At 40.1% G+C, this 236,590-nt stretch overlaps 1 protein-coding gene and 1 pseudogene across 1 annotated transcript; one reads left to right on the top strand and one right to left on the bottom strand.

Annotated features, from left to right (window-relative positions):
- Positions 1-3,002: 3,002 nt before the first annotated feature.
- On the bottom strand, positions 3,003-140,781 carry LOC127229038 (guanine nucleotide-binding protein G(q) subunit alpha). The gene is made up of 6 exons (XM_051194056.1): positions 140,597-140,781; positions 62,234-62,388; positions 45,334-45,462; positions 42,339-42,468; positions 9,857-10,010; positions 3,003-4,315 (listed from the first exon to the last, which is right to left on the bottom strand). Exons 1-6 carry the CDS (start codon positions 140,741-140,743, stop codon positions 4,125-4,127), a joined length of 906 nt encoding a protein of 301 aa, XP_051050013.1. The 5' UTR covers positions 140,744-140,781; the 3' UTR covers positions 3,003-4,124.
- LOC127229059 (uncharacterized) lies at positions 23,774-23,890 on the top strand (annotated as a pseudogene).
- Positions 140,782-236,590: the final 95,809 nt, after the last annotated feature.

Here is a 236,590-nt window from a genome sequence, read left to right as displayed (position 1 = left end):
CAAAAGTATTAATGTACACCCAAGCACATCTTATTTGTGTTATCAACTGAGATGCTGTTAATTACCACTTGAGTGGCTTGAAACCCTTATGTAATTTTAAGAAGAGCAGCAATATACATTACGATATTTGGGTACACTTTATTTTTATATGGGTTAACATTCTGCTATAGTTCACTTCATTCGTTCTCTTGAGAAACTGAAAACAAAGGGGCATCGGGGTTCATCTGAAGGGATCTGAGGAATTTCCAACCAAGATCTGAGTCTTGCAGTATCTTATTATGCAGCCCTTTCTTCCCATTATATTATTTTTATTTTTTGCAAATAATCAAGTCATTTTGACCCAAATCCAGCATAAACAGCTTTTCACCAATTCCTACTTAAGACAACTAAAATTTACAATCATGTGGCAGTATAAATTTTTAAGTTACAATTCGTACAACTTGACAATCAATAGAAGTCTGAAGTACAAAAAAGTAAATTGCCCTTTGGCTGAATTACCTTTTAAAACTATTAGGCCTGCTAATGTAATCTAAATTAAACAAAACAAAAACAAAACCCCCAAGCCCCCATGTTCCAGGTGTTCTTTACATGTCGCCTGTGGATGCCACCTGCCAGTAAACGACATGTGCAGGCTCCTAAGAAGAATTTGCCAGCTACTCAGGACATTCAACAGAGCTCTTCCTAAGGAAACCCAACAGGTTCTATGGGACTTAATGACTTTTGCGTGGGCCTGTTTTTTTCCCTTTATTTCAGATATGAGGCACAGACTTCTGAATTAAGCTCTGTAAGGCATAATATAACCCTCCAATTTACAAATAGGAATTCTCTGTGGGTGACATCATCTGTAAACGGCACACTGTGATGTGCTGAGTGACTCATGAGATGGCTGCTTGCCTTGGTCTGGTGAGGAAAGGTTTCTGTGTTCTGTGTTTTGCTTCTGAATAAGACGTGCCCAAGTCACCATAAAACTCAGCACAAGCCTCCACTGTCCAGAGCATCACCAAGAGTCAGTGGCACAGCTTAGAGCGCTTGCAATCACAACAGAAGAGAGAGCATGAGTAAACTTTGCTTTTGTACAAAACTGAGAAGCCCTTCCCACCCCTCACCCCTTCAATAAAACCCCAAACAAGAAACAACAACAGAAATTATTTTTAGCTTCATTGACTAGTGTGGATACAATTGGGTGTCTAGGCATCACTGCGGCTAGGGTGATCAATGTTTTCCTTTCTCGAGAGAAGGGATCCTGTCATGCACCCCAGGATGAGCAGTGAAGCCACAAACTTCAAATCTGCATAGCAAGTTCCATCCCCAATTCACAAAGACAACGCAGCGGCAGCGACCTTTCCCTGCTTTGCTCAGCAGCTCTGAGCTCAACTACATCTACCACGGCTCTGTTAAATAGAATAGCATGGTCCCCTAGGACTGTTAACACTTACGATCCTGTGATGAGGTTTTCTCTATACACTGTAGGCCATCAAATGTTACTTTTTCTATCTTTTTCTTTCTTTTTTTTTTTTTTTTTTTTTTTGTTTTTTTTTTTTTTTTTTTTGTTTTTGTTTTTTTGTTTTTTGCTGCACCAAATTTAAGGTTGCCCTTTCAGGCAAGCAGTGGTCGCTAGCTGATAAAACATCTCCTTAGTGGATCACAATAGCTTCTAAAACTGCCTTTCTAATAAAGGCCACCAGAGAGGTAATGCTAAACTGTGCATTTGCCAAATAAGAATATGAATCGTATAAAAGCTCATATTCCAACCCCAGGTCAAATGGCAAAAGGTCTACAAAGTTGGTCTCCGTGTTTGTATAAAAGCTCCGACGGATGTTGTGTATTTGCTATGAAATTACCTTTGGGTCTTAGGTCAGCACACCTCTACTCAGGAATGTGCAAATGATTTTAGACAGCACGATGCTAGTACCGCTCTGTACGATAGATAGGATTTTTTTTTCTTCTTTTCTAAATGGAAAAAAATATCCCTAGTCAGAAATAAACTGACAAATTTACATTCTCCTCTCTTAAAAAAAGTAAATAAAATAACATTATTCAAAATGTGAATTAGCTACAAGACATACAATACAATTACATAGATACATATCAATACAGCACATTCAATCTGCCAAAAAATTAATGATTACAAAGCCAGAATGGATGCTGCAATATCAAGAGAGATGTATGTACAATGATCAGAACATTCATAATTGCACTATACCTACAGGCAATTCTGTTAATTAAATTACAGGTGCTTTCTAGAGCAAGGGATAAAAAAGTAAGCTATGTTGTTTGGGGCCGGGAGAGTAAAGCATGAGAACACTTCATTACCAGTCAGCAATTTCAGTGTTCATACAGCAAGCTGTTCACTCTCTCCCCGCTTTGTTATTCAAGAAAAGTGATTGATATGGAAGTTTAGACTAGTGCCACGCACTATGAGACCAGTATTGTGGCTTAACTTCCCTGCAGCCTCAGAGCAATCACATAGCAACATGGGCTGCTTAACAGGCTTACTCACACATGTTCAGCACTGTTTGCATCTGCTGACAAATTGCACATGGAGAACTCCAGACATCTCTCCTAGTATGATTGTTACATAAATACATGCTTGACAGAACACTGAGTGGTGACTTTTGGATAAATCTACAAATCTTCCTTAAGTTCAAGCAACCAGTTCAAGAAGAACACGAATGTGGTAAAACAAGCTCACTCCCTACCCCCCCCCCCTTTCAAATCAAAGGTTACAGGATAATACTATCAACCAGTGTTCTTGGCAGACTCACTCAAACTGAAAGAACATGAAGAGCTAATAACACTGGTGCCAGTAAAGAGCTATGAACAGATCTCATGACAAACCACAAAGAGTAGTTTTCTATACTGCTCATCTGGACACTGGCGCTGACCTTAAGGGCAAAGAAAAGAACGGACCATGAGAAGCAGTTCGGTTAGCAACTGTTTGGCAATGTGTGTTTCTGTCATTTCACTGTACTGTCTTAATGCTTACATTTTCAGACACTGGCTTTTACTGTTTAAATTAATTTATTTTATCTTATAAAAATCCGGCTTTGGCAACACATACCCATAGCAAAAATTATTTTAAAATTATGGCCCAAACACAAACAGGGGAAGGAGGGAAGGGAAGCTGGAAACAAACAGAAAATGAAGAAGCTACAACAGGGCTCTGGCAGCAGCTGCTGGGGAATGTAGTGTCTGTTGGCATATCATTTGGCATCCGTGGTTTACAGAGAGGGCAAAGAACCTAAAGAGAAAGGAAAGGGAGCAAGGAAGAGAGGAAGGACATGGCACACGGACTGTAGAAGCAAGGACTCCTTTACAGCCTGTACCCATGCACTCTGACTTCCAGACATTCTCTGAACAATACAGCTATGGCTAAAGGTCTGCACCCAAAATATATGACTCTTATTCATTAATGGGTACCCACTGTCCTAGTCCAAGTGAGACAATATATATTGAGGAAGAAATACTAGATGTGATGTGCATCCAGAGATACATTTAAAACCATAGTAGTAATACATACACGCCTTCAGCAGAACCACTGTTAAATGAAGCTGATATAAGACGACTTCAATCGAATGACACTATCCTGACTGCATCACTCGAGAAAGAAACTTGACCAAGAACGGAACCAGGGTAAAGGCTATTGTAATATGGGAGAAAACAAAATCAGCAGGGAGGTATGGAGCAGGAAGAAGAAAAACCAGCTGTATTTTGGTCAATAGTAAAGGGGATGGGGGAGAAGGAAAGGAATGAGGGGGATGGCGAGAAAGAGAGAAAGAGAGAAAGAGGGAGAGAGGAAGAGAGAGAGAGAGAGAGAGAACATAAACGATGTGAGTGTTTTTATATTGTGAGTGGATGACTGAAAATTTAAAATACACTGAGTTGCAAGGTTTGCCTAAAAAACAAGAGAGAGGAAATGTGCTGGGACTGTACTTCAGCATTCTGTTTCCTCTGAATAGTTTAAATAAAATCATAATATTTACTACAGCTCTGTGGACAAGCTCACGGAGTCCAGGACGGCAATAAATTAGTATTATGCAAATTGTTTTCCACAGAAATACAGTCCTTCTTGGTTATCTTCAACGGCCCACAGGGAAGGGAAGAGCGGTTTCTGGGAGGCACAGTTAGACCAGATTGTACTCCTTCAGGTTCAGCTGCAGGATGGTGTCCTTGACAGCAGCAAAGACAAAGCGGATGTTCTCGGTGTCTGTGGCGCATGTGAAGTGGGAGTAGATAATTTTGTCACTGTCAGGGTTCAGGTCCACGAACATCTTCAGGATGAATTCTCGAGCTGCCTGGGCATCTCTCTGGGGTCCTGTTTGCCAAGAGAGGAGAAGCAAAGTTTTTCTATGCGATCCATTACACATTTGTTCATTTGTTCAATCGGCACATACTGTGTCACACTCTATGAAGACTAATCTGTATTCTGGATCCATGTTAAGTTCACTCTGCACTGAATTGCATCCTTACCCTTATACAGTGTTTCTTATGCCTCATCCATTGCCCCTGATAGTTCTATTTAGGTGAATTAGAAGCTTGTGATGGGTAGTGTTGAATGTCAAGTTGCCACATCTTGTATCTCCTGAAAGGGGTCTGAGTTGAGGGACTGTCTAGATCACATCAGCACAGGGTCCTGAACAAGAGAAAACTAGATGGGACAAGCAAGGGCGCATCTACTCTCTTTGTTCTTGCCTATAGCTGTAGTATGACTACCTTCTTGAGCTCCTGCTTTGATGTTCTCCAAAGATGGACTGTAACCAGGGACTTGTAAGCCACACACTCTTTTCTCCCCCAAGTTGCTTTTTGTTAAGGTATTTTATTAAAGCAACAGAAATGAAACACTTCAGTCCTTGTATGCTTTCTATTGTGGTGATAAACACCAAGACCAATCTGGGGAGGAAAGGATATATTTCAGCTCCTGAATAAAGGTCTGGGCAGGAATACAAGGCAGGAATGGAGGCAGAAACTGATGCAGAAGTCATGGAGGAATGCTATTTACTAGCCCATTCCTCATGGCTCGCTCAGTCTGCTTTTTCTTTTTCTTTCTTTTCTTTGAGACAGGGTTCTCTGTGGCTTTGGAGCCTGTCCTGGAACTTGTTCTGTAGACCAGGATGGCCTTGAACTCAGAAATCTGCCTGCCTCCGCCTCCCAAGTGCTGGCATTAAAGGCATGGGCCACACTACCTACACAACTTTCCTACACATGGCTTTCCTACACAACTCAGGGCCACCTGCCTGGGATGGTATCATCCCCAGTGCTCTGGTCTCTATATCAATCATTAATCAAAACATGTCCTTTGAACTTGCTTACAGGCCAATCTCATGGAGGCATTTTCATAATTAAGACTCTGTTTTTCAAGATGCCCCTAGCATATGTTAAACTGACCCCCCCCCAAAAAAAGAGCACTGAAGCAGTAAAAGAAAAAAATAAACTACACCCTAGCTACATCTCATATATATCAACAAGAAAGTCAACAACCTGATTAAAACTGGTCAAAAGTCTTGAACTGATAGTTTTGCAAAAGAAGTAACAACCAATGAGCATACAGGATGCTTAACTCTTGATACTCACTTAGGGAATACCAAATGAAATCATGAGGTAGTCTTCCCATCTACTAGCCTGGATATTATTTTAAAATGGATAAAATAACCTTTGGCAACAGGTTAAGTCTGCACCTCTGCCTAACATTGGTATGCAGACAAAATGGGACAGCCACTACAGAAAACAGTTTAGTGATTGCCATATAACCCAGCAACTCATGTAGTAGGTGGATACACTCCAAATGAATGGAAATGAGGGCATTTCATAATTGAATATACAGTACCACTAGCAAACAGCAAACAGAAGTGACTGAAGTCAGTTGAGTAAGCCAAAGGTGGTTAATGGTAAGTTCCAAAAGATGGTATAACATGTATAAACTTTTAAAATACATTCTGAAATCAAAATGCTGGACATAGACAAATACTGTGTGACTTTACTTATCTACAGGCTATAGAGACAGAAAAGTAGAGTAAAGGGATAGCATTCCAGGCTTGGGGCGGGGGGCGGCGCAGGCAATAGGGTGTTAGCTGGAGTGGTAGATACATTGGCAATGGCTGCAGAGTTTCATAATGTAAACTATGTCATTATTATATGTTTAAGTTAAAATTTAAATGTTCTGTACATTTTATTGCATTTAAAAACTAACAGTGTCATATGCCCTGGACCATTTCTAATTGTGTACAGGATCAATCACATCATTTATCAATCAAGCAGTTTAACACTTAAACAGATTCTGGCAAGTGTGAGTTTAAAGCTTCTAAACTGATATCAGACACCATCACCTTTCAGGTGCTGTGCAGGTACCCTGAGCACTGTGCCACTGCGTGTCTGCTTCTCTTTACTGCTGCAAGTTAATTCTACACCAGTAAAAGGAAGTGTCATTTTTCTCCTAGGCAAGACCTCCCTGGATTGACAATGTGGGTTTGTTCCACGTAAGTGAACCCTGCTGAGGCCTAAGGACTTTAGTCTGAGTCTTAGGCAGATAACTTGAAAACCTTAATTAACTCCACTATAGATATGGACTCATACCTACATCCCACACTGCCAGGAATTGCAAGAAAGAGCTATGAAGTAGAGTCCTCTCATTTGTACAAGTACTAACGAGGGACTTTGAGGTTTTGGTGACTAAGGCTGCCAACATGGAAAATAAAATGTGTCATTATTTAGATGGTACATATGTGAAACAGGGTTCTGTCCTTAGCAATGTACTGTGAACTTACTGGTTCCACAGCAGCACCAAACACTTAAAAGAGAGACTAAGAGACAGGCAGGGTGTGAGAAGGCTGCCATTTCCCCAGCTATTATTCTTACTCTGTTTGGGAAGGAAAAGACCCCATTTTTTTTTTGTTCTGCTTATTATCTATAGAATATCAGAAATAGATTTGAGATCACTGAAATGCACTGGCAGTGTGCTATGTTTTAAGCATAAATTATGTTATTGCAGCACACAGGATTACAAAGAATAGGTATAGCCATCACAGCAGGCACAAAACGCCGGTCTCTAGGAACAATTCTGCAGTCCATGTGGAAACAGTGATTTCTCTTCCTGAAGAGACATAGAGAAATAGAGACAGCACTCATCTGATTAAGATCTCGAAGGAAGACATTTGTAGCTGTGAAACTGATAATATCTAAAGTGTATTACCAAAACAACATCACTATTGTATGCTCAACAGTTTTTTTCAGTCTTAGTTCATCTTCCTAGGGCTTTGGATTTCATGAAACAACTTTGTTTTCTTGAAAGCAACAAAGCCATTGCCTTTTTAACTTAGCTGTGGCCTTATTTCCTTTGGACATTATATATCCATTACAGAAGGTCAACAGTTAAAATCATCTTCAAATTCTAAAACATTTATAGTAATCTCCTCTTGGAAGGAAATTGCTTGTAGTGATGAGGACTCAGGACAATACTGCAGAAAGTGGCAGAACCTGCTTGAGAAAACCTGGATGTGCAGTGTGGCCAGCCATCACACGGCTGCCGGTGAGCAGCTGGGCTCGGGAGCTTCAACTTGGAGGCTGTACATTGCTATCTGTCTGTATTCAAGCAGAAAAACAGGGGGTCCATTGAGCCACTGATGTATAAGGTATAGTCATTTTTTCCCCACTGTCCACTGGCTCTCACCAACTCTGTAAAGGAATTGAGCCTTCCTTCTGGTTTATGAGCAAGCATTCATGTTTATATGTGAGTCAAGTGTTTCTTGCTCCTGTTCTCAGACCATGTGCTTACAGGAGTGGCCTGCTATTGAGGGGGATCAGGTACACCATATATAGTCATTTCCTCCCTCAGGAACACTGAGGCAATTTCAGGCATTTACCATTTGCTTCTGGGTTAGTGAGAACATAGAAAGAGCAAAGAGAAAATCCTGTTTGGGTTAAGACAGGTTTTGTTCTTTTGAAATAGCCAGGCAAACAGGAAAATGTACTCTGAGAAAAAAAATCCCTGTCTCCAAACAACTGGCTGTATACCCAATCATATATATGCATTTGAGATGCAAACTTCAGCTGATGAACATGCCACATTTCACTTCCTTGAGCCAGCACTGCACCTAATACATACAGAGCAAAAGGGCACCCAAAACTTCATAGAAAGCTATGAAGGCAAAGGGATCTTTAATCTCCAAGGAGTCACATCTCTTAGGGAGCTTTTGGAGGGACAAAACCACTATGGTGCAGAAGCCACAGATCTCCTTTGTTGATGATGTCATTTTGTAGTAGTTATTACATTCATCCTGTAAGTACTTTGGGATGTGGTCCTACTCAGTGTTAGGTTATTATGCTAAGTCATTTACCCAAGACTTCACCAGTCCTTATCAATGGAGGAAGACACTAAAAGTTAAATTTATTTAAGGTAACAGTCAGTGATGGGCAGCACTTGGAGATACTCAGTTTTTACCATCTGAACTATGGCTTGGTTGGCTCTGTAAAGGGCCAGAGACTAAGACTTTTAGGCTTTGGAGATCTTTTAATGCCTGTCCACACCACTTGCTTCTGATGTGGTGAGGAGAACACAGTCCTAGGAAAATGTATGAGCTGCAATGATTTTTGTGTAATAACAGATGGCAGCCTTTGGTTTGGTCTGTCTACTGCAGGTTTAAGTTTTACAGAACACTGCCACCTTGCTTGGGAGGGCTGGAAGGCTGGATGTGGACCCAATTTAGTCAACACATTTTCCTCAGGATGGTGGTGTTCTATATAGTATACCTGGGAGCTCTACTTTTTAATGTTGGAAACAGTGCAAGGCCAAGTTCAAATGAGGACTGCAGACCCTAAATGCTCCAGGAAGCGTGCTTAAACAACAGTCACCATCACTAAGAATGGTAGGATGTCCATCTCCAATAGCTCACTTGGCCATCAATCCTAGGACTTTTGCTAGTAAAGTTTTCCCAGATTAAATACTGCCAGGGTATTCAAGTACAATATTAATGCCACCCATCTGTTTTCTATTAGCCTATAAAGCAGCTCTCATAGCTGTGGCCTGAAGGATCAGAAAAATCAAGGTTCTCTAAACATAATCCTAGAAACAGGGAGGGCCTAGACTAGGATTTGAACTTCGGTGTATGTAATGGTTTGAATGAGAATGTCTTTCATAGACTGGGACATTTCGACACTTGGTCCCCAGTTGGTAGTGCTGTATTGGCAAGTTTAAGCGATGTGTCTTGCTGTAGGAAGTAAGACACTGGGGGAGGGCTTTGAACGTTAAGTGTCGCTTTACATCTGATTGTTTCTGCTTTGGTATGTGTTTAAAGATGAGCTCTCATTTCCCCTCCTCTGGCCATCATGCTGCCATGCCTCCCCATCAAGGCGGACGACTATACCTTCTCTAAGTTCCTTGCTCATGGTTAACAACAGAAAGTAATACAATATACTGACTTCAGAGGTGAGCTCCTTACAAGAAAGAGGCAGGAGTGGGTAACAAAATAATATGGAGGGAAACTGGAAATTACAGTGGCTAACAGAAAAAGCTACCAAATTGTTTAGTCTCTGAACAGGTTATTTTGTTGCTTTCCCCATAACTTTTAACATTAAGGATAAATTGTTTTATATCATTGCAAGTCAGGGAACAGTAACTTGTATTCTAGCATGCCTCCCATCATGCCTATGGCTCCAGGCACTGAAGCCAAGCTGCCTGTAGCTCCTATAGACTCACGGCTCCAGGTACCGCACCATGCTGCCTCTAGTCCCTACAGGCCTCAGGGCTCCAAGTACTGTGCCATGTTGCCTCTAACCCCCATAGGCTCATGGCTCTGGGCACTGCACTAGCATTAACAGCACAAGTCCTTCTCAGCTGTGAGGCTGGCAGAAGGTGCCCACTTACCATCATATTCTGGGAAGTAGTCGACTAGGTGGGAATACATAATTTTCTCCTCTAGAAGATCTTTCTTGTTTAAGAACAGAATAACAGAGGAGTTCTGGAACCAGGGATATGTGATAATTGTTCTAAAGAGTGCTTTGCTCTCTTCCATTCGGTTCTGGGGAAAAAGAAAATCAGAAAAATAAAGAGTGAATTACTGATGATACAACTGGTCCACTGGCTGGCTCCGTAAGTCCAACCCATCTTCTGTGTGCTTCAGATTCTTAAAGCTTGAGTTGGACTTGTCAGGATTTATAAGCAAATCGTTCACAGCACAGATTGACTGTTTTCATTAAGCCAACTCTCAGATCGACAAGCAGAAAAGATTAGTAATAAAAATACCTGCGGAAATAACTTCTTAGGTTTGAAAAGAAACTAATCAGAGCCTAGATGACAAAGCTGTATGTGACACACTGCAATAAATTTCCACCAAAAATGTCCATTCATAATCAAATACAAATTAAGCACAAAAATGCCAGGCTTCACTTTGCATTTTCTAAACTATATTTACTTGGAGCTTCACTATGTTTTAAGCACCCAAATCAAAGTTACTTACTTAGTTGTCCCTAGGCATATCTAGATTACCACCACAACAATGTACATGGACTTAAATCAAAGTTACTGAATTGTCTCTAGGCAATTATCTAGACTACCCCAATGATGTACATGTACATATATACACCTGGGGTCACCACTGTTCTTTGGTGCACTCTTTCTCCAAGTTTCACTATGTGCACATCTACACAACTATGTATAAAACAAAGTAACACCCCAGAGACAAAAACCTACCCTTGTTTAAAGAAATGTTCTCACCTGTAGTCCTGGCTGACCTGGAACTATGTAGACTGTACTGCCTTCAACTCACAAAGATCTACCTGTTTGTGTTTCACCAGTGTTGGATTCAAAGGCGTGTGCCACCCTACCTGGCAAAAAAATATAGTCTTCCTCAGCACTTGTAAGTGTGCTTACCCAGGGCAATACTTTGAAACTTACTTTGGTGACAGAAACTCCAATGGTTTCTCAAGAAATTAAGCCAGAATATTTGCACAAGCCCATTTGTTAGAAAGACTCACTTCTGTCCTCCCAAGTTCTCCAGAAGGGGCTGCTGGGCCCCTAAGGAAGAGTCTGTCCTGGGTCTTTCCTGCTCTGCATCCCTTGAAGGCAGGCAGCTAGACCCTGGGCTGACAAAGGAAGCACAGGGGTCTCCCTCAAGTGTGAGCTGAGTCCCCAGGTTCCAGTGGGATCTGTGGAGAGAGAGTCCCATAGCAAGCTTCCGGGAAGGCTGCTAGGACAAGCTCTTCTGAGCCCAGCACTGGGCCCCTGAGATGACCTGTCTAGAGCTGTAACTACTCAGGTCTATTGCTCTTAGGCCACACTGACACACAGCCTGCTCAGGAACCCATCTTGCTGAAGCACACAAAGGGTACCACTTGTGACTGATTTGGCCTTGGATACTGGGAGGCTGCCTGTTGGCAGCAGGGGAAGGAGTGCTGGCCCGGCTCCCCTTTACAAAAGACTGGAACACACTATCAATGCGGGTGTCCCACAGTAACATTCTAACAGTGCTAGCTCTCTCCCTCCCCTCTTTCCCAAGGGGTAAGGGATTTATTAGGATTTCCCTCCTCAAGGGAAATCCCTATACTCCCCCATTCCCAGGAGAAAAGTTCTCTGTTCTGAAGCACAGCTAAATCCTAAGTGCACTGCCTTAGATTTTCACAAGCCTCACTCACAGGGCAGAACAAACACAGCGCATGAGGAATAATTGATTCTGCTCAGGAACCCAACCTTGGAGGGAACAGCAAGTCCCAGGAGGCATGTAGCTCTTGCTTTGTGTAGTCTGTAAGGGCAGGAAGGTTCAAGGAGAAAAACAAAAAGCAATGTATGAGGCATGTATGACCAATGATGAAAATATTGAGTTTTTGTTCACTCTGAAGACAAAGCAGCCTGTGGTGTGGCATACCCTCACAGCCCTCTTAGGTTTTTTAATAGAAAACGTCCAAGAAGATCCAAGAGGATCCAGTACAGGTTTCGTTATGCCAGGCACAGTATTCTGCGTTAACTGGATGAACTGGCCTCCACCTAGCCTCAAGGAGCTTTTCTACTGTGAATCCCCTAACTACTAACTACTTCTGAACCTACCCATGTAACATTGAAAGCTGGAATGGGGAGCCTGCTACGGTCTGCCTGGCTTTTCTTCCTTTTGCTGTCACATGCTCGACTGCAGGGTTATAGATTTTATGAAGCCACCACAGAGACATGGAAAAGGAAGGTTTTCCTAGCCCACACTGTAGTACTCAGCTGGAGGCCTCTACTCATGGCCTTGGCCCTGATGGAGGCCAAGCCTCCCACTACCGTTTGTAACTGCAGCAGGATAATTTGGCCAGACATCTCCTTCCTATGGCTGTCAAAGTCACAAGGAGAGTTCTCACCCCTTGTCATCTCTCTAATTGCACCGCTTTGTAATGCAATCTAACACCTAACACACAATGCTACTCACAGGATAACACACCCACCAGTCCCTGGCCTGGTGTCCACAGCTTGACAGCCTGATACACATACATCTGTGAGCCCCTTCACAAATGCTCTCCTCCATACAGAGATCATATGTCACTGCCAGCACACAGGTGTGACTGCACTTTCTTGACCCAACTCCTAATCCTTCAAGCCCAGGTCAAGTGGTCTTGCTCACACCCCACATCCTCCTCTGGGCCTCTAGGTCTTACTCCCTCTCCCACAAGGCACTTGTGCTTGAGACAGAGCCCCTGCCTGGAACTGAAGAAGCTAGCTATACCAAGTGCAGGATTCCTGTCCACATAGGAGGTGGGGTCACACAGGAAGGAAGAGTGTGATAGGATTGAGGCAGAGAAGATCCAGAGTGAAGTTGGTTTTGCGCTGATGCTTGACAGAAAGAGAGCCTGCAAAGAGCAAAAATGAGGGAAACGCAAATTCCAAAATCATTCCCAGGGGCTCCGGAACTTGTGCACTAAGTAAGAAAATCCTTTGTTTTGGGTACCAGACACATTTCCTCCTTATTTGCATTGTGTACTGAGGGCAAGGATGGTACAAACATGGTAGGTTCTATGAAGAACACGCAATTCTTTAAGGATCCAAAAGTAACCACTGTGATTGCAGCCTGCCTGTCCCCAACACTGGAGTGCCGTGGGACCACTCTGGTGCAGCACACCAAAAAGACTTCTTTTTGGCTTGGGTGCAAACATCCTTCTCATCCAGAAAAAGGCCAGGGCGTGTCCACAGGGGCCTAGACTCCACTTAGAAGCTGGGTTTCTGCAGGCTGGAGTCTGGTCCCAGGATAGTTACTGGAAGGCCTAACACAATGGTATCTAATGTCAGTTCACTTTATGGCTCTGCTGCCCATAGGCAAAGGCTGTATTTTCCTTTTCCCCTTCAAAAAGTTGGTGCTTTTCTCTGTCGAGGCAACACTAAACTAAAGGTTTGCACAACTCATTCACTAGCCTTTTTATCTCATTGTTCTCTCACTAATACACATAGAATTATTTTTATATTTTTGGTTGTGAGCTTGGCCTTTAATGACTGAATCATCTCTCTAGCCCTGGAGTTGTTTTTAAACAAAACAAAACATACAAAACAAGTTGACAAAAAGATCCTTAACTCTTTATTTATCTGATACATATCTGTAGGAAAAGAGTAGATTCCTGAGTGAATACATGTGTTGACATGGGCATTGCCATGTCAGGTTCCTCAGTGCCTCATCCCTCTGGCAGTGGCAAAGCCTTCACCAAGTGACACTCAGAGGGACAGCAAAGCCTTCATTGGGTCTATGGGAGAATGTTGACAGTGTATGAAGAAAATGTCCATCATAGCTTTCTCCTGGATATTTGGGGCCCCAAGACTGTTCCTAGGAAGATAAGCTGAACCATCCTCCTTGTTCAACTGCTCGCAATAACCCCACCAGCCTGTTATCTGTGTATCTTAAACAGAGCTTCTAGGCATTGCAGCTTCTCCACCTGAGAGCTCAGATCACTGATTCCGGGATCCCAGCTTTTCTGTATCTGGTTTTTGTCTTTCCTTCATTCTCTAGCTATGCCAGTCAGGTCAAGGTTGTGGCATAAGCCACCTGACTGCCTCCCTCATATTCTGTCCATTTGACTAGCTCAATAAATCATATTGACTACATAGTTCACATAGGCACTAGAATCGTGCCTGTAAATACAAAACTGGATGCTGAAGAAACAAACACATAGAAAACTAGATCCCCTCATTCCCAAGGGCTGACAGTCAACTGTGAGGTGTTTGCTGCTGAGGTCTACTGCTAGAGGATGGATAGAGCTTTCTAGGATACAGTGATGGCCTGCACTACCTGAAAATCATGAGGGTAAGTGGTCCAGTGTCACCTCCGGATGCCAGAAGCAGACAGATGAATGTGATTCTGTTGCCCACACTTTCTATTAGAAAAGAACATCACAGCCTTCTAAATGAACAAGGTCAGACAGACAAGCAGAGTGTGCCTGCATTGGGGATCATGTGTAGATGACTATGTGCAAGTCTAGAAGGTGGAAAGATTTCGTTGGCTCCTTTTCAGTCAGATATTTAAAGTAAGCAAGTGGCCTCAGCAAGAGATCCTGACATATGGTAGTACACTCAACTGCTAGGAACTGCAATGTTACCACCCAGGTCTCTTACTACTTTTTCTTACCACAGGCAGACAAAGAATGCTTCTGAAATTCTCCAATTGTTAAAATGGATATCTCCAAAAATGTCAGAAAATGCCCAAATTCCAACCCAGACAAAACCAAGAAGATGACACATTACATCAGTGAAGAAGTTAGGACAAGAAATAATTAGGTTCCTTAGCCACCCCTCCCTTCTGCTACCCAAATCAGACAAGACGGGTGGAAAGGACAGGGCACCAAATCCAGCTGGACACATATTGTTTCCTCAACAATTTTCCTAGTCTTTGCAAATCTCTGCAAGCAACTATTTGAGATTAAATTAGGTGTGTGCTCTAGGCTTGAAAATGACTCCAAAAAGTTTTCATATTATGATAGCTTTGTATACATGTCAGCACATTCTGCTGCCCAGGATGTGTACAGAGGCAAAGAGGCAGAAGACATTTGCCTATTACCTCAAGGTCTAAGTTAGGCAGAGATGGGGCCCCTGTGACATGTGGTACATCAGTGTATTGAAGGAGAAAAGCAGGGGGATAGGAAGGGGGGAGAGGAAGGGCTTGGGAGGGACAGACAGGTCAGGGAGAGACAGGAAGAAACTGGAAAACTCTACAGCTTTCTGGTGTATATGTGCAGTCCTGGTACTCAGACCACCTCCTTTACAATTTTCTCGCATTCTAGTTCAGTCACAGCCTCCTTTCAAAGTCTAATTTACAACACATTGGTCTTTCAATTTAGCAATCACATATCCTGCCTTTTAAAGCTGACATGTCAGTGAGCCAAAAGCCTATCTTGTTTTTTTTTTTTTTTTGTTTTTTTTTTTGGGGGGGGAGGGCAGCATTTCTAGACAGGGCTTCTCTGTGTAACAGTCCAAGAATTTGCTTTGTAGACCACAACTCACAGAGAAGCACCTGTCTCTGCCTCCCAACCAAGTGCTGGGATTAAAAGTGTGTGCCACCACAGCCCAATGTTAACGTCTCCATGAAGCTCCTCTTTTCTCCTAACACTCTTTACTGGAGTGGCTTCAGATCTTTAACATCCCATGCACACACGGCATTGACTTTTCTGTTCACTGACCTTCTCTCCTACCCTCCTATTTCCCATCAACAGCTGCTCTGTGCCACCACCTTAGGACAGTTTTGCTTGAAAAACACCTTCCTTCCTCTCAGGTCTAACTGTTTCATAACCCAAACAACAGTCCACTACCTTTACTACACTCTTTGGTCATGCTTCAAAATTGCATCCCGTGTGGTATCTCACCAGTAAGTCCTTGCCTCCACTACATACCCAGCAGTCTCTATTCCCCAATCAGGACCCGGCACTGCTTGTAGTCTATGTCTAATGAAGACCAGACTGTTTCACGTTTTAAGTCTCTGAGTTGATAGTTACAGATTTTGTTTCCAGGGCGCTAATGTGAAAAGTCATACATTTCACACTACAAAGATAAAGACAGCATACCACGAAGATAAGACAGACCTCCAGAGTTTAGTTAGAACAACTCCTTATTCATCATTCCAACCTATCAGACATTCTTTGGGTTTCCATTCATACAAAAGATACTTCAGCAACCACTAAGTGTTTAAGGATGCTGCTCTGAACCAGTCATCAAAGAACCAAGGGAACAACTGTGGACCTATGTATACAGTGTGATTATTTGAAGAGGTGGACTCTAATCTTGGAGCATAGCAGACCCATTAGTATTGGCTGTGCCAAGAAATCAGATTGATTTGGCTGGGAAGATTCTGCTGCCATTCAATCCTAGGTGATCTGCCTGAAAAATATCTCACTTGTGTAAGTTCAAACCTCTTTGCTAGATGTAGTTAGAACCAGCCTGAAATGAACTCAAAACAAACGAGGAAGAAAACACAGGTGCCTGGAAAGCTCAGTGATTCTTTTCCTTGAACAAGAAAGAGGGAGACAGAAAATGTGTTCTCTATGCTTCTGCCACCATTCTCTGCAGACAGCCTACCCCACTGGAACTGTGCTAAACAACAAGCAGAGGAAATCACCTGAAATCAACAACTACTGACTACAACAGCAAATCATCAACCTCTTGGTGAGCACTGCCCAATGGCTTTCTGCAAGAAGTAAAACAAGCGTATATGCCCTGGGCATGGGAGAATGTGTGTACCTAACTGCACCCTCCAGAAGGACTTCCATCCATCCCCTCCACGTCCTTTCCTGTCAAAGCAGTGAGTGTGCAATGCCACAGCACATGGCATGACACACACAGTGGAAAAACAACAGCTCACTGCCATTTCTGATTTTCTCTGAGCAACAGCCAGGTTTATGGCTCTATCAGACTGGCAGGGCTCTCTCTCTCAGTTCTGTGATGTCTGCTCTTTTCCTGTTCTGTTTGCATTCTCGTATGCTGGAGTCACCTTACGTTTTCTTACTAGTTTGTCACTTTGCACATTAAGTGTTAAATTACTTAAAGGAAGTCTTAAAGTAAGATTGAAGTACTTAACCTTAGCACTGCTAGGCCTCGATAACTAGGAAGCAGTCCCACTTTATTGAAAAACTTTGTTTCCCAATTGGCCACCCTGAAAGCCAGCTAGGTTTCCTTTGGTAAACTAGCTTGGGCATGTAGCCACAGCAGACCATGAAAGACTTCCTGCTGTTAACCCTGCTGACAGGAAGCAAAGTTGGCCTAAGTACCAACTTCCTTCCTTTGTTTTTCTTCATGACTATGGGTGATGAGAAGTAACTTGGCCAAGTTGTTTGAGACTTTGGATAGGGAATTCAGAAACAGGCTTCAAGAATATGTAGACAAATGATTACAGAGAACAGGCTTGAGTCAGAAACTCTGGGTACCTTGAAAGGGACATAAATCACAGAAATATCAGAACTTCAGGTTGTGCTGAACACAATTTTTACATTCATGGTTTACTGCCCTGGGAAAGTCTAAGCTTGAGAAAACGAAGGTGAAAAAGCTGTAAGTAATTTAGTGCAGTATTTGTTTTAATGTCACAAAATGCTTTTATAAATATGTCATCACAGTTCAGAAACATGGTTGGCTTGTTCTTTGGCTAACAGGGTGGGTGATATCAGTAGGGTAGAAATTTGACTTGCCTTGTGTCCAGATATAAATCTTAAGAATTTAGATGGGTGGCATCTTTGTACATTCCTGTGTGTGAATGTGGGTGTGCATGTGGGAGTCAGAGGACAACTCTGGGGGTAGTCAGTCCTTGCCTAGAGGATTCTTTCATCTTTATCTCCCATCTCCCCGGGAGTACTAGGATTGCAGACAGGTGCTGCACATCTGGTTGATAGGAGCTGCACATCTGGTTTTACTTAGGTTCTGGCATTTGACCTCCTTCACATGCTTTGCAACGTCCTCTGAGCTGCTCATTTGGGTAGCACTGGGCCTGGTTCATCCATCATTGTTTGCCCACTGAAGTTCTTTTTTCTCACTCTGGCTCTCTTAACCTTTCTTCTACTCTCTGCAGACTGCAGGCACATGATTATAATTTCCACAGAGGAATAGACAGGAAGTAAAGAGTGATAAATAAAATAGGGAATGAGAGTAATTTTGGTAGTGAAAGACAAGGGGTGCAGATAAATAGATCAAACAAGAACACCAAGAAGGAAGGAGGTTGGCTTCAAGTGTTTCAAAAGAATACATAAAATATGCTGAATAAAAGTTCTTTTAACTGAGTTTGGCATGTCATATTCCTAAGGCTGTATTTCTGATAGAGTAGGATCCATGCAGTTAGAGATGGGGCTAGATTTGTCGGAGGGGGGCGGGCGGGCACAGACCACTAACCTTTGTTATATGCACAACAGCATGAAATTTGTTTTAAAGTTTTATTTATTTTCATTTTTTGTATACGGCTGTTTTGCTCAAATCTATGTCTGTGCACCATGTTCATGTGGTGCCTGGGGAAGCCAGGGTTAGATCCTTTAGAACTGGACTTACAGACAGCTGTAAACTACCATGCAGGTGCTGGGAACTGAACTGTGTCCTCCACTAGAGCAACAGTGCTCTGGACTGTGAAGTCATCTCTCACACCATTTTCCAAGTGAAGACTGATAAAAGAACAAGTTAATAAATACATCTAAAGTCAAAGAAATGGCTCAGTGGGCAATGAGCATGCTACTAAGCCTGATACCCTGAGTTTGACCCTATGACCCACCTGATGAAATGAGAAAAATGACTCCTGAAAGTTGTCCTCCAACCTCTATACACTTGCTGGGGTACACACTCACACACACACACACACACACACACACACACACACACACACACACACACACAGGACAAATAAACAAATGTGAAAGGAGAGAAACACATTCAGCAAGAATAGACTCTGAATCACTGGAAACATTAATTTGGGATTATTTACTAAAAATTCATGCTTAGGAGATTTATAATGTACAACAAAGCACATGCATATAGGAAAAAAAGCTAAAATAAAACCCTTCTTATACATGTCATAAAATCTTTGAGGTTTAACTTTATTTTCTTCCACTTCATAATTTCCCAGAGTTTCTAATTTTGTTGTGGTTGTTTGTTTTGTTTTGAGACAGGGTTTCTCTGTGTAGCTTTGGAGCCTGTCCTAGAAATCACCCTGGAGACCAGGCTGGCCTGGAACTCAGAGACCCTCTTGCCTCTGCCTCCTGAGTGCTGGGATTAAATGTGTGCATCACCACCACCTGACCCAAATTTTCTTTTTCTTTGAAGGAAAGCATCTACTTTCTCTAAAAGAGTTATAAATCCTTTTTCATTTTTAACCTCAGAGCACTGTATTTATTTAGGGTTGTACACATGTTAAAAAACCTTTCCAGATGCCATAACCCACGCACGTGGCATTAGAATTAGTAACATTATTGTGAAATAGTCCTTGTGTAAAGATGAAGACATACTTTTCATGCTGCCTGAAATTGCTTTTAAGAAGTTTACATGGGTTGGGAGATGACACAGTGGGGAAAGTGCTTGCCATTTGCATGTGAAGACCGGAGTTCAGATTCCCAGGACTATGTAAAGCTGGGCATGGTTGTTACGAATATGTAATTCCAGTGTTCCTACCATTCCTGTGCACACACCATATATTTTACACATGCACGCATGCAGTGGATCTGCTCAGTTTCAGGGACTTCCTGAAGCTACTTTGTGTTGTTTACCTTCCAGTTTAAAGAACTTCCAGGTGAAGTGGAATGTTTCAATGTCTTAGGAAACAGTTACACAGCACAGCACACACACACACACACACACACACACACACACACACACACACACACACACAGGTGTGCACATAAGGCTACTCTACAACCCTCAGTTAATGAGACTATTAATAATCTATGATGATTCAGCCTGCTCCCATTCAACTTTCCTATTTTCCCATTCAACTTCCCTATTTTCTCTACTGTTGGCCAAAAGAATTAAGGGGCCAAGGGAAACAACAATAAAACTCAAGCCACTCAGCCTTGGTACCCACTCAACAGTACGTGACTGGAGGCCTGCATCCCCACTAATCTGCAGTGCTTTCCTCTGTCCTTACTCTGTCAGTGCTCTTATTTTGAAAGTGCAAAGTCCTGGTAGCATCATTAACCACCATACTTATGTCAGTTTAAAAAGTCAGTGTCTTTAACTTCATTTACATGCAGTCTTGGTTTAAAATAGCATTATCTGAAACCTCACCAGTGTTCCATTATGTTCTGCATTAACAAACTTTGAGAAGCAGTGCACATTATTTTTCTTTAAACTCCAGGATAATATATAATGTTCACATGACAGTAATTAATATGAAAGGTAGGGAAGGTATCACAAGCTTTATGAGAAACTAAGTGCCCTTAGACTTTCAAGACAGGGCTTCTATGTGTAACAGTCCTAGCTGTCCCAAAATTTGCTGGCCTTGAACTCACTGAGACCCACTTGCCTCTGCTTCCTGAGTGCTAGGATTAAAGGCATGTGCCACCACTGTCAGCCAAAGGATTGAGTTTTAAAATTTAAATATTTTTTCTGCAGAGTTGCTCTTTTACTTTTTATCATGAGAAAAATTTACTGAATGGTTTTTCAAGGTTTTAGATAAAATATTTTCTAAAACATCTGAAAAAGGACCTTATTATTAAATTGGGTAGTCAGGAAAAAAAATCAAAACAAAATAACATCAAGAAAACCCAAACAAATGTAGAATATTAATGCTTTACTTGGCACAAACACCTGTGATCTGGATGATCCAAAGGAGATCTGAGATAGTGCAAAGCAAATAAGGACCTATAGAATGAGCCAACAGAAACAGAAAAATTCACAAAACAAGTTTCTCTAGTCCTTGAAAGGAGGGCATAAGGAAAGAATAGAATGGAGAATCAATCAACATCAAAAAAGGTTTGAAAGAAAACATGAGGGTACAAATAAACACCAGTGATTCACCAGGCAGGGAAATACCTGAGTAAAAGATCAGAGAGGGGGCTGAGGTGGGGACAGCTAGCTCAGTGGTAGCCTGTACAAGGCCTTGGCTACAATCAATATCACAGCACCCCCCCCACACACACCTACTCACACCCCCTTGACACCAAGAAAACCAAAATAAAAGAGAAAAATCAATGCACAATCTCTGATTAAATTAAGTACCATTATAGGGAGCCAGTAAGTATATGGTTTATATCACTAAAAAGCCTTTGAGATTTAAAATCTCTGGGGTTAGGGCTGGGGAAATGGTTCAGCATTTAAGAGCACTTGCTGCTTCTGCAGAGGTCTGGGAGTTTGTTTCCCATAATTCATGGCTGGCAACTTACAACTGCCTGTAACTCCAGCTCCAGGGGAATTCAACACCCTCTTCTGGCATCTTTGGGTGCCAGTATTCCCAACTGTCATGGGATGAAGTAACTGTTAAGCTATCAAGACAATATAAATGGGTGGAGGAATATCTAACAAGTACAGATGTGAAACTATAGTATTTCTATAATAGAGCAAAATAATAAAGAAAAATACAGAGAAAGGTCCAAAGAAATATTTAATGAAAATGCCTTATAATTAAATCTTTATGCTGAAGTTGCCCTGAAACCTAGAGAGAGGGAGGGAGGGAGGAAGGCAGGGAGGGAGGGATGGACGGAAGCAGATTGTATTCATGTGCACTGTGATACTGACTGCAGCCAGGGCCTTGCACAAGCTATCACTGACCTAGCTCCCCTGCAGTCCCTCTCTGATTTTTTTTTCTCTCTCAAGTATTTAGCAGATAAGTGTGCATTTGGGGGAGTGGCAGTGGTGGGAGAAGGTCTGCCACAAAAGACCATCCTTTAAGTGTCAGAATTATCAGGTTAAACAACATAAAACCTTCAACAGAAAACAAGCAGCATAATGAGCAGAACTGTGGATCGTGAAAGGGAATGCTGACCAACAGAAGAATAATACTTTCATAATGTTTCATATCTGAAAATGCCATACCTAACCAAAAATCAATTATGCTTGAGGGCAGAATATGTACACATTTACATAGATGGGATTTCAATGCTTGTAATGGTCCTTTAGACCTTTACTCAGGAAATTTCAGAAGGATATGACAAACCAAAATAAAAGCATTAAATCAAAAAGGAAGACAATATAGGATCTAAGAGTTAGGAACTCGAGACAGGAATGGGGCTGAATGAAGTTTAAGTATTACAATGAAGTGAGGGCTCAGGATGATAGCTTGTAGAGTGGAACCTTAGGTTTGAAATTACTTGGTTTCAAAGTGGAGATGCCTCAAGCTCAGATGGAGCAGGACCATGGAGTGTGATGAGAGATGCTTAGGAAAGCCTGGCTGTTAGCCAGCCAAGTCTTTTCTATCTCTTCCAGTTTCCTGGTTAAGAGTCCCATTCCACTTCCCCATAAGATGAAAGAAAATCTGGTGACAGACATACTAATAAATAAGAGTCAACAGCTTCAGCTATTTTTTTTTTAACAGAATACATCAGTATTTACCTGTTCACTTAAGCCTGTGCTTCATTGCAATTGAAGTAGCATCTTTTTCTAAAGCTGTCATTGTAAGAGACTGATGATCTAAATCCCAGGCAATAAAACAGTCAATGGCATAGGCTTTCCTAAAATGACCTTGGATATGTCAATAGATTCACCACTGTTCTGGGTAATGGAGACAGCAATTGTAATGTTCACTTCTCCAGTTAGCTTTTAAGGGAGAGACCTTTGGAGAACCTTATTCCTAAAGTATGCATTGCAGTAAATGTGAGGTATTAACTGCTTCCCAGCAAGCAGCCATAGAGGGTGACAGGAGTGGGCCAGTGAGGATGGGACATTTTACTCTGGGGATTCCTGGCTACAAACCCCCTTTCTGAGTAACGGAGCACTTTTGAAGTAAGCAGGCTTTAAACATGCAGGAGATCCTTATCATTCTCTCTTTCCATTGTTTAGGGTCTTCCAGGAATGTATAAAGATCTGTGGATGCTTTAAACTATAGAAAATGTTATAGTAGTTTTCATCTAACTTGTATATCATGTATTTTAAATAACCTCCACGGCAGCTGTATCAGTTAATACAATATAAATGCTATGTGAATAGTCACTGAGGAATAGTAGCAAGAACTGGCCTGCATGTGAAGACCCCTTTTTATTATTAAATATTTCCCAACTGTGCTGGGTGAATGTGGATAAGGAATCTTGCTTATGGAAGGCTGAATGTATTTACATAAGTTGTGAAAAATGCTAATATTTTTCTCTTGTCACTAGCACAAGGCTTCTAGTCAATAGCTGTCTAACCATACTGCATACAAAGTAAACATATGTACATTGACATTTCTTTAAAACAGTGTTTTCTAAACTACTGATTATAGTACAAAAAAAAAGTTTTTATAGCAGTCCAGACCGACAGAAACATACCTGCACACAGATGAAAGTAGTTTCATAAGAACAATACTTATCTGTGCAATGTTACACACTCTATTCTACTCAATTTCACTTTGTTCCCCACAGATACTAAACACAGCCTCCTACACTGAAGGACTTCCTTAGCAAGCCCCACTGAAATGATTCTACATTAGACATTGTGGGGTGTGAGTTTAATCCCTGCACTTAGAAGGCTGAGACAGCACAAAACCAAATAGTTATTACAGGGCTCTCGGTTCAATTCCAAGCAGAACAAGAAAAATAAAAATAATCTGGCAATAATCCATTTTAAAATCCATTGGAAAAAAAAAACAACCTTAATTATACTGACTCTTGTACTTGTTTTAAGATTATCTGAAATATGAACTGGGTCCCTAACCCTTTAACGTGTAAAAATATAAAAACCAACAAACCAGTCTACAGCCATACCACCCTGAACATGCCTGATCTTGTCTGATCTTGGAAGCTAAGCAGGGTTGGGCCTGGTTAATACTTGGATGGGAGACTGCCTGGGAACCGGGTGCTGTAGGCTTAGAAAAAGAAAAAACAACAACAAACCAAATTAACCTGCCAATGCAGTTTTACTTAACTGGTAAATGGAAGAGTTCTAACAAGAAAAAAATTAAGTGTGCAAGGGTTTTGTGATTATAATACAACTCCCGTTGTCAGTAGTCATTTCCATGCTACCATCTTTAGATAAAGACACTGTAGTCAGTCAAGGTCATTTCCAAGCCGGCATACAAAAACTAACCCTATCACCCTTATTCAACCTGTAATTTCTTTATTGTCCTTATCTCTACATTTCTGGATGCCTTCCCACTCATCAAACTGGAAAAACAACCCATCCCTCCTCCGAAATCATGACTGTGATTGCCCATGAACCTCTGCACAGTTTCTCAGAGTGTTAAGTTAGTTCTCTCACTTAAGTCTCCCAACACCCAAACATCAGCCTTGTGGGGGAGCAAAATGCTTGGTTGCTATTGTTGAGTGAGTGCACTCCCCAGAGTGAAAAGGACATATCTCTAAATAACTAACATGGAGATGGAGCGGCTCTCACATGCACAGAGACTGAGCACTGGCCTGAGTGGAGCCCTCTTAGAGCTTTGGCTTTGCACATTCTCATTTAGCGCATTCTTTAATGGTTTTAAGAGCAACTCACAAGTACAGGTGATGGAGTCCTGCTTAGTGATCAAAGGTGACTGAAGGAGCCAGCCAGCAGCATCTCAAGTATTAGTCAGCACAGGCTCAGTGATAGTCTACTCCTCCAAACTTCTGCTAACACTTAATTCTGGAAGACTTCCCTGGCTCTTTGTGGTTCAGCCCATGATATATGCTAGTGTCATATTTTCTCTGCCAATAATGTCAAAAGACCCTGTTTCAGGGTCTCTAGCCCCTAAGGAGATCATTCCTACATATGCAGGTAGGAAGGACACTCAGTGAATATTTGCTAAATAAATACAACTGACAGACTGAAAGGGTTTCCTATCCATCTGAACAGGGATTCTTGCTCCCACTCCAGCACCTAGGAGTAGAGCTGGCTGAAGGCTCAAGTGTGCCTATCTGATCTAAGTTGTTTACAGCAAACCCATGTGTAGCCAACAGAGGCAAAGCAGATCTGCTCACAAACTCAAAAGCATTTTTATGTGTGTGTGTGTGTGTGTGTGTGTGAAGTCAAGACTCAATTTCTCACCCTTCCTCCAAGGCTTTTTTGTTTCCTTGTTGTGTGTTAGAACTATTGTCTTTTGTTAGACCTTGTAGTTCTGAAGTACTTGTGCAAACTCAACTGAATTTTGAATTTTGTCTTTAAATTAAAAGTAATTTTAATCTTAGTGAATTTTTCTATTTGCATTCGTCTAAGGGAAGATTTAGTTGCTTTTTACTGAGGATTTTTATAAATAAAAGAGTGGTTGCAACTACCAGATCTTGAAGTCACATTGCTCAGGCACATGGTTGTTTTTCTGTGTAGCCAGGTTGCTGCCCTCTCCACACACACACACACACACACACACACACACACACACACACACACACACACACACACGTAAGTTGTATAGTGTCATGATAGAAGGCACTACAGACATTCCTGAAATATCAGTGTACCTGAGTGATTAGAAAGTTCAGTCGAATACTTAACAATTGTAAACTGCTTTGTAGACCTACCGGATGGAGCTACAATTTCCTAATTTGAAGCAAAACAACAACAATAACAAAAACCCAGAAAACAAAACAAAAACAACCAAAAAACAAAACAACAACTAAAAACTCCTGTCATGATCTTAGCTATTGAGATTTTTATGTCAGAGTGAAGGGTAACTTTTCTCTTGAAAGCAAAATCTCGAGCTTATCCTGAATCTTCAATGGATGGAGAACAGTGGAGTGGCCAAGTAGACATTTGGGAGAGCATGCCAGCAGCTTGCTGTTGGCAATCCCCATTCATTGTTGGGGGTCAGCCTGTGTGCTGGCTGTTTCCAAACATTGACATTACTGTTATGGTAATGCTTGCTCTCTGAGTGCCTCTTTGAGGGAACCAGGAGATTCTCAGGGATGGGGATGGTGTCATATCCACTGAAGCTCCACAACTGATAGACAAAACTGGAGTCAACTGTTCCTAGGATGTTTGTGCCATAGCTCTTGACAAAACAGAAAGGTGCTTCACACAAATCAGCTCATCTAACATTCAAAATACTCAACTTTTAGCCAGGGTTTTTCTTTGAATGATCCCCATAAAAAGAGGAGAAAGGCACTGCTGCTCCTGAGCTCCTTCATAATTGTGCTGCCAGCCATGTATGTATTAACAGGGTTTTGATGGCAGATACAATGTGACCAATTGAATGATGGGCAACAGAGCTCTTTACAAGAAAGATGTGGAAAACACATGGTATGGCTGTAGATTTATGAGAAGCTAAAACTGCAGACAGCAACCTGAGCACAATTCCCATTACCCTTTATGGAAGGCTATTCACTGTCTAAGTATATTAATCCCTCAGTATATAACACAGCAGTCATTTTTGACCTGCGTGTTTTAAGAAGTTCCTTGTCTGTCTGAATCCTCACACAGCACAAATCCTATAGATACCTCTCCCTCCAGAAACTGTGTGATCCTAATTTGAATATGTAAAATCCGAAATGATCCAAAAGATTCAAAATCTTAAACACTAAGAATTGATGTAATTGGAAAATTTCACATACGACCTCATGTGAAACACTGCAATTAAAACTCACCAGAAAGTCTACATAAAATTGCCTTTATGTTAAGTATATACACAATAAACAAAATTCATGATTAGATTTGGGTCTTATTGGGAGGCATCTTATGTATACGTAAAAACTCTAAAATCCTTAAAAGCAAGTAATAGCAAATCCCAAGGGCCAGGAAGTAGCCCAGAGGCAGAGCATTTGCCTGGCAAGCACAAGGTCTGGATTGGATTCCTGCACTGCAACAACAAGACAAAAAATTATAACTACTACCAGCAGCATACAAAACAGAAACTGAAGAGTTTACCCAGCAGTTAAAAGCACTGTTGCTCTTGCAGAAGAGCTCCAGGTTTAATTCCCAGCACCCACATGGTGGCTTACAATCAGTCCAGTTCCAGGGGATCCAACACCCTTTTCTGAACTTTGAGGGCACTGCACACACAGTGTACAAACACATATGCAGGCAAAACTACACACACACACACACACACACACACACAAAGAAAAAAATCTAAGAAAAATTAAAAATTAATCCCAAACATCAAACTCTAAACATCATGCAATGTAAGACCCCAATAGCCCCAGCACTTTGGATAAGGAATACTCAACTGCACATATGTAACAATAATAATGTGTAATTTATAAACCGGACATAGTAAGACATTAAAAAGAACAATAGTATAATGGAATAATCATGGCAACCATCTAACTAAAACATCAGTTGCTTACTTATGAAAAATTTTATTATTTTTGCACCACAGACAATAGCAAATAACTCAAACCAGAGATAGAAAACCACAGCTAAAAGGGGCCACTATCATGGATCTAGGCAGACTTCATTTGGAAAATGAAGATGCTTCTGATCAGATAGTGGTTTTCTACCAATGGAGGGCAATCCATGTGCAGCCATGGCCTAGGCAATGAGGAGCAGGGCTCAGGGAAGTGATGCTGAGCCCCAATGCTTCCTTCAAAGAGAAGAAGCTAGTTCCCAGCTCTTGAAGGAACTCTGTTTTGGGATTCATGGCTATTGCAGCTGAACTTTCTTCCACAAGTAATACATTTTCTAAGGAAAATGTTGCTCAGCAAGGGAGGGGATGATGGTCTCATTTCCCTTCCACAGTTATGAACTCCTCTCTGATTCTATGATTCATTTTATTCTCCTTCCCAAGGGACCTATCCAACCCTAACTTCATAAACCTCCACTTACACCAGCAGGCTTTCACTGTGCCTTCTTACAGCTACCCCACAGCTTGCTAACTAACTGCTCTGGCTTCATCATTGACCAGGTTAAAGCCTGAGATGTAAAGGCTGAGCTCAAACCTGCAAACTCAGGAGTCAGCTTGAGTTGATTAGATTTTGGGAAAACAAAAGACTGGTCCTGAGAGATGGAACCTAAGAGTTATGACTCCTAACAACTATAACAATCACACTGGAAGCATGTTATCCCCTCTTTTTAATAGGTGTGGGTCTATCTTCCTAAGCACAAAAAAAAAAAAAAAAAAAAAAAAACAACAACAAGCTTTAGCTTTTATTTATTTGTTTTCTCCTTTACACAGCTTTAGAATTTCTATTTCTATGCCAAACATTTAGAATCTCAAGCCCAGCTCTGTCCCCTGGCCATTATTAACATGTGGCTGGCATGGCCATTACTCTTACCACAGACCACCATGTGGCGGAGCGAGTAGTCCACAAGAGCTGACTGGACCTGTGTATGTCCCTCCTTTGTCATTACATGTCACAGGAAAACATGCCCTTAGTCCCAGAATAATGTGTGCAAAGGTCAAACTAGAACACAGGCACTTCCTTGCTATCAGAAGAAAGGAAGGAAGGGAAGTGTGTGAGTGTCAGAGGCTGAACATGACCAGCAGAACTGACTGCAATGTGTGTGGAGAGTTTGGGAGCTCAGAAACGGGAGGAGGGCTCTGGCCTGCCTTTGTCTTTTTAACTGTCATGTACTGTGATAACTGCATATTTGTGAATCTATTGTTGCTTACTCCCCAGCTCTGTAAGACAGTGGCCTTACCACTTGTGGCTGTGCCAACTGACACACTTTCTAGGAAGGTAGCTCTAAATTTGGCAAGAGATTATTCTACTAGGGCAGACCAAATGTGAAGAGATGCCATTTACATGCATTGCAAAGCAAACAGAAGGGGAACAGGACTGAGTTAAAGGAAGGACTCTGGAAAGTCAGCAGCAGCTGACTTAAGGGAACGAGGTGAGAACTGTGTAAAAGTCAGTCCATGATGCCTACACAATTATTCCATAGATGTGCTATTTCTGTACTCTCTGCAATATGTCGCCATAAAACTGCATTTTTGTTAGCCAGTTTTTATTTTTGTTGTTGAAGGCTTACGGACTATTGGAAATGTTTAATGTTGATGTACCAGTGAAAGTTGGAAAATTTCTAAAAACGTGAGTTGGTATGTCAACTTCATCTCATGCCATGAGCAACAATGTGAATTTCCATCTATTTTATGATCAAAAAAGGGGAAAGGAGGATACTCTGAAACAAGAAAGGCTGAGTAAGTAAGTTTAGCTTTCAAGTAAGAGTTTATATTTAATGTGTCTCTCTTCATTCAAAACTAAATGTAATAAGCCATAGAAATTTAGTGATTTAACAAAGATTAATGTGAAAATTATTAGACATTTGTTTACTAGTCTATATCCGAGGATCTCTCAAAACAGCCGTACTGTAAGCACCCTGCTTATATGTGCAGCTTCCTTTCTCAATAGACAAAGCTATATCAACAGAGCCTCCAATGCACTCCAGACTCCCTCAGAGGCTCGTTACAGTCAGCAGTGGCAATGGGGGAATGAGAACAGGTACCAGAATGGGAATATAAGCCCCAAACCAGACTGCTATCAGCAGATCACAATGCACACTTAATATGTCAAGTATTCCACAAATGTGACAACTTTGTCCAAAATAAAAATAATGGCTTATCTATTTAAATCATTTTTTAAATTAAGAAATGGAACTTGGGAATTTATCTTCAGCTTTATGAAAACTTCTGATGTAGTTAGAGCACCACCTAGTGGATATTTGGGTAACCTAAATAATGGCCACATAGTAAAAAGTTTCCTTTATAGAAGTGACCATTTATTACAAAGAAGCAAAATCCAAAGGTCAAAGGACCTGCTCATTCTCTCTCACTTCACATGAACATATTTTTAGTGTGACTGAGGGCTGTTAAGTCTATTAACTGCTGACCTATAAAAAATAATGACTTAAAAATTGATATTATCTTTGAAATATGAGAAATATTTGTAAATTAAATATCTATTAAGGATTAATATGTAGAACTTAAGGAAAATTTCTACAGCACAACAACAACAACAACAAAACTATCTACCTAATTAAAAATGGACAAAGAACTTGCACAAGCAAAGCACATAAAAATGCTCAGTATAATTAATCAGGTAAATTCAAGAGAAAAATCACAATGTGATACAACTTCTCACTCATTAATGATGGCTATTAAAAAAATAAAAGAAAGTAGTACATGTTGGCATGGATGTAGAGGAAGATGAAGACTCATACTAACAACATAAAAATGATACAGTTGCTGTGGAGACATAGTAGTTTCTTAAGAAATAAAAACAAGATTTACTGTATGATCCAGCAGTTTTATTTCTGGATCTGAAAAGAATTGAAAGTAGGAACTTAAAAGTCAACTGAGCTCAAAGTAGGAGGCTAAAGAAGGAAACCACTAAAGCTCCCACTGACGAATGAATAAAACTGATGCATTCATACAATGGAATAAGATTCAATTTCAAACAGGAGTGAGATGGACATGGACACATGAATGTATACCATGAGTCATGAACAAACTGCATAAAGTAAAATAAACTAGTCAGAAATACAATACTGCATGATTCAATTTATCAGAGAAACCTAGGATGGTTATCTTCACAGATAAAGAGGAAATGTGAATTTACCAGCTATGCTTGTGGGGATTCAGTTTGGGAAAAAAGAAGTTCTAGACAGTGGTGGTAACAGCTGCACAGCAATGTGAATGTTCACAGTACTTCTGAACTACACGCTACATCTGAAAGTGGACAAGAGTAAGTTTCATTTGTGACAACTATAAGGATACTTATCAGTGTGAAGCATGATTTTTCTAAGGTATGCATTTGATAAATTTGTGTGTGTGTGCACGTGCTTGTGGTGAGGGATGTACACATACGTATAGAGGCCAGAGGCTGATGTTGGGTGTCATCTTCTAGCCAAAGCTGCTGCTGGAGAAAATATGTCTTTGTTCCCTCCCAGCTCTTTTATGTAACCTGTACCGCTTTACTCAATGTTTTCTAGCTCACATATATCATTATTTTATAAGAGACACAACTTAAAGAATAGATTTGTCTTGGTAACTACTGAGGTGCCCTCAAAAGGGAAAGTCTACTTATAAGAAGCCAGTAACACCTTTGCCCCTTGTGGTTTTTTTAACTAATATTGGACACAGTGTGTGTATGTGTGTGTCTGGAGGTCTGCTTTCCTTGGAGTCTGACCTAGATGAGAGAAATGTACTTTTTTCTTATGCAAATGCCCAGTGTGGTGTACTGTGGGTATGGAGGCTCCTAAGGAGCAGCAGCACAAATACATCTACACAAGGAACACCTGGAGATGTCATACACAGGGGACATGATACTCTTGAAAAGAATGACTGCTTCCAGCAAGTGCACTTTGCTCCAATTTGCAGTAAGTTACTCAAGGAGTGAGTCTGAGAGTCTACAAAAAGCTCAGTTCTTCAACCAGGAGTAGCACAGACATTTTGTTACAGTAAGTCCTACCCAATGCCTTTCTTTTCCGAATGTTCTCTGTTCTCCTGCATCTTATATAAAATTAAATGCTTAAAATTCATTTTTCAGATTTCTCCATGAGGCTCGTAGTGCAGTCTGGTAAAATGGGATAAGAATATTGACAACTCAAGAGAAGTATTTCTTTTTGTTTTAGGAACAATTTCTATGTCACAGTGGTCTGTTTTCATTTCTATTTTAGCCTAGCCTAGCACTTAATCAAGGTAGTTAAATCTTGAAGTTTTCCAGCCCACCTACTATCATCTGTCCCTCCTGCATGGGACCTGGAAAGAATTCCTGCATGTGGGGAATTCATTGAGTTTTAATACTTTGAAGATGGAGCTTGTATGCTTGGGCCCTGGATAAACAGCAAACTTTCAAAAGAGACTGCTTTTATCTTCCTGGCCCAGGAATTATCATCATCACACTGTAATAATCACTCATGTAACATCAATGATGTGCCACTGACTGTTTGTCCTGAGTATTTCATGTGTTTAGTTACAGAGTGAACCCTTACTATAATCCAAATACAGCTGAGTAAACAGGCTCAAACAGTAGATGGCAACTCATCTGGGGTCTTCCATTCATAAAGTAACTACTGCTTGCTGTTATGGTGTTAGCTTCACCCCAGCCACTGGCATCCATATATACCCAAAGCATCTAGGATATTATGGTGGAAGTTCCAGCCAAGCCCCCTCCCCTATCTCTCTCCAAACCCTCTGAAAAATCTGCCAAATGATGATACTCAAAGCCACTCCCACAGAGTATTTAAACTGTCCCCCAGAAAACAGACTCACAGTTTCCCAGTTTCTCTTTCCTGTCTCCTTTCTGGAGGACTGGAAGGCCATCCAACAGTGTTGTATCCATTAAACCTAGGCCTTTTCTAATTTGGATTCATTTGGTCTGATTTCTAATTTGGTTTCATTTGGTCTGATTTGGATTGCTGCTGCATTGGCAGAGAGGCTTATCAGGGTGCAGAAAACTTTCACTTACAACTGCCCCTTTAGAATTTGAGGCTTTTTTTTTTTTTTGAATTGTAAATGCCAAAAAAAAAAAAAAAAAAAAAGAACACTGAATAATTAAGGAAAATCCCGAAGACCCTACAAAGCTCAAATCTCATGGCAGGACCATGGCAAATGCTCAATAGATAGGAAGTTGGAGCCTTTTTATGCCATGTGCAATTCAATGCCAGCAAAGTGTTCCCTTTAGTCTGCTAATCAGCAATAGGCTGCAGAACCCGCACGGGGCCTGAGACCTGTAGCCACAGTACCAGAGGCTCTCCTCTCCTGTCACTAGCTGCTTTGTACCTGTAGTTTCTCTGTAGCACAGTCACGAGTTAGAGCTGATGGCCCTTAAACCAGCCGAATGTTAGGCAGAATACAGGTTGTCCCTTGACTTTGACTACTGTTTTCTGAAGACGCCCATCCACAGACTCATAGGCTAGAACTTGTTCTACGGGTTCCACTTCAGTGCCTTTTTAAACCCTTTGGCAGCCATAAGCCAAATGATCTTCTTGAGGCCTGCATCTTTAGTGAACAGCTCGTCTCAGACTAGCTCCGGTAAAAAACTTATGGTACAGGCATCATAAAAACTATTTGCAAAACACCCTTAATTAGTCTAATGAAGCTCCGAGTGGAGTTTCTGACTCGATGGTCACCCTACAGTGACTTTCCTGCTCATGGCAACTGCAATGAAAATACCAGCCATAGGTGCCTCCTCTCTGCCGGTGATGTGTGTCCAGGAGCCAAGCTCCAGGGAGGAACCAACCTTCTGCTCCCTGAGTTCTGCCAGACCAGCACTCAGACCGAATAGTTCAGCAACATACCTGACAAACGTGCTAGGAAGGGTGGGAGTGGAGAGAGGGAACTTGGACAGCTAACTCCATCAGCACTCGTGGAGTATGCTCCAGGTGGGAAGCCCAGAAAAGGAGTCTGACCCCTACTCAAATGACAGAGTCACTGAAAAAGAATATAGGGTATAATAACTCCAAGAACTATCCTCCAAGATAAGCAGACAGTGTCCTGTCTAGTGGGGACAGTGTGCCTGGGTAATAACATGCCAACAAGTGCCAGCTTTTGCTCATAAACATGCACACTATGGAAGGAAACTGAGCAGTCTCAGCAAATGTTAAGACATTCCATGGTAGCTTTAGAAACTGGCATATGGTCTGAATATTAAGAACTTAAAATTAACCAGAGGGCTTAAAGTTTCTATGTGTGTGTGAATTTATAAACAAGGATTAGCTTTAGAATTTAGCTCTAGCTCTTTAAGAAGGCATTCATTGGTTGAATGAAGAGACAGCATCTAATGACTGGGACTCTATTTATTGGCTGACAGTGGAAAGAATGATTTTTATCCAGTTACATGGTAGCTCATTCATTATGTGCCCCACACCTTGAGGGTTTGTGGAAGGACAGGCAAAGATGTCACTTCCCCAGTGCAAGATGCCCCAAATAATACAATCTCAAGCAAAGCTGAGACAGGGACCAGTCAAGTTCTGCAAAACCGGCATTTTGTCTTGGGTTCACAACAAGCCTTGGGCAGAAAAGCTCCTCCTTCCACACTGTTTCAATTGCTTCTCTCCCTCTGGAAGCAGTTCTACTTCAATATAAACTGGCTTCTGAAATTCACAACCATGCATCTTTTAGCCAGAGGCTTCAACAGTTAAGTTTTTCTCTTGGTCTGACAAGTCTAAAGCAAGGTCTTGAGCAACACCCCCCCCCCCCCCGGGGAAACAAACTAGCAGCATGGGGGCTTCTGGACACTTTCCTGAACACTAAATAAAAACTGAACAAAGGAAAGGGGTTACTCATGTTTGTGTCTCTGCAAAGTGACTCTCACTGGGTACTGGCAATTTAATCACAAAACAGACAAAATAGGCCATCTCAAATCCAGCTCTTTCTTCATACCTTCTAAACTGTGTTTGGGGTGGGCATGTGAAACCCTCATCCCAGCTCAATGGGCAGCGCTACAGTGAGAGATAAAGGAGACACAGATGGGCATTATGTTGAAAGCGCTTAGATTCTATGTTGCCTTTTTCCAGCAAGTTATTTAAGGGATGTGGAGGCAGTGAGGAGATGGCGGAAATGGGGTGTAAATTAAGCCACCAGTCAGAACTTCCATGGCTCAATGACAATTTCTAAATGTTCACATTGGGCATACCAGCCCAGTACCATCAGAGAAGAGAGTTGCAACTACAGCATGTATTAACATAGTTTATATTAATCAGGAGGAACATAGTTAAAGAAATTTTAGAGAAAGCAAAATAAAGGAGCATCACATAAAACCAAGCAGAATGAATGATGCACCTGCAACTGCACAAGGTTGCAAATTCCCTTTCTCCCATTACTTGAAATGAAACAGAGGACAGAGAACAGTCTGAGAAACAAGCAAACTACCTTCCCTCTGACACTGGTGCATTCCCCCCCCCCCCACACCCACACCCACTGTACAATGGAACTTGCATGGTGGTGTATGCCTATATTCTCAGCCCTGGGGAGCTAGGGGAGAGAATGGGAATTCAATCAAGGACATAACTTGCATGGTGGTGTATGCCTATATTCTCAGCCCTGGGGAGCTAGGGGAGAGAATGGGAATTCAATCAAGGACATCCTGGTGAATCCTACATGTGAATTTGAAGTTAGCCCAAGCTACGTGAGACTCTGTCTTGACCAACCGACCAATCATCCACTCACCTATCCCAAAGTAGAAACAGAAGTTTGATAAAACAGTAATTCTTCAGTGTAATACTCGTTGGTACTTAGGACTTGGTTGCATTTAAATCTTAGAGAAACTGTTCGTGATTCAACACATAAAATTCACAACCCCAAAAGGGGTTCCAATCTCTTAATGTGTTAAGGCCTACATTTTGAAAAGCACTTGCAGGCTGTGGTGGTTTGAATAAGAATGACTCCATAGGCTCGTATATTTGAATATTTAGTCACCAAGGGGTGGAAATGTTTGGAAGGATTATGATACACAGCCTTATTGGAGAAAGTGTGTCACTGGGGGTGGGCTTGGAGGTTTACATCATTTCATCTGTTTATTCACTTATTTATATGTTGTGGCTATTTTGCCTGCATCTGTTTATGCCCACATATATGTGGTGTCCTTGGAAAGGCGGCTAGATTCCCTGAGAGCAGGGGTACAGAGAACCATAGTTATGAGCCACCATGGGTGATGGTGCGCTTAACTGCTGAGCCATCTCTTCAACCTCCATTTTTATTTTTTGCTTTTTTTTCCCCCAAGACAGGATTTGTTTGTGTAACAGTCTTGGCTGTCCTGGAACTCACTCTGTAGACCAGGCTGGCCTTGAACTCACAGAGATCCACTGACTCTGCCTCCTGAGTGCTGGGATTAAAGACATGTGCCAGTTAATAAATTCAATTAAATGTTTAGTTGCTTATGTATATCTATAATACAGATCATGTATATCAATTCAATATAATAAGCATCTGCAAACAGGGTTGAGAATCTTTCTGCTTAGGAGATGACAGAAAAATTATGAAATACCTTAGGTGTCCTTGAGAAATAAATCACCATTTAAAACCACTTAAAACCTTAAAACCACTGGGGCTTTATCAGAGTCTAATCAGTCTGAGGCAAAGGGTAAAAAAGCAGCTTCAACCAGTTCTAGTTTTCCATGTGGACAAAGAGTGATATAGTTATGTTATTTAGTGGAGAGAATGTGCTTTGAGAATTGTGTGAACATAACTGTGTACCTATATGAACAGTCTACCACATACCTATGCTGTTACAGCACAGCTCTGAGACTATAAACCCAGCATGTAACAATAGACCATGGACAGCTGTAACACTATGGTAACTATTTGTATATCTAAACACAGAAAAATACTAGGTGGCAAGAATTTTTCAGCACCATTAGCAATAGTATTGAAATGTTGTAGATGAGTTTTCAGTGACAAAATACCATTATGTGATATGATAATAGTTTATATAAGTAACCATACCACCTTGTGTAGGAAACAACAAAAGTTATACATTTAAGAAGAATACCAGAGAGACAAGAACAAAGGAATAGAAGAAATATTTGAAATTTTAACGAGTGAGAAATTTCCTCAAATTAATGTCAGATACACAATGTCAGCACAAAATGCAAGTAGGATAGATGATCATGCTTGGTCTTAGTAACTTTACCTAAAACATTGTATTTAAATTTAGATAATCAAAGAGAGAGAAAAAAAAACCTTACCTGATTGGAACCAAAGATAAAAATTACACTTCACATCTCCTCAGAAAACATTCAAACAAAAAAGAACACAGCAAAAAGAGGTATTTACAGAGGAAAAAAACCTCAAATTAAAATTCTGTGACTTAGGAAATTATCCTGGCAATATGAAAGTGAAAGAACTTTCTTGAATAAAAAAAATTACAAAAAATATTCTGTGTATCTTTCAACATTTTTTTTTCCCTCTTGGTGGTAGAGCTTGAAGCCACAGCCATACCTGTATCAGGAAAATGTTCAACTACTGGGTACATCCCCAGCCCCAAGAGAAACATTAAGATGTTCCTTTCCACTTATTTATAAAAAGGATATTCTTAGGTTAGGTATGGTGGTCCCCACCTGGAACCCAAGCATTCAGGAGGCAGGAGGATCACCATAAGCTAGAAGACACCTGGTTTACACAGTGATCTTTGTAGTCTGTATATGTGTGTATATTCTACAATTAAATAAGCAAAAATAGATGAGTGGAGAAATGACAGGCTTATGTTTAATAGTTTCATTAGCACAAGTCTAGGCCTCTGGCGCAAGGTCATATACATGGTGGTCAGAAAAGTCTTTCTAATGGGAGAAGGTGCTGTTTAGTGGTAGGGTGCTAGCCCAGGGTTCTGTCTGAAAACAAGAGAGAAGCAAGGAGAATTGAGATGGAGAAGGAGATCAATAATGAGGTCTTCCCTCTAAATGGGGATGTTTTTGTTTTTGATAGTCAGTATTTAATCAATATTTTCCACAAAGCTAAGCATCATCTAAAGAAAATTCCCAAACACCTACTCGGAATTTTCAGAGCAGAAAAACAAAACAAAACACATTTAGACTTGGATTTCAAACTTTGAGAGCTACACACACACACACACACACACACACACACACACACACACACACGGGGGGGGGCAGAGGAAGTGAGGGAGGGAGGAGGACAGGGAGGGAGAAGGACAGGGAGAGGGAGGGAGGGGGAGAGAGAGAAAGAGAGAGAGAGAGAGCGCACACATATAGAAGTATATAGCCAACCAATTACATATCCTAGACTGTTTAAGAATCTAAGATCCAATGGACAGTGGCATTCTGAACTGTTGGAGAGTCTTGTGTTTGCCCACTATTGTCTCTTAATGTAATAAGGATTCAGAGGTCCAGGAGAGACATTTCAACACCCTGAAAGGAGAATTTTCACTTTACTTCCGTGCTCTTAGCAATGAGTTTGCTTCTTCTGTTCCTTCCTCTGTATTGTGAACTCAGAGGAGGTGTACTGGCCAAATAATCCTTACCATAATGCACAGTAACAGCTTAGCAAGCTTTAAAGAGGTATGAATACAACTGTATTAAAAATGTCTACTGTCTTCTCAATTCCAGACTCAGCCTGAAGGACACATGTCTATGAGAACCGATGGTGGAAAATCCATTTTGATTAAAGGAAGGCCTGGATTTTTTTTACCTTGACACTAAAAAGAAAAACAAAAACAAAAACCCAACACAAAAACATAAAATACCTCATCATGACCAACCAGTTAGGTGTACATATTAAGAAGAAATGTGGAGGAGAAGGCACCTTGGTGTGTATGCTCAGCCATAGACCAAAAAGCTAGAAATAAAGACTGAAAGTGGAGGTAGAACACACAGTGAGACACACTGGCTATCCTCCTTTTCTGGGCTTTTAGGGGCTCTGAAATAATGTGTTCATGAAAGGATTAAAGCAGGATAGCTGGCTGCCTGCTGGGAAAATACGAGAGAAAAGCAAAGTCAGAAATCAGTACGACACTACAACCTTGGTTTGTCTAGTTAATGCTTATTTCCTTATTTGGAGACAAAGGCGAAAGACATTCATCCCCCAAACAATAGGAAAACTGAGACTCTGCACAGACAAAAGCAGATCTGTGTAAAATTGCGGAGACTAATACACAATGTTTGCAAATAACTAAAACACAATCAAGAGGGAATAAATGTGTAAATTTTCTCTGTGTGTCCCTGTATCTCTGTGTGGATTTGGAGGCTAAGCGTCATTCCTGAGGTGCCATCTACCTTTTCGGGGGCCCAGAACTTGCCAAACAGTCTCAGCTGGCTGGCTAGTTCCAGGGTGTGTCTGTATCCACCTTTCCAGAATTGGGATTACAAGCATGTGCTACCATGCCCATCTTTTTATGTGGGTTCTGGGGGCTTGAACTGAGGTCTTCATGAACTTTACTGAACAAATCATCTTCCGAGCCTCTACAATATGTCTTAGCTAAACTGCTTGTAGTCTATAGTGGCAGGACAGAAAGAAAGGCCATTAGCATTCACTCCCAGACTCCTCTCACACATATATACCAAGGGAGGGACAGTCAAGTCTGCTCTGAATTAAAGTTATGAATATCACACTTTAAAACCAAGAACAAAGTGTTGGGAGTTTATTCTTGTTTTGTCTCACCGAAACCAAGAAGTTTCAGAAACTAGAATTCTATAGCTCTGAACTAACTTAATGATTTAAGAATCTGGAAACAATGACTTTTGCATATTTTACTACAACTGAAAATAACAGATCACTCTAATCTGAACATGTTTCTGGGGCTGTGTGTTAATTAGGGGCACTGGTTACAGGTAGCATTTTCTTGTTATTGCTTAAAGATCAGCTCCAATGCCCCATCATGCTTGATGAAGGCCTGAGGAAAAGCTCCGGGGGGGGGGGGGTGTGTGTGGTGTGTGTGACCTCACAGAACTGAGGTCTAACGGGGAAACAACAACTTGTGCAGGTTACGTTTTGTCAATGTGACACAAGCTCTGGTCATCTGGGAGAGAGGCATTTCAACTGAGGAAATGCCTTCATCAGATTCGTCTGTAGACATTTTCATTAGTGATGGCTGTGGGAGGACACAGCTGATTGTGGGTGATGCTGCCCCTAGGCTGGTGATTTTCAGTGGTACAAGACGCAAGCCGAGCAAGCCACAGAGAACAAGTCAGTAAGCTCATCTCTAGGGTCTCTGTTTCAGCTCCTGCCTCCATGGTCCTGCCCCAAACTTCCACACTATAACATGAAATAAACTCTCTCCTCCCCAAGATGCTGTTGGTCATGGTGTTTGTCACAGCAATAGAAAGCAAACTAGGACACAGTTTATAATTTTAATCTGTGGCATAATATATCACCTTATGAACCAAAGGAACTGGGCCATGCTTTTACAATGAATATCTACATACTGTATCATGAAAACTAAAAAACACAGAGACTGATATTGGGGTTCAAGCTTCAAGCTGAATATCCGAAAAGCTGATAGCCATATGTTAGTTGTAGCCTTCTTCTTTGTGTATTAGACAAAAAAGGGGATTTGTGGTAAGATATTGTTTATGATTTATTAAAGCCTGCCTGAGGATTCAGAAAGCAAAGTCAGCTACAAGCCATAGTGGCCAGGCACACACCTTTAATCCCAGCAGCCAGAAGCTAGGAAGTGGTTCATTCTAAGTCCAAGGCCACCCAGATCTACACGAGAGTGAATCAGTCTAAAAGAGAATTATAGCTCACTTTTCTTTAATCCCAACATTAGGGGAGTATATAAGACAGAAGCAAGGTCTCAGAGAGGCATTCATTCTCCAGCCACACTGAGGAGAGGTTACAATCTGAGGCTTGGTAAAGAGTTCCTGCATGGATCAGCCTTTTCAGCTTGAGAAAGAGGTAAGATGCTAGTGACCAGCTGCTTTATTCTCTGATCTTCAGCTTGAAACTTGAACCCCAGTATCAGTCTCTGGGTCTTTTATTAATTCATATTACAAATTACTGATAGAAATTTAAAGATGCCTGATAAAAAATGTTACTAGATTGATATAGTTTTACAGCAACCAAACAACCAACAGATCAAACTTTAATTGTAAAATCAGGTGAAATCTGTTCTGACCAGATAAACAAAGAACCTGGCTGTTGCGCTACTTAGCTGACAAAATTATTTAGAAAATCTATTTCCTTGTTATTTTTCTAATTTAAAAGTGCTAAACTGATTGCCATTAAATCACAATGTGTAGTTCTTTGTAGATACAACATTTTTAATGGGCATAACATGTGTCCTTGCTAGTATGCAAACAGAGGAATGAAATTGTAAGTATTTCTTCCACTTTCTGTGTGGTGACATATGTGAAATTTATTTTAGTGGGTAGCAAACTGAATATAAGAAATGAGGATATACACAGCAAAAGTCTTACTGTCTTTGGTTTATGTGCCTTATTCTGATGATTAAAAAAAAAAAGTAGCAGTATTTTTTTTAAACTTCTCTGGGGAAAAGCTATTTTCACCCCCAATTTTGTAACTGATATATTGGTACCCACAACATAGCAGTGAACCTGTAAGCATGTTACAATATGTCTAAAGTAAGCAATCTATTAAAACTATATTCTCCAAGAATTATGGGAAAACAAATGGGCACAGATTAAGAAAGAGAACTGGAGAGATAGAATAGTAAACATTCCAAAGGCAATTGCCCAGCTTGCATTTAGGTAACTGAATATTATGTATTTTACTGTGCTTGTAGACACTCTTCATTTCAGCTCAGGGGCCAGTGGCTGACTGACAGGCCCTGCTTGTTGGCTGATGCAAACCCCTGCATACTAGGTATGAACTGTAATGAGAATATCAAGACTTGTTAAAAAAAAAAAATAAGCTATCTTCAAAAGGTCAAGAAGCCAGAAATTCTTACACACCTAAAAAGGAAGTGTGTGTTGAAAGTAAATTTTGACATACCAGATCTCAGTTTACCCAACTGCTGGGGGTTTTTCTCACTTCCTTCTTTGTTTTCTATCTTTACTTAATGTTGCTGGTCTCTCCACCTGCAAGCTCTGACAGGAGTATTAATGGCATCTCCATTCAGACACACATACTGTGAACTTTAGCTCACAGGCTGTTTCCTACACCCTTAATTATCCTCCACAGTCAACTCTGACTCACCAGACCTCTACTACTCTCAAAATCCACATCTTTACCTGTTGACTTTCCCTGCAGCAGAGAGGAGAGCCCAATACAGAACCAGTTCTCCAGACAGGGTGTGATGAAAAGCTCCTCAACAACTCCCTGCTTAGTAGAGACTACATTACATTAACAGCCCAAATAACACACTAGCAGCAGAGGGACCGTGTTACCAGGACACTACATGGCTTCACAATGAACTGATTTTGAACCCAAGTACAGAGTTATTCACATCTTTTGATTTTGCATACCCACCCAACAAGTCAATGACGTTTTAAACAAAATGAAAGCAAAACAAAACAGGATGACTCACTCAGCACTCTCAATTCCATCCTTTAAGGAAGGTTATGGAATGATCTTTTGATTAGCCTAGGGCTCTCCATGATATTTTCATTTTCAGAATCTCTGCAGTGTTAAAAACATCAACCAGGCACACAGACCTGGCTTGCATTCTGGACAGAAAAGCTTGCCATTCCAAGTGTACTGTAGGTTGGTTTCACAGGGATTTTTATGAGCATTTGAAACACCCATATAGGTAAGATAGCTCAGTGGGTAGAGATGCTTGGAGCCAAGCCTGAGAACCTGAGTTCCATCCCCAGAACCCACCCCCACAGGCTTTCCCCTGATGTCCACATGTGCACTGTTTTATGTATGTATCCACAAAATAAATACACTAATGTAATAAGAACTAAAAATGTAAATTGGAAAAGAAACGTGCTGAAATAGTGGTAATAGTAATGACTTCAATCATTCCATTCCCCTACCCCACTTCTTGCCATTTATTTCTATCAGGTATTAGAATGATAAATCACTATCTGGCCAAAGAGCACTTACCTCATTGTCTGACTCCACAAGAACTTGATCGTATTCACTAAGTGCTACTAGAAACATGATCGAGGTGACGTTTTCAAAGCAGTGTATCCATTTTCTTCTCTCTGACCTTTGGCCCCCTACATCGACCATTCTGCAAAGTTAACAATATTCATATTAATAACAAAGAAAAATTTAAGAGTATCAATATAATACTACTTACAAACTAGGGAAAATTCAAAATTTGAAAGACAATGGCATTCAGGTCAATTAATGCTTATTGACTATTGACTGTCTGTTACCTGACAGAAAAAAGGTACGGTATGTAATAAATTACTGTGGTTTCTAGATATGTATGAAAATTGTAACTATTCGTGCCAAGCAAAATAGTATTTTATTAAATTATGTACTGCAAAAGCAAACACAGGATATTTTTATGTTAAACCCAAATAAACAAATAATAAATTTCACTTTCATTTCCCAGATGTCAGAGTGAAGACTCTCATATGTTACTTGAGGATGCCAGGAATGAGCATGGATACATTTAAAGGATACAAGATGCCATACATTTCCATACAAGGAGGGTACTAAATGTAAACATGATCCTGCCTATACTTCCTTTTGTAGGATAAGAATTTGGGACTTTTTTTTTTCTTTCAATATTGGCAATAATTTAGGACAGGTCCATCCATATCAGGCAGGATGGAACCTCACAGGGCATCATTTAAACCATTTCCTGGGTCTGCTTTTAATGCATTCACTCTGCACTTAGTTACTCTCAGACACCAGCATGGGCACCAAAAATGGAGTGGAAGTATGGAAGTGTGTGTGTGTGTGCATGTCTAGCAGTGGCCAACACCAAATCAGCAGGAGTTGTGTCTTGATTGATGCACACAACATGCAGAGAAAAGCTCTCAGAAAATGAGAAAATTTGGAATGAAAAGAACAGTGCTCTGTAATAATCTACAGAACACAGTGTCTGCTCTTGGTGCTGTCCTGATTCTCACAATAAATCCAAAGGAAGAATTCAAAGAACTTCTGTTTCTTTGAGTGTGCATATAGGGTGTGTGTGTGTGTGTGCTCATGTCTGCATGTCTGTGTGGAAGACAGAGGATGTCGATCAGGAGGCTTCGTCTGCTCCTCTCCACCTTGTTTTTTGAGATAGGTCTCTCACTGAACCTGAAGCTCATCAACTGGCTACACTAGATGGCCAAAATGCCCCAGGGACCTTTCTGTCTTTGCACCTTCTACTCTCTGGACCGTGGGTCACAGGAATACGTCACCATACTCAGATTTTTATGTGGATTGTAGAGACCCACAAGCAATGTAACTTATCAAATGAGCCAGCCCAGAAATTCACACTACCATTTCTCAAAGACTGCAAAGGCACAGGGGTGAGGTAAGAGGCAAAAATCATGGGCCCATGAGACATGTGGGTTTTGGACATAAAAAGTGAAACTTTTAGGTGTTAAAGATATTAAAGTGCTGGCTCTGCCCCAGTGCCACTGTGTGAAAATATGCAACTCATCTACACGTTTCTCCTATTCAAGGAAGTCCTACTGCAGAGAACTAATGCTATGCATCTGAAGATGGCAGGAAATCAGACCCTGAAGTCATTCATTACTTTCATCATTGTAGTGAGACGTATACTTCAACACTAGGGAACAAAATGTGTCAAGGATGAGATGGAATCCTAATCAGGGTTTGATGTGAAAATCCCAAGAAGTACTGCATGCTTTTTGAAAATTTTCTGTAATATGGCTATAAAAGTAATAAATTTTGGTATCCAGATGTTATAAACTCAAAATATGTAATGCAGAATGATGGTGTCAGGAACCTTGGTGGTCATCTTAATGTACCAATTACAGATTTAAAAAAAGAGGTTCACATGTATTTTCAAGGTGCTACCTATTTCATAGTCATGCACTTTTGAGCAGTATATTGTGGCAAGATTACACCACAGGTGTAAAGAATGAATACAGTAAAATAATAATCATCATCATAATCATAATAATAAGTAAAACAAAAACAAAAAAAAAATTGGTGCTTTGGCAAAAACAGCCTAGCACATGTCAAGCCGAGTCCCACAGCAGAGACATGCTGCAGGGGGAGCTACATGGCAGCCTGAAGCACAGGCCCATTCTAAGAGAGTAGGCTCTCTTGAGAGCCAGCTCAATACATACATGGCTCTTTTTCTCAAAGCTCTAAGTGGTTTGAACTCCAACTAAAAGTACAGCCAAGCAAACATGAAACAGTAAAGTGAAAAGAAACTAGTATTGTTTTTCTTGTCATAAAAAAAGTTCCGGCTGAAGCATTAAGACAAACAGCAGCAGTGAACAGGGAAATAATAAACTCCCATTCTTTGTCATATCCATTTATATTAAGTCAATTACCCTACTTTTAAATTTTGAAACGCTCAAGCATTTTATTGTATAAAATAAAACAGCATAACTTTTTAATGCTACAGAGAAATTCTGTTTTGGTACCAATCAACATGGAGAAAATATCAATGTGATCAATATGGAAGTTTACAATGGCAGGTACAACTGGGAGGCTGAGACAGGGGGATTGTTGTGACTTCAAGGCTAGTCCTGGCTATCCTCAAAAAAACAAAAGTTTCTGAAAAAAAAAATACAGTTGCTATTACTGATGGAATTATATGACCATTTATATCTTACAAAATTCTAAAAATATATTCGGTGTCTGCAGATAAAATATTATGTATGTGTCTCTCTCTCCCTCCCTCCCCCTCTCTCTCTCTCTGTGTGTATATATGTATATATATATACATATATACACACACACATATGGACATATAGTGAAGACCAATGTTTGAGTAACTGCCTTGAGCAACTAAGGTTTCATTAACTGCCTGGTTATTCAGCCTGAAATGAGTGTCTTTCTTTTGCTTCCTCTTTCATCAATACATTATTTCAGTTGTGTATCCCAGTGATGCTAATCCACACAAAGCTGCAGGTTTTAAACTCTGAATGTAGGTGTTAATGAACTCAGTTACTACCTGAAAATGACACTTTGTAAGTCAAAGGGGTATTCGATGATCCCTGTTGTGGGGACTCGAACTCTAAGCACATCTTGTTGTGTAGGCAGATAAGAAGGGTCGGCTACACGATCCAAGTCATTCAGATAGCTAGAAGAAGGAAGAGATGAGAATGTAAGTCACCATCACTCCAAACCCATGGAAGGGAAAGGGCAAAACAAGTCACAGAGGAAAAAAAAATATCAGAAAGCAATAGTCTAGGAAACAGACACGGTCAACCTTCCATTGCTCAGAGGAAGGCTCTCTACCCACTGTAACCTACTTACCATAACCCCATTTCCTTATCAGCGGGAACACACACAAAAGGAAGGGGGAGCTGATAAGAAATTCAAGTTAGTCTTCTACCCTCTATTTGTCTAGCAGGCTTGGCTGGTAAATCAAGAGTTACATTAAGTTTTTAATTATTTATACATAGTGAATTTGCATAAACAACCATCTAATAAAGCTGAGTGTACAGACAGGATTTATCTTCTCCTTTGATTGCAGAACATCATCTTTTTTCCCTTGGAAGAAGTTTTTTCATTCCCCCAAGAGAAGACAGACACTGGCACACCATGTCTATGTCCAAAGACCAAGTCATTTGTTATTTATGCAAAGTCATGAGATTTTAAGATAATGATGATGTCTGAGGTCAGGTCTTCTTTTGAGCAACCTATACCCACTTTAAACATATCTGGCCGTTATACCTATACATTTCCCGGAGAGGGGGGAAATCAAACATTAAAAAAATAATTTTGAATTCAAAAGAAATTTATCAAATTATCACAGAAAATATCTTTAATTGGTTCTTCCTTAATGACAACACCTTATTTATCTGATGCTACCAAAAATTAAAAAACTCATGGCATTATTTATAAAACTACAGGCCTTAGTTATGGATATTTGCACATATCCATGCATATGAGTTTGTGTGTCTGCCACATATAGATATCTGTGTAAATCACTACCACAATCAGGGTGCACAACTTTCCACTTGGCATAAAGAAATTAACTGATGTACTATCATTGCCGATCCTAACCCCCTGGCAAGTACATATTCACCATCAGCATGGTTCTGCCATTTCCAAAACCTATTCCATTCACTTTCCACTCTCTTGAAGCGTAGGACTTAAGTTGTAATGTCACAAATGACATAATTTGACAAAACTGATGACAGCCAGGTGGAAATGACTGTTCGGAGAAGCATCTTTATGTTTTCAAAGAGGAACTACACATACTCTCCTCTGCCCTGGAAATGATAAAGCACAAAAATGGTTTTAGATGCACGGCTACGAAGTGTCTACACAAAAGGGCTAACTTGTGGGTAAGAGGTACAATAATGGTGGCACAGTTAACAGAACTGGAAGACATCAGCTCCACAATGTGCACAGATAGGACACGGTGAGTTTAAATATTTGGTATTCATGGGGTTACAACTCAGTCATCACAACACACACTTGGCGGACAGAATCTACCTGAGAGAAGGCTGCTCTATCTCCACACATCTTTATTTCTACTTCAGTACCAAGAAAATACTATTTAGTCACTCTTTGTGCCTTTATTGGATGGATGGGTTTCTGATACAGAGATTTCGTTTGCACCTTAAAGCTTTTAGCATTTAATCCTTACTACTGGAGTCTTTTTATGAGTGGCACTGAATGTCAGAAGGAAATGGTGTTCTCAGCCTATAAGATCTATAGACTCATAACAGAAGAGTCTGACTTTAAAATACAAAACTACTGCCTTGTTGGAAGTGAACCAGTCCTCTAAGGTAACAGCAGGCTAGAATTCCTACAGCAAAGCAGCTATTCATACTCAGGCCTTATTCCAGACACATCAACACATTTGTAGCCAGCAATGAGCTCTCTGCTGACTAGCGAGAACTCCTTCATACCTTCAATTACTATAAACCTGGCTAGAGGACAAAAGGGGACTGCTGGGAGAATATGAGTGTAAAGCTGTATTTTAGTGAATCTTGGCATAGCCCTGGTCATAAGATGGGTTGACAAAGACCATCTCCTGTGGATTGACTGTATCTCCTCTACAGAGAAAGTGACTCACACTAGACACAAAACAGGCTACTCTGTACAAATGCAACTTTGTAACTTACCAGAGCCTTGATATAAAAATTAAGCATGTATTCTGAAATCTATGTGATCATTATTTATATACAAGAACTCAGAAATTTTACAGAAATAAAAGAACTCTGCATTTACAGTGGCAAGATAAAAATGAAACTAAGAAATACGCTGCCACTACAGTTATATCACTCACAAGTCAGGACAGAGGGCTGTTAATTTCCATGTTCACAGTGCTGAGGTAGTCTAGAAGTAAAGGGAAATTGTGATTTTGCTTCCTAAAGACGAACTTTGTAAGAGTACCCAATGTTGCTCGCACTGTTTCCAAGCACAAGGCTATGCTTGCCAGGGATAACTTCAGGAATCAGTGCATGAAGTAGAGATTTTTCTGTCAGACCCCAACATAGGAACACTGACAGCATCTTTCCAATCATGAGGGGGGCACTGAGCTCCTTACAACTGTGTATGACATGGATCCAGGGTACATCCTGCAACTGGAAAGCCACTTGTATAGGCTCAGCAGCCACCCTACAGATCTATCAGTGGCACTTTTTTTTTTTTTTTTTTTTGTGATATAGGGTACTACTGAGCTGTCCCCAGACATTCACACTGTGAAGATTCTCTTCCCTCTATCCTTCTTATAGCTCTTGTAGAGTAACTACTACTTATACTGAGTATTTGCTGCTTGCCAGTTTCTGTTCTGTCTTAGTACTGTCAACACCATGTCAAGTCTTTTAAAACGTTCCATTCAAAGCTGGGCATGGTGCATACCTTTGATCCCAGCACTCAGGAGGCAGAGGCAGGCGGATCTCTGTGAGTTCATCAAGGCCAGCCTTGGCTACAGAGTGAGTTCCAGGACAAGCTCCAAAGCTAGAGAGAAACCCTATCTTGAAAAATCAAAACAACAACAACAACAAAAACCATTCCATTCAGACTCGAGACATGACTCAGTGGTTAAGAGAACTGGTTGTTCTTCCAGAGGACTGGGTTCAATTATCAGCACCCATATAGTAGCTCACAATCAATTCTATTTCAGTCCTAGGGAACCAATTTCCTCTTCTGATCTCTGTCAGCACTAGGTGGGCATGCATGTGGTGCACAGACGTACAGACAAAATACTCATATACACAAAATAAGTAGATTAAAAAAAATCTCATATATTTCTGATTAAGTTAAAAGTGATAGTTTTGCCTCAGATGAACAGTGCAGGGAAGGGCACACCTTACTTGGGGCAGAAAGCTAATGTAGGTTAGCAAAAGGAAAAGGCTCCAACAGTATCCATCTCTGCTAGTTGCAGTATATACCACCTACACCCAAAGGAAACCATACTAGACACATCCCCAAGCAAAAGCAATGAAAAACAAAACAAAGTAACCAAATCAAAGATGCACAATCTGTCTATATAATTAATTTTATACTAAGTGGCTCAGAAGGTACAATACTGAAGATATGATTTGTGAAGCAGAAAACAACAGAGTGAAAACTACAACTCTCAATGCCCAGAAGGGGCCAATAGGAACAGCTTGTGCCTGCAGAGCCAACTCATCTGCCCACTATGGCTTGACAAGCAGGACTCAGAGAAAGAACTCACCCACTTTTTACACTTCATATTGACTTCATATTACTTTGTACCCCTAAAAATGGTACTCTAGTGTAGTATGTCCTCTTCATTTACGCCTGTCACATTTGGAGAGGATGTAATAAAGTAATCTCTAATTTCTATATTTTCCATTGAAACACTTCATATTCTCAGCAAAAACTAATGGAAAATAGGGGTGGGTGGGTTCATGTTGTTTTATTCTACTCACTTAACCTTTAAAAAGAAACATCAGGGCCTGAACAAATTTATATTGCAGAGTAAATTCGGAGAGTTAATTATAGCTATAATTTGTTTTGTAAGACTGATTCTGAGTAGCTGCTGAGGTCATTATAGAAGTGTTGCTATAGTGATGGCACAGGTACATTGCCAAGGCAATGTAAGTATAAAAGGTAGAAGCTCCTTCCTGATATGAGGCACAGGAAGAAGTCATGGTATAATGGAACTTAATTATCTAGGAGATAAGCCACTTCTAAGAATGTTTAAGAAAAAGCAAGTTTGACATTTAAGTGCTCCTTACTCCCATCCTTTATAGGCTTTCAATATCTTTCTACTACAATGAGACATTAGAGAATCTGATACCATACATTGAAAATATTTAGTCTCCTTTCACATACTTTCAAATTCAGTGGTCAGGGTCCATAATTATGTTTGTCTGTGGCTGTATTACCAACATTTGGCTGAGAGCCTGGACCACACAAAACAGATGTTCAGTGTGCCACCCAAATTAAAACTATTTTATCGGAGATGCTGTAGTGGCTAGGCAAGTTACACTCCTGAGGAACAAGCACAGGAGCCAGGGGGTGGTTAGCTACCCATCTTTATGTAATTATATTTCTGGGATATAGCTGGCCTGCATTATGTAAAAACTAAATTCTGAATTAAAATGCCTCTGACAAATTTAAATACAACAGAGGAAGGAAAGGCACCACTGGTTTAACTTCATTTAGGAGACAAGCTTCCTGCTCTTAAGTCCTGGCCACAGAATGACATAATTGGCATGAGCACACTCGTCAGCGTGCAGCTTCTGGGCTTTGGAATTCTATCTAATCCAGTGGGAATTGACAAGGTTGAATCTATCAACAGACATTTCTGATATAAGCTCTTTAATGGAACAAAATTATGTTGGTTTTCAGTAAAAAGTGAGGCAACAAAGAAAGAGACAAGTTTAGTAAACCCACAGTTCCTTTACCACAGCAAAACACAAAGTCACCTGGAGTGTGGCATCACACTGGACTTGTAGCATTATGGTAGAAGCTAAGGATATGAAGATGCTTGGATAAGATTCATGGGCTATGCAAGGAGTTTGCCAATACCTGGGAAGAACCCCAGGATTTACCTGGATTCAGTCATCATCTGGGAATATAGCACAAGATTTCAAGTGATAATCCACAAACACCTTCCTGTTGTACGTTTTGAGTACATGAAAGAATGAAGGCAATAACACCCATGAGTTTGGTTGGTGACTACTGTATTCTTTTCATAATTAACTACAGGATCATTCCCAGCTACAAAATAAAAATGACGTTCAGAAAAAAAGGAGATATATCATTGTTTTGAATTATTAAAAGTAAAGAGCCAAGCTGAAACTTCACTGAAATAATATGACAAAATCAAATTAAATTTTATTTTTTTAAAATTGAGATATGATTCTAACTGATCACTAATATTGTCAATAACAGATTTGAGATACAGATCTTTTCAAAATTAGAGAATTTCATTTCTGTGACCAGAAGGGTAACTTCAAACAAGAAATACTCCAAGAGCTTCCCACCTTTAAATGAAAGCAACTAAGAATAAGATTTGGCAATTATGAATAAAATATCAGGATAGTTGATATTAATTTCTAAAATAAAAGTTAGGATTCATATAAATTCTAGCAATTATAACATAAAGAAAAAATGGCCTGTGGGTGGTAAACATGAAAAGATGTTTCTGGTGTGTGGTGCAAATCCAGCTAAACACAAGATAAAATAGCTTCTCAGGGCATTAACAGCATGCTCTTGGGTACATGTTTAGAACTGGGGGATTTTTAACTCCTATTAAATGTCTTCATGGCAGGGCAGCTATGTAACAGATTTGCAGTTCAAGATATATATGAAGTTGGAACTGTGGCACAGAAAAATGATTCTGGGTACGTTTCATATTTTTAATTATTAAAAAGAAGGTTACAAAAACTAGGTCGCCTTCATTAAAAAAATTAACAAGACCTCATTGTGAGAGGATCAGTGTCTTGGGAGTCAAAAGCTAGATCATGCCAAGAGATCCTACCTGACACTGTCAAAGCAGCAAAGGCAAGGAAAAACCATAGCTCTTGGCAGAATTGTATGAACACAAAATTCTAGAAGGAAATATTTTAAAACAAAAACCAAGCAACCAACCAAAAAAACCAACAACAAAAACCCTACCAAAACTCTGCTAGAGTGACCTTTACAAAATGAATCAGTGATGGTCCTGTAAAACTACTACACTGAGGCAAGCAAGGTTCAGAGAGAGGTTTGGGGGACAAGCCTCTCCCTCTTCTGGTCTGAGTTGTCCAGGAATCTGGCTCAGCTTGTTAGCTGCATGGGATTATTCATTACACAAGTGTGTCCATCTCAGAAGAGCACTGGGCAGAAGAAAAATTAACATTCCTCATGATTAGTGTTCAGTGACGGGTAGCATTCATTACAGGTAGTTTTGTTCACGAAGTTGTTTGTTTTTCATAGGAAATCTCAAAAAAAAAAAAAAAAAAAAAAAAAACCAAAGACTCGGAATGGTGGCTTCAGGGTTGTGACCTAGGTTCTTGAGAGCTTATCAAGAGAGAGTAATCTCTGCAATAAAGAGAAACGGAAGGGATAAGGCGTTCTTTCTCTGACCAAAGAACTAAGAAAATTCACAAAGTAATTCACATAGGAAAGAGATTTGGCATCTTAATTTTATAATCAGTTGGCTGTTCAAAATGGTTATCAAAAGAGACTCCCAACGAACAGTCAACAGACCAAGCAACTCTGTGTATGCCAGGCAGACTCCAGTATCACTGCCAAGGCTAGGCCACCAGCAACAGATTCACAGCTACATTGCACAAACAAACAGATCAAGCTTGTAATTAGACATAAACACAAGCAGGTGCAATACTGCATGTGAATGCCTATGGCCCTCACTACTCAGGAGGCTGAGCAGGGTGGTTTGTGCCAGGGAACTGGAGGCACCTGTGCAACACAAAGAGACTATTAAATATGAAACAAAAATCTAAAGAAATAGGGATAGAGAAAGGCAAAAAAAGAGGCCCTTCTCAACTTGCCTATTGGGGGTTTTCTAATTTATTTTCTTATAAGTCAGCTTTCAAAAGTGTCGATTAATTCTGACACAATTCTGAACAATCAAGAAATATCAGAAGGCTGTTTCTAAGTCTGTCTTGCTGTGCAAAGACAGTGCTTAATTCAGCTAACATATACCTGGTTAACAAGAATCTATTATGCTAAACTCTAAGACACTATGTGTTTGATAGAAGGAGGCTGGCACAAGGAAATGGTATGAAAATACGTTAAAATATATTTCTTTCCCTTAGGGATGTCAGACTATCTCGGAAGGAAAGATAGTACAGATGAATCAATTAAGAAACAATTAAGTACCAAATTGTAAGCTGCTAACTAAGAACGCAATAAGGAAGGATAGATGATTATGAACTTCAGTCACTAGAGAATAATATGCATGGAAAAAAAAAGGTGGAGGATGCTGTAGGCAGAAAAAAGACGAAAAAGAGGGAAAGAAACAGAAACAGCACAGAATTTCCCCACTTTCAACTAGTATCTTTAATGAAAGTGCACAGTAAACTAGACTAACTCCAATAGTGAGAGTGAACCAAAAGACAGAAGAGCTAAGTCCCCTCTGAAGGAGGCAGTACTCTAGGAATGGACACAGTTGTGTTATAAATAACCACTGACAATGTGGACATATGAACCCATGAGAAATTTCACTGATCATAGTTATCTGTAAACAGAAGCAAGTTTCCTAAGGCCATATTATTTTAACTTAGGAGTTTGTCCTATAGCACCAAATGCTGACATTCCAATACTATGATCATGTCTGGAGATTGATGGGTCATACTAATTTATCTTAATATACCATATGATAATATTCAACCTATTATTCATTTTATGTATAGAACTGCTTTACCTGTACATACACATGAGTACCATATATCTATAGAAGCCAGAAGAGGGTAATGGGTCCCCGGGAACTGGAGTTACATACAGTTGTGAGTCACTGTATGGGCAACTGAACCTGGGTTCTCTGAAGAGAGCTGTTAGGCACTGACCAAGTTCACCAGCCTTTCAACTTAATGTTTTAAATGGAAAGGATACAGTGATGACGACTAAGAGTGTCAGGGTCAGCTAGTCAGGTCCAAAGGCTGCCTGACAGGCAGGGAGCCAAATAGGAAGGAGGCTCAAAGACTCAGAGGGTCCCTTAAAGACAGCAGGGCTCCTGACTCATAGCTGTCACAAGTCAGGGGCATGCTTTATCTGATCCCTTACCAAACCCCATCTTTTCTACTGAATATTAACCCAATTTCAGTCTTTTAAGCCACCTTCAGTCAAGCACCAGACAAAAAAGATCGTGCAGAAAACAGTTCTCCTTCTCAGAGGCCAAAGAAACTACTGAACATTTCCGGCCATTTACACCATCTTTAGTACTAGATGCTCTGTGTGGCTGATACAGGCACTGTGAGGGGTGGGGGCGGGGTGTTCTCTCCTCATCAGGCCCCAGGGTGCCATGCAATGTTTCTGGATGAAACTGGAGAACAAAAGCCATTATTTTCCCCAACTCTCTAGAATTTATTTTGGAGTTAATTCAGAACACCAGCCTTCAGCAGTTTTCCATCCAAATGGTAGAAGCATGGTGCTAGCTGTCTATCAACATTCATTGTTCGAAAGGAGGAATTTGAAACTATGTATGGATGTATGAACATTTCAGGCTCTATGATCCATATGGTCACTGAATGATCTGACCCTGACACTGGGTGCCAAAGAAGCTACAGACATTCATACATGAATATGTACAGCTGAGCTCCAATCAAACATCATGAAAACAAAATGTAGGCTGAATTTTCCTGCAATCTGCTCATCTCCATTGTACAGTGACAACACTCAGATTTTAGGTAAGAACACCATCTTTTTGAGTAAAGTCTGTGGAGGAGACAGCGAGGAGATCTAACTATTACATCTAAAGTAAGCAGGTAGCTAGTCTGCATAGTTCAACCTATCTCCTCACCTACTGTCCTTCAGGAGAGCAATTTACCACAAGGAGGAACCAAGTCTAGTTCCCCCCCCCCTCCATTTCTCTCCCAAAGGCCAGAGACTGGTTAAGTATATCTGAGTTTTATTTCACCCCTATGAACTTCATGTGTTCTGAAAATGAAAAGACTCTGAAAATCATCAGAGAACAGAGGTCTTATTTGTTGTCTTATTTATTTCACTCCTGGAAAAGGTAAATATGTACAAGTATGTCACTCAAGTGGAAAAAATGATACCTATGTTAGCAGTGGAGACACATATGCATTCATTCGGAGGCCAGACGTCAACTAGGTATTATGATGGTTTAATCACCTTGACAAACACTAGAATCATTTGAGGTGAGAATCTGGATTTAAGAATTGTCTAGACCAGAATGGCCTATGGGAATGTCTGTGGAGGAGTCTAGATTGACTTAACTGATGTGGGAAAGACCCAGACTAAAAGGGAGAGATACCATTTCCTGGGTCTGGACCTTGAACTACATCAAAGTGAGAAATCTAGCTGAGCAGCAGGCCTGCATTCATTTATTCTCTCTCTGCTCTTCACTGTGGACATGATGTGACCAGCAGCTTCAAGCTCCTGCCACTGTGACTCCCCTGCTATGATGGACTTTAACCTACAATTGGGAATTGACTCATTTCCACTCCCAGTTGCTTTTCCCAAGGGTATTTTATCATAGCAACAGAAGAAACTAAGATAGGCATAGTCACAAGATACCATTCACCTTGTTAATTTATTTTCAATTGACATTTTCACATTTTACTTATTCATCCACTCATTCATGCATATGCGTGTTTGTGCACATGGAGTTGCAAGATTCAGTTGTTTCCTTCTACCATGTTGAACCTCTAGATGGAACTAAGATCTTGGTGCCAAGTACCTTCATCAGTTGAGCCATCTTGTCAACCCCATCTTGTTTTTGTTTGTTTTGTTTTTTGACACGGGGTCTTCTCCTTGGGCTGGAGCTCCTCATTAGGCTAGGCTAGCCATGGAGACCCAACTGTCTCCAGCCAAGCAACATGGATATTATAAGGTTAACATACTATTCCTGAGTGTTGTTTTTTACATGTTTCTGGGGTTAAAATGCAGGTTCTCTCACACTTGGGATGTAAGAACTTTACTGGTGAAGCTGTCTCCCAGGCCTCGTTATGATTACTCTTTAAGAACAAATGTATTTATCATCAATGTTTCCTTCTGAGCTAAGATAGCCCTTTCAGAATTTATTTTCAGACAAATTTATCCACTGTCTACAGCTGCATCTGCACCTAGCAATGAGACAATGACTATATGGTTCATAAAGCCTGAAAAACACGCGCGTGCGTGCACATACATACATACACACACACACACACACACACGAGAGTAAATCACATATGTTAATTTGAGGGTACTAAATTTTGTTTGACTATATAGGTTGTTTCTCAGTAAAGTCTAGTGTAATGGAATCAAAAATACTCAAAAATTAGAAATTGAAGCATTAAATACCATCCACTATACCTGGGGATACTGAGGGTTAACTCATTACTTCAAGTTTCAGAAGTGATGAACAACAGAAGGAACTATAACTACAGTTGGACGATTGCCCAAGAGTCTTATCATACCTTGTTGTTTCTTTCCTTGAAGGGACACGGGGAGGAAGAGGATCAGGATGGCCAGAAGAGCCACACCACTCACCAGGGGTATGCGTGTTCAAACTATCACTCACTAACTTCTTAGCAAAGCATCCCTTCTTAAGAAGTTGGCTCTAAGTCAGATGGACAGGATGTCCTAACTCTGAAATTCCTTTTGCATTTTAAAATCAATGTAATAATATAAGATATATCAATTCAGGGTCATAATCAAAGTAAATTCTAGTGCTAATGTGTGAAAAGGGCCCACTTCTTCATGTACTTATTCCTCTAGGCTAAATGGAAACTTTAAAAGTTGACTGACTTTCCTGGAAGGGACTCTAGTAAAGTAAGATTAAGGCAAACCCAGATATGGCAGTCTTCAACCTAAGGCTACAGCATGAGGACTTTTTCACTATACTTCAGTGTAACTGAGATTTGTGTTCTATGGCTAGTGTCAGGAAACTTCTGGTACTGTAAGCAGTGAACTCATTTAACCTGATGTCTCAGTCTATTCAAGCAGGTGGTGAACCCCAGAAAAAAAAAAAAAAAAATCCTACAGCCATCTGCTTATTGTGTTCTTTTCTAAAGATACTCAGAGCCTTCATGGTTTTTAATCACTAATGAAAAAATTAGTAAAATAATCTACAAAATTCTTCAGAATCTTAGAGTGCTTTTAACTGACTCATTTTATAGAATTGAAGAATGTACCAAATTAAGACCACTTGCAAATTGCTCCATACTGTTTATTCATTTCCTGAGATTTCTCATCTCTTCATTTGTCCCATGCCTATTTCCCCATTGAGGCAGAGTATTAACATAACAATTAGATATAAATCAGTTTTATAGTGTCTTTAATCAGCTCCTGCAAAAAACTGACTGGTTGGGATAGAAGATGAAGTGTGGGAGAGGGTTACAAGTGCAGACCTTTAATCCCAGCACTCAGGAGGCAGAGAAAAGCAGATCTCTGAGCTTGAGGCTGGCCTGGTCTACAGAATGAGTTCTGAGACAACCAGGGCTAACTAGAGAAACCCTGATAGACTTGCAAATTAACAAACAAACAAATTAACAAACAGAAAAAACAAACTGTACACTAACATTTAGACAAATATTTATGAATTATCTGTGACTTAGACTTAGTCTGTGTTAGCAGGAACAACAGATGCTCAATTGGTGAAACACAACCATTTTTTAATGATAATGACCAAAATCCTCTGGGATTGTTTTCTAGTAAGGTTGGCCCATTTATTTCCTCTTAACCTTATCATCTGAAAACAACTTAGAGACATCACCAATAAACATCTATAATATGTTTTACATCAAGTGATTTATAAAACACCAAATCAGTTATTTATCTAGTAGGGTATGAAGTATATAGGTGTCTATCTAACAACTGTCAAATACCTATCTGTCTTCTATACATCTTCCCATATACTCCCTGTGAAGCTACATTTCACAGTGGCTAAATGCTTAGGCTCTGGAACAAACAAATCTGATTTCAACTCCAGTCCCTCCCATTTATTTCAGTGTGACTCTGAACGGGTGGGTTTCTCAGTCTTCCTGAGACCTCAGTTTTTCCTTTATAAAGAGATGATAAGAAATACCTCTCATTCCACTGTTTGAAGCTTTGGGTATTAGATGAAACAATACATGAAATGACTAAGCACAGAGTGTGAAGGATTAAATGTCTAGTAAACAGTAGCTATTGTTTTGAACAGAACCTTTCAGAGCTCAGATCGTTAAAAACAATAAGGAAAAAAAGGCTTATATACCTTCAGCCCTTAAATTTGCAAGTCTATCAGTAACTGCCAAAGACAAAAAGAGTGTTGCATGAAAGTCGTTGAAAATAAGAATTACCTATCCGTACTTTCATGGAGCAATCAGTTGTGATGGTCAAACAAAGGCAATCACTGTAAGCTATTGAAAATATAGGTGAGTATTCTGAGAAGCACACAGAAATCTGTACAGAGTGCTAAGACAGGTGACTGGGTCAGGCATTCAGAAAGGGTAACTCCTAATGAAGTCTTCAGGGTAAACATGAGTTCATCAGATAGGAAAAAAGAAGAGTCATGCTTGGCCTTGGCTTCCAGTATTCTTGGCAGGAGGCTTGCATGGAGTGTCACCATCAGCAGCATTATGGTGGGGAAGTGGTTAAGGCCCAGAAGCTAAGCAAATGTTTCTGACAGATTTGATTCTCACATAGTTAGAAATCTGAGACTGACAAACTTTTAACAGAAGAACTGCTAATAAAGGACAAAAGCAAAGACCCATTTGAAGGAGAAGGAGGCGAGATTCAGCAGAAGCATACATCAAAGAAGAGAATACAGGGAAATGTGGTTATCTGTTGGAAGGACTTAAAAAAAAAAAAAAAAAAAAAGGTGAAAGTGTTCAGAACACACAAGTCACACAGATGCTCAGACACTGTCTAGCAATAATCCTACAAACACCCAGAAGGGAGTCACTTGGTTGTGCTCTCCTTAAAAAGGGACTTCCACAGAAGAAGAAGGTAGGAAATCAATTAACCTCCTTGGTTTCATTTAGCTGCTGGTAGCCACATACATGCCTGCCTACCCTTAAGACAGCAGTCTAAATTTACTTTTTTTCAGTACAGCAGCTACTCATTCCTTCTCAAGGTATCCTGCTATTGATGATAAATGACACAGTTACCATCTTATTGAGTACATTCAACAAATTACTGATTTTACATAAAAGGTTAGGACACACAGCTTTACAGTAGAAAATACATTTCATGGTACCAAAAGCACCAGTTGAGTAGAAAATCTACCTCAGAGAAGATTTTGGCCAACCCAAAGCAAGTAACGCATGCAGTAAGTAGGCCGGGCATGGTGGCAGATAACTTTAATCTCAAGGGGCAGAGGCAGGAAGATCTCTCTATGAGCTAGAAGCCAGCCTGTTCTACATAGGAACTTCCAGGCCAGCCAGAGCCTGCCTCCGCAATAACAATAACAACTACTACCACCACTATGTTACAGATCCTACCAGGATTATTTATCAGCCAGGGCATGAATTAAAAGGATTCAGCGAGAAGCTGCCAGAGTGAGAGTACAACATCACTTTAAAAACACTGTAGTCCACCGCTTACCTTGAATCTGAGCCTTAACTTCAGGCATATAATAAATCCTTATGAGAAAGAAGCAAGCAAAATTGTAGAAAGAATCAATCAGGAAATCCAGGACATTCTTTCAGAATGCCAGTGAAATGTTAAACAGGTAGGGTAGCAGAGCCTTAGGAGACACAGCTACCAGACAGATGCAATGTGTAGTCCTAAAATTAACCACACCTAAATGACATTTTAGAAGAACCAGAGGAATCTGAACATAAACTTAATAGTGGCTTTACGTATAACTTATGTGCTGTTATTAACTATATAGCAAAATGTCTTTTTCTTACAAAGATATACATAATGAAATGTCTAAGGGTATACAAGATGTTATAATTTCTGTATTATTTCAGGAAAAAATCATCTAATATAAGTAGGTATATGCACTCACATAAATGCAACTTAGAAAATCAACTTATTTGCAACCCCAGTATAGAAAAGTAAGAACACATAAAGATTTAAATCAGCTTGTGCCAGGGACCCCACATCAACATTAGCTCTGTCCAACCAGCAGGTCCATTTTTGTGCTGTACTCAGTTTAGGCTAGCAGAATTCTAAGGCGGTGGCTTTCTGAGGTGGAGAAAATGCCCAGGACACCAGTCAGCCTACAACAAACATTACAGTAATATGCAAAATTCACCATTAAATAATCGGTACATGTCTCAAAATCTCCAAATCCCACTGGGAGAATGTCATGAGAGACGATAGAGGCTGTCTCAAGAGAATATCTACTGAAGTCAACAATTCCATGCAAAAGAAACATTTCAATGGTCTACCCTGGAGCAGAGGACAAACTAGGTTCTTTATGGACAGCCATGGCCCTGGTGGATATATAAGTATCTGATATTGAAGTTTTGACTCCCTGATAGCAAGGCCTCTCTATAGGCAGAATCATAATTACAGATAGTGAGTAAAGAATAAAGAGATAGAAAAGGGAAGAGATAATATTTAAAATAAGCACACAGAGGTTTGGTTGAACTTAGTGGTAGAATGCTTGCTGCATATGCAGAAGGTTCTAGGCTCAATTTCCAGCACTAGAAAAGAGAGGGAAAGAGGGAGGGAGGGAAGAGAGAAGGGAGGGGCCATGGAGCATTACTTAGAAACAAAATCTTGTTAGTAAAATAAAGGGCAGAAGGGAGTTAAGGGAGAAGCCGAGGATCACAATGAGGGTGGAGGGTAAACGACAGGAGTATGAGACATAATGAACAGGAACAGGGGAGGGCAGATAAACACAGCAGCAACACAGGGAGACGGGTGAAATCTGAAATGGTAAAGGAAACAGAAGGACAGAGGAGGCAGGAAGGAAAAGACAGACAGCTGGTCAAAGGTAGAGGAGGCAGAATTGGAAGAGACAAGAGACAAATGCAGGTTTTCTATCTATGTACTCGGCTCACAGAAACTTACACAAAGAAAATGAAGAGGGAGGGAAAAGAGGTGGGTAGGGGAGGTGGGAGGGTCTAGAACCTGAATGGTGTTGTGGAAAAACGGTCAGGAGGGAAGGTCAGACAGTAATAGCACAAACCAGCTGACTGCACACACTAGAGTGCATGTTAAACAGGATAGGTGGAATGCTGCTGTCAGTCTAGAATGACACAATTCAAACTATCAGATGATATGAAAGTACTTCATTCAGGAAACACGTCTATGATCTGAACCATAATTTGTCTTATGCAAATGCCTGGCAAGGCAGAAATGTAACTTCATTGTAAAAAGAATGCACAACCTCTGGGCCTTCCAAACAGTCCACTCAGGGCCCCTCACTTTACTCTTAGCCACTGGGTCACTCTATAATGGGGACTGACTCAAGGCTATGGAAAATTTCCCATTTGTGTCTAACCAGAACCAAAATAAAGGGGAATGGCAGATTTGCCTAACCAATGTAGACAGATATCTGACTAGAGAACTAAAAAATCAAAAATAACAACAACCAATTTTATTTTCCAGATCTTAGCTATCTAGTTAGATAGCTACAATGATTTTATATTAATCCCATGCTGAACTTCATTCCTGTTATGCACATCTGAAGACAAAATTAACAGATCTGTTTGGATACAAATCTTTCCCAGGACACATGAGACTGACTGACAGCTCACATAATTCAGGAATGCATGCAAAATTAAAACTCACAGTTTTCTTGCAAAAAAAAAAAAAAATTGTCTATCAATAATGGTTCTTCAAAAGTAGATAAAGGTCTGAAAATTAGAAATTATGGAGTCTTATGTTTTGGGAAACCATGATCAAAAACATTTTTATTGCAATTTCTAATCCATGTCCAAGGCTAAGATCAGAATTTTTACTAAAAAAAAAAAAAAAAAAAAAAAAATGTTGCAAGGTTTCAAGTTGCAATGTGCCTTTGTTTGTTTTCTATTGCTGTAATAAAGACCATGGCCAAATGCAACTTGGGAGGAGAAGGATTTAATTCATCTTATACATCCAGGTAACAATCCCTCACTGAACAGTGGAAATTCAAGCAGGGCAGGAACTTGGAAGCAGGAAGTGCAGCAAGGCCATGGAGGAACACTGCTTAATGACTTGCTCTCCAAGGCTTGCTTACCCTGCTTTCTTATAGCACCAGGACCACCATCCAGAGGTGGCACTCCTACAGTGGGATGCCTCACAGCCTTACCTACAAGCCAAATTGATGGAGGCATTTTCTCAGTTGAAGTTCTCTCCCTTGTGTCAAGTTGACACAAAAAGAAAAAGGAAAAAACAAACAAACAAACAAACAAACAAACAAAAAAACACAATGGTGCACAGATTTGTGGATTAGTGGCTTGCAATTTGGGGAAGAAAACAGGGTAATGACAATCAGATCACTAGGGCCTTCCTTTGCTTTAAGTAAGACACAGTGAAAGAAATACTGTTGGAACTGCAGGTGTAGCTCAGATGGTAGAATAGTTGCCCACCATGAATGAAGTCCTAAGTCCGAGCCTTAAGATACACAATTGGTATAGTGATACATTCCTGTAATCACAGTACTCCAGAGTTGAAGATAGGAGTACTGTGAGTTCAAAGTCAACCCCCCGGGGCTACATGAGACTTGTCTCCAAAAACAGAAATAGTCTCTATCATATGACCTTAGTACCTTATGAATGCACCTACACTTAATAGGTTTGATTACCATAGGCACAGCACAAACTCTATTGTTACAAATATCACAGAGCAGCAAGCAGTTTCTCAGGGCCTGCAGTGCAGATACTCACTATTTGGTGGAGTCAGATAACTGATACTCTCGTCGTCTATCATAGCACTCCTGGATTCCAGGATCATTCCACAAGCTCTTTATTGCATCTACATATGGATTCTCAAAGGCAGACACCTTCTCCACATCAACTTCTCGGACTAATTGTGCGTGAGCCTGTTAAGAGGGGAAAAAAAGGCAACTGAATACTTGGAACATTGCTTTACCAAGTCTTTGATTCACACTTTATATTGTATACAATCCAAGTGATATCTTAATAAACCGGTTTTCAAAGTGGCTCTTAATAACGTGTCTTCACCTAGCCCCAAACCATCCTCTCTAGAGGAAATCGGAGGCTAAGGCTATTAGAAGGAATAGGTGCAAAGTTCTTTCATCATGACAGCTGGGATACCCTGCTGTGGAGGCCAGTGAGCTAAGTGGTTATCACAATCCCCCAAACAGTTGCTCCTAACTATCCCCACTACTCTGACAACTTGTTACAACCACCCACTTTGTCCTTAACCCCTGAGGATCTCCATCAACAGACACTCATAGTCCTCAACTAAAAGTAGTCCCTGTAGTTCATTTTCAGATGGACCATACCACCAGCAAGAGAAGAGTTTAATGATTTAACTCTGGTAATTCTTCTTGCAGTCTGGCATGCCTTATGTTCCAAATACTTGTATCTGCCATCTCTATATTATCAAGTTGAGGAACCTATTGCATTTTTTAGCAATCAAATAGAGCTTTGCTATTTTCATTATAGTATATTTAGCAAGAAAAACACAAAGACATTTAAATTTTCAACAATAATAAGCTAACAATGTTTTATATTTTATTAATAAAATGTCATTTATCTTCAAAGTAGCCAGAAAACACTATTATTTAATAACACTAATCAAATTAGGCTTCACCTAGTTCATTGAAAATTAGACATACATAACAAATATACAAACACACTAATATAATAATTTGGTAGTTGGGAGCAGATGGCTGATCATTATTGAAACAATTCTGATTTTGCATTTAAAAAAAACTAAATAAAATTAGTGAATGGCTATCATATTTATATGGCCAATTATTCCTTTCATCTAATATTAAGAATAAACATTGTGAGTAAATGCAATTCATGTTGTGGCCCATCTAGATCTCAGTCTTCATATAGGAAGGCCCTCTTTCCGATAATAATAACTAATTTTGACTTAAGGTTTTAGGAAGTTCAATATATTTGAGATCAGGATCCCCTTTGTTATTAGTTTTGCTCTGATCAAGAAAATTGATCTAGTCACTGAAAAGTCTTGCTCCAGTCTGTCTTTCACTGTGGAAAACAGATCCCTGAGGTTTCACATCTATATCAGTCAGCCCCACTGTCTTTCAACTGTGGAAAACAGATCCCTGAGGCTTCACATCTGTATCAGTCAGCCTCAGTTTAGGCAATCTGCCTTGTTAACTACTAGCACCCTTGTTAGCCTGGATGCCTGCACCTGAATCCTATCACAGGCGGGGCCGATCTTATCATAGTTCTTTCTGAGGCTCAGCTTTCTATCTGGAAGGCCTTTCTTATTCATTTCTAACCCTTTTTAAAAATGTTTCTGCTCAGGGGCTGTGCCATTTGTCATCACTTATAGGATGGCCATTATGATTTTCCTCTCCCCCAAAAATGCTACTTTTGTGTACTCTGAACCATGGACCTTTAACGTTTTGCTGTATGCTGGTTACTATGTCTTAATTTATCTCACTTCTAGATTACACAGTGATGGAAGGAGATGAGACCATAAAGTTCTCATTTCTTTGGGGCTCAGCACAGAATGAACATACAGTAAATATTTAAATACATTTAAAAGTATATATAAATACAATGTGACTACCTACAAGCCATAGTTTCAAGGAGAACTTCCATCTTTACCTACTTTCTCAGAATTCTAGTATAGTACAGTTAGTATAAGAGTCTTAGTAGCTTTTCCCCCCAACATAAAAGTTCAAAGGAAGACTCAGGTTTGTAGTATCACAGTTCGTTAGGGTGCTAATACTTAGTAGAAGCTCAATAAACGCTTGCCCATTGGATGAACACAAGGATGAAAGAAGAGTGGAAATAAACAGTGCTACAAATCAAAAGAGCTAACTTCTGGTTCTGGCTTCAGCTACACAATCACTTTTACCTGTAGCAGAAATTACTTTTGCCTTTTTTAAAACTAATTTTAAATCTCCTCTATTCATGAACAAGATGACTGTAATTATACCATAATACATAAATGTTAAGAGATTATGATACTGTCCCTTTTTTACAAAAATTTATGTTTATTTTATATTATGTGTATGGGTGTTTTGCCTGCATGTATGTCAACTGTATCACATGCATGCCTGTTGATCACAGAGGCTACAAGAGGGTGTTGAATCCCCTGTATTGGAGTTACAGGCAGCTGGGAGACACTAAGTTCAAGAGCAACAAGTGCTTTCAATTGCTAAGCAATCTCCCCAACCCCAACACTGTCCCTATCTGAGCACAGTTTTCAGAAGAACAAGGATTTACTATTTTAACTAACAACCAAATGAAGTAACATGGACTGAGTGAGAGGCCAAATGAGGAAGCATCAAAGAGAGGTTATTGCCCGCTGGATAGGATAAAGCATGGGAGCAATGTGAGCAAAAGGTCAATGGATAAAAACTATGTCTCCTTCTTTCAAGTGCAAAAACAGATTCAAACAACCCTCTATTTGGACAGCCCTGAGACTTGTCACCACCGTGAATCCACAAATCAGAAGTCACTGCAATGTCTACAAAAGAACATCACCTCCAAACACATTCCAATCATCATGCTGTCTTCATGCAGAATAGAATTTCTAAGACACTTTTACTACCTCCCAAGCTCAAAATTCTATACTTGCTGCTTTGGAAAATGACTCAAATATAATCAAGTATAAATTGTATTTATGTAAAAGTTTACAACTAAAGTTCTCTAAGTTTAAAAGTATAATGGCATTTTACAAAATATGCATAGAATTAAAAATTGTTAATTTAATGTCCCATTGTCAATTCAATCATTTTTGTAAAAAAAAAATTTTGACATAGAAATATTTTTAGTATGTTAGAGTAGGAAAATAAGTTAGAATCTTCATCTTATTTGTCCAGTGTCAAATGTGAAAAAGTAGTAAAAAAAAAAAATTCTAAGTAGTGATGCTAAATTGAACAATTATTAATTTTAAAAGGCTATTATGAGAAGGAAAGAAGTTGCTTCTAATAATATAATAATCTTAGAGTTGACTTTTCTATTTCAAACACAAAATCAAAGTAAGTTCTTTAATCATGTAAACAAAATGTCATTTGAAGATAGAGTTGGGCACACTGAGTGGAAGTGTTTAAGGATGGATTCGGGCTTTCAGATTCTTAGCAAGCTGGTCCAAGTTTGACAAGCGAACTCTAAGAAACAGTGAGTTACTTTCAATACCTCTGGCAGAATTCTAGAGAAGATCACAGAGAAACCACAAGATGTACCAAATTAATTCAGGTAAATCTTATGTGTTAATATTTCTCTGGTTGTGCCTGCAGAGGGAAAGGTCTCGCTCTGCCCGCTGAAGGCAAGTGTTCAGATTAAATTAAAAAAAAAAAAAAAGGTCTCACAGTCAGTGCTGGAACAATTTGTTGATCACTTAAGAGAGGGTCAGGCTATTCTATTTTCTATACTCCAGAAGTAGAAAATCAAGAGGTAACTTTTGTATTTGCTGAGAGTCTTTAGACACAAATATTGAGCTTTGTATGAAGAGATAACCACTATGAACAGGTACTCTGTCTGTGTCACAAATAGCAGGGATCTCAATCAATCAGTCCTCAATTCTTAACTGAGGCCCCACTGTCCTTCATTTTATCCCTTTGTTGCTTATGTCCTCTGGCATTTGAGTCCTAAGCAACATATAACAAAACTGTAGACAAAAAGGTTTTTCTGCACAAGGAAGCTAATGCTACAAACCCACCTCCATTTAGTGCCAGCTGAGGATGACCTCCTTCAAGCTGCTAAACATCTTCTAAACCTGTTTCTAGACATCCTCCCCCTCCCCCTGCAGTCTCCCATGGTGTTACACTGGAATACTGATAGCATCTGCTTCTCTAAAGGCTAAATTACAGAATCACTGGGGCCCAGAAATACCTGTGGGTGGTGGTGAAGAGGCTTACACCTAAAGCTACTAGTAATTTCAAAGGCCAAAGAAAAGAAAATGTAAGATCAACACTACGAACTATGGCACATGCATGTATATGAGCCCCTGTGATGTTAGACAAGACATTCTAGTCTCGTTTGACCCAAATGTGAACCATTCTGGAAGCTCACTTATACAGGATCTCTGAAGGCTCAACGTTTGCAAATACCCTAAAGAAAACGGAACATAACTTGTTATCAGTCTTTGCCTTCCGACTCCACAGCTGCACAGCTGACCCTCTTAGATGTGCTGCAAGCACAATTGCCATTGCATCTTTTTATGACTATTACCAGGCCAATGGCAGAAAAGGGGAAGTCACACAGAGCCACTGCTGGCTAGGGTCATGCCATGAATGACTCATTCACACAGAACCACCTCTTCATGCTTTTGATTTTTATTGGCTCAATTGAATACTATGATGAGGCCCTTGAAGTCCCCAGTGAAGATTATAGACCCCCTGTGTCAAATACTCCTGCAACAACCAAGTCCTTCTTAACCTAGGTATTAGATGGAGACTATGGGGTCTCTCTGAAAACAGTTCAGGGATCAACAGTAGAAGAAGAAAGAACACAAGTAACAACCTGAGATCAAATACAGCCTGTGCCCTAGGGTGGGTCCCTCAGCCTTCCTCAAGTCTAGTATTGTCATCTACAATGGGAACAATTTGCTACTGAAAAAGAGGTGTTAGTAAGATGCCTACTACAAGTATTAGAATGGTTATAAGATCTTAAGGGACTTAAAACTATTACTAACCATTACTTCTTTCAATAGATATTTGTCTCTCACATGTCAGTCAATGCCCTAAGGCCTGGTATAGAGTGGAGAATTTGTTATATGCTATATAAAATGTTCTGACAAGAAAATATCTGATGAAGTTAATTAAGCAGCCACATACTAGTCTATTTGCAACATATTGACACATTGTTAAATGTCCTCTAACATTAGATTTTCATTTTTAATATTCATGCTGGTACTTGTCAAAGCAATCAATGACTATCAGGCATGCTGCATTTCAGGGTCACCCTCTTGCTTTTGACTTTGCTGCTCTTAGCCTGTACTTGTTTATGTAACATACAGTTGACTGCTTCCTAAGTGGAAGAAAGATTACTTGTACCACTTCAAATATTCTTTTACTTTTTCCAACTACCAGTCTCATTTTCCATGTGCTTCTGTTCAATTCTTTGCTTATCCTTTTCTGTTTTGCTGTATCATTATCATATCAGTACTGAAGACACAGAAGGTCAGATGCTGGCTACAGCACTGAATAACAAACACATGGGCGCCTTCCAAGAGCACATTGTCTGATACTATTACAAGATTACAAGAGAGACAATCTCGACCTCAGCCCTTAGGGTGGAAGTTGATGACCCTCTACTCTTAACTATTTTTCTGGTCACGATGGAATGTCATGCTATGGTACACTCATTGTGAACATTACATTCAGAGTTTATATAAAGCTGCAGCAATAAAGAAAAAAGAAAGGGAAACTCTTAAAGAGTACATCCTTTAAGATTCAAAATAATTAGGCTATGGCTATATAGTTGCTTTCAAAGAATATTTGCGCAACAGTAATTACTTGAATCTTAACTATCTGACAAGTATGTTCTGAAATGAGGAGAGTGCTACTTATGGTCACAGGAAGCTGAACACAGACAATGTGTGACACAAAACCTCAAAACAGCACTGAAGTAATGCTTTTGCAAATTCAGGGCTAATGCTTGGAGATAACTGCAGGCTTCCCAACTGTGTTTGACCACAGAAATTCTTTTCTCTTCAGTTTGTTGAGAGGATTGGTTAGTGGATCACACATACCAAAAAACAAAACAAAACCAGGAACTAATGACAAACCCCAACAACAAAGTGGGAATACTTTTACACGAATGCACAACCCTCTGCTTTGGCATAGAGGTCAATGTCATTTCAGGAGTGGTGCCTTTGTCATTTGCAAGATCACATATGACATATGGTTCACTTCCTGATATTAGGTTGAGTGGGGGAGGGAAACAAACCAAAAAACAAAACACTAATCACTTTAGTCATTGTAATGTCTGTGCTCCTAAAATCTTATTAGCCAGTCATGTTCATTGTTATTGGATTGGGATATTATTCTGCCTGCCAACAGAAAGAAATAACAAGTAAACAAAGAGTATTCTCCTAAACAAAAACCTCCCCTATTAAAACAAAATAAAAAATAGAAACAAGCAATAAAACCCTACTGAATCCCCACCTCACCCCAAGCATTCCAGAGCCCTGCAGAGAGGGGAAAATATTTCTATCATGTTCCATGTGAAATATGGCCACTATGGTTTCAGTTAAACAGCTGGAGAATTGAAAGTGAAAAACTCACTCTCTCAGGTCTGAACAAAGAAAAATTTTGTCATCTTAGAACACATTGCTCCTACTACTCACTGGCCAGAAGAACAAGAAACTGTTTCATTAATAAACACACAAAGAGAAACAAAGTGACCACACATTCCTGCCTTACACAGAAGAGAAATGAATCTGAGCAGCAAACAGAAAGAAAATTACCACTTTAAAAACTAAGCATTTTTTAAGACAATGTGTTACTACACAACTTGACACTCTAAGAATCCAAATTTCAAAAGATTAGTTAAGAGTCAACTGTTAAAAGCTACTACACTTCTATAGAGAATATGATAGCTTGCACTTTATACTGTGACACTGGAATGTGATACTATCTGAAAGATTTATTTATTGATGGATCAAAAAATAACTTTTATTACACTGGTATGTTTCTTTTAAATGTACATCCCAAGAAACATTTCAAATTAAGTCATTCCTTAAAAATTACAAGCTTTTTAAAAAAATCTGTAATGGTTAATGTTCATAGTTTGATTGGATTAATAAATGCCATATCTTAAGATATCAAATGAAAGGGGAAAGGATGAGGCAACAAGGCTGTGTTAAGATCTACTAAGGAAAGAACATTTATTTAACCTTGATGAACAACACAGCATCCTGAACTGCTCAAAACATCAAACGATTACTATCTCACCAGAGGTTTTCTGGCAAAGAACAAGACACACTATTGTATAGTTCCTTAAGAGTTAAACCAAATAAATCTTATCTATCAATTGGATAGGATAAAATGCCTCCTAGGAAAACTGTCTATTCCAGAGGCTAGGAAGAAAAAAAAAAAAAAATGTGTAAAGTCTGCCTGAGCATGTGGAAATAGCACAGTGGTCTCTGTGGCCACTGGCCACTCTCAAGGTGTGAGAGTGGTTTCCTCTGCAGTGGCACCTTTGGTCACTGCCCAATCCCACCTTTCACTGAAAGAAACTCTGTCCTATACACTATGTTCTATAGCTCATCAAAATTATTTGGAGAACACATGAATTGGTGAGCAGACAGTAGGCCAAAGCCAAATCCTCGAATTTCTTTGTCTACTTGATCACACAGCTCTTAGGTCTTGTTGGATTTGTTTGTAGGAAAATGTGCAAGAATTTGGAGCTACGTATACTTAGAGAAGACCTAGAATATTCCAAACAGAACTTAATGGGCCACTCTGATGAGAGGGTGGACGACCTGAATGCTGATAGAGATGCAGACATAAAAAGCCCAGTTATGAGGTTGCAGAGGATAACAAGGACTACAAGGTAACTGGTTCTGCATTTAGGCAGATTTACAGTGAGAAAGAACCGAAACAAGGGGGAAATTTGCAGTTTGGGGAGGAAGGAGTGTGAATGCGGTTAGCTAATGTTGTGGTTAAGGTTTCAAAAAGTGACTGTATTTGTTAAGCTTGGACTTGGCGTTGGGACAATATGAAGGTTCTCTGAGGACAAGACACCCCTTTATCCAGGGTCTTACAATTCAAATTCATTTGGAAAGGAGAATGCCTAAGAAGACAGAGCCTGCTGGAAAAACTAGGAAAGTGTTTTCCCAGTATCATCCACAAAGGCACACAGAATACAGTGGAGTTGTGTTCCAAGGGCCTAGACTATAGCCAGCATCGGAATTTGGCAGTCATCAAATTGGCTCTTGTTTTCAGGCATGCAAGTTGCGAGAGTGAGAGAGATATGGATGCTTGTGCCAAGGTTCTAAAAAACTGCTGAAGCAAGGCAGTGCGAAGCAGAACTGGACTCGTACTAAGGAGACTCCAAAAGGCCCCCCATATGAAGCTATAGCTATAAAGGTTCAGTGGAGACCCTAGGATATTAGATATCACAGGACAGTGGAACATCTTCCAGGAAAACCTGCAAGCAAGTTTAATGGACGCTTCACTAAAAATGAAAAACTAGGACAGATAGTAAATTCAAGTAACACCAGACAACAGGTAGGAACTGTAAGTATCTGTACAGCAGCAAACTGGAACTTATCAACCTACACATGAAAGACTTGGGCTGTGGGGGGACAGGAAAGCTAGAAGGGAGACCATAGTCTGCACAAATACTTGGGCTACGATTTTTAAATCATCAACAGCTAAAATTCGGAGATGTTTATATTAACATCCCCCAAACCACAAAACAACAACAAAACTAGATTCTAAGACCCTACAATACTTTACATTACAAGAGGATTAGGGGCTGTCTGTATATTATGTTATGTAAAGAAAAATGGAAGAAGACATAATTGATTGTAGAGGTGAAGTATATATCACGCATAATAATAACAACAACAACTTAACTATGTTGTACACAAGCTGATCAGTTTCGGGTTACTTGCTTAACCACCATCCAAGTGCCCAATTCCCCTGAAGGGCTGGTATAATTTTTATCTTGTTTGTGTGATAAGGAAGCTGATGCACTCTCCAGAATCTTGGGCCTATCTCCTGTCAGGAGGTATTTTCTGTTTGTGTTTGTTTGTTTGATGTGTGCATGTGTGCTGTTGTTATGTTCAATCCTCATTTGAAGTTACCTAAGATAATTACAGTGCCGCTGGTGATTACTTTAGCAGACTCACATTTGTAACTGAAGGTTCTTGACTTAAAGTGACACACAAAAAAGGTGTTTTTCTTCTCTATAGAAAAGCCCAAAGCTCAGTGACAGCATTCATGTTTGCTGAAGAACACAAAGCCTCCAACATAAGTTAAAATTTTATTGAAGAATCCAGACAGATGCTTGTAAAGTCTTTGGCAAGCATCACACACATCTCCACATATGCTTTTCTCCTTCAATTCTATGAGCTTCCACGGAAAGCTAAAGTGTTGGTGATATAGTCCTGGGCATGAAGTACAACAAATGAGATCTATCTTCATGAGACTCAAACTGATCTAATGACATACACAATTCATGTCTTCCCAGCTACACTTTCACTTTTGAAAAGTTTACAGGGCAATATAGCTCCCATTTCCTTTTTACTGTGTTGTCTGTCTACCCAGGATTTCTGGTGACATTTTCACCTTCACTGCAGGGAAGCTGTATGAAACTATCTCAGGACTGGGTAACCTTTTCCTAACCCTCTTTGTACAGACTGTTAAAAAAAAAAAAAAACAACAGTGCATAGGACTGGCTCTCTCCCTCCTCCAGTTCCTATGGGCACAATTTACATACATTTTAAGTATTTCATTTGACTTAGTGACAGGAACTACCAACTTTCCTATACCAATGGCATGGTATAGGAAGTATAATGTATATAGAGAATATATTTCCTATAGGAAACATAATATATTCTAGTAATAAGCCAATCTGTTTTAGAAAAAAAAATAGTAGAGAATGGAACAAATAAATTTCTTTTAACCTAAGGCAGAAGACTCAGAAAAAAAAAAAAAGAAGAATATGGAGAATATGGAGTAAAGATAGATCATTATTAGGTGGGTATGAGATTTAAAACTGCATATATATAAACAGAAATTCCAAACCATTTACCTATGTTAATTTCCATTCTATGAAAACATTCTTCTCTTTAATTTCCCATTCATGAACATAAGATGTAGGATAAATGATTGCAATGAAGAGAAATGTCAATATATTCAAAGTTACATTAAAAAACATCCTGCTATCTCATCATTCACGTCTGTCTATATAGATTTCAAACGTGCTATAAAATACCTTAGGTCACGAACTGTTTAACACTTCCTGTACTCAAGCAGAATGTTAGTGTTAGATTCAAAAAAAAAAAAAAAACTTTTACAACAGAATCGGGGTGTCTTCCCTTCTGGTCTATTTGTCCAGAAATGTGATCTAAGAAGATTGGAGATAAGGTGATACAGTGGTCAGTCCCAGACAGAAGGAAATATTCATGACCCAGAAATGGGGACCCTGCTAGTCTGCTGATGACATCTGGAGCTAGTCTAGCAATCTTTCCATGCCATGAGTTGATAATTAAGTTCAATAGTGGCTTCGATGCCCTGTTCCTGTGACCAAGCATGAAAGCATGAACCAGGGTAAAATGCTAACAGGTGGCATGCACAGGCATGAAAGACACACATAAGGCAGGGCCCTTGGCTTTCAATGAGTGATCCTGGGAACCCTGGTCCCACCCCCCCAAAAAAAAAAAAAAAAAAAAAAAAAAAAAAAAAGAGGAAAGTTGCTATTTTGATTTTGTGAAATAAAATTAACACTGGTATTGTATCATCAATAACTAAATGCTCAATTTCAACCTATGCTATCTGTAGTAATTTGTAGTCATAAAAAAACTACTGCACTTACATGAATGTCAAAACTGCATCAAAGTTGGAAATATAACTGCAAGGTTGAAATTCCCACCAATACTATCAATAATGAATGTTTTCAATTCTTCTCCTCTTGTCTCTGTAAGATTTTTTTTTTCCCCCCTCAGGTGGACATTCTATACCTGGGCTTGTCCACAAAGTGTTAATTCACCTAACATGAAGAGATACTCTTAATTAATGTCCCCTGCTTTGCTCAACAGATAAAAGGATAAAGGCCAAGAACACATCTAACTACTGTCTTCATTTCAGAGAAATGTTCCCCATCATATAAATAACTAGCTGGAATTGTTAGACCTCTCAACATAGCTGAAACTCCACATATCAACAGAATGAGGCAGGAACAGTTGGGAGGGTTGTGTCTCCCTGAAGTCCATGGCTTGAAATCCACTGCTGGTAGGCTCTTTAAGCCCACAAGAATGGCAACTAATTGGGCTTCAAGCCATGGCCACTGAATAGCACTGTCCAGTTCACAATGGCCAGTGATGTTTGTGGATGCTGACAACCAGCAAAGCAAACATCAGAGACATCATATACCTGGAGAGTCTTGATTATGTTCTATGACATGGTCTTAAAATTTTTGTTTGTTTGATACAGTGTCTAACTATAGAACTTTAGCTACCCTAATTTTTACTACATAGACCAGGCTGGCCGCCACCTGACTCTGCTTCCCAACTGCTGGGATTAAAGGCATTCACTAACACGATCTAAGACACATTATAATATCCTTGTGGTCTACACTTAGACTTTGTCAGGAGACCAATAAGTAGATCCATATTGAGCAGAAAACAGTAATTTAAGTTAAAAAAAAAAAATCTGTGTTGAATCTCCAAATGAGAAAATTATGAAAAATTTGTCCTACTTAGTGTACGGAACAGCAATGGCACCCTTAGCTTTTTGACAGCCATGGTCCTAGCCTATTCTATATGTACCTAAGCACAGTACTGTGACATACAATATATGGCAAATTAGGAGAAACTCAGCCCCAAATATTTAAAATACAATCTCTCTCTCTCTCTCTTACACACACACACACACACACACACTTACACGTGGCATGATGGTACATTTCTGAAATCTACGAACTCAGCAGGCTGAGGCCGAAAGAATCATTTCCAAGTAAAAAGAGAATAGTGAAAGAAAGTCTACTACATAAAAAAAGACCTCACCTGAAACAACAACAGAGCACTATTATAAATATAACAAAAGGAAGGAACCAGGAGAACAGATCAAAGAAGGTATCCCTAAAGCACAAATACATACAAATCTTCTTGGAAGCTATTTACGTGTCAATTAAACCTTGAAATCCCTGGTGCCCCTAGAGAAGGAAATTGGGTGAGATTACCTCACAGTTTTGGTTTATATCCTGCACAAGGAGAGCAAGAACTGAGAGCCTGGCTGCCGGCCAAGCACAATACACACAAGACAGTTGTCAATATGGTCTTCTGTCCTCACATACAGGCAGTGTCCAGATCAGGCAGAAGCCTTCAAAAAGGCACCAACAGAACCAGCTCAGAGATATGGCTGCTCTCAGCAGCATTTTCTGTACTACACGATGGTTAATGATTTATTGTCTGATGCTTGCTGTTCTTGCTTTACTTTTAAAAAATTACTATTTCCTAGCTAGACTTCTGCTAAGGGATAATAAGTAGCTCTCTCTCCCTGGGGCATTTCCCTAGTTGGTTCTCAATTCCTACATTTCTTTCTAGTTCAAAAGTACAAAGTTAGTAACTAGAGGGAAGATAACCGGCCACCACACCCCAACAATAAAAAACAAAGCTGTAAGGTGCTCCATCTTCAGTCAAATTTAGAAAAGAGCTACTGATAAATCTGGTATCTTTTAGACATTAGCATGCATTTAGACTTAGTTTATGTAAGCTACTACTTTATCTGTTTGAATTAGCTGTAAATTGTTTATCTATAGAATAAAATCTGAAATTGCAGAAATTATATTCTTAGAATACATTATTAATATTCATTCTGATTATTATTAAAATACTACCTTCACACTCAGAGGCAGTAAAGGACAGGAAACTCACAAAAAGTTTTCTGGTGTTCTATTTTTCATGTCAGTAAGTAGATGATCCGCAAATTAAAATGCATAAACTTGAAGGATTATGATCTCAAAGCAATGCTTTCTATAATAATTTTAGTTGTAGGAGAACATTCTAAGACCTAAGCTATTTTTGTGAAAAAAGTAGACATCTAGAACTCAGGACCTTTTCTTTAGTACCTCTTTAACTATTTCTCATTGCTCCTGAGGGAACATAATATGATATTTACATTATGCAAAAGCAAGTATCATTTTTCCTACTCTGTTCATATGGAGTGATGTTCACTAAATGGTGATGACAGCTGTTTCTCAGGGTCAGGATTCTTAGGAGGCTTCCAAAAATTGTTTATAATAACTGAATTTTTTAAATAAAGGTATCATTAACCCCCATAAGTCAAATCATTATCCTGAAAATATTTCAATTTCCACATAATTAGTGGCATGGAAAAAATGCTAAAAGTAAACTATTGGAACCAAAACATAAGTTCTAAAATAATACCATTTTTATTTTAAAATCCATATGCATAAGCTAAATTCCTCCCAAACTCAGCAAAAGTGTGATTCCAAATAGTGAAAGCCATCTTAATCAAAAAGGAAAAGAACAGAACAGGAGGAACTTCATCACCTGTATCATTAAATAAATGCTATTTGGGGCAAGATCTTGTTGACTAAGAACTCAACAATCCCCCTTCCTCAGCTACTGGGATAATGGATTAACAGCTGTGTACCACCATACCCAAGTCTTCTAATTTGATCTTTACTAGCATTTTCTGACTCATCTACAAAGAGCTGCATTACTTGTGTAATTTAAAATCAATAAATTAGAGTGCATGCTAAAAATAGATCCCCAACATTTTACTAGGATAAAGCTGATATGTAATGGAAATTTTCAGTGAAAAATAGTATTGAGAAAGCATACAGGAAGCCAGTATAAAGGTTCCTCTTAGAACTGAAAAGAGAACTCATATATGACCCAGCTACAGCATCCTGGGTGTATACCTGAAGGACTGTAAATCTGCACACTATACAGACATTGACATGCCCATGTCTACTGCTGCTCTGGTCACAGCAGATAAGAAATGGAACCAGCTTAGACACCTGTCAACAGATGCTTGACTAAAGAATATGTGGCACATGTACACAATGAAGTTTTACACATCCATCAAGAAAAGGAAATTATGGTATTTTCAGGAAAATGGATGGAACTGGGAATCACATTAAGCAAAACCAGCCAGATGCAGAAAGGCAGAGCCCCACTTTCTTTCATATGCAGAACGTAGCTTTAAAATCACATATCACTATGTAACAATATATATGTAAAATTATTCATGTCACATTAACATGCGTATTTATAGTCATGAGAACGGAGGGAAGGAAACAATCTTAAGATAAAAGGAAACAGAAGGGTAATGGAATGTCTGTGATAAGACAGCAGAAGTGTGGATATGCCAGGGGGAGACTGAGAATCAGGCAGAGGGGAACAGGCACAGTTGGGAGGGTAGTGGGAGAGTGAACATGTGTACAAAAGTGCAGAGTAAAAACCATTACTCTATATGCTAATGCTAATCTACAAAATTTAAAATAAAAGTAGGAGACCTGTACTTAAATTGCAGCGCACCCTCTCCCAAGACACAGATGGGCTGCAGGCAACATAGCGCTCCTTCTTTTCCCAGGCTGCACACAGGCTGCACACTGCTCCTTCCCTCTCCCAGGCTGCACACTGCTCCTTCCTCTCCCAGGCTGCACACAGGCTGCACACTGCTCCTTCCTCTCCCAGGCTGCACACAGGCTGCACACTGCTCCTTTCCACTACCCTGCTACCCCAGAGTCTTCATTTCTAGTTCTGGGGCTATCCACTTTTTTTTTTCACGAAAGACCTGTGATGATCAGCAGTATTTCACTAGCTTCTACAGTAACTCACAAATAATAATGGCTTTTTGAGTTGTGCTTTAATCACACATAGAAGTCAGGCTTCACTGATCATTTTTATAGTTATATAGTGCTTTATTTCACATAATCCTTTATTAGCACGCAAGGGCTGCTGTGCCAGTGAGATTACTTTTACTACAGCAAACTTCTGCTGGCTATGAGCCTACAGGACAAGACATCTTGGCAGCAGCAGAAGGCAGAGCAAATTCCAGGGACCATTACTGAACGGCAAAAGAAATGCCACAGTCCCCTTTGTCCCACCTCCTAGAGGTCCTACAGCCTTCCACCGATACCCTGGGGACTAAGCCTCTCACACACAGACTTAGGGACACACTGAAGATCCTAATTACTGTAGTTAATATAATAGTTCCTGTTCTTTTTCCAGAGGGCAAAGTCCTGGGTTAAGCATGTAAGAAAGAGGACAAAGAATTTGATAGTTTGAATTACAATGTCAATTCCAATGCTAACTTTGGCTCAAGATTCTTTATTTCACCATGGTGTGGTGGCACATGTCTTTAATCCCAGCACTAAAAAGGCAGAGGCAGGAGGATCTCTATGAGAAATTGAGGACATCCTGGTCCACATGGGGAATTCCAGAACAGCTGAAATACACAGTGAGATTCTGTCAAAAAAAAAAAAAAAAAAAAAAAAAGATTCTTTACTTCAATGACTGCATCCATTCTTCATATGTACTCCATACACACAGGCAGAAGACAACTTTATACCAAATTATAATTTTATGGCCTGAGGAACATAGATGGGACTAGAGATCATCATGTTATACAGCATAAGCCAGACTGAGAAGGATTAATACTCCATGCTTTCTCTCAGCATGGTATTTACATTTAAAGACATATGTACCTATGAACATAAAGGCAGTAGGGAACTATTATGGGTCTAAAGGGGGACAAAAGGGCAATATGAAAAAGAAATACAAAATATTACATGTTTTTCTCACAGAAGAATCTAAATTTAAGTATTATTATATAAAGCACAAGAACAGAAGGAAGCTGTTGAGGTGAGGGGCAAGATGTGGGGAATAGAAGTGAAAGGGGCGTGAGCAAAAGAAAATGTTATCCATTATGAAATCCATTATTTTTATGTTAACTAAGAATTGGTAAAACAAAATAAATATACTTAATAAAAAAAGCTTTATGACATGAAAATTTCTACATGTGTCAGTATGTTAATGCCCAGAAACTTTCATATTATCTGGATTATGTATACTAAACCTGAAAAGGTTTTCCCAAAAAGGTCACATCTCTCTTCCCACTGCCTGCTGTTCTGTGATACTGCAACACAGGAGACTGTTGTCTGCCCAGTCTGAAGCCTCTTTACTTCTGCTATATCTTGAGCCAATTTCCATGAATTGCAGAGAATCGTAGAAAGAGAGGGCTGGTAGCTAGGCTGGCACTACTCACTTGTGGGAAAGGACTGCTTAGACTTGGGTGTAGCACTATTTAAAAATAACTACTGCTAGGTACAGCAGTGAATGACTATAATCCCAATTCTTGGGAGACAGATGCATCTGCATAGTTTGGACCCAGCCTTAGCTACAGAGTGAGATGTAGGCCAGCCTAGATGCCCTATTTATGCTCTAACTCAAAACAAAAAACAACCAAAACCTTCCTTGTTCTGGAATGGCTAAAAACTTAACTGTTTTACTAACTTTCTGGTAAGACAGCTGAAAAAGACACTGGCACATCAGCACCTAACCCCAAATGCCCCCAAAGCCCACAGTATGCCTGCGCCAAGCTACAGTGGCAGTCCTGTGTTTCAACATTGCATATTTCTGAGAAGACTAGGTTCAACTTTCCCTTTTATTTTCTTCTCCAGCAACTGAAGAGTATAACCTTTTCAAATGACTCGGAGACTCATCTTTAATTCATTTTTCCTGTCTGGGAATGTGGACATTTTTTCTCTGCAAATGCTCAAATGATCTACGTTGCATTTTTTTTTAAAAATATGCTACGTTTATCCCTGAGCCATTCTGGATGTATAATGCACTCAGAAATTGGTTGGCTGAAAAATGACTTTAAAAGACAGGCTGTAGTGACATGAAAGAATTGTACTTCTAGATACATAATTCCTTCTTTTTTTTAAAAAAAAGTCATTATGTAAGTAAGTAGGCAGGTGCAAGCTACTGACTATGTTTTCATGCAGATATGTATTTACATTAATATGGTTTATGTATGAATGACATATTATGAAACAAAAACTGAAACTGGGGTGGTAGCTCACTTGCACATGGGAGGCTGTTAGGGAAACTGTTGTGCCTCTTAGGACAGCCTGAGCTAGTGCATTCTGAGCTAGCTGAACTATAATCAGGCTGATGTTTTAATGTTCACCTACTTGAATAACAAGACTGAAGATGTCTACTAGTGACTTAATGACTAGGTCAGGAAATGTTCTAGGCTTTAGGGCAGATGTTATTTGGGCTGGCCTTAGAGTTGGCAGGGACACCTTCTTTGTCTTTCAGCTCTAGGTCATAACTCATATTCTTCCTCTCCCTTTATGGAGAGCATCAGAAAGTACATGAGGAAATCAGGGTTAGGAGCAGACTGGACACTGAGCACAGCAGCATGAACTGCTCTGGGAGGGAGTACGGGTTTCCTTCTACCAGTGGCTAGGCCCATACCACTGTACACAGGCCCAGGCAATATGCCTCCTGCATTCATGCTATAAAACACACACAGTCACACATGCACATACATCCAGTAATATTATTTGCCCCTGTGGGAGTTGATATGCTAGCTTTTAAAAGAGGAGGGAGAGAAACCGCAATTCTGCACACAGCACACATCTTAAGTGAACCTTCACTGCTCCATTATAAGAGGATGGCATTGAAACTGGACGTTGGAAGCCTTCAAATAAAAAATTATTCAGCATCTCACAGTGGAGTCAGATTCTGCACTAACATCCCCTGCTAGGGGAAATGGAAGCAAGGCCATGCTCTCAGTACATATTTAAACAGCACAGTCACACAAAAGTGATTGGCAACAGAGCAATCATCATTCTGCAATTTTCACACACAAAACGTGGCAAAATAACTGCAATTTGGTATAAATGTTCCTTTCAGGTATATTTCTTAGAGAAGGCATTATGTTTTCTTCTAATGTTCCTTTTTTTCCCTCTATGCCTCCAACTCAGTTGCACCCTGGAATCAGGTTCTACAATATCATTACACTTCTTTGCTATGGACCTATAATGGTTGTACCATTGGTAAGTTAGTATTTTTAGAAATTAAACATATCAACAAATAAGTGAAATAAATAATATGTAAATTATGCATTCTTTTAAAAAGACAGTTTGGCATGTCTTCTGACACGTGTCACAACTTTTATTATTGAAATACTTTGGCTTGTGCTATCCTTAATACACAAGGGCAAACTGAATCATGAGTAAACTTCTGGCAGGAATGCTAAGGTTTTTTTTGTTTGTTTTTTTCTTTTTTCTTTCTTTCTTTTTTTTTTTTGGTGAGCCAAAGCTATGCAGTCTGTTTTCAAATTGGTAGTGCCCTCTATTGCCAAAGTCATGGTTTGTCCAGTTATCAGAAAGCTCTGCCTAAAATCCTAAGTTATTAACAAGAGACTGTCCTTCTTTGCTATCTGCAGGTATAATGCAGCAATCATCTGTAGCCTGGAGGGTTTATTAATCACACTCCCCTAAGGCATTGGCATTATAATGTGCTGAAAGTTTGTTGTCTTACCCCACATGGACAGAGTTAACACCTTCAGCACCCTAGCTCTTCTCAGTTCTAACCACAGTTTTTAGGGAGACAGCACAGATCTTGGTGAGGATAAGGACTTGCAGCCCACACTCGTGGTTCTTATAGTGAGAAAAGTTGGACTGGACTCATTGGTGAGCTCCTTTTCCCCAACTGGACCAATCCCCACAGTCTGGTACAAACAAGTACAAGGGAATAGGAAAACAAAACAAAAACATTTCTGAGCTAAGAAAATGAATCCAGTTTTCACGAAATCAGTTTAGATGTGCTTCTGAGTAGAATGCAGAAGGAACCCCAGCTGATAATTGAGGATAGAATCAACCTTATTTCATAGAAAAGAGATGTGATAATTTGGATTTCTGATGGTTGTATCTAAAGGATGCTTTGTTGAGGACTTCCTGGAGAAACCACAGAGTTAAGAAACAGAAGTCACCACATGTAACAGTGTGCATTCTGAGGCTCTGGGTGTCAGGATTTTCAGTGTGGGCAGGACAGTCCTTCTCCAGCACTGCAGACCTCTGGACACATGGTCAGTTGGTTTTTGGAATCCTGGGATGCTCTGATGAATACATGCATCTCTGTGATGCTATCAGGAGTATCAGCACCTTCCATAGGTTTCCAGAACTCCATGTGGAAGTACAATTCATTACCAGTAGCTTAACAAAGACTTTGTCCCCCACTCCTTCCAATCCTAGCCCTCTACTCCTACTGAATGGGGTCAACTAACAGATCCTGAAATGTCTGAATACAAAGCTTTTACTACAGATATCTGCAAAAAGAAATATGCAAATAAAAATTACACTTAAAGTATGTGTGATACAATTATATTTTCTTTTATATGTTATTGGAATTTTAATAATAGAAAGTTAAAAACTTGGTTTTATTAATGTTCAATCCATTGCCCAAGATCAATATAACTTTATCCTTAAACAATACATGAGATCCTTTTCCCTCTTGAAGCCGGAAAGGGAATGGGAGTTACAGGTATTTGGAGGAACGGTGTTCTAAGGAACAGACAGAGTATCAGGTGAGAGGGCAAAGAGGAGGCACTGGACTCAGGCCAAATCACTGGAATGTTAAGTTGAGAGTTATAGGCTCTAACACAGCTTAGTTTCACCAGGACTTCAAGGTTGTTTAAATGGTATTTATTCCCAACATGGAGGTCCACCCAAGTGATTGCCAAGTAAATGAGCTGTTAATGGAAAACATCAACTCTAAATCCTGCTAGAGAAGATTCAGCTGTTGAGCTAAGGAAAGTGGGACAGAGATGGATCTTTGGACTGTAGCCATCTGGTACATCTTCTATGTGATGTCAAAGCCATTTACCTTGACATTGGTTTTCCAAGTGGAAGTTGAAGGCAGTCTATAAGGGCTTCACAGTACACTGGGTGTAAGATGAACACACACTGTGCAGATGAACTTCCAGGCCACAGAGCAGACTTTTCTGCACAAACCAAACAGCCATTTATGGACATGCTTTATGAATACAGTTGTACAACGGCTTAGTCACCGGACTTAAGCCACCTAACCCCCAAAGCTTTTCATTCACAGCTTTACCTCAGACCCCATACTTGAAGGACTAGATGACTCTGTGCTAATGGGATCCTTGTGTGTGGTTTCTTTATCATACCAGGCCCAGTTTCCATAGCCTCCTCTCTGTTCTGGAACAGCTTAGCCACCTTCCCACCTGGTACTCTGTCTTCCCTGGAACACCATTTCCCCAGACAACTGCAACTTTCACTCCCTCTCTCCCTCCTAGAGGGTAAGTGATTTCATGTCTTGTTTCAGTGCCACACTGATATTTAAGGATAAGGTTATATTGGTCTTATGTAACAGGGTCAAATTATCACACCAAGACAGCCCCATAACTTAAAAAAAAAAAAAAAAAAATCCTGCACTGACCATACCTTACCATTCTGTCAAATACAACCGGAACCAAGTCACTCTTGAAATCTGTCCCAAAGCACACAGACTGCAGGTTACTGTAATGGCCTGTCCCTAAGAATGTCATGTACACTGATGGCTCCCTTAGGCTTATATCTGGCAAAGAATAATGCAAAGAGGCAAAGGCTAAAACAATGGTCTCACAGTTGAGCAAAAAGACAAGGCTAAAGCAAACTGAAAGACTCCATAAAGGGACTTCCCACCCCAACCACACTAGAGCATCAAAGCTTAAAGCAGGGATAAAAATGACAGACCTCTTACCATTCTTTCTAGTATATGTGTTAACATTAAAAAAACAGCAGATTATAGATACTATTTGAAAGGCAGATTCCTTGTATTGAAAAAACCACAAACAGTGGGAAGAAATTAGAAATAGAAGGTGTTAATTGGAATATCATTATACCATATTATTTCTGTGAGACTGGACATGTTACAAAATACTGCTGAATATTTATTTTCAGGTATAAAATTAGAATTTTTAAGTTTGTTTTTAATATTACTAATAAAAATACAAGTACTAAACAAATTACATAAGTATTTCTGAGCTGTAAAGTGCTTTCCTAACAAAATTATTTTTAGTGTTTTAAGACTGAAGCTGGTTGAAAGTATGCCTCAAAGAACTACATATCTTCAGACAAATACTACCTTCCCCCCCACCCCCAAGAGTTCTTGGTTCCATTACTTGTCAAAAGATCTGAAATGGCATTGCATTTCCCCTTCCACTGGAAATGTCTGGCTGACTTGTAAACAGTCAATGGCATGTGTCAGAAGCAACTGCTGAACTTAAGTTGGTGATAGAGTTTCTTGTTTTAAAACTCCAAGGTGAGTTCCTTCAGTTCCATTATAAACTTGGGATAGAAGAGTGAAATTTCCAACATCAATCTGACAACAAGAAGAAATTCAAGCTAAGGTGATAAATACATAGAGACGATGTTTACAAGCCTATGAATTCCTCTGTGTCTTTAAAAGCTACTTTACCCTGTACTGAGTTATGTCCTCATATGAACCCTCAACGTGATGAAAAAGGACACATTTTCAAGTCTATTGACTTAGATCCATCCCTCTTGCATAACTTCATGGTCATCTACTATGGACCAGAAGGACCAACTCATCCTGAAACAGTAGAAGGAACTAAGATACTTACTATATGATTTTATAAGGTGTAAATGCCTTGGCATGAGGAGTGAGCAAATAGCACCATGCAGAGCCTGGCCTGAAGGGCAGAAAGTTCTAGGCTGGTTTGGATAAGTAGGTCCTAAAATGTCACTGTTAGCTAAAAAGTGTGCTGTGTAATTGGAGGAAAATCTCTGCTAGAACAGATAGAGGCATGGTTTAATGACTCTAAAGAGTAGAGCAGGATAGAACACAGGAGCACTCTGTGTCAGCAAGGACTGCTCAGTGGAGCGCTGCATGCACATGTGTCCTCTTTCAGGAATGACCACACATCAGAACTGAACCACCATCTACAGAAGAGAATGAACCAGCTACTTTCTTCCAAATGCTTTTTGACAATACTTTATTCCCCAAATATTATTACAAAAATAATGAAATAGCTTCTAACACTGAATGAGGAATATTTCCTATTAAAATTTCTATCTTATGGTTCTTCCTGAAAAAAAAAAAAATCAGGAGACACTAGGCAAATCACTACCCCCAAGGTAAGAAAGCTGATAGGGCCAGTGACAGTTGCTGTCTGCCCAGGAACACACAACCTCTAGTCTGCTGCAAGTTCATCACTCCTTCAAGCCTGATTTGGACTGTTTTGCCCCAGCAGAAGAGCAAACTTTCTAAAAAAAAAAGGCTGAGAAGTGAGTGTGCACACGCAGGAGTAAATTTTCACACTGAAGGGGTGAGAAGCTGTAGGTGTGCAAAGGGTCCAAAGACAGTTGGGCAGTGCTTTGAAACTACCAAGCAATGATGTGGTCAGCAGAGCAAGTCGGGCAAGGAGAGGGCAAGAAGAGAATTAAAGTGTTTATAGCACCTTGCTTTCTCCTCTCACGAAGGCAGGCTGGAGCAAAAGTAAATAAAGTGTATGTGCCTTTTAACCTAAACGAACAATTTTTTTTCCCTTGGTTGAGCCTCACATTGATTATAGTGTAATTAATATAAGTAACATTTTCATGATGTTTTAGACTCATGCTTATGGTTTTTCATCTAATCCTCACCCACAGTTCTATAAGCAGGGTAGGCACACAACTACCTTCTCTTAGGTTAGGAAGCTTGAGGCCAAGAACATTTCAGGGATGGAATTCAGACAGGATTGGACTTGACTCTTGCCAGTATAATCTGTGGCCTCTCCACCCCTCAACAATGACCTATGCTACCTTGAAATGATGCTGTACTGTTTCAGCCTTCCTGATACCAACAGAACCAGACTAGTGATTTACAAGCTCTTCTGCCTTACTAGGATAATATTTCTCTGAGTTAAGTCCATCCTGAAAGCCTTAGGTGGTCAGGCACTTGCTCAGACTGCAAGGCAGTGGTCATTTTTGTCTAGAAACTCCCTTATTTGTTCATGAAAGCCCTGCAAATATTTTGGCAAATAAATGCAGAAAGCCGGAAACACTAATTATTAGGCAGAGACAAACCCACAGTAATAAAATAAACAACAAAGTGCCTTTTCAGCGCAGCTATTCAATGTGCCTTCCTGTTGCCAGTGCCATGAAAAACAAGATGGGAACGGCCTGGAGGAGACAGGAGGAAATGACTCCTTTACAGACCGTGTCCTGTGGGCAGAGAGTGGCCTTAGGATCTGCTACAACAGATATCTAAAAGGAAGGGTGGGCAATGAAATTTGCAGTGAGAAACAAATGATTGGGGGAAAATGGAGTTCCTTAAGAACACTTATAACTAGTTCTCTAACGAACTTATAAGAAGCTGGGGAAATGCCAAGATTTTTTAAAAGTGGTGGTGGGGGGCATGGGAGGGTTGTTCAACTAGTAGTCAGTACCTGTAAACTAACTAGTCTACTCTTGATATGAAAGCTTGAGTGGCTATGTAATTTGAGCCTGTACAAAAGTACATGTATACTGGAGTTTACCCTGGGACCTGGGATAGTATCAGTCTTCTGGGCATCATCTCTGTAACATGTGCAGGCAGGGAAGAGGCATCTTTGTATAATTTGCCTGCCCAGGGTCTAGAAATGCCTCTTCACCTGCACAAGCTACTAATAGCAGTCCTGAACTAAGAGATTTATGTTATCTATCCTTTCAAACCACGTCATTGTATGGGCACAAAAATGGAGCTGTGTTTGATGCCCAGGATTTGAGAACTAGACATGGAGGACTCTGACAAATCAATGGATTTTTTAGTTTACGCTCTCAGCCTTTAACAATGAGAACAACCCATCTGCCTGCCTGTCTCCTTACAGCCACTGTGATGTCACTGCCAAAAAAGCCTAATCACAATTCCTTGTCTGATGTGCTCTCAGTGTTTTCTGCCATGTCTTCACATATATTAAATTTCTTCTTGTTTGTGTAAGCTGAAGATGAAGGATAAAGATTATGAATGACAAGGACAAACTAAGAGGTCAACTTTCGAAGCAAGTTGTACACACTTTCATGTGTCTGAATCTAAACCACTCTCATGGATCACTGAACCATTTGACCCAGGCTTAGAGCACAACTAGCTTAATAGGCAGCTGAGCTCTGGCATCTCCAAGGCAGCATTCCAAACCCCCAATTGGCTTGTTTCCCCTGACAGACAGACTGTTGAGACACAGATTCCTACCCAACTGCAGAAAAGCTGGCAGCTCTTTACCTCTTCCAGAGTCGGTGTGGTCAGGGCAGTACCTGAACAAGTAGTCTCATTGTCTTCTAGGGTGACAATTAATTACTTAGGGGACAAAGAGCAGTCTATGTAGTGCACCAATCCTCTGCCCTTCTGAGGCTGTGGCTGCAGCCTTGCAGCAGAGCCAGTAAGTGCATCGAAGACTGCACTGTAAATGGCTTCCAGCCTCCCTTAACACATTCTGGACAGCATCTGAGTGGAAAGAGCTTCCAAGATCTTTAACCCCTCCCCCGGGGAGGGGGTGGGAGTGGGGGGAGGGAACTCAGCAACATGCATGAGCCAGCATGAAACTGAAATGATTAACAGTAAAGTGCACTGATGATGGAGAAGAGATTGCTGTATGAATAAAAGAAGAAAGCACAAATGTTTCACAGAGAAGAGCCTCCAAGTGTGGCATGAAGAGAAATGTGTGGTGACAGGAATCCAGCCCCATTGATGAAAATTCAAGCTCAGTGACATCTCCAGTGTGCTTTATTAGGCACAAGTACCAAGCACACTGCTCAACACAATGTGAATAAGAAGGTATGAGTCACAGGACAGCACCTCTCGCACTCTGGCTGACAGCAAAGGACACCACTTAACTGCAGGAGGGGATGACTGATGGCTCCCAAGGCCCTTCCAGAAAGGAAACTAGTATCTCACTGTAGAGACGGTTAATTAAAATATGAGGCTCAAAACAAACACTCTAAAACTGCTTTAAGAATATGTCTGCTGAAGACTAGATGTACTCTGCAGTGTTGCATTTTTCTCAAGGTATAAATACAGCCTTAACATTGTGATGGGCTAGAGTCTGGATTCTTTCCTAACCAACCATCACATGTACTGTCATGTAAACCTACATCTGGTCCCTTAACTGCCACCTTGTTTGAATTTACCCTGTCTCTACCACAATTCCACAAGACAAAGGCTGGCAGAGGTGACCCAATCAACAGGCTAGAAGAGCTGTTCTTACTGCGTTCTTTAGAACACTTAGTATTGACTCTATCTAAACTCCTCTTTTGTGGTTTCTAATAACCCCTTTTCCTTATTCTCAAATACTTAAGTACTAACCTTCCTAGGGGCTTTTCACATGAGCTCCAGCTGGTAACCCCAAGGTCTGTTATACTTTCTGATCAACATGGACACCTTCTATCTCAACAGTCCCTACAGGTTTCATGCATGGCCCTCCCACGTTCTAATGTTGTCTTGTTTCATGTGTCAGGGTCTACTGTGCCTTGTTCATGGCATCTTCTCTGCCATGAACAGTTCCTCTCTGTACCTTAACTAGGATCCATTTTCCCATTACCCTTCTTGCCTTTGCCTCATTGCTTCCCTCCTGTCTTCTCAACAACTGCTTTCAACCCAGACCTCTTTCTAGGTGGATGACAGCAAAAGAGTCAGTCTATAGACATCATCTTGCAGTAAGAAAATCTTTCAAATCCATTCTCTGTACTACCATAGGATGACTTCCACTGAGGATATATCCAATCACTGTCTATGAAAGCCCTTCCATAGCTCTGTAATCCACAAAATAATACATCTAACAGGAACTTCTTGACCTGTTCAAAAGTCACTCTCACTTTTCTGGGTTTAATCTTCCTTTTAGTTCTCCAAACTGGGTAAGACTACTCAAACCATGTTTTCTCTAAGATTCTCTTCATCTTACAAGCCCTTAAAACCAGCCACTTGTTCTTCAAGACCCAACTCAATGGCTTCCTTTCCTCTTAAGTACCAAGTCTTCCCAACCCCTTCTCAGAGACAGCCATTTATTTCTCTTCCCTGCCACAGTACCCTGGGCAACTCTAGTCCCACATCCTCCTCATATAGTGTTCACAACTTCACTGGGGACAGGGACCACTACTTTTCTCTATCCCTTCCCCCGACCCTACTCAAGTGCTTAGCACCTCATACATAATAAATGTTTAAACAAGAGAGAAACAGACAGTGTCATTTTGGCCTAGACCTTCACTGGTACATGTAACTTCACATTCTTATACTTAAATATCTACTTTATCAAGCATTTCTACAACATGGACTGAGAATTAGCTAATGTATACAGCTTAGCCTCAAATCCTAAGAGAAAATTGTGAGTGTTGGATTTTCGGGATGCTTATCATGTAGGACTTGCCTCCTCCTCCTACCACGGAATTTAAAATGTCAGAGCTTAAGTCTGGTGTGTGTCATTTCTCAGTACCCTGGTTAAGTGTGTCAGAGAAGCCATGGCTGTAGGTCTCTAGAAAACAGGTAGAATCGGGTGGGGTGACATAAGCTGAAAGGCTAAGGCAGAAGGACAAGAAGACAACTCATGGCCAGCCAAGACTTCTCAAGAAAGCGGGAAGGGAAGGAAAAAGGGAAAGAGAGGGGAGCTGGACTCAAATTCAGTGTTACAGGTGAATGACATCAAAAGCATTCTAACACCACCTTTCTATTGGTCTACTTTATCGTATATCTGTACTCTAGTAACTAAGTCCCTACTTGGCCCCACCTGTCCCATCCTAGCAGTGATGACAAATGCTGATAGCTGCAGAGTGAGGAAGTGTGCTTTCTTCTGGTTTGTGTCTAGTCGCTATGAAGTGTGCCTTTCTCCCAGCTCCCTTGCTGTGCTATGCAGCCTGGGGCAATGTACACTTCAACACCAATGTAGCCAGAATCTCTGCTTCAATGCATTGTTTCCAAGGAAGTTTCTTCACTCCCAGCTCAGTTGGGGGGAACAAAGATTCCTGTTCTCATCAACTGAGTACTTAAGGAAGCAGAGCAAGGGCTGCAGTCAATGGATATAGAAAACAAGATCTCGTTGTAGATATCTGAAATGAGGACTGGCTACTCACAAAGAAGCAAGAGTTCACATTTTGAAAGAGAATACAAAAGGTGTCAGAATGCCCAAGCCTGGGAAGAGATGGCCTGCCTGTATCCAAGCAGTGAGGTGACATGAACAGCCCTACTCTGCTCCTGACCAGAGCTCCCATAGTACCTTATCTTCCTGGACTCAAGAGTCATCAGGTACAAGTGCTGTGGCAAAGCAAGAGAAGGGGACTGAGCCTAGATGCAGAGGAAGAAGAACCAGGATGCACACACGATCTGTTTTGCCTTCCCAAACTCAGAGCTCCAGACCTGAAGCACAGCCTGATGGACCAACACTGGCTATTAAGAGTTAAAAGGTAGTTCCTATTCATATAAAGTCCCTCACAGAAGGGGGAAGGGACAAGTTCCCCAGAGCATAGGAGAGAGAGAGAGAGAGAGAGAGAGAGAGAGAGAGAGAGAGAGAGAGAGAGAGAGAGAGAACGAGAACACAAAAGAGGGAGCCATTATTGGTTTGAAGAAAACACTGAACCTAAAGAAAGGTCTAGGGACCTACAAGACTGCCACCAACTAACAATTTGAGCAACCGTGGAAAGGAAAAGGCTACCATAAATGCCCTTCCCAGAGAGTGAGATCAACAACTAACTTATCCACCATCATGGAGCCCTCATCTAGTACCTGTTGGAAACAGAAGCAAACACCCATACCTAAACTCTGAGTCGTGCTAGAATCCAGATGCAGAGGGAGAGGACAAGACCAGGTTGCAGAAACACACAGACAGCTGACCTGAACAAGGAGGAGCTAATGGACCCCCAGACTGATAGCTGGGAATCCAGCATGAGACTGACTCAGCCCCCCCCCCCCACTATGGGTCTCAGCCAGAAGGAGTGGGCTAAGGGACCTCAGACAGTGGAACCAGGATGTATTCCTGGTGCACAAAAGGACCTTGCGGACACATCCCCCATGGAGGGATACTGCCTTAACCAAGAGACAGGAGAGAAGTCCTACTCCCTACTTCAAATGACCTGACAGATTTACATGACCCCACCTGGATGGCATTACCCTACATGTGGAATTGGGGTGGGGGGATGGGAGGGAAGGTGGTCAGGGTGCATGTGAGGGGGCAGAGAGGGTAAGAGGGAGGGAGGGAGGGAGAGGGAACTGGGATCAACATGTAAAGGAAGGAAGGAAGGAAGGAAGGAAGGAAGGAAGGAAGGAAGGAAGGAAGGAAAGTAAAAGGTAGTTCCTAACATCCCCCTTTCCAGATCATGTTGCCTAAATAAGGTCTTACACTATATTGTTCTTACATATTAGGAAATGGGGAATAATAATTCTGTTAAGCTGTTATCTCAAGGGACTTTAGTTAGTACTAACAGGACCTACCTAGCCAAAGGCAGATGGCTACCATGCCTGATGACATGCTGTTACTGGCAACCCTGCCTAATGCTATGTGGCACTGTTTTGACCACACATCTCAGTGAATATTCAGATTCTGACTTTGATGTTTGCATAATTTTATTTCCAAAACCATTTCCCATGAGAGCAAAGCAAGGAAGCCATTCTCTTCATCAAGAACAACACAGTCCTCCTGAGAATACCAACAGATCCAATGGCATCATAGTAATCCTTGATGCCGTGCAACCCCTGCGCAATCTTTTCATCTACAGGAAGATGGAAAAATAAACTATAATATGCACAACTCCTAGTCAGAGCTACAGATGTGCTGGATATAATACGACACGATGTTGAGTCCTATGTGTTCATTAGTTCATTAAATTTTAATTTAGAACTTTTCAAAATTACTCCAAAAGAAAAAGAAAAAAGCAATTACCTTATATCCACTCTGTCCTATTTCTAAGAATCTTTCCATTATTACATAAACCACCTAAATGAACTTTGGAATGCCTGCAGGCAAGAGGACAGTTTGTGCTATACCTGTTGGAATGATAATAAGAAACCACTAATACACGAAAAGGTGAGTACAGATTCCTATAGGGAGGAAAGATTATGGCAGCAAACCCAGGGGACCCATTTGTCTCTAAACCACCAGCCCCGGGACTGCATGAACATAGCACAACAACCAGCTTTTATGTGGACATTGGGGATAAAATGTGGCCAGCACTTTACTGAGTTATCTCTAAAACTCTTGCCTACTTCTTAGAAACTGCAGGTCAACCACATCCTTTTTTGAAACACATAAAATTTTCAGAAATGAGCCAGGTACAATGTCCCATGCCTTTAATCCCAGCATTTATGAGGCAGAGTCTACAGAGTGAGTTCTAGGACAACCAGGGCTACACAGAGAAACCCTGTCTGAAAAAGCTATTTCTCTACATAATATTAAAAAGAAATGTAATGAATGGTCACACTAAACTAAACATAGATGAAGAAGCAGTGCTGTGCATGTTTGTGCAGTTATCTGCTCATTAAGCACTTGGGGTTCCATTTGTTCATGCTTACTTTTTCCTTTTAAATAGCCCCTGAAGACAGAACAAACCAGTGAGCTGTGAAAATGTCCATTTAGCTCTGGAATGCTCATCAGGAGATGAAGCTAAGGTTAGTATATTTTCTCTATTCAGACACTCTAGTAAAATCAATCACAATACTGAAACTCTGCTGGGGTAATGTGCCTAGTACCATGTACAGGGGCCTGGGTGTAGACATTATAAGTCACAGAGTAGTGTGGTCCATGAGACAATGCTTTGCTACTAAGAGAATGTAATCACACATCTAGAATTTGCTTTACATTGCACAGAAATGTCTAGTTTAATAGAAATTCCCCACAATTTCACAGAACACTTCTCCTCCCAGTCTTTCTGGCAAATGGGCACTTAAAAAAAAAAAAAAAAAAAAAAAAAAAAAAAAGGAAAAGAATGTTTGATGACACTTTGTACAAGGTTTTTTGGTCAGTGGCTATTTTCCTTGTGTCAGAAATGACTTCAGTGATGTGAAAATAACAGTGCCCTGTGTCAGTGTAAAGGAATCACAGTTTGCTATCACAAGAATGGTCAGGTGGTATTTCAACAAGAAGTTTAGCTAAAAACACCCTGGAATGTTAGAAAGAATAAAGAGAGCCACAAGAGAAAAGGGAGAAAAGCTAGTCACTTAAAGTGAAAGCAACTACATTAAGACAAATCAATCAAAAGAAATACACCCCAAAGACCAATGAATGCTTTTTAATTCGATAACTCAGTTTTACAATGAACAAACAACCATCAATAAAAATGAACAGAAGCATCCATGGCTTTCCAGTAGAATACAAGATGTATTTTTATATCATAACCACCTCAAGGAATAATGTTCCAGGCTTACCCTATAAGTAAATCTACTCAATTAAATCATTACCTCGCCTGTTTTGCTTTCTTTGAGCTCTCTGAATGATGCCATTTTCAATAAAAGACAGATCATGTCCATCACAGGTGGACATGAACATGATTAGTCACATGAAGTAATAAGTAAGTGCTATCATTGGTAAAGCTAAGCCATTAAACAGCAGAAGCCCAGAAAAAAGGAGGCTGGAGAGGGCCTTGAACACCAAACTAGCGTTGACTTCAGTGTTAGAATATCCTGAAATAAAATAAGGGCAGCGATTCTAAGTTTTAATATTTATGGATATTTTACATTTACATGTAGTATAGTGAAACACTTTAACTCAGTCAACACATACAATGAAAGAATGAGAAAAATAGTACACATTAAAGCCAAGTTCCTGGCATAAGACTTGGTCGTGGACTTTACCAAATATTTGTTGAATAAATAAGTAATCTAAGTATTTTTACTTTAGCTTGTCTGGGTCTACATAAGCACTTTTATTCTGCTTGTATGGGTGAGGTTATGATCAATGGATAAGAGTTTATTCTGCCCCATAGTGATCCTCCAGTGCTAGGGCACTCAAAGAAGTGTCTAATTTTCAGTCTGTAACTTCAGAACAAACTTGTGCCTGTGAAAGCCGAACATAGTTCCCAGAGCAAGGGAGATAGGTATATTATATGTACATGCTTGGTGTACTACCTATACAAAGATTTATGGAACTTAAAAATATGTTTACTATATACACGTAGGCATATGCATATATATGAAAACATAGGTTATATAAAAACTATATTCTATATACTTTTATATAGAATATAGTTATATTATTATATTGTGTTGTTATGTATGTTAATATATTATACATAACTATATATAATATATATAGTAGTATATACAGAAGTATATGTATTATATATACCAGTATGTATATACTAAATATATTTTAATATATACTAACATATTATTAGCTTAACCTCTTAAGCAGGGAAAACTTGAATTTGTTTCCTGGGGTATGTGAGTAATATCAGTAGCTCATAAATAATAATTTACATCTGGCAGCATGTAACAACTGAGATTATTTTCTAATAACCAATTGGAGATGTTAAGTCTTATTCTAGATTTCACTTTATTTTTATGTGGACTTCAGAAACAGAAACTAATCTTTTTGAACATGACAAGAGAATGGTGGGAAATGATTAGCTCCCAAATTTAAAGTATATTTTAATCTAATGACTTTAAAGTTATCTTTATGATATATAACCTGAAAACTTTCTAAATGAATTTGCTCAGCAGGTCGTTAAAAATGACTTTAGGAAGTAGTCACACTACCATGAAGCACTGGTTACCTTTTCATTGTTTAACTCTGCAAGAACAGTAACATGAATCACACAACTATTTAAACATAGCCTTGTTTCAGCATTTCTTTTCAATATTTCTCTGTAGTTCAAAGACAGCTTTGTGAGTGGATGCAGTCTTAGAACTAGAGGCATTAGTACTGACTAAACCCTCTTCTCTTCCAAATCTCCACGCCTGTGCCCTTGCTTCCTCCTCATGAAAAGCCAGAGCTGACCTTGTTAGTTATGCCCGCCACACCTCTAACACTGCAGGAAAGCTGTTAGGTTTAGCATGTGCTGGGCAAGACAGGGGAAGGCTATTCAGGCTCATTAGAGCTCATCATCAAAAAACCCAAACATGGAATTTGCTGGACAGTTTTCATGACATTGGCATCAGCATTCTGCTACCTCAGTCCCCTTTCTTTACCAAATATGGCATGTTTTGTTGAGAAATTCAGTCACTATTAACACATAATCTGCAGTTTGACCCCACTTCTTGGCTTTGTGAAATTGATGGTAGACAGTAAAAACATAAAATATTGTAATTCTCATCTAGATCTCTGTAACCTGCACAGATCCAGGTCATGCATATTGGTCAAACTGTAGTCCAGTCTAAAAAGGACAGGGAAGGGAGAAGGACAGTAGAGAATGGAGGGAGAGCAAGTCATAGGCTGCCACCTAAATCCCTGTCCTGAATGTTAATAATGAAAAGAAAGTAGTCTTAAAAAGCCACTTTCCTCTCTTCTATTTAACTTAATGGGAAAAAAAAAATTTACAGGTAGAGTAGGCTGTGATGGCAATGAAGGTTTTTGTACCCAAGTTTTGAAAGGAGGATACATGTTTCACATAGCATTAGGTTTCTTTTTATTTCTGTACAAATTCCCCCAAGCTTTTTTAAACAGAGCTGTCAGCTCTGTTTGTCCTAGGCCCTGATTTACAAAGAGTCCATGAATTGGGATAAAGTAGGAAGTAGGAAAGTTACTGCATTTTCATTACAAATCTGCTTTTGGTTCACCTTCAGGCACTCTGTGGTTGAGCTCTCTGCTCACATCAACCCCGGCAGGCAGGGACTGGGAGGTATGGGGACTGGAATGGACAGCAGGGAGGGTGGTTTTCAGTTTTGGCTCAAGCATGGAACTGAGTAGGGGTGTGGGTTGTTTTTCCTTTCAACACTGGGATTCTCCACCCAGAAACAGAACTCAGGACCATGTAACCCAGAGATACATGCTATGGATTTCAATAGGATACATAGCACAACCCTGCTGGGGACCACTACTCTATATCCAGAGTAGAGAGAGCTAATGAAGGTGCCTTCAGCCATCAGGTGACTATCACTAGCCTGCTTTCTCTAGAGGATGGAGGGTTAGCATCCTTATGCTTTCTTCACCACACTGCTGATGCCACTCTTGGGTGGCTACAGGCCCACCTGGGCACCCTCATAAATATTCACCTCCTCTGTCATACCTGATACATGAGTCACTTCCTTCTTGAGTGCTGCCTTGCTCTCCCCAGCCACTCCAGCTGTGCCTTCTCCTTCCCTATGGCTGCTTTCTCTCCTTTTGTGAACCCCTATTGGCAATCATCCCTCAGGACTGTGTATCTCTTCTTTCACACCCTGGCCTTTCTCTCAGCTGCAGCTAATACTGCATATCCCTGGTCCTCTAGCCCACTCCCTCCTCGGAGCTTCTCAATCTGTTTTGTATGACCCTGTAGGCAACTCAAGGCAGCTAACTTTTCCTTAAGATTTCTCTACTTCTGCTACTGTCTTTCCTTCTCTGTATTTTCTGTTGGTTCCAGCAACCAGTTGTAAGCATCTAGTCCTAAGCCTTTTGTTTTCCATTTATCCTATACAACTACCACAGTGGCAAAGTCCTATCATCTCAGCACTCTGCTAACAAGTGGTGCTCCCTGCTGACATCACCTGTGTGATACTAATACCTGCCTGAGGGCTCTAAACAGTTCCCTTTGAACACAAGTGTCCCTTTCTTGCTATTATAGCATGAGTATATGCATTGCTGATAAATAACAAAATAAAACCTACAAGTTGAAAGCTAATGAATATAGGTTGTTTAAACTCACTTCTCCATGAAGTCTTCATTCTGATTTCCTCATAGAAGGTAGAATGACATAATGATATATTGACTAGATTCATTAAGTCAGCAGCCTACTTTGACACATTCATCTGTGTGGACACAACAGGTACCTATCAAGTTTAGTAAGCCATTAGTAGGAACCTGAAAACAGGTTTTAAAAAATTCAGCCCCAAATGTAATTTGAATCTTTTCTTTGAAGTGAAGAAACAATGGTGACCTTTAAACATAAGGATGCAAACTCTTAGAACTATTAAGCACAGACACAAATATAGAAGACTACCAGCTCCACAAAAAAAAAAAAAAAAAAAAAAAATAGCTCTTTTTGGTATCCCTTTGTATGTGGGTAATCTGTGCAGCAGCACTTATTCAATAGAAGTATACAGTTTTAAATGTACCTTTCAGCTAGCGCCATTCAGAGAAAAATGCAGTGAAGTCTAAGCAGGATGAAGACTGATCACAGGAACCTGCTTTTCAGCTATTAGAAGAAAGCTTGCACTGGCCTCAGCACACCATTTGTGAGCAAGCAAAATTATAATATTCTATTCTAGGTTTAGTAAAGAAACATATTATTAGAATCATTAACTTCCTGAGCAACAAAAAACCTAAATAAATGTAAAAGCATTCATAACTTATATATCAGGAATTACAGCATAGTAAGTTGTACACTATTTTTCAAAGGAAGTGCACTTTCTAGCCTTGCCCATTCAACAGAAAAGCGAGACTTTCTATCAATACTCCCCTAGCACAGAACCAGTATTTTACAGTAGCATAGTTCAGGGCCATCTGCAGGCCACAAGGGTTGGATTATAGAGCTAGGGTAAGTAAGTGGTGAGGCAAAAAGCTAAGGAACCCCACTAACATCCCCATCAAGAAACGTGTGCTGTGATGTTTCTGGATGTATGTCAACAGAAGACACTGTACTACCTAAAGAAAACTTTGAAGTCCTCATCAAGTAGAGTCATTAAGTAGACAGCAGGAAAACTTCAGGCAACAATGATGTCTATGTGAACAAACACAAATGTTTACTAACAAGCAGCATGTAGCTAACAAAGTAACATTGAAGAGATGGCTTTACTAAATACAAAAAGGAATGGTGCAGGCTGAAAAGTAAAAGGAGAATATGATTTCTCCTGCCCCACCTTTGGACTCTGTTATGAACACTCCACCCATACCGACCCTCAGGAACTATTGAGTTCTGTGATTTTCAGAGAATAAAGATTCAGAATGGAGGTGGTGTGATGGTATGTATATATAATTCAGCACTCTGAATACTAAAGGCCAAAGGACCCCGTTCCCAAACAACACAGACTGGCAGTCTTCCTGGGCGACAACTACAGCATGGTCCCTTCTCCTAACCCTGTAAGGAAGAAGCATCAACAATGTCCTGTTTGGCCAGGGGACAGACACAAACATTTAGCCCTGTGCCCCTTTCCTGCAGTTTCACTTTCTGTGGTTTCAGACACAGTTAATAACCATAGTCCAACACATTAAAACATTACAGAAATAAACAATTCAAAAGTTTAACTACACATTGTTCTGAAATAATTCTCAGGCTCTGAAATAATTCTCAGTCTCTCTCTCTCTCTCTCTCTCTCCCTCTCACTCTCTCTCTCTCCCTCTCTCTCTCTCTCTCTCTCTCTCTCTCTCTCTCTCTCTCTCTCTCTCTGTGTGTGTGTGTGTGTGTGTGTGTCTGTCTGTCTGTCTGTATCCCTGGCTGTCCTGGAACTCACAGAGATCCACATATCTGCCTCTTGAGTGCTGGGATTAAAGAGTCTATTCAGGGTGCAATGGTAACCTTGTTTCTGGTATCCAAGAGAATTCTTAGAATATACCCCTTTGAATACAGAAAGATGACTGTATTTCTCTGGCTCCTTCCACATGAGATCACCCAGGTTGATATGAAATGTTCCTAACTACAGCTGTGGCTCTGCTAAAGGCAACAGAATAGCTCTCTCTTACTGTGGTTGGCAAAGCAATGGCCCCTCAAGGGTATCCAAGCTCACAGAACCTGTGAAACTATTACTTTATATGGGAAAGGAAAGTGGGCTTTAAAACTGGGAAATAATACTGGATCAGCTGGGTGGCCCTAATGTAACCATAAAGGTGCTTGCAATTGAAAAGAGAGGCAGAGGAGACTGGAGTGAAACAATGTGAAGACCTGACTCTGACCCCTATTACCACCTGTGAACATAAAGGAAGAGATCAAAAGTTGGGTATAAACCTGATTTTCCTGCATAGCCTGCAGAGGAATGCAGCTGGCTGACACTGTCGACTGGCCAGTCTGACCCAGATCAGACTTGTGACTACCAGAGGGCCTGTGTAGCTTTAAACCCCTGGGTTTGTGGTTACTCTGTTTATAGTAGTGACAAAGATTACACTCATTTCCTGCTCTGCCATTGGTCCCCTTGCAAGGAGAAGGGAAACAACAGAACCTGTTGCTACCACCTGGCCAAATCATCTTGCTGGGTCCTTGGGACCAACACCTTTTATAAGCAGCCATTTTATAAATAAACACTACTACTGGGAGGCATTCTGAGTGTGGAGTGCCCTGAGCTGCCACCCACCCCCCTTATTATTTAGCTTTTCTTTCTCCCCCCACCACCCCCAGTAAGAGAAAACTCCTTGTATTCGAAGCTGCAAATGGAGCTAATTTTATGAAAACACCTTTACATTTCTCAGCAACCAGGTAATGCACTACCTCAGTCACTGGGGCTGCTAATCAATAGTCAGAACAGGAACTGTGAGAAGACCTTTACACAGCCAGGTCAGAGGGTCAGCTTAAAGCAACAATACTCAGTACATAACTTCTCAAAATGGCTTTCCAAGAAGCTGTGCATAAGCTATGAGAGACCATTTCTCTCATCCTCACATACATGTTTTTGTAAAATTCCTGAACTTAGAAAGGTTTTCATCATATGACCTGTAGTGTGAAACTTCAAGAACTTTCTAGACACCTTTGATGTCAGTCTCCCCTTCCAGAACAACCCAGTGAGCCAAAGCTACATATGTTAAAAGTAGCATGACCAACCACGTAACACATGAACTGTCAGACTAGAGTGAGCTACAGGCAGCAGCAAGTGAGCTGTGGGAACAAGATGCCTAGCCCTGCCAGCTGCCAGCTTTGTGTTCCTTGACAAGCCGCACCCTCTCAGATCTCAACTCTTTCCCACCTATTAATGGTGAAGTCAGATAATCTTCAATAATCACTCCACATCTTATGTTCTACGAGTCTGAAATAATACGGAATCAGAAAGAGCTTCAAAATGGTAACACATGGTTGGGCAAGGTTGAGTTAATGAAATCTACTCTGGGCCAGATACCATTTCAGGTGCCAAGAATAAAAGTGATTAAAACACACAGCTCAAACCTGGAGAACCTACTGATTTGAGACTAACCTGCAGTCCTCTCTCCTTATCTGGAAGACACTGATTCTAGAACTTGTTCCCCTTTAAATACCAAACTTCACAAATGTCCAACTCTTAGGTGTCTTTTGTATTAAATGATGAAGTATTTGTATAACACACACACACACACATTTTTTGTGTGCTTTAAATCATCTCCTTATGAATTATAACAAATGATATTATTTAAATGCTATGTAAATTGTTAAGTGAATAAGAACACACATAAATGTGGTAGTTTAAATGTAATTGGCCCCCATAGTCTTATTACATAACCTGACTGGGAGTGCCATTCTCAGGAGGTGTGGCCTTGATGGAGGTAGGTATGGTCTTTTTGGAGAAAGTGTCACTCTGGGGGCTGGCTTTGAGACCTCATATATGGTCAAGGTGCCACCCAGTGTGTCAGTTCACTTCCTGTTGCCTTCTGATCAAGATGGAGCCAGTGCCGTATCTGCCTGTACACGGTCATGCTCCGCACCGTGAGAGTAATGGACTAAAGCTCTGACCTATAAGCCACCACCTCAAATAAATGTTTTCCTTTATAAGAATTGCTGTGGTCATGGTATCTCTTCACAGCAGCAGAAACCCTAAGACACAGACATACAGACTGACACACACACACACAAACACAGAGGGGGGTGTAACGAGTACGGTTTTTCCTCCTGCCGCTGCGCCAGCCCCAAATAACATACAGAGACTCTGTATTTGATATTATCCTGTTGGCCAGTTACTAGTTTCTTATCGGCTAGCTCTATCTTAATTATTAACCCATTTCTGCTGATCTATGTATTTCTCTTACCGGGGAGCCAGCAGCATACTGCTTTCTTCAGACTCTCCATCTTGACTCCTCCTTCCTACTTCCTATTTCCTCCTTGTCTCCTAGTCCCTCCTATCTTCCTTTCCTATTGGCCAACAGTGCTTTATTATTAACCAGTATGAGGAACATATACAGAATGACATCTCCCATCAGGGGGGGAAAACTGTACATATTTGTTTCAGTCAAATTAGAAGATGCAGAACATGAAGGCATAAAGAATTGATGACCAAACCTGTTAATTTTGCAATCTCATTAAGTGTACAAAAGGTTCAATATAGACACACATTTGATTCTTATATTCCAGGGAAGCAGGTAGCAATCATATTTGATGAATTCTGACTCATACTAATGATTTACCATTAAGGTGATAAAATCAGTCAGTGATTTAAATAAAGACACGAATAAAGTCAGGTAATTATAGACAAAATGGTAATGACTACTTGTTATATGTCAGCATTCTATACTAATTATGGCTAAGAAAATAAACTATAAGTTGTATTTACCACTAATAACTGATAAACAAAACAATGCAACCAACAACAATTTGATAGTTGCATACAATAATACTTTTAAAGATGAATATAAACATAGAAACTGATTAGTTCTTACAGTACAAATTAAACATTATCTTGAGGTGAAAAGGGATATAAGCTTAGGAAGAAACTGATACTAAGTCAACATTTTGTCTAAAATATAAACGTTAAAAGTCATATACTGTCCAGGCAGTGTTGGCACAAACCTTTAATCCCAGCACTCAGGAGGCACAAACAGGCGGATCTCTTGTGAGTTCAAGACCAGCCTGGTCTACAAGAGCTAGTTCCAGGACAGGCTCCAAAGCCACAAAGAAACCCTGTCTAGAAACAAACAAACAAAACAAACAAAAAAGGCATATATTGTCTCCTTTTGGAAGAAAAGTACCCATCTTGAATTTACTTCCAAAGTTAAAGCACCCTTTAAAATACATTCTGATTATCAATAAAGATAAAAGTCATCCCCTGCATTACCTTAAACTAAAACTTAAAAGATGTCTGTGTGACTTCAGGCATGTAAGTTATAAAGCTTGGAGACTATATAAAACTTGTAGATCACAGTGGGTGATGGGACAGGAACATGCAGTCATTCCCAGCGTGGAAGAAGGGAACAAAAGCAGGTATGAGTTTCTTAGTGAGAACAGTGTGCACACAATGACTTGTCCACTTCTGTCACCTGTGCAGGGCCTTCTGTGTCCCCATCCACCTGCATATAGATCCAGTTCAAGCCCTACTACCTCTTTGGTAAACTATGATCGGAGCATTGTCATTCCAGAAACCTAATCTAGACTCAGAGAGCACTACAGGACACCACCCCCCATTTAAGTATTCATTTCTATTTCCTTAACTAAATGAAAATCTCCACAGAAGCCAGCACCAGATTCAAAATTCCTCGCTTCCCAAATTGTTTTCCTTTTCTAACCTACTGAAGAACTCACAGGAACAAAAACTGGTGAATGCTCAATCATTACTGAGCCATCATAATCTAGAAGGCCTACGACAAATCAACCTTTGGCAATACAAAGCAGCTCTATATAAAATCAGTGAAGCCAATTCTACTCAAGGGTGTAAGATAGTCATTAAGTACCAGTACATGGGCCTCTTTCTCTGTCACTGTGCAATAAGAATCATAAGTATATATTATTAGGATGTACTTGAACTATTCAGTATCACATATACTATATGAAGATAGCACATCTCTGTGCACACTAAAAGTATACTCAGTAATAGAAACAATAGCAAGTCATATAAGTGAATTAACATAATCACAGGACCAGTCTATAGTTATATTTTCAAAATAAACTACTATGTTCAAACTAAACATCCTTGGTGCTTAATGTTGGTGGCCACATTTGTACACCTGAAAAATGCTTTTCAGACAAAAGACAACCCTCCTTGAATTAGAACAACCCTGACAAATTATGAAGAAAGGGAAACTGTTTCCTTATTGATGGTGAGTCTGTTGATCAAATAATGGTGCTAAATACCAGGAGTCAAACTGTATTTGCAGACCTGGTCCATATAGTTCATATTATGAACAACAATTTCCATTGTCTATTGTCACTGTTTTAGTTATTAATGTAAATAAATAGTTTCTGAATAAATTAATATATAAGTAATTATTCACCTATCATTTCAAATGGAAAAAAAAAAAGCACAAGCAACTGACATTCTGGGGAGGAAATTCAGTTACATAATTTGTAGGACAAACCTGATTAAATGAATTCAGAAATGAATGTTTCCTACTCATCAATGTGAAGCCATTGTTTTGTTCACAGTAGGAAAAGCTAGTCCCAATCCCTGAGCCCTTAAGAAGATAACACCAGAGGACAAAGGGGACAATTAACAGGACATAGTTTCCTAGGTTTATCTTAGCATTTCAGAGACAGGAAAATTCTTACAAAGGGGCATGTAGGAGCACAGTCATTTGGTCAACAAGATTAAATGGATGCCATCAGCTCACAGAGAATTTTGTATTACTGTTTCATAGGGTAATTTAGTCAACTGGTAAGTGGCCATTCTTGCTACATATGAATGCAAAAATGAAGGCAGAAATCAAGGCTTAGATACCATTCTATTTTGTATGTGCGCAGGAATACTGTGTTTATGGGTGTATGTGTACGTGTATACGTGCACTGTGGTTGTACATGTGCATGTGTGGAAACCAAAGGTCAATACTAGGCTATCTTCCTCTACTGCTCTAGTCCATCTCCCCTTTGAGGCAGGGTCTCGCCCTAAACTGGATGCCTGTCTCCAGCCTCAGTGCTAAGGTTACAAATGTGTGTCACCAGACTCAGCTCTTATATGGGTGCTAGGGATCCAAATTCAGTTCTTCATGCTTATTCAGCAGGCACTATACTGACTGAGCCATGTCCCTAGCTCCTTTAAATACTATTGAAGAACACCAATGCCCTAGTAAAACATTTATGAGTGCTTCTAGGAAACACCCGAACTTCAGAATGTCAACTACAGAATACTCCTTAATTTGCCACTTCCTACTTTGTCTTGAAATCACCTATAATCAAAACTTAAGTAGACAAACTAAATAAATACATTTCCTTAATATAGTTCTTTTCAATGAGCCTTTAATGTATCTTGTTACTATGAGAGTTTTTTAAAAGCAGGATAAAAATAAAATCAACTTAGAGTCAGCACAGCTCAGCTGAGTTTAATCAACTACTGAGGCGATTGAAAACATTTCCTTTATGGATAATCAAATTGTGTAATATTGACAAGCACATTTGCTTCACATATGCAGGGCCAGAGATGCGTTCTATGTTTTTTCTAGGTGTTAGCATACTTGTACCCTGTGGATGCCCCCCTGGAGAGAAACACTGTCAAATACTACAATAAAAATATCATAATGAAACACATTGTTTTACACAATTAAAATATGCCAATTTAAAAAAAAAAAAACAAAAAACAAAAAAACTAAATGAACTCAAATGTCCTCTAAAAGCTGAATGGGTAAATTGTGGTACACATTAAATAGAAAACTAAGAGACAACCAAAAAGTGTGTGTGTGCGGGGAAGAGTCCACTTAAGATACATGAGCTTTTGTTAAAAACCCTGGGAAATGATGCTAATGTGGTATATTAAACATAAATAATCCATATGGTAAATTCCATGGAATCCAAGAATAGGAAAAAAATTAATCTAGTCACAGAAACCAAAATCAGATGTCAAGGAAGAGGAAACTAATGCCATAAACATGGGAAAGAGCAGAGAAATGAGTCACAGGTTGATGGTGTGGGTTGGCACACAGCATAACCATAGACACAGAAACAGTGGTAGAAATGTGCCATGGGTTGATGGTATGGGCGGGCACAGAGCATAACCATTTGTCCTAACATATCACTGTGTATAGGGGATATGGGGATATTTTATTGACAGCATATTATTTCTCCAATAAATTATGTTAAGAACATGTTCAACTTTGGTTGTAGCTCTACCTGTAACAAATACTATAAGTTAAAGAACAGCTAAAGAACTAAACACTAGCTAACATTTTTTTCTAATACCATTTTAAGGCAGCCTTAAATGACATGTTACTTACCAAGCTCAGACCTCTTCTGAACCCATGACCAGTATTCACTATCAGCACAAGTTGCACACTCAAAATCCAAAAACTTGAAATCTGAAATGCTCAAAATCTGCAAGCTTCCAGCATGCACTCACATCATCACAGGGGAAATTACCACAACATGAAACTTTTACAAGAAATTTTTTAAATTAAAGCATCTAAGAGTGAGTGAGAGAGAGAGAGAGAGAGAGAGAGAGAGAGAGAGAGAGAGAGAGAGAGAGAGAGAGAAGACATAGATGAACATAAATGAATCTCTATTTAGAGTTAGGCCTCATCTCTAATATAACTCATGTATATGCAAACATTTCCGAATTTGGGAGAGAAAAACAAAAGACAAAACCCTCAAATCCAAAATACTTTTGGTTCCCAAGTAGCATTCCAGACATAGGATATTCAGCATGGATTATACTTGTGTATCAGGAATGAACATAAATGACATTTGGGGGACAGGGCAGTTATATGGCTCAGTACATAAAAGCATTTGCCACCAAGCTTCCATCTCCAGAACCCATATGGCAGGAAGGAAGGAAGGAAGGAAGGAAGGAAGGAAGGAAGGAAGGAAGGAAGGAAGGAAGGACCGTAGGTTGTATTCTGCGTGTACACCATGATGCACACACACACCAAAGATTTAATTTTTTTTCTTACAAGCTATTTTCAACAGCTAGACTGACTTACTACTTCTCAGCTTCTGAAAACTACCAATGGGGTTTGTGTTTTGTTTTGTTGGGGGTAGGGTTGGAATATTTTATGATGAAATCTCAGAGGGGTCTTCAATGGCTACAGGCAATAATTATCCCTTTTAATTATCTTCTTAGGCAAAGTTTTCAAATGATGCTTCTCATCCATTCTGTAATTGTGGGGTACTACACTCTGGAGTTCAAGTCCAGTATCAGAAGGACGAGTCAGTTGCTCAGTTTGCTATAAATGAACTTGTCTTGATGCTGTCCACTCAGGCGGAACTTACCAACTATAATACTGTGACCAAATATGAAACTAATGGGTCATTAAACTCAGAGATCAACTGCTATAGAGGAAAAAAGATTCTTCTATAGAATAACTTGAGTTTTGGTTGTTTTTTCCCCCTAAGCAGTGCTGAGCTTTCCCCAGGGTGTATGTGCATTCCCATAAATGGCCATATGCAAGAGAGCAACTGGAACCTTGAACAAAACATTGCCTATGCCCCAAATGATCTCATGAACACTGGCTTTAGTGCTTTATTTTATTCCAGGACTAATAAGGAACGAGTTTTAGCCATTTACTCAAATCACATAATAGGTATCATTAATTTCCAAAAATTTTCTGAGTAGCAAATACTATTATTTGTCAGCCTTTAACTTCCTCCTCTATTACAGATTAACGCTTCTTAAGCACCCATCAGCTCCAAGCTGAGTAGCTGCAGCTTCATAACACAGAAGGCAAACAGACTGGGGTTCTGTCTTTAAATTCAGCACTCAGAAATTACACATGGTCAACATTATCTATAAAAAGCCCTAAAATCACCTTCAAATTACCATTAGACTACTAGGATCTAAGTTCTGAGAAGCTCAAGAGCCAAAAGTAAGTGTTCCTTTCCTCTCACGTCAGCATGTCAGCTGCAGCTTCCCTTCCCTGGGGGAACACAAGCCAAGGCTTAGCCTCTTCAGAGGGAACAGCATGTGTATAAATGGAATCCACCATATGTTAAATGTGCATATGATACAGCTCTACCATAGAAGAAACTGTTCTTCATTTTAGGAAACTCATAATGCAAACATGTAATTTATTATGAGGTACAGCTTACGAGCACATTTTAATATATTTTGACACATTTAGTTCTTAACCACAAATGTGTAAGATTGACAGAGAGATTATCTAATTATCCACTGTTCCACAAATAGCAATACCACACCAAAGCCCAGAGAAAGAGAGACAAAGGCCAAGTTCACACTTAAAAAGACTGTTGTGGGGGCTGGAGAGGTGGTTCAGGGTTTAGAGCACTCTTACTCTTGCAGGAGCCAGAGTCACCCACATGGTGACTTACAACCATCTGTTACTCCAGGTCCAGGGGATCTAACTCCTCCTTCTGATCTCTACAGGCATTAGGCACTCACATACAGGCTGGCAAAACACGTATGCATATAAAATAAGTCTAAAAAGGGGGAGGACCACTTTTAAAAGACTGTCATGGTTTTGAATTATTTTAAAAAGTGATCAGCCTCTGTGGAAATACAGTACATGGACTCATGTGAGAGGGACTTTAGGAATAAAAGGATACAAAGACACTATCATGAAAAGAACAGAGAATCTAAGGTGGAGTCTGCAGATGGAAGTATGTCACAATGACATACAGATCCTGGAGGGAGGGACCAGCCAGCAGAATCTGCTCCCAGGGAAGACAAAATGTATTGAAAAATACAAGAGAGCAGGGTTTTGAATTCTTCCCACCAGTTTAATCTAGAGAGTGTTACAAACCACACTTAGGCTAGCCAGTTAAAGGACAGGAACAATTTCAGTATGAACTATCTACTTGCTTCTATAGACAAGGACTAGCAGCTGATACCTCCAGGGTAAATGGGTTCCTGGAAGGGAAGAAACCTTGTTGTATCTATTATCCTTTCTGAAGACTGGCTTTACCCCTAAGAGAAATAAATACTATGTATTCCCTAACAGGGCTAATAGCAGAAATGCATATTTATTTTATAATTATTTGTAGTGCCCCTAGTAGTTAAATGAAAGCAATGCTATAATATCATCTCAAAGCTGCTTAGTGCAGACAAATGTTTAGTACTAAGTTTGTTGGCAGGCATCTTTGTCTCAGGAGCATTTCAGGTTCCTGAGAATAAGGATGGGTGGAGGCTGGGAGGAGGGAGCAGGGGAAGAAGTGACTTGTACAGAATGACAGTGGATATCAGCCACAAGGCTGTTTCTGGGCCTGACGCCAAGAGAAAGCCAGAGATCTAAGAGCAGAGCACCAAATAAACTATAGCCATAAACCAACATCTGTTGCATCTGTGCCCGCAGTTCAAGACTGCAGTGGTTATCATGAATATACCTAATGGCATCTGTCATATCTTTTTCTCAAAAACAGAAACTAGCGTTGCTGCAAGAGGCACTTCGCACCATTATCAGCCTCTGATTACCCTCTGGTAAGCAGACAAACAGGGTAAAAAAGAAAAGAAAAGAATCTTCTATGTCCACTTTGTTCTCTAGAATCTACTACCTGCTGCTGTTTTGGGTAAGAGACATGGCTCAGGTTCCATGATATCCTCACACCATGATATTCTCCTAGCTTCTACCTCATCTCTCTATATGCCTCTCTATCCCACTAGCCTGGAGGTGTGAGGTTCAAATTAGGTGCCGCATGTGCTAAAATAAAGCACTTGCTTCTTTTCCAAAAGACACAGGTTCAATTCCCAGCACATACACAGGGCCTCATTAATAGTCTATAACTTTAGTTCCAGGGGGATCCAATGCCCTCTTGTAGCCTCCTTTGTGTACTGCACATGTGTGATGCACATAACATGCCCATTCAATAAACAAAAAAATTATTTATTAGAGGTGGAAAAAAAGGGAACTGGCTATTTCAGCTGGTGTGGATAGAGCCTTTGGGAAGCCTATCCCTTTATCCTTACAAGTGCCCTGAACAGGAGTTATACTTCTTTAGACATTGGAGGGTAGGCACTGAATTTTAAAGTAACTTCATTAGAAAATGGAAAACTCTCATAGGAGAAGCAGGAAGGACAACACAGTTGGTTCCATGTAATTATCTGACCCAGTGAAGTGATTAAAAACTGGATCATCTGCTCGAGCTGAAGCAAATAGTTTGCTATTACAAAGGAGAAATGGGATGGCTTTCCTCTTGCTCCATAAGTGACTTCTTCACATTCTAAAATGTACAAATAGTCTGCACCTTGTTAGATGCCACCAGAAATGGCATCTTCTGTAAGCAAAGCCTCTTTAGTCAATGGGGAATTGGCTATGCTAACCCACACTTTTGAGAATGAAAACAAGATACACATAAATCTAACCTAACTATTTCTTCACTAGGCTTAGCCATAGGCTACTGAGTCCACTGTCCCCACAACCTTGGGCAGAAGCCACCATCTCACAAACTATTAGGCTGAGAGCCTAGGTGGCCACGGCAAGCAGGTTCATTGACTCATCTGCTAATCTGCCAAGTGTGATGCAAAGAAAGAGTTTTAGAAAGTGTGCTCAAAAAACAACCCCATCCCCCCCCAAAAAAAAAAAATCAGCAAAGTCAGAGAAGCCACACAGTGAAGGACACTCCTCAATCTTGCACATGGTGAAACTTCTCAATGAGTGGTTCAGCAGTAAAGCCTTGCTGAATGCAGGGTTGATGAGTGATGAATCAAACCAAGCAAAGGGAGAGCCAGCCAGTCACTCATTTCCCCTCACTGCCGCTATTCTTCGGGGGGGGGGGGGGCAGAGAGGCCTATACACTGAACAGCACCCAGCTAACCACACAACACAAAACAGTAACTACTTTTTTTTTGGGGGGGGGTCCTTGAAATATTAAGGAAATTGGCATGAGGATCTTCCAGGCAGGCTGGGGCCTTTAAGTTCCTTAGAAAGAAGTGTCTGGTCTCCTCTCAGGAGCAGGACAGCAGGCAGTGTACAGAGCTCCTTTCCCTACAGGAAGTAATAACACTGACCCGAGAAGCCTCAGCCAATGTCCTTGAACTAGGTTTACCCACACACTAGGAAGTTTAGGCAAGGTGCTGAATCCCTCACAGAATGACAACACACTTCAACACACTTCCTTTTTCATAGTTGTAAAACACTAACAAAATAACGTGTTCAAACTTCACCTGTGCCATAACCATCGTAGCTGTTATAATTCTAAAATGATGGCTAAACAAACATACCATGCCTCCTCTCTAGGACTGCATTAAACCCACTCCTCTCAACACTGGTTTACTGCCAATGTTTCTGAAGGGCTTTGCTAAGCATGAGCCTTTATGCTAAGTACTAGCTATTAACTCTTGCTTGACCCTTATCTCTTCAGAGTTCTCCAATAACCCTATAAGGTAAGTATCATTAGCATTTCTACTTCACTGAAGAAGTGGGGCTTGCCCCAGGTCATTTAGTCATAAATCAGTGAGCTGGCTTTAACTTCTGTCTCTAAGAAAGCAATGAAAAACCACAGAAAGCAATGACTATTATAGCAGCACTCTCTACCTGACTTTCACTACTTCATAACCACAAAACAGAACCTTAAAAGGTCAAAATTCTCTACACAGAGTAACTGAGGGAGTAAAAAAATCAGCTAAAATAGAATTTTTTCACAATACATTAAATGTATCAAACCCTTTCAACTAGATTAATTTTTTACATTCAAGCCAAATACTTGGAAGCAGATAAGATGGGCAGTGATCAACACTGACATTCCAAGCAACAAGGGGCAAGTCCCATGGAGCAAGTGGATAGCTGCAATCATCAGCACCATGTCCAACAAATACAGCTCCTGGGCTTCCTGTGCCTGTTGGCTCTCTAAAGAGCATGGCATATCTGTGCTCCTGTACAAGTATCTTACATCCTTGCTGTACGGTGCAGAGCCGGATAACGCAATGGTTGTTATTATGGGTCCTCAAACTTAAGCATGTACAAGGAATGCTATGCATTTTTTCATTACGTGAAAGGATGTGCTTCCGGGGACTTAGCCCAACAAGGTGAGAAACGGGGCCTAACACAGTTGAGGCTTGTGCCTGGGGTCAGGAAAGTCATCTTAAAGTCCAGAACTATAGTACATCTCTGCCTCAAGGTCCTTTCTCTAGAACATCTGGCCAGGCTTGTCAGGGATTGGTACCGTTTTACTACTTTCTTCTAGAGGTGTTGGCCGAAATCTTAGCACATCAGTGAGACCAACATATTCTTTCTCTTCCTATCTAGAACATCTCATTCCTTTTATACTTCTATTGTGTTCCCACAGCATGGATCTTTTCCTAAGATACCATGAAAATTATTGTTATCATTACTAGCTGAGCCTTCCCTTCAGTTGTTCATACACATCTACACAAATATAAAACTGGATAGAAGTGCCCTCTGATCTGTTCACTGGCATGTAGTGGTGGCTCAAGGGCTCCTGCATGAACAGCATCTGTATACTGATATTTTTGTTTACAGCCTGGGTACTGCCTGATTATTGTTTTCACTGAGTTCTGGGACAGTAATCAAATGTGTAGAATGAACTCATGCTGTCAATACTGCTGCTGACTGAACCAGTTACCAAGAATTATCGTAAGCGGTATTGCGGTTTTATTGCCAAGTTTTTACACTTCATACCACACATCATTAAAAGAGCCTACTGAGACGTGAGTCAATTTGAGGTTCTTTTCTCTTTCTTACAATGTAAAGGGGGAACAAAATAAAAACTACCAGGGAACTGCTGTTCAGATCATATGGTCTAGACTGAACCAGAAACCTAGAGGGAAAACCCATACTAAGGAAGAATGTGGTTTTGACCCAGCAAATAATAGTTCTAAGGAACTTATTTAAAATATGTAAAGGCTGCACTCAATTGAGGACACAAGGTTTTCAAGCATGTCACTGAAGCACTCATCATATTGTTAAGACACCAGAAGCCACCCAAATGCCAATAGGCTGGGCTGCCTAGACAAGCTGGCAGACCATGGTGAGGCCCACAGAGATACGGGATGCAGCCAGATGGCATGACAAGGCGTTCCATACTGGCGTTTTTGAAAATAATGTGCTGAGACCCAACTTAGGGTGAGACAGAGACAGAATCAGTGTGGTACTTCACACTGACGAGCCTATCAGTGGGTGACAATTGATGGAAATTTTCCTTCCTTTATGTTTGTCTGTATTTTAAGATTAACTTGATAATACAAAAAGCACAACTTTTTAAAGTGTCTTTGCATAGGAGATGCCAGTAATATGATACCAAAATTACCCAAGGACTTAATTAACAATTTCCACACCAGTAAGCCTATTATTATTCTTGGTATGTGCATGTATCAAATGTGTGCTTCCCACCAATGAATTCATGAATTATGAAGGCAAGCATTTCAATTCAGATAATACAAACTCAAGAAACTATTTTACAAGAGAACAGGGATGATTAGTAAAATGAATTATTTTTTAAAGTACCTTTTAAAAAGTAGCCAGAATATAAGAAAGGGTATGTCTTTCCCATCAGAATTGTTAGATAAAATACAATTACTATCCCCACCTATCTCTTACTATAAATCATGTAGTCTTTACCCACAATTGCACCCCAGCTAGCCAACCCTCTGTCACTGGTCCAGGAACATCATCAGAGGCCTCAGGATAATTCCTGCCACAATCAAAGATGTGGGCACCTCACTTGCTGTGCATTCTCACTGCCTGGAACACAGAAACAAAGGACTGGGCAGAGTATTTTCCAAGGCAGACAGCAGAAGAGTGACTGCCTTTCTTGAAAAAAGGAAGCCTTTATAGTCAAAATTTAGTGTGTATGTACTCTTTTGGAGGAGTGGATCTTGGGGTATCTTGTCCTGGCTGGCCTCAAACTCCTTGAGTTCAAGTGATTCTCCTGCCTTAGCCTTTTGAGTAGCTGGAACTATCACACTACTGGTTATAATCTGGGTTTTAATGTTCCTGCTTCTGTACTGAGTCCCTGGACAACTTATAGACCAGAAAAAGAATTGTTTATTAAAACACTACATTTGCTTCCTCCATTAACTCTTACCCCAACTTGTTCAGTTTCTGTTCTCTGCCTACCCTCCTCCAAAAGTACTCCATCAAGTCAGGCAGCAGTAGCAAATGCCTTCAAACCCAGCACTTGGGAGGCTGAGGCAGGTGGACCTGTCAGTTCAAGGCCAGCCTGGCATACAGAATGAGTTCTATGATAGCCAAAGCTGCCGGGAGTGGGGGGGAGAATCACATCAAAGTAGCTACTGAAGTGATTAGCAAAATGAATGCAAATGCTGTGGTTCAGAACAGTGATGTAAGATGTGCAAAGTAGAATCTGAATAGTACCTGCGTGATAATCTGAAAACTACAAAGTTCTTTAAAACTACCAGAGGTTCTTTCTTATTGTCCAGTTCCCTGTAATGTCAAAGGCTCTTATACTCTAGTTGCCTGCGATGTCAGGGGTTCTTAGATTCTCTCAAAAAGATCTTTGGAAGATGCAGACTGCAGTCTATAGACATCTTTGAATAAGTGGCCTGCCCTAGTTGAGCTGCCAATGCAGCCAGGAAGTCAAAGAACATCATTAGATGGTATCCTTATAGCTTCAGAAATGCTCTCTAGGCGAAACTGGAAGAAGTTGTATAGCTGACTCTTCTAACACTTGTTTCTGGCAAGTCCTGTGAGGTGTGAAGCCTTTTTCACATCCAATCTGCCTTGGAGCTGCTGCCTGTGAACTGCTCTGAACCAGCTACCTCTCCTCAGTCGGCTGGCCATTTTGCCCAACTTCTCTATTCTATTACATTTCACAGGAAAGGGAAAGACAAATGACTAGGAAGCTCTGGGGAGAGGGATTTACTTCAGATGGGGAACAGAATGAGAGAAAATAATGGATGCTGTTCTTGTGGGAATAAGAATTTAAGAATATGGTTTCTTCCTTCCTAGATGCAAAGAACAGAGCTGCCTGCAGAATGTGCCCCGCACCCCCGCAGCCACCTCCCTAGCCTAGAACTGCAGCCATCAATGAAGGATGCTGTACAGAATCACATCCTTTCCCCAGGAGGAGGAGCTGTTGTTGAGATTCTGATCTCTACTCACTCACCCCAGTCATGATTTCTGCCAGTGTCTCCTGATCATCCTCATTTGCTAGGAGAAAGCCACTACTCAACAGCACTAGAAGTTAAGAAACAGGTTAAGAGTTGGACAGTGGTGGCACACACCTTTATTCCCACCACATAGGAATGTAGACCTCTGAGTTTGAGGGCAGCCTAGTCTACAGAGTGAGTTCCAGGACAGCTACACAGAGAAACCCTGTTGAGGAGAAGGGGGAGGGAGGAGAGAGAAAGGGAGAGGTGGGAAAAGAAAAAAGAGGGAAGGAAGGAAAGGAGGGAGGGAGGGAGGGAGGAAGGAAGGAGTCAGAAATTCCTAGCAGAGACCCTGTTTCAGAAGATCACTTTTGAAGAGGAAGATTGTTCTGTTGTTTTTGACTGGTGCTAAAATTTTGTTCTTATAGGATGATGAGTATGAAGATCTCTCAAAATGAAAGCAAAAAAAAAAAAAAAAAAAAAAAAAAAAAAGATTACACTGGGTTTGCTCTCTATGCTGCTTAGAGAAAAAGAAAGAAAAGAAAAAACAAAAACAAACCACAAAACCACATCAGCTCTTTCCAGGAAGAAAGTTTTCTAAATTCAAGGAATTCAACAAACTTTTCTACCCAAGTGTCTTTCTATTGGATCCTCTGAAGGCTTTGCACTCTGGCACCACACCAAAGCAAAGCAGGTTCACAAAGAGAGGCAGGTAGACAACTGGGGCATTTATTATAAGAGCAAGATGCTATTTTCACTAGTGAAAGGCGTGGCTTTTATTTATCAAGGTCTTGTCCTACACCTAGCCACATGACTGAGGGAGAGAGTTCCCATTCCTTAGGACAGTAGTTCTCTAACTGGAGCCTGCATCCAATCACTTCCTGTAAGACATGTGGACTACAGAGCCACTCCCCAGTGTCTCACTCAATAGGTCTGGGTGGATATATAAAATCTATAACAAATTCCTAAGGGTTGCTCAGCTAGTTAGTCCAAGAAAGATAATTTGAAAACCACTACTTCATTGCAATTTCAAAACACTGGACCCATCTAATTTAGTCATATGCCATCAAAGTGGAACTGGCAGGAGAAATACCAAAGGGCCTGTTCCTCATCTGATCCAGAAACACATCTGGCAATGACTTTTATTACTGTTCACCCTTGATATATTGCATGTAACCTCTGATCCAGAACCACAGCTATAGACCAGAATCACAACAGCTGTAGGAAAGACTGTCCCACTCATGGCCACCTTTATTCCTTGTATTTCTACAATTAAGCTTTCAGATGTATGAGCCTTTATTTTTTTTTTTTTTTTATCTACAAAACTGATAGAGTAGTATTTCATAATATGGCTTTTTTTGTGCATAAAATACCTGGCTTGCTACTTAGCATATGACATGACTCTAATAAAGATGCTGGACATGTGACTTTTCCTATTTCTTGGGGGCAGGACTGATTTAAGTGGGTAACAGAAGCAAAGGAGGAACTCTTTCCTCCAACAATATGGCTAGGAATAGGATCACAACTTGGTAACTAGAAAGTTAAATCTCAAGCTGAAGGCTTTGACACTTCTCTCCGGTGGACCTAACATCTTGTATTTGTCTTACGGTGCTGCCAGAGTACAAATCCTTCAGTACAAGAAGGAAAGAAACTATAAGTCTGATGGTGAAAATGAATAAATTCAATAAATGCTGGCATTCAAAGGACATAAAAATCTTACCCTTTAAAGTTTAGTTTTGATGGAATTTGGTAACCATCATGGAGCTCTAAATAATATTTTCAACATTTAAAAAGAATGGCAACACCATTTTCTTATTTGTAAAAGAAAGCTGAAGAGGCATCAAAAATATTTTTTACTTAACTTTATTTAAAGTTGGAAATTTTTAGTGGTGGCTATGAATTTCAGAAAAAGCAAAAGGCATCTGACTGGCTGATCTACTACACTCTGGCTACTTCCCTCAGAAAGCAGAAGCATGAATCATTACCCAGAAGTTTTTAAATTCTTTTTTAAAATGGATTCTACTGGCTAAAAACAAAGAGGTCTGGTGAGCAAGAAAAACTAATTAGTAAAACACTCACAATCCTATCATCTGATAATTATAACCTGAATGTTGTCTGTAGTTTAACAACAAAATACACATATCTACAGAAAAGCTTAAAGCCTGACTTAACCTATGGAGATAAAGTTTAAGATATTTTTAAAAGAAACAGAAGACAGAAGCCTTCCACAGACGTTCATGTGTGATGCTGCCATGGTTCTGACAGCTCATTGAATAGGTATTTAAATATGACTGTTTTGGTGAAGCCTGGACATTAACTTCTAATATAATAGAGGCAGTAGACATGGTTCACATGAACTAACAGTGGAAGTCAACTATTTTTAAGTGTTCCAGGAGGTACTAAGATTAAAAAGCACCCCAAAATTCTAGATTCTTCTAACTTCTGTACAGATTTCAGAGGATATTCTGGGTAGCATCTGGAACTCAACCTTAAAAAATTAGTATTCTCAGAGAAACATTCAATTTAAAAAGTATGGCATGATCAACTAGTGAATGACCGGGGGGGGGGGGGGGTCAAGAAAGAAAGTGGTTAACTGCAAAAGTGAAAACATCCAAAAGTGTGTTCCATGTCACCCCTTTATCCCCCAGTACAAAATGAATCTCTATAATCAAAACAAACAAAAAATGATTATTTGAAATTATCCCATGATTGGGGCCTTGAAAAAATAGTAAGAGTATTCTATATTTATAAAAAGTATTGTTCAGTCTGTTCTGTACAGGCACATGCTGAAAAGAATGTAAGCTCTGGGAAGGAAGTATATGGCTGGGTTCTCAAGAACAATGAGAAGATAATGGTTCCTTTCCTGTAAGGTCCAGCAGCAGAGCAAGCATCTACTGAGAAACAATCACCCAGGTGGGACTTGCAAGAGTCTAATGCACTAACTGATGGTGTTTCTCTTGAGGAGTAAAAAATTACTGAAGATTGGAAGAGAATCCAATTTCAGTGTGAAGACAATTCTACATCCTCCAAGTCTGGAGCCTGTTGTCCTACATTCCTTATGTTCTTTCCCTCTGAAGGACCATATATGAACATTTAAACACAAATAAAATCTAATTACTTCTTTAAACACAACTAAAATCTAATTACTTCTTACTTTCCTTACTTAAGACATAGCTACTGAATTAAATCCTTTAAAAGATTCCTCAAATCCTGTCTGAACATGAAAGGACACTTTCAGCTCTGATTTCTTGCTAGCAGCTTGCCTTTGGCTGTAAATGGGACATCCTGGGGTACTCTAGGAAGACTGTGGTCCCACGCTGACAGTTCTAAGTGGTGCTACTGTTAAGCCCTTGGTAACAGACTGAATGAAATACATGGTGTTTTCTCTTTTCTTTATTATGAAAGTCTCTAATGATTCCATCATAGCTAGTCTCTCTCTATCAACGGAGGTTACTTCTTATCTCTAAGCCCAGGATGCTACCACCTCTCTGTCCATTAACTGTTCTAAATCTTGTTACCACAGGCTAGAAACATTAATAAATTGTCATTTCATCTCATTTAAAGACTCTGCCTTGATCACTGAGATCAGTTCCTAGATACTGAAGAACAGTTCTTTCTTTCAAAGTCAATTTACACTAATTTTACATACAGAAATTCTTAATACACAAAATGATACACTTTAAACCAAAACTAGCAAATCTGCTTAAAGGGTTATTCATTTTTCCTCTTTACAAGCATAACACATAAAAACCAGGCCTATAGTCCAGATAAGTGTTTGTTTATAGGTATTTTACTTTACTGTAGTTTTCAATTAAAATTTGCATCTAAAATACAAAAGCATTTATATCAATTACAATGTATCTTCTGCAAAAGAAAAAAAAAAAACCGCTCTTCATCTTGTTTCCAATGCAACTGCCTACTTACACATATCTTTGCCTGGGTTATTTGGTTAAGCACAATGCTTTACTCATACAATTCTCCATACTGTTCATAATGGAAGCCAATTATTGATTTACCTAAACCTCCAGAATTAGAAAGCTGTGCCTAGAAGAGCTTTTAACCAACCCTTTCTAAAATGACTATTTAATTATGAAACCAGAGAAGGAAAAGAAATTGGAGAGTTGGATTAAAAAACACTGCCTTATGACTGAAACCTAATGAAAACTGCCCAAGAAGAGAGAATAAGAATAGTGTTCAAAGGCTGCATCTTCCTGCAGGAATTCTGTCCGGAGATAGTGAGATGAGAAGAGGATGCTTTCACAGAGGGATTAGAAGCTGCCTCGATGTGATGCATTGAAGGACAAGAGTCAAGACAATGAAGACTGTTCCAAAAGGGGAGAAAACAGTGCAGAATTAACACGAATGAACGAACGAACGAACACACACACACACACACACACACACACACACACACACACACACCAGGAGTTGCATCCAAAATTGTTTTAATTTTATGTTTTAAGATGGGGGGGGGGTGGCGGCACATGCCTGCCTAGAACTAAGCATCTAAGAAGCACAGGCAGAGAAGGATCAACCACTCAGCAGCTGGGCCAGCCTGGTTTACCAACAATTTTCAAGACAGTTGAAACTATACAGTAAGACCCTATCAACAGATGGTAGGTAGGTAGGCAAAGATAGAAGATGGATGGATGGATGGATGGATGGATGATAGATATAGATGTAAGTTATAGTAAAAATAAAGATTTGTTTTTTATCACATTTGTATATTTTCCTTTTGGCTATAATAATATGCTCTTTTTAAGAAAAGAAAGATTTTAAGTTTTCATTTTTTTTTTTTGTACCCTTCTTTCATTTACCTAATCCTCCTTATACCTTTTTTTCATTATAGGAAATACTTTCTCTTCTTTTTAAATATCTACATTAAATCATCTCTACTCTTCCATTTCTTTAACATTCGTTTTGATTTCACTAATTCACCCTGTGCATCTCTAATTCTACAATTACTTCAGCAAGGAAACTGACATTTGAAACAACAGAAACCCAACAACAGGAAAAACTAAGCAGAAATGTTGGGAATTATAAACTCAATAATGAAAACCACAGTGGAAAGTGTTACCAATAGACTTAACCAAACTGAAGAGAGAACATCGGTATCGGTGGTGGAAGATGAGGTCAAGGGGACACTACATTCAAGCATCAATAAAAACAAATGAATAAATAAATGGATGAATAAACAAACAAACAAGGCCAAAATATTCAACTCTGGAAAATGGTCAAGAAATCAAACCCAAGAAGCACCTGAGATTAAAACACACACGAGCAACCCAAAACTAAATTTGTTCAATAATATTACAGCAGAAAACTTGCGAAATCTAGGAAAAGAAATTGACATTTAAGCATAGGAGGCATTTTGGATTCAAAAGCTATGACTAGAAAAGAAAGACCTTTTCCACAATGCCTAACACTGAAGATGTCCAACATACAAAATAAACAATATTGAGGTGTAAGAGAAAAAGCACCAGCTCACATACAAAAGTGAAAGCAAAACAAGGGACCACATAACAGAAACCCTCAAAAGAACAATACAAAGAAGGATCTACTGCCCTCTCTGAAAACTACCAACCAATACTGCTCTGTCCAGAAAAGTGACTGTGGGTTGGTACCTGTTTAGTCTTGATGATTCTCAGGAAGTCCTGGTTTTGGTTCATGTTTCTTAATCCACTGGCTTCCAACCTCCTTCATGTGGTTATTGGATGCTTAATTCTGCCACAGTCACTGTAAACCTTTGGCCATTAATGTTCTACTTTCATTTGGAGACATGTGAATAAGGTCTTGGCTTTCTAGGACCAGAAGTTAAGTGGCTGGGAACAGGTGATTTTTCTTGCTGATCATATTTGACAGAGTCCTACCAAGTCCTCATGTGCAGGCTTCCTCAAGAGGTGAATGTTGTGCCATTCAGAACTCGGGTTTTACAGCTTGTATAATTGCTAAATCTTGTCCTGGCTGGTTTTTGTTGTGTTTTGAATATTGTATTTTGTTGAATTTTATTAAACACAGAAATGTGCCATTAAATTCAAATCTATGTTTTAAAGGGAAAAAAAATCAACAAAATGAAGAATTGATTTCTTTAGGAAATAATCAATATCAATAAACCCTAAACCAAACTAGAAGACCCAGGTGAATATAACTAGAGATAAAAAGAAGATATTTTGATAAATACTGATGTAACTATTCATAGGGTCAACAGAGAACTTACATTCCAAAAAGCTAGAAAGTTTAGAAGAAATGGATCAAATCCTAGAGACACAGGACATACCACAGCTTAATCAAAGGAAATGTACAATGCACAATGAGGCTGTAGCAGTAGTAAACAGCCTTAAAACAAAGAAAAGGCCAAGACCAACCAGATTTTTAGAGAATTCTATCTACAAGAACTTTAGACAAAAGCTACTACAAATGCTTCTCAAAGTGTTACACAAAAGATAAATGCTACTAAACTCATCTTATGGAGTAACATTAATTACCATGTACTAAAACCAGATAAGGATACAATAGAATTACAGACACAAGCCAATAAATGTAATTCAACACCTAAACAGACAACAGAAATCACCTGAACATTACCAGAAAAAGGAAGGAAGGAAGGAAGGAAGGAAGGAAGGAAGGAAGGAAGGAAGGAAGGAAGGAAAAAAGGACTTTGACAAAGTTCAATACTCCTTCATGATAAAAGTGCTGAGCAAGCTAGGAATAGAAGGGGCACACCAACACAAGGTTATATTCAACAAATCAATAGCCAACATTATACTAAATACTAAATGTAAAAAGAATGAAAACATTACTTCTAGAGAACAGGACAAGCATGTCTACTGTCTCTGCTCTTACTCAAATATAGTGTTTAAAGTCCTAGCTAGAGCAATAAGGCATGAGAAAGATTTAAAAGATACAAATGGGAAAGAAGTTAAACTATCAGCCGTTAAGAGCACTTACTTGCTGCTCTTGAAGAAGACAAGGATTCAGTTCCCACCTCCAATATGGAAGCTCACAACTATTCATAGTTCCAGTTCTAGAGGAGCTGATAGGCTTTCCTTTTGGCTTTCATAGGCACTAGACATACATGGGGTGCACATATGTACATGTAGGCAAACAAATACATAAAAGAAAAAATATATTTTTCTGAAGTATTAATAACACCACTAGAAAACTCTTAAAATTGATGAACACTTTCAGCAAGCTAAGAGGATGAAAAATCAACAACCTTCCTAAATACCAATAAGAAACTTTCTAGGGAAAAGAAAAAAAAAAAAAAGAATAAAAATTCTTTCCCAATAGTTTAAAAAATAATAGATACCTAGGAATTATACCTTGCCAAGAATATTAAATATTCCTACAATGAAAATATTAGGATAAAAGAAAGCTGTGGGAGACACTAGATGATGGAGCATACTCATGGATTAGAAGAATCTATATTGTGAAAAATGGCTATTTTATTTAGGTGAACTGCAGTCAACATAATGTCTACCAAAATTCCAATGACAGTTTTCAAAGAAGGAGAAAAAAAAAAATCTTAGAATTCACACAAAAGCACAAAAGAGCCCCTCAAACCAAAGCAGTCCTTACAGAGAAGCCCAGCAGGGGCATCAAAAGACCTGATCTCAACAGACTACAGAGCTACAGGACAAAACAGCATGCTATTGGAACCCAACAGACCAGAAGATCAATGGAATACAGCAGAGGACAAAATCATAGACCTACACAGCTAAACCCAATATACCCAAAAGTAGAACACGACCCTCACTCTGTGCAAAAATCAATTCAAACTGGATCCAATACTTTAACTCTCCAGGTTGCTAGAGGAAAAGAGGAGGAAATGCTGCAAAATACAGATATAGACAAAGACTGAAAAAAGACTCTAAAGGCACAGGAAATCATTTCAAGAGCTACCAAACAAGAATGAATGAAATTAAAAGGCTTCTACAAACCTAAAGAAACTATCAGCAAAGTGAAGAGACACTCTATGGTACAGAAGAAAAGCTTTGCCTGTTACACATCGACCGGGATTAATATCTAGAATCTATAAAGAACTTCAAAATTAAACACCAAAAAAAAAAAAAAAAAATGAAATCATCTAATCAATGAATGGGTAAATGAATTGAACAGACTTCTCAACTGGAAAACAGTCAGTAAATACTTGAAAACATATTCAAAATCTTAGTCATCAAAGAAATGCAAATTAAAGTCACACTGAGATTACATGTCATGCCAGTCAGAAACTCTCTCATCAAGGGAATAGATACAGTAAATGTTGGGTAGAATGTGGAGAAACAGGGCCCTTACTCACTGCTGATGGGAATGTAAACTGGTCCAAGTACTACAGAAAGTTAGAACGGAAGATTCTCAAAAGAATGAACTCAGAACTACCATATGGCCCAGCTCCATCACTTCTGGGTGTATTCATGAAGGTCTTTAAATCAGAACACCAGAGATAGCTGCACACCATCCAGGCTTGGAATCAGCTGAAACCTACTAACGGATGATGGAATGTACAAAAGAAAACTGTAGTAAGTAAACACATGTGCACACATACACCCCAGATAGCAGAAGGCTGAGTATACGAGTGGTATATAAGGATCAGCAAGAAGGCAGGAGAAGGAAAAGGCAACAGAAGGAGCAAATGAACAAAGTACAAAATATATATTCATAAAAATGTAATGCCAAGGGCTGGGCAGTAGTGATGCATGCCATAAACCCCAGCATTTGGGAGCCAGAGGCTAGCAGATCTCTGTGAGGTCGAGGCTTGCCTGGTCTACAAGAGCTAGTTCCAGGACAGGCTCTCAAAGTTACATAGAGAAACCCTGTCTCAGAAAACAAACAAACAAAACAACAACAACAAAATGTAATAACAAGCCCATTATTTTACATGCTAAGAACTATAAAGAAAATGAACTAATAAAAAGACAAAATAGAATGCTTTTAATTCTATAGCTTTTTTTACACTGTCCTTGTTTCAGAGTTTAATTTCCAAAGATAAAAATGCAGATTAAGTCAGCATGTCACCAATAATCAGCAGCTTCAGTGTCCTCTGTTTTGGTCACTCTGCTGCAAGCACTTTGCTATTTACTCTTCTCACACATACTCTCATTCAGTTGTCCTCAGGTCTCTGGCTCTGCCTATCCCCTGGCAGACTTTGTAGCAGCAGTCCTTAACTTTTTGCTGTGGGTTTAGTTTCCCTATACATTCACTACATTCTTTCCCACCCAGTACAGCTAGAGAGGGAGGCAGAGAAGACTGGGAAATGGTTATTCTGATATAAATTTTACAGTGTCACAATCTATTCACTTCGCTCCAACATACACATTTGGGAAAAAATTCTTTTGTTTATTTTGCAAACTTTCATGATACAGTGCCATTGCTCATCCTGATATGGATATTTTATGAAAGCCACCTGTGTGCCACCATCAACACCCCGGCTTCATAGACTTTAGATGCCTGACTGAGGCTGAAGCTGTGAACGTACTCTAGGCTCTAGGTAAGGCCTAATCCATAGAGCCAAAACATTTTCAAATGTCCTTCCTTTCAGCACTCTGCACATACCCTGCCCACCTTGAAGCACACTTTAAACTGTACAACAAGCAGACACTTCTAAACAAGAGCTCTGAAATGAGTCCAATGCCCTGGGCATAAAACTTCATCAGAAATAAGACTCCAGCTACAAATTTCACCAAATCCTGCCTGTTTTTAGAAGCTAAGATTCTGTACCCAGAAATCCTGTTTTGCTGTCTAATGTGTCTTGAGTGGTGAATTATCTTATTGCACTTGCAAGTCACAGTATATGTTTGGAGGCAGAAAACACTTTGTGGAGTCATTTTTCTCCTTCCACCTTTATGTCAGGCTTCATACTGTCAGGCTTACACAGCAAGAACCTCTATCCACTGAGCCTATTCACTGGGCTCTCTGTACAAGGTTTCTCTGTCCCATTCAAGGCCTCTGTCCATGCCTCAGTTTCACAGCCAGGCTTTCTAACCCTACAGTCAGTAACTTCTCATCTGCCCTTCTTCAACACTTCATGGTGTATCTCCACCACGCAAAATGCAATAGAAACACATTAACATAGGCCCACTGCTCTGCCTATGTACAAACAGGGAGAAAGATGTACCATCACATATATTCAACGCTGCCTTACATTATGATAGTGTTGTTTAAGTCAGTGTCAATGTCTGCACATGAAGCTCAGAGCAGTATGATATTCTAGCTTATAATAGTCAACTTCAGAGATGTAAAGTCCTTTGTCAGTGGAAACTAGTTTTGTTAAACAAGACTCATGAGCAACTGAAGAGTATTACTGAATGCCAACATAACCTGGGTTACACTCAGTGGCATTTACTGATATAGAAAAATCAAACATATGCTATTCATTTTTAATAGTCTAATGCTTCATTCACAGGGTAAAGATAAGACTAAATGATCCCTTTTAGAAACCATTTAATTATACAGGAGATGAGGCAGGATCTTTTATTCTGTTAAGTTAAGGAACTATACTTCCTTAAGAGTAGTAAAATTAAGGAGTTGTCTATGGAATATGTGCATGTTTGAATGCTGTGTGTTAAGCACACAACCACTGAAATGTCAAAGGATTTTACTCTTCTGTCCAGTAAGTATTTGAAGGTAAAATCCCCACTTTGTAAATAATCGACAAGGCTTAGAGGTCTCAGTCTGCTCCCAGCAGGACACAGAAAAAGTAGGTCATGAGGGTAAGAGACAAACAAGTAGGTCCCACAAGTACCTGGAGTACATGCATCAAGTGAATATATAAGTTCTTAGCTATTCAAATTCAAGGCAAGCAGGACCACCACAGTGTTATCTGCTTCCCTGGCAAGGACCCAGGTCTAAAACCTTCCCTTCCTTCTCCTTCCTTAGGATGCAATGGTAAACTCTTAGTATCCAGATACATACCAATGGCTGTGTCAGTTTCCTCATTTTCCTGATCTTCACAACAGCCCTTAAGAGGTGGCATTGAGATCTAGGTTTAGGGGAATGGTAGCCTAGAGAAATGCCTAAACATGGTAAATGAACATTAATTCTGGCCCAAGCTTGTGGAGTTTCTAAGCTCCTAAGTCCTTCCAGAATGTGGTACCATTCTCCATGCTAACTCCACCACACAGGGAAGGGTGTTATGCATATACAAAATAAAACTAAAGCTTAAATAGTTTAAAAACAAATAGGAGATAGCCATGACAGTTCACATCTATAATCATAGCACTCAAGAGAGGCTGAAGCAAGAGGCTTGCCATGAATTAGAGACCACCCTGATTTAAAAAAAAAAAAAGCAAGCCCCAACAAAGCACAACCTAGGTGGGAAGAGGCAGTACTTCCAGCAGGAATCTTACAGGGTAATTATGGAGAAATTTAAATCTGTATTAAGACAGGGAGAATTAAATTAATAATAGCTAGTGCCTACTATTCTTTTCCGGGTTTTTTTTTTTTTTTCATTTATAAAACAAAATGAAGAAGAATGCCCTTCACACCTCAGTATAATGGGGAATCTTTGTTTGATTTGGAATCAAAGCTAAGGCTCTGCAAATACTATAGGATTTCTCTGTACCACTGAGCGAAAGCCCCAATCCTAATGAGTTTTGTTCTTAAATTAAATTAACATACAACTGGAGGGGGAGCAACACACACTTATAACTCTGCACAGAAGCACTCATAACTGTTTTGTAAATATTCTTTCATTTAATCCTCACTCTTGTCAGTTAGCAATTTATTCTCATCATTCTCCTTTAACAAAATGGGGACATAAAGTAGATTGCTGAAACTCACAGTAGTCAGTGAAGGGGTTTACATCTACATCCTGGTGACTGGGACCACCACACTGGTGCATACTGTTTACAGAGTTGAGCATTAAAGTGGCCACACTCTAGAGCAATGTTCCTTGGGGGTACAGATCATGGAGGAGCTTGATAACCTCTCTCTTCTTCCCTTGGTACCAATGACAGAGCTAAGTGGACTGGGCAGACAGCAAAGGGAAGAAAGCGCCGAAGGAGAGCATTCACCAGTGCCAAGAGGCACACTGCTCAGACTTTATGCATATAAATCGTCTGGGGGTTTATGGAGTTAATCTAATATCCCCACTTTAAAAAGCAGAAATTTATTATCAAAGACCTCAGTTAGAATACTTGTAAATTACTTAAATTAAAACCTGTTTCTTTCTAAAGAATGCGGTTGCTTTAAAACATTCACTATGCACTGGGCAGTGGTAATGCATGCTTTTAATACCAGCACTCAGGAGGCAGCGGCAGAGGCAAGTGGATCTCTGTGAGTTCCAGGCCAGCCTGGTACACAGAGTGAGTTCCAGAACAGGCTCCAAAGCAATACAGAGAAATCCTGTCTCAAAAAACAAACAAACAAACAAACAAACAAAAAAAAAAAAAACCTCAAACATTCGCTATGAAAAAAATCTCAAACACATAAAGTTTGGAGAATAATGAAATAAACTCCCAATACATTCTGGCAATCATCAAACTTCAGACTGAGTACTTTAACAGGCAGCACTAATCAGACTCAGTGGGTTATCAGCAAAGGCCATGAATGGGGTGGGGAATGGTGAGGGCTCCTGGGGGAACTGGGAGAGGGAGCTGGAGAGGATGCACTGCTTACATATGTGAAATTGTAGAAGAATAAATACGATACTTTGTCTTTCAGAGACTTCAATGGACTGCTCTGTTTGGCTCCCTCAGTCGTCCACTCTCTATACTATCTCTTGACTAAAATGCTACTTGTCTGCCTTTTGCTCTATGTACTTCAATATGCATCTCTACAGTTTACAGATACTTTCCTATACAACCCACAGTGTGATCATCATGCCTAACAAAACTAAGAATAATGTCTTGGCATTATACCTGGCTTAATTCTCAAACTTCACTGATTATATAAAGATTACCTAATTTGTTTTTTTAAAGCTAGGCTTTTGTTCAAATCAAGATACAAACAAAGGAAGCACATACATTCATCTCTTCTGGGTTTTAGGCTGAAACAGTCTTCTCTAACTTGTCCCTTCTATTACACCATCAAGTCAATGAGGAAATCAGCTCAATCAACACACACCATATTCACTCATGTCATACCCCAGTTATTTATTACCATATCATCAGAAGGCAGTGGCATGACTGATAACTTCCACCATCAGAGTAAGGCTTTTATAGTTTCCTTACTGTTTGTCTTCAAAGATGAAACACACAATGCATGACAGGGCTGCAGTATTCTGTCTTCCCCAAGTCATCTATGTTATCAAGGGCTAAATACATCTGTTATTACAATGACACCTAATTTCAAGGGGAAGCAACTGAAGTCTCCTAGAGACTGCTAAGAACCAGCCAAACCCCTGAACCCAATCACAGCAGAGATACCCAAGCCAAACCTGGGTAATTCACTCCAGAACAGAGCTGCCCATTGTTAATTATGGAGTCTGGGGAATTAGCAGGCTAACAGACCACTGTGAGGCAAGGAGAAATCAGTTTACTGGATCACAGACTGTGTTCAGCTCATTTTCTTTGTCAAGAGTTTCAATTATTTATGATGAAACTCCACAGCATGTTTGCAGTAAGGATGTCTTAGTAACATTAACCCTTGCTGCAGCAGGGCATAGCTTGGGGAGGTTGGGAAGGGAGGTCACTTGCAAGGGCTATCTTGTCTGTAGATAAGAATGTTAAGAGTTGGCCATCTCCAATGTCAGAACCACAGCAGCAAGAGCCTGCACTGGACAAGTGTTGGTAGAACACAGTGCCTACTCTACCCTCATTATACTTGTTATTAGGTGCTGGGCCTTTACCAAGGGTTGATGAACCTAGAAATGACCTAGGCACAGCACCCTGTGGGTATAGCCCTGAGATTCTCATTGAGACCATTTTCCTGTTTACCCTCTAGCTTGTATTGACCAGCTGAAATACTGCACAGTGAGTCTGTGCAGTGAGGCCTCTGGGAACCTGAGCAGCCACTGCAAAAGCCTAGCATGCTGATTCACTCTGTAACACTGAAGGAACCAGGACCTCCGCTGCCCTACACCTCTGGGGCCTGGTTATTTACTCAAACAAATTATTTGATATTAGAAACTACTATCATTAATAACATAAACATGAACAATTTAAAAGACTTCCTCTGAAAAAGAAAAGCAATGCAAAAGAGCCCTCATTTAGATAAGGAAAATGCACCACAAGAACAGTCAAGAACATAAAGGGGGAAGTTTATTCAACATTATCACATGCTCTTCATTTATGAACTGCAACATCCTTATAAGCAATACAACATAGCCTCTCTTCAAAGCCTATAGCTCCCTCACAGAATGATCCAAGCCATCTGTATTCCTTGTCTCACACACTGTGCATTGCTATTATTTAATGCTAATAAAAAGCATTTGTTTTTCACATGGCTTATGGGTTCCTGGGCAACAGAGACAGAACTTCAAACAGCCCAGACCTTTGTAAACAGGAAACACTTTCTAAACAGCATCTTTAGCAAAAGGAAGTCCTGGGGAGCGTACTTGTCCTTCCATCCTATCAACTGCCTGGGTATGTTTCACTTTCCTGCTATCATTCACTACACTATAATATAAATCATCATGTATTTACCTGGATCCCTAGCTGGCAGCTTAGCAATTCAAGGGCAGCTGAGTTCTTGGTTGTATAAATACAGTGCTTGGCACACAGACATGCAGTAATGGAATGGATGAACAGGTGAGGAAGCAGGACCAAGAATTAAGCTTACAGCACAAAGAAGCCACATCAAACAGATGACACGTCTTAGTCACAGTTCTACTGCTATGAAGAGATGCCATGACCACGGCAGCTCTTGAAAGCATTTATTTGGGGGCTTGCTTACAGCTGCAGAGGTTGTTGGTCCATCATCAACAAGGCGGGGATGGTGAAAACATGCTTGACCATGGAGAAATACCTGAGCACTTTATATCCTCATCTGCAGGCAGACAGAGAGACCACTGGCCCTTGGTATGGGCTTTTGAAACCTGTAATGATACACCTCCTCCAACAAGGCCACACCTTCTAATCCTGCTCAAACATCCCACCAACCAGGGACTGGACATTCAAATATAGGAGGAGCCTATGGGGCCATCCTCATTCAAAGCTCCAGAGACACAAGTTGTTGGTTCCATGTCTCAGAAGTAAACTAAAGTTTGCTGCTGAGTGTGCTATATTTTTACATTTATTAATTTACATTATTAATATTACAAGTGAGCATACTAAATTTCTTTTCTTGAAAATGGATTATATTATGCATAATACTACATTGTTCATGTATTGTACTAGTATAAGTATATAATTCCACTTCACTGTTTATTTCAACTGTACAGAATTCCTGAGTACCTATATTACATTTGAACTACTTTCTTAATGATCTGGTTAATTTCCAAGTTTTCAATATTACAAATAATGCTAAACCAAACTATGCACTACTAGTCTTTCCCTCTCATCCCCATCTCTCTGTGTTTATTAGAGAAAGAGGGAGCAACATGAGGCACTAAAGAACCGCACTACCTTGTATAATCATAAAATGGAATGATTAGAAAGAAAGGATCCTACGGAAGCCATTCACGAATGAATGGAGAGGTGAGTGGAATATGTAAGGCAGACGGAGAGGCTGGGGTGGTGCGTGTTTTTAATCCCAGCACTTGGGAGGCAGAGGCAGGCAAATCTCTGCTGAGTTTGAGGCCAGCCTGATCTACAAAGCAAGTTCCAGGACAGCCAGAGCTGTTATACAAAGAAACCCTGTCTTTGAAAACAAACTAACAACAAAAGAATAGTGTGCTGGACTTCACCTCTGCACTTTGGTGAGTTGTGCCACACATTTACTAAATAAACATACAATAAGCATGGAGTATATGCACAGAGCTGCACACAGTGCTGCTGGCTTGGGCAAAAAATAAAGGGTGACATCTCATTTTCACAGAGCAAGATCTGTAGGGTAGACTTTCGAGGGATTACAGCTGTGTACTGCCATGCTGCCTGCTTCAGGACCCACCCTTTCACCAGGCTGACAGAATCCTTGAAGCCAAGCTTAGTTCTTCACTAAATCAGACTGTAATCCTGGAGTCTGTGACGTGTTCATGGTTAACAGGCAGTGATAGTTTACAATTTACTCTACCCTATGGTTAAATTGTATGTACAAACAACAAGGTCAAAAATGATCACAGGACAGTAAAGTATCCTACTGCAATAGAACTATATTGTTAGAATGAGAGTTAGGGTCTACCTGGATTTTTAATTATGCATGTTAAACCTATTTCCTTTTGTTATGGAAAACTGGGATAAGGATATGGGGCATGACTTCCCTGGAAAATAGCTAATTAGATCTACCTGTGGCCAGATCCTAGTAATACAGCCCTGCTCGGTAATTCTGCATCATCTCGGTTTCCTACCCCGTCTCTAAATCCTAATTACTGTCGCCCAGGAAGTTGTCCATCCATTTTCTGACTCTCCTGACCCTTATACTCACTCTCTCTTTCTTGGCAGACTTGGGGGCTATCTGTTGAAAGCTGCCTTCTCTACCTTGAGCCGTTTCTGCCAAGGCTGAGACTGGCCTTGAACTCAGCTTCTAATTTTACAGTGTTGGGAGTGCTGGGTTGACAGGCATGACTTGTACCTGGTGCCCCGCTTCTCCAGAACACGTTTATCTTTACATTTTCTTTGATAGCATTAAAGAATTTCCCTCTTTACCAGGAAATTACCACTGACTAACAAAAGGATTTTGGACTTCAAATGAAAAAAATCAAATATACAAATCAAAATAAGCCTTATGATAATCCTGCTTCTGGCTTCCTTCTCAAGCCACTGCTTCTCCTCCACCCTGCCTCTGCCTGGTGTGGCTCCTGTCTAGATTGGGCTCCTCCCTGCTGCCTCCCGGTGCACCATCTGTGGTATCCCTGCACCTCCTCCAGGAACACAAACTCCCACCGCCTCCCTCTCCTGACCAAAGGCCCCACGGAAATGATGACCCACCATGGAGGGTGGGATCTGAGGCCTTTCGTCTGTTTTTCATAACCCCCTCCATAAATCTGCCCCCAGCTTGTTGGCTTCTGTGCCCCAAATTTTTCATCTTCCAGAGAACTGGCCTGGCTTTGCTCTGCTCCTCTCCTCTCTCCACAGCCATTCAGCTGTTCGAACACTCCCCATCATAAGGCCAATGTGCACAACACACAGAGCTTTTCTTGCCTTGACCTCCAGAAGGACTGCTCTAGCTTCCTCCAAACCTTGCATGTAACACAGTCCCAGAACTCAGGCTGCAAACAACGCAAGGAGCCTGGAAAGCCAGTGGAATACTGTGCCCTAGAAAAAGAAAGCTTGCATAGCAGACCCCACAGACAATGAACATCTGCCTGTCACCTGAGTATTATTTCATAATGCACAGCCTGGGTCCTTTAAAAAGCAGAGGGTGTTAGCAGAAAGCAATGAGCAATGAAATGGATGATTACAGGAAGCTCCAGAGACATGCAACCCCATAAAGTGAGACTTTGAGGTGATAGTTACCTTCTCTTCCCCTGCGCCTAAAGTGACAGGTTCTCTATACCTGGTTTACGGGTAAGCAACTAACACATGCCCAAAGAGGCTGGAGGTTAACAGGATGCAAAGCAAAGTAACTTCTTACAATAGCTTTTCTTTTCCAACTTAATCATTAAAGCATAAGTGAATGTGCTTTATGTTACTTGCCGAAATGAGGGAGGGAGACACTGTTTAAAAGTAAACTGTCCTGCAGTTTTCATGTTCTGTGGTATCTGAGAGGTCACTGAGAAACCTTCCTCTGCTTCCTCATGCCTATGACCCATGTTATACCAAGGTGTACAGGGAATGGAAAGCAAATGTCGATGCCCTAACAAAGATACAAGAGAATTTACTTTTTGACCTTCTATAACACTTTAGGTAAATAAGCCTCCAGCAAGTCAGGTCACACTTTCTAATCAAAGATCAAGCTGAGACCTATTCTCTACTAGGGGAAGACATTACGAGAACATCCTAGGGAGACTAGATACTTGACTGGAAAGCCTGAAATAACTTGGCCTTCAATTTAGAAAACAGGTAATTAAGGACCTGGGTGGTGGAAGTGATGGAAGTCCACGCTTGCTAATGTTTTAACAAAACTCACAATCAGTAGTGCTTAGGGTTATGATGAGCAAATCTTTACGGATGTTTCAAGTGCAGAATGATGCAGCCACTTGTTCTCCTGTGGTCAGGTGTATGTCTGTCATAAAGTTGATAGTGTCTTCCTCATAGGGGGACTCTAAGTGATTTTTATTTCATTCTTGTTTTTCTGTGTTTTGTTAGAACTTTCTTTTTGGAATGAGCAACCTGCTATGATATTTATAAAAAATAATATATTTCCACCTAGAACAGAAAACCACCTAGACCAGATAAAAATAAATGGGTTTCTAAATTTTATATAGTAAAGTGTGTATCTTGTAACTCATACCCAAGGAGTTTGTCTGCCACATCAGCTTTTCCATTGACTGCTGGCTTGTGACTAAGTTATTTCGAGTGTGTCATTTATGGGTTACATCAAGCCCAGCAGTAAGCGACCCAAGACTGCAACCGGAGTGCCAATGCTTTCCCTGGATCCTCACCAGATCTGTTGGTGAGAAATTGTCAGAATAAATATGGGGCATCCAACATTGCCAGGTCTAACACTCCATTTATCAATGCAGACTAGCAGGAAGGAGGATACAGAAAGAGAATTTACCTAGGGGGAAAAAAACTAATTTCATTGCATGGTTGCCACCACAGCTGAACAAAAGGAATGTAGGTGAAGTCAGATGGTGGTGACACAGCAACCACAGCATCACATGACCAGATCCATCTGACTGAATCGTGTTTCATTCATCTTATGACATATACTGAACCCAACTGTGAATCAGATGCTGTAAACCCTGCTCCTCGCCTCTACCTGCCAGGTGGTTCAGTAGTCGCAGGGTCTAGCTGGTGGAAGACCACTATGGGGTTGCAGATAATCCACTTTCTCTCACAAAGAACTCATGTGTGAGCATCCAGATACCAAAGGCATGTGAGCTGTGTTTTAAACATTACAAAATTCAATTTCAGTTGTCAAATCATACTGTGTAACTTACACATTCAGTGACTTAGGCATACATTTTAGACATTTTTCATGTGCAAAATTAGGGTACTATCTACCTGGCACTTTTGAGGGCATTAGGGGAAAAGCCTGGAGCTGGACTGGGTCCAGAAGCACTTGGAAGGCTGTCTCACTTCCTCCCCTCTTCCTGATTGCTTTAGCTGACCTTCCTTACTTGTAAACACCCTGAAGTCAGGAAGATAAGCTATAATGATTACCAGGGAATGTCCATGTACTTGATTTCAGCAGCATCTACATCCACTGGCCCTTTAGAGCTCTTTCATCTACAAGCTACATGCTGGGTCCAACCAGAGGCCAGGCTGCTGCTGGCCAAGAAATCGTTGGTGGTGGTGATGACGGAGCCTACATCTAGTCTTCAGGTCAAAGACTCCCCTGTATCCTTAAACAATCAACATTTTTTTTTTCCCTCAGAAACCTCTGGACTCTCCTCAAAGGCTTCTCTCTGTCCTATCCCAGACCGTTCTAGAAAGAATTTTAACAACTACTTATTTATTGTCCACTTACTATGCACTAATGTTACTGTAAGTTTATACCTCTATTTTCTCATTCATTCTCATATCAACTATACAGAGAGCACCCTATCATCATCATCTCACTTTCTAGAAGGGGAGCATATTGTTCAGAGTTTAAGTCACTACCTTATTATCCCATGGCTGAAATCCTATTGTTGTATAGGCTATGAAATGCTTCCTCTAATGTTGTTTTCACTTTGCCCCTGGTGGCAAAGCCAGAGCTCACTGACTGAGATGATTCAAGCAACATCACCATTGCCTGGGAGCATGTCAGGAAAGCAAAGCCACAGGCCTGCCACAGGCCCACTGAAATACACATGTGCGGTTCACAAGACCCCTGTGTGATTACACTTACTTTAATAATGTGTCAGACCTGCTGTCTTAGTATTCAAATGTCTCCAGCCCCATATTCAGTTGACTGAACAGTACCTTCTGTGCCTACTAGAAAAGGTCACTCTATTTGTAGATATAATTTGGTCAAAAGAGACTAACGTGCAAAGAAAAAGATAACCCTTCCCTGTGGCTGGGTGCAAACTGTATAAAGTCTCCAGAGACCATGGGTACAGTACACAGATGTGGCTGTTAGATGCTAGTTGACTTAAAAGTCAAATTACCTCTGTTCAGAAGCTGGGCCAATAGGTGCAACAGTCAAAATCCCTAACACTCCTGACTGCATGAGTTAACAGTAAGGTGTTAATTGAACACCCAACTTTAGTGAGCCTCTGACTGGAATTCCACCTACCAAAAAGAATAAAGGGAAGACACATTCCCACATTCCAAATAAGGAGGTGGCTGGGGAAGCACTCTCAATCTCATCCAGCAATACACATCTTGGGCACACAGCAGGAGAATGGCCTTTAAAAAGCAAGTGGAGGAGATTCCACTGGCCTGCTGTATCCGGCACTGTATCTGGTAATCATAGGGTGGAGGAGGGACTTTAGCACCCTGTGCTTCAAGTCCATATTCTGCAGTGTGAACCCTTGTCATATCATGTTGGTGACGGTCAGCAAAGTGCTGCTGTCACTGTGTGCCCTGTCACATGTACCCTGACTATAGGCAGGGCCATTGCTGAAAGGCCAAGATCCAGTCTGTCCTCAGAGCATGAATGGTTCTGCAGCCTGATACAGCTTTCTATGGTTTTGGAGGTAAATCTGACATGAATATTCTTTGTTCCACAGGGAAAATAGAAATAATGGTTGCCCCAAGCACTGCAAATTGTTTCCTTGACTGTGTTATCTGGGTGTAGACAGTTTCTACAATGACTAAGCTCCCAGAACCAAGAGCAGCTATGAGCCTGACCATGAAGTATCTACCTTTCACAATAATTTCAGTTTCTCATTACTTTGAATCATTCTCTTCCTCATCTTCTCCCATCTAGCATGCCAAGGCACTATCGTCTTCACCTTACTTACTAGTTCAAGTTCCAGGGTCAGAAGGAGAGAGGTAATACTGTGGCTTATGTGAACACCAGAGCCACCATGAGCTTCACATCCTCAATGAGCAGAGAGCAGCCTCCAAAGAGATGCTACTGACAATGGGACCCAGGCCCTGGACTGGGGACAGCTGTACCAGCACGCCCACCAGAGCATACCATTCAAAAGCACAATTTCTCATGCACAGGGTCTTGTCAGGAGTCAAGTTAACCTGCTAAGCTCAGTCAGCGGTTTGGAGAGAAACTTCTAAGTAGAATTTTCTCGTGCATCTAGATGTTTCAATACCACTCTTGTTTTCTTTTTAAAATTGGTCTGATAGGTTTCTGTTGATTGGCAGATGGGAAACACTTAGTATATAGGAGCTGAATGGCTGAATAAAAGATCATCCCTCTTACTGGGCAGCATATTCAGCTACTTCATAGATATATAACAGCATTCTTATGACATATTATTAAGTAGGAATTATAATTGCCACTATTATGTCAGTAAAGAAACTGGAATTCAAAGATGACTTTGTAGTACCTTCTCACTTAACCTAAGCTCTCACACTGAGCCATAGAAATGGCCTACTTCCACAAAAGCTGGAGATCTCACAATGAAGAATGAAAATCCAGAAGAACCTGTTCACCTGAGACAGGAAGCAGGAAAGGATTCTGTGAACACATCAGCTAATTTGGGTGCTGCAGAGGAAATGTTAGCCCAAAAGATGCTGCTAAACGGGGAAAATGATTCCCCACTGCACTGAGCTCAGCTTCTACTCTTTTTAAATGAAATGCTAAAAAGGGCAATGAACATGGCCCCATGAATACTAATGAAGGCACAAGGCAAGTTCCATCAACCTTCAGAAGTGATGTAATTGATTTCTTTTAAATGTAATGTTATTAACCTCACAAAAATATAGGACCTTGTACTCAGCCATACATTAACACAAGCTGCACAGTAAACATGCAGAGGCCTCAAGAAAAAGGACACTGTTGTTATACAGAGAATAAACTACAAAAACATTTGTGTTCTGCCTAGGAAGCCTAACCAGTTTAAAAAAAAAAAAAAAAAAAAATGGGGTTTGGGGAGTGGAGGGAAGGAGTGAAGAACAAAGCAAAAAACCCTTTAACTACTTTCAATATATTACAATGAATACAAAGAAGCCAGTCAGATAGGTCAGAGGGTGACAAAGGACACTTTCCACCAAGCCTTATGATCTGAGTTTGATGACTGGGATCCATTCGATGGAAGGAGAGAAGCAATCCCTGCAAGTTGTCGTCAGACCACATATATATGCTATGGCAAGCATGCACTCCCATACAATAAACACATTCTTAAAAAGAAGGGGACGAACACAGATTACAGAAAGGGGTTTTTTAAATTGATAATAAGGGTTGTTAAGAGCATTTGCTACCCAATCATGAACACCAGAAATCAGTTCCCAGCAACCATAACAAGCCACACATTCTATTCTGCAAATGCTTTTAACTCTATCTGAGGTTCCAATGCCTCTTTTTGTGTGTGTGTGTGTGTGTGTGTGTGTGTGGCCTCTGCAAATACAAGGGCAGGTGCTCATGCACTCAAGTGCATGTGTGCACACACAGGAACACCTATACTCACAGAGACATACAAATCTACACATACAAATAAAATAGAGTAACTGATACAGTCACTAGAGACTCAGTATCAATTCAACTCCGCTAGAGAGTCCTGGAGATTTGGGAAAGACTGGTCAATGAACTCAGAAAAAAAGAAACTGACTGAACAAATTGGTCATGAAAAGTTCATCAATTCTTTTATTATTTTTCTGTTTTAAAGAAACCATAAAATTCTCAAAGACTTTCATTAGTAAGATACCAACAACACCCAAAATTTCTGTCTTATTCTGAACTTTGAACACTAAAATCCCCTGCATGAATGTAAATAACATTTTTTATTTATTTACTTTAGTTATTTATGAGACTTAGATAGGAGAAAATACTAAGGAACTAGAGATATTTTCTAAACAAAATCTATTAGTTTTGTCTTTTTTTTTTTTTTTTCTATTTTTTTCCAAGAATGGGCAAAGTTCAAGAAAAGTAGGAGCTTCCCACTGCCATGAGAGTTCTAACCACAGCCTGCCTGTCAGTCTTAAGACAGTGAGATCAGCATGAGGGCAAGTGCTAGAAGGGATTTTAGGTTGTCTAGTCCATCACTTGCTTTAACCTAAGAGAAACTGCTTTAGAGAATTTCAGTTTTCAAAAGCCTATTCTCTTTTAGCACTTTCGGATAAGTAGTGCTGTGCCTCCCTTGGCATCCCACCACAATGGCCGTCACTCGGAGGGTAGCTCCCACAGACACCTCCTACACTCAATCATACTAGCTAAGACATAAAGATGGAAGGTTAGCAGAATCATTCTCTCCATGACAATTTACTGTAGATTGCCTTGACACTCACTGCCAAATTTTTAAAAAGTTTTCACACGCACTATCTTTTGAACTTTAAAACCATCTTATCATTACCTGTCCCTATTAGTTTTTGCCACTGCAACAGCAGCCTACCTCTGCTGCCAAAGCATCACCTGTAGCCAAATGTCTTTCCACTGTCGGCTATGTGACATGTGCACCCTTTAAAAGTGCCCACCAGGCACTTCTGTCTCTTGGGCCTCTTGCCTCTTATTCCTCTCCTTGTCTCTGTTCCTCTCTTCTTCCTCTTGTCTGTCTGCCTCTCTCATGTCCCCACTCTGACCTGGCCTTTCACTCTTCCACTCTCCCACTCCCCAAATAAGCCTCTAATAACTGTGTTGTGTGTGGTATGTTTGCTTATTAGTGGCATATCTTGGCAAAGCCTGCTGAAGGATACCTATTATCGCCTTTCTTTTTATTTATCTTTTCAATGCCACTTTCACATATAAGAAAATTTAGGCCCAACTATCAAGAAACTGACATATCTTCTCAACTATGAAAATCTCAAGATTGCTTAACTTTTCCATGCTTGGAGTCAAATGATGGTATATACTTATCACAGTATACAACTGTTACTGAGTCACCAGCCTCTCTGATCCCTTCCCTATATTGTAACACAGAATTAAATTCAGAATAAGAAATTTTATCTTAGGGAAAATGCTAAGTAAACTCAGAGGGCTTGCATCTACAAAGACTTCACATGTAATTTTGTGTTACAAATTGACTGTGCACTTTTGCAATAGAGATTTGTGAGCTGAGCCAGAATCATTCTCCTTCTTCCACTAGCAGTACCCCACTAGATGTCCCCCAGGACTGTCAATCACACTGACCAGACTTCCTTTCTCTGTCTGAAGACCTAGCAAAGAATTCAAGGGAGGCCAATCTAACGGTTTTCCCAGGAATCTGGAGTGAGTGATGAAAGACTGATTGGCTGGTGTTCACCTCCCCCAAGCCCAGCCATTCAGCTTCTCAGGCCTGCTATGAGCTCACACCCTCAGAAGTTTTCTTCCTACTGCTGTTTCTGCAGCCTGCAATTCTTTGGCTCATCTGACTTTTCAGAAAAACAGATTAAAACATACATCTGTTAGTTCGGTTTATAGGTAGAACTAATAGCTCTATTTATATAGGTAGAAATCCCTACATTGCAATCAGCCCATGATGATTCTGTGAACTAAGAAAATGCCCTTGTGTTGTTGGTTTTGGTTTTATTTGTTTGTAATTTTTTAAAGTAGCATTTTCTTATTCAGTTGATCGAAGGCAGGGATACAGTGATACAGCCTTCAGAATTTTGGCCAATTTTTCTTGGAAAATACCTTTGAGGATCTTGAGGATTTTTGAGTAAATGCAAAAGTTTCAGAATAATTTAAATAGGTTCAATGTGGCACTCTCCATTTTTAATAAATGTGTATGACTAGGAGTATGTATGCATGGGTTGTGGAAGACTGCCAATAAAGTTTAACCTTGAATCAGGGGTTGGAGTTAGAAACTGGCTAATCAGAATTAGCCATAGAGGTTTTGGAAGACCCAGAATACACATAGAGAAACACAGAAAGTAGTAGAGAGGGGCTTAGAAAGATCTGAAGGCCCTTTTGGATCCGAAAGGAGAGAGATGAGAGGTCACTGGTTGCTTCTCCACTGCCGCTTCTCTGATCAATCAGGTTTTTACCCATGTCTGACTCCTCAGTTTTTATTAAATAAAAAAATAATTAGATAAATGCTTCATGCATGCACATATGCAAGAGTATGAAGGTCATAGGACAACCTTGCTATCATTCTCAGGGCCTCTCATTAAGCAGAAGCTTGCCAATTAAGATAGCTGGCTGGCTAATGAGCCTTAAAGACCCTCCTGACTTTGCCTCTCCAATGCTGGGATTGCATGGCTGTGTAACCATGACTCGACATTTTTCACCTGGAGTCTGAGGCATGGACTCAGATCCTCATGATTGCAAGGCAAGAGCTTTAGTGACTGAATCATCCCCTGAACACTATGGAGCTACCTTCCTGGAACATGTTTTCCTTATTCTTAGGCACAAGACAAGTGTTTCACTGACTGAATCACTGCTCCACACACGCACACACTCACCCCTACTAAGCTATCTTCCTGGGACATGTCCTTCCTTATTCTCAGACACCATAGTTCTGGTCATCTTAGTACCCCTCCATTCCAAGTGAAAAGGAAAGACAGATGTCAAAATAACAAAGTCCTCAGATACTCAGGCAAAGGGAACTATAAGTAGACAAATTATCAAATGAGCCTGGTCATCAGAACTTAGAAGACTATGTAAGACTAAACTTAGAAACTATTTAAGGCTGAGACTCCCTTGTCAGAAATGCTTACACCAGAAACATTTTAGAATTCAGGTGTTTTGACTTGGTAACATATGTATATACACAAGTATCTGTCAGATGAAACTTAAATTTAACAAAGTCATTTCCTTTTCATGGTATGTACATAGCATGGTGGAAATTTTACATGGTTTTGGGGTTTTGTTTTTGTTTATTTGTTTGTTCGTTTAAGTAATTTTACTGAATTTACATAAGGGGCCAGCAAGAAGACTCAGCAAGTAAAGGCACTTGTCATTTTTACTGGCAAACTGGCAAACCCTTAGGACTCACTTGTTAGGGAAAGAGACTAGTCCCTGCAAGCTATCTATCCTTTGCCCTCCAGAAAGGCACCATAACATTTGAGATCTTAGATTTTTCAAATCAGGGATACTTAAAATATAGAACAAAAGGAAAGATGGAATTGTAGCACAAGGTGAGTCCTTAAATGTCATTTCATGTAAACATACCAAATTGGGTACTTTTCTCTTGCAGAGACTGGCAATGAGACAGATTATAAATACTTTTACACTGTCTGATACCCTGACTTGACAGTTCAAAGAAATCACAAATCAGCTGCAATGGGATATCAGGATCCGTGCCTGGAGTGCTCTACTTAATGAGCAAAAGCCTCAGCTTTGTTTCTGACATATTGTAGGGGGAAAATATTACCAAAGAGCATGCTTGCTTCCTGCAAGGTACCCTGCAATCTGACTGAGGAGATAATGTATGAACATATAAAACGACTACAATAGTAACACAAGAATACCACCAATTGTCAAATCCAGACCTTCTTCTCCAAGCTGTAATTCCATAGCCATGTTAACTCAGAAGCAGTGGGCTGCTTCCTTTTTATTAACAACCAAATTCTAGAGCAAGACAGAGAATGTAATCAAAAGAGCGTACCTGTGTAAGATCATGGAAATCCACTCTTTTAGAAAGCATTAAATAATGAAGTAATCTCAGGGTTGAACACTTTGCATAAGTCCTTTATCATTAGCTATGAACACTTGTATTCAGAGAAAGGACAAGTTGGTATTTATAAATAAACAACTCTAGATCAGTATGTTTTCAAATGAAATCCTAAAACATGTGTTCATTCAACTTAAGGAGGTTAGAAGCAGCTCACCAATATAAAAACAAGCTTGTTTAGGACAGAACTCCCAAAGACAAGATACCTATACTCAAGGAAAAACTAATCTTGGTCTGGTAGAAGTGTGCAACTTACTGCAATTTATTACAAGCTGCTTCCTGAGTTTGGAATCCTTAGAATAGAGTAAAGCTTATAAAAAGATACGCAGTGCTATACCATCTGGTCCACAGCTTCTTCCATAGCCAGAAAAAACTTCCCATTCAATGAAGTAACACTTAGTCAATATCAAAAGAAATTCCAATAGTGTGGCATTCCGAAAGCTAGAACCAATTTTGCAACTGTGAACAATTTCCTACTATCAAACAGGCCAGATAGTTGGTTGGGTTATCTTTTGCTTTATAGCATATACAAACCAATAAGGTGGATAGAGAAAGACACTCAAACATGGACCTCTGGCTTCCATAAGGAAGCACTTAGGCATCCATGCATACAGAGGGGAGGCATAGGGGGAGAGGACCATAGGAAAGGAGAGGAGATGGGGGGGGGGGGGGGCACAGCACAGGAAGGAAGGAGAGGGGAATGAGTGCATTTCTAACACCGACTGTGCATTCTAGAAGTGCTAAGACACCATTCATGAACCCCTCTGCCAAATGTCCCAATGAGTTCACATACCTTATTGTGTTCATACTTGTACGGGATCTTGAGAGTGTCCATAGCTCTGATCATGGCCTGCATGGCTGTGAAGATATTCTGATACACCAGTTTGGTGAAGCCCCTCTTGTCTTCATCAGAGTATCCGGACCCATGGATGATCCTCATCTGCTTGATGAAGGTACTCTTGCCGCTCTCTCCTGTCCCTGGAATGAAAATGGTAGCAGCACATTAGATCACAACTACACAACTGCCTAGATTTCACAGACCCGAAAAGACCTGCTGAGAGAAGCAGCCATACAAAATCTAAATACCACCTACAGAGGACACTTGTCCATTTCAAAGGCAAATGAGCTCAAACTATTCACATCTTAGGAAACACCTGAGCATAAATCTACCAAACACCACTTGTAACCCAACAACTCTGAGAAATAAGTGCAACTTCATCACAGGAAAAGAACTGAAACTTGACAAATCCCTCTCCCTGGGCATATCTGAAATGCATCAGGCACTCTGGAAATGGCAATAGCATTATACTGATACATTTCAGAAATAAACAAGAGAAGACTTAAAACCTAAGATGTTTTTCTCCAGTCTGGAACTGTGGCAAAATAGACAACAGATTCCTTGTAGACCAGAACACGTGTGATACTCTGGACAACAGTATCCACAGTGTTTATTCCCAGGGCCTGTCACTCATGAGGAACAACAAATTATTGTTAGTAGATGTTTTTCTTCTCTTTACTATCTTCAATATGCATTTTTAAATCTAAAAGTGTCACATTTCTGAACACAAGTGCCTTTTGTCCTGTCCTTTTCCACTCCCCAACAATGTAAAGTACATTTAAACACACACACACACACACACACACACACACACACACACACACACACACACACACTGGATATTTAAATATGAAAGAACAGAATGAGAAGTGACAGCCTTCCTCCCAGCAAGTCTGCTAGGAACAGGAAGAGAAGGAAGAGGAAGAGGGGGAGGGATGGAGGGGGAGGGAGGGGGAGGAGAGGCAAGGAGGGAAGGAGGGAGGATGGAGGGGACTAAGAGAACAAAAACTGCAAACCCGCCCTCATTCCATTCTGCTTTTCTGGTGTTCACAGACTTTATTACTGTCTTCATAAACAATCGTGAAAATTCAAATAAATACTTAAGTTTTTACCGAAGTGTCTTAAATAACTGTCAGACATACAAAATCCTCAGACGTTACAGTGGAAGGTGCTTCTGGACCCAGTGTTCTACTCTAGGTGGTTTGCTTACTTATTTATTTCATATATGTGGTACCATGCACAAACATGTGCATGTTGAGGCCCAAGGTGAGTGTCAGGAATTGTCTGACCACTCTCCTCCACATACACTGCGGCAGGTTCTTGCAATTGAACCCAGAGCTCACAGATTTCACTAATATAGCTAGTCAGCCTATTCTAAGGATCCCTTCTCACCTTTGAGCCTTGGAATTACAAGCTCACATTACAAGGGTTAGTGATCTAAGCTCCAGTCCTCACACTTGTGTAGATCGGGCTTTATACACTGAGCCATCTCTCCAGCCTGCCCAATGACTTTTAATGGGGTGATACAGAACAGCTTGAAATATAAATATAACACTGAAATGTGAAAGCTAATTCATATTTTAGTGGTGTTAATTCAAAAACTATAAAGAATATTCTATAATGCCCACTACAAGTAGCAAATACCTGAAAATATTTAATTCCAATAAAAATGCAGCCACAAATTAGTAATTGTTAATCAACAATTTATAGAAACTAGTACTGCTACTTTCTTAAGCAATTAAAAAGATGCAAGAAAAAAAAACTTAAGATTTTTGCCTTTTATTACTGTCCCCATCCAAGGACACTGTACCTCTGCCAATCATTCATACTACAAAAATGGCAGAGATTTTTCTATTTAAAAAAAAGGAAAAGTGTGTACGTGTGTGAGTATGCTTATGTACATGTGAAGGCCAGAGGCCTCCAGATATTTTCTGGGAGTTGAACTCAGAATCTGTGTAAGAGCATCAACAGCTAAGAGCTCCTAACTACTATCTACTCGGTGCCAAAGATTTTAATTTGTAATGATGTGTTGGAGGGGTTGGTTTGTGTCTGTGGGTAGACATGAACCCAGGAATATATGTCCAAGGAGGCCAGATGAGGGAGCCAGGTCATGTGGACCTGAAATTATGGACAGCTGTGAACCACCTGACATGGCTGCTGGAAACTGAACTTGGGTTCCCTGAAAGGACAGCATGTATTCTTAATTCACCATTGAGCTATCTCTTCCGCCCCAACAGATCTTAATTTGTAAAGTTAATGAAAAGGAAAAGTAGCAAAGAGAGTCAGGAAATAGGCTCCTTTCCTCTTGGTCATCTGAAAAAAATCTTTACATAATTACCTCTTAAATAAAAGATAAGTAATGCATGAAATACAAGCTACACTGGCCATTTTAGGCTACAGCAGTCAACATTTATCTCTTTGGATATATTCCTGGAGCCCTTAAAAAATGATGATGATAATTAGCATTAATTTTATTGATTTAATACAACTAATATTAGCATATTATAATTTTATTATGATAATTTAACGGTGATGGTGATGATGATGATGATGATGATGATGATTTCCTATAGCCAGAAACAGAGCCAGGGCTCCTTTCTCCTGCCCATATTACTGGGTGCTACCCTGAGAGCTCCCAGGCACAGGTTTCCTGACTTTTGACTTACACTTACAGCTTAGCCAAGACAAGACAGAGACAGCAGTGAGAGCACAAGAGTCATTCCTACAGTAGCTAATCAGGTGTGCAATGTCCCCTTCAGGAGGCCACAAGCTACTGCTGAGTAGCCCTCCATATGGCTTTCCTCTCTTGAGTTTTTGGTTCTTACCAGCCCTTCCTATCTACATCTGGCCCACACTTTTATAAATTGCTCGCTCCTCAGTTACTGAGTGGAAGTGTGTCAAATGTTTCTGCCTAGAACTGACTACAAACCTAAAGAAAAACATAAGACAATTAAACGATGGACAGGAATTGCTCTAGAAGTTTTTCTATGATTTATTTTCTGGTTTGTCAAGTACAACACTGTCAGTGCCTCATTCTCAAGACACTCTTAGGAGGCCAACTGTGATGAAGGAAGACAAAGTGGTCATCCAGCTAAAATGTGAAAAAGCTCAAACCAGAATCCCAGGCTTGAATCTCCCATCAGTATTAAGAAATATAGTAATTAATTAAACCTATTAAGACAGATTGTGTGCATCTGTACTCAGAACAACCCCCCTACATTCATATTCTCTCTGTGTGTGTCTATCTGTCTCTCTGTATCTGTTTCTCTCTCTCTCTCTCTCTCTTTCTCTCTCTCTCTCTCTCACACACACACACACACACACAGGACACAGTGAATTGTGCTTTCTGGCACCTCTTTTATTTGTACACATCCATCCTTTATCAAGCACTCTTGAGACACCCTATGTTTTGTCCTGTCAAATGTCAATGATATGCACGTCTGTATCATCATTCTATTTTGCCTGCTATTTTTTGCTACACCGAAATCTCCCATCAAAACATTTAATAATATTTATAACATTTAACAATCAAGTCAACATACAGGAGGATGTGAGACTCATGAGAAATCTGCTTCCTCCTTCAGTAACTATGAACATGGCTAGAAAATGTCCCTATAAACATTGCTTGTATCTTCAGAAACATACTCTGCAGTTCTTATTTTTTGTTTTGTTTTGTTTTTGTTTTTGTTTTGTTTTGTTTCTCTGTGTAGCTTTGGAGCCTATCCTGAACTAGGTCTACAGACCAGGCTGGCCTTGAACTCACAGAGATCTGGCTGCCTCTGCCTCCCAAGTGCTGGGATTAAAGGCATGTGCCACCAACACCCGGCCATACTCTGAATTTCTTATACTAGCTCCTCAACATACTCAGTCATAAGAACTATACTATCAATTAAAAGGCCATGTCATTTAGCATTTATAAGTGGCTGCAAAGAACACTTTTTTTTTTTTTTTTTTTTCTTCTCTACTCCCTGGATCTGGATAAAGAACACAGAGTATTCCCTACTTCACTTGGCATCAGAACAAACATTAAACACACATTTAACACCCTATAATGGAATACCAGGCTTGGTAGACTGATACCATCACACACACAGAGAGACAGACAGATAGACAGACAGACAGACAGACACAGACACACACATACACACACCCTCCTACCCTCAATGTTCACAGTTCTGGTTTTATCAAGATTTTTTTCAACACAACCAAAACTTATAGTCTACCACAATTCTTACTTTTCTCATCCAATTAATTCACAGGAAGCATTCATACACTCATGCTAATTATTCTGCCAATTTGCATGATATGATCTGCAAATGGTTCTGTCAAAAATGACTTTCAAATCTAATCATGTATATCTTAAGGGTCATGAATTAGCATTCATGTAATTACTGAAATGCAATCATAGATTTAGTGGTTTGCTCTCTCTAATTAGCATTTTTGTTGAAGTAATCAGACTCATTGGTTCTGTCTCACACTCAGACAACCTTCTTGTACTCTTATAAAAGAGATGCCAATGGACAATCACACACCCTTCAAGCATCGCTCAATGCTCTGAAAATGCAGCTACTACTATGCCTATTCCCAAGAACTCGGTGCCCATCTATACCCACCAGGATCCAGCAAAACAAACACTGACATCACCAGGAATCCTAAGACTCCACCTATTCATCCTCCACCCTCAGAGAAAGGCCAGAGTCACCTAGGAGTACCGGGAAACATGCTGAAACCATCCACACCACTTCTAGGAGTTTTAGATTCTGTAAATAAAAATGCCAAAATACAGTCAGGAAAACTGTAGTATTGAAGACTGTAGAATGAATACATTCATTCCATCCTGCCAGGGCCTTCCTTGACTCTATTTAGAGATTGTGAATCTAAAACCCTAGAATGAATATAAAGGCTGAGGCCAAATGTCCCGACTCCACCCTCCTGATTGGCCAGCTCCCAGGTAAAGAGAGGGGGAAAAAAAACGCAAGGCTCATGAAGCTGAGTTACAAGTCAAGTGAACTGTTTCAGGTCCACTGGGTTAAGCCAGAAATATAAAGCACATAATCTCAGGCCCAGCAAGATGAACTTGAGCTAGTTTCATGTAAACTTGGATAAAGCAGAGCCAGATACTTCAAGGATGAATTTGTAACAAGGCGCACATTACCCACCCACAGCCTGGGAAGAATTAATGGAAAACAGTGAGATAAATGTGGTCAAACTCTGAGTCAAATGCAATACATGTGTTGTCCACAATTCAGGCAAAACTACTTGGAAATGCACATTCCACCTTTGGCGTTTGCTCCCCTTACACAGGGAATCTGCATTTGAACCTGAGCAGCTCTGACAAAGTCACTCAAACTTCTCTTCATACATCTGTCCTTCAAGGCATGGGTTGGTAATCATTTATGACCAGTGGAGTCTGGTAGAAAATACTAGACAGTTTTTAAAATAACTAAATTTAGTATCACCAATTATGAGTAGAAACTAAATGGACCAGGAAGTTTAGTAATAGCTAAGCCAGTTAAGTTATTTTTAAAAAATAGGCAAAGTGCACTGAAAATTTAGCATTTACTGGAAATATTTTGGAGATTATTTGGCCCTAGTTTCCCAAAACAGTTAAAGCCTTACAGGAAACTTATCTGGTAGCTACTGTAAGGCTCATCGAGGGAGGGAGGGAGGGAGAAGAAGGGAGGAAGGGAGGGAGGGGAGGGAGGAAGGGAGGAGGGAGGGAGAGAGGAAGAGGGAGGGACGGAAAGACAGAGTCAGAGACAGAGAAATAGAAACTCTTCAGGAGTGTCCACCAGGTTATGTGTAGGCTAATGGGCAACATCAGGGTTCCTCAGAAGTTGTTCATAATTTTTTGAGAATGAGTCTCTTAAGCCAAGTAGGTGAATGGCTGTCCAGTCAGCCCAGGGATCCACATGTTCAAAGAACCCATGCTGACACAAGCACACAGGACCACAATTGCCTGGCTTTAACATGGGCTGGGCATCAGGCTGAGATCCTCATGCCGTAAAATGAACACTTTATCAACTGGGCATCTCCGAGCCCCATCACTCTTGCTCCTTTTCTTTTTGTTTTTGTGAGGTGTTTGTTTGCTTTTTTGTTTTTTGAGACACGGTTTCTCTGTGTTGCCCTGGCTGTCCTGAAACCCCCTCTGTACACCAGGCTGGCCTTGAACTCAGAGATCAAGCCACCCCATCAGTCTTGGTGTGCTCATAGGTGCTGTGAAAGGCACCTGACCTTATACCCATATCTACTGAATATCTCCCTACTTATCAAAATTAATATTCATCCTAGATAATACTTCTAAAATTAGAACATTTCAAATATTTCTTTCCAGATTCTTTTTCTTTTTGTCTGTTCTTGACCAATGCCATATTGTTCCTATTTGCCATCTGTGGTAAGTACTAATTACGTTATTGGAAATTATTAATGACTGTCTGAAAGGCTAAGGATGTACAAAACTTAACAATTCCCCTGGCATTAGGCACTCTGAGCTTCTCCAACTCCTTGACTTATATAAGGAATACCCAAAGAGAGCTATGGCTAACTCCTTTCTCAGTGGGGAAGCGCAGACACTCCCACAAGTGCAACCTCTGGGACAGTGCAGGGTTCCTACAGCTCTACTCCGCCTCCTGGTCTACCTCCAGCACCACATTTTTAGATAGCTAAACAAAAAATAAACTGTATTTTATTTTAATTATTCACTTATAAGAAACTGTTCTAAACTTTTTTTGTCTGTATTACTTAAAATGTTATTAAAAGAATTGCTTTCTGTGTTGTTGCATTGGATAGTTTTGTTTTTAAGGTGAAATTAGTTCTTAGGTACAAGCATTTCCCTAATTTGACATCGTTTTATTTACTGATTTAAAAATTGGTGTATAAATTTCTCATTTATTGAGTTTACTCATCTATTTTCCTGATTTCTCTCATTTGTTTGCGTTATTAAAAGACTCAAATACATAGATGTTATTCTAGATTTTATAAAAGGTTTACACTTTACACTTTTCTCTCTTCATATTAATTGTTATGTGAAGTGTATTTCATTTCATACCTCAACAATTTTCCCAAAATCCAGTCGACATCATAAAGCTGCATTGGCACAGAAATACTTCTAACCAGAGTGAGGTGTCCAACCTGAACACAGGGTTGGTATGCATATCCCTTATCTGCTCAAAAACACTGAGCACTTAAACACATGGGCTAGAGGTTGGGGATGTGGTTCACTTGGTAAAGAGCTCAGCTCACAAGCAGGAAGACCTGGATTTGATCCACATAAAACAAGCATGGTAACCCATATTTGTAATCCCAGAACTTGGGAGGCAGAGTAGGAAGGATTGGAAAATCAAGATTATCCTCAACTACACATGACGTTTGAAATTAGCCTAGGATATATGAGACCATGTCTCAAAAATAAACATATTTTATATGAACCATACTGAGTCTTCTGACAGCATCATGGCAAATTCATCCTTTATTTCCTTCCTGATAAACCTGGCTAATGATACTTCCATCACTGTCTTTTGCTGACTGCACATTTACATAATGATGGATTCCAAAGAAAGCACTGGAGAGAAAAGTATTTCAGAATGTTAACAATCCTAATCTCTCAGCTTTATAAATCTATCTGTACCAACATGGTGTATCATTTACCACTCTAGGACAGGTACATATATTATCCATTGTTAACTCTAGGATATGGCATATACTAGCAACCATGACTACTCTGGTTCCTCCTATTGATAGATTTCTGGCTATGGGTAAGTTCATACTTTGTGTAAGCTTGTGTTCTCATGCACACACTATAGTCTTCTCTAGGGTACAACCCAACCCTCCACAATCTCTGCTACTGCACTTGTTAAGCCGCAATATCTATTTTGTCCTTTTGCTATATTCACAAGTAGATGCCTTCTGCCTCCTGGCTTGGCACTTTTCACAGACTGTGGCCATAAGCTCACACTCTGAAGGATGACAGCAAAGCAAACATTAGGGATGCATTCTTACTATAAATCTTGGTACTTCAACATGCAATACTTTTCCTTTCTTATGAGAATTTTCACTGAAAAGAAGCACTTTGCACCTTCCATTTGGCCTATGCAAACTGCCATTATCACTACTCTTTTGCTTCAGAGGCATTATTAAATTAAGTAAGGTTACCTGAACTCCACCACTGATTTTACTACAGTCAACAGATAACTGAGATACTACTAAGTAACTAACAAGATGATAGCATATACTTTATGGATACATGAGACAAAGGTCTGACTAACATCACACAGCAAGGGTGGAGGTGTGAAATTACATCCTGCTACTTTGAACAGTATATAACACAATACAAATTATTCATTTCTGGAGTTTCCTGCTTAGTATTTTTAGGCCTCAGATAACCAAGCTGCAGAAACAGAAATCCCAGGTAAGGAGAATTAGTTAATCCACATTAGAAGTATCTGCTATGTAAAAATCAATATATACCACATAAAATTAAAATGTAAAATCAATTTGAAAAATCAGAAAAGATTAATACAAGCCTGGGTAGAGTACAAAAAAAAAAAAAAAAACCAACTATGAGAAACATTATTTAAAAAAAAAAAAAATGCAGATTGCAGATTTAACAAACCAACACAAGACTACATAGTGCTGTGCTGAAATGTGCTATAAATTTTTTTATCTTGCAAGTATTCTCCTCACCTCACCCCAGTCTTGGCCCTGATACAATTCTCTAGTCCCCAAACAGTGAGGCAATGATCTGAAGAATCTTAGTATTAAACACCATGCTTAGAAATGTTCAGCTCAAACCATGCCTTCATCATTTTATTGAGTTTGTACATTATATTCTTTCAGACTTAGGATACAAGGCACTTGTTGCCTTAACAAAGAGAACATTAGGAGTTAGATGTAGCAATGTACTCCTATAATCCCAATACTCCAGAAATTGAAGGAGTTCAATGCCAGCATGACTATACAAAGAGATCTTGTTGTGTGAACTTATCCTTGGAAGACAAAGAGATATCTATTTTCCCTAGACAGGACACCTGCAATAAACCAAAGAAACCATCCTACTCAAGTATAGCTTGGTGAATCAGTGAGTTTAATTGTTGTTATTTATGAAAGCATGGATAAGGAAAAAGAGCATGGGCAACTTCTGAGACACAACATCACTTAGAGATGCTCACTATATACCCTTAGAGAAGGGAAGGGCCTCATGAGCCCTTCCCACCTCCATGACAGAAAAATAATCACCCAACTCCTGAGCAGGTCCCATGTAGGCAATCACAGCTGCCCAGAGGACAGTAAATGTGTACATGATATATGGTAACAGATGAATTAAATATTAGATAGTAATGGGTACTATGCATTTAACAATTAAAAGTGGCGAAAATGGTTAGATATGGTAGCACATATCTTTAATCCCAGCACTCAGGAGACAGAGGCAGGGAGATCAATCTCTGTGAGTTCAAGGCCAGTCTGATTTATATAGTGAATTCTAAGCTAGGCAGGCTAAACAGTAAAACTCTGTCTCTTAAAAAAAAAAAAAAAAAAAAAAAAAGGAAAAAGAAAGCATTGCTCCTTTAGCAACCAGGGGAACAACTTTCTAAAAAGACACACTGACACTCACAGACTGTGGAGTGGCTAAGGTGAAATCAGTGTGGAGAGGAACTTAGCTGTAAGGTTAAAAGGAAGGCAAGAGTACCAATTTGGCCAAGACAGATAGGCTGAGAAGGAAGCAGGAGGCTTGCAAGGAGAGAGAACTGGGTGGCAGAGACAGGGCTCAAGGAATATAGAATGTTACAGATCAGAAAACAAGTTCAAATAAACACTTTTAAACACAAAAATAAATTTATGCAGACTACACAGCTTTGAGTCTTGAAAGGTAAAGGACATGTTCTGCTGTGTTCGGAATGTAGGGTATTCCAGTGATTCAAGCAAAACACAATGGGAATTTAGAGGAGACGGCAGGAGGATGGATGTGTAATATTCTAGACTAGAGATGGATGGGATGCGGATGATAAGGGTTCAAAGTGGGGAAAACCCCAGAATTCTCCACGGATAAAGATACCACAGCATTGTGGAGAAGGAGTGCATATTCAGCCAGAACTGTAAACTCATTCCAAGGAAAAGCCTCACCTATACCTATAAGGTCCGCAGCACTAATGTAGAAGATATCCACGACCTAGAGGATATAGTTTATGTCTCATACACTCAAACAAAGGCAAGAACATGGCCGTGGCTGAGCTCCTTCTGTTAATGGATGAGTCACAGCGATTGCAAAGCCAGGGTTACAACTTTATTTCCTAAGAGATAAATAATCTTAGCTAAAGAAGTTATTTTGATCTCTAAGTTATATACACACATTTATTTATAATGTGACAACACTGCTATAAACCCACTTCTTTAGAAAACACAAGCAATTCACTAATGTTATTTGGAATGCATGAAGGGATCATGAAAATACTAAGTCTAAATAATAAGTACATTTTAAGAAAAGAAAACTCTACAGACTAAATATTCACCCACAGAATTTAGCATTGATTTTCTTTTTCATAAAATAAAAAGCATGAATGCATTTGATCCAGACTTTTAGATTTTTAGGTCACACATAAATGTATCTCTTTAAGAGGAAATGGTGAGATGTGCTCCAGGAAACGTTTGTGCAGCCCTTGGTAAGCACTTCCTAAGGGCAGGTCATGTGGCCTTTCCTGAAGCAAGCAACCTGTCTGCAGCAAGGGACAAGCCCAAGGTGGACCTGACATGCCAATTTCCATCATCACATTCACCAACTCAGCCACAAGCAAGCATGTAGTACAGGCAGCTTCCACCTGAGCAGTGCCCTCCTAGCCCTGAGCCCCTAACCCACATGGCTTTTGGAAGCTGACAGAGCAAATGGGCCTGAGGAACACTAAGGGTTCTCTCTGGCTTCAGATTTTATTGTCTCCCTTGTGTGTATATTGTTTTACAACCTTAGAAACCACTAGTTATGGTTTTCTCATAAGAAAATATCAACCTATTATTTAATATACACTCAAATTATCAACTCAAAGGAATTGAAAACTATAGTAGTCTTTCAAGGTTACCATGTCCAACAGAAATATGAGTCATTTTGAGCCTGTAAAAATAATTATCTTTTAAGACAGGGGAATTATTAAGGTGCAAGAGGGAAAAGTCAATCCAATTAAGGCAATGATCTAGGATGCCTCAATAGATAGACAACAGCTCAGATTGAAGAATATGGTATGCTGTGTTTGTTCGTTTGTTTGAACACCAATGATTTCAAATGGCACTAAAAATACTAGGAAGGACTTGTATGTGCTCCACAACTGCCTAGTAGGGACAGTGTTATAGAAGAATTTGGAAAGTAGAATATGTTATAGAAAAACAGAATTGTTTAATCCACTCCTGTGCAACAGTTATTGATGAACACTGTCCATGTGCCATTTGAGATTAGCAAAAGAGAAATTTTTTAAGCAGGACCTGATGAAACAGACCTATAATACCAGCACTTGGGAGGCAGAGGCAAGAAGATTCAGAGTTCAAGGCCATCCTTGAACAAAACTAGGGAGACTGTCTAGTAAAGTCAAAATCAGGAGGCCAAGAAGATGATTCAGTTAGCAAAGTGTTTGCTGTGCAAGCATGAGAATCTCTTTGGTCTCCAGCACCCACACGGTAAGAACTGGGCACAACAGTGTGTGCCTACAATCCCAATGTTGGGAAGGCAGACACAGAAGGATACCTAGAGCTTGATGACCAGGCAGCATAGCCAAACAAATGAGCTCCAGAGTCACTGAGAGTCACTGCCTCAAAAAATAAGGTAGGGAAAAACTGAGAAAGAGACCAACATCTACCTCAGCTCAACCCTACTACATCTGTCCCTCCCACCCACACACGTACAGACCCTCACCAACAAACACCAAAGAAAGCAACACTCCAAAGCAAACAAATAATACAGAAACTACAGAGGAATGCTTCCTTTGTGTGGGGAAAGGGAGCTACATAGGGATTGGGGAGGCTGCATGATTGAAATAGCCATTGCATTGTTCCCATTTTTACATTCCCTCTTGGGAGAGACAACTAATGGTGATCAAAAATGTCAGTACCTACAAGGTATTATTACTAATAATATTAGTAGCAATAATATGTTCCAGCAAAGATTCTTGGCTAATACTGAACATTATTTAGAACACAGAGATATCGAAAGGTTAGTTTTAGAGAATCTAGTAACTACAGTGTGGAAAGATTCACTAACAATCACTGAGTTCTCACTTCCACTAGAACAGTCGTTCTCAGTCTATAGATCACAACCCCTTCAGGGAGAAAATAACCCTGACAACAGAGTTGGGGCAGGGCTTCACACCCAAAGCTGTCGCCCAACACTGACATTAGAATACTGACTTGTTTATCTAGTTGTTTACCTATATTTTTTCGGATTACATTTACTAGCAACTGCTCTTTAAGGCTGGGAATAGACCACATTGAATAACTGATATAATATTCTGCTATCCCACAAAATGTGATGAGAATAGAGATGGGAAAGCCCTAATGATGTAGTCTTTAAAACCTATGACTCTTTAACAGCACTGAGAAATCAAGGACAATCAGGAAACAGACTGAACCTGTCTCAAGATAAGTGTGTGTGCATGCTTAAGGTAATTAAAAGACTGATGATTTTATTTCATTATAACAAAAATAAACTTAGAAAAATAACAGCAAAACTGAGATAATTCATACAACACCCAACTGATCTATTTAAAGCATATAACTTAATGCTAGTATATTTGCAGGTATGTATACCCATCATCACCATAACCAACTTTAGAACATTCTTTTGTAATAAAGGTTCTGGTGTGTTGTCAAACAACTAATGACTAGAAACAGATTAGTTAGCTATATAAGCTGCTTGCTAGATGCTCTACTTTAACACATAAAAGTGAATACAATTAACACCCTAGGTTGATATAAATGGGCAGTTCACTTTTCCAAGAAAAAAGAAATGTGCCCAAAAAAGTTCCTGATGTGTGCTCCAGGTAGAATGTATTGATTTGAATTGTAAAGTGACAATGGTCAAGAACTAAGGATTTAACATGGAAAGGACAGGCTATGGCTGTGCTGTGTAGTGGGTGGAACAGGGGTGAGCTAAGTACAAGAGAATGTCACAGCTCCGTTGTAGGAGTTGGGGAAAATGGTAGTAGCACACTTAGCCTGTCCCCTCAGAAGATGCCAAAGAAAAACCAGCTTATTGGAGAATGTGTTGCTTTAGTAAGTGCATTCATCTACAGGACACAGAAGCTTGGGTACAGCTCTAGAAACCTGTCTCCTGTGCCTATGGGAGAAAAACACTGCTAAGCATGTACACCTGAACATTCAGCCAGGGGCCTGATGCCAAGTTTAAGATGGAAGAAGGAGCAGTTGGTACAAAGTAGGTAGGACTAGGAAGGTCCACTGTCTGTTTGAACAAAAGAGTAGAGGGTAGGACAGAAGGGGCTGTGTGTGAGGACTGTCCAGGATACCCGAAGACAGGGAAACAAACAGATCGAGTAGATCCTGCCCAGGGTCACGAACATTTTTCCTGTGTTCTCTTATATCAAGTATGTCCCTATGCATTCCTAATGCAGTAAAGGAACAAAGGGCGAAGACGGTCCTAGAAATGCTAACATAGACACATATTACATGTGGTCTTTTATGGCAATGGCCACTGGACTTTTGCCTCAGAACCTCCTCCACTGAGTGAAGTAAACTTCTAAATTGTGTTAATTCGGGCAGTGGCTAGGAATGAGTCATATGCCTTCAGTTTGAGCAGAAAGTATGTCCCTGTATCACAAAGAACAAAACATGTTTCTTCACACCTCCCAAGGAGGCTTAGTCATCTTACTTGAAAGTCAATTATTTTTACTAAAGTTAACTAAAACTTTGGATCGGCTCAATTGATATCCCAAACTGCTGCTGAATATAGATTCCTGCAATTTTACTAGTTTGACTACAGTATAAACCATTAAGTGATTCAAAACACTAAATAAAATCCACTATTTTTCCTCTCCCAATTTATCCCCAGAAACCCATAACCTAAACTATGAATCACTTGGGGGGAATCATTACAGAAATTTAATTTCAACCTAATTTTAAACTAATTAGACTGTCCTATAAAAACTCTTGAGTCTTCAAATATGCTGTGTAAAAAGAACACCTCTAGTTGTGGGTTGCATACTTTGAGATATGGTTATTGAACTCTTATCCACATCAAGAAGTACAAGACCATGTGGCAAACTTAAGACCCAATTATTTTTTCAAGCAAATCAAATAAATTAAGTCTGATTGCAATAATTCACAATAAGAATTCCCTTCACTTAATAGATCAGACTGGTCATGTAATTTAGCATCCCTAACAGATAACTTTTGAGAGTAAAGGGAATACTACTAAAAATTATGCTAGAACACTATGTACAAAGCATGGCAACGCCAGTCGAACTGGGATGTGTACATGAGTGCCCTGTTGACGGCACATCCTGGAATGAAAGAGACTTGAGAGAGGACAATGAACAAATTCATAAAGCTAATTTCATACAGGCTATCAAGGAAAACGAGAAAGACCACTGGTATAACACTCCTCAAGGCACTTAAGGTCTACAACACAAGAATAGAAAACTAGGGGGTGGTACCACCCAGAAGTGACACACATCTTACAGACCTAGCTTGGAACCTTAACTGTAAGATAAAGAGATCACTTCATTTGGTCTTTGTCTGCTTTCTAGGTAATATCATGTTATGTGACTATGAAACAAAAGTTAGTAAAGCTAACTAAAAATTTAGAAGGGAAACTTAACTGGAAGTTAGAAGACTGTATTAATGGTAAAGCTTAACTGGAAAATATAAGACTATTACTTTTCTCCCTTACAAGAAGCTACTTTAGGAAGGAATAGTTTTAATTTTATGTGCACTGGTGTTTTCCTACATGTATGTCTGTGTGAGGATGCCATATCCCCTGGAACTGGAGTTACAGACAGCTGTGAGCTGTCATGTGGGTGCTGGCAATTGAACCTGGCTCCTCTGGAAGAACAGTCAGTGCTCTTAACTGCCGGGCCATCTCTCCAGTCCCTTTAAACAATAAAAAAATAAAAAGTAAATAAATTATTGGTTTGCAGTTTGAATGGACACAGTCCATTGTGGTGGCAGCAGGAGTGTAAGGCCACTGTCACAATGCATGTGCAGCCTGCAAGCAGAAAGCAGACAGGAAGTAATTCCAGGCTATAAATGTTAAAGGCCAGCCCCAAGAACTCACTTCCTCCAGCAAGGCTCTACCAACTAAAGCTCTGTAACCTTCCAAAAGATCAGCACCAGCTGGAAAGAAAGGAATTCACATTCACACCACAGCTATGACTGACAGACAGAGTGATTCTCTCAGAAATGAGACTCCACAAACTTACCACTGTGTCACCTCCTGAAACAGAGGAAATTCTGAAATGTATGTGAACAAAAATACTTAACCAAAAAAAAAACAAGAAGAATTGACAGCAATAGGGGGACAAAGAGATGGAGAAGGGAAAATAAATATGTAAAGTGTTTTGAAAATCACATTTTACAAAGGAAAAAGGGGCTGGATGAGCTCTGATGTTAGGAGGACTTGCCTACCACACAAAAAGTCCTGGCTGTGATCCCCAAGACTGCACAAACTAGGTGTATGCACAACTAGAATTCCAGCCGTTGAAAATAGAGACAGGAAAATGAGATGTCCAAGGTTATCTTGTCTGCATAGGGCCAGCTTTTATTATATGAGAACTTGTCTACATTTTTTTAAAGCCAATAAGGAAAAATGCAATCAAAATTATTTTAATAACTAATTCAGAAATGTTATCCATTAAAATAAGTCACAGAGCAGTAATATACTTTTCACTTGTTAAACTGGCAAAGGCCTTTATTTTTTGGAGATAGTATCTCACTATATATCGCCTAAGGCTAGGATTATGGTATGCAGCACTGCTGTCTGTGTGGATGGGAAATGTCTAGAAATGATAACATTCAGGATTCTGAAGCCTAAGGGGAAAGTGGTGTTCTACATACCAGTGCAGGAAACACAGGTACCCACAATGCTTTTCAGAGAACCCAAGTCACAGCTATGACACATTCAAATACTATCACACACTTCTGCATTAGTAATTCTACTCTAAGAAACTTTAAACAAGGAAATGTATAATTAGCAAATGTTAGCTACAAGATATGTGGCATATAGCTAATTAAAAATATTAAAAATTAAAACCTAAACATTCAACAACGGAGAACAGTAAATGATAAAACTCTAGGATGGGAGACCATGCGGCCACAGAAAATAGTACTTTAAGTAGCCAAGTGTGGATTCAAAGTTCTTATGTAAACATGATTTTTAAAAGATTACACTTATACATATATATAACATTACATAGAAAGGGGTAGTAGGGTGAAAGATTTATAATAATAAAATGTTAAAATTAATTATATCTACTTGGTAAAATAAGACATTTCTCATTTCCTTTGGCTAACTTATGTCTTCCCAATTTAACTAATTTACAAGGTATAACTTTGTAAAATAAAAAATGTTAAAGATTGAAAAGTCTACATTCTGCCTCATTCCAGGGATCTTTAGCTTGTACTGTGAGAGACCTATTAACAAAGCTGAAGATCATGACCTTTAAGTCAGAAGACAGCAAATATAATGTGGTTTAAAGAAAATACACAAGAAAGCCTTAAAAACGGTCATGCGTTCTAAAGTACGATCATATCAGCATACCATCTATAAGTCGTCCCAGAATTAAGGCCCAGGCTGTTTACTATTAATTTACAGTGGCTAATTCATCCCTCTACTCTGCACACCATGAAGCCATCACAAAATAGTTGTCTAAGAGTATAAATGAGCTGCACACATGTACTTCAAAGCCTCGGTCCTTCTCTGATACTAAAACAAGTGCTTTGACTACAGCCTCGTTGAGCATAGCTATAACTCAAGCACTCAGGCAGCTGAGGTGGGAAGACTAAGTGCTTGAGCTACATAGCAAGTTCTAGACCAAGCTATGCTACCCAGTGAAACTCTGTCTCAAAAAATAAAACCAAAAGTCAACTTTGAGCAGCCACAAGTTAAAATCCACAATTCCCTCCTACATTCAATAAGCTGAGCTGATAAAATCCAGTATTTTCTCTTTGTACAATAATATAAATCTCTAGTCTATACCAAGCCATCCAAATAAAGCTTCATTTCCTCTACTAAGAGACATACATAAGAAAAAAAAAAAAAAAAAAGATGGAGTACCTTTATGAAGAGCAACTTATGTCTTACTTTAAAGCTGCCACAGATCGTATTTTAGAAATACAAGGAAAATGCTTTCTAAGAACATTTTCCAGTAAAAGAATGTTCATTATGTAGAAGAGGAGAAATATTAAGTATAAACCTTAACAGTCAAGGTCTATATACTACAGTGTTTTATAGTTCTTCAGTCACACACAGTCATGTGTTTTTACTACACCATCCCCATCAGGCTACTTCATAAAGTTGCATATATGAAAGACAGACTATCATTTAACCCATTCTTGAAGCTATTCCAATCACCTGTGTGTCATCAAGGTGTTTCATCCCATATTCAGACACCACCAACAACAACACCTCCAGGCTAGATACAGCACTCACAGCTCTTCACGGGTCCTTCATATAAGCCTTTCAATTGATAGGGTACTGTTCCAACCTCCTTCAATGCGGTGCAAAAAGAAATCTATCTGCTATTCTGACATCAACTTCATTTGCTTAATGTAAGAATAGCTATGGTGTGTAGCTCATCTTCATAGTAAATTGGCAATGAAGACGACACTTTGTCTCTTTAAGGCCGCTACAAACCAAAGGCTTCCTGATGGTGACATCTGTGACAAGATCATTTAAATAATTCCAGTCTTCAATCCCAGCAACTCAGGGGGCTGAGGTGAGACTTATTTTAAGGCCTATCTAGGCTGAAGACTGTGTTAAAGACTAACCTGAGCAACTTAGTGAGATTTCTGTCTCAAAATAAAAATTGCAGTAAGGCTAGAAGGTTAGACCGCAGCTCAGAGCCACAGCACTTAATTGACTAACTGTAGGACCTGTATTCAATCCTGAGGGAACACTAAAATTTTTACTAAGCATTCAGTTATCCAGTTCCTGAAAAGACACACCTAAGTCACTAGCAAAGAAGAGAGAGAGAGAGACAGAGACAGAGAGAGTCAGGTGGTGGTAGCACACACCCTTAATTGCATCACTCAGGAGGCATAGGTGAAATTTGCTAGACCTATCACAGAAGAGAACTCAGCAAGGTATCTGGGGAAGAACAGGCCTATTTATGTGTCAGCTTTCTGGTTCCTTCTGAATCTGTCTTCACAGTGCAACTTCCTTATTTATTTACTTGAAGTACTGTGAATCCCCACAATGTGAGGCACACCCATACTCAAACGCAAGTATGGAAATACTACAAGGTCAAATATAAATTTTCTCATGAGGTATTCACCAGACATCAGACATCAAACAAGGCTGGCTTTCTGTTGCATACTAACATGACACCTTGAGAAAAGAAGAGAAGCATTCTATTTATTTATTTTTGGGACAGAATCTTCCTACAGATCTCTTATAATGTAGCCTAGGCTGATACTGAACTCATCACAATCCTCCTACTCAGGTCCCAAGTGCTGGGATTACAAGCATGAACCACCATGCCTAGATAGAGGTAAGAATGTCTGAATAAAAAATTATTTCCCAGCTTCACAAACTCAGCACTTAAAACAGACACAACGTATCTTTAAAGTTGCTTTATTTACAAAGCATGTGGCTTATAAATAAATAAATAAAATGCTTCTAAGGAAGAAAAGGCTTACTTCCCTACTTTGTAAAATGCTTAATTACCTAGGTTAGAAGAAAGATGTATACTCCAGAATGAAAAGATCCTCTTAGGGGAAAAAAGTGGTTGCCCTAATTATTCATGGATGATCTAATTAAACTGCCATTCACAATTCACTAAAGCTATTAATAAAGTGGAAACTGGGAAATGGATAACACCAGTTTATAGGACTACTAAATCCTATTAAACATAAAGACATCCAAGAACTGGTGGCAAATTTTCCTTAACAATATGAACTTTAGCAGGGCAACGGTGGTGCATACCTTTAATCCCAGCACTAGAGGCAGAGGCAGTCGGATCTCTGTGAGTTTGAGACTAGCCTGTTCTACAGAGCTAGACCAGGGCTACACAAAACATGAACTTCAAACTTTAGGCTTCATCTTGGGGGGGGGGGTCTTTAAAGGCCTCATCCAAAAGCTTGAGACCAATCTCTTCATTTGTAAATGAGGAAACTGAGATCTACTGATGTAAATAATTGCCCAAGTTTGTGTCCTCTAACTAAATTTCTACCACATATCCTGAGCTACATACACTTATCAGGCCATACAGAATATGTTAGCAGGCCTTGCTGCTATCAGTGGAGGAAGAGAGCCTCAGAATCCTTCCTCAACAGTTCACAGAAGAAAGTACTGAGGGCAAAGCTAGCTGATACGGAGAGAAGGCCAGGCTCTGAGGTGATGACATCACTATATAAAGAATAATAACCCCACTGCTAGCTCATTCCAGGACAGGAGCAACAGAAATGAAGGAAACAGAAATGAAGGAAACAGAGCATCTTTGTCTCTGATGTGTATAGAAAAAGGAAGTCTGGGAATTTCAAGGTGAACAAAATATCCTTATTAGTAATCAACTGAAGACAAAGCGGTTTTTTGACTCAACTAAGATAGTATTGTACCATCAACCAAAACAGCACAGAATGGAGAATAAACATGACCAACTTCTTGTCCAAGTGTCCCCATAAAGCACATGTTTTCTTACAGGTCCAAACTTCAAAAGGAACCACCAAAAGCAGAAAACAGGAGAAGGAAACTTCATTAGAGACTGAAGAGAAAACATGAAGCCAGCCCAGGCTCTACTGCTGGGGTGCTGGGAAAATCAGTCTTCGAGAACAAAGCTAAGGCAAGTGAATGGCAGACTTCTCTGCACTGAGACTGTTCTGCACTCTGTGCTGACTGCTGAGCTTCGGAAGCAGCAGGGAAGCAGTGCCCAGCTCTATGGCTCAGGGCCAAGGGGCTAACTTCTCCCTGCAGCACCAGTCCCTAAGAATGTCTACCTCAAACCCTCTGTTCGCAGATGAAACAGGACTAGGCCCTTACCAAGAGCACTGCCACACAGTAAAGCCCCATAGCTGTTATTATAGAAAATAAAGCTTAGCACAACGTAGCCTCATTTGTCCTTTGACCATACCCAACTCCTCCCCAGAAACAAGCCTGGCTCTTTCAGGTCTGGGGCCCTTTCCTGCTTCCTATTCCCTTTCCTCACACAGCCCTCCCTATCTGGCAACACCTCTCTCATTCTTGTCCTTTAAGTTGGCCAACTCCCCTAAGGCCAATTGGCTGCTCCTTCTAGGTCTATTATATGATTACATTTGGATTATAACTGCTTATGTAACAAGAAAGACATCTGTTTACTGGAATGGAGAGAGGGGCCAGGACCAAACCTGTCAGTTTCGTTTCTACCAAGGAGGTAAGCAGTGGGCATGGATTAGACTGCATAGCCCAGGGTGGAGGATTAGAAAATGGGGGCACTTTCTCCATGGTTCCCCTGGGGCAGGCAGGATTTTCCTGTCTCCCTCTTCTCTTTTCTGTACCTCTTTTCTCTTTCCTTCCCCCACTTCGCTTTCTAATAAAACTTCTCAGAGATAGGGGGGAGAGGGAGGAAGGGAGGGATGAAGGGAGGGAGGGAGGGAGGGAGGGAGGGAGGGAGGAAGGAAGGAAGGAAGGAAGGAAGGAAGGAAGGAAGGAAGGAAGGAAGAAGAAAGTAAGGGCAAAAGAGCCATGGCAAGAACTGTGCCAGCAAAGTCCACTATGTTTTCTAAAGTGGCTAAGCCACACAAAGCCAAACACTACTGTATGCATACATGCACACACATAACATGTACACATATAAGGAACCAGAAACAAAGTGGGTGCATAACATGTGGGAAAAATGTCCCTCCTAGGGTTCTGCTCCTCTTCCTGTCACAACAGTGAAACAAAGATCTGTATGGAGGGGTTTCAGGGACAGGGATGGTGGTGAGGTGGGAATGAGCTCACATGTGAGGAATTTAAAAAACAGTAATAATTTGCAAGTGCACATGGATGAGGTTACAGATGTTTTAATGCACACATGCACACCACCACTCCTTCCAGGATAGCAGGATTTCAGGATAGCAGCAAACCGTAGGAGAATGTTCCAGAACAATGCTTCTCAAACTGGACTATGCATTCGAATCACTGGGAGTATCACTGAAAGGCATACTCTGACACCACAGTTCTTGGGTAGAGCCTGACCAGCTGCCATGTGATATCAACACTGCACATCAAGAAAACAGCAAGGACTCAGCACAAGCACCAGAGCCAAGCACTCTGCCTGAATTCACAGCCCAGCTCTGCTACTTATCAGGTGTGTGACCTTGAGCCATTTACTAGTCTCTAGATCTCTTTCCCCCCCCCACAGTTTTTTTTTTTTTTTTCTCTTTATAATTTTCTTAAAATTTTAAACAGATGAAATAAGACAGGCCCTGGAATCTAAACTGAACAGCACCTGATACAATCCATGACTCCATCTGAGGCACTAGCCCTAGAACTTTAAGTGTGGAATTCATACTGGAAATGGAGTTGACTCCCTTACCAGACTCTCTTGGTATAACTGGCACATTTCTCCCTGATGAATACAGCCTCTTGTACCTTCCCAGAACCCCTACCCCCAAGAGAATTCCATACTTCATAGTTTGTGGGGATTTCTGTTTGGTTTGTTATGTTGCTTGTTTGTTTTTGAGACGGTGTCTCACTATGTGTAGCCTTGGCTGTCCTGAAACTTGCAATGTAGATCAGGCTGGGCTGGACCTCAAAAAAGATCTGCCTGCTTCTACCTCTTCCTGGGATAAAGGCTAGGATTATTTATAGACATGCACCACCACACCGAGCTCATAGTTTGTGTTTCAAATTAATCTCTAGATTTATGAAGCAGTCATCTTGTGATAACAAACATATAAAAAAAAGTCACATTGTGAAAATAGAAAATAATTACAGATGCTGAGGGATTTGAGGAGTTAAATAACTTGTCTAAGCCCTCGGAAATAATACATGACAAAGCTAGTCTCTTGACTAGCAGGACTACAGAACTATATAGACCAGGTGTGTGCACCAACCAACTACAGAGCTAGAAGGCAGGACACCTCTGTGTAGGCACTGAGGTGATGTTTGCAGGTAGGACTTAGTCCCTAGGGCAGAAATGAAAAGGAAATCATTATCACAGTTGTGTTTCAGAATGAGAAACAAAGCAAACTTAAGATTCTAGGGTCTGCAAAATGGGTCAACAGGTAAATACACTTGCTTCCAAGCCTGACTGACTGATCAGAGTCTCTCTAGAACACACATGGTAACAGAACTTTGACTTCCACTTCTGTTGTAGCTTATATGAACCGTGACATACACACATTCACATACATGCACACCCAAAACAAAATGTCTGTCTGTCTGTATGTGTGTTTGTTTTAAATTAGAGTCTGTATTCTCAAAAAGACAGAAGCTTAGAAAAGCTTCTGGGCCTAAGGTGAAGTGCTAGGGTTACCACTTACGAGCCCAGAGTTGTGTGCCTGGATCTAAAAGCAAGGAGGGTTTGCAGAGGCTGGGTTAGAGCCACTCCAACAGCCTACCCTGTCCACAGTAGCTCTGGGAAACAGGGCAGACACAGACTACTTGTTGAACACACTGGACCTGCAACTTCACTGTGTTCTTCAAGAAAACACAAAAACTTGCCCTAAAATTCTCCATGTAAGTACAGACACTTTCCAGATGGTTATTACTACCAACATGAACACTAAACTCAAAGGAAGTTGTGTGTTGGTTCAGTCTTTTTCCAATCCCCTCTCAAACTCTGTACAATATGCCATTTGTCTTGAATCCTTGGAAGAAACTACTTACAGAAAAAGCCAGATTTTACATGGCAAAGCTGTACTGATGTAAATTGCCTATTCCTGTACTTTCTCACAGATATATCTTCTTGTTAGCCTAACTCTTCTCTTATTAAAAAGTCTCACCACAGCCACAACATCCTAACCAGGTTCCCTTCCTGAACTCTACTCCTCCGTAGGCAATCAGAGATGATTCCATTAAGCCCATAACCACATGCTGGTCAGCTCTCACTGCCTTTCAAAGGGCGTGTTCTACTGAAGGAGCCACTTCAGTCATGCCCTCAAGAGCTTAGGCTCACAATCACCCCCTGTGCATCCTTTCTCTGCCTCTGCACCACAAGGCCATCACAACCTGATGCAGGAACTGATGTGTGAAGATGGGTTTTCTTGCTTTGTTTTGTTTTTCAAGACACGGTTTCTTTGTGAAGCTTTGGAGCCTGTCCTGGAACTCTTTCTGTAGACCAGGCTGGCCTCAAACTCACAGAGATCAGCCCGCCTCTGCCTCCAAAGTGCTGGGATGAAAGGGTGTGCACCACCACTGCCCAGCCAAACATGGGGTTTTTACACCATCCTGGGATCTACACAGAAGCAACAGCAGCTATTTGCCACAGCCAACTTCCTAATTCAATACACAGCTATACCTAGGCAGGCCCTTTACTATACCCAGTCATCCATCTACTATAATCCCAGCACCATAAACATCTTTACAGGTAAACTAGGAAATGTATACAAATGGTTATCACTAGACAAGAACTGGGGGGAAGAATTAAACTTTAACATCCTGTTTTATACTCTCTGAAATGTTTTTGACATTTGCTTACATGGTCCTTACTGGCAACTACATAATTTTTAATGAAAAAAAAAAAAAAAAAGAAAGAAAGAAAGAAAGAAAGAAAGAAAGAAAGAAAGAAAGAAACCACTGAAAGTCGGGGGGGGGGGGGGGGATTACAAAGCTAGTCCTTACAGTGAACTCTCAAGGAGGCATGGAATTGCTAAAGGGAAAAATAATATATAGAAACAGAAAAATCTAACCAATAAATAAGGCTTTCATACAATAAACCAAGTATAGGTATAAAATTTTGACATTTTAAAGATCTACAATATATCCAAATGGGTTATAAAACTTTTTGATTTTAAAAAGGAAATATATTTCAAATAACATTAGAAGTACTACAAATAGAAAACCATCATTCTATATTTTTATCCTACTATAGTATATGCTTATACGCTAAGAATGTGGAACACAGCCAGCTTTTGCCATACTCCTCTTCATTCACTTATTTCAATAAATCAGTCATTGATGAAGATGTGTGGATTACTCTTTCACAAAACCCTTCCCAATCTGCAGACAAGTCATGTGGGGCAAATCCCTCTCCAGGGCTTTTTAGCTTTGGGCCTAAAACGTGAACATCTACAGGTCCAACATCTACATATAAGGGTAGACTGATTCTCCACTCATGGTTAGAAGTAGTCCCACAACCTGGATGCCAAACAAGGGTTGGCCTCTTTAAGGACTAGTGATGGCACAAATGAACCGGGGAGGGGGGGGGAATGATTTCTACCCAAACACAAGATTCTTTATGTCCAGCTTGTGGGAATATCCACACCAGGGTTATCTTGATTAGTCATTAGGTCCAAAAGATTTAATGCCTCAAGGAAGGTTCACCTTTCAAGGCTTCCGAAGCTTTGTCAACATTCACTCAGTCCCCATGGTCATCAGTCTCTATGGTCTTCACATTACAAAGCACTGCTTCTACCCTGTTCCTCGTGGTGGCCTGCCTAGGATATCTGAAAACCACAGGGTAATCCTGATTGGAGGATAGACAAAACTCTACATCAATTTCCCTAGTGGACAAAGTGTCCTGGGAAGGATAAAAGCAAGATCGCAGGTAGTATCTAACAACAGTTGACTAAGAGGCAGAACTGGGCTTAGTTTGAAGTTTCCGTTGCTTAAGATTTACCCTGCAGGCCAGAAGTGAGGCTTAGTAAAGAACACTTGCATTCATAAAGCCCAGGGCTTAATCCCCAGGATGGCAAAAAAAAAAAAAAAAAAAAAAAAATAAAAATAATAAGTACTGCGTGACTACACTTTATAACACAGAAATACAGAAATCTCTAAAATAGCACTTTCAAAATCCAGTCCCTATGTTTATCATGTTTCATCCAAAGTGAAAATACAAATAATACAGAAGATTTTTTAAACAGAAAAATCATCTTTGTTATACCATTTTAGTTGAACACTCAGAGACAAAGGCATGCAGATCTATGAGTTCCATAAGCCAGGACTACAAATTGTAGTCCATTTTTTTATTATTATCAAACCGGGTTTAGCTCTTATAAAAAGCATTCCTGAAGCCAAGTGGTGGTGGCAGCACACACCTTTAATCCAAGCACTCAGGAGGCAAAGGCAGGCAGATCTCTGAGTTAAGAGATTAGCCTGATCTACAGAGTGAGTTCCAGGGCAGCCAGGGCTGTTACACAGAGAAATCCTGTCTGGAGGAGGGGCAGGGGAAGAGTGGGGGGGAATGATTATTCCTTAAAGTTTCATATTTCAATACAAAATTGCCATTAGTTACTTAATGTATCTATTTGGTGATCTCCGGATTCCCTTTAAAATATTAAGTCAGAAATGCATGACTTGACTACTAAACCCAATATTAGTTTCATTATATGTATTACTTAATAATGTATATATCTAAGAAGCCCACTTATAAATTATAAATAAAAGGTCTTATGTGAGTTACTAATATCAAAAGACAAAAAGTCAGGCCAGTGAAGGGCTTATCGGGTCATGGTGGCCACCAGTACTTATTACCTGAGTCTGATTCCCAGGACTCACATGGAAAAATAGAACACTCAAAATTTGTCATTTAAGCTCCACAGGTATGTTGTGTTTGTTGAGTGTACACTTAAATGCATGCACACACTCATGAATAAAAAGTAAATGACAAAAATGACAAAATTAGACTTGGAATCTTGAAAGAATGAGAAAGTAGAGAAATACTATGTATGTTTTTGAGAACCTTGTCCAATTGAACAACTATCTTTAAATCACCAGAATTTTAATAAATATGCACTGTTTTCATCTTAGATTATGAAGGAAATAATGTACTCTGACCATGTTACATTACCAAAGAGACTGAGGCAGGGAAGCCTACTGGGTGGGAAATCACTCCTAAGAAAACATGAAGGACGGACACAGTTCCTGAGAGGTTGGACAAGGCACATTTGAGCTGCTGGCCTCAGGGCTCCCAGCCAGTTGAACCCAGCCCTGTAGGTGTACAGTCTGGCATATTTTCACAGGTTCTTGAGATAATAATGACATGAGTGAACAGCAAGAACACATAAATATTCCTTGTTGTCTCTCAACAAAATCATGATGGGTGTTTATCATACAAAGAAAATTATTTGTGTGCCTTAAATTAGCTCACTGTTTTTGTAAATAGTCCAAAGTTGATGTAAATTAGATTAGAAAACACTATGCAGAGTTGGGCTCTGTTTTCCCTTTGGAATTTCTCTGAACAAATTCTAATGTGAACTATCAGAAAATGCATCTCAACTTGTTAAGGCTAGGGAAGGGTCTCCCCAAAACATCCTTAGCAACAAGTCCCTGCACCCAGGTCAAACAGATGCCTTACTTTCCTTCCTAAAACAGAAACAAAGGAACAGGTAACTCACTATAACAGCTTTATTAAGTAATTCTCTTATGGTATTTGATATGCCAGTGTTTGAACAGATAATAAATGGAGTGGCTATGAAAACTAAGGAAGTAAGTCGAATACAGCTGGCTGGCAGCAAGACCAAACCAAGTGACAACAGCAACTCTGGCACAGGATAGCCCAGCTGCAGCTACTGCAGAGCAAGGATCTCCTGAAACCCAGTTTGTTTCCTGAATTACTGTCCCTAACACATACTTACATTGAAATAGCAATCTATTAAACTGTTCTGTTCCTTTAGTGTCATAACTATCTTTCCCTACTACTATGAAATTACAAAAGTATATTACAAATGCTTCATGTCCCATGCATCTCAATGGCATAAAATATGCTTTCTTCCAGAAGAAAAAAAAAAAATTGAGATGTTTTAGAACAAGACAACAACATACTTTGCTTCCTTACCACCTTGTTAGCTTTCTCTCACTGCTGAAATACCTGAGTCAAATCAGCCTAACAGAGAAAAGTTTGCTTCACAGTTTAGGAGGTTTCCATCACCTCTGTTGTTTTGAGCTGTGATGGAGCATAGCATCACAGTAAGGGATATATGCAGTAGATCAAAGCTGCTCACCTCATGGTGGCCAGGAAGCAAGGAAAGAGAGAAAGGAAGTGGCTAGATCCCAATTGGGGGGGGGGGGGTTTACACACAATCCCAATGACCTAACCTTTCTCACTCACCCCAACTTCTACACAGTACCACCACACCCCAACAGCACCTTGGCCTCTACAGAGAACAAGCCTTCATCCTGGGCCAATGGTGGAACATTTAAGATTCAAACTGTTATTTTGGGCTTAACATGTATTCTGGAAAGTTCCATTTCATACTGTTTGCACTGGCTATCAGGAGACAGTAATATCATCACCAATACAGGAATAGGCTCCATTTCTATCTTCTCTAGAATTTCTTTCTTCTTTCTAATTTATTCAGCTAGACCACATTCCAAATGTAAAGCAAATTCTAATGAAGGGAACACGTCCTTCCTTCCTCAATGTAAGTATCAAAACAAGGAAGGGGCCTGGTATGGTAGTGTGTGTGTGTGTGTGTCTGTAATCCAAGAACTGGGTAGGTTGAGGCAGGAAGATTCTGAGCTCAAGGCCAGTTTGGGCACATGCACACACGGCTTGTTGAGTAGTTTTGTTAACCTTGCCACAATTCACTTACACAGTGCAGCCTACAGTTGGAGAACCGGCAGAAGCTTCAGACATGTTTCAGAAGCTCACTGTACACAATAAACTCAGCAACAGCAAGATGGGTGAAACAACCTATGGCAAAACTTGACTCTTGCTGCAGAAGCTCATTTAAATCTGAATAAACTGAGATCAGCTCTCAAGAAAGGGAGATGTTAGAACCCAAAGGGCACAACCTAGAACTCCTGAGCGGAAAAGGTCTTTCTTCACAAGCATTTAAACTGAGGCACACAACTATTCAGAGGTTTAGACTAAATTCATATAGGGGGCTAGTGGCAAAAGTGGGCCAGGCATCTGGCTGTGAAAACTGACAAAATGTTGTCCTGTCTTGAACACCAGCACAGTAACAGAACACTTCTGAGGAAGGCTTTGGTGCACCTACAGAAAATCTCCTAACAGCACTCTAGCTAACAACTATTCTCATTAAATGTAACCCCCACAGTTACATGATTTCTATAGAGCTCTCCCAACAGCAAGCTCTGAAAAAATATCAACTATCCAGATTCATACCCAAGACAGATGTTTGGGATTCTGATTTTTCCCAAGACCAGGTCTGTAGCCAAGCTATCCAGAAACTCACTCTGTTGCCCAGGTTGGCCCTGAGTCCTACCTCAGTCCTTTGAGTGCTAGGAGAGACAGGTGTATGCTCTCGGGCCCAGCTGAATAGTTTACAGTGAGATTGACATTTTACACCTTGGTAGCACAGAATATTCAAACCACTGCAACTGTGCCAAAGGGAATAAAGAGGTTTCCCAGAATCTTTAATCCAGTCCATATTAAGGCATAGAAGAACAAAAGGGAAAAATATGTAACTGCACTTATGCATTCACATACATAACAATATACTTTCTATTCATATGCAATAAATTGGAAAAAAAAGAAAATTTGGTAGACCACAAACTTGACTCAGTAATTTTAGAAGACTAATTTAAAGTTTTACTAGTATAAAAATGAAAGCATTAAAAAGTATTTAATTTGCCCACTTCAAATCACTTGACAGATACATTTACAAATTAATTTAAATCTACTTTATAGTAGATTTATAAACTTTTAAATTTATAGTACATTAAATCTAAACTTCTCAGCCAGGTGTGGCGGAGCACATGTAATCCCAGTACTTGGGAAAGTGGGGGGAGCAGGAGGATCAGGAGGAGTTCAAGATCACTCTCAGAAAGCAAGTTTGAGGCCAGCCTGGTAGGTTATATAAGACCCTATCTAGGGAGGAGGAAATGGGAGGTGGAGGGGTGGGCAGGAAGGCAGGAGACGTAAAGGATGTTATAGCCTTGTCTAAAACATTCAGGAGTATTCTGATTAACCTAAAATCCAATAGGCTAATAATGAGTGTTTCCATCCATAACCTAGACATTACATCCGTTCCTCTGAGGATGGACCCTACCATGGTGGTTCCTCACATGTTCAGTGGGTCCAGGAATAAGGAGCATCCACAATAATGAAAATGTTTCAGATAAAGCTTTTTTATTTTTTTTTAATTTCTCATGGTTGTTTTTTAATGTTATCTTTATATTTAACATTAATAATATCTATGTTAAGCATTCATTTGCCAGTCTTCATTCTAAAGTTTGATAAATTAAAAACTTTAACCCTCCCGGGCACTTTTTTAATTTTTGTTTTTTCATTTTATATAGGAATCCTGTACGATTCCTTCTCATGTTTATTAGGTCCAAAATTTGCTGGTGGAAATTTAAAGTCTCAGCCATCCAGCTGTCAAACCACAGTCCCACTCATGTATGCTACAAAACCCAGTTTCCTTCCTCATATCATAAGTAATGAAAGACCTGAGAAAAGTAGTTTCAATTCCAGAAGGTTAGCACTGCCCGCAGCACCCCACAGCTTCTAATGTCTTACATCAGGGGAGACCCTGGTGACCCTGGCTTAGTGCTACTACTCAGATATGGAGTTTTCTAAACATTCAAGCTTATCACCTCATCCTCCCTCCAACAGAGAACAGAGGCCCTAAGAAAGATCAGGAGGGAAAATATGCTCCCATTCAACTCTCACCCAGATGAAGGATCAAGGTGGAGAAACCCATCTCTGCATCATATATTCAGTGGTGAAGATGAACCCCTCATCTGCACAGCTGGGCCCCAGGAGCACACTATCTCCTTCCTTAATGACAATGGGAGGGAGAGTTATGTAACACTTGAATTGTATCATAGGAATTTCATTAAATGGGAAAATGATACAAAAAGTCCTATCAAGGGAGGTATCATGTGTGCTGATCTCCAAGCAGGAATGTGATGCAGTGACCAGGATGGATGAAGAAAGGCAATTGCACGGTTACCACTCACACCAAGTACTGTTGGAAACAGGGCTGGGTGCTGTGGAATAACCGTGTACACTGTGAAAATGCCTTGCTCTCTTTGTTAATAAAAAGCTGACTGGCTGATAACTAGACAGGATTTTCAGGGCAGAGAGAATGCTGAGAAGAAAGGGGGAATCTCTGGAGAGTCACAAGCAGATGCAGAGAGAGAAGCAAGATGAATATGTCATGTTGAAAGAAGGTACCACATGGCTGAGTGCAGATAAGAAATATGGGTTAATTTAAAGTGTAAAAGTTAGCTAGTAACCAGCCTGAGCATTTATAATCAATAATAAGTCTCTGGGTGGTTATTTGAGAGCAGCTACAGAGACACAAAGAGAATCCACCTACAATTGTGGATGAAGATGAAAGCTTAACTAAGTATCTATTCGATGGCACTAATGGCCTCAGAATGATAAAAATCAATGCTGACAGTATAAAATAAAATAGGTAATAATATTCACAACAGATGACTATTACATCTGTCCCTAGTGGCACGCAACCTGTAACTGTTAGTAGTACATATTGACATAAATGCAATGGCTCTTGAATGTGTCCTCTTAGATAGGGATGGCCAAAGAGTGTGGGGAAGGCACTTGGTTCTTTTCCAATTAGGTCAGATTCAGAAAACAGTGGGGTTTTTATACATAACCTGAGTGAAAGAAGGGCTGCCTGGAGGTCCTAGGGAAGCTAATCTACTTAGCACTCAGCTAGCCACTATCATATTTAGGATGGAGTGGGAACAGTTTAACCTGGACCTGCTATAGGGAGGAGACTGAGAGCTCAGAGGCCAAAAGTAACCAGAAGAGATGCAGAGAATGTAGGCAGTTACTTGTTACCATGTCAATGTTTCTACAGGTATGGTGCCTATTATGACCCATGCATCTTGTGCAATTTACATGGTATCTCACAGAGAAAACACTTTTCACATGGTGAACATTTTATTACAAGATCAGATATCACTAGTCTATGGCTAACTTTAAATATTTATAATAACAAATTGCCTTTACAGAAGCAATCTAGGTAAATTAACATTTCTGAACATGCATTCCTCATCTTTGTGACAGTAATAAAGAGACACTAACTGGTTAAGAAGGTTGAAACACAAATCCAGTGTTAGTAAGGTTTCTAGAACATAGTAAATTATCAACCAATACTGGTTACTACTACTTTTTTTTATTAATTCTCAAAATCTCTTTATGATCTAGATCAGTGGTTTTTAACCTTTATAATGATGCAACCCTTTAATACAATTTCTCATGTTGTAGTTGACTCCAACCATAAAAAGTATCTCATTGCTACTTCATAAATATAATGTTGTTACTGTTATGAACCAGGTGTAAATATCTGATATGTGGCCCCTGTGAGGATTGTGAACCAAAGGTTGAGAACTGGTCTAGATCTTCAAACTATGACTAGATCTGATTTTTCCACTATATCCTTCTGCCAATACAAAGAAGATAGAGATTAGCTTTAAAATTGGCTAAACTTAGCTAAAAAGTACATCTATAGCCCCAAGTCACAAAGTACACGCTGAAAGGACAATGGGTGACTTCCAGACTGTGTAATATTACAAATTACTTTGGCCTATTCACTAATGTGGAAAATTTATGATTTCCTTTGGAGGTTAGGGCTTGATAAAATACAAGAATTATTAATATAAGAATAACTATATATAAAACTAAGAAATAAACTTTTTAAGGAACCAACTCAGGTGAAAATATTTGCTAAGGTTAGAAATGTTAAGTTTTAATGAGTAACCATTTCTTGGCCAGTATATCTAAGGCCCTCTAAGGTAAGTTACAATCTAAGGTCTTTAACAACCAGGCAAGTGAGGCAAATGCAGGAAGCCATACATGCAGTGCAGTACAGCAGGGAAGCTGTGGGAACAGTGGCCCGTCAAACCCAGCACAGAGGAGAAAAAAGCACCAGCTATGGGGGGAGGGGGGGAGGTATACACATTGTCCTGGCTACTTTATTATCAACTTGACACAAATTGAGAGTTACTTAGGAAAAGGGACTTTCTATTGGGAAAATGCCCCCGTGAGATTTATCTGAAATCAAGTCTGAGTGCATTTTCTTTTCTTTCCTTTTCTTTTGTGAAGAGGGGTGGGATGGTGGAATTTGAGACAGGGTTTCTCTATATAGCCCTGGCTATCCTGGAACTCACTCTGTAAATTAGGCTGGCCTCAAACTCACATAGATTCACTTGCCTCTGCCTCTGGAGTGCTGGGGTGATGTGAGAGGTCCAGGCCCATTGTGTGTAGTGCCACCCCTGGGCAGGTGGTAGTACCTGGGTGGATAAGAAAGCAGGCTGAACCAGCCTGGGAGGAGCAAGCTAGCAAGCAGCACTCCTTGATGACCTCTGCTTTAGTTACTTACTGCCTTAACTTCTCTCAATGATAGACTGTTACCTGGAAATGTAAGCATTATCCCTTTCCTCGTTGTGTTTTATCACAGCACTAGAAACCTAATTAACACACTCACAGACTAATTTCAGTACAAAGACTAGCCATTGCAACCCCTCTAGATCATTTTCTCCCTTTGCCTAGCTCAGAAGTACTCCAAACAATCATCAATATTCAATGCTTAATGAAAAAGAATGAGGACTTTATTGTGCATGTAATATAAGCCTCAATGTCACCGTTCCTCAAAGGTGCAGTATACTTTAGAGGTGTGATATATATAAATGCCTACGTAAGAACCACACTGTGCTGGTTTAGCACGGATAAAAATCATTGGAGAGGAGGGAGCCTTAACTCAAAAAAAAAAAAAAAAAAAAAAAAAGCCTCTGTAAGCTTGGGCTGTAGGACATCTTCTTAATTATGACTGGTGTGAACAGGCCCAACCCATTGTGGACAGAGCCTGGTGGTCCTAGGTTCTACAAGAAAGCAGGCTAAATAAGCTATGAGGAGCAAACCAATAAGCAGCACTCCTCCATGGTCTCAGTTGCAGTTCCTGTCTCTGTTCCTTCCCTGACTTCCTTGAATGATGGGATAAGATGTTGAAGTATAAGCCAAATACAATAAAGCCTTTCCCCCGACTTGCTTTTGGTCAAGGTGTTTCACCAGCAATAGTAACCCTAGCACATACAGAGACAGAATCTCAAAGAGCCTAATGGCTAAGAAGCTCCCCCAGGCAGTGATTAAGCATACATTAGTGAGACACCCTTCTCACTATTAACAATAAATTTCACTCCATAAAATTTGCTGCTTTATTGTCTCCAAGTCTCTTGCCTCACTTAAATTACCCAAGTTTCATTCTATAATAAAATATTTTCTTTCCTTCTATATTATAAGCTAATAATACAAAGTATACTGGGGGTTTTATCATGACTCAAATCTCATTTTCTATATACAACTTGCATGTAAATCTATGTGTTAAGTATGTGTTCAACAAAATCTCCATAAAACACAAATCTTTAGATGAAAACAGCAACTCAGGATTTTACAGGGAGCTGTGTGGATAAGTTTTCTATTCTATCATGTGCAAATCTTAATTCATATGAAAATAAGCTTTGTAGGAAATAGATCATGTCAGTTTTAAATACTTTTATCAAAACAGTATGGTATAGTGTATTTCTTTCATTCCATTCACTAATGGACTCCTTATTGTTTTATTTCTATAATACTGATAATCACTGATTTTTTTCCTCTCCCTATGTTGCACAGTATTTAGTACTTCAAAATTATTCAAAGCCAAGTATTTTTAAAATGTCAGGACTCTCTATATAAATGTTGACAGATTACCTATCTGCCAATCAGCTTTCTTTCGGTAAATTTTGTGAAGTAAGGAAATAAGGATTCAGACTAAAGAAGCAGTGAACTTGTGCCACCAGTCAACAAGCGCTCTGGGTATGAACATGTAAGGGGCCCCAGATGTTTTTTCCACACTGCACACTTCATCGCTGAACCAGGACCTGGCCCAGACAGAGAAGGTTCTCTGTGAAGTGAGTGGTAGTAAATGTGGACACTCATGACTGTTCAAGATGCTTAGAATAAATGAGAATTGAGTACTTGACATTAAACAAGGTATTTATACCACCCCCTCTATGGCTAGAAAATACTGTGAAGAAAGAGCAGAAAGAATCTAAGAGCCAAAGAACAGAAGGGACATGAAATGCTGTATTCAAGGCATAAGACAAACCATAACAAACTCACAGCAGCTGTGATTGCCTGCTGTAGACCAACAAGAGTCTGAGTCAACAGACAATCATGGATCTTGGAGGGGATGAGGACACCACATACAACCCCTGCTGAACTACTGGCAACTTTTTTAGACCATACAAAGCAAAGAAGCATGCTACAACACAGATAAACTTTATAGTAAGCCAAGAGATCCCAACACAGAAAAAAACATAAACTGTATGATTCTGTTGTTTACATGAAATGTCCAGAGCAATCAAATAAATTGGCCATTTAGGGGAAAGCAGGAAGAAAGGGGTGTGGCTGCTAATGTGTGATGTCTCTGTAGGATAATAACATTCCAAATTTCTTATGAACTTACCAAATAATGAATTGTGAACTACAATTACATTTTGAAATTCTACAGTTAGTATGACTGGAAAATTTCATACTTTTAAATGATAATATAAATTACATCTCCATCTAAATAATAAGAAACTGAAACTACAGAAAAGCATAATATAAACAAAGATATCAAAAATGTTATTTACTTAGTATAACAAACTTTAGGACTAATTCGGATGAAATTAAGTCACAGAAGCTAAATGAACCACTAAATTCAAAAGGTCACTTATACCCCTTTTTTTTTTTTAACCTCAAAGGAGTGGAAAACTAAAGACTTCCTTTAAGTGTTTCCTGCTTCTTAACCAAATGATAATAAATGTGTCATGATGCATAAGTGTTCCTTTGCCATAGGATTCCTTTACTCTTGGACTAACTATAAAGTCTATCTGAAACACTCTGATAGCAAAGAGAAAATAGTCATTTAAATCAGGCTATTAGGCGGGGCAGTGACATTCGATGTAGTTAATATATTTCCCAGACACTATCTCAACGTTTCCCATTTCCCAATCAACACCACTGCTCCAATCTAATAGGTCTGGCCATCAGAAGCAACTGGCTTCCAATTACATTTCATTCTGAATTAATCTTCGTAAGTGTACCAAAGCAGAGGAAAGGCAATGCTGATTGCCAAAGCAGAGTCACTAATATGCCAGGTCAGTTTCTTAAAAAGAACTCGGGGAGAGCTCCCAAGCCTGCATTCACAAGCAAAGTAATCTCTAAGAGTGGGGGGTTATGTGAAATCACCTTCTATAGGCAAGTAACCTATGCTTCCAGGGTTCCTAGAGAAGTGATGCAACCAACAAAAATGCCTACATTAGTCAACAGGCTCTAATGGACTGTGCCTTGCACCCTGGCAACATGTTGCTGCACTCCATGTGGAAATGTCTTCTAAAAATCATAGGAGACAGTACCTTCTCACAGAAGAAACTAATGCCTATTTACTCTCTGAAGCTCACTAGGGTCTGCATCCTCTCCCAGGTGGGATTCAGAACTCAGACAATCAGCCGATTCAGTCTCATTTCACTTCTCCCTTGCTCTCTCTGGACTTGCCAACTGTATGTGTGAAACACAACTGTGGCTCTTTTGAAGATGTCATATTCCTGTGATTCCTGTAATTCTCTAACTCATCCAAAGTACCATGCAGGGCCTGATGCAAAATTTTAAGAATTTCTGCTGGACTCAAAGTCAATGCAACCATCAAAGCTTCCAAGTTAAACTTATGGAGCAGGGAGCAGTCTGCTTACCACACAGACTTGCTTCCTATACAACTAGTGTCTGGTGTACCCACAAATTTACCACTTGACACCAAATTTAAAAAAAAAAAAATTAAGACCAATGTGTAAACAGAAAGTCATAAAATGTTGATGTCTGTGAGGCCACCCTGAAATGTACAATCCAAAATTTAGAAAAATGGTAGAAGGCAGATTATAGTAATGCATGTAAAATATAGATTATGCTAACGTATTTATATAGATGTATACACTTTGAGTTTACTGTGGGTTTTAGTAACTTAACTAAGTTTTTCAGACCACACAGCAAAATAGATTTTGATGGTATAGACAACACTGGAAAACAGCTTACTTTCTAGCCACATCACAGTCCAAAGCTAAAGCAGTTCTTTTACAGGATCACATTCATCTCTTCATCATTCATTCAGCATTCAGCATTGCCTACAAACCAAAAGCAAAAGGAGGGTTTTCTTGGTCAAAGAAATATTCCACAGGTGCAGAAATATAGCACCCATTTCTCTAAATCACTTTCAAGTTCTTCATGAACTTCATGAGTTCAAGGTTTGAACTTTGCTATTAAATACTGACTCCCTCTGTCTACTCCACCCTATCTTTTTATTTACCTACTGCCACCACCATCAACTCTACCTTGGGCACACTAGTCTCACTCACTGTGACACAGTGTTTAAAAAAAATATCAAATGCCACAAGCAAGCTGAGTGAGGAGATGCATACTGTGATCCCAGCATGTGGGAGGCTGAGGTGGGAGAACTATAAGTTCCAGGCTACTCTGAGCTATATAATAAAGCAAGCCCTGCCTCGAAATCCAAAAACAAACCAAAAGCCAAGTGCACACACTACTAGAAGAAGCACCTAGACAGTAGTGTTGGTCACAGTTAAACCTCAGAGGGATGGCAGTTACCCTCTCCCCACTCTACTCTGATGTCCTTAAATAACATCTCCAAAAACAAAGATTCTGGTTTGGCACACAAAAGAAAGACAGGGAGCTAGAGAAATGTGTCAGTGGTTAGAGCACAGGCTGCTCTTAAAGAGAACTAGGTTGGGTTCCCAGCACCCACATGGTGGCACAGTCATCTGTAACACCAGTTCTAGGGGATCACATGACCTCTTCAGATACCAACACACACGCACAGGTACACTTGATATACATTAAGGAAACTATGATACACTTTTTAAAAATATATTCTTTTAAAGAAAAGAAATAAAATGGGAATTGTGTTCTAGCTCTGAGCTTGTCCACTTCCCTATTCATCCATATCTTAACACAAATTGTTTTGAAAGCATCCACAGCCCAATCCCAGGGGAAAGCTAAAAACAGGTTATCAACTTTGGACTCAGCATATTTGTTGCATTCCTTGAACACAGGCATCTATCTAAATCAAGAACAGCTAGCATGTGCTAGCATATGGCATCTTAAAAATGTCATGCTCCGTGGATTTTCACATCCCAGTGTCTCTGTCTTGCTCATGGAAAAGTGTCTACAATCCTGTACACAATCTCTATCTATCCAGTCTCTACCCATGTTCATACACATGTGTCCACTAAAGCAAACATTCAAAATATAATTCAATAGAGAAACTGGACTTTTAATTTAATTAAGCTATGGAGCATTACATGTGTCTGGTAAGTTAGCAAATTTAGACAGAAAGTTTCTGAAAGTAGAAGCAGCAGCAAAATCCCAGCTCAGCCACTTACCACCCATCAACCCACTGACTCTCAGATAAGCCATTTAAGCTTACTCCCATCTCCACACAAAGTGGCATATTTAGTTATAAAACTAAAGCTAAATATAGCAAAACATACAAATCCCCCTTCTTCCCATGTTAGTCCCCTTTTTGTCAATAGTAGCTAGGTTAGAAGGTAAAAATGACAGTCAGCTAACCAAAACCTTGAAAGCAAGATGCAAATGGCAGCTGTTTCTAGAAAGTGACATTGAAATTCTCCATCTTCATTTTATATACTTGTATATTACCTAAACTTTTCCTCATACATAGGAAAATTTTAGTTTAGATTTTAAAAACTGAAGCAGTATAAAGGTTATTACTCCAAACCTGCCCTCTTCTTCCTGGTATTATTTAACAGAGCAGGCAATATAATCTTAGCTGGTGAAAGAGACAGGAGTATGGAAACAGTGACCCATGATAAGCCCTGAGACTACACTTTGGATGCCCTGACTGCTCAAACAACCTAAGTAAAACACAGTTAGATTAGCCCTGTGAACATCAGTGACCCTCACTCAGTCCTTCTTGCCTATCCCAAGGACAGTCCTCCTATGGTCTCAGGCTAAACTATCATTGGGTTATTTTCCTCAAGAAATCAGTCTATATAGAATCACTCAACATTTTACAGTAAAGCAAAATGAAAAAATTAGTGAACTGGTTAAATGATTACATATTTATAAAATAAAATATTATACAGATTTATTATAATCATAAAAAATTAAAATAATACATATTTGCAAAAAACAAGCTTTTATATATTTATATGTTCTTATAATCTTTTAAAAGGTTAAATTCTGGTATTTGGTTTTTGGGCAGGGTTTGTTTTGTTTTTTTGTTGTTGTTGTTTTTTGTTTTGTTTTGTTTTGGTTTGTTTTTTTTTTTTAAGTATTTTGAGAAGGGATTTCTTTGTGTAGTCTTGGCTGACCTGAAACTTGCTCTATAGACCAAGCTGGCCTCTAACTCACAGGGATCTGACTGCCTCTGTCTCCCAGTGCTAGAATTGGCATGTGCCACCAACAACGAGAATGTTTATAAACGCTATTTGCTGAAAAGAAATAGGTCATTTGGCTCCTACCGGTCACCTGTCACACTGAATTTTCTTTATGTAAATAGTAAAAACGATGTATAACAAAGCCTTTCACTGGTACAGGCTGACAGGTAAATCCTACTAAAACTGCAAGGGTCTAGTAATTCCTACATGACTTATACTTTTCATGGTACAGAAAGAAAACAAAAACCCAGAATACCCTACAATTTATTTCAAGTTACTATAACAAACAAAATCTAATTTATGAATAGGTCTTTTTAAATCACAAGAAAATAGCAAATGAATTCAGTAAGAATATTACAGGTTATTCTCATAATTCAAGAATCTTTAATATTAGAATAAAGAGAAATAAGTCATTACATTAGTCAATATTGAAAGAATGACACATATGTACTGTTTCAATTCCTGATTGGAAAGCTAAATAACTCTAGTCATGTTAGTGAGAATAGAGAATCAATTAAGCCAAGGGTGGGGGAAATGCAATTGCACTGAATGTATTACTGATTTTAATGCAAAATCACCCTTGAAGAATAAAAGGAACCAGATCAGATGGTGCATGCCTGTAATCTTTCAGTAGGGAGATGGAAACAAAATCAAGAGCAAAAGCCAGCCTGGACCACAGAAGCAAGGATGAAGTCAGCCCTTTCCTCAACTTTGCAGGGCCATGTTCACATGTGGGGCCAACAACACGCTAGGCAACTGTTTTACCATGGAGTCACACCCTCTGCTCAGAAATACTCTTCGGTGTAACTAAAAAGTAAACTGAATAAATAAATAATAATAAAAAGGCCTTTCTAAATGCCATTCCTCTCCCCCATCCATGCTCATGAAGCTAGTAAGGACTAGTAGACAGCGTCTACCAGTTAGAATGGAGGCAGTCTCATCATATGCAGGACCAAATAAGGGTATGTTATTATTATAGTAAATAGCATAAAGCACTACAAGTTTTAGTCAAAGTAACTTTGAGTTAAGGTTAAAAAGGCAATCATTAGAAATAACAGACTACTATTACTCAAAAATGACAGAATTCCCTCCAGGAAAGAACTGAAAAACTGGTACAGAGATAGAAGACATACAAAACACTGAACAAATGATATGCGAAGTAAATCCTAAAGTAGGAGGGAAACAACAGTGAATAAAGACCAGAATAAACCTTAGAATCTAATGCAGAATAAAAGAAAAGTAGAACTTTCTCATGTTCTTTTTTGCCTTTTATCCAAAACACAAGAAATACAGGCAATGTCAGGTCCCATTGTCAAGCAATTCAAAAACCAGATCCATAAAATCACTTATGTATAAAAATCAAATTTCAGAATAGTGTATTCACCACAGCAGTCAAAAGCAAATCTAAAATGTCTAAAAATAAACTTAACAGGAAATGTTTAAGACCTGTACAAATAAAACTATAAAATTTCACTTGCTGGGGTTAAAAAAAGAAACTGTTTTAAAAAGTAGAGAAAAGATTCACCACACACAACAACACATACCACACACAGAGAGACAAACATGCACACACCCACGCACACCACACACACACACACACATACACACACACACACCACCACCACCACCTCCTCCTCCTCAGACTATCAAGATGCTATTCAACTATATACTTAGAATACTCTATATTAATAGAATTAATCTATACACTTTGCACAATCACACTCAAAATATCAATAGGGAGTATTTTTCAGAAGTTGACACATGATTCTAAATTTCATGTGGAGAACATATGAGTCAGAATGGGCAAGAATTTTTCTATAAAGAAAATGTGAGATGAACTTCTCCTAGGAGTGGTGCTTTCATACATGCAATGCCCAGAGGAGGGCAGAGGCCTGGCCTCCCTACCAGGCCCCCATCGTCCTCCATGTGCAGCTCCAAAAATCAGGGCAGGTCCTTATCCCTGCTGACCACTCACTTCAGAGCAACTATCCCCCCAAAAAGGCCTACTGTTGTGTAAGCAATGGCTGCCAATACAAAGAGGAACAATTCATTAGGAAGGGGTCAAAGGTACTAAGAGCCCAGGGCCCTGTTTGATGGGATCATGGTGGAGGGGATGTGACAAAGTGAATGCACTTTATTGGTTTTCATGCTCACTACTCAGTTTTGGATTCCATGGAAACCTATTCAATAATATATAGCAGTTACATTTGCATTTCACTTGGTTTTAATAGCATTTTAATACAGTATTTATGCACCTGACCATATTTCCCCAGTGCTTGCACACACCAAGAGTGAGAAGCTATAGATTCAGTCAAAGAAATTCAAGGAAACTGAAGACTTGGCCACGTGCCAGAGACCATGTGAGCTAAAACAGCCCTCCCACTGCCCCTCTAATTAAATCCAAAGTGTAAAGTCTAAAGTTGCAGAACACTAACTCAAACCTGACCAGACAGAGCTCTAGAGATAAAATGTAAAATACAATAACACCTCATGCTTACCGTGTGCCAGACATTGTTCCAAGAGATTTAAAGAGCCCACCCACTATGCTCTTAGACACTAGTACAACCATACCCAAGCAGCAGACAGCAAAACTGAGGCACAGAACAGCCCCTAACTTCCCCAAGACCAAGAAGGACATGAGGAAGAGAGCTCGAGACTGGCGCTTCAGTTGGGATGAGGCTGCCTAGTGTCATGTCTGCTTACATAGATCACATCTATGTATACCCCCAGGCCAGAGGATTCTCTGTGATGAGGAAACACACATATGATGGCTCAACCTAAATTACTCATGGTAAGCCTTAATGAATACAAATTGCAAGCTAATTGCTCTAGTCTCTCACAGTATCTCATATAAAAGTACTCAGGAGTCTGACTACGCCTATCTTCACTGCCCTTTGCTGGGGAGGTAAACATTCTTCTACAGTGTGTTAGGATAGTCACACTTAAGGCATAGCCTCATATGATAGAAGGACCAGCATCTGTAAGTCTCGTTGCCCACTGTGTCATCCCTCTCTCAACCAATACAGCCTTGCCCAGATCGTGCTTCAGAATCTACCCACAGAATTTTGCAAAGTATTTATGTATAGGTTGCTTGATGCATTTTCTAGTAACTAAAGATTATGTAACAGATGAAATTTTGTATTATGCCAAACAAAAATAATCTAAGTGCTGTAAGCAACCCTTAGACAATTACATTTAAACCATTTTTGATAATTAAGTTCCTGTTACTAGCAATAAAAGGAAATTCTGAGTCCTGACTAAGAATGAAAACTGTCAGCCTAGAAACTTGGTCTACACAAGAGATTTTTTTTAAACTGGGTAACATTTAAAATATGAGATTTTACATTAAAGGAAACTGCTTGTTTTACAGGACAACCTGTTCCCTACCCATACAGTGTCATGGATTAAAATCCCCCACCTGAATCTCAGAGGCATTTGACTTTACAAACCCTGAACTAAAATCAATTCCTGATAGAGAATACACAGACACAGTTACTAGGATTTTTCAGCTACTAGAGTAACCTCTTTAACCTTCTTTTATCTCAAAAAATGGCGGTTTATTTGTTTGTTTATTCAATTAGGTCAGAGAGACAAAGAGAAATGACAGGTACATTTTTGTTTGTAAACTCAAGCTATACTGCTTCCTTGAGCTACTGGCACGAAGCCATTGTTGCCAAGGGTCCTTTCCCACCCTGACCCCATCAATGCACTAAACATCAAAACCACACAGACTAAATCTAAAGGCAAAATGATACAACCAAGTCATCTCTAATGGTTCACCTCTTACCCACTGTGATAGACTCTTCCTCTATCCCCCACCTGGAGGCGCCATGAACACAACTATGCATGCTTCCCAAGGTCAAACCAAAACCAAGTCTCTTTTGAAAAACAACTGCTGTAGTCATTGTTTAACATAGAGGCATTTAGAATGTTCATGCAGAAAAGTCTAGATTTCCCGTTTCAGGAAGTTCCGGGGAGGAAGTCAGTTCCCCGAAGCTCAGCCACTCCTCAGACCACAGAAAACAAAGGCAGCAAAGGCCTCCACTCTCCAGAAGGCTACAGCATTTCAGAACAGGAAACAGGATCCTGAAGAGACAGGATCTTGAGCCTGGGTGCAGAGCGAGTGAAAGGACTTGCTTTATTCACATGCTCCAAGAGGAGTTACGGATTATTTTGTTGTTGTTTATTTTCTTGTTTCTAAAGATTTTTGAAGCACTTTGATCAGGTTTCAATCATGAACCTTTTGAAACACAAACAGCAATGTTAATGTAAGCTGTTTGTCAACCCAGACCAATTTAGCATTGTCTTAAGTCTTTGGAAACTAAAACCCTTCCTTCATTGATGGTAATTGTAGCTTAGTAATAGCTATGATACAACATTACTTCTTGAAAAATTATTCCTGATACTGTGAATCTAGAACTGGCAAAACACTTTTTTTACACACTGTTCTTGCTGTCTTTCTCTCTCTCTCTTCTTTCTTTCTTTCTTTTTTAAAGATGGAGTTTCTCTGTGTATCCCTAGCTCTCCTGAAACTTACTTTGTAGACCATGTAAGGATTCAGGCATTACACTGGCCTGCCTGTCACCTAGCAGAATACTCACGCAGTACTCTGGTCAGCCCAGGGTTCCATGAGTACATCTGCTGGCAGGTATAAAGGACCCCTTTAAAAGTCAGACCCCTGCCCACTTATGATCTCTTTTTGCTCTTGCTCTTCTCTCTCTCTCTCTCTCTCTCTCTCTCTCTCTCTCTCTCTCTCTCTCTCTCTCTCTCTCCTCTTCTATACCTGGTACCTATGTCTCTTCCCTTCCCCCTCACTCCCTTTCTAAATAAACTACTCATTCAAGCTCTATCTGCCTAGCATGTTATTCCCTCTGCCTCAGTCACCCTTATGGAACCTGCTATGCTCTCCCACGTGGTCCCTTACCTTGGGACCACCACCCACTTGGGACTGATCTCTCTCTCTCACACACACACACATACACACACAGAGAGAGAGAGAGCTTTATTCCTATAACTGTAACAAAAGAACAACAGATCAGGCTGGCCTTGAACTCAAAAGAGATGTATCTGCCTCTGCCTCTAAAGTGCTGGAATTACAGGTATGTACCACTACACTTGGCTTTATATACTATTTTTAAAGTAATGAATGTAAAGTTAAGTTCTCCCAAAGAGGACCAACGTAATAAGTGGAAGGTTGGCATCCTTGGCCCCTGTTCTCATTTCCACTCCTTCCGTCATTATTGGCTTCAGTGTCTTTCTGTGCTCATCAGTTTTGTAAAAGGCTTACACCTCTGGACCACAACCTCTGACAGTACCACTGACTCACTGCCTCCCTGTACTGAACTCATTCACACTTCCCCTCCAATTCATACCGAGTTTTATTTGGCTGTACTATTTTTAGGTCTTCAATTGGTTAGCTGTTGCTCATTTCAACAGCATTACCTAGTAGTACATCTAGACATCTCAACATAAAAGAAAAGGAAATTAGGATCCTCACAAATGTCCCATATACTTTTCATCCTCCTGAACTCCACTACTGCTCTGGTTACTCTCCCACCCTCTCCACATCAGCAGGTTTAAACACTGAGATATTCAGATGGGGGGTGGTGGAATTATATTTGTCTTCTGACACAGCCAACTATCTAGCTTCATTTTCAATATCATGGTTATGTAAATATTGCTTCCTGTACAGCCAAACAGCAATGTTCAACTTCTAGAGAGAGAAACACAATTTTACATCAGTGAACTTGGTTCAGTCAATGGGTCTCCTTTGTTACACTCCACTAAATGCTCAAAATTATACCACACTTTGGTTTTCTTTATTCTCATTTGAGGAAACAGAAAACATGAAGCAACTATTTGATATCCCTGCTAGACTCATTATACTCAGAGTATCTCAGTATTATTTGGTATTCACTGCACTAGTCATATGGTCTTAGTACTATTTGATATTTACCTGTACTGGTTATTATTATATCAGTACTACTTGGAATCCACCCGTACTAGTTATGCTCACATTATCTTAGTACTATTTGGGATCCACCTGTCCTCCCTATACTCCATTATCTCAGTACTATTTGGTGTTCCTCTTTTTTCCAGTAGAGACATATATATTACTCCACAGGTACAAGGAATGGTGTGAATAAGCTAAACAATGATGACAATAAAAAGAACCTCTTAGGTCTGCAAGTTCCAAGGCATGTGCCTGAGGGACAGGAAGACAGCATCAGGTGAAAATCCAGCTCTTAGCTGGACTGGTCTTTTTATCATCTCAACTACCCAATTTTTAATTGACATTTGCTTAAAGCTACATCGACATAGAAATAAAACACTCTCAAGCACAGGCACACACACACAAACTCACCTTAAAATTTCGGATTTAGTGATGTTGCAAAACAGAATAGGTTACAACTCCTGGCAAAGAGAAAAGGTGTTCATCCATGGAATTAAGTTGGTTTATGAAACAAGCATTACAAAAGAAGCAACACAAGACAAAAGCAACGGTACAGATAGAACAATGCTAAATTTAACCCGACTATATGCTGCTCTTTGTTGTGTGACTTTGGGCCCTAGCAGCTGTTACTGGAAATCTCTGGACCTCTGTCTGTTTCATAACCTGTTCAAAAGGTACACCACATCCTTTGTTGGGACACTATAAAGACAAAATGAGGAAATAAATACAAAGCCACCATTATATACTCAGACACTCAATAAATTAATGCTTAAAAAAAAATCACATCTTACATTTCTGGAATCAGTGCCTTGCAAATTAGTTATTACAACACAGATTGGACATAAAGGACTTAATTCAAGTCCTATACATATGTTAAAATCTAATCCCAAAACTAATGACAACAGGGAAGACATAGCTGTACTACTACCCAAAAATTGTTTTAAGAATAATGCTACCATAAAATTGTTCTAAAAGTAAACCCTGGAAAAGTATGGTTTCTGAGCTTTTAAAAAAAATGCCCTTCTATGATGATGACATACTCTTTTGGTATGATATTTTGAAAAACAATACACAGAATACATCTGACCAAAGGGTTTAAGAACTCCACACATACCACTTTACTAGTTTAAAGAGATTCCAAATTCAGTTTGTACAAATTTATGATTTTAAAACACAAGAAAACTTTACATGAATCAATCTATAAGCTAGATTCACAATGCCAACTGTAGAATTCCCACACTTTACACACATTTAAGAAGCATGCACAGAAATGCAGTGACATTAAAACTTCTTCCCAAAACCACAAAGCAGTATTGCAAACTCCACCCTTTTATATAAACTGGAATCTAAACATCCTGGTCTTTGGTTTGCTCCTACCTGCTTACTTCACACTATACTAATGACTTAGAGTTAGTGATTTCTAAACAAAAAGATATATCTGAGTTCCTAACTACTTGGCTCCTATTTGAAAGTGACCAGTAAAAGATATTCAGATCTAGCCCATACTTTAAATACATGCAATTTTTCCTATTTGTTTTTATTAGTATACAATATTATTAAGCATTCCTTTCCTCCCACTACTGCATAGGCCTTTCCCAGCTTCTCCATAAAGTTGGTACAAAATGGGATTTGTATTCTACTCAGTGACAATCTCTGCCATGTAACAGTACTTCCTGATATCAGTAAAGCCAAAAGGAAACTACTGGGCTTTCTAAAATGCTCTCTTGGCTAGGGTATTACTCAGTGTACAGTCTCTTAAGTAGCACAAATGAGGCCCTCCATTCAGTCCCAAAACCAAAAGCCCTAATAATAAATGTTCTTTCTGTTCATCATCAAAGAATGGGAAGGAGAAAGAAAATGAGTCCTTTTTTTTTTGTGGTGATGATAATCCCACATAATTAGGAAATTCACTTCCGAGTACAACCTACCAGCAATTCAAAGAGACTGAATCCAAGATCCAGTCACACAGGAGATGGAGATTGCCACGGCCCTCGAGGAAAGTCAATGTGGTGAGTGGAAATAAGGCACAGAAGCAGCATTTCCTGTGAACTAGCCGTGCCTCAGATGCTCATTCTGATCTGTGTACAATTGAATGCACACTGAGCTAGGGTAACCTCATCTCATCAGTTTTCTTTCTCTTATATTCCATGGTCATTTCTCATGTCCCCACATTGAAGGATGTCACTCATTTCTCACCAATTTACTCATCAGATGTTCATCATTGTTCCAGAACTCCTCTTCCCAAAGCAAGAACTGAAGACCTGGGCTGTCAATCACTGCTCCAATCTCAATCCACTTCCAGTATTGCTAATCTGTGGTGATATTTTGTTTACAATGTAACAAATAAAGATTGTCTAAAGATCAGAATGCAAAGCTAGCCACACTAGTCAGCCATACAGGCCAGGCAATGGTGGTGAACACCTTTAATCCCAGAAGCCACACTAATTAGCCATAGATGCTGGATGGTGGTGGTGTACATCTTTAATCCCAGCACTAGAGAGGAATATAAGAGGGAAAAGACAGGAGTTCAGGATCTCAGTCTGTATTCCGTCTATAGTCACACTGAGGACAGGATCACCCTTTCAATCTGAGATAGAGGTAAGAGCTCTCTTAGTGGCTGGCTGTTTTGCTTCTCTGATCTTCAGCTTTAACCCCAATATCTGCCTCTGTGTTTATATTATTTGTGCTATGCTAATCATCTGCCAATGCCAAAGAGTATCTACAAACTATTAACCGTGACGCCAACAACCAATGGACTCACCATGAGGCCAGTGTACGCTTCTGTGTTTCAGCTTCCTGGGACGCTCTCTTGGTATTTGATTCAGGTTGCCACAAGCAGGCTGGGTCCAAGCTTATAGATGACTTGGACAGCCTGCAGTTAACTCTCAACACAGAAAGAACACACAGCCTCTAGGAAGAGTGGCTATCAGAATGTCAAGCATAACCTTGAGGGTAGCTCAATCAAGTTGGTTACTAGCCAGTCCTGGGACAGAGTTTCTGAATCTTGACTGAACTACCTCTTTAGCTGATCTATAATGAAGGCCCTACAGAGCTGACAGCAGAATCAGCAAACTTCTTGGTTAGAAGATTGCAAGAGGAATAACTCAATGTCTTTTCTTTAGACTTTTTTCACAAACAGATCAGACATCCTTTTTTTTTCTTCACGAAAAAAAAAAACCTTGTTTATTTCTTTTATTAATATTTTTTCTTAATTTACATATCGATCCTAGTTCCCTCTCCCTCCCATCTTCCCATGGCCCCCACAGGACCCCTCATCCACTCTCCAGGGAGGGTGAGGCTTTACATGAGGGATCATCAATGTCTGTCAAAATCTGAGGTAGGGCCTTGGTCCTCCCCTGTGTCTCTAGACTAAAGAAGGAGTATCCCTCCATGGGGAATGGGCTCCTAAAGTCCTTTCCTGCACTAGGGATACATCCTGGTTCCATTGTCAGCAGTATTACAGTACCTGGCTCAGGCCAAGGTCTTGCGCATGCTAGACAAGCATGCCATCCCAGCCATTAAAACACCTGTCAAAACGTAGAAAACCTTTTCTTCCTGTTTTTCCTCAGCTTCACAGCTCTATATTTGTCCCATGGAGAACAAAGGTAAACTTTCAGTTCTATTCTGAAAAGGGAGTTCAAAAACTGAAGGGGAAGAGACGAAAACAAACAAACAAACAAAAAACCAGCTATAGCCACTTTCAGGACATATTTCTAGGAGACATGGCTCTGGACTGGGCTGCACACACTTCTGATCGTCTCTGCCAGGGAAATATCATCACATATGTGCAAATGTGTTCGTGGACAGTATGGAATCCCAGGGACCTGTGGAAACCACAGTGCTCTCATCCTATTGCCATCACAGAGTTCTGACACAGGGTTTGATTCCCAGAACATGTGCAGGGGTTTGTTCACATTGAGAGACAACTTTACATGGCAGAGAACAGAGCCAGGAAGAGCCAGCCACTCCACATTCCACTCACTCACTCACTCACTCACTTCGGAACCACACTCCACTAATGGAGAACTCAGAGTGGACAGACACATGGAGATGCTGGTGTGTGGAAGAGAAATGGAGGCACAGAGCAATGGACAGATTCCTCCAAAAAAGGCTTTTAAAGGGCCAGTTGGTTTTTGCATCCATTCAGTTTCTGTTCATAGAGACCACACCACACTTGTAATAGAAGGGAATGAAGAAACTGAACAGTTGTTTGTGCTCATACTCCACAGGACAGGACCGTCATATACAGCTTGGCCATTCCAAACTGTTAGCAATATATGAGTGTTCCCTTACAGCACGAAGCACTGTCAACCACGTGCTGCCACATTAGTAAACCCAAACAGCTGTATTCAAGTCAGAAGAATCTACTCTTCTTGATACACATAAAGGCTTTCTTTCCCCTTGTTATTGTTCGCAGACAATGACTTTATACAGACTTACTAATGTGAAGCAACCAAAAAAAAGAAAAAAACTTCACCAAAAGGTAAACTTCCTCTCTACTGCTGCTACTTCCCAGAATTCCTAGTATCACCAGTTTGAAGCCACCATCAGTATCTGCTTATTCTTCAGCCATAGAGACTACAATTAGCACCACCATTCCCTTGTCAGGCATCAGTTGCTAGATTCCCGGGTCACAAGCTGTTGCCTACCGGCTTCCCTTCCAAAAGAATTGTGTTGTGCTAAGTAACAAGATTAGCAGAACAGAAATGGTCACTCTCTTTCTAAGTAACCTTTGAATCTACTGAAAGTCTCAACAGTGTGCATGCTCCTGCACAGTCTTGACAGGGAGGCTGTGAGAGCTGCTAATGGAACCACAAGATAAAGGAGGTGACTTCAGACCACCCTCCTGCCACTGTTCTTTCTCCCATTATCTGGGGTTCATTCTAGTTCTCTTAAAAGTTTTGAATATGGTCTGCTCATCTGTGGGCTTTTGAGACAGCCTGTGACAACAGTCTTGCTATGTAGCTCAGGCTAACCTTGAACTAATTCCTCCTGCCACCTTCACCATCATCTTTAATTTTTTATGTATGTGTACTAGTAAATGTCTGTTTTCTTCCCTTGCTTGAGGGCTTCCTGAGGATGGGATCGTGTGAACAGCACTTAAAACAATATTAAGTAGAAACTGAAAGTCTAGTTCTCAAGTGAAAGATGCAAACATGTAGTTATCTCAAAGCAGTCAGTACCCCTATCATGCACACCTTCTTGTCTGGGCTGAAATCTGAGGGGCACTTATTCTTCCTTGCATGTCTATTCTCTGCCTGTTACCATGACACCAGGGTGACCAAACATTACAATTCCACAGGCAGCTTTGTCTCTGTAACACTGGAATTATCTGTAAGCAGCACCCTCTAGGTCTGCACAATCACTAGTCATGGTGCCCTTGAGGTGTGGCCTTCAAAGACTTTGCAATGCTAAAAGTCAGGCTGGAAAAGGCTTCTGTAGTTGAAAATTAAACATTATTCTTATGTCTTGAAGAACACCAGAGTAACAAGGTCTAAATAAAACTAGAAATTCTGATGCACTTTTTTATGACATGGAAGGACTGACAGGAGCATGTAAAAGGTTTCTAAGGGAGTAGCAACATATCCTTATGAATCTCTTATGGTATAGATATGAATACTTTGTTTTGGAATGGATTTTCATTTATTGATACAATTTAAGGTCAATTTTGTGATTAAGTATATTTCTCCTCTTGTTTAGATGTTGTGTTTATATAACTCAGAAATGTAATGTATAATTTAGTACAGATTTTAGATAGTTACCTATAATAGTAAAAACTTATAGCTAGGTGAGTTAGGTTTTCTAGATATATAGAGATGTATTTGAGAACAGATTATAGATAGTACCTATGATAGTCAGATATTATAGTTAAATTAGTTAAGATTTCTAAATATACAGACATGTATTTGAGATGGATAGGAATTCTTCAAACCTTCCAAAGACCTACAGAATGTGGCATTTAAAATGGTTTAGGGTTTTTCTTGACAATGAGGCACAATTGCTCCTGGCAACACCACCTGTGTCAGAATGGAAGATGGACATTGAAGAAACTCATTATGGAGTTTACTTCCAATATGGCAAGACTAGCCATTTGGACAAGATCCTGCTCTTGTCTGGACTGTTTGACTTTATGCTGTATAAACTGGACATGCAGGACCCACAGAAAAGTGACTGCAGATGCAAGATGGACATTGCTACAGAATTCCTGCTTCATGGAAGAGTCTGCCAGACAGTCTGCAGGACACAGAGAAAAATGACTGACAAACTGCCAGTACAAGAAGACAGTTTAAAGTTTTCTGCTTTGCTGAAGAGTCTGCCAGACACACTATGGCCTATGGGCTGAAGATGGAAGATTACAGAAGAACTTCAGGTGATCAGGCAGTGAGTTATCTCTGTCATTTCTAGAGTTTATATACTATCCTTCTGTGGTCTTTGAAGGAGTTGAAGACAGATAGTTATGGTTATAGTTTCCTTAGTTAAGCTTAAAGATAAGTTACAGATAGGACTTTAGACTCACAAATATAGGATAGATGATAGAATAGTTTCTTTTAATCTTGCTAAATGTTAATGGACTAAATATTGTTAACTGTGATTCTTATTGGATAACTGTTGTGTTATATATTTTGCTATGATAAATATATAATATAAAATAAAAATATAAAAAACCCTTGTTTTTATTTAGACAGAAAAGAGGAGATGATGGGAGATGTCATTTTGTATATGTTTCTCATACTGGTTAATGAATAAAGCACTGTTGGCCAATAGGAAAGCAAGATAGGTGGGACTAGGAGACAAGGAGGAAATAGGAAGTAGTAAGGAGGAGCCAAGATGGAGAGACTGGGGAGACGAGACACGCTGGCCCCTTTCCCCGGTAAGAAGACCACATGGAAATACATAGAAATGAGTTAATACTTAAGACAGAGCTAGCCGATAAGAAACAAGTACCTGGCCAACAGAATTATATCAAATACAGAGTCTCTGTGTGTTAATTGGGGCTGGCGCAGCGGCGGGACAAGACTGGCGGCGGGCAGAAAAACCGTACTCAATACAATCTCTCTTAGCAGATTACCTGTCTGACCACAGCCAGAGTCCTAATCCATGTACTAGACACTCACTCATTCATCTACCAGCAGTATTTATTAAGCCCCTAGACTGGAAAACTAGGTAAAGTAATCCATTCCTCAAGAGTATGTTTCAAGAGCCCCTAGTGCATGCCTAAAAATGTAGACAAAACCCTACATGTGGTGTGAGTTGTCCAATAAATAAATAAATATGTAGGATAAAGTTTAGTCCAGCACTGAAAAAGAATTCACATGCTGCAAATGAAGACACAACACAGTAGCATCTTTACTCATTTCAGCTGTCAAACCATCCATAGAGAAGAGACCCTCCCAAGTAAAGTAAGATACTCTCAAGGTTGTTGCTTAGTCTGAATACCCCCACTTTGCTTTTCTCTTACCTAATAAGACTTGGCAAGGACGGCAGTGGATGTTCTAATACATCAAAGACAACTCCTGGCTATGGGCTTAAAGCCCATCATTCTTAGTGATGAAAAAAAAAAAAAAAAAAAAAAAAAAAAACCAACTGTATTCAATCTCAACTATATACAGAGACAATGTAAGAATTCCTGAATAACGGCTCTGCTTGGGGTTGTAAATTTTAAATTTTTATTAACAAAATATGTTTCTGCCTTTTTAAAACAGGAGTATGTTGATTTTTTAAAAAAGTAAACTTGAAGGAGGCCTGGGATGGGTAGAGCCTGGGTTCCACTCCCAACATTACAAAAAAATAAAAAGGCCACTTGAAAATGGAATGTTTCACTTGATAGACACATTTCGTATTTTAAAATGCATTCTTAAGTATAATTTACTAAAACAGGTAGCAAGTGCCTCTGGCCACCTACCAAACACAAACTCCCTTACTACTTGTTAACGGAGCCCACCTTCTTGGGGCACCCCACCCTCTCCTCCACACCTTCAGCAATGAATTGTAGCCCTGCTTTGTCCTAGGCAAGGTCTTCAGATCCTAAGAACATCATTGCAAATCTAACTCCCCCTTTGGAGACAATTCTAGATGTAAGATTCAAGAAAGGACTCAATACAGATTCTGGGTACACTGTGTTGGGAGGACTTACAGGAAATATCCCGTGCTCCCAGAAGAGAAACAACAGGAGAGGCCATCTGTCTCTGCTTTTGAGTCATCTGCCTGTGGAGCTAGAAGCCCTGGGGCAAGCTTGCTAAGGTGCTAAGAGGGACCTGCAAGGAAGGGGTGGGAACCAACATAAAAGATTACAGCCCTCCCTACCTCTAGACAGCTCTTCAGGTGAAATTAATTTTCTCTCTGCTAAAGCCAAGTAAAACTGAATGTTTTTTCCAGCAGCCTGCTAAAGCAGTGGTTGACATATGACAACTAAGTTTGTTTGTTCAATACTATATAACAGCTGAATTTTATTTTGAAAAATGGCAACACATTTATGCAAATGAACAGACAACCTTTACCCTCTTATTTATTCTTTTGGTTTTAGATAATATATATACATTCCTTTCTGAAAATCATCTTTCAATTTCATAAATAAACTCTGTAAGGACAAATCTTGAAGTAATAATTATTCAATTAGAAGGACTCTCTCTCTGACATTCACAAAGGCTGCTAAAAATCCCATACCAACTGAGGCTCACAGTATTCTGAAAAGACAAAGCAGCTTGAGCTGTGTTTCTGCTGTTCCTCCACAGGACTGCAGAGCTGAGGATGACCATCAGCCTTCTAACCAGGCATGGTAGCAGGTGCTTAAATCAAGCACTTGGAAGGATGACAGGGGCCAAGGCTAGGCTGTGGTACACAGTTAAGACCAAGTTTCAAAACAAAAATAAATAAGTGATAGGAAAGTCTGTTTGTTAGTTTTTTTTTGCATGAGACCCTGGGTTTAATACCCAGAACCTAGCATCACTCTTAACATTCCACTCTAGGGTAGAGTTGGGAGTCAACCCTGTGTCATGGGATGTGTAAGTATATATCTGTACATATATAGAATATTGGAGTGTACATGTTATAAAAAAAATACATGTGTGTGAACCTAATGTTAGCAGAAGCTTCACCACTGAAGAAAACAGATTACAGGAGCGTCAGCATCCAAATGCTGGCATAGGTAGTGCAAGCCAATTGCTTTCTTGAAGAAGGCTTAATATCTGAGAGTGACAGCATGCAAACAGCAGCATTTCCTCCCTTACAGCACACAGAGAAGATTTATTTGCCTGCCTTCTTGGACACACATGATCTACAAATGCATTCCTTGCATAACTGTGTGTTGACCTTTTCTTATGTGTATAAAGAAAAATCTCCACTGAAATCATTCGTCTCTATGCCATGTGAAATTCCACTCATTTCAGATTTCAACACAACTTACATATTCAGCTTATATACAGCAAATGCCTTCAGAAGATAAACGGAATGAAACTATAAATCCTGGTAACAAAATTATACCTATTTGAGCCTAAGAATATTTGACATTTGCAGCTGCCACACCACTTGCCCTCTGAGAAAACACCTGAAAGTGAAGTATGTGGCCTCCAGTTGGAGTTGGCTCTCAGGTGCTCAATACCAAAGGTAGAACTGCTTTCCACACTGCACTTTTTCATTCAATGCTCTCTTTCTTTCTTCCTATTTTTACCCCTTTGAGACAAGACATTACTGTGTAGCCGAGGCTGGCTTCAAACTCATAGCCATCATCCTACCTCAACTTCCCCAGGGGCCAAAGCCCTGGCAGGGCAGGGCTATAAAAACATAGCAAACAGAACACTCTCAGAGGTAGAAGAATGTTAGAAAATGGTTGTTGGCAAACACCAGAAAAAGCCTAAAGTCAGCCATATTTCAATAATAAATCCTTAACTAACCCCCATGCTCACAGAACACCAGGATATGGGATCACCACCAGACTGGACCTCTTCCAACACAACACATCATACTGTGTCCGCCCAGTCAGTTACGTTGTCATTCATTGCCTCTGGCTCAGATTACATGCCCTCTTCTGTCATTTCCCTTTGCAAAACAGGATTACAACACTTAAAACTGGCCAGTGGGTTACCTTACTTAATTCCTGTAATAAAATGCAGTCTTTCCTGAGCCTTCTGAATTCACACTACAACTGAGCTAGCAGGACTGGGAAGGAAAGGTCACATAGGTTGAGCCTGCCCTGTATGTAGGAAACAAAGAAAAGAAACACTGACATTTTCTTTTATTTTTAAAACTCTTTTTGCATTTTTACAGGGCAGAAAAACAGGGATATAGCTAGACACAAAACTGTAAAAATAAATAAATCCTAAAAAATAAAGACAAAAAAATATGTTTATAACTGCTTACAAGCTACTACTACCAAAATAAGTGGTTTTTATGTGCAATTCATTTACCTTTCTATTTTAATTTCAAAATTCTCTAATGCTATTACTAAAATACCTAGCTACTTTAATGAGAACTTTATAGACAAATGTCTTTTTTATGAGAAGCTCATTAACTTCTATGCAAATCAATTTAACTCTAAATATATATGTTCTAAAGCTACAACCACAAAATCTACAGTATGTTTGCCCTAACAGGAAAATATTCCATTTTTAAACCAGCTGTCAAAAAAATAAAGAGCAAATAGGATTTAAACACTACGCTCACTGTGTGTCTCGGGCTCTTAAAAGGCAGTATATAAAAGTACAAGTAAATTTGTAATTATCAAGGTATTCATCTTATATTTCTTGAAATCTTTCAATAAAAAAAAAAATGGTATTTCAAGACTACCCTTCACTGTGGAGACAATAAACATTAGAGTCAGATTTACACCCAGGCTAGATAACGTAGGAGGAACTCATACTTCAGCTACCCAAACCCAGTTTGTGAATGTCTCAATGTAACAGTAACAGAGACAGCTAGCCTCTGAATATTAATTACAGCCTTTAGGTTATATAATCATTTATAAAAATGTAAACTGGAAGAGTCTGAGCTCCTCCCACACCCAGCTCGAATGCCTGCCCACTCCCTGTATCTCCAGGGATTCTGGTGGGTTTAGATGCTATGTGACCGCCAGCTGCAACTTCCTGAGCCACAGAATTCTGTTTCCAGACTGCATCTTGCCTTCTACCTGATGTGCCCTTTCAGCATCAGGGCTTGGCACCTGTGCTTCTCAAAGGCAAGGTAAATGCTCAGCACATTACCTTTCTTTTGTATGGTCAAGAGCTGCACCAGCCTGATACCTCACTAGGGGCCTTAATAAGGAGTCTGTTGTGAAGGCTGGAACTGGCCTACATCCTCCTTTGAGACCCAGTTTCTCAGTGTGATCATGACAAACCATTAATCACAGGCACCATGTGAGCAAGAGTAGTCCCTGGGCACCACAGTGTCTCATCCCAAAGGCCATCTCAAGAGGGCAGTTTGCAGAGTCTCATATGAATGATAACTATATTATAGACAAATATGGTTTGACTTGCTTAGAAAGGGGATGGACCATCAGGCAACTTGTGCAAAGGAAAGGCAGAAAAGGAAGGGAGGGAGGGAGGGAGAGAGAGAGAGAGAGAGAGAGAGAGAGAGAGAGAGAGAGAGAGAGAGAGAGAGAGAGAGAATGAACTTCTATTTCTTGGCTGAACACACATTCAACAATAGGCAGCAAAAATCTCTCCATTCCCAGCTATCTGGGTCTCTGTTCCCCTTCTCCCATCGTCTTAGCACCTAGGCATAAAGGTTGAGGCCCAGGCCCAAGCCCAGGCTTCCAATGCACATCTAGCAGTTACTGGCCATTTACAAACCAGGAAGGGCAGGGTCAAGCAGTCTGGCTTCCTGCTATGAGACACTTCAGGCGTTCCCATAAATTTATAATGACATGCAGTCCACAAGTAAGAGCAGCCACCAAATGAAAAGAAATACAGTAACATTTCTCACTCTGCCTTTTGTGTCTACAGCATTTTTTCATTTACTCAGCACCCTAGTACCTTGGTACCCACGTTCATAATACATTTGAAGTGAGAATTTGGTCCCATGAGAAGTACCAAACAGATGCAAAACCAGTTGTCAAACAGTAAAAGCATTCCTTGATTCTTCCTAAAGCTACACAGTAATTCTAAACTATCCCTGTTTTTACTTTACCTTTTACTTCTCATATTTGGGCTTAGTACAAATAGCTGTCATTTCTAAATACAACTTCACAGAAAATACACATGCAATTTACTTTATGGAAATGTCTTCAAATCATCTGATGAATTTAGTTATTGAGAAGTTACTTCCTCCTGCATCAACACATGAACAAAATAACAACCATGAGATAGAACAAATTAATACTACTGAGATTCACAAGACCACTGCTGATAATGGCACTTTTGTATTGTGTGATGCCAAAGATAAGATGCTTATCAACTGTATTTATGAACTGTGATGGAGGGCAATCTATCAGGTGTAAGTGAAGACTATCTGGGAATGTTTCACATTATTCCTCCTTCTAATGTGAAAAGAGAACCAGCAAGTAAAACAATTTCAGCTTACAACATTCGCTTCTAGTCATCCAACAAAACAATCTACTCCATCCCGGAAGTGAGGACCAGCCTGGACAGCTATGAAGGCTCTGAAATAGAACACCATTTTTCTATAAATACTTCCTCTCTCTTCTGCTAAACAATCTTGTTAGGTCTGATGAACAAATGTTTTCTGCATTTTTCTAAGCACTGACTCAGTTCTCCAACAGCTGACAGAGAAATTGATTCAGCTGTCACAGAAAAGTGTTCTCCCAATGGTGGAAAGATTACATCATGCCAATCTTCATGAGATCTAAGGAATTAGGCCTCCCATGGTGAAATCAGCATAAACATCTCACTCTTCTGCCAGGTGACTAGTCAAAACAAAGGCTCACCAAGTCTTTGGAGAGCTGTTTCTTCAGCAAATATTTACTGACCATCTACACTATGGCCTGGCATTGTACTAGGAACCTAACTTACACAGATGAAAAAGAAAAATGAAGAAACGACTTGTTTTTATCTAAAGGCTAAGCCAACTCAAAATTCAAATTTCATGAGTATCACACAGAAGTCCACAAAATATGGGAAACTGAAAGCCAATATAATCGAGAAAGAAGCTTCCTGTAAGAGAGAATCAATTAGTTCCCTCGTGGGGTTAGACACATGACTAAAGCTCCGGTATGAAGTACCATTTAGCAATGAGTACTCCATCGGCTGGCTTCCTTGCACCAGAACAGAATTAGATTACAACTGAAGAAAACAGTCCACTTAGAAAATACTGAAAGCTGCCCAGGCAAGGTGCTGCCTTTAATCCCAACAGTTGGAAGCAGAGGCACTGAATCTCTGAGTTGAGGTCAGCCTGTCTACACTGAGAGCTCCAAGTTAGCCAAGGTTACACAGTGACTCTTGTCTCAAAAACAGAAAGAAATGGAAAAGGGGGAGGGGGATCAAGCAAGCATTAGCAGAGAAGCTTACTTATAGAACAAAATACTTTTCTTAAAAGAAATCATGTAATATAGCTTAAATATAACAGAGTAAAAAAAAATCTAAGGTAACACCTTAAATTAGAAGTGACAGAAAAAGTTAATTAGCATACACAATTCATTTTTTTCCCTGTGGACTGAAAACTAGGGGAAGATTTTAAGGGAAATAAAATATACTTTTAAAAAAAATTGACAGCAGACTTAAAGAAACACCTTCATGTGCTGGGAAATTGAGCTTCAAGTTCAGACAGTAACAAAAGAAGCTTTGCACATCTGTCCTGCATCTGCATCATTAAGACAGATTCTTCAGCAGGTGCTAGATCACTTATGTCTAAGGGAAGGCTGTGTAATCCGGACATAAGGAAATGCTTCCTCTGACAATTCAAGTGAAGGGGTTACCATTAACATAACCACAGCTGTGATAAAGAAAGCTTGTCTGGTGATACATGCAGAAGACTAAAAGAGGAAAGCACCAGAGTGCATAATTAAAGCAGGCTACCTTGCTGACACAGATTACAGCAACATCATAACAATTCTTTTAAGATCACATATGAATAATTAAGTCTCCAGTGTAGGGCTGGCAATACGTAGTTCCATTAGCACTAATTTAGGATTAGTCTAGAAGGTAACTATAAATGCTTGCTCAGTAAACAGGAAGCAATCAAATTGTTTACTATTAAATTTCAATTTGTTAGAACTAACCTTTTTCTCTTAAAAGGCACATCCTAAAACACTGGGGGGGTGAGAATATGTAATCAACAATATTTAAATTTAATATCAATCAAACACACCCTCCAATCACAACAAATATAGGATTAAAATCACAAGAGAAGTAGAAGTGCTATCACATGCCTTTAGTCTCAACACACAGGATAAGAGGAAGGAGATCTATGAGTTCAAAGCCAACTGGCCTACAAAGTGAATCTTAGGCCAGCCTACACAGAGACCCTTGTCTCCAAAAAGAACCAAGCTTCATGTGAAAAGTCCTGGGTTCCATCCCTAGAACCCAAAATGAAGTATAACCATGTACTTAACTACCAGGGGCATGGGACCAGTATCTAATTCTTTCAGAATGCAGAAAATAAATTATATAAAGCCATTTGTGCATTGACAACTGTTTCTTTTAAACAGAATTGTGGGTCTTGGGGTTTGGGTGAGAAGCAGAAAGCAGTGTTGACAATACCAAAAAAATCCCCAAACAGTAAAATGTAATCACTTTGTAGAGAGCTGCTTCTTATAACCACAAGCCACTCGGTCAATTAAATTATAAAAATCAATACGGCTTTTGAGTTCCCAAACCTCCTTATACTTTTCTTAAGTTTAAAGATGGAAGTCTCCCTCTGGCCCCAACTTCTACTAACTGGAATCTTGGAGACATTTACTGAGACCCCTTGAGTCCTTATCATGAATTTATTCTTCACCACAACCCACAAAAGCAAGTCATTTTCCTTGGTTTACAAACAAAGAAGCTGAAGTGTGAGACCATGACTTTAACCCTTTTAAGACTGGGGAACAACAGAGCTACTGAAGACAACTCCACAATGGATGCTTACTTCACAGAAATTCCCTATTCTTCCAATGAAATCGCACACAGCATTACTAAAAAAGCACTACCATTCTTCTAACTGGCACTTTCTTTGCAGTCCCTTCTCTTTAGTGCTCAAGCTTCCTGTGGTGGCAGCAGTTACAGAAACTGAAGACAATGATCTTGAGTTCAAACATTGCCAGGGCGAAAAGTGAGTTCAGCATGGGTGACTTCTGAAAACCCAATCTCAGTTTTAAAAATTTTAACAACAGACTGGGGTTGTTATATTGGTGACAAATGTTTGCCTGACATGCTCCAAGAAGCCATAGGCTTAATTCCAGCCCCATGCAGCAGACAGAGGTGTCACCCTTAGTTGAAGGCTCTGCCTAAACCCCAAACTAGACCCTGAACACTGAGGAAAAGTGACAGGCCCTTGATCTCCTTGCAGGTTTTTCTCCACTAGCCTGTTTTTAGGATGATATGAAGGCTGGATAGTCTTTGTGATATTCCCTAGCACATCAGGACCACAGTTCTGAACATTAAAAACTTCCTGCTCCTGGCCATTACGGTGCTGTAACTGGGACTCAGAACCCACAACTTAGATACACAAATAGAAAGACGGAATACACAGCATTATGGCTGATAGGGAAAAATTAGACACTGATGGTCAACAAACACTTTCTTCTTCCTAATCTTTCTCATACTGACTATCTTCCTGTTAACACTCATTGAAGACCAAGAGGACCAAGATAATCTATTTCCTTTCAATTAACCACAGCACTTATTACAGAACTAGATACATAGGACATCCTGGATAAGTATTCATAGTTACTTTCATATAACATATTTGGGGAAAAGTTCCAAATTCTAAGTGATTTTTAAAGTGCTGGACTTAATGAATCAGAAAAAAAGTGAAAGTTTAGAAAGAATATCCAAAACTAATAGTGTTGGGGCTGGGAAGAATTCTGCCAGCAGGTGCTTGCCCATGTAGGCATGAAACCTGAATTTCAACCCTAAAAGCCACATTAAAAATCAAGGCACAGTGATGTACATATATTTGTAATTCAAAGATTGGCAGAGGCAGAAGATAGGTCAATCTCTGGGACTTGAGGGTGAACCAGCCTGTTTCAAAAAAACCAATGCTGATAACACCTGAGGAACATCCAAGACAGCTCCTCACATAGGTACTCTGTAGACACACACACACACACACACACACACACACACACACACACACACACACACGCTTGCATACACTCGTGTACACTGGGGGATGTGGGCATGTATCCATCAGGTTTATACCCTAATATCGGATTCCCAAGCCTCACTAATACAACAATAAAAGTAGCTGCTATGGGGGAAGATAATACAGAGTGTCTCACATTGCCCAGGGTGGGCTCCAACTCATAATGTAGCTATGACCTTGAACTCTTGATCCTTCTGACTCAGCCTAACAAGTGATGGGGAGATTAAGGATAGTGAGTGGGGGGCGGGGAGAATCGTGAGTGGAGAAGTGATGTATGTATGTATGTATAATGGCACATATGCATAAAAATATTGTAAAGAAACTCATCCTGTTGTTTATTAACAAAATATTAGCTTCAAAAGGGAACAAAAACAATGGCAGATGAGCAGGAGGTTGAAGGACTACAACTAGGAGAAGAGAAGCTGAGGGAAAAACAGCATTTGCAATGGGCTTTGAAGAATGGGTGGGGCATGGGCAGGAGAAGTGGAACTTTTCCAGGAACCAGAGAAAGGCGTCTGGCCAATTATGAGGATGGGCTAAGAAGGAAACCTGAGATTAGCAAAAGCAAACAGGAGGAAATACAGCTGGAAAGGGAAGGCCAGACCTGACATTACCTGATCAACTTTATTTTGCAAGTAATAGGAAGTAATGAAAATTTTCAATTAATGACATCCATAATCAATCCAGGGCAAGAAAAGTAACCCCAGAGTAATGTGGAAAATGCAGGCATTTCTGTCCCTCCCCTTTGTCTGTCAGGGTTGTAAGTTCAGCCCAGGAGGGAAGTCAGTATTCTCCTACTCTAATGTGAGGGTGGGGTTTAACACTAATGAAGGTATATAGCTGAGTTTTCTGTGTCCAGGTAGCACTGACCAGAGCACATTACTTGGTGTTTCAACACCCCACACACTCCTCCCAATACACCTGTGGCCAACTCACTGACCCAGAGCATGCCAGATAACCCAGGTGCAGACCTTGAGAAAGTAGGGTTGAGGACCAGAGAAGCACCAGAGGGTTCACGGGGAACTCAACTTATAGTGGCATTCAGTTAGAGTTCACAGCCATAATACAAAATCAGCCAAAGAAAAAGGAGCCTAAGCAAAGTCTAGCTGAAACCAGACACAAGCTTCCACAGATCCTCATAAAACACACCCATATGAGATATACAAAATGTTCCCCATAACCACCTATAACCACTTATGTTCACCTCAGCCTACTATGAGCCCAGGATTCCTACTGGGGATTGGGCACAAACGTACTGTCACTCAGCACCTAGCAGTGCCCTAGACTCCCAAGAGGGAAAACAGGTGTTCAGTGCAAAGTACATTATTTGTATGGACAGTCCAGGTTAGGAGCCACTCATGGAAATCCCCAGACCCACAAGTTCCCAGAATGTGGCACAGGACCGACCAACTTACAGAGCAGGCTGGCTTCATAAACTCTCTTGGGCACAGACTCCAAATGGAATCTTTGAATTTGAGTTCCAATCATGCTCCAGATTAAGATGCCCTGGGCCCTACCAAACTAGTTACCAGGTAAGTGTTGTGGGAAGTCTGGAGAAAGTGGGTGTGTGACTGCTTTTGTCACATAAATTTATTGTAATGTGTCAGCTAATTTCATAGTGTAATAAAACAACACAAATCCACTATGTCTATGCATTACATATACTATTTAATTATATTACTATAAGCATTTAAATAATTGCATATTACTATCTGGATGCAATTAGGTCAATAAAAACATATTGCCCTTTACCTCAGAAGATTCCATTTTAGAAGAACTGTCTTCCACTAAGATATAGGACCAAAAATCTTCCCTTAGTAACGCATACAAAAAGCAAAACAAAAAAGCAGTTAGACCTACCTGCTTCTGCTTGTTCTGTCTCTGTGTCTAGTGCATATTCCTTAATCCCTGAAGTCTAAGAGTCTTTATGGTTTCAAAATAAATGAAGTTGATCTCCAACCTACTCATCACACAGGCCCTAAGAAACAAACATGCTAATACAAGACTAATTTTCAGTAGTTAAGAACACTTGAAGCATGATAAAGAGCAATCCAAAAGTACTTTTGTTTGTTTTGCAAACAAAGGACATTTTGGAAAAAAACATCTTTAAACTAAAATATTTTAATAAAAGAAATATAATCTTATAAATACAGATTCTGATGCTGATAAATTTATTCACTGTATTCGCCTACTCAAGCAAGCCACCCACTGGAAAACTGGGAGGAAGAAAAAAAAATCCAACAGCCTCTGCACCATCTGATTTTGCCATGGGTTCTAAGAATTTATATGCAAGAACATACAAAGAGGCTAGAGAAATTTGAAGAGCCATACATCTTTAATTTCAGCCGACAGAAGTGAAAGCAAATGTCAGCAAGCCTGTTACTTTCTTGATCACTGGATTACACTGAAGACTCTCCCCTCCCCATGCTATCCCAGAGGGGACAGTGATCTATCTGCAAACAGACAGCACATTTTAAACTAGGGTTTGGATTCCAAGAGACTTTCAGAAAGGTATAAAAATGTGTATTACTCATACCCAAATTATAATAGTGACCCACTGTAAAGATGAGTTCAGATCAATTTTTAAACACTGACTGGTGTGATAGCTAAAATGATTTATAATAATTCTCATGGATGTGAAAGAAAACAAAATTGAGTTTCGGCATTCAACCAGCTATTAAAAAACAGGTTAGGAAAAACATTTGTCTGTGGACATTCACCTGAGTATGTCCAAGCTCATCTGAGCTCAGAAGTTGAGCAGAGACAAACCTGGTTAGTATCTGGATGTAAGAAAAGGTGATACTCCAGAAGACCCACGATTCATAATGGCAAGTTGGGGAGTGCCCCTGCCCCAGAGATAACACACTCAAATCCTCACACACTCATCTTATCTGTTACATTTTTAGAAAGAAAAAAAAAAGCAATATGCTAGGCTGATCACTCTCCAGGAGTCAGTATGCATCTGACAGTGAAACCCTATCTCAGGGAAGGAAGGGAGGGATGGAGGAAGAGAGGAGAGAGAAAGGGAGAGGGAGGGGAGGGGTGAAGGGAGGCTAAAGGTTCATAGTTGTTTACTATCTTTTCCTTCCCTGCTACCATTCTCACCATCTAAGAAAATTAGAGTTTATTTATTTTGTACTAAATAAAATCATATTCACAAACACATACACACAATAAGTTTCACTCAACTATCCAATTCCTAAATGCAAAGTTTTAGCACTGCCACCAACTAGTATGAGTGCTCAAAATGTAGTGTGGTGTGAAAACGTGTAAAGTATGCATTCATAAACTGGCTTTCTTTTAAGAGTCACTTGCCTGGGATTGGGTGTATAGACCAGCTACGAGAGTGTTTGCATAGCATACAGGAGGTTCTGGGTTTGGTCCCTAAAACTGCATGAAAAAAGTACACTATCATAGACCTGTAACCCCAATTTGCTCCATAATCCCAGAACTTAAGAGACGGAGGTAGGAGGATCAGAAGTTCAACGTTGTCCTTGGTTATGGTTATGTGGCCAGCCTGAGATACAGAAGGCTGTTCACAAAAGGAATAAAAAAGCTTCATGGGGGAAAGCTATTAAAACAATTTAGCTGGAAAACAAATGGATAAAATTTTCTTTTCCTAATCTTCTACATGGAAACTAGAATTCAGAGGAAGAGGCAGGGAGAAAAAAATTCCCTCCCTCCTTAGCAATAACGATCATCATGAACTATTTGGCACTGTAAACTTCAGGATATAAGAGACCGTGTCCAGCCAGAGCACTAGCTAGGGTTACTGCCACAGCCACTGCCACCACCACAGCTACAATGTACAAGAGGCCCAATTGGATAGGAACAGACAATTGCTCCTGTGACAGAGTCTAGTCCACAGTCAAGGATGGGCAGGTATCCCTTCTCTTGATCCCTCTATTCCCTTTTATACCTATGTAGCTCAAACTCTTAAATCAAATTGCAAATACAGTTGTGGCTCTATACACACTAGGAAACTAAACAAAGAAGTTATATCCAAAGTGTGAAATCAATTAAATACATACTGAATGATGGAGTTATAGCAATCCTGGAATCTGAATGTGTGTACATATGCAAGAGTGAACATAAGAGTGGATGCATCTATGTGGAGGCCAGAAGTCAGAGTTGGGAATCATTCCTCAGGCTCCAGGGATCTTCTTGCCTCCTGCTCTCCAACATCTGAATTACAAGCACACACCCAGCTTTTCACATGGATTCCCAGGGTCCTTGTGGTTAGCATAATCCATACCAACTAAGCCATCCCCTCCCTAACTTTACTTACTGTGATTTTTAGGCTTTAATATCCAGTCAAGGCTGACCTTGGATTCATTATTCTCCTGCCTCAGCATCCTGGGTGCTGGGACTACAGGGTCTACCATACTGGCTGTCCTAAAATGTTTTATTTTTCCTAGTTTTCACTGGGATATGAACTATATAGAGTTTTGTGGCTATTTTTTTTTTTTTGCTTTGTTTTTATTTTTCCCCATATGTAATTTCCTATGACACCTATTAACAGATATATCTCCTTTCTTCTGGTAATGAACTGGATAGGATCACAAACACAAGAAATCTAGGAATAAAGCTCGATCCTGGAAGGATATTTCCATAGAATAAGAATAAAATTCATTACAAAATAAGTACTCTCAGTAATTGAGAAGGGGGAAAAATCATTTGAAGTGATATGAGGAAATGCAGAAAACTGTTTTACCATTTATAGGTCACAAATTAAACTAACAACACAGAACTACATTGAGAAAAGTTAAATATATACCAGCAACTGGGGGACCAGCAGGGAAAGACAGAAAGAGAACCCTCTGCATTCAAAATTGCTATAAACTTCCTGACATGATTTATTTGGTCTGGGGTCACAGGCATCTTACTTCAGAAGATGATACATAAATGTTATGTGCTCCAACACACACCATACATTGTGTTATTTTCATAGACAGGTAGTTTTTCTATTTAGATTAAAACTAAGGTAATAAAAGACAAGCCTTAGTTCCTATTTCCTGAGAAACGATGGACAGAACTCATGATACTAAATAAAGACACTCCAGGGGAGCATCATTAGGAAAACTGGGTATGTTCCAGTGAGTTCCAATCTCCCTACATTTCTAAGGCATGAAGCCTGGAAACAATTAGAAACAAACTTCAGATGCTTGTTATGAAAGCTTTCTAGCAAACAGATAACTAGACAGAATTAATCCCACTGACTATTCAAGGAGGCACAAATTGAAGATATTACATAGGCAACTCAAGTATGCGGTGTAAGCTCGGACTTCAAAACACATTCTTAGTGGAAATTCTGTAATTATAACTCTCTGGGAAGGGCTTCACATGTGCTAATTACAGACATCAAGACTCAAAGCAGACTTCCTGGAAAGATGGCACAGTGCTGTTAGATGCAAGCCCCCTGACTTGATCATTACATGTTGTACACATATATCCAACTGTCGTGCTGAACCTTACAAATATATACAAACATTATGTTAACTAAAATTTTGGCAGGCAAAAAAAAAAACACCTTAAAAAAAAAAAAAGGCAGAGCATGGTGGAGCACACCTTTAACTCCAACACTCTGAAGGCAGAGGCAAGTGAATCTCTGCGGGTTCCAGGTCAGCCTGCTCTATATAGTTGAGTTCTAGGGCAGCCAGGGCTACATGGCTAATACGACTTTCAAAGGGGGGAAAAAACAAAAAACAAAAACAAAAAAAAAAAAAAATGTTTTTCTACTATTCTTTAAAACAAACTAAAGGCTAAAGTTAAGGAAGAAATCCTCACTTAAGGCAACAATAGCTTAGGACTTAAGAGCAGACAGTAAAAGTGAACCAGGCAGTGTCCACACACTGCCTCTCTGCTCATGAATATAATACTAAGGGAATCCTGGAGAAAAAGAATCTCAAACCCCTGGTGTCCTCTACTCTGGAGAAGCCAGTAACAACCTGAACAGAACTCAAATTCCTACCTATCCTAATCGGGGGGTAGGACAGGGAAACTACAAAGTTAACCCACTTCAGTCTTCCCTCAGACTCCACATAACTCAAGAGCTGAGAGCTAAAAGCAATTGTGCTGTGGCAAAGTGGCTTAGACTCACCATCAGAGAACAAGGCTGTCTGAAACCATTTCTCATCAATCTTGGCTCACCCACGTCAAGGAAACAGAAGGAATTAGGGCAAGAGTCAACAACATAAAGAAGTGAACTTCAAAGACCTACCCAGGGCTGATGCCAGTCTTCACGCCACTCTATTGAGAAAAGGGCTAAAATTAAATACACACCACCATCTCCCACCAGTAATAAAAGAAAGACACGAACTCAGGACAAATAAAGAATCAAGTCAGTGATAATCCACCCACCTTTTTCTTGGACAAGTAGCTGAACAAAATCTAGAACATTACTAAATGAAAATGAAGGCATGGCATAGAATACAGAAAAGAACCTTCTGGAAGATCTACTTACTCTAGAAACTGAAGACAAGCTATTGGTTCTGCTTTGTCTCAAATCAAGAAAATTTAAGAAAATGTGCACTGCTGGAATAGGACACTAAAAGAGACAGTAACTCAGAGTTACAAAAGGGAATGAGAAACAAACACTTGTAAAAATTAAAAAGGAATTTGAAGATAATATACAATAGACACTTCATTCATTCAACCCCAAATTGCTGGCACTTCTTCTTTTTATGCCAAGCACTGCCAAGTGGGTGATACAGATAATCTGAGCAATCTTACAGGAAGGAACAGAAAAAAGCAATTAGAAAGTTGACAGTTTGGGCAGACAACCCAGTTATGAATGACTGGTGTGTCTAAAGAAAAAGGTACTATGACAATGTAAGAAGAAAACCATGCACTGGGGTAAATCCTTAAACTACAGGATAAATGTACACATGGAATAGGATCAGAATACGTAGAGAAAAATAATAAGGATAAAACAGAGAAGTACAACCTGCTGACCCCGTTAAGCTCTCATGTTATAAAAACAAATATGAAAAGGCAAGTCACAAAGAAATCCTCAGACTGACTTCTTACAAATTCAGATGTCGGCAACCACTACAGGAACATCTACCATGTGACAATATTGTGAATATAAAAGATGTCATGTGTGCCTCCTATACCCAAGCAAATCAGTGTAAATTACTTCCTGTATGGATCTTTTATTTAAGAAACAAAAAAAAAAAATTGATCTGGAGGTGTCAATCAATAGAGTTCCTGCTTAGCATACACAAGACCCTGGGTTCAATACCCAGCACTGGGGAGATAGAAAATGAAAGAATATTCATTTAAAACATAATTCACACTAAATATATTTTGATATAGGCAAAACACCTACAATAAAATTTCCAAAAGAAACAAAACAACAAGCAATTGTGTCCTAATACTTGAGTGAAATTCTTCAGACTTAACTTGCAATCATTTCTTGTGTTTATCCCAGTATTTAACATGTAATGAAAACCTGAAGGAGTTCTTAAAACATTGTGAAAATGTATGAACCCTACACTGTGTAATTTTAAGAAATTTTGTACAACCACCTTCCAAACAAGGGTGGCTGAGACTGCAGGTAAACTCAGACACTAGAGTGGAGAAGTCACTGGAGAACAGGAGAGCCTGTAGCAGAAGGGCAAGCCAGGAGGATTCAGACAGATGTGACTGTTGTTCCCACAGCAGGAACAGAACAGAGGAAAGTCCTGAGGAGCCTACTGACAAACATCCATTATATTCAAACCAAGGTAATTCAATTTTTCCTACATTTAGCCACTAAAACACAGACCTAAGAAGACTGCCCTTAGCAATTCACAATTTTACACTGTTTTTGGATGGTTCATCATTCCATACATTCACTGCTGTCTCTGGAAAGACTGTTACAGAAATAAAATATGTGTAAATTAAAATGTGTAACTGTTACCATTCACCAGTAAGATGTGAAGAATGGTTTTAAGCCTTGTACTGCCTGTATGTTTACAATAAACAAGAGGAATAAAATGAGTAACACAAAACACCAGGAAACGCAGAGAACAAAGATAATACAGATCAGAGGCCAGTAAGTTATGGCCAGAATGTCTATTTTCACAAATAGAGGTTTATCTGACTACAGCCACAGCAATTCATTAATGAAGTACTTATGTCTGAGCTGGGTAGTTCAACAGGAGATCACACACCCCACCCTCAACAGGACACTGGAATAAGTAAATAATATACCCACTGCTGGTATTGGTGATCATCTCCTTTACTGTACATGGGGAAACATAATAAACACTATTTCCTCTCTGAAGCTGATAAACTGAGAAGGAATGTGCATAATGCTACTGAAAACTATATAGGGTACCAAACTATTAAGATTAAAATTAGACTGCATAGCCAAGAATGAAACCACATCTTTAACCCTGGTATTCTAAGGCAGAACAGGCAGATCTCTGAGTTCCTAGCCACTCTTGGCTACAAAATAAAATTTTGTCTCACAAACAAAAGAAGAGGGGAGGAGGAAAAAAAGAATCCAGATTGCATCATTTCCAAATTATCAACATAGAAAATACAACAAAAATCTTGTAGAGAACCAGAGGATATCTCAGTGGATTAAGGCCAAGCCTGATGACCTGAGTTTTAGGCCAGCCTGGTCTATACAGTGAGTTCCAGGGCAGGCAGGACTACACAGTGAGATCCTATCTCAAAAAAAAAAAAAAAAAAGAATAGTTGAAAATAATAGAGGAAAACACCATGCAAATAGAAACAAAGCAATACTCGACAATGATGTATTAACAATCTTTAACAATCTAACACCATCCATGAAGTTAATGAAATATTAATTCTCATGGGCATGTTTATCTCAAAACAGGATACTTACATACATTAAAAGCAACAATTCTTACAAAGAGGAGAAATTGACATAAACACTGAGCTAAAAGATTGCAGCAAATTTTTAGTATTGGCAAATTCATAATTTAAATAAGGTAATCAGTGACAAGTATAAGTAATACAAATATTAAATACACATACATTTATTATACATATGTACATATGTTGTATCCACAGAAAAAAAATCAATTAGGTTGTAACAAGACCATATCCTATCTAAATGACATAAAATCAGGAATAATTAACAGAACCTAAGAGAGATCACCATCATTTAGAACAATTTACACTATCTTAACCATAACTCAATAACAAAAAAGAGCTTAGTGTATGGTGGCACATTCCCAAAATCCCAACACCAAAAAAACTGAGGGTGGGGGGATTGATACAAGTTCAAGGACAGCCTGGACTAGACATCTACCATGAAACCATCCCAGAAAACCAAAAAGTAAAGGGAAAGTGACAATGAATGTCGTAATTTTAGAATATCTGCAAAAAGGTAACAAGAGAGAAATGCAAAGCCTTCAACAGCTCTAACTTACATCAAGAAAAATATTAAAGAACTGAAGGATTTTAATCAATCAGAGAAAAAGTACCATACAATAAACCTAATGCAAACAGAGCAATGGAAATTAATAAAAAACGGTTGCCAAGAGCATCCCTTTGACAAAGTGCTGTGACATACTCAAAACAATAAAACTAACTAGAAGTCAAGCTGTATGTAAAGGTTCCACCTGCAATTCTAACACTTAGAAGGCTGAGGCAGGAGATCAGGCTGTTCAAGGGCATCCTGGGCTATAGGAGACCCTGTCTCAAGAAAACTGGAAAAGCAAAGGAAAGCATGAGAGAAGGGAATAGAAAGGAAAGAGGAGAGAAGGAAGGGATGGCGGGAAAAGGAGAAGAAAAATACAAATGAATATGTAGCAGTGAAGAACTTTAAATGGGAACCAAGTGCACGTGATAAAATCATAAATACAATAGAGGCTAATTTGGAGGCCAGCCTGAGCTACACAGCAGATTTGAGCCTCAGTAAGCTAACAGAGTGAGGAGCTCTGTTTCAAACACAAAAGAAAAAAGCCAGAGCCCTGATATCATACATAAAGATCAAGTCAAACTAGACCAAAAGCTTACATGCAATGCCTAAGTAAAGCTATAAAACCCTCACTACAACAGGAAGGGAAACATTCATGGCCCTGGATTTCAGCCACAGTTTCTTAACATCTGACACTGAAAGTAGAAGCAACAAAGGAAAAGCTGACAAACTGGACTTCACCACAAGTAAAAACTGCTCTTCTTAATTCAATAGCAAAGCCTGTTGGAAGTCTGATCAGTTGTCTGTCATTGTCATCATTGCCCCCCCCCACACACACACACACACACACACACAGGATTTATGCCCTAGGGCATCCTTTCAATGATCTAGAAATGCACTAACAATGTTCAAGTTTAAAGTGATTTTTAAGCTGGCTGTTATGGTACACAGCACTAGGGTATGCTGAAGAGGTGGCAACTACCACTAAAGGCCATTTGAAAAGCTATATAGAAATCTACTACTACAAAAGCTTCCTAAAATACATACATATATCAAAAGCATCTAAATGGAGTCACCATATAAAGGGGTAAAGAAGACCCCAAGTAGACATCTTATGCCTGCAAGTAAAGCCTCCAGTGCCAGGAATGGGTCACATCATGACCAAAGGAGTCGCATAGAATACTGCCCACCCCACAAACATAACAGGTTATTGCCCAGGCAATTAGTTGTTCTCCACAACCTGATGGGAAGGCCCTACTGATGAAGACAAACTCACGTATGTCATCAAATACAGAAAGGCTGGCCTGGTGCCTAACTAGAAGCTTCACCCTGCTGACTAGTGCTTATAGTGCTGGCAGATCTATACGCACTACCACAGGACAGGCCCTTAGACTTACAACAATGACCTGGATGCAAAAGACACTGGTATAATAGTGGTACAAACATTATGAGAATAACCAACCATGTTTTAAAAACTGAATCTAAGGTCCACTCCGTAGGATTGAACCCGTATCTGGAACTGCTAAAGTGGTCAAAACCCTGAGACAAGATAGGTCATGGGCCTTGGGGAAAGCTAATTACTATTATTCTGCCAAACGAACATAGCAGTAAAAATGACTCCTATTACTGTATTGTACTTCAGTCAACCATCATCAAAGAAGCTGTTCCTTGCAATAAATGGGAATTAATACAGCTGAACAACATATAGAGAATGAGAGACTTTGGAACACTCAGTGCTAAATGGGATGCCTTCATCAAACCCTTTCCCTCAAAGATCTATGCAGAAGGGGGTGGTGGTGGAAAGATTCTAAGAACCAGAAGTGATTCGTGTGACTCAAAGTAAATAGTGTCTTGGAGACCCAAAAGAAATTAGGCACATAAAACTCACACAGACTGTGGCAGCAAAGACAAAACCTGCGTAATTTTAGCTAGATGGGGTTCCAACACTGAGTGAAGGAAGTGGAATAGGGTCCCACACCTAACCAAGAAGCTATTTGTAATTGATACCTGCTGGCAAAGGGAAAATCAGTTTTCTACAATGGAGTGTCACTGATTATATCAACCATACTCCAGGGCAAATCCCATGCTCAGGAATAGTTGGCAAACAAAATGAACTCCATGTTTTTTATGTTTAGACTTTTCTTTCATTTTGTTTTCTTATTTTCTGTCTTAATGGTTTGTTTGATTCTCAATCTTGTGTTTTGTGGTTTGCTTTTTGTGTGTGTGTGTGTGTGTGTGTGTGAGAGAGAGAGAGAGAGAGAGAGAGAGAGAGAGAGAGAGAGAGAGAGAGAGAGAGAACACAAAGTTGGGTGGTAGGAAGGTGGAAAGGTTCTTGGAGGAGTTGGAAGAGGGAAGAAATATGACTGAAATATGAGAAATATTTTAAATAAAAAATAAAGTGATAGTGCATTATTAATATTTTTGGGTTTTTTGTTGTTTTGTTTTTGTTTTTTAGTATATTTTGCAGGCAATTTTAAAAAGAATACACAGACTACAACAGAAACCTGTTCAATAAAGTATAAATAAATACAAGGTCATTTTAATGACTGTCAATTAGGCTAACATAAATGGCCCAAAGCAGTAACATTGTGAACAAGTATGAAAGCAAACCCACGTATACTCTTCTAAAGCAGAGTCAAATGTTAAATACACCTCTCCCTGACTGACAATCCTATGCCAGGAACTCAGCCTGAAGATGGTGTGCAGAGAAGCATTCTTTACAACAGTCACTACAGCACTGCTTATAAATTGTCTTGATGGAATCAAAGTAAAAATTCATCAAGTACAGTGATACGCTGGCAAATAACTAGCTCTCCAGGGGCCTGAAGAACCCTGATTTATACAGTTTTTGCCAATTTCTGTGGTAAACATTCCTCCCAAAGCTAATCTCAAACAGCCAAAGTGAAGGCACTGACTGGGTTTTGTGAAGCTGAGATGAAATCTGTAGAACTCGATTTTATGAGCTGATGCAAATTAGCCACTTCCATATGACTCAAATGCACTGGGGACAGGGAGCCCTCTGGGTAGAGCACTCGCTCAGCATGTGCCAGGCCCTGGGTTCAACCCAGACATCATACACACATGCAGGCACTCACACACACACATGCCATCCCACTACAAAGCGAAAAAGCTACAATTATGATCCAAAAAATTTTATATTAACCTAACAATACCCAGTACATATCATTGAATAAAAAAAATTACATATTGAACAGGTTACAGTGTGAATTACATGCATACTTCATTTCCATGTTCAAAAAGAACCATATAACAGTGATAATAACACCACACTCAATTTAGCTTACATATATATATATATATATACACACATATATATACATATATATATGACAATGGCAATAAATTGAATTTTCATGGAGTATCTAGAGCACATTAAGATTTTCGTTTTAAAATAGAATATACCAAAAAAAAATCAATAAATTTCACTTGATAATAATAAAAAAAGAAACCTACTGAATAATACAAAACAAAGGAAAAAAAACAACAGGGAGGGGTTAAGTCAATTTCAGTAAATATGTCAAAAATCAAAGTTCATTCATTTGCATGCTTGGAACTCATAAACAGGCAAAAGAAACAAAAAAGAAAGAAACGAAGGAAGGAAGGAAGGAAGGAAGGAAGGAAGGAAGGAGGGAAGGAAGGAAGGAGGGAAGGAGGGAAGGAGGGAAGGAGGGAAGGAGGGAAGGAGGGAAGGAGGGAAGGGAGGGAAGGAGGGAAGGAGGGAAGGAGGGAAGGAGGGAAGGAGGGAAGGAGGGAAGGAGGGAAGGAGGGAAGGAGGGAAGAAAGAAATTCAAGCAAAAACAAACACAAACATAGCCATTATGACTGTCACTAGTGACCGAATACAGATCTTCAGATTACAAATGCAATGATATCCCCATAACACTGCTGGCAGTGGGAATTAAATACAATCATCTAATAATCATTTTTTCATATCTTCTGACTCAGAAATAAAATTTATATGCATCAATTGTTTTTGTTTTTAAAAACTACCCAACCAGAACTTCACTGAGGCAGTATTTTTTAAAAGGAAACACTGAATGTCAAGCATTGTGAATGTCTTTAACCCTAGCACTCAGAAGGCAGAGAGGCACGGTTCTTTGAACTCACTCTTGTGAGTATGAGGTCAGCACCGTGCACACAGAATTCAGGCCAGCCAGAGCTGTATAGTAAGACCCTGTCTCAAAAAAAAAAAAAAGAGAAGAAGAAGGAAGAAGGAAGAAGGGAGGAGGGAGGAGGAAAGAGGAAGAAGAAAAAGAAGAAACAAATAAGAAAAAAAAAAAAAAAAACAGAAAAACTTACATGTCAAAACAGAGGTGCTGATGGGGCACACCTTTAATCCTAGTGCCCAGGATGCAGAAGCAGGCGGATCTTTGTGAGTTCAAAGCCAGCCTGAGCTACAGAGTGAGTGCCAGGACAGCCTCCAAAGCTACACAGAGAGAGGGAGAGAAAGAGAGAGAGAGAGAGAGAGAGAAAGAGAGAGAGAGAGAGAGAGAGAGAGAGAACTGGGGGGGGGGGGTGGAGACTGCTCAGTGATTAAAATCACTTGTTGCCCTTGCAGAAGATCCAGGTTCAGTTGCCCAGAACACACATGGTGGTTTACACCACCTGTAACTCCAGTTCCAGGACATCTGATGTCCTCTTCTGACTTCCATGGGCACCAAGCACACATATAATGAACATACATACATGAAGGCAAAGTGCTAATACACATAAAATAGTTTTTAAAGAGAAAAATTGAACAAATTACTGTAATTCCTCTACACAGAACATCATATACCCATCTCAGATGCAAATGTGAACTCTGTAACACCACATAGAACACACTTAGGACAGTATCAAAGTGTGATCACACCTATGCAAAGAACACTGGAAAATACAACAGAATAGAAAAGAACAAAACCCAGAAAAGGGTCATAGTTCTTAGATTGTACTGGAACATTTTGGATATATCTATCAATTAATTTGTTTCATCTTTTCAATTGTGTGTGGAAAAAAACTACTTATTTCTATAATTTCATCATCACTGAATTTCTATAATTTCATGATCACTGAAAACAAACAAAACTATAATTAACAGAATGGACTGTCATTTACTCAAAGGTTAACATAAAAATATAATGTATTTAAGGACATAAGAAAACTCTTAAGTGAGAAAACAAGTTTTTTTCTCAAACTTGAACTTTGTATTAAATGAAATGGTTTTTTCACTAAACTTCTTTGCTGTTTTAGAAACTAAAAGTACCTGAGAAAATGCTAAGTGCTCACCTCAAGTTAAAAAGAAAAAAGAAAAACAATATAAATTCAATACTCCAAAGGAATAGTTGTGTTAAATATATACATAATATATAAATATAAAAAATTAATTGTGTGACCACATGACTTGGGTCTGATTGATGCAGAAGGCATTAATTAACTAGTCCTTGGAGGATACACAGTAATCTGAGGGAGCAATTTACAGACTCTGGGGATTTAGAAAAACCCCAGAGAAGACTCAGTTCCCAGAGTATGCATGATCTGGAGCAGGAGGGAGTCCTATAGGAAAGTTTCAGAGGTCTTTGGTGAAAAGGCATTTAGAGTTGGAATGTTTCCCCAAGGAAATATACATAAAGTTTTATCATATCCTCCAATGAAACAACTCCTTACTATGGTGCTATTTTATTTATGATCTAATAAAGCTTGGCTCAAGATCAGAGTGCAGAGCTAAGCCACTAGTTAGCCTAATTTAGAGCTAAGCCGTTCATTAGCCATAAAGGCCAGGCAGTGTGATACACACCTTTAATCCCAGCACTCAGCAGAGACAGATCTCTGTGAGTTCAAGGCCACCCTGGACTACATGAGAATGAATCAGTCTAAAAGAGAAACAGAGCCTGTGCCTTTAATCTCAGCACTAGAGAGAACATAAGGAACTTAATGCTGTCTCCGTGAGTCTGAGCAGCAGTGCAGTCCGGAGCAGTGTGAGGTTCAGTGGATCGCCCCTTCTTCAGTCCGAGCACTGGTACAGGTGAGAACTCTCTAGTGGCCAGGCTGCTTTGCTTATCTGATCTTCAGCTTGAACCCCAATATCTGTCTCGTGTACACTTTACCAAGAAAATGCTACATGCCAATCAGAATATGAGAAAAGTTATGGGACTTGTCACCATAAGAAATGGTATCTGACATTCTAATCATTTCTCAGGAAATAGCCTAAATAGTCCAACATAGAAACCTAAGAATGTGCACTAGGGAGGCAGAGGCAGGTGAATCTCTGTGGATTTGAGGCCAGCCTGGTCTACAAAGTGAGTTCTAGGACAGCCAGAGCTACAAGAAAATAACAACAAAAAAAGGTATGTCCATAGAGCATTAGTCACTGGACACAGCAAGTACTGCCCCTCCAGACTCACTACTGTAAACCAAGAGTTTGCTACAAGGAGTCAGCTAAGGCAAATCATTAGTTCCGTCAGAAAATGAGCCATGGAACTAAAGACTGACTTCAAGTATCTTTTTGTTCTAGAACTATAGTTCTTTCAAATTATTTGTTGTTTTCAAAATACATTTTTCCATATTTTGAGTCAAGAAATCCCATTCAATTGGGATTGTGGTTAAGTACAGCTCCATTTTCGATGCTGGTCTCAATTGAAAACAGGCACTGAGCACTTTTTTAAAATGTTAGGGAACAGCATGGCAGTGGTGACACACACTTTTAATCCCAGCACTCGGGAGGCAGAGGCAGGAGGATCTCTATGAGTTTGAGATCAGCCTGGTATACAGAGTGACTTCCAAGACAGCTAGAGCTGTTTTACAGAGAAACCTTGTGTCAAAAAAATCAAAAATCAAAAATGTTAGGGAAGGGGACTCAGGTGTAAGTCACTGATAATACGAGCTCACCAGGTACCTACCTGCTTGTGGATTCAATGGCCAGCATACAGGCCCATCCTCAAAAATCTTTTTGAAAGTCTGCATTAGAGTACTAGGGATATGATTCAATTAAAGAAGTCTTGCCTAGCACAAAGCCTTGGGTTCCATACCCAGTACCACACTGACTTGAACATGGTGGCCTATACCTATAAATGCAGAAAGTAACTTAAGAGGTAGAGGCAGAAAGTTCAGTAATTCTCAGCTACATAGTGAAGTTCAGATACACAGTGAGTTTGGCTACAAAGTAAATTCAACACCAGCCTGAACTACATGAGCTGTAGATTAAAAAAAAAAAAAAAAAAAAAAGCCTACAATAGATTTGAAGATGAAGACCCCCACACACTTTTAGACTCTTCTCTACTGTAATTTTTAAGTTCTTTCTGCAAAGCATGTCTCTATCTGAATATCTATCTGTCCAGCAAGAATAGCTCATGATACTGCTTATCTTCTTGTTGCTTTGGGCAACTGAAATGTGCTCTGCTCTAGAAGCACGCAAAAATAAAAGCATTTCCTGGATGAGGGTGGCTCAAGACACACCCTCATGACCTATCACAGGAGAGCAGAATTCTCAGAATGTATTTTTAAGCACCCCACAGATTAGACAGAAAATAAAAAGAAAAGCCATAGTGGAACCAGACTGCAAACTCTCATTTCAAATGTGGACGGTTCTTTGCAAGACTAAGCAGTACATTAGCTCTGAACTGAGCACACCAACTCTACAGGACTGAAAACGCAGTCCTCCCATCCACCCCAAGTTTCCTTGATTGCCCACTTCCCAACTTCCCATTGAGGAGTGAGAATGAAGACCAGAGCTGGAAGAGGAAGCTGCACTGGCCTGCTCTTCCTGATGGAGGCCACTGAGAAATAGCACAGGCATTTCTCCCTTCTTCCCCTGCCTCCCTTCCAGAGCCTGGTGAACACAGCAGCAGCACCCTCTGCCTTTCCACAGCTTGGATCCCATCTCTATTCTCTCTGCCCTGTGACTGTTCTTGCCCTAATACTATTCAATCACAAATCCACAAGCAAAGCCAAAAGATGCCAAGAAGACAGCAGGTCAAGGAAAACAGGGCTTGTCGACATCAGTCACCAGCCTGGCATCTCTGGCAGTATCTGGCTCTTCTCAGTTTTCCCAAGACCTCAGTGAGAGTCTTGATGATGTTTCTTTGACCACAGCTCTTTTAGAGATGCAGACAAAGGACAAAGGAAGTTGCTTTGAGGTTCCTCTTAACTGTGCACATGCCAACTAGAATGGTAGAGGTCATAGCATCAAATACGTCTAAAACAAAAAAGTATGAAATTCTTTCTCTATATATCTCTGCCATGGATATTTTCCTGGATATACTATAAGCCCCAAGAAAAGAGGGGCACAGTAATGTAATGAACATAAATGCTCCGCTTACTGCTGCATCTTTCCTCAAGCTCCAAATACAAAAGACCTTCCGATGTGTTCCTCTTTGGAATGTGAGGCCTCAATGCCTACCTCAGCAGCCCGCCAGTGATCACGCACAGAAAATGGCAGAGTCGCACTTGGGAAACAGAGATTATTTGTACACTAGTAGAAGCAATGCTTAAAACCCAGGGGAACAAAAACAAAAGTAGTAAGTCAGAGGAAGCTGGCAAGGGTGGTTAAAAAAAAGACCCCTGCCTAAGCAGAGCAGGGCACAGGCACTGCCTCTCCAGCTCCACCCCTGTGCCTCCCAGGATATCACCCTTCCTGTAGGAAGCAAGAGACCCATGCTGATATGACAGAAGGATTTTGATACCACTCTCTGTGAAGGCACAGCTCCTATCAGCAGCATACCAGGCAAGCAGCAGGAGGGAGTGCTGGACAGCTATGGCCTGACTCTCTGGCCTTGCTTACTGAGCTGAGCATAGGCACCTTGTCCACCCCCACCACCACCATTAGCAGGGATGCCTGTATCACACTGAGAGAGGAGCCAAGCTAGTCAACAGAGGCCCACCAGACTTGGCAATGCTTCCTTGTAAAGCTCGTGGAAGGAGGGGTATACCCTGCCCACTCCCACACACTCAGACCCCCTCATCCACAGATGAACTAGGACAGAGAGTAACTGAGGTCCAAGGTTACAAAAGAGAAGGGGTTTTCTAAGTTCATGTGGTCCTTGCAGACCTCATTTAATTTCTTCATTCTACATTATAGAAACAAACCTCATTTAATTTCTTCATTCTACGTTATAGAAACAAACTAACTAACTAAGAAAATGAACAGAATTTACCCATTAAAATCACTCTATAGGGCAGGAAAAAAAAAACTATCAAGACAAGTAGGGCAGGAATACTGACTATCTTTTTACAGGTTGGGAGAAGATGTACACTATTTTAAAATGCACCATAATGGTATTTAATTATTTCACAAACCCAATCTGCCATTCTTTCAAATCTATGTATGACTTGTCAATTCTCAAAAATATGCCACAAGAGCTACAGAGTGAAGAGTTAAGCACTTAAGTATCTTGCAATTCTTTTAAGGGCAAACTATGAACAAGAATTAAAGTCATCCTGTATTATTAGAACCAGTCGCAGGAAATGGGTCATCTCTCTAGGACAAGAGGAAAATTGCATCTGCCATGTGCAGAAAGAACATACACTGATTATAAGGCAAGCATTCTGTGAAATACAGACCTTAAAATATCAATTCATGTTGCAAAAAAAACAAAAAAAAAAAAACAATGAATTGTGTTTCTACCTTGAAACACACACACACAAACGGACAAGCACCCCTAAAAGACTAAAAAAGTGTACCCCAGACTGACTGGGTCTAACTAACCAAACACATCCTCCCTAATGATCTGTATGGAAGTGCAATCAGAAAGAAACACTATGAGGCTCTCAAATAACTGAGACCAGGGTGTTCAAAGCACTGCCTAACAAAGACATGTATGCTCACAGCCCACAGGACCTTCCCATTCCAGCAAACACAGGGCATCCTATTTGCAAACCCAGAAGCCCATTAGATTACCCTGCACTGGCTCACTAGCTCTCTGCTGGTAATCATGAACCAATCTCAAGTCTTTACCTCTGGAAAAGGGGAAAGGATTTGTCACTCTGTTCAGTACCACAGTAAAGAGCTGAAGGGGAAAGCCAGTCATCTTTACTTCACAGACCCCTTTCTTTTAATGTGTTGAGGCAGCTAACTTCACACACAGCTCACTGCCACATGATGTCTGACAGAAATGGGAAGTTCCTGAAGTCTGGAAAATATGCACATACCAACATTTAAGGACTAACATCAAGAGAGAATAAACAGGTGGGGGTATTCATAAAGGTGTGGTACCCAAGGCCGTAAGCCTGATAGAGAGCTGAGCAGAGCACAAGCAGCTCTACAGACAGACAGCTGCAGCTACCAGGTAATAAATGGTGGCAAAGGGGCCAATGATAGCACTGCTGCCCCTACAACAAAGATGTGTATGAAAAAATACTGAAAACAATGAAACGTGTTTTGAAACACAAAAAGGAACAAAAGAAATTCTATTTCCAGCTTTTCACAAGTAATAGCCAAAAAAAAAAAAAAAAGTCAAATATTTTTTAAAGAGGAAATTCATTCCTGTTTTCAGTTCTGCAAGGGGGGGGGGAGGGGAATCACAAGGCTATCTCCAAAGGATATGCATACTGGGTTCTAAACATGACTCTTCACTTCCTGTAGCAGAGCCAAAAACTTCACTCTGCCTCTTCTTAATTTGTGGATCAATTATTGTTCCCTTCTGTGAGGTTTCGGGAATATAATGACATCAATAACACCTCAGAACCCAACCACACCACAATCCATTAAACACTTACTTGAATCTACTTTGTTTCTAAGGCAATCCAACTGGTCCCAGTCCAAGATTAACTCTGTAATAATTGTGCTTGGGATTCTGAAATTTCAATGGTCTTGTATGGGCTAACAGCACTCCACCGGAACAGCTGCATCTACTGCTTTTTCCACCCTGAAGGCCTCTTCCTGTGTGCCCTAGGTGGGCCACCACTCAACAAAAGAGAAATGGGAAATGGAGAACACATGGACCATACCCATTGGGAAATAAGCAAGAAATCCACATCCATTCCCTCCAACAATTGTTCTTTCTTATGGGAATTCAGCTGCCTCCATACCCCTAGTTAATGAAAATAAAGCCAAGGTAGATAAGCTATACTTGCTGTGATGCTGGACCACCATCTTTGCCATCCAGAAGCTTCCATTCCAGTACTTTTTCAGGTACCTGACTCAAGGAAAGAATGAACATAAACTTAGGAATTCACATTTTCCAGACCATCCACTTTCCCTGCTTGTGTGAATTCCAGAAAGGCTCCCCACAACGGCCTACAATACATTTCCTCTTTCCTTTTGCTTGAAGAAGTGACCCAAAAGCCAGCAAGGTGACGCAGGCAACAACCAAGAAACCTGCCTGGAGACTCAGTCCTTCCTGTTAGCACAAAACTAAGCAGCATTTCAGGCAGCATTTAGCTCTGCACACCAAAATGCTTAACATTTCTTCATGTGGAGAGCATCTGATAGGTGGCAACCATTTCTTAATATATGACTGGGAAGAAAAGCTGGATGAAAAGTTTATTTTCCAGTAATCGGCAAGTATCTGTTTAGTAAGTGAATGTGTGAGATCTTCATAATTTTACTTATAAACGCACTGATTTTGTTCTTTAATACTGAACTACAGAGGCTGGAGGTGAGGGGTAGCTCAGCAGTGAACCCATGGTTAGCACACATGGGTCCCTAGATTTAATCCCCTGCACTAAAAAATAAAGAATAAAAGCTTTTTAGGCAAATAGTCCATGCTGACTTCAGAAATGACAGCCTAACTAACAAAATTCAGTCTGGGGCTCACAGTGCCACAACAGCTGTTTTGTTTTCCTGTGTAATACAGATTCACAACCACTTTGGACTCTTAATTCATCTTGTCAGTATGTATAGGTCCTTCTGACATGTTACCACTCATTAGAAAAGAAATCAGTCAGACTTCTACATATCAGTGACACAGCAAATCCAAAATGACCATGGAACATCATTAGTAACAGCCACTTACTCAAAACAGGGTCTGGGTCTCAGAACAGCTATCCATCATGTTACTCCATTCAGCAAAACAAGAGAAAATGCTCTGTTTACTGTACAGTGACTGCCACAGATTTAATTACCAACAATCACACCAACATCTTACCTTCTCTTGCTATTTCACACTTCCCTGAGATTAATTCTGCACAAATCTTAATGATAAGCTAACAACCACTGTAGAAGTTTCCCTTTGAAAATTGCCACTGCTTGCCTCTTAAGCCAGGAAGCGAGGTCTAAATCTGCTGCTACAAATATAGGCATCCCTCTCAACGCGATATGCCAGGTCTGCAGGAGACAGCCCCTCCACCTTCTTGAGAAAACATTCCCAATCTGAAAATGGCTTCTTTCTCCCAAGATATCCCCTTTACTCCCTATTTTCCCTCTCCAATCCCAATCATCGTTCCACTAACATCAACACAATAACAGCTCCGTCAAAGAAAAATTGATATGGATGCTGGAAGCAAAATCACCCTGGAAAATTCTATTCATTTTCTCTCAATATAAAGTTTGACCGGATCATAAAGAAAAAAAAATCTTTTCCCTTTTCTGCTAAGTTTAGCAAAGCACACATGAGCCTCATAGTTACAAAAGCTGTTTCGGGTCCTTAAAAATTCATCTGTAATTAAAAAAAAAAAAAAACCTAACTATATTTATTGAGTACTTCTGAAAAATGAACATAAGCCACCTTGTAAAAGGGAACTGGGTTAGTATTTCTAAATAAAAAAGAAGCTACCAATTTTGTTTGTGGCAAACAAAATGGCTACTACATTGTTCTGGTTCCCTTTTCAACCCCTAGATACAAATATTTGTACAGATTCACACAGAGTAACTTCATACAGAAAAACCTTCACCAGGATTTTAATGTAGTCCAAAACTCTCTGCTGACGATCCACAGACACAAGACAGGTACATAGACACATAAGGATAGGGAATCCACATACCTCTGTGAAAAATATTACTCTGAAGGCTGTCAGTCAGAGCTATGGCTTGGATTTCTAAGACATGTTACCATTTCAGCATTCAGATACAAATACTTTTTTTGCTTTTTGATTTTTTTTTTCCAAAGGAAGAAATACATGCAAATAAATCTTGATTTTTAGCAACATATTCAACACTTTAAAAACATAAAGTTTAAAAAGCACAAAAAAAAAAAAAAGAACGGGTCAGTTCTTCATAGTAACAGCATATTTTAATATCTCCAGGGCAGGAGGTTCAGGGCAGCCAACCCTAACAGCTACTAAGGGGGAATTGGAAGAGTATTTAAATGTACACAAAGCAATACTCTCTAACTTAAGTTGGACCGAACACCCACTCTTAGCCTTCCAGGTCCCTTCTTGCTTTACACCTGTAATTTTCAATACAAATTCCAATTCCTAACAGTCTGCACTTACATTTTGAAGTTTCTGTCATGTGAGTGCATGTATTCATCACAAAAATCTGTTTGATCGTGTAAGAAGGAATATTAAAAATTCACTATCATGGGAGAAAAGCATCCAATAAAAATATGATATGTGTAAACTATCCTTTATATGATAAACAGTAAGCAAGAGTGTAGAACCGACTGGTTTTCTTGAAATTTACATGCCATAAGCATGACTGACCTGGGCCTAGTGGTGCAGGCCTGTTTTCTTAGCTGTCAAGAGGGACCATGTAGGAGGGTCCAAACTTGAAGCTTCCTTAAACAATTTAGTGAGACCTTGTTTCAAAATAAAAAGTATAAAGTTGGAGCACTTGCTTAGCATGTGTGAAATGCTACGTCTGATTCCCAATATCAAAAGTTGTTTCCCACTGTAACATACCCAGCACAAACACAATGCACTGTCATACATCTAGGACCCTGGGATACATGTGTAACTCATTTGTTCAAACAATTGCATCTAATTTTTTTTTCAAGATCACAAAATGGTTTACTCAGCAAGTATTGATTAAGACCACTCTTACGGTCCTAGAAGATAGGATTTCAGCAGTAAACAAAACAATCGCAATTCTACACTCATAAGCTTGCAGAATGGAACAGATTAAAAAATTTAAATATGTATGCAATTCACTTTCAAAGGCCAAATACATGTATTCTTCCATCTAAGACTGACATAAATGCTGCCTGTTTTTCAATAAGAGGAATCCATAAATAAAAGGGGGTTTGCTAATTTGATGACTAATGTTGATAGAAATTTTAAACACATGTAGAAACAACAGGTCACTGGGGAGAGAGGTAGCATCTGCAAGGAACTGAATAAAACTTCCCAGTGAATATGTATGACCTAAAGCATTCAGGACCATTTGTTCCTCAGAAACTTGAAGACAAATCAACAATTAAATGCTGTAACCTATGTATCAACAACAGAAATATCTAATGAATATTCAAGATGTTTCAACTCTAAAGGCAAAACAGTAATATCAAATACCTTCTAGTATATTCCATATTCTATGTAAAAACCAACACTAATAAACTCTTACTGTAATGAAATGTTTTAGAGATCATCCTTCAAGAAGAATGAAATAAAAATGGGTAAGCAACCATAAAATAAATACAGAGCACACTGCATTATAGTGCTGGATTATAACTCAAAACAGCCCAAATTTTAGTGCTACACTTGATTACCTAGTCAGATAACCACTGTTTTGTGACACTGCTATATTATTAAGAAATAATTACGTGAACAATGAATTACATCCCTGTGGAGCAAACCCTTTCCATGAATGTCAACCTTGAATGAAAACTTACTTTGACAACAATTTTACACAGAATCTCATCACAAGGGCGATCCCTCCAAGTAAATAAGTAAGCAAAGATGAAAAATATAACTTTAAACTTCGAAGGAAGGATATTCTGTAAGCGCCTCTGGCTGGGTGTTGGTAAAATAAACAAAAGAACTAGGAAATGAAGACTACTCAGGAATCAGCAAGACCAGGGATTCCCCAAAGGAGCCCCCTCCCCAAAAAATCCTCCCATGTTCAAATCAACACTCAGTTCCTTGCTAAACTCAGAAGCCAATAAAGTCACATCCCCACAGAGATTTACACTTAGTATCTGTCATGACTACACAAATAGTGTGGGTACTGCATATGGGGGAGAAGCCTATGTAGACTGAGAACAGTAATGACTGTTAATGATGTCCAGGGCTCCTGTTTCTGACAGGTAATTATGACTTTTGAATAAACAGCAAATTTTTCTGCCACCTCTTAGAGTCTGTCTTTGATAGGTAAGGTGGGGCTGTGTGAACCCTGCCCAAATATATAATAAGGGGGAGGAGGGGAAGGGCAGACACACATTTAAACAAACCTACCACTTTTTTAGTAGTACAACTAGGGGTTTTTTTCTCAACAATCATTTCCACGTTCATTTTTTAAAGCATGGTGTATTATTAAAATTCACAGCATATAATTAAGTATTTCTGTAAGTGTATTCCCCTCTCAGGCATTTAAACCTAGGCTCTCTGACAAACCAAACTCATAGCTGCTGGGAAACCTCGAGCTGTCAAATTTCAGGCAAATAAGTTTGGTTACGAGACCTCAAATGCCCTGTTCCTAGCTAAACACAAACATATGAAACATATGAAGACTGTAAACAAAGGAAAATTAAAACCCAGGTCTCAGAGAAAAATCTCTAAAATACATGTCTTTCCTTTTAATTGTATACTGGAACACTGAATATTATTCCACTTGCCCTTGCTTTTCCCTTCTCAAAAAAAAAAAAAAAAAAAAAAAAGGCATCCCGTTTTCAGCCGTAAGAAATAACAGAAATGACAAGGGTGGACAGGCTTAACTTGTCCAATTTTCCCATTCCCCTAGTATCATTCCCCTGAAACCTGCCTTTCCATTCTGCCCCTTGCATTTTGTTCTTTATGATTTCTTCATATTTGCACGTTTACCCCATTGGATTTCAATATGAAGACTTAAAGCAAGGCAAGGAGACAGCACTGCAACCACTTGTGATTATATTTTGCTCCTGATTGTAAGGGATCCAATACCTATGAGCAGTTCAGTCCCAAAGGTAATGGGTTCCTGGGGCCAGCAGACTGAATGCTGCAGATAAAGGGGGGGGGGGGCGCTTCTCAAATCGGAACTAACAAGGCAATATCCTTTTCTTGGAGAAATGTTTGAGAAGCGTTATTTTTACTCATACAAATAAACATAAGTGCAGACATTTTTCAGGCCTGTTCCTGCAAAGCTGTTCATGCTTCCTACCACAATAGCTTAGACTTATGTCATGCTAGCTTGTCCACGTGAACCCTGATCGCTTGATTCTAAACATTCTCGAAGAGATAATAATCAATATAATTTTTATATGAAAACAGAATTTTCTTGCTAACTTCGTGTTACGCAGAATGCTGGGTTGTCGTTTTTGGTTTTTGTTTTAAACGAGATTCGAGGGAAATTTTCTCGCATTCTTCCCGTTTTTCTTGGAACCCAGATGGCAAGATACTAAAATGTCCGTTTTGAAACAAAGGTTTCTGTTTGTTTCCAGGAGAGTAACTAGAAGCTGTGCTGGTTTCCAGCAGAAACTGCAGTGAATTCAGGCATACATCTGGGTCGCCTCATTAAACAAAAGATACCCATCCGCTGTCAACAACCACACAATTGCAACCCTCCCTGATCCTTCATCTTTATCCGGAAGGAATGGTGCAGAAGAGACGCCTGTCACCATCCACTGGCCAAGCAACTCTTGTGGGGTCGCTCCTCTCAGTGGCCTAGAGACTACAGGAGAGCACATTCGGGCTAGCCTTCCCGCCCCGCCCCTGCCCAGTACATTAAGCCGGGTTTCTTTGAAGCGCCTGCCACGGCTTCCACAAGCACCTTTCCCAGCAGAACCCAGTCCCGAGTCTGCTCCCGGTTTCCACCCTTCCCTCTCCACCCCACAACGCGCCACAATGGACGCTAGCGGGCCACCGCACTGCACCCATCGCCCACCCGCGCCGCTCGCGCGGACGCTCAGCCGTCCCGCAGACGCGGCGCACAACTCGGCCCTGACTGACACCGGAGGCGCACGCCGCGGCTCCGCGCCGGGCAGCCCCGGCCCTCGGCCCCTGTGTGCGCGCGCGGGTGCGGGTGACGGCCGGGGGGCGCGCGTGGGGAGGGCAGCGGCGAGCCGGGGCGGGGGCACCCAGGCCCGAGGGCCGGGCCGCACTCACCCAGCAACAGCAGCAGGTTCCCGACGGGCGTCGCGTTGTCCCTGCGCAGCTGCCGCTCGATCTCGTCGTTGATCCTCCGGGCTTCCTTGGCCTCCTCGCTCAGGCAGCACGCCATGATGGACTCCAGAGTCATTCTTCCGAAGTGCCTCGCTGCAGCCCCCGCCGGCGCCCTGCTCACACGCGCGCACACACACCCTCCCGCCCTCGCTCCCCCGAGGCGGCGGCGGCCGCGGAGCCCCGCCGCCCGGGCGCGCGTCCGGGACGAGCTCAGGGGAGCCGCGGGGAGGACGACAGCCGGGTCCGCAGCCCAGGCGGGCCGGGGACGAGCGGGGCCGGGGGCCTGGGGCGCGCAAGGGAGGCCGCCGTCCCGGCCGCGCTCACCGCCGCCTTCCCTGGGAGCGCGCGGCCCTCCTGGCGCCCCGCGCCGCCGCCGACGCTGCCCTAGGCTGTGCGCCCAGCGGCCAGGCTCAGCCACCGAGGCGGCCCCGCGGCGGGCGTTCGCCGACGGCTCCGCGCGCCCGGCGCGTCCGCTCCTCGCCGCCACACGACTCGGCTCCGGGCGCCCTCGCCTGCCCGCGCCCACTCGGCTCGCGCGCAAACCGGGCAGCCGGCCGCCGCGCGCTCCCCGCCTCCGCCCCCGCCTCCGCCGGACGCCCACCCGGCCCGATTGCCAGGCGCGCCGCGGCTGCTCAGTGCTCGCCCTCCCCCTCGCCACACACACACTTTCACCTACCTCTGAACTGGAGCACAGATCCGGGAGGAGGGAGGGAAGGAGGGAGGAGGAGGCGGCGGCGGAGGAGGGGGGGGAGCAGGGGGCGGGCGCAGCGCAGAGGCGGTGCCACGGCCCTCTGGACCGCTCGCGCGCCGCTCCCCCGCCCCCTGGTCCCCGCCCCCCCCCGGCTGCCTGCCCGGCTCCGCCGCCGCCGCCGCCGCCTCCCTCCCCGGGACCCGACCAGGCCGACGGTCACCGCCCCTCGGGCGGGGCCGGCAGGCGGTCACTGACCTTCGGCTGCCGCGGCCTTCGGGGCGTGGTCGGCGAGAGCCATGGCGGCCTCGGCCTGCCCTCCGGCCCACGGGCGCCGCAGGAACCCCTGCGCGGTGCTCCCGCGCTGCTCCTCCCGGGCTGCCCTGGAGCCCTGCCGCCCATTCCTATTTCTAAAATCCCCATTGGGTTAGAAGCTGCCTCGGTGGCCTCTGACTCTAGAGCGGTCTTGGAAAACAGGTTACTCTGTACTGGGAAGGAAAGCAGTTCTCACTGGCTCGCAGGGGTGTTACCGAGAGATTTGTGGACCAACTGTCCTCGGTATCTCCAGATAGGAATCTGAATCCAGGAGAGAAAAATGAAGCTGCCTGAGTTTCCAAGGACCTCACGCTAGGTTCCAACTTTTCGGGTCATTGGCGTGCTTTCTGTTTTCCTACTAGCACAATGTGTTAAATAGCCTAGTGATATGGGATTGACCCTTGACAGTAAAGGATAACTTCTGGGAGAATGCCAAGTGGTACAAAATTAAGGAAATAAAGAGACAGGTATGATGGTTGCGGCCCATAAACTCCACATTCAACAGGCTGAGGCAGAAGGATTGCTTCCGAGCAGTATGAGACTTTGTATCAAGAAAGGGCAGGGGAGAGTAAAATGGAAAAAGTGGAGCAACTACTATCATTGAGGCAAAATTCTGTTTGGTTTTTACACTTCTAATTTGAGACAGTTTGCTGATAAATAAAAAAAAAAATCTTGTCCATTCAGGTTCTATTTGGGGAAAAAAAATGTTCATTCAAATTCAGTGTGTCACAACAACAGAGGGTGAGATTCGTATGATTTTCCTACCTTTATAGAGGCAGGGCCTTCAGTTTTATGCTTTCCATGAACTACTTCTGTTGAGTCAGGCTGCAATGTAAGGCCATAGCCGTGCTACAAATTCAGAGCGAACAGTCTTGGACTTCAAGGTCTTTCCTCCGGTTTGCCTTATTCTCCTTTCCCTTGGTGGCGTGCACATATTCGATCCCTAAACCAGGACTCAGATCGAGTTGGGGACATAAAATCTGTTATATAAGTTCTGCTTTTAAAAAAGAAGCCAAGAGGGAACCTTCTCACACCTTTTATGTGAATACCTTTAAAGACCTGGTAGATTTGCTATAAAAGTAGAGATTCAGTCCATAGGCAGAAATATAAAATGGTTTCAGGGAGAATACCAAATAATCTCTCTCTCTCTCTCTCTCTGTCTCTCTCTGTGTGTGTGTGTGTGTGTGTGTGTGTGTGTGTGTGTGCGGGGCCACAAAATGCTGGAAAATAAAATGATCAACATCTCATGTCTGGTTTCCTAAGAAGCCTAGGCAAACGGTGCCATTAGGTGTCAGTAATATATTTTGGCTTAATTGGCCTCTTCGTTTTTGTCACTTCTGTCTCAACCTCAGGGATGCCTCCTGCACTTAAGAGATATTTAAATTGGCAAAGCAATCAGGAGAAGTATCACTCATTGGGAAGAAATCAGGAAGTAAAGACTATAGGATAAAGCTATATAAGGTTATCAAGCAGGAAACAGGAAGAAATTTCCAAGCATGAGCCTAAATCTATCCCAAACCCTTTGTGGTATCTGGAAAGCACTTGCAAAGCAAATATCCCCATAACCTAAATCAAACAAGTGAAGTCCATACAGAAACTCATTATGGTGTTGAGTATGTTCTAGGTGAATAGACTCTAAATTATGCAGCTAAACAGGGCTCCGTTACAAAATTCCAGTTCATTAAATCAACAAACAAGGATTAACTGCCTGCTATGAGTAAGTACAGTTGAGATGCAGAAAAGGGAACTTGGGAGCCTACAGCACAGTCCTTGCACTTCTGGCATGAAGGCATAGTTGGCTCTGAGCAATGCAGGAGAAGACAATACAGAGTTAGTTTGTCTCAGCATTGGGGTATAGGAAATAATCCTGTTTGGAAGGTTTGGATGATGTCACAGGAAGGAAGCATTTCAATGTACCCTAAAGTATGTAAGGCTAGCTTGGTGTGAAAGTACTTAGGTCTGGCTGGGACTACCAGTCTGGCTCACTGAAGGAAGATCCTCTGGGAAGAAGGGAAAGACAGGGGGAAGAAAAGAGAAGAATGGAACAAAGAAGAAAATTTTCATAAATGTGTGTTTACACCACTTTAAATAACAATTCCAAATCAAAATCACTAAAGACAGACTGTGGGGTGATAAGCCATTCTGAGAACTCATGGTGATTACTATATGGCTGAATGGCAAACCACAAAGTCCTAGAAGCTCTGAACTTCCGAGAATACAGCCTGTTATCTCTCCTGTGTATTCTCATCTCGGTAACCTACCCACCCCATACCCCAATCTGTTACTCCAGCCTTTCGGGATGAGAAGGAAGAAAAATAAAAGTATATTGAAGTCTCATAGGGGGCAGAAGCCCAGAGAGTAAAATGAAAAGCCTCTTCTAAAATAATTTGAGGAAGAAAGGTCTGAAGCAAAGGTTTTAGAAAACAGGCCATGTGCAACTTGCACCGGGGCTTTCCCACCCTCAAGGATCCAAAAGGAGCCGGGGGGACTAGGGCAGGCCCTAGTTGGCCTGGAACTTCGTATGTAGACCAGGCAAACTTTGAACTCACAGGTTCTAAGCACTGTAGAGTGCTGAGATTAATAGCATTCACTACATGTAAAACCTAAAACAGATATTGTTTTAATTAATTCTAATTTATTTTTTTTTTGTGTATATCTTTTGCCTACAAGTATGTCTATGCATCATGTGTGTGCATGGTGCCTGCAGAGGTAAGGAGTGGGCATCGGATCCCTAGAACTGAGTTACAAACAACTTGTGAGTCATCTGTGTAGGGTACTGGGAATTGAACCCAGGTCCTCTGCAAAAGCAGCCAGTGCTTTTAGTCTCTGAGCCATCTCTCCAGCCCTAGGACACATATTCTTTAGGTGTTGAATAATCTCAAGGACACCACCACCTACATCACAGGCAAACACACTTGAGACAGCCTTTCAGGCAGTGTGTTATACCCGGTGCTACAGGCATACAGAGCTCTTAAAGACTTTATAATCTGCTTGGGTAGACAATCCACATAGATAAAAAGAATAAACAATATAAAATTAACAATCTACAAAGAAGTACCCAATACTAACTAAATATATTCAGAATGACCTGCTCACACAATTCATTTGGAGGGGTAGTCTCAGGGACCATTAAAATCAACCAGGGAGCATAGGTTGGCAACAGATGGGGAACCTAAAGACCAACTGAAAAGAGTCCAAGACATTGCTGATACTGGACCAACTGGGGAAAGAGCTGCTCTGTGCAGGAGTGCCAGCACCCCTATCTGGACAAGAAAAAAAGGGCTTACTCCTCAAGAAGGTGACCCAGGTGAAATGAGAAAGCTGTAAATGGCGCCACCTACAGGGCCATTCCTATAACCCCAGAAAGAGTATGATGAGCTGTCTAGCTCTCAAGCCTTTCAGGGTCAACTTGAAGTGAAAAACCTGGCACAAAGCACAGACTCCTGCAGGAGAAAATACATATGCTTCAAATCCAAGAAAAAAAAAAATATCCAAGATATAATAGAGTACCTCTGACATCCTGAAAAAAATGATGTAGACAACCATCTGTCTTTATCCAAATATATTTTTTTTGCCTCAGAAATATACTTTTCTCTGTGGAAAGGGCCTCACTATGTTGCTCATGCGGTTCAGAACTCATGGACTTGAGCAATCCTCCTGCCTCATCATCTTGAGAAACTAGAACTCAAGGTGCTCACCACTGGGCCCAGAATATTGTTTTTTGTTTTGTTTTGTTTTGTTTTTCTCAGGTGCTTACTAAAGTTAGTTAATTAATTAATTAATTATCTTGCTACTTCCATACTTAAACACCAGGGGATAACATAAGACTAGGGTAGAGATAAATTGGTAGAGTGCTTATAACACTCATAAAGCCCAGAGTTCGAGCCTCAGCACCCCATAAAGCAGACATACTGTCATGTGTCTGTAAACCCAACACTTAGGAGGCAGAGACAGGAGGATTAAATACAAGATCACCTTGGCAACATAGATTGAGGGCCAGTCAGAGCTTATGAACCCCTGTCAGGTGTGGACAGGTGAAGAAAGAGGACCAGGAAGGAGAAAGGGTAAAAAAGAAGGAAAAGGGAGGGGGAAGGAAAGGGGAAGTAGTTAGGAGGAATTAGGAGAAGAAAAGTATAGATTTCAGTTCCTAGCCAAGAACTTGAGGCCCCAGGTCCATAGCAACAGTTCTGACCAGGACAGTTCTTGCCCCACTGTGCATCCTCTGAACAAATTCACAGTCTCTTTAGTATTATACCTGCCTACCTGTGAGCATTGCACATGAGATGATGGTAGAAAGCAGAAATTTCTGAATTAATGTGCCAGAGTGATTTGTTTTTCCTTCCTTACTCCCATATTTTTATGTCAAATAATCATTTATCCCATCTCTGCTGTGAGGTAACCCTTCTGTACACTGTGAATATATGTTGCTCTCGCTGGTTGATAATAAAAACTGACCTATAGCAAGACAGAATATAGCTAGGTGAGAAATCCAAGCTGAGGTACAGGGAAAAGAAGGGGTTGAGTCAGGGGCAGATGCCAACTAGAACAACAAAATGTAGCAGACTACAGGTAAAGCCACAAGCCACATAGCAATATATAGATTAATAGAAATGGATTAATTTAAAAATGTGAGCTAGTTAGCAATAAGCCTGAGCAATAGGCCAAACAATTCATAATTAATATTAAGCTTCTGTGTGATTATTTGGGACTGGGTAGTGGGGAAATGAAAGCACCAACTCCATTTACACATCTCCTTTAATGATTTTCATGTACAGCTTTACAAGGTTAAGGTTTTTTGTCCTGTTCCCTCCTGAATCCAATACCTAGAATAGCAGCTGAGTTTAACTGGTGCTAAAAAGCATTTATTTTTTTTTAGAAGAATTAAAAGTAGATGTTTTAATCAAAGAAATCATACATTGGCCACATGAGAGTTGGCCTCAAACTAACTACCCATACCACTTAGCCACTTGGTACCCATCAGAGATTGACTGTGTCTGTAAAATATTCCTCAATCCAGTTTGATCAGAACCTAGCCTCAGATGAGTTCACGAAGGGAAATCAGCCATCATTAAGGAATCAAAAAAGCTGGAAAAATCTTTGTTGCTGAAACCCAGGTGGAAACAAGTAATAACCCAAACCAACTTTAAGAAAGTTGCCATTTCTGTCAGGAACACAGTTATACCTTGGATATCAAAACACAATATATGATCAAATTCTAATTGCTCAGTGTGTGATAAAAAATGAGGCACAGAATATGCTGATGAAAAACACAGATAATTGAGTGACACCTATTCTGTCTTGACGTGGTCTTAATAATAGCCTATAATAGCTATTATTTTTAAATTGTTTCAACCTATCAGGGTAAGTGTGCCAAGATGCCATAGCTAGTCAATTTTGGTTGTGAGTGTGTTTTTGTTTTTTCAAGACAGGTGTTTCCCAGACCTCACTCTGAAGGCTAGGCTGGTTTCTAACTCAAAGTTCTACCTGCCTCTGCCTCCCAAATGCTGGGATTAAAGGTGTGTGCCATTAATGCCCAGCAGCCATTAATTTAGATAAATATAACCACAGAATTAGAAAAAAAAGTCTATTTTTTATTTTATGTTTTATTTTTTTTCCATTTGTCACAATGACCAAAATCTTTAATTAGATCCCTTTCATAATTGTTGATTTCCAAATTATTTCCATCTTTTCATCCTTATGCCAATTTCTAAGAATGAAATTTGTGATGAACCCTTTAGGTGGTGCAGCATGAGCTCAGGAAGCAGCCTCTGGTGTGGCTCAACACTAACATGGATCCTGCTAGTTTTACATATTTTCATGGTTTGCTCTTTAAGTATTTAGGTGGATTTTTTGCATTAATTTTTATTTTAAACTCATGCATTTGAATATTTTGAATATTATTTATCTTGATCATTGGGGTTTTTGGTACTCAAGTTATGCATCCAGAACAAATCCTTGATCTTGTCCTGATCTTGATTTAAAGCTTATTGGTCAGGGGCTAGAGGGATGGCTCAGTGGTTAAGAGCATTGTCTGTGCTTGCAGAGGACAGGTGTCTAGTTCCCAGCACCCACAACAGGCAGTTGTTAACTGCCTGTACTCCAACATCAGGAAATCCAATTCACTCTGGCCTCCAAGGCCACTCACAGTCAATAGCACATAAACTCACACAAGCACACACATATACAGAACAATTTAAAATAAATCCTTAAATCATCAGTGAATTGACATAAAAGTGGAGAGTTGTAGTCATTTTAGAAAATAAGAATGATCTATTTTGGAGACCGCAATGCATTCTTCACAGCTTAAAAATGCATGCTATGGCTGCTTATGGAGCTGAAAGAAAGAACTGGGAGGAGGCTGTCCAGACACAAAAAGTAAATCTTTCTAGAACCTCTCCAAAATCCACCCGTATCAAGAAAATAAGCAAAGCATAAGACTAGAGTATGTAGAAAATACTTGGTTTTAGGCTCACTTGGCTTCCATTAAGACTGGCTGGGGACAAGTAAGTAATGGGACATGACTATATTCCAGCTCTGGGGAGGCTGGAGAATCAGAAATTCAAAGGTCATCTTCAGCTACATAGTGATTTCAAGGCCGACCTGTGTTAAGATACTGTCAAAATAAATAAACAATAAATAAATAAATAAATAAGCAAAACCAGCAGCAACAACAACAACAAAGCCCTGAAGTCAACATTCACATCAAAATCAAGGACTGCGGATGGGAAGGAAGCTCAATGGTACAGGGCATTCTCTGTGTGTAAAGAGCCACAATCAGCTCTGTTCTGCTAGCTGCTTCCCAACTACTCAGACTATTATAAATTATAAATGCTCAACTGATTGCTCAGGCATTTATTAGCTAACTCTCCAATTAAAATTAATCCATTTCCATTAATCTATGTGGTGCCCTGAGAGTCTTGTTTACCTCATCCTATTAAGTTCCAGTGTTGCTTCTTCCACATCTGGCTCATGATCCCTCTCACTTCTTCCCAGTGTCCCTAGTCTGGTTCTCCTGCCTAACCTTATCCTAACAAGCTATTGGCTAGTCAAGCTTCTTTATTAAGCCAATCATAGTGTAAAGAAATATTCTTCATTGCCCCTTTTGGTGTAAATAAAAAAGGTAAAGTTTTGAACTTTAATATAGTAAAATTGCGGCCAACAAAAACAGTTATCAAGTAAGAACTACCGTTACAATATCCAGTCCATTTGCATTTTGGAAATTTAGAGAAATACTATCTATATTACCAGTGTAAATCTAAAATTTTATACCTAATTTACTTTTTATACTAACTAGGAAAAACTAAGTCTAATTCTTTAGTCTTTAACTTCAGCAAAGACCCCAGAAAGTTGAAATGTTACCTATTGACAAGAACATCTAGACAGTCATCCAAAGTTCTTCTGTAATGTTATGGTATCAAACTTTAGCCCACTGAGCCTAGTATGTCTGACAGACTTTTCTGAAAAGCAGGGAATTTTGAGGGACTTTCCTACCTATCTTGGCAAAAGTTTGGCAGTCACCT

This window comes from Phodopus roborovskii, unplaced genomic scaffold, assembly GCF_943737965.1.
Source record: "Phodopus roborovskii unplaced genomic scaffold, PHOROB, whole genome shotgun sequence".
In the NCBI taxonomy this organism is placed as follows: Eukaryota; Metazoa; Chordata; class Mammalia; order Rodentia; family Cricetidae; genus Phodopus; species Phodopus roborovskii.
This window is presented reverse-complemented; position numbering and strand designations above follow the sequence as displayed.

Excerpts from the sequence above, each read along its gene's own strand:
- LOC127229038 (XM_051194056.1), bottom strand. The coding sequence starts at position 140,743 with ATGAGGATCATCCATGGGTCCGGATACTCTGATGAAGACAAGAGGGGC. Across the intron at positions 42,469-45,333 it reads TTACAAAGTGTCATTTTCAG|AATGGTCGATGTAGGGGGCC; the intron begins GTAGTAACTGAG and ends TTAACTTTGCAG. Across the intron at positions 4,316-9,856 it reads CTACTTCCCAGAATATGATG|GACCCCAGAGAGATGCCCAG; the intron begins GTAAGTGGGCAC and ends CTTGGCAAACAG.